Source organism: Hibiscus syriacus, unplaced genomic scaffold (genome assembly GCF_006381635.1).
Source record: "Hibiscus syriacus cultivar Baekdansim isolate YM2019G1 unplaced genomic scaffold, ASM638163v2 tig00110206_pilon, whole genome shotgun sequence".
NCBI lineage: Eukaryota > Viridiplantae > Streptophyta > Magnoliopsida > Malvales > Malvaceae > Hibiscus > Hibiscus syriacus.
This window is the reverse complement of record NW_024062627.1, coordinates 430,139-697,902: the sequence shown is the minus strand read 5'-3', so window position 1 is coordinate 697,902 and position 267,764 is coordinate 430,139. Positions and strand designations below refer to the sequence as shown.

Genomic DNA, 267,764 nt, shown 5'->3' with positions numbered 1-267,764 from the left:
AAAGAATCAAGAAAATCCACCAGCCATTGATCATTGACAAGGATTATGTCCAACTTTCGGGCCAGATAAGAACCTTCTTGCTTATTAGACCAAGTAAATAAAGGCCAAAAGAAAAGGTGGTCCATGAGTTCAAGGTCTTCCATACAGTCTTGGAAATCCTTCATATCAGAAGTGCAGTGGACCCCCATGATGTCAAAATCAGAGCTCTCCTCAGCTTTGGCAATGATGTTAAAGTCCCCCTATCAGCCAAGAGGAGGGGCCAATGTCCTTCTCAACTATACTCAAGTATTCCTAATGGCTCCTCCTAACAACACCACTGTTGCTGCCATAAACAACAGTAATTGTTGTCATATGCCCATCAACAGTCCCAGTGATAGAAATGGCATGGTCACAGCATCTCAAAATAGAAAATGACAGGTGATTCCTCCAAAAGATCCACAATCTACCTCCTTCAGTAAATTCATAATTCTCAGCAAAATACCAGTCTCCAGATAGTGCAGAAGTAAAGCTAGAAGAATTCTCACTACGAATGCGAGACTCATCAAACAGAAGATATCCACCCCATAAGAATGTAACCTCTTTAACACCTTCAGTTGTTTAAGGGGATTATTAATCCCCCAAACATTCCAAAAGCTGACAATCATCAAGAGGAAGCAAGCTGAGCACTAACACATGTGCTTGAATTCACCACAGTACTCATGGCTTTCTCAAGGTGGTCTTTCTTTTTGGTTTTTATTTCATTAAGCAGCATGGCTACCCCCATAGAAGCCACTCGGGCTTTCCTAGTACCCTCAGCTACAACTTCCAATTTACTTGAAGAGCCAGTGACCTCTTTTTTTCTCCCTTTTTGCTTCTTCTTCAAAGAATCCTGAAGGGATGGAAAATCACCAGATTGAACAGTACCCTGTGTATAATTAACATTATCAACAGGTACCCTCACATGCACAATAGAATCTGAATCTGACAGCTTCTGTGTCACAGTAGCATTTAGTGAAGAGCAACATCATCCTTCCTGTCAACCACCAAATTAGGCTCATTGACCTCTTGTAGAGCATGCACTGTTATCTCCACAGCATTACCCGCCTGTAATTCTTTAGAATTGCAAATAGAATCAGGAGACATGACTAGACATTGGTTAATCTCAATAGAAGCATTAGCAATCTCAGTTGTCCCTATACCAGCAATAATAGTAACATACAACTTTCTCTTACTACCAGATTCTATATCCTTATTATCCTTTTTCCTCTAAACTTGCACCTCTTTTGATTTCTGGAGAGGTTGTCTAGCCTTAGTACATGAGTTTACATGGTGCCCAAATGATTTACACTTAGCATAGCATTTGGGTAACCAAGGAACATAAACGCTCACACTCACAGAGGAACCATCCTTTAAGATAACATGAATGAATTCTGGAATGATAGCTCCAGCTTTAATTTCCACGCACACCTTAGCATATTCGAGTCCCTCTCTTGAAGTTGTTATAGTGTCCATGTACAAAGGATTACCTAAGGTGTAACATCCTCCATGTCGGGTAAGTGATTAATTTGCAAAGTTTCAACATTTGGTGATCAAAGTAGAATAATTATATAGTTTTAAAAAAAATAAGGTTAGTAAATATGAAATTAAGGTGGGGACCAAATGGTCATTTGTAAGGAATTTTAATTAAAATAAAAATGTTATGGGGTATATATGATACCCACGTGTGATTTTAGGTTCCAGAACCTCCTATTTCTTTTCTTCCTTCTTCCTTATTTTCTTCTCTTCCTTCTCTCAACGTTGGGCTTGCAATTAAAGGTAAGAAACTGAACTTGGTAGTTTCTTTGATGTTTTAAGATTTGAAATGGAAGCTTAGATGTTATATAAGCTAAAGGAAAGCTTATAGGACATTAAAACAACAAGATAAGTGATTTAGAGAAGGATTTGGAAAATGAGTTTTTAGATGAAATTTTGATATGGATGAGTTTTTGATGTTTGAATCAGAATTTTGACTTGTCAATAAGCTAATTAAGAAGTATGAGGGGTTAGAATTCAAATTAGAACATATTGGAATTTGGGTTGGATTTTTAAATGCTATATGGAGAATTAGATTTCTAAGTTTTAGAGGTATTTAATGGATAATAATTAGTTTAAGTAAGTGTATGAGAGCTAAGAGTAGTAAAGGGATTGAAATATGTATGTTTGAGCTGAAATGGGATGATTTCCGAGCTCAAATTAGGAATTCTGGGTTAGGGGAATCGGTACCCCATTCAAGGGGAACCGATACCCCTTCAACGAATATGATTTCCAGAATGCTAGAGGGGAATCGGTACCCCCAGGGGGGGGAACCGATACCCCCTCATCGTATATGAAATTCCAGATTGCTTGAGGGGAATCGATACCCCTAGGGGGGGAACCGATTCCCCCATGAGAAAAAGAAGAAGAAAGAAAAGAAAGCAAGACTAAGCTATAAATTCTTTAAATTAGTAAGCTATTAAAGCTTAATTGCAAGACATAGACATCTGATGATCATCTTAAAAATTATGTTTATGTAGATACCGAGCCTACTCGAGTTCGGGAACAATCTACAAGTAGAATCGATCGAGGAAAAGGCAAAGAAGTATAGGTGAGTGCATATGCATAGCATGAATATAGTAGTATATTCAGTTCTAGACTTGTGATAAGTCTAGATTCCATATTTTTGACATATGATTACATTCCATATTATGATACATGACATGAATTTGTATTAAAGGTATTACATGACATGAATTCATATTATATGTATTACATGACATGAATATGCAGAAAACGTTATATGCACTATGTGATAAAGGTATGTAAATGATATGCCTATGTGTTAAAGGTATGAAAATACTATGGCTACGCGATATGAACTACGGGAAATGTATAAGCCCATGTTATGTAGATGAGAACTATAGGTATAGTTGGCATGCCAAGGGTAGAGGGTATACTCGGTTCTTTAGGACATATGTATATCCTTTGGAACCTGTGTGAAGTCTTGAAAGACACATACTTGATCCATAGTATATGTATATGATTCTTAAGGAATTCTACGTGGTCCTTATGGACATAATTCTACGGGCACTTCGGTGCAATTCTACGGGCACTTCGGTGCAATTCTACGGGCACTTCGGTGCATTTATACGAGCTGTGGTGACAGCATAGTGCACAACCTCACATTACTCAAATACCTTAGGTTCTCAATATGCTATCATGGGCTAATAAACTTATTAATACTGAATAATGAATGTTACAGTCATACGCTTATAGGTATGGATATTGATGAAGTATACTACATTGATTAGTTACATGGTTGCATCTCATCTCATATGATCCTGACAGTTTCATTACATTACATTGCCTTATTATTGTTGCCTCACTAAGTCGATGACTTAGCGTGTGAGTGTTTCACACGTAGGATCCGAGGAAAATAGAAGAGACAGGTGAAGCAGCTTGACAGTATTACTCCTGCAACCATCAGATCAGAAGCAACTTAATCAGTAGGTCATTTTGTTATGTAAATAGCAGTTGGCATGTAATTAAAGGGTTAAGTTGTGTATGCTCTGAATATTTTTGTAAACTTATATTACAGTATGTATATTATTGTATTTTCTTAATACAAGTCCCAATATTTTACTATTATTTAGTTCAGTTGTGTTTTAAAGTCAATGTAGTATCTCTGACTCATATCCGGGTCGGGTATGGGTTGGGGGTGTTACATTTAATGGTATCAGAGCTATGGTTTAGCCGATTCTAGGCATAAACCAGAGTCTATGGAGTCTGTAAATGGAATACATGCCAACAAATAGCGAGAACTTCTGATCTGGTATAGTATGAGTATGCTGTTTTGCTAATAGAACAATGTGTTTATTCTTATTAGATGTCCGGACATAATAGCTCCCGAAGTGAAGCGGGAGAAGATAGGCATGCTGAAAGCAGTAATTCACCTGCCCTGGCCAGGCACGGTGAAGAACAGGCATCTCAAGGAGTGCCTGTGCAAGATCAAGATACGTTCTTCAGAACGTTAGACGCTATTCTGACGCGTCTTCAACCTCCTGCTCCACTAACTCCAAGAATTAATGTAGCAAAAGAATTGAGAAGTTTAGGAGCTCCCGAATTTAAGGGAGAAGCTGAGGAGGGTCCGGTGTCAGCGGATCTTTGGTTGAATGATTTGAAAATCATGTTAGATGGTCTCCACTGTTCCGAAGTGGAGAAATTAGATGGAGCTGTGTCTTTACTAAGGGGTCAGGCGAGGATATGGTGGACGAATGTCACCATGAGGATGTCAACCGACCAGTTGACTTGGTCTTTGTTTTTAGAAGAATTTAAAAGCAAGTATATTGGAGATCAGTTTATCCGCCAAATGAAGCAGGAATTTATGAATTTGAAGCAGATGAGCCGCTCGGTATATGAGTACGAATGTGAGTTTAATAAGCTGAGCAGGTTTGCAGCCGAGCTTGTGCCTACTGAGAAAGATGCTTGCGAATGGTTCGTGGAGGGCTTGCGCCCTAGGCTTAAGGAAATGTTGATAGTATTAAACCTGTCCTCGTTCCAGGAGGTGATCAATCGTGCAAAAGCTCTTGAAAGGGCTCAGAATGAAAGATTTGGGGACTCGAGAGTTCAGACATCAAAGAGGACGACTACTTATTCTGGTTCAACACCAACAAAAAGGGGAAGAGACTCGGGATTTCGATCACAAGCTAGATCAGAATCAGTTGCATCGTCTGCTAGGGGAGCAAGTCAGGCAAGACCTAGACAGACGCAGTCAGTGGAATCTAGTGCTGGGAGACCTACTCCGGGTCAAGGGAGACAGTGTCAGCAGTGTGGGAAAAACCATTATGGAACTTGTCGTATGGCAGCTGGGACTTGTTTTCGATGCGGGGATGCCGGACATTTTGTCCGGGATTGTCCCTTGATTGTTGGTGAGCCGGCACCATCTGGAAGAGCTGGTTCTTTCTCACAAAGAGGACGAGGAAGAGGCAAAGGAAGGAACCCGTCTGAATTCTCTGCTCAACCTGAAGTTCGATCCACTGCTCGAGTATACAACCTAAAGACAAGTGAAGACCGTGATGACCCTGATATTATAGCAGGTACTTTTCAGTTGTATGATAAATTAGTATTGGTACTGATTGATCCGGGTTCTAATTATTCTTATATTACAAGTAAGTTAGTAAAGGAGTTGGGGATTCCCTTAGAAGCTACGAGTAATGAGATTATAGTAACGACTCCGTTAGGCCAAAGTGCCAGGGTGAATAAAGTTTGTATGGGGTGTCCCATAAAGATTCAGGGAATTGAATTCCCTGCTAATCTGATGGAATTACCCTTTGATGAGTTTGAAGTGATTCTGGGAATGGATTGGTTGTTCCGGTATTATGGAGATGTTAGTTGCAGATTGAAAAAGGTAACTCTGAAAAGTCCAGAAGGAATAGAGATAAGTGTGAGCAGTGAAAAGTTTAATCCGTTAGCGAATGTAATATCAGTGATGTCTGCCAAGAAATTATTGCTACAAGGATGTCAGGGTTTTCTGGCAAATGTGATTGATTCAAGAGCTCAAGAGAAAAGGTTAGAGGAAATTCCAATAGTTCGAGAGTTCCCTGATGTTTTTCCTGCTGAATTGCCAGGATTACCTCCGGATAGAGAGGTAGAATTCCAAATAGAAATAATGCCGGGAACAGCTCCGATTGCAATGGCACCTTATCGGATGGCTCCGAAAGAATTGCAAGAGTTAAAGCATCAATTACAAGAATTGCTAGAGAAGGGATTTATTCAACCAAGTGTATCGCCTTGGGGAGCTCCGGTGTTATTTGTTAAAAAGAATGATGGATCAATGCGTCTTTGCATTGACTATCGACAGCTCAATAAGGTGACCATCAAGAACAAGTATCCCCTTCCGCGCATTAATGACTTGTTTGATCAACTAAAAGGAGCTTCGGTATTTTCGAAGATCGATCTACGTTCGGGTTATCATCAATTGAAGATCCAGGAGAAAGATATTCCGAAGACAGCTTTCAGAACGAGATATGGTCATTATGAATTCATCGTAATGCCATTCGGAGTAACGAATGCACCTGCTGCTTTCATGGATCTTATGAACAGGATTTTTCAGCCCTATCTAGACCAGTTTGTCGTTGTCTTTATTGATGACATACTGGTATACTCGAAATCCCATGAAGAGCATAGCACACATTTGAGGATCGTCTTGCAAATTTTAAGAGATAAAAAGTTGTATGCCAAATTGTCCAAATGCGAGTTCTGGTTAAAGAAAGTAATTTTCCTGGGGCATGTGATCTCGGCAGTTGGGATTAGAGTAGACCCTCAGAAAGTTAAAGCTATAATGGATTGGGAAGTTCCTAAGAATGTGTCTGAAGTTCGGAGTTTTCTTGGACTTGCCGGTTACTATCGAAGATTCGTTAAGAATTTTTCTATGATTGTGCTGCCTCTAACAAAGCTAATGAGAAAGAACGTACCATTTGTTTGGACTTCTGAATGTCAAGAAAGTTTCGAAGCTTTAAAGAGAATTCTGACGGAAACTCCGATATTGGTTCAACCAGAATCTGGCAAGAATTTTGTAGTATACAGTGACGCATCCCATAACGGGTTGGGGTGTGTACTAATGCAAGAAGGAAAAGTGGTAGCGTACGCATCGAGACAGTTGAAACCACGTGAAAGAAATTACCCCACACATGATCTAGAAATGGCTGCTGTAGTATTCGCTCTCAGGATTTGGCGTCATTATCTTTATGGGGAACGTTGCTACTTATATACAGATCATAAGAGCCTGAAGTACCTGATGACTCAAAAAGAATTGAATTTGAGGCAACGTAGATGGGTAGAGTTCTTAAAGGATTACGATGTGATAATTGACTATCATCCCGGAAAGGCTAATGTAGTAGCAGATGCTCTGAGTAGAAAGAGTTTGCAGCTTTACGAGCTATGGATGCAAGATTATCTTTAACGGAGATGGTGGTCTTTGTGCAGAATTAACCCTTAAACCAGCATGGTTGGAACGAATAGGAGAATTGCAAGGTAAAGATGAAATGTGTTTGAAAAGAATTGAGCAAGTAAAGAACAAAGAGATTAAAGACTTTGAGATTAAGTCAGATGGAAATCTATATTGTAAAGGAAGAATTGTAATACCCGACAATGAAGACTTGAAGAAAGAAATATTAACTGAGGCTCATTGCAGTCCGTTAACGATGCACCCGGGTGGAACCAAGATGTATATGGATTTGAAGGATCGATTTTGGTGGTTAGGGATGAAACGAAGCATCACAGAATTTGTGTCTAAGTGTTTGATATGTCAACAAGTCAAAGCCGAGCATCAAGTTCCATCAGGATTATTGCAACCGCTGTTCATTCCTCAATGGAAATGGGAAAATGTTACGATGGATTTTGTTTCGGGGTTACCCTTGACTCCGAACAAAAGGGAATCAATCTGGGTAATTGTTGATCGATTACTAAGTCAGCGCATTTCCTCCCTGTTAGAACGGATTTCTCTATGGAAAAGTATGCAGAGCTGTATATTAGAGAAGTTATTAGATTGCATGGAGTACCTGTTTCCATAGTCTCTGATCGGGACCCCCGATTCACTTCTAGATTCTGGAAATCTTTGCATGGAGCGTTGGGGACTCGTTTAAACTTTAGTACGTCTTTCATCCTCAGACTGATGGGCAATCAGAGAGAACTATTCAGATATTGGAAGATATGTTGAGAGCATGCGTAATGGAATTTAAAGGATCATGAGAAAAGTATTTACCGCTGGCAGAGTTCGCTTACAACAATAGTTATCAGTCTAGTATAAAGATGGCCCCATATGAAGCATTATATGGAAGAAAATGTCGTACTCCATTAAATTGGTATGAACTCAAAGACCGAAGTGTTCTTGGTCCGGATTAATTCAAGATGTAGAACAGAAAGTTCGAGAAATTCAGCATAACCTCAAAGTGGCCTCTGATCGGCAAAAGTCCTATTCGGATCTTAAAAGGAAAGAAATTGAATTTCAAGTTGGAGATAAGGTGTTTTTAAAAGTGTCTCCATGGAAGAAGGTGTTGAGATTTGGTCGGAAAGGAAAATTGAGTCCTCGGTTTATTGGACCATATGAGATTGTAAAGAGAGTAGGACCTGTAGCATATCAGCTAACTTTACCACCTGAGATGGAAAAGATACATGATGTTTTTCACGTTTCAATGCTTCGAAGATATAGATCTGACCCTTCTCATATCGTGACACCAGAAGAGATTGAGGTTCGTCCTGACTTGACTTATGAGGAAGAACCGATTCAAATTTTAGCACATGAAGTTAAGCAATTGAGGAACAAGACCATTCCTTTGGTCAAAGTGTTGTGGAGAAATCACAGAGTAGAAGAAGCAACGTGGGAGCGTGAAGAGGATATGCGACATCAATACCCTCATTTGTTCGTGCAATGAAAATTCGAGGACGAATTTTCTTAAGGGGGAGAGATTTGTAACATCCTCCATGTCGGGTAAGTGATTAATTTGCAAAGTTTCAACATTTGGTGATCAAAGTAGAATAATTATATAGTTTTAAAAAAAATAAGGTTAGTAAATATGAAATTAAGGTGGGGACCAAATGGTCATTTGTAAGGAATTTTAATTAAAATAAAAATGTTATGGGGTATATATGATACCCACGTGTGATTTTAGGTTCCAGAACCTCCCATTTCTTTTCTTCCTTCTTCCTTATTTTCTTCTCTTCCTTCTCTCAACGTTGGGCTTGCAATTAAAGGTAAGAAACTGAACTTGGTAGTTTCTTTGATGTTTTAAGATTTGAAATGGAAGCTTAGATGTTATATAAGCTAAAGGAAAGCTTATAGGACATTAAAACAACAAGATAAGTGATTTAGAGAAGGATTTGGAAAATGAGTTTTAGATGAAATTTTGATATGGATGAGTTTTGATGTTTGAATCAGAATTTTGACTTGTCAATAAGCTAATTAAGAAGTATGAGGGGTTAGAATTCAAATTAGAACATATTGGAATTTGGGTTGGATTCTTAAATGCTATATGGAGAATTAGATTTCTAAGTTTTAGAGGTATTTAATGGATAATAATTAGTTTAAGTAAGTGTATGAGAGCTAAGAGTAGTAAAGGGATTGAAATATGTATGTTTGAGCTGAAATGGGATGATTTCCGAGCTCAAATTAGGAATTCTGGGTTAGGGGAATCGGTACCCATTCAAGGGAACCGATACCCTTCAACGAATGATTTCCAGAATGCTAGAGGGAATCGGTACCCCCAGGGGGGGGAACCGATACCCCTCATCGTATATGAAATTCCAGATTGCTTGAGGGGAATCGATACCCCTAGGGGGGGAACCGATTCCCCATGAGAAAAAGAAGAAGAAAGAAAAGAAAGCAAGACTAAGCTATAAATTCTTTAATTAGTAAGCTATTAAAGCTTAATTGCAAGACATAGACATCTGATGATCATCTTAAAAATTATGTTTATGTAGATACCGAGCCTACTCGAGTTCGGGAACAATCTACAAGTAGAATCGATCGAGGAAAAGGCAAAGAAGAAGTATAGGTGAGTGCATATGCATAGCATGAATATAGTATATTCAGTTCTAGACTTGTGATAAGTCTAGATTCCATATTTTGACATATGATTACATTCCATATTATGATACATGAATGAATTTGTATTAAAGGTATTACATGACATGAATTCATATTATATGTATTACATGACATGAATATGCAGAAAACGTATATGCACTATGTGATAAAGGTATGTAAATGATATGCCTATGTGTTAAAGGTATGAAAATACTAGGCTACGCGATATGAACTACGGGAAATGTATAAGCCCATGTTATGTAGATGAGAACTATAGGTAGTTGGCATGCCAAGGGTAGAGGGTATACTCGGTTCTTTAGGATATGTATATCCTTGGAACCTGTGTGAAGTCTTGAAAGACATACTTGATCCATAGTATATGTATATGATTCTTAAGGAATTCTACGTGGTCCTTATGGACATAATTCTACGGGCACTTCGGTGCAATTCTACGGGCACTTCGGTGCAATTCTACGGGCACTTCGTGCACAACCTCACATTACTCAATACCTTAGGTTCTCAATATGCTATCATGGGCCAATAAACTTATTAATACTGAATAATGAATGTTACAGTCATCGCTTACAGGTATGGATATTGATGAAGTATACTACATTGATTAGTTACATGGTTGCATCTCATCTCATATTGCCTTATTATTGTTGCCTCACTAAGTCGATGACTTAGCGTGTGAGTGTTTCACACGTAGGATCCGAGGAAAATAGAAGAGACAGGTGAAGCAGCTTGACAGTATTACTCCTGCAACCATCAGATCAGAAGCAACTTAATCAGTAGGTCATTTTGTTATGTAAATAGCAGTTGGCATGTAATTAAAGGGTTAAGTTGTGTATGCTCTGAATATTTTTGTAAACTTATATTACAGTATGTATATTATTGTATTTTCTTAATACAAGTCCCAATATTTTACTATTATTTAGTTCAGTTGTGTTTTAAAGTCAATGTAGTATCTCTGACTCATATCCGGGTCGGGTATGGGTTGGGGGTGTTACATAAGGCACTAGCAAGGTAACTTAGTCCCTTCTGAGAATAGAGTTCTAATGGGACATTATAGAGCTGTACCTAAATCGGCATAAATGAGAGGTCAAAACTGAGCTTCTGCATTCCAGGTAACTAGTTCCTCAAGACCAATGGCTTGTTCTGAACATGCCAAGGTCCATTATCCAGGACCCAGTCCCTCAAACCAACATCTAAGAACGAAAAAATGAAGAGATTAGGACCGGAAAAAAATCTAATATTTACGTCGAAAAAAAATAATCGAATTAAGTTTGAGATTATATAAATAGGGTTCATATAAGCTTATTGGGTTTGTAGAATATGGAAAGGCCAAAATCAATAGCTTTTATAGAGGCAATTTCACTCTCATCTGTCGAAAAGAAATTCTTTGGTTTAAAATCCATATGTACCAGTCCATGTTCATAGCATACCTGAACAAGTATTTATATTGAAAATTATTTGCACATTTCTATGGAATTTAATATAAAAATATTTAGTAATTAGAAAATTGTGGTTTGATTGATTTATTTACCTTTATAATCTCCAAAATAGTTTCACAACTCTAGCGACGACTCTTTCGTATAATGACCTTTAGCGACGATTTTGTCAAAGAGTTCACCGCCATGGCAAAGCTCCATTACAAGATACACAGCTTCTTTATCTTCAAATGCTTCCCTAAAGGCCACAATGTTCGGATGCTTAGGCAAATGTTTCATGATCTCAACTTCTCTCCTTACATCTTCGATGTCGATCTCTGTCCGCAATCTCGCCTTCGATATCTTCTTACACACGTGAGGCTCCCCTGTTTTTAAATCGAAACATTTGCTCACAACCTCAAATTTGTCTCTCCCTAACTCTTCGCCTATCTTGTACCTTCCCGAGATGTTGGTTCCCGACAAATCCTTCAAAACCCTATTACGTAAGTTTATCAATCTCCGTAGACGTTCAGGGTTAAAATGTGTTGTGTGCCGATATGCAACTTCCCATCGAACAATGACAGTAGTAACGACCGCACCAGCAACAATAAGAACGATGAGGATCAAGTCAATTAAGTTTGATTTGATTCCATGTTTTGAATCGAAAACATCCCATCAGAAAGAAATATAAATTTTATTTTTTTTAGCTTTTGAGAAAGAAAAATGTAAACCTAGCAATGCAAAAGATAAAAAAGAATACTAAATTTGGGGTCTTTTTATTATTATTGGAGAAATTGAAAGAATTTGAGAAGAAAGTTATTGGTTTATGTTAGATTTTATCAACCATTTTCATTTAATATGCACTATGAAATAAATTCAATTTTAAAATATTAAACTTATTCACATGTAGCTTCCACCCTTCCACCATCAAATAATTACATCAAACTATTCACACAATAAACTAATAAAAGACATTAAACTTACTCGGTTTGAGATGATGATTTGAAAGGTAGATAATGTAATATGGCTTTTGAGTTTGATATAAAACGACGATTAAACATAAAATTTCGGGTGAACTATATGTTTAGTACCTCAATTATAATTTTATTTTATTTTGATCATCCAACTATTATATTTTTCAAAATCATAACTAAAATTATGTTTTAGTTTCATTTTAGTCACCCTCTGTTAAAAAACTAACAGAGCTACTAGCATGGTGAAAAAAAATCAATAATGATGTGGCATTTCCCTATGGTGGCACGTCAACATCACCATTAATTTTTTAACGATGGGTGACCAAAATGAAAATAAAATGCAATATTAAATATAATTTTAAAATAAAAAATAGTTGAATGACCAAACTAAAATAAAAATAATAGTTAAAATACTAAACATATAATTTATCGTAAAATACAACCTATGATCAAACTTTCTATAAACAAATGAACTTATAATAAGTTGCATGTTTACGAGATTTATTTTTACCATTGGAGTGTTTACAAGGTCTTCCAAAAAATAGTTAAGGACTACTCAATGATATTTTTACTAGGAGATAAAAAAAATAATCTTTTAGATATTTTTTTAACAATTTGAGTGTTTAAAACTTTATTAATTAATTGACAACGCAAATATATATTGTAGATACAATTACTTGAATTTAAAATAATAAATTTTTTTTATTATTGAAGCTATAGTTTTATATAATTTTTAATGTATACGCTAAAATATATATACATGTAATTTGTGCTCTTATTATAATCCTATTAAAATTTTTTATTGATTTTAAATTTTCATTTATAAATATTTTAACATCTTATAATTATATCCAATTTGTATTTACTTTTCGCATCCTTTTTAATTATTTGTACATAATGGCATAGAAAAAAGATTGAGGGTTACGTGGGTCCAAAGTAACTTGGCAAGTGTTCACAACTCGCAAGATCCAACCACAAGCACGGATGTGTTGGGCCTTTTGATTATTTTATAGAGATGGGTGTGGGCAGTGGGTCCTCTATATCCTCCCCTTTGTTGTTTTGTCCTCCGTTTTGTTTTGTTTTGGACCCTTGACCTGTCAGGCTGAATAGACTTGCCCCGACCAGAATCGGGTTCGGACAATACACCTTTTATTTGGACTGGTTTTTTATTCGAAATTAGTTTTATTTATTTATTTAATTTTTAATTTCATGATACAAATAGATAATATGTATTACTATTTGGTTAAATATTTAAATAAAGATCAAATGTTTTAGACATTATTTTATAAGAGTCTAACATTTTTAAACATATTAACGGTTTAATCTTTTAAAAAAACCAAATGAGAACCCTTTTCTTAAACATTTTAAAAGAAAATAACTTTATTTAAGTAGTTTCGAAAATGACTCTTATTTGAACATTTTAAAAAGATATATCTTTATTTGATAAATATAAAAGAATTTTGACCTTCATTCATTAGATTAAGTGGGATAATATTTGCGGGCCAAAGTTGCATGGGGTTTGGGTACATTCGATGTTAAAACCAGGAATCGAGCTATGTTAATAATGGATTTGACGATATAGTGAGGAAGATGATACTTATGGGGAAAAGGTAGTGGTTGCAAAGTACGATTACAATCAGATTTGATTCTCCCAAAAGTAGTCAACGATCAAAACTCCTCTGGGTATGGCGTAATATCATTGCTCTGTCGTCTTCAAATGGGGTTGAGTTTGCTTCAGAGTTGAGATGTTTGATCGGCAAGGGTAAAAAATAGAATTCTGATTTGATCATTGGACTGAACTGGTGGTCTCTTTAAAATACTTATTTCCTAGAATTTTTAGGATTGCTATTCAAAAATCTGGCAAGGTTAGAGAATTCAGTCATTGAAATTTCAGAGTCTGGGATGGAAGATATAGTTAAAGCGAGCACTTTTCGATTGGGAGGTGGTTTTATAGAATGATTTTCAGGTGTTAAATAGAGATGTTAGTTCTGCCCCAAATATGGATAGACTAAAATGGCTTGGCGTTTCTGATGGGGTTTATAAGCCCAAAATTTATTGTTCGCAAGTAGCTTTTGTTGGTATGGGGAGGACCCTCTCTGGAAAATGGTATGGTCAAATATGCTCCTCCTAAAGTTGATGCCTGTAACATCCTCAATACCGGTTAGTGACCAAATTGTAAAATTTTAGAATTTGGTGATAAAAGTAGAATAGTTCAATAGTTCAATGATTTATTTGGAAATATTTCCTGAAAGTTATTAGTAATTAAAGGAATTTTTTTCTTTGATAAATATGAATCACGTGTGGGGGGGGGGGGTAAGGGGAGAGTTATCTGAAAACTCTCTTCTTCTTCTTCTTCTTCCTCTCCTTCCGTATCTCCAAGCTCAAATGTGAGTTTTCTTTAGTTAATTTCTAGTTAAATTTAAGGTTGGGTTATGATTAGATGATAATTAAGCTTAAGGAAAACATAATTTGTTCTAAAACAACAAGATGAAAGGTATAAAAGAGATTAAAGAAAATGAGTTTTTTGAGAAGAAATTTGACTTGTCTTCACTAAGAATAGAGATATATGAAGTTAGAAAGGATTAATAATAAAAAGTTTAAGGTTTAGTAAGATTCTTAATTTTAAGAATCATGAGATATGGAAGATAAAGATGGGTTATATAGATATAAGTTGGTTTAAGTAATGGTAATGAGTTTAATGGCATGATCGGGGGCTTAAAATAGAAGAATTGAGTGAAGAATTGATGATTTTCGGACTTTGATTTTCTTGGCAAGGGGTATCGGTACCCATTCAATAGGTAACGATACACTCTTAAACGAAATTTACAGATTGCAATAGAGGTACCGATACCCTAGGGGGAGGTACCGATACCACCATAAGAGAAAATGAAATTAAGCTTTCGTTAGTCCAAGAAATGAAAGTAACACTTTCTTTAGTTCAAGAAAGGAAAAATTAGAGTATTTCCGTTAGAATATTGATATGAATATATGTATGTTATGTAGATATAGACGTTAATCCCGTTCCGGAACAATCAAAGAATTATGATCAAGTCAAAGCAATCAAGGCTAAGGTGAGTGCATTTATTTTGATATAGAATATATGAAATTAGACTTGCGATAAGTGTATTTCCTATAATTATAGTACATGAAGTCATAAATGTAAGCATGTGAATGATGATTTATATGTTGTATGAATTCATGAGTAAAGGCATGTGTGAATATGATGTATACATTATATGTCATGTGAACATAATAGGACATAACATAAATTATATGATATGAGATAAGTGAAGGTATGCATATATGAAATATGTATGAAATAAGATATATATGGTTATATGAGATATATGAGAAAAGGTACAGGTGACATGTGAATTATATGGAAATGATCTACTTGTAATGAACTACGTGACTATGTGAGTATGTGTGCATGAATACATGAAAACATGTATATGTTATTATATATGACATGATCTACATGAATATGCAATATATGATACTATTATATGATATGAGATAGATGGATACACATACATGTGGTATGTGACAGAAAATAAATATGTGATCATAAGAGTAATGATATGAATCATAATGATAGTGCCCATGTTATGTGATATGGGAGCTAGGGGTATAGTTGGCATGCCAAGAGTCGAGGGAGTACCTATGTCTTTCGGGACATATGGGCAATATACTTACGTCTTTCGGGACATATGGACAGTATTACCTATGTATTTCGGGATATATAGACAGAATTACCTATGTCTTTCGGGACATATGGACAGTTACCTATGTTCGTAGGAACATATGGATAGGTCCTTCGGGACATTTATACGAGCTGTGGTGACAACATATGTGTGCACAACCTCAGTGTATTCACATACCTTGAGTTCTCAATAATGTACATGGGCTATAAAAGATATTAAAATTGTTGCATTATTATATGATATATTGTTATTATTGTTTACAATGACTGACATATGTACATGGGCTAATAAAGAGATATAACAAATGCAATATATGTGATGTATATGCTTTCGATGATATGAAATGTTACTAAATTATATGATGATGTGTGTATTGTTTGGTTAAGAATGTTAGATACAAGAGCATATGACTAAGGGATTAAGGATAATGCTAAGAAGGTAAATGATGATATACGTGCAGGTATGTAGTGGTTCTATGATAGATATTGTATTATATGATATGATAGTATCAATTATTTATGCATTGATATGACTATAGTATTGTTACATGTTTTCATGCCTCATTAAGCTATCGACTTAGCGTGTGATTGTTTCACACGTAGGTTTGGAAAGCGAAAAAGAGAAGTAAAGATGAACAAGACAGGTCAGTTCTCCTTACCAAAGATCAGATCAGAAATGTAGTGAATTACATGTATTTTGTTACATAGAATTTAGTTGGCATGTACTATAAAAGATTTGAATCTGATATGCTGATCGAGTTTTGTAATGTTTTAACGTATTTATGTAAATGGTAAATGTATAGTTATGGAAGTTTAAGTATTTTGTGAGTTTTATATGTTTTGCGAAGTTACTGTAGCAAGGGTATCGATACACTGTAGCAGGGTATCGGTACCATTGTTTAATTCTAAAAAAATTTAATATTCGGTTGTAACATCCTCCATGCGGGGGTTAGTGATTAATTTGCAAAGTTTCAACATTGGTGATTTAAGTAAAATGATGGAAGAGTTCAATGACCTATTTGAATTATTTGGTATATGATTGAATTATAAAGAAGGAGAATTAAGAGGGCAAAAGAGTAATTTAGTAAGTGAAATAATTAAATATTCCTTAGGGTGATTTTATAATCACGTGAGCATTTGAGATAAACATTCCATACTTTCTCTTCTTCTTCCTTCTCCAACCGTGAAGCTTGCAAGCAAAGGTGAGTGTCTTCTTTTGGATTAATTCTTATGAGTTAAGCATGGGTTTGGTTAATGAAGATGTAGGAAATATGATGGAGAGAAACAAGGATCCTAGAACTCAAAGAATTGCAAGTTAAGGGAGATTAAAGGTTGAGAGCCATTGAATGAAATCTTAGATTAAAGGTCATAATAAGAATTAGAAGCTGGATTTGATTTTGTCATTAAGCTAATTAAGAAGTATGAGGTGATAGAATTAAAATTAGAACAAGTTGGAATTTGAGTAAGATTCTTAAATTCTATATGGATGATTAGTTTTTTTTAGTTTTAGAGGTATTGAATGGATAATAATTAGTTTAAGTAAGTGTATGAAAGCTAAGAGTATTAAAGGGAGTGAAATATGAATGTTTGAGCTGAAATGAGATGATTTTCGAGCTCAAAATAGGATTTCTGGGCTGGGGGAATCGGTACCCATTCAAGGGGAATCGATACCCCCTCAACGAATATGAATTTCCAGAATGCTAGAGGGGAATCGATACCCCCAGGGGGAAACCGATTCCCCCATATATAAAAAAAGAGAGAAAGACTAAACTATTAATTCCTTAAATTGGTAGGCTATTAAAGATTATTTTCAAGATATAGACATCTGATAATCATCTGAGAAAGACTAAGCTATGGTTTAGCCGATTCTAGGCATGAACCAGAGTCTATAGAGTCTTTAAATGGAATACATGCCAACAAATAGTGAGAACTTCTGATCTGGTATAGTATGAGTATGTTGTTTTGCTAATAGAACAATGTGTTTATTCTTATTAGATGTCCGGACAAAATAGCTCCCGAAGTGAAGCGGGAGAAGATAGGCATGCTGAAAGCAGTAATTCACCTGCCCTGGCCAGGCAAGGTGAAGAACAGGCATCTCAAGGAGTGCATGTGCAAGATCAAGATACGTTCTTCAGAACGTTAGACGCTATTCTGACGCGTCTTCAACCTTCTGCTCCACTAACTCAAAGAATAAATGTAGCAAAAAGAGTTGAGAGGTTTAGGAGCTCCCGAATTTAAGGGAGAAGCTGAGGAAGGTCCAGTGTCAGTGGATCTTTGGTTGAATGATTTGAAAATCATGTTAGATGGTCTCCACTGTTCCGAAGTGGAGAAATTAGATGGAGTTGTATCTTTATTGAGGGGTCAGGCGAGGATATGGTGGACGAACGTCACCATGAGGATGTCAACCGACCAGTTGACTTGGTCTTTGTTTTTAGAAGAATTTAAAAACAAGTATATTGGAGACCAGTTTATCTGACAAATGAAACAGGAGTTTATGAATTTGAAGCAGATGAGCCGCTCTGTATATAAGTACGAATGTGAGTTTAATAAGCTGAGCAGGTTTGCAGCTGAGCTTGTGCCTACTGAAAAAGATGCTTGCGAATGGTTCGTGAGGGCTTGCGCCCTAGACTTAAAGAATTATTGATAGTGTTGAATTTGTCCTCGTTCCAGAGGTGATCAATCGCGCCAAGGCTCTTGAAGAGCTCAGAATGAGAGATTCGGGGATTTTAGAGTTCAAACATCAAAGAGAACGGGTGCTTCTTCTAGCTCAGTACCATCAAAAAGGGGAAGAGACTCGGGATTTCGATCACAAGCTAGATCAGAATCAGTCGCATCGTCTGCTAGGGGAGCAAGTCAGACAAGACCTAGACAGACGCAGTCAGTGGAATCTGGTGCTGGGAGATCTACTCCGAGTCAAGTGAGACAGTTTCAGCACTGTGGGAAAAACCATTATGGGGCTTGTCGGATGGCTGCTGGGACTTGTTTTCGATGTGGAGATACCAGACATTTTATCTGGGATTGTCCATTGATTGTTGATGAGCCTGCACCATCTGGAAGAGTTGGTTCTTCCTCACAAAGAGGACGAGGAAGAGGCAGAGGAAGGAACCCGTCTGAATTCTCTGCTCAACCTGAAGTTCGATCCACTGCTCGGGTATACAATTTAAAGACAAGTGATGACCGTGATGATCCTGATATCATTGCAGGTAATTTTCAATTGTATGATAAATTAATATTGGTGCTGATTGATCCGGGTTCTAATTATTCTTATATTACAAGTAAGTTAGTAAAGGAGTTGAGGATTCCCTTAGAAGCTACGAGTAATGAGATTATAGTAACAACTCTGTTAGGCCTTAGTGCCCGGGTGAATAAAGTCTGTAAGGGGTATCCCATAAAGGTTCAGGGAATTGAATTCCCTGCTAATCTGATGGAATTACCATTTGACGAGTTTGAAGTGATTCTGGGAATGGATTGGTTGTTCCGTTATTATGGAGATGTTAATTGCAGATTGAAAAAGATAACCCTGAAAAGTCCAGGAAGAACAGAGATAAGTGTGAGCAGTGAAAAGTTTAATCCCTTAGCAAATGTAATGTCAGTAATGTCAGCTAAGAAGCTATTGCTACAGGGATGTCAAGGATTTCTTGCAAATGTAATAGATTTAAGAGCTATAGAGAAAGGGCTAAAGGAGATTCCAATTGTTCAAGAATTCCCTGAAGTTTTCCCGGCTGAGTTGCCAGGATTACCTCCGGATAGAGAGGTAGAATTTCAAATTGAAGTAATGCCAGAAACCTCTCCTATTGCAATGGCACCTTATCAGATGGCTCCGAAAGAATTGCAAGAGTTAAAGAATCAATTGCAAGAGTTGTTAGAAAAAGGATTTATTCGACCAAGTGTGTCACCTTGGGGAGCTCCGGTGTTATTTGTTAAGAAGAATGATGGATCAATGCGTCTCTGTATTGATTATCGACAGCTTAATAAGGTGACCATCAAGAACAAGTATCCCCTTCCGCGCATTGATGACTTGTTTGATCAACTAAAAGGAGCTTCGGTATTTTCGAAGATCGATCTACGTTCGGGTTATCATCAATTGAAGATCCAGGAGAAAGATATTCCGAAGACGGCTTTCAGAACGAGATATGGTCATTATGAATTCATCGTAATGCCATTCGGAGTAACGAATTCACCTGCTGCTTTCATGGATCTCATGAACAGGATTTTTCAGCCCTATCTGGACCAGTTTGTTATTGTCTTTATTGATGACATATTGGTTTACTCGAAGTCCATTGAAGAGCACAGCACACATCTGAGGCTAGTTTTGCAAATTCTCAGGGATAAAAATCTCTATGTGAAATTGTCCAAATGTGAATTTTGGCTAAACGAAGTAATTTTCTTGGGGCATGTGATCTCGGCAGTTTGGATTAGAGTAGACCCTCAGAAGGTTAAAGCTATAATGGATTGGGAAGTTCCTAAGAATGTGTCTGAAGTTCGGAGTTTTCTTGGACTTGCCGGTTACTATCGAAGATTCGTTAAGAATTTTTCGATGATTGTGCTGCCTCTAACAAAGCTAATGAGAAAGAACGTACCATTTGTTTGGATTTCTGAATGTCAAGAAAGTTTCGAAGCTTTAAAGAGAATTCTGACGGAAACTCCGATATTGGTTCAACCGGAATCTGGCAAGAATTTTGTAGTATACAGTGATACATCCCATAACGGGTTGGGGTGTGTATTAATGCAAGAAGGAAAGGTGGTAGCGTATGCATCGAGACAGTTGAAACCACATGAAAGGAATTACCCCACTCATGATTTAGAAATGACTGCTGTAGTATTCGCTCTCAGGATTTGGCGTCATTATTTTTATGGGGAGCGTTGTTACTTATATACGGATCATAAGAGCCTGAAGTACCTGATGACTCAAAAAGAATTGAATTTGAGGCAACGTAGATGGGTAGAGTTCTTAAAGGATTATGATGTGATAATTGACTATCATCCCGGAAAGGCTAATGTGGTAGTAGATGCTTTGAGTAGAAAGACGTTTGCAGCTTTACGAGCTATAGATGCAAGATTATCTTTATCGGGAGACGGTGGTCTTTGTACAGAATTAACCCTTAAACCAGCATGGTTGGAACGAATAGGAGAATTGCAAAGTAAAGATGAAATGTGTTTGAAAAGAATTGAACAAGTAAAGAACAAAGAGATTAAAGACTTTGAGATTAAGTCAGATGGAAATCTATATTGTAAAGGAAGAATTGTAATACCCGACAATGACGACTTGAAGAAAGAAATTTTATCAGAGGCTCATTGCAGTCCGTTAACGATGCACCCGGGTGGAACCAAGATGTATATGGATTTGAAGGATCGATTTTGGTGGTCAGGGATGAAGCGAAGCATCACCGAATTTGTGTCTAAGTGTTTGATATGTCAACAAGTCAAAGCCGAGCATCAAGTTCCATCAGGATTATTGCAACCGCTTTTCATTCCTCAATGGAAATGGGAAAATGTTACGATGGATTTTGTTTCGGGGTTACCCTTGACTTCGAACAAAAGAGAATCAATCTAGGTAATTGTTGATCGATTAACTAAGTCAGCGTATTTCCTTCCGGTTAGAACAGATTTCTCTATGGAAAAGTACGCAGAGCTGTATATTAGAGAAGTTATTAGATTGCATGGAGTACCTATTTCCATAGTCTCTGATCGAGACCCTCGATTCACTTCTAGATTCTGTAAATCTTTGCATGGAGCGTTGGGGACTCGTTTAAACTTTAGTACGTCTTTTCATCCTCAGACTGATGGGCAATCAGAGAGAACTATTCAGATATTGGAAGATATGTTGAGAGCATACGTAATGGAATTTAAAGGATCATGGGAAAAGTATTTACCGCTGGCAGAGTTCGCTTACAACAATAGTTATCAGTCTAGTATAAAGATGGCCCCATATGAAGCATTATATGGAAGAAAATGTCGTACTCCATTAAATTGGTATGAACTCAAAGACCGAAGTGTTCTTGGTCCGGATTTAATTCAAGATGTAGAACAGAAAGTTCGAGAAATTCAGCATAACCTCAAAGTGGCCTCTGATCGGTAAAATTCCTATTCTGATCTTAAAAGAAAGGAGATTGAATTTGAAGTTGGGGATAAAGTGTTTTTAAAGGTATCTCCATGGAAGAATGTGTTGAGGTTTGGTCAGAAAGGAAAGTTAAGTCCCCGGTTTATTGGACCATATGAGATTGTAAAAAGGGTGGGAATCGTAGCATACCAATTGACTTTACCACCAGAAATGGAAAAGATTCACAATGTATTTCATGTCTCAATGCTTCGAAGATATCGATCGGATCCCTCCCATATCGTAAATCCAGAAGAGATCGAGGTACAACCGGATATGACTTATGAGGAAGAACCGATTCAAATTTTAGCTCATGAGGTTAAGTAATTGAAGACTAAGACTATTACATTGGTTAAAGTTTTATGGAAGAATCACAAAGTAGAGGAAGCAACATGGGAGCGTGAGGAGGATATGAGGAATCAGTATCCCCATCTCTTTTCTTATTGAAAATCCGAGGACGAATTTTCTTAAGGGAGGGAGATTTGTAACATCCTCCATGCCGGGTTAGTGATTAATTTGCAAAGTTTCAACATTTGGTGATTTAAGTAAAATGATGGAAGAGTTCAATGACCTATTTGAGTTATTTGGTGTAGGATTGAATTATAAAGAAGGAGAATTAAGAGGGCAAAAGAGTAATTTAGTAAGTGAAATAATTAAATATTCCTTAGGGTGATTTTATAATCACGTGAGCATTTGAGATAAATTTTCCAGACTTTTCTCTTCTTCTCTTCCTTCTCCAACCGTGAAGCTTGCAAGCAAAGGTGAGTTGTCTTCTTTTGGATTAATTCTTATGAGTTAAGCATGGGTTTGGTTAATGAAGATGTAGGAAATATGATGGAAGAAACAAGGATCCTAGAACTCAAAGAATTGCAAGTTAAGGGAGATTAAAGGTTGAGAGCCATTGAATGAAATCTTAGATTAAAGGTCATAAGAATTAGAAGCTGGATTTGATTTGTCATTAAGCTAATTAAGAAGTATGAGGTGATAGAATTAAAATTAGAACAAGTTGGAATTTGAGTAAGATTCTTAAATTCTATATGGATGATTAGTTTTTTTTAGTTTTAGAGGTATTGAATGGATAATAATTAGTTTAAGTAAGTGTATGAAAGCTAAGAGTATTAAAGGGAGTGAAATATGAATGTTTGAGCTGAAATGAGATGATTTTCGAGCTCAAAATAGGATTTCTGGGCTGGGGGAATCGGTACCCATTCAAGGGGAATCGATACCCCCTCAACGAATATGAATTTCCAGAATGCTAGAGGGGAATCGATACCCCCAGGGGGGAACCGATTCCCCCATATATAAAAAAAGAGAGAAAGACTAAACTATTAATTCCTTAAATTGGTAGGCTATTAAAGATTATTTTCAAGATATAGACATCTGATAATCATCTTGAAAATTATGTTTATGTAGATACTGAGCCTACACGAGTTCTGAAACAATCTACAAGTAGGATCGATCGAGGAAAAGGCAAAGAAATATAGGTGAGTGCATATGCATAGCATAATTATAGAAATATACTCAATTCTAGACTTTTGATAAGTCTAGATTTTATATCTTGGTATATGAGCATATTCTGTATTATGAGACATGACATGAGTTCATATAAAATGCATTATATGACATGAATATGCGGGAAAAGTTATGAGCTATGTGAAAAGGTAATAATTTACATGTCTACGCGATATAGACTACGTGAAATGTAAAAGCCCATGTTATGTAGATGAGAACTATAGGTATAGTTGGCATGCCAAGGGTAGAGGGTCTACGCGGTCCTTCGGGACAAAATTCTACGCGGTCCTTCAGGATATATATATATTCTTTGGAACATGTGTGAAGTCTGGTGAGACACATATGTGATCCCTAGCATATGTATATGATTCTTAAGGAATTCTATGTGGTCCTTATGGACATTATTATATGGCACTACGGTGCAATTCTACGCGGCACTTCGGTGCATTTATACGAGCTGTGGTGACAGCATAGTGCACAACCTCACAATACTCAGATACCTTAGGTTCTCAATATAATATCATGGGCCAATAAACTCATTAATACAAATTCATGAATGTTAAAGTAATATGCTTACAGGTAAGGATAATGGTGATGTAAACTACCTTGATTAAGTATAAGCTTTCATCTCATTTCATATCATTATGACATTTTCATTACATTGCCTTGTTATTATTATTACATTGCCTCACTAAGTCGATGACTTAGCGTGTGAGTGTTTCATACGTAGGATCCGAGAAAGTAGACGAGACAGGTGAAGCAGCTTGACAGCATTACTCCTGCAACCACCAGATCAGAAGCAACTTAATCAGTAGGTCATTTTATTATGTAAATGGTCGTTGGCATGTAATTAAAGGGTTAAGTTGTGTATGCTCTGAATATTTTGGTAAACTTATATTACAATATGTATATTATCATATTTTCTTAATATAAGTTCAAATATTTTGCTATTATTGGTTAAGAGTTGTGTTTTAAAAGTCAATGTAATATCTCTGACTCATATACGGGTCGGGTACGGGTTGGGGGTGTTACATCGGTATTGTTCACGGTATTGTTCATATCATTATTCACAGTACTGTTCATACATTATAATACTGTTCAAACCGTATATTATTGTTCATAAAAACGTTTTGACTTAAATTTTTATAATGAATTATAATTTAATCGTATATTATTGTATTTTCTTAATATAAGTCCAAATGATCTGCTATTTTGTAAAAGTAAAGGTTTTGAAATATCAATGTGACATCTCGGACTCGTATCCGGATCGGATACGCGTTGGGGTGTTACAATGCCTTTGTGTGGAAGGTTGTCCATCAAAGATTATCGATCATTCTAGAGCTAGAAAAGCGTGGAGTTTCATGTAAGGATAATTCCCTTTGTGTATTGTGCAAAAAAGAATCAGAATCGATCAATCATGTTTTGTGTCATTGTGACGTTGTATGGCAAGTATGACAGCGTTGGTGCAGTGTGTGGAAGACCAAAATTATATTTCTCATAAACATTAAAGCATTTTTTTGAGGTGTGGTGCAGTCAAAATGTAAGATGGAAGCTTCGATCCTTGTGGAATTTAGGGTTCTTTGGTCTTATTTGGAATATTTGGATTTGCAGAAATAATGTCAGGTTTAATGGGTGTTTATTGTCAGTATAAAAAATGTTTGATCTAGCCTTGTTTAAGATTGGGGTTTGGGTTGATAGCTTATGGCCGATGTTAATTCTATCTGTTCATGATTTTGTTAGATGCCTTGAATCTGTTATCTTTGGTGTTAGATGAAGGTGGTTCTTGGATCATGTAGATTTTCCATGCAACGTTTCTGGTGGTTGCTTGAGTCATATTCGGTTTTGTTGGCTCAAGTTTTTCACTTGGCATTAGGAGATTGTTCGTTCCCCTTCGCTGTTGATGTTCTGATCTTGTTTCAGCTGTGCATCTCCATTGTGCTTCCATATCTGGTTCTATTTTATTGCTTCTAAAAGTAGGATATAAGCTTGGTGATTTACTTGGTGTTTAAGGGTGGAGTTCTGTGGGGTGGGATTTGTGTGCTCATTGCTCGTTGTATTAGTTATTTCCATTTGTTTTTCCTTATGAAGTTCGATTCTATCTCACTCCAATGTGCACTCTTTTTCCTCCATTTAAGTTTAAGGAGGTTTTTTAATAAGGGCATTGGGATGGAGTACTTTGTATTCAATTCCAATATATACAAAGTGCCTTTTTTTAAAAAAAATGAAGCTTTTATCCGAGCAACTTCTAAGTACATTTGGTTCGTGGAATGTTAGGTTATTTATAAGAATAAGATTATCATAATGTAACATTACTCGTTACATTATCTAAAATATTACATTAACTTATTTAATTTATTTAATTGAAATATAAAATAATAGTATTCGGTTGATAAAATATAAGATATAAATATTTAGTTGATAGAATATAAGAATACCTAAAAGAGAACTTTACTAAACTATTGTAAAATAGTCTTTGACGAATTGAACGTTTAATAGTAAATTAAAAGATATTGACATAAAATTCCACTGAACTATTTCGTTTCACTCCACCTAAATTGTACATTAAATTTATATTTAGAATATTATTCATATAATAAATATATTAAACAATGTTTAAAAACAATTAGTTTAATGGTTATTAAGATTCTTAAACTTTTATTAAAAAACAAATATGATTATTGAACTTATTTTGTATCCAATGTGATCTTTAGATTGAAAAATAATAATATGATAACTGACGAAAATAATCATTGATCGTTACAATATCGATATATTAATTCATGATATTGACGTAATAGTTAGTATTAACGTGACGATCTATGTTTAATAATAGTGTAACGGATGAGCTTAATTGATTATATTAGAAATTATAAATTTATAAAATCAGTATTTGACCGTAGGATTAAAAGAAAAACAAGATTTGCATCCCTAATGTACTTTCATGACTATAGACTCCGGTGAACGGTCTTGAAGACGAACAGTAAAATTGATGTCCTGATCGATAGTATTTCACTTCATTTTGAAATAATATTGTGATCGGTTGGTACGACCGATACCGATACGGTTGTGTTCGGATTTCGAGCATGCCTAAATTGATCCACTTCTTTCTCCATCATCTCGATTATCTCATCTTTCCTAGCAATGGTTTCCAAAAGCCTCGAATTTTCATCTCTGAGTTCTTCAAATTGGCAAACTATACCTTCAATCTGTGCTTCAATGGCTTCATCACTCAATTCCATAGCACTTTCCACCACCCTCACCACCTCCATAAACTCGCTACCACAAGCAACCCTCCGCCTTTTGCCTCCACAACGGCTTCCAAAACCAGTGCTCCGATGACAACGACGCCATCAACAACATAGCCTGGCCTTCTCAAGAACCCTCCGGGGCCGAGCACCACCGCTAAAGCCACCGTCTTAGCTGAAAGCACCGCCAGGATAGAGATCCCCACCCAATGAAACCAAGCTGATTTCTCAACGTTTTGCTACATGAAACTAACGTCGAGGATAGTTCGAGGACGGTGAGAATCAGGTCGGCGAGAAGCAACGATATCGCGAGAATCCGGATTTGAATAGATTCGAGAAACTCGGCCAACTGATCTCTCCAGGGTGCTATGCTTGGTGGTGATGATCTTGGGTTGAACATTTGTTGCCATTGCTGTCTCTTGTACCAGTTTTTTATGAGAGTTTGAATTGATATCTCAACGGATTCAATTGCGATTGGTTGATTTTGAGAGGGGCCATTGGTGCAATTATTCGAATTCATTTGTGGGAAATTTAAGTGGTGGAAATGGATATATAGATATGGATACAAAATAAAATCGATGATTATTATAGAATTTGGCGGAAGGAAGATGACAATGGTGATCGATGTTGGCTTGTAGCCTAAGGCAAGTTAGGTTTTCAAGAATTGTTTGCTTTGGGGTCACGTTGATGATCAGTTAACTGTTTTATACGTATTATGTATATGGTTTAATTACACCACATGTTCTAAGTTATGCTTCATATTTTATATTGATCCTTAAATTTCAAAATGTTTTTAATTAAATCCTTTCAGTATTCGTATTGTGTCAATCAGATCATTCTAACAATGTGACCACCAACTTGGGTGTAAAATGTTAACTTAGACCTAATGTGGTATTTACCTAAAATAAATGGATCAAACTCTAAACACGTGTGCCTATTAAATGGAGAATTTAGATATAATTTCTTGAAAAGATATTCCTATTAAAATTTAATAATGTGGTATTTACCTAAAATAAATGGATCAAACTCTAAACACGTGTGCCTATTAAATGGAGAATTTAGATATAATTTCTTGAAAAGATATTCCTATTAAAATTTAATGATATTATATTTTAATAGTACAAAAAAATTAGCTGACCCTATTCCCATATGTAATGGGGTAAGGGGGAGGTAGGGTAGTGGGCTGCCCCCAACATTAGGTTAAGAACCTTGCGCTCTACCAACTGAGCTGGACGGGCAATTCTATATTTTAATAGTACGTCAAATATAAATAGTTCATGCAATAAATGCACGTGTCTAAAATCCGATCAGTGTGTTCTGATTTTCGGGTTAAATCCAGGTTGGTTTTTTGAGATCTCAAATCTCAATTACGACGTCTTAAAGTTTGAGATCATTTTAAAACAAAAGTATAATGTAGGGATTTGTAGTGGAGTTAACCCTATATATATTTATGCATATGTCGTCATTGAAGTTAAAGCTTCAAGTAAAATCCGACCGCCAAGACCATAAACTATGGCGGCTGCTTCCGCTCCATCGAAGCCCAAATGGCCACCCAAAAAAAAAATGCGTCAAAGCATTACAAAGGATATAAATAATAAATATGAAATGAAGGACGGGAATAGTAGTCGTCTCATAAAAATTAAAAATTATTATATATTTTATATTTATTTTATGTATTTTCTATTAAAATCTGTTTTTGTTCTCTAGCCTAATGTAGTATATCCGTTCATGCTCACAAACAGGGCTGATGAGAAAGCGAAGAAGAATATATAAATAAAGAATCAGAATTTGATTACAAACCAAACAGGTGAACCAAGATATATATATATAATGGTCCCCTATTGGCGAGAGAACTGGTTGTACCCAGATGAACAACAACAAAACTATAAGTAATCGTACATAAATACACACATACTGTTGCTCCAGTTAATGTTGATCTATATATTGCAATGATCATAACCAAAGAACCATGATGAGTTTTCCGCAAGTTTCGATGATAACTCGCCATCCTCACTGTTAAAGAATGGTTCGAATTCTTCTCGCCATCGCTGATCGCCGGCATCGTGTATCTCACCTGCATCATATTTGGGAATATCAAACTTGTCATAAGAAGGTGGTATTGCTTCTTTAGGTAGACGTGATTCTGCAAGCAGGTCGTTAAGAGTGCTGATCTTTTTGTGAGCCTTCTCGGTTTCTTGTTCTGCTTCCATTGCTCGCTTCTGCAATTATTTTAAAACAGATGGAAATGAGAACAGTCTAATAAGTTTCAAGTAGTCTTCCAACATATAAGCAATATGACACAGACTGAAGATTATCGAACAGTGAAGTTAAAGTGCATACTTGAGCAGCAGCTACAGCTTCCTCGGCTTCTTTTAGACGTACAAGCACTTCGCCTGCAGCCTGGATTGCTTCAGCAGTATCCCTCAACTGAGCCTGGAGTCCTCTATTTTCATCCCTGAAATATCGTCTCTCCTTTTCCCTTTGCTCTTTCAATGCAGAAATTTCGGCAGCGAGGGCATTTATGAACTTGGATTCAGCACCCCTGACCCCTGCCCTAGCAGCTGCCTTTTTAACATCATCTATTCCCTCTTGAATCCGTCTATGCCTTGCAAGCAATTGAATATGTCTTTCTTCAAGATCTGCATACTGTTCAAGCATTCTTGCATGTCCTTCCATAGCCATCTGCATTGCTTCCTTTAATTCTTCTGCACATTTCTTCTCCATATCTAGTTCCTGCTTCCTTTTCTCAGCCAGCAACCTGGCAGCATCAAGTTCAGTCCTCAGTTCCTCTGCAAGAGAAATCCATTTGCTTTCTGCTTCAGTCCACTGAATTCTCTCTTGTTCAAACTTTTCTTCGGCACTCTCCTCACTCATCTCGGGTATTGCACAAAGAGGTGGAGGCGCATTAGGATCACATGAATATGTCAACTTCAGTATAGAATTTTGTCTTCGAGATAATGAGGAAGAAGAGTTTATGTAATACTGTAACTGGTTCCTTAAATCTTGAATTTCTTCTAACAATACTTCCCTCTCACCCAAATCATGAAAATTTCGAAATTGTTCCAACTCATCCTGAACTCTTTTTAACTCAATCTTCGTTCTTAAAACCTCAGGATGGTTCTCATATTTCTCCTTCAAAAGCTGAAGGCAATTGGTAAGTTATAGATGCATAAAAATGTTAAACTAAAACAACTTAAAAGACCAAGCATATACCTTGTGCTCATGCATGAGGGAAGCTAGCTCTTCTTCCAAGAATTCCTCAGTAGGTAAAACATCATCCATAAGGCTCTCAAGGCGAAGAATTTTATCTTCCCTTGTCTGTCCTATGATTGCGTTGCATTCTCTCTCATGTTTGTACTGTTGCACCTGTAAATTATAACCCGATAAATATAAAGTCAACAGTTTACAGTGTTGATGGCCACAGGTACAATTACGAAGAACCTACCAAACGGTTTAACTGCATTATTTCGGAAGCTTGCTTAGCACAGAACTCTTCAAGAGCCATTTCTCTCCTGATAGATCCAGCCAAAACCTTCTCTACTGCCTGAGCAATAGAAAAGTAAAATCATGTTAATTATGTTGAAAATATAAATCTGCAATACTATGGCTAAGAACTATTACCTTTGGAACTTGCTTCTTGGTTTTCTCAGAAGATTCAGACTCATTGAATAATACTAACTGTAAGTTTGAGCTTTCATAATATCTTCACCCTCCGGACTTTTTCTCCGCTTACAATTAGTACAAAGATTTTCTTCTCCTTGAATCTCATAATCTTGAGGGAATGTTTGAATTCCGGCATCAACTTTAAATTCTGCAAGGTTTGGCTTAGAATCAGCGGGTTTCAATGAAAAACGATATGAAGATCTCCTCAATGCTAAACTCCGACCAATAACCTCAAGACCACGATGGAGGCTTGCTGCCAAATGTTCTGTTGGTGTGAAAGATACATGCGTAGCCTCTGGGCCATCATCCTTAGGATCTTTCTGGGAAGCAGTGAGCACAGATGATGTCCTCGGGCTCTTCCTACTCTGGTTAACTTTAGGTGAGACACTTGATGTTGGGGGTTTAAGAATCCCAGAGGAATCTCCATCAGTTGTTTCAATAGTTAGATGGCTTGGATTCTCTTTGACATTATCATGAGCAATAATAATGTTTGGGGAATTCGTAGCAGGTTCAGCACAATCAACAGTCATTCTTTCTGAAGTTCTAAGCTCATCGAATATTTCTTCCTCAATGTGCTGATCCTCAACATCTTGTGCTTTGCCACATTCAGATGTATTAATTCCTGGATCACCAACACATCCAATCTTGGATGTGGCTGTTCTTGAATCTGATACATTTATCTCTAGTTTGGCCACTTCATTTGATTGGCTATATATATCTGCATACTGCAAACCTACTTGAGCACAAAGATTCTCAACAGCTTCCTCATCAATTTCCATCTCCTCATCACCATCTTCATCAACATGAGGTAATGCCCTTGGATGATTGAGGCTAAATTTTAACAAATTCAAGCTTCTACGAGCATTCCATCCAGTTGAGTAACCTGCATTTGGGTCAGTTTGGTTGTTTCCATTAGCTTTCATTCGATTGAGTTCATCCTGCATGATTCCATCCACATTTGTTAGAGGTTCACTGGTCACACATTTTCAGCATGACTGATTTAAAGGTGGGGAGAGGGGATTATGAGAACATACCTTTAGCTGTCGAATCACTTCACGCAGAAAATTTACATCATCTTGCATGACTTCATTGACAACTGCCTTGTTCTTGATTGCCTTTGCACGTTGAGCAAATCGTAATGTGCTGAACGTTTCACTCTTACAGCTGCAAATATTACTCGCTTAAACTTTCCTTCCAAAAGAGAAAAGAAAAGGAGGACATCTTAAATCAAATAGGACAGTTTTGTTTTTACCTTTGTGCAGGATAAATTGCGCATACCATTGCTAATTTTGCATTGCCACCAAGAGATTCTTGCAATAAAAATGTCAACTTGGAGTCTCTATAGGGTATATGCCTTTGCTTTCCAGTTTGGGAAACTTCAGCAAGAATGTTTATCACGTTCCTGAATTCCAAATATTATGTACAATTAACAAAAGAGCTAGTGTACAACACAAATAAGAACAACTTGGAGATCAACAATTTTCAGAACTATAATTAGCCAACTATTTAAAATCTAAAAGAATTGAAAATCAGTAAGAATGTCTGTCAAGTTCATGAGCAATATTAAGTGATATTAGCAAAAATGCTAGTGTACAACACAAATAAGAACAACTTTATATATCTGTTCAATTTGTAACCGAAAACCTACATCAGTCAAGATGACATCACACTTGGAGATCAACAACAATGTTTGGTACAATAGTTTGCCAACTATTTGAAAACTAAAGATTCTGAATAGTTGATGCATCAAACTGTGACAAAGTTGGAAAAATATCTACAATTTTGTACAATTAGATATCAACTAGAGAGTCTAGAGTTAAGGATGACAGTAAAGAAAAAAATAAAAAAGCATACCCAAGCTGCGAGAGTGAACGATTAATATTGCCTGCCTCCTTTAAGCGCTCCCCTGCAGCACCAGTTAACTTTTGTCGCTCTGAGCCAGCTAGATCAACGAAATTTATCCGGCTTGTTTTGAAGCTACTTAAACCATCGGCTACACTCTGTAACAATAAAGAGTACTTCTGAATCCCTCAAGCATGATTGAGAGAAGGAAAAAACCCAAAAAATAGGTAATACTTTCCACTTGTTTTGCAGATCATTAGGTCCTTGTAACTTTATTGTTTACAGAAATTAGCAAATAAATAATGACATGGTATATAAGAAAATTCCTTTTTGCAGAGCTACAAAATTAGTGATTTGATACCACCAATTTGTAATTGGAAAAGAAGTATATTGGATCAAGCCTAAATCCTAGAAACACAAAATAAAACACTTGTCGCTCTGAGAGTAACAAATCACTTGTCGCTCTGAGAGTAACAATAAAACACTTGTCGCTCTGACAGTAAAGAAAAAAATAAAAAGCATACCCAAGCTGCGAGAGTGATTTGATACCACCAATTTGTAATTGGAAAAGAAGTATATTGGCTCAAGCCTAAATCCTAGAAACACAAAATAAAACACTTGACATTGGAAGCATTATTACCTTGCATCGAGATTCAACAACACAAGTAAAAACGCTATGGGAACGAGAACTTTCAGCATTGATACTAGTTGCACCTGTCCTTCTACTTGATAATCCCTACATGATTCGTTCAGCAGCTTATTACAGGAATAAATGGATCAATCCATTTCTCTCAAGAAAAGAAAAACATTTGCATTCTAAACACAAAAATTGAATATCTTCTTCATGAAAGTCTATTAAAGAAATGAGCAATCAAAACATCGACCAAAGAAAAAGAAAACCTTTAGCAGTAGCTTAGTAACGCCCTTCATTGAATTCACATACTCTTCTGTCAAATTCTCAACATAGACGCCAGATTTTACATCTTCTCTTATCTGGATGAAAATGGTAGACCAGTATAAGAAACCCATTTTTTTCGTCCAGTAAAAAATGGCACCTGAAAAGTTAAATGATAATCCATTTTACCTGCAGGTTTCTTTGATTTGGATCCAATAAATCTGTTATTTGTTCATTATAAATCTGCAAAAGGAAATTGAAATGGAAGTGATAAGGGACAAGAATAATACAACGCCAAGCAATCCAATTAAATCAAAATTAAGAATCACAACAACTGAATTAACTCTACCTCAAGAAAAGAACAGCGACATTGATACTTGAGCTGTTTATCAGCATGCTTAATTTGCTCCTATAGAATAAAGAAGGTCAGAAAACAAACTATTGAAAAGGGTCCATTCTTGAAGTTAAAAAAACCAGCAAATTCATTGATGAGCACAAATTCAAAATTTTCACCTCATTTATACGATCAAATAATCGCTGAAACACACGAGGAGTTAAGCCCTGTTGATCACTTGATAAATTTTCTTCAAATAAGGCATTTGCTGGACCCCAAATTGTATAAGTCTTTCCACTGCCAGTCTAATGAAATCATTTTATTCAGACCCAGAAATTGAAAAACGGTATAAATCAATACAAAAGTATTTCACGCATGAAATCAAAGAAAATGAAGAAGCAAGTACCTGGCCATAAGCGAACACGGAACTGTTGAATCCAGCAAGACAATTTTCAACAAGAGGCGCTCCTACGAGCTGGAAGATATCATACTGCAGTAAAAACAAATAGGGCATTTCAGAATTAATTAAACATACGAAATTAATGAGAAAAAAAGCTTATTATTAGTGCCTGAGTTGCATCCGTGTTGGCAACTGAGTCAAAAGTGAAGGTCTGTCCGTTGATGCTCAAAGAATCACCAGTAATTTTCTCAATAATCGATTCCGCTTCTTCCTCTTCTTTAACCGGTGGTCGCATCCGTACAATCACCTTTTAAAAAAATGTTAAGATTTAAAAACTTAAACGTTGTAAACCTCATAAGTCATGATTAACTATTTTTCTTAAATAAAAAAAAGGAAGAAATACCTTGACACCGGAATCAGAAGCTCCAGAGATGGGATTTTCTTGGAGGGTTTCCGTGAGAAGCTTGCGTTTGAGAGGGTTAGAGGACGGGGGACGAGGTGGCAAAGGGCACTTGATCTTAGCTGTCGCGGCGGGGGAGAGTTGAGTGTTTGGATCTGGCGGTGGAGCGTTCTCCTTAGATGATTTGGAATGCTTTCGTTTGGATTTGGGAGGGTAGGGTTTGGGGAAGAAGCATTCTCCATCTGATCTCTCAAGATCGTGTTTCTTGGTAACATGAAATGCTTCATTTTCTGCTGTTTTCTCTTTTTCTTTCTCTTCTTTTGGCTTTTCAAAAAACAAAGAGCTGAAGTGATAGAAATGCAGCCGTTTGTGAAAAAGTCGGTTTGAATTTTGAAATTATGTTGGATCTGGAGCTTATTTGACTTTTTCGACCCCCGGGTCGGGTTGACCCATTCTTCACTGCCTTCAAACGGAGTATTTTATTTGTTTTGGTCTGGCCTTGATTTTTCCGAGTTGCCCTCATGGCATATTTTATCATTAAAAATTATTAAGTATTTAAAATAATTTTACACTAATATTTTATAATTAGATTTAATATTTTTAAATATATATATATTTTACCAAATCTCAAGCGGCCTCGCGACTAAAATTATAGAAATTTTCTTATACAAAGAAGTCGAATTTATCAAATTGAAATAGATAATATAATTATTAAATAATCTTATTTGAATCATTCTCATTAAATGGAGAAATGTTAGACAATAAAAGCATTATTAGGGCATCATTAGTTGTATTCATACTTAGAATAAATGTTATCACTAACCACATTTCTTATTCAATTCGTTAAATGTTTTTATGCTTCCTTTAGGTGCATGCATTTGTAAATTCTGAATTTATATCCTTGTTTTGTTCATGTTAATTTATATAATTTCCATTAAAACTGATTGAAAATATTGTTATTAGCATAATTTCTGTGGGTGCTGAAGTCATTAGACGATATTGCCATCTTTTTCAAATGCTTTGTATAGAATGATGCTATGTCTAACTCTAAATGCTACAAACATATTACATACATTGTATGAACTTTTGTACTAATGAAATATATATCATCATAAATTTCGTTTTAGAGCACACCAAAGATGCTCACTTGAATTAGTTTTGCTTCACAGCAATTATTCCAACAATCTCACATTTTGCAGTGTTTTGATGATTATTCAGAGAACCAAAAACAGAAACAATTGTTGTTCCTTTGTAGAAATTGTATTCATGGTGAACTTTGACTGAGATTCTGTTTTCTGGGGATTCATTCCTGGGGATCATTGTTGACTGGCTCGTGTGTGGCAGCATCACACAACCCTCGGGTTCCATCCCAATACAGCATCCGGTCCCTGCACCCCCCCCCCCAATTTCATGAAAAAACCAATTTTCTAATTTTCATTCTACTAATTCCAAGGGGAAAAACAACTTACAAAAGAAGTAGATAACGTTCATGAAACCTTGGAATGTCAGGCGAAATCTGAAAACAATAAGTGCAACTAATTAAATTTATGCACTCGGATACTGTCTGTGTAACCAATATTCATCCAAAGTAACTTACAAATCTGCCGCCAAGTTGCGTGCTGCATCCATTGCAATGGACATTCACCGATGGCAAACCATGGAGTAACTTAGGAGCTGCTATATCATCCATCCGCACATTGTCACTGTGCATCAACGAAGCACAAAGATTAAATTAAAGTTATTGTAGTCAATGAACAACTGTTGTTTGGGATATTGTGTCATTCAGTTGAGAGGTATCTTACACTGTGAGGAAGAGCAATCCATTAAATGCCTGAACATACGATTCAAAAGTAAGCAAGAATGTCAAAAAGATGGCAAAGCAAAATCATAAAATATCTTACACCTCGGTTCATGAACACAATCAAAATTAACTCGATAGTAAAATAAGAATCTTGAAGAGAGAGAGAGAGAGAGATGATACTTGGCCAAGGCTGTTGTTAAAGGTGGCGAGGTGGTTTCTGCAGGTCCTGCATAACATGAACCGAGTTTCAGCGTTCATTGGATACCTAACTGCGTTTGGAGGCGTCGCCATTGTTGAAGTCCAGGAAATGATCTGCTTTGATTGTTTCCGCTGAGTCCAAGAAACACCGTCGAGTAGTGAATGATTTTCTGAAATGGATTTGTGTACTTATAATGTTTCAATAGTTATGCATGAAAGATGGTGACTAATCTAAAATAATGTTCTAGTAGTTGTGACTATTACTAAGAAAAGTTGTGATTTTTGAAGGATAAAAGTCATTGTTTGTCTTCTTAGAGTCGTTCTTGCTTAATATTCAGCAGCATTTCCACGCCCGAGATACCTATCAACACGACTGCACCTCATCCAAACACTACTATTAATATAACAACAATGTACGATAAGCCATTGCTATTACTATAACCTTTAACAATAAATTGTTTTTTCAGTACGTTTTCTATTAAGAGTTCGCACGATAACTTTTGTCGTTGCTAATGATAACTAAAAGTTAAATTACAATTGTCGAAATCGGTGGTTTGAAAAAAAAATAGTGAATCTTTGAAGAGCCGGTTAATGTTGGAGTCGTCCTCCATTGTTTTGGGATAGATATGACCGAATACTTGTAATCTAGTCTGTATCTAACACTAAGATCATAGTCTGATTTGAGAATCGATTATATCTGAAGAAGGTTAAAACATCCAAAATTGATATTTCACTAAAAAACATATATATATATATGTTGCCTTGTTTTTCTTTAAATAATGAAGCATGAAAAATGACATTAATAATATAATTAATAATAATAAATAAATATGTTAGAACTAAATATAAGGAAATGAAACTTACAACTGTTTAAATAGTAATTAATTTGTAAAATATGCTAAAGTGAACGAAATTAAAATTAAAGGGCTTAAATGCAATTATACATGTTGATATACTAAATTATAAGAATCAGAAATTAAAAAGGGTCAAAATAAGATTAAACAAACAAAAAGGATGAAATTACAACAAATATAAAAAAATAAGGATCATGGAAATAATTTATCCAAAAGTTCCAAAACATGTGAGTCCTGACTATAGACCCGGATGAAGCACAGATCAAATACCATATTAATCGTCCAAAAATGGTGCACCGTATTGAGTTTTGAACATTACTCCTAAAAGGTCAAAACAACGTCGTTTTAAAATAATTTAAATACTTTATTTTTCACTTTTCTTTTCTTTTTCCTCCCTTCAACATTTTTCTCTACTCTCTCTTTAAAGTTGGCCGTCGTCTTTGTGGTATGTCATCGTGGTTTGACTGTTGTTTGTCATAGTTAACAATAATCTTTCAGTTTCAAATTTTATTAATCGACTCCTTAAAACCTCAAATCTGATTCTAATATAATTTTCGCCAAAAGAAAATAGTTGGACGCGCATAAATCTTGTCGGAAAGTTTTCGGCCTCTTCTTCGTCCGTCTCACAACAACGTGACTGCCAGTTACATTGGGTCTTCAACATATCACCTGTGTAGGAACTACGTCCACCAAATCTTACACTGTTATTTGCCTACTGCCTTCATAACTAGATTTTAATTATTTAAATGCATCAGATTTACGGAAATTTTAAAAAACAATTCGTTAATATAAAGTTAAAATTCAATAAAAGTGAATTGTGATGGGGAATCTCATCAAGAGCTTTACCTTTTAGGTTGGATAAGATAATTAAGGATATTTAATGAATTAAGTAGTTCGTAAGCTGTTTTAACACGACTCGATTAATGTTCGACTTGTGTTGACTCAACCTAAACTCGAGCTCGATTCGAGACCTTAATAAGTTGAGTCGAGCAGAGTCCAGCTCGACTCGATAAGTTCGCAAGCAGTTCGTTAATTTTTTTTTTAATTTTTTAGTAATTACCTTAAAAAATTATTCCATTCAGAAAAATTTTAAAAAGAGAAAATCGCCTCAGTGACCAAAAAAAAGTTATAATATACGATTTTAACCAACTTTTTTTGGATTTGCCAAAATGACCAACAAAATCGCAACGCGAAATAAAAATCGCAACGCGATCCCCAGAATCGCAAATCAGTTTCCAGAATCGCAAATCAGTTTCCAAAATCGCAACGCGATTCTTGAAAATCGCGATGCGATAGTACAAATTCGCATTGCGATTTTCCATAATCGCAACGCGAATATGAAAATCGCAACGCGAACACATAAATCGCAACGCGTATCCGTAAATCGCAACGTGTATCCGTAAATCGCAACGCGTATGGGTAAATCGCAATGCGTATCCGTATATCGCAACGCGTATCCGTAAATCGCAACGATAATACATAAAATCGCAACGCGTATCCGTAAATCGCAACGCGATATTTAAAGCGCCATTATAATCGCTACGCGTATTTTATTTTCAAATTACAAAAAGATATTAAGACAAAATCCCGTAATCGCAACTCATAACCTAAAACCTAAAATCACAACTCAGTCCCATCTCCATCTCTCACTCTCTACGGCGAAGAAATCCGTCCCCATCTCCGAAGATTTCCGTCCCCATCTCCGGCGAAATCCCTCACAACCATTCACGGTCAGAAATCCCTCACAATATTCAGAAATGGAAAATCAACCTCCGAGGGTTAGTTTTTTTAATTATTTTTATTTTGAAATGTTTGCATTATTGTAGGTTTTTCATATTGAAACTGATGATAAGTTTACTGGTCATTTCAATAATAGATTAACCATTTCACTTAGATTTCATTTCGCGTTACGATTCTGTCGTTGCGATTTTCATTTCGCGTTGCTATTCTCTCGTTGCGATTTTCAAGTTAGTATTTGTCTTTGTCTTTGTTCTGTCTTTTGGTTGAAGTAATGCAATCCATTCAAGTTTCAATTTGCAGAAGAGTCGCAACGAGATAAATGAAAATCGCAACGAGAGAATGACTGTCGCAACGAGAGAATCGCAACGCGAAATGAAAATCGCAACGAGAGAATCGCAACGCGAAACCAAAATCGCATTGCGATTTTCATTTCGCGTTGCGATTTTCATTTCGCGTTGCGATTCTCTCGTTGCGATTGTCATCTCGCGTTGCGATTCTCTCGTTGCGATTTTCATTTCAACCAAAAGACAAAACAGTGTTGCAAATTTTAGTTTCAAGAATAAACTACTACTTTTTATGTTTATTGTTTTTGGTATATCTTCACAGTGTAGTTTTTGGTATATCTAACTTGGTATGTTTATTGTTTTTGTAGAAATTTTTTTCGGCTCAATTGACCTTGAGAAATAAAGTCAGCCTGGCCACTACAATTGCAAAGAAGCTTTCACCTGCTCAAAGACAATTACAAACGCTTATTTTTTGATTGTTTAATTGATTTGTAAAAGATGATTTGTAAAAGTTGATTTGTGTAATTGATGCGAACATAATTCTTATTTGTGCTTGTTTAATTGATTGAAATGTAATGGTTGATTTTGTTGATTTCAATCTGCATTATGTTGAAGGCAAAAATGACTATCGCAATGCGAAATGAAAATCGCAACGAGAGAATCGCAATGCGAAATGAAAATCGCAATGCGGAAATGAAAATCGCAATGCGTTTATAATTTCGCATTGCGATTATCTCGTTGCGATTTTCATTTCGCATTGCGATTTTCATTTCGCATTGCGATTCTTTCGTTGCGATTTTCATTTCGCATTGCGATTTTCATTTCGCATTGCGATTTTAATTTCGCATTGCGATTCTGTCGTTGCGATTTTCATTTCGCATTGCGATTTTCATTTCGCATTGCGATTCTCTCGTTGCGATTTTCATTTCGCATTGCGATTTTCATTTCGCGTTGCGATTCTCTCGTTGCGATTTTCATTTCCGCATTGCGATTTTCATGTTGGGATTTTCATTTCGCGTTGCGATTGTATTTTCCGTGTTGCGATAGTCAAATGCATGCCTAATAGTGATAACAACTGAATAACAAGAGTTGGTTAAGTCAAAATGGTTGGCCTGAGTCATTAATTCAACTGAAAATGTTAAAAGTTCACACATAAAATCCACATAATACAACGTTTGCATTTAAAAATCACCTAAGTTAACAGTCTCAAAAGGTGAAGCCAATCGTGATTGGGATTTTAAAGATGATTGCCTTTTGCTTGACACCATATGAGCTTTGGATTTTGATGAGGATCCATATTTTGGTAGAGGAAAAGATGATTTTGATGGCACTGGTGATCCACATGTCAACCTTGTATGACCACTTTCCTTGCACCGACTACATGTCGATCTCTTCTTCTCTTCACCCTTAGACGGTATACGATCGTGACTTTTTGGTCGGCCAGGTAGCCTTCTGTCCATGGCTGGTGGCAAAACTGTTTGTAAGTCATCTGGTATGTCCCACTCAGAAGGATGTGGAATAGGGTAGACAATCTCGGCATAAGTCTGTCGATAAACTTCTGTAGTGTAGCAATCCATAGCGTATGCGCTTGAATCATCTGGTTTAAATGAAGAGCAACTTTTATAACATGGCCACACGGATAACCAGATGTTTGCCATTTCATACAACTACACGTCTTTGCATTTAGATCGACTAGCCCATTTAAGTTATTATCCAGTACTTGAAACAAAGTGTTTGAACATGGTTCAACTCTCCATGACGTTGACTTCACAACACGTTTCGTTATCTTTTTTTCAGTCCATGGTGTAACACGATGTTCCAATGTTCCTGTAAATTTAAATAAACAATACTTAGTAAAATATATAAATATGATAAGTTACGAATTCAAAGAAATAATACCTGCATGGTTTCTTTTCTTGTAGTACCACTGTTGAATAGAGGCTCGAAAAAACTCCATTAACATAGTAATGGGTAATTTCCGGGAATGACGACTTAGAGCGTTGATTGATTCTGCACTATTAGACGTCATGAAACCATATCTTGCTCCAAGTTGATGTACTCTTGACCATCTTTCAAACCCGACATCTTCTAGTGTTTGAGCACACTGAGGCAAAACACGTCTTAAACAATTTATATGCTTATTGAAATCCACTTCCCGATAAGCTTTTACAGCCTTCCAGTATGTCAATTTGTGCTTTTTATACCAGCAGACCTTGATTTAGATTTCTATACAAATGAACACCACAAAGTCCATGAAAAGCATCTGGGAAACACCTTCTAACAGCGTTGTCAATTGAGTTTGCCCTATCGGATATGATTGTCAGATTGCTAATAGGACCTATGCAATCCCTAAGATGCCCCATAAACCATGTCCATGAATCAGAGGTTTCAGATTTGCCAACCCCGTAAGCTATTGGCAATATCCCATTGTTAGCATCCATGGCTACTGCTAATAAGTTTACTCCAAGGTATCGACCTTTCAAATGTGCTCCGTCAACTATAATAACTGGGCGCATGCAAGTAATAAACGAACGAATCTACAAAATAATATACACAAGAAATAATCATTTAAATGTGAAATGCATGTAACTAACAAAAATGAGTCAACAAAATTATATTGATTTACTAACCGTAGCACCAATGGCGATAAACAGCAACTCAAAGCGTCCATCTCTATCTGTTTTGATATGAGTTACCGACCCAGGATTTTCAGCTTTAAATTGTGACAATAAGCCGGCAGTTGGGCAAACGATGCTTCTGGCGACCCCCTCAACAATTCCAAGGCATAACATTTGGCTCTCCAAGCTTGAGAATATGATATACTAATCTTGAACCGAGCATTCATGTCAGTCATAATTTCATGTCCCCGATATACCCTGCCATTCAAAAACATTAACTCAGCCAGAAAACCACCCAACACCTTTTGTTTGCCTGTCTATGGTGAGGAAAAACTTGGGTTCTTGAACATGTATGTTTATCAATAAAAGTCCTAACTTGAAACATTTTGCAATCTTTTATTCTCTTTGCAATCATACGCCACGTACAGTTTTTGTCAATCATACACCTTGTTTCGAAACGATCTTTGCTTGATTTGTTAACTTTTAGTTGATAGCCATCTTCCACACATTTCGTATATAAAGCTATCTTCAAGTCTTCCTTTGTATCAAAACAATCATCTTTCTTGATACGAATAACTTTTGTGTAACAATCAACTGCTTTCTTTATCAACTCTTCTTCCGGTATCTGAAGTAATTCTGGCATATTCCAGTTATCCCGTGGCATTTTCTTTTCTTCGGGGACTTTTTCTTCTTCTTTTTCTTCTTCAGGATTATATGAATTACAGAATGGATGTTCAACATGTTCATTCACAGTCGTAACTTCCTCCTCATTATCATCAACATTACATTCTTCGGCAACGGCTGTTTCATCATCAAAATTCGGGTATTGACCAATATCAATATCATTACACGCATGGTCTGTTTCTTCTTCTGAAACATCATCAAATCCGTGTATTGACCAATATCAAAGTCCGGATATTGACCAAGACCAAATTTCGAATACTGACTAGTACTCACAATTTTTTCTGTTGGCTCATCATCGTCTAACTGGTCAATACGAAAACCGGAATTTGGTGCTGAAAGTTGATTGGGATTTGGATTAGAGAAAGGTTGTGGGTTTTGAGAAAAACTTAGTTGATTACTACCCGCTACTGACCCAACAATACTACTTCTAGGTTCAACAACATACAATGTAACATCATCTTGTGAAACACTAATGTAAGCAATGAATCGTTCAACATCTTCATTGTCGGTTAACAAATAAACTTTACCATTTCTCTGATAAGATAGCCTAAATCCACTTAGGGGCTCTAAATTCAATTTATTTGAAACACGTAGCATTAGAGTTTCATAAGTTAACTTTTGTAAAGACAATTTTAGTTGAAGATTCATGGGTAAAGGCATATATTGTAAAACACCATGAACATTATCCCATGACCCTCCAAAACACAAATCTATCCAAACATGATCAACATTAGATGATTTCATGGTTGTAAATTAATTTACTAAACAGACGAGCTGCGAAACTAAAACCTGTTGCCGGATTGGGAAGGATGTCGTTGGATATAGGAACGGATGTCGCCGGAGAGAGTGATAGATGGAGATGGAATGAGTTGCGATTTAGGGATTTAGTTTATGATTTCAGTGTTATATACCCAAAATTTCAGTGTTGTGATTTACAGATTCTCGTTGCGATTTACGGATTATCGTTGCGATTTACAGATTCTCGTTGCGATTTACGGATTATCGTTGCGATTTACGGATACGCGTTGCGATTTACGGATTATCGTTGCGATTTACGGATACGCGTTGCGATTTACGGATACGCATTGCGATTTACGGATACGCGTTGCGATTTACGGATACACGTTGCGGTTTACGGATACGCGTTGCGATTTACGGATACGCGTTGCGATATACGGATACGCATTGCGATTTACCCATACGCGTTGCGATTTACGGATACACGTTGCGATTTACGGATACGCGTTGCGATTTATGTGTTCGCGTTGCGATTTTCATATTCGCGTTGCGATTATAGAAAATCGCAATGCGAATTTGTACTATCGCATCGCGATTTTCAAGAATCGCGTTGCGATTTTGGAAACTGATTTGCGATTCTGGGGATCGCGTTGCGATTTTTATTTCGCGTTGCGAATTTGTTGGTCATTTTGGCAAATCCAAAAAAAGTTGGTTAAAATCGTATATTATAACTTTTTTTTGGTCACTGAGGCGATTTTCTCTTTTAAAAATAATGATTAATTTACTACTAAATAACAATGAATACTAAATTACTGATTAATAATTATTGTTATTTTAATAATCTATTACTTTTTTAATAAACAATAAAAGTATTAAATTATTAATTTATTATACTCAAAATCAAACTTTAACTACCCTACTTAAAAATTATGGTGAATTTAATGAGCAACGAGTTGAGTAGAGCAGTAAGTTCTTTTAACGAGCATGCATCGAATTGAGCATCAAGGTTTTTTAATGAGCACAAATCAAGTAAAATTTTAACGAGCTTAATGAGTAATAAGTCAAGTCGAACAACAAATTTTTTTAATGTGCACGAGTCAAACATTGCCCAATTCACGATTGACTCGGCGATTTCCTAGTTTGCAGAACCCTTCTCCTACGATTCAAAGCTTGCATATTATGAAATATTATGAGCTTGAAACCTTATTAAATTCTTTACACCAACCAACAACACACCTTTGCAATATTTCCTTCTCTTTTTGATATCAATTTTACCATTCACCGTAATATTTTTGCATGAAACCTTTACAACGTCGGCTTAATATTATGGGTTTTAACAACAGTCTCCATAGCGGGGATTTTTTTTTTCTTTTGAGAAATACAGGTGTTGTGAAATTAATACGGGATCTAAGAAATCTGTTATAGTAGACTTGAGACTCGTGATCATACATGACGAGTTCTCTAAAATATAATAATTTAAGTGAAATTTGTCACGTGGGTTGGACGAGTTCTAAATTGGGCTCGTGAAACTCGTCATGTAGACACGACGATTTTAATTAATTATTATATTTAATGAAACCCATTATATACACATTATGAGTTTTAAGTCCACTGCAACAAATGACCTATATTTCAAATTAATTTTTAACACTTATATTTCTCAAAAAACAATTCTCATTTGGATTATTTGAATAATTTAGTGTGAATTTACTCCTCTACAATGAAAAGAAATTAATTTAATTTTTATATAATTAGAAATTTTCTAACAAGACAGAATTTTAACGGATTTAATATTCTAAAATATTTTATGATTATGTAAATGAAATTAATTTTTTAGGATGCATGTAATTGAAAAATAATTTTTATGATATTTCTTTTCTAAAAAAGCAAATATTATCTTTATTAAAATTAGTTTTCTAGATCAAAATTCCTGATTCAAGTAGCACTAGATCAATTAAAATTATTCACATGCAATCTATATCTCATTCCATCATATTTTTTTATGCCTTTGTTCTTACATGTACAATTCTTAAGTAATAGATTTTGATGAAATTTTATAAGTAAAAAGTAATCAACTTGAGATCTTAATAAAATAAAATAAATTATTACACTCACGAAGAATAATATTTAATATTGTTTCAACATATCTAAGTACTTACCTCTGAATTCAATTTTTATAAAAAAAATTACAACACTCATCGAGTATGGATGAACACGGTTAATAATGAGCATTATTAAATTAATTTATTCTTTATCATTTGCCGATGGTGAAAGATGATACCGGTGACGGCGGCGGTGGTGATGGCAGTGACAACGCTGACGACGGCGATGAAAGCTTCAAAGCTATGAAAATAAATTAATTTTTATAAATTTCTCAACTTAATATGTTATCTAATTAAATTAAAATAATATTATAAAAACTAATATTTTATAAATATTATATATTAATTAAATTACATTTAGATTTTTAATTAATTTATAATTATACATTTAATATTTTATAATTTAATTTATTATTTATGCTTATTGTTGCTCATCGAACGTGACAACCCTATAAAAAAAATAGTCACACAAAAATTAATCTCATTTATATTAACTACATTAAATTTGAGTCTTACTTTTCAAGCTATCCTACTGGCTCGCTGGGCCCAACTCAATCCTTCTTTAATTCGAGTTGGTTTAATTAGATTTTAATATGATTTTAAAAAATAAATATAAAAAATAAATTTATTAGTATAATTTTTAAAAATATTTTGAAATAATAAAATATATTTTTAAAATTATGATTACATATAGTGTATAGATATTACTGTTCGGATTCTAAAACTTCTAAAAAAAATCAATTTTATCTTTTATTAATGAGTCCACACGTACCAGATTATGCGGTGAACACCTCTAGTAGAGGCATGAAGGGCCGACCAACTACCAACGGATAAGGAGGCATTGAATGGGGTGGGAAAAGGATAGTTTTAGGGAGTTCGAAATGTTACTCACAACAGATTCCCCTCTCTAAATTTATGCTTATACATTGGAATCATTCCTTTTGCGTTAGGTTTCCCACATTTGTAAAAGAAAAGGAAAAAACACATCGGAAAACGGGATTTCGTTTCCGTAAATCTGGACATTTTAGACACCGTAATTCACGACATGAAAGAAGAAGGAAAATGCTAGGTATAAAATATATACAAATGCGAATTAAGTTAGGTATAAAATTTATTGAAGGTTCTGGCAGACAGGGAGTTTGGCCCGAGCAGTAAGAAAAGAAACAGATAAAGTGGATTCTGATTTCTTCCTCCATATTTTAGTATTGCGATGTGATTATAAAATTAAATCTTGTTTTATAAATATAATCGTTTAAATTCAATTTTTTTAATGAAAAAAAAATCACCAGTAGGTCCACTACATTTATGTGTATGACTAATAATAATTTTTAAGATAAAGTACACAAATGATCTCTAATTATAGGATGTTACTTTATCGAGTTATCGGACTATTAAAAATTATAAAATGGTCCATTGACTATAGGATATTACTTTTTTGAGTCATTCAACTATTAAAAGTTACAAAATGGTCACCCAACTATGCATTTGTTCCAAACTCGTCATTTTCTGTTAAAAAATTGACGACAATATGAGTTGGCGTTAACCTGCTAACTGTGATCAGATAAAATATGATCTCAAACGACTATCATATCTCAGTCAACAAGTTAACGTCTGGCTAAGAATGTCGTCAATTTTTTTAATGAAAAACGATGAGTGTGAAACATATGAATAGTCAGACGACCATTTTGTAACTTTTAATAGTCGAGGGACTCAACAAAGCAACACCTTATAGTCAATGGATCATTTTGTAACTTTTAATTGTTAAGTGACCATTAGTGTACTTTACCCTGATTTTTATTTAAATTTGGTCTTGCAAGAATAGGTCGTCTACCTGACTCACCAGTATGATGTCAATTTAACATGAAATTGACGGATTTCTAACTTGACCCTATTGAGTCGATTTTTTTAATATTTTGAGTTTGGAGCGAGTTTGATCAAATTTTATATAAGATAAAAATAGGTCGGGTTTGGGTGGAGGGTAAAAAATCTTCAATCCAGGTGTAATAGTATATTTTTATCCTATAAATTCATTTATTATTGTTATAATAACTCTTTTCTATATAATTTTTTTTAATTAGATCCTTATTTTATGTCGTTTCGGGCCAGATCAGGTTTATACTTAAAATAATATGGTTAGATCAAATTCAGATGGAGATAATATACTCTTCAAGCCGAATCAGAGAGATAATATATGATTCTCGAGTTGAGTCAAGCCCAGTTAAACAAAAACTCGACTCAGCCCAACCCGTTATTATCCATTCCTACTCACCCGTGATTGAGTCCAGGGGTGGATGCAGAACTTCTCAATGGTATAATTTAATTTTAGTCCTTTCAAATTTGAAGTTATAAAAACTAAAGTTGTTGTGAAATTCTCTTTTGAACCCCCAAAATAATCGAAATCAGTTTAGACTGTTTAGTCTTAGTAAATAATTACATAATTATAAGTTCAAATAATAATAAAATTATATTTTAGATTTTCAAAAAATTTATTTTTTATCTCTTATATTTTTAATATTAAACGAATAGTCAATTCACAATTCGTACTTTTACATAAATCCAGTAATAAACGAAATCTAAACTGAAAATAAATAATAATTGAACGGTGGTCGATTCCAACACAACTCATCAACAAACATAATATTAATTTCTTTGCATCTTTATTCATGCTTGGCCTAGTGATAGTGAGACACCTCTATCTTGCCTCCGTCAACATTTTACAAGTTAATCGATCCCTCCAAGCAAAACTATATATATATATATATATTCATCTGCATTTACTGATTCTTGAATTTACCCCTTCAACTTAATTTTTATCATGATTTATGGTTGATAACTTAATATAATTTCCATATTTTTATGTAAATAAACGTTTTTAATTTTATTAAATAAAAGGTATTTAAAATTACAATATATGAACTTATAACTGAGACATATTTCTCTAAACATTAATACAAGAAATTAGTCACTTGAGATCATACAAGAAAAAATGTTAAAAATTCATCTAAAAACTCAAACAAAGATAAATTCAAACTGATCTAACTGCATCGACAAACGAACCACAACAGGAGATCAAACTATTGAAAGACTATCGGCAATCGTAAATTAGAGTCAAGCACCGCAAGAAAACTAACTCCGAACGTAAACTATGTATCTATATCCATTTGAGGGTCCAAAGTCGGGGTGATTGACATAATATTAAATAAGTGTCTTCTTAATTAGTTACGTCAAATCTAACATTGATAAAATTAAACGAAAAGAACAAACAAACGACCAATAAAAAATCAAATATGTCAAAAGACAAAAAAAGTGTCATGCAAATATAATTATTAAAAATTTAAAAGCAAAAAAACAAGATAAGAAAATGATACCAACGATCGACGTTCAACACTAAATTTGATACCAAATAAAGTAGAAGAAAAAAAATGAATAAATGACGTTTAGGGTTAGGTTTTCAAGAGTTTTCCACTTTTTGTGTTTTATTATTTAAATGCAAATTTTATTATTAGGTCTTGAATTTATTGTCTTTTAATTTCATATTAAATTTTAGATAAAAACAAAAGATTTATTAATAAAAAAATTATTACCCGAATTAAACCTAGTCATATATTTTTATTATTTCCATTGACCATAAATCAAATATATATATATATATACATACAGTATTAAACTTGTTTACCACCGGATCCCACAAAAATTCAAGTTAACCCTAGCGGGCATAAATAGTGCGATCATCACAATGTTTTTGTGGACTGTAAATCCTTTATATATATACTTTTTTATAGTCTAAATTTATTTAAAGATAAAATTTATTTATTTTAAATTAATAATAGATATAAACATAATTACTCGAATTCATAATTTTAAAAAATAAAACATTTCCCTACGCTACTAAATCAATTTATCTAGTATGAAGGGACTTTCCCTCCAATCCATTTCAAACCGGTGAAGATTTAATGCAACGTCCAAGTGACCAACTGTTTTTCAGCCAGCGCATCAATGAAAGGACTCACTTTTAATGTTTACCATTTACTCACCCTACCGGCTTTGATTTAAGAACCAATTTATAACCCCATGGGACAAAACCATCTGACAAATCCCCAAACAATCATTCTTACGCTTTTCAAACACAAACCATGGTTTCTCCCCAACAACACCACGATCTTGTCTACGACCTCAAGCTCTCGTCGGTCGGGCCAGGTCGCGTCACCGGTTCCGACGTGGTTCATGATCTGAGCGGCCTCGACTTAGCCATGAAACTCCATAACCTCAAAGCCGTGTACTTGTTCACCAGCCATGCAGCGGAAGGACTGACCATCATGAACATGAAAGAACCCATGTTTTGCTGGTGCAACGATTATTTCATGACCTGTGGACGGATCAGGAGATCCGAGCCGTCAGGTCGACCGTACATAAAGTGTAACGATTGCGGCATAAGGTTCGTGGAAGGTGTTTGCGACAAAACCTTGGATGAATGGCTTGAAATGGAGGACGATTCTAGGTGGAATTCGCTTGTTTATCATGGAGCCATCGGCCCCGAGTTATCATTTTCTCCTTTAGTTTACTTGCAGGTACAATGATCTTCTCTCCTTTCATAAATCTGCTTTTAGGGTTTGATCAGTTTTTTTCCCTTCCCTTTTGTGAGGCTTGAAAAGTAGTATACGTGATGATACATGTGACAATGATGGTCGCTGGTAAGCCGTATATTAGAGTTAATTTTTTGTATTCATACACAAATTACTATATATTTATAACCTTTTCAATTAATAATTCATGTTTTAATGATTTTGTCATAATTTTTTTTATTAATTTTATGTCTTGTTGGTGTCGGTGTTTGTGCGATGTACACTTATCATCCGATAGTGAGGATTTAGGGTATACACATATTAATAATAGAAATTTTTTGTATGAGATAAATACTAATAAAATTTTAACGTAGACACAAACAGTAAAATAGATAATTAATTAAAGAAAAATCGAATTTTAAGAGAAACTAAATCTGCTAGGGTCAGTCAAGTTAAGAAATTAATACATGTCTTATTTATTTACTTGTTAGTGTAAAATTCATACACTATCACGCCCATACATTTAGGGATGGGCATGAGTCGAGTTTTTGGTCCACTCGACCCTAGATTAAGGAATCCTCCACCTGAGACGCAATCCGGCCCGATCAAAACAAGATTTCACCTAATCCGAAAACCCGACCCGAAATAATAAAAATATTATTTTTATTCAAAAAAACAGTGACTTAATTGAATATATATATATATAGAGGAGTATTATTATAATTATTTCTAAATATATAATGTAAAATTATAATTTTTTTCGGGTCGGGTCGGATATTTTCACCCTAAACCTGAACCCGAATCCGATTTTTTTTAAAAAAAAATAAACGACCCGATCGGGTCGGGTCTGAACACGTCGAGTTCGAGTACCATGCCCATCCCTACCTACATCACATTAATTATTAATCATTTGTTATTTAAGTTGAAGAGTGTCTTCTATTTGGCGTAAGGTCAAATAACATAGTCCAATTTTAAAAAGGTAAGTATTTATGATTATAGAAATTATACTTATATATAAATATATTATTCATATGTATTGGAATATGTTTGAGCACGTGTATATGATTTTTTAAACAGGTCACTTGGTTCAAATGTGGAGGAATTTCTCTAGGGATAAGTTGGGCTCATCTCCTGGGAGATGCATTTTCAGTCTCTGATTTCATCAACAATTGGGGACGATGCATGGCTACTCTCAAGGCCAATGGGTCCCCAACCCTCGCACCAAGGTCCCAGACCGCGGTTCCAATGCCTGAACCACTTTCCGCCAAACAAGTAAACCATGTCGGAGACCTTTGGGTCGTTGCCAATAACAGCAAAATGGAAACCTTTTCCTTCAACTTAACCACACAACATTTATCGAACTTAGATGATGATGATGATCACGGCACTAGACATAAACCAGTATCGGCTTTCGACTCGATTTGTGCCGTGATTTGGCGATCCATAGCCAAAGTTAGGGAAGGGTTTGAGCCGCAAGTTGTGACGGTTTGTAGGAAAGATCCAAACCATGACAACAACAACAACAACTTTCTTGGTAACACTCAAATCATAAGATCGATCATGGCGGATTTCTCGGTTGTTGAATCGGATTTGAACACGTTAGCGTCGTTGATCGCTGGTGATCAAAACCAAGGGTGCGACGAAAGGAACATGATTGAAGCAGCAGTTGAGAAAGATAAAGGGTTCACGGATTATATCATTTATGGATCAAATTTAACATTTGTGAACTTAGTAAATGCAGGTTTATATGAAATGGAGTTGAAAGGAGAAAAACCCAAATTTGCCTATTATTCAATCCAAGGCGTGGGTGATGAAGGAGCAGTTTTGGTTCTTCCAGGACCGCCGCCTCCGCCGCAAGGGTCTACCGTTGAAAATGACAGCGAACGAAGTTATTTGGTAACCCTAACTTTGCCTGAGGGTGAAGTACCGAAGCTCAAGACTGAGTTAAAAAGGAATGGTTTAATTTAGCCCAAACTCAAATTATATAAAAAATATTATTATTTAAATTTAGTAATAAAATAATTTTATAATATCTCATCATGGATGATAAGTCGAGTCAAGTTTGATATAGATTTTGGTATGAAAATTTGTTAATTGAACTTGATAGATTTCGGTATGAAAATTTGTTGGTCGATTTATATTTTATATACAAGTTGTTTATAAATTAATATAATATTTATAAATTATATTATATTACTAAGATCAAAGGACATGACTAAAATCTCCTGTATGATGACTACATATGTCACACTTCTTAATATATATCATGTGTCTCTTTACATGAACCTCTTTTGTCATTGTGATGCTAAATAGAGAAACACCTTAACATGATTATCTTCGATTATCTTCAACATCTAACTCTCATCCAAGTGTCTCTCCAAAAATCGATTGTCTTCTCATTATCATCATTCTAGATTAAATCATGTCTAATCTCATCATGTTGTTTCACAAGATAATTATCTTCAACATCTAACTCTTCATTAACTGTAGAACAAGAATTATAACTATAAGTAGAAATATTTAAATCTTTTGATTATGGTGTACATTTATATCTGTCGGGTGAGGGCGACCTAACAATTAGACCCATTCAAATGACTTGACCATGAGAAAACAACTCATACAAGAAGGCGCTGCAATCTTTAAATAAATTTGTAAACTGAAAAACATTTTACTAGAAAAACAATTAGATTCATTTAAAATTAGTTTTGATTGTTCTTTTAAATAAATGCATTTGAAAAACATTTTTTTAGTAAAAAATTACTAGAAAAATAAAATAAAGTCATATATGTTGAAACTATTTGAGAGCTAATCATTTTGTAAGAATACATATCAACCTTAAAATATTTGAATCTCATCCAAATATGTAATCTTTAGAATATTTTTAATTATTTGTCTAAAATATATATTATTTTATCCCTCCTATTCTCTTATCAATATACACCAATATGTAATTATATTATTTTTAGGATACATAATTATATTTTTAGTTTGCTTTTAAATTTGATGAATTGAATTGCACGAACGAAACGACCTCGGTGATAAAAAAATTTGTTATTATTTTTTGAGGTTCCGAATTCGAACGCCATAAATATAAGGAATATGAGCGTTGAGTCTCATGACTATTGACCAGATTGTTAGTACTAGAAGAAAGGTTCCAAACTCAAATTCTCAGTCAAAAGTGCCTGTGTTCTGTTATCTAAGGCTTATTGGATGGACACAAATCCTCAATGGAGGTTGATTTGGAAGCTCAGAGTCCCTAAACGAGTCTGTGGATTGCTCTGGCTTGCGATGAATGACATACTCCTCTCATACTAAAACTGCTGTCTATGAGGATTAGCCCTTGATCCTTCATGCCATGTATGGGGCGCCCTGGATGATACTTTAATGCCATATTTTCTAGGACTTTTTTTTTAATCAGCACGGCACAAAGCCATATAACAACATTTAGGTACAAGCCACAACAAAAAAAAACAGTACAAAAGCAAAACAGCTGACTCCAACGAACGAGAAACAGCTGGAATAACATCCTCAAACCGAAGTAAAACAATTGAAAAATTCCAAACCCAACTTCGCTCACCACCAAGCTTTGAAAGTATTTAACCGCGACGCCCTATTACATGCTAACCAATCTTTCCAATGAGACTGCTATGCTCTCGTTGCCTTCTTCTAAGAGCCCCTATACACTGGTGAGATCTATTGCTTACATCTGTAGTAAGACTTGATTCGTTTATTTCCATTTTATCTAATGAGAAGCTAATGAGACAGCTAACTGCATGACCAAAATCGATTACTCATCAGATGTGACAATCTCCATTTTTGAAACACCTATAAATAGTTTGCTTAATGCATTATATAGAGATATCTACGGTCCTCCTTATACGAATGTAAGAGTTTAATGTATCGAATTCGACCTCGTTTTCATATAAAAAATGCGATGTGACACATTTATTCAAATAGGCGTACAATCAATGATGCACCAATAATGCTTTTATCTTCCAACATAATTTCCACTCAAATATTTCTAAAAGAAATAGGTTTAACTAATGATTTCACGTTTCTTCGATCAATGAGAAAATGGAGGAATGCTTTGCTCGTGTCTAAAGAAATTCCGGGGATCAATCATTGTCTTCACACGTACTAATTTGTGGAAGTTGTTAATGAAATACTTACGACCCCATACGCTTGCTTGAGCCAAACTCGTGAAGTTGCCTTCGTTGTTAGTTCCGATGTCGAGATTTCTAATTAAACGTAAGCTTGTCTTGGAGATTTCGAAACAAACGAACCCATGTGTTTATAAAGTCTCCTTAACCATCTTATGTACCTTTTGGATCTTACGTTTTCTTCTTCTTCCCACCCTGTCTCGTACACGATTTGGAATAAGGTTCCTGCTCGATGTGGGAATGGCGTCGCAGTCGCAGGGATTTCAGCCATTATTCCTCCATAAGAGATGAAATCAATTCTCGCGGAAGTTCCTTCTTCAAAAAGATTCCTCCATAGTCCTCGAAGTCCAAATTTCAGGATCGGTTTCTTCACATAATCGGATTTCGATTTGAAAGGACTGTAAAAAGGGCTCTGATAAGTTCTATCGAGTAAGATATTGGACTCATTTGGAAAGTTTCCCATGTAAAGAAGCGATTCGATCCAACTCATCTCGACGAAGTTTTTCCTCACCGATCCCAGCTCCGGAAACCATTCTTGCATCAACGGAACCACTTCATCGATGCCACCGAGAAAATAGCCACAAAACAAAAATCGAATCATCCTGTTAACCCTATAGGATTCAAACCCTACATTGTTGATACATTTTTACAGGTATCAATACTTTTTCTCCCAAATATCTATACTTGCGGCCCAAGTATTGATACATTTCTGCAGGTATCAATGCCTTGCAGACAAAATGATTAAAATATGAGATTTTGTGGATTTTAGGGACTTCTAAACATGTTCAAATGACCCCTAAACATAATTCCACCCATTGGAACACTTCATAAACAAAAGAAACACTACATGGAAACATAAATGCATCAAACATTCAACAAGAATCAAAATATAAGCCTCTAAGCTCTTTCATGCAACTTATATGCAATTCATGAACCAGTTTCTAGCTAGTTAGGCCAAATTGCTTTCTAAGGATACCATATAACACCTCTTACTCGACCTAGTTGAGAATTGAACCAACAGTTTCACATTAATTGATCGAAATAGTCTAACTTGAAAACACACAAAATCAAATATTCACAAAGTCATATAAGCCAAACAAAATTAAGGACTTGAATGTAAACCATACAAGCATAGAAGTCATAGTTCAAATCAAGCGTAGTAGAAGGACCTTTCTTAATAATTTTAACTAATTTAGGTATTGATATTGATACCCCATTTGGGTACTGATGTTGTATGAACAGTATCGATACTTTTAGACAGTATTGATATCAAATTGATATTATGACCACCAATTCAGGTTATTGGTATCGATACCAAGTTGTGGATATCAATACTACTGAAGCAATACCAATATTCAAGATCAATATTGATACCAAAATGTCACATTATCTTCTGAAATTTGCTTATGATGTCGACACTTCTTTGAGTAATATGAAATCAATTTGGTATCGATACCACCCGGATAATATTGATACTAAATACACCAAATGGTCAAAATACTCCTTTAAACATGTCTTCAACTGTTTAAAACATCACCGAAACATCAACACCTAGCTAAGTTAGTTAACACTAAAATATAATTCAAACATGCAACGGACACATTGAATCCATCAAGATTAATAGATTATCATACAATCTTGCTTACCATTCCACAACACATACGTTCACCTAAGATCATCCAAAAACTAAACATGTTCACATCTTTCATCCGTCACACCATGTTTTTCTTAGGAGAAAACATGGATCATGTCTTTACCCTTGTAGCATCATTTTTCATGCATTAAACCTCAAAATATAGCTAATCAAGTCATGCATAACATTGGGCATGGGACCCAAACCTGGTGGTTTCCAACCCGATCATGTCGGGTTTTTCTAAAAAAATTTGGGTTCAGATCGGGTCGTGTCGGATTCTGTTTTAAGGTGAAAAACATCCGACCCGACCCAACACAAAAGAAATATATTATTTTACTTTATATATTTAGAAATAATTACAATAATACTCTTTTATATATTATTTTTTCAATTAAATCATTGTTTCTATTGAATAAAAATAATACTTTTTATTATTTCAGGTTGGGTCAAATCAGGTTCGGATTTTTTTCTCAAAAATGGGATCGGGTTCAAGTAGGATGGAGGGTATATATTTTTTGGGTCGGGTCGAGTCTGGTGAAGGATGTAAAATTTTCGGTCGGGTTGGGTTGGCCGAAACCCGACTCATGCCTGTCCCTACATAACATAGATGTACAAACTCAAACTCAAACTATGAGTGGTTAAAATTACAAAGTAAATTTAGTTTATTAAACTCTTATGCTAAAATGTATTTAAAAATTAATAATAAACATGCATAGATGTTAAATTTGTAAAAAATTGACATTTTTATTACTAAATTAATTCATTAATAATAGAGAGATTATTTTGAACTTCATTAACTCATTTAATAATAGAGAAACTAAATTGATACCGTCCCTATAATAGAGAGACCTGAAAAATACTTTCACCAAAAATAATTATTTCTTATTTCACCCGGGTTGTTTCGAGAAATAAAAGCATACACCTTACTGGATACAGAATTTTCATTCATAAGATCACTTAATGAATACTTTTAATTAGAACACAAAAACTTTTCAAAGGACCAAAACATATGATATGTAATTAACAATATGAAACTGAAAGCGAATAAAAAAACTTCTGATATTCCATCATAAAAAAGAACTACAGATGTCTAATTTTTATACATTTTTAAAAAGCAAATCAATTTCCATATTCAAATTCTAGATTTCTACATGACTGATTTATGTCCATTATAACTCCAGTAGATTATAAAAAACTACAAGATAGAAAGATAGCTAACCATTCTCCAGAGATGTTGCCCATTTGTATCTTGTAGATGGGTATGATTCTGGCTATATCGGGACTTATGATTTCATGAGAGTGGATTCAGCAAAGTTTGAAGATAATATACGGTATTGACATTCGAGCTAACAGAGTGATACAGGCTGCATTGCAGTCACTTATCGGAGGCACCATCAGACTGAAGCTCTAAGCGCATCTGTTCTAAAAGTAACTTTTCAACAGCATCCACAAAAGTCGATAAATTTTGTCGAATGTTCGTGTCGAAGGAATTAGCCATTTCCTAATGAATGAAATCAAGGAAAAAGAAAAAAAAAACGAAAACGCAAACGCAAAGTAAGAAATTCATAAATTGATAAGACTGAAACAGGAAAGCTGAAAATCTTTTCTCATTCTAAGATAAATGGTGCAGATAAATGCTTTCCGTGCCTTGAAACTACAAACACAGATGACTAATACAACATTAATGAAACAACTCAACTGAACTAAGCCTAAATCACAAGGAGTTCACCATTCACTGTTCTAACCTACAAAATAAGTTTAACTGTATATGTTTTTGAGCTAGACTTTGGTTTTAATGAAGGGAATGATTCCACTTTCAGAAGAAATGCATTCTGAAGGTACTAGAATCTTCACACTGCATTTCAAAAACAAGTAAATAAATGCCACCTACCTGAACCTTGCAAAGCAAGCTCAATGAAATTCCCCTTGAATAATGATCAGAGCTCTTGACAGATAACAATTTCAATGGAGATTCTGATAGCGGCCAACCTTGAGATACCTTTATAAATGCATCAATTCCCCCAACCAAATGAGCTGCAATGGTCTCATCTTTCTCGATGTACTCAAAGCAATGCCTGCATTAGGTACTATTCAAATATAAAAAGCTTCTCTTCATGTCGATTGTCTGAGCGCAAATGATAGGCTATTTTGAAAGTTCTGAAATATTATATTAACATTTTAAACTTTACTTATGTGTCTCACCTTGATTTGTTTGTACTCTTCATGACAAATTGTCTTAAAGTACTTAAGATAATCCTATCTTGCACTATTCCCACGAGCCACTCCAGTGAAGACAATGGCTCCTGTGCCACCAAGTTAGAGGATAGTTGCCTACAGCATTACAAATTTACAATAGATAATAACCCTTAAATAAGGAATTCAAGTTGAGGTCTATTGTCATCGAACTGGATAAAAGTAATGTTTCCTGACAGGTTTATTAAGGCCAAATTAAAATGTACATCAATATAAATAATAGATGTATCATGTATGTAGAACAATTACTGGAAAGCTCAGTAAAAGGGGGCAGGAACTAAATAATGTTGAGCGGTACTTTTAGCAAAAACAAGGATTATTAAAGCTTATAGACCTAATGGTGACCGCCTTGGGAAATAGGACCTACGATGGAGGTAAAAATGGGAATTTAAAGGTTCAAATTGGCAAAAGGAAAACAGGTTGCTGCTCTAGGCCCAAAAAACTACCTGTCAAAAAACCCTGAAAATCTAAATAAAGAATTTTGGTTGGTAATAGATGAATTTATACCAGGAAACCATAAATTGACAATGCCCACTAAATGATGGATAAATAGATGGATCAAAGAGGGTTGTAAAGTTGTATACTTTATTTAGGGCAGATAGCAGCAAGAATGATAAAAGAGATGCAGGTAATTTTAGGTTTGGATGCCTAAAACATTGAAACCTGAAAGAACAGGAAAGTAGATTGTCCTTCAGACGACTTCCTTTTCAAGAAATCACACTAGGCACAACACTGATAAAGTATATTCCCTTTTATGGCCCTTCTACTACTACACATACACAAATGTACTGTATTAAACATCATTTATTAGGATTCAGCCTCTAAACCAGAGAAATTGAAAAACCAAACCTGTAAGACTTTGCAGCATCAAGTATATCACCTATGTAAATATCATTGGGGAACATCTGGACAACATGATAAGTTAATAAGCATTTCAATACAATTGAAGAAAAAGACTTGAAGAGCCAGTATGATCCGTCTTTAGAAGCAAGTACAGCTTTTCTAATGCATGTTTAATTAGAGACAATGAAAACATGGCCTCAAATTAATAAATTATCATCCAAAAGGGAAATTATATGACAGTAACTTTTGTGAAAATACTGATGACAATAAATTTTGAGGTTTTTTTTTTCATTTCCAGTTCAATTGCATTAAATGGAAAGGAAACTGAATCTTTTGGTATTCCTAAAACCATTTTTACCCTTTTCGGTTTACTTCACGTGAATATCAAACATTTAACTTCTTCTCCTTTAGAACAAAGATGCAGAAAAGACCATATTATTTCAATTTTTCATGAAAAATAATTACTCATACCTCAACGTTCTTGACCTCCATGGTCCCATCATCAATAATCTCTAGCAGCAATTCATGAGTAACTTCAGATGGCTCATCAATATTTTCAATCATTGTTTGGCACAAAACACCCTCTACTTTTGGAATATATGTCTGTAATGACAGTCTAATGAAGTTTCCATCAAAGCCAATGACTTTCAAGCCTGTTAGTGCATCTTCAATGTGTTCTAAGGCATCTAATCTGAAAATAAAACGAAATGATACAGTGGGTATAAGATAAATGGTATAAAATACATATAATTAAAGAAAAAATTTGAACTACCTTTTGAATGTAGAATCAAGATCCTGCAAAGACTTCAAAATTAAGTTGTTCTTCTCAATCTGAGTTTCTAGTTCCAAATCTGAAATGCATAAATAGAAGGATATTGAATGCTCAATGTAGTAAAATGATGTGTGATGTTTAGAACTCAGAATTTAGCATACATTACTAGCATATAGGCATAAGTAATATCCTAATTGAGTATATCAAACATCTTAGATACTAAGATAAAGTTAGAAAGATGCTTAGCAAAAAACCAATGTTACATCAGCCATCAGTTGAAACCTAATGCAATACTCGAGAAGCAAGTGAGAAGAAACAAAAGAACCTCAAACTTTTGCTCTTCATTTGCATCCATCAGAGTTGATTGATGATCATCATTCATAGAAGAGTCAAAGCATGGATCCTCTTCAACTATCTCCTACAACACAAAATAAGAAAAAGAGCCAAGTGTTGAAGTTTGGTGTTGAAGTTTGGCTTCCAATTGATTTCAAACTGGATGCTTATCAACCCATCAAGATTGGTTCACAGAATGAATTAACATAGGAGAAACAACCTGAGTTGCAATAGAATCCAATGCACATTTCAAGCCTTCAAGATTGCCTTCCAGAATATTTGATTCTGCAAAAGTAGAAGTTAAAGGTAAAAGTTAATCAGCAGAAGGAAAAGCTTACAAGAGTAATTGCATGTGAAAATCAAAGCCAAGTCAATGAAGCTTCACCTTCAATTTGATTTCTTGATAGATCCTCAATTTCATTAGAAATCTTGGCACTTTCAGCCTCCACTTGATTAAGCTCCTCTTTCAAGTATGCTAGGTATTTATCTATATGAATAATAAAGAAAAAAGCATCAATTTAGCATCAACACAACCATGCATTGATACCAATAGATCTCTTCCTAAATTCATGAAAGGGCCATGAATAAGGGTACATTACTGTCCTCCTTGGTGCCCAAAAAAAATTATTGATTGAAGCTCTTGGTCTAGTTCGTTTATGCTCTAAGGCAGCATCTATGTGGTAAGTTCCCCAAACTCGCATTTTTTGAGAAAGCATTTACAAGGAATGCTTAACTCTAGATTTAACCCTAGCGATAACATATAATCTTAGTCATCTACCTATATGTCTAATAATTAATAATTAACATTAAAATAACAAAAAAATAGTATTAAAAGCTCTTGTGTCATTCTCCCCTTGGAAAACTTGACTCCGATGAGGAAATTTTCAGCGCTTCAGCATAAATTGCTGGATTAATTTCATAATTCAGGCTCATCGCTGATTTTATTTTCTCTACGGTTGGTGACAAAAAGGTTTGTATAACTTGAAGCAATTTTAAGAGGGGTTAAGACATCCAAGACAGATGAACAACCATTGAAAGCTAAAGCTAGGATTAGAACTTTATTTGTAAGCCTAGTATAAATAAGCTGTAAAATATTTACAATGACAGAATTATTATTATTTTAATTAGTAGAGAGAAACTAGAGGTTTTATAATCCGAATTTTTTTTTAAAGTTCCACCTTCTATCTTAGTGGTTTTCAGCATTATTTCTTTTGATTGCTGCTGTTTTTCACCCTAAACCACACCATTTCGTAATGTGTTTCCTTATGATGTTTTTTGACTCTATTCTTTTAGTTTAAAAAAATACTTGCATTGTAGGCACGTATTTTTCCAATATTAAACACATTGGATGTTATCCAAAAGACGATCCTAAACTACCCACTGTGTTCCATATCAGGTTAATCTAACTAACTTTTTTTAAATCCATATTCCACCAAAAGCAAAGACTTCCCGCAAGAAAGAAAAAAATCCAAAATTATAACTAAAAATCCATACAATCGAATCAAAAAACAAAAACGAGCAAAAGTGGTCGCTACTTACTAAGGTAACCTTTTGAAAACCCAATACTCCATTAAAAGGTTTGGGGGGGGGGGGGAAGAACACTAACCCAAGGGAGAGAACATAAATAGGCATTTTCTATAAGTTGAAATTGTACATGCACATAGGCAGTTTATTTTAATAAACCCAAAAAAAATCTAAATATTAAAAGAAACATACCTAAATCTTCAATGCCTAAGAAACCCACATCAGAATACTCTTTCATAATTTGCTTCAGTTTCCTCTGCATAAATCCACTCTTAATTTATTTAAAATAAAAAAATAACCCTAATTGTAACAAAATTAAAAAGTTACCGGGATCACCTCGAAATGAGAAGGGAAATCATTGAGCAACTTCTCCGAATCCGAAGAGAGAGCTTCACTCTCAATTTCATTTTTATTGCTACTATGAATCTCAGAGAGCTCACTTATTCGACTGAAAACAATATTAATTTTTAGGGGGGGACAAAGAGATAGAAAATTATGCATGACAATTTGCTTCGCATTATTAAAAAGATAGGGAAAAACCTGCGGATAGATTGAAGATTGAGATGTTCTGATGAAGAAGAAATCTCCATTGGCTCCGCCATATTTTCTTTTAATTTTATAAATAAAACTAATCTCCCGCCTGCTTGAAATTGGTCGAGTATGTTTATTTCTGTTTGGGCTGGAAAATGGCGGGCTGGCCTTCTTAGGAATCTTGAGAAACTATTAACATTTTGATTAATTCGAAAATGACTAAATTAATCAATATTAATTTGGTTCGATTAAGAGTTTTTGCATATATTTTTTTTATTACAGATTGTTAAAAAATTAAAACTTAATTAATTTGGTTCGAAAATGAAAGTTAGTAGCTACCAAATATCATTTCAGAATCATAGTGATAGGTTGGCAGGATTATCCTCGCCATTATCATCATCATGTCATCAACATCAAAAACTTTTTAAAGTTGATGAAATTATCAATCAACAATCCATTGTCCCACACAGAGCCAAAGGAAAAGTTGAAAAAAAACCAAATCTTAACTCAATTGGACCACTTATTCTCACTAAACGGTGAAGATCATAAGAAAAGATACAGGAAAAGGATCATTTTTATTCCATAGAGCTGATCAAAGTTCCAACTACAAGTATACACAAACACGGAAAATCCAGTACAAAAGAAATTCTGTACTAATTCACTGATCCTAATGTTCCTAAATTTTCTCAACCTTAGCCTTCATTCCCTTCCCTTCTCCCCAGATGATCTGTTAGACAAAGGACTTTGATGTTTCAAGTTTGTGTAACTCATACCTCTGTTATGTTACAGACCATTAGTCTACATGATTTTTTTGAAGTCCTAATTCTTTCTTTACAAGTGAATTAATGGTGATGGAAAATGGAAACTAACACCGTCACCTTCCTAAACTTTGATATCAAGTGAGAATTGGCCAGAAAGTAAGTCCCTATGCAACAATTACTTTTTACTACGGGTTCAGTTTCTCCCATTCATAACGTCCTGGGAGCGGCTTATCATTCATGGGATCAAAGTTGTACCTGCAAATAAACCCACATCTTTTATCAGATCTTAGCCACAGTAATACCAAAGAGGTATGAAAAAAATAATGTGGTGCCTACTTCTCAATGAACTGTCGTTGTTGTTCTTCTTCTGCAACGGAAAAGAACTCATCCATTTCATGTGCTGTCGGGAGTTGCCCACGCATTGAATTATGTACTATCTGGTTAGTCTCTGTTGAGCTGGTACGCCTAGTAGTAGAACCAGGAGTTCTTATACTCTCTGGGTCCCTTATCAAGTTGCAAGGAGTTGATTCCCTAGTGCTCCTGCACATAAACAGTGGATGTTAATTAATGAAAGCTTTGTTACTCAAACTCATGTGTATTAGATATGGATATGAATCCATAAGAGGTATGTTCATTTTTCAAATTGTTTTCATGTATTTCGAGGGTCCTTGAAAAGTAATATTTTCGTACGTATGTCTGAAAATGTGTTGGGTAAAAGTACTTCAGGAAAAATGAAAAATTGTAGCACCACAGAATTAGTAGTAACTGAATCTAAAGACAAACAACTAAATCAAAGACGGCAGTAAAAAGTAAAGAAGATTACGAGTTTCTTTTTCTGCTTTACATAACACCCAAAACAGCCTTGAATGGAAAACCAGATCTCTGTCGTTGGGACTCTTCATTTCACCAAAATACCCGTTTCCGACACATTTGAATTTGGAAAGGATATGAACTCTAAGTATCCTCCAAATATATGGAGAAACTTGGAAAGATCTGGCCATACTCATTTCAGACACATACCTATATCCAGCACTAACACCCAAGTTCGGGTGACGTAGGACATAGAACCGAATAATACCGATCATTTTTATCAATGTTCAAGCAAAGAGGCTCCTGAAATTCAAGGGGGGGAGGATAAATGAAAGGTTTCCTTTGTTATCATTTTGCTTTGGATCCTATTTCAATCTCAAACATTTCAGCAAAAGAGACTCAGCAAATATATGGAATTCAATAGACAAATAAACTCATAAAAAGCCATGTTACCGGGCGATATCAATTAAAAAGAAAATAATATATCAACAGAAATGGATTTTGTGATAATTTGATTCATTAACTAAATAACTCTTGCCAGAATATCCTATTCTCAAACCACGTCAAAATCACCAAGAAAAAAAAATGAATTGGAAAAAAGCACAAAAAGATAAGTGTTGTGAATTTTTTTTATCCGGAAAAGGTCCCAGCATCCACCATGTGGAAAACAAACGACAAACAGTTTTGTTTCTTTCCATTAGAATAATGCATCAACAGACATGCCTAAAAGTACCTAAACAACATACCCTATAGTGCACGATATATATTTTATTTATATAACACACAATTAGACAAAGCCCATGTTTTAAAATCATTGAACCACCAAATTTACCGGGGTAAAAAGAAAAAGGTTGGGCCAGATATGAAAGCAGGAGTTATTAATGGCAACGGAGAAACAATGGTTTCCGTCGCAATAAGGCGCTTGTTTATCCCAAGAAGAAAAGACCAAAATTCAGAAATAACCAAAGGTTCAACAGTTAACAATACTCAACTTCTGCTTTTGACAATTATAAAGGACATAAGCTTTACTGATTTAAGCAGAAACAGATGAAAAGCCATTTAATTCTAAACAACCGATAGCAGAAATATATCAATAGTGAGATTTATTCCCTTCTTTCAACGGAAGATTAAAGCAAAACCCATTAATTAACATGTCATGTAACAGAATCCGAACTGGAATTAAGGGTCTCCCCTTGTTTTAGCTGGAGATTCAAAGGGTTCAAGATGCTTGATAAAATGAGCCCCAGTATTTTATAATTGTTGCTCAAAAATAGAAAACTCGAGAATTCAGTTGAAGTAAAAGTTCCTACTTTTCTTGAAACTTTACAGAGGGAAAAATGAGTGTTTTTTTATTTATGAAAACAGCGATAGATTTTAAGGAAAAAAATAAAAGAACCAACCTTTCTCGAGCTTCATTGTCCAAAACATTTTCTCCAAAGGAAGCTTCAATACCACCAAAATCATTGCTGTCGTTGTTATTAATAATATTATCATTTCCATTAGTCTCTTGCACCATCTCTTCTCTCCCAACGTCATCATCCTTACCCAATCGAACCCTAAAATTGGAATTAGGGCTAGGGTTTTCCCCACAGCCCTCCTCTATAATCCCCTGTTGCTTCAGCCTCTTCAAATCATGATGGCGCAACAAAACAGGAGGCTTTTCTAGCCGGCGACTTCGTAGCTGGAGATAGGAGGAATCCGGAGTCGGAGATGTAGCTGCCGTTGCCAGAGAAGTGGAGGATTTCTGTTGGCGTTGAAGCGCAAGGGTACTTGCCCGGGTTCGAACCCCGAGGGAAGACTGGGAGACGTCCATTACGGTCACTTCCATTGCCGTTTTGGTCTTCCTAATGTACTTTCCCATTATGGGTTTTGAATATGGAAAAAAAAGGGTTTTGGGTTTTGGAAGAAAGAAAGGCTTTAAGCTTTCAGAGTCTCGTGAGAAAGAGGAGAGAAAGGATAGGAAAATAAACAGTTGTTTGTTTCGGAGAAAAGAGGAAAGTAGAATATGACGGGAAAGTTTTCAGGTGAGGATATTTTACTGCTTTGAGTTCTCGTATATCTCGTGATATTTTGAATGTTCTTCTCGAACAAAACAACGGTTCGAAATTTTTGAAATTCCCTTCATGGAATCTCTTTTTTTATTTAAAAAAATCTCATACTTTTAGGATAAATTATAGAGGTATTCTCTCGACTATAAAATAATTTTTAGTTAGATTATTAAACTATTATAAAATAATTTGTCTGTTGAATGTAAAAAGAAAAACATTCTTTTATACTTTATCAGTAAAATTTTGTATTTTGACAATTAAACATCAAAATGTTACAATATAAATAAATGAATAAAATAAGATAATGCAAAATATTTGATGTGTTTGAATTACAATACAATTAAATAAAATAATTATCCAGTTGTAATATGAATTTTAACACGTTCATATTTCTACACTAATTTTTTAGTGTCTTTTCTAATTGTCTAAAATTATCAGATTGGTTTTATGTTTTGTTCAAGGTATTGGTTTGGTTTGCCTCTAATTCATTTTCTCTCTTTCCTGTGTACAGGTCCTGGCAACGATGAAATGGGAATTTATTATTGTCACAATACAAGTTGGTTATGAGTACCGTTGGCCTTAACCGCACCTACAGCATCAAATCTTTTACAACAACCATACAAATTCAAAGGGAATAATATATAAACCCAACAAGGCAACAAGCGAAGTGAAACCAGATAACAAGTTGACGACAACAACGGCGGCTGTGCATGGCCATGTTTAAGCAGATATGCTATGGAGCACCACCGTCTCAACTGTGAGCCCTGGTCCGAACCCAAAAGGACTCCCCACTCGAGCCCTTCACCTGTGGTCTGAACCCCCTCTTCTTTTGATTTCTTCCTCATCACATCCAGAATGAACAACACACAGGCACTCGACATGTTGCCGAAAGAATATGCCTTGTGGCTCGAAGCTTTTCGGGCTTAAGGGCTAACTTGGCTTCAACCTGGTCCAGTATTGCCGGACCACCCGGGTGAGCTATCCAGAAAAGGGAGTTCCAGTCAGTGATTCCCAATGGCTTAAATGCCTCAACTAGACTCTTCTCAATGTTCTTAGAAATAAGCCCCGGACATCTTTGAGGAGATGAAACGTAAGCCCCACTTCACGAAGGTGACCATCGATGGCGCCGACACTTTCTGGCAAGATCGTTTGAGCTGCTGAAACAAGTTCAAACAATGGCTTCTCAATTCCAACCACCGGGTCTGAACCAATTACGACAGCAGCTGCGCCATCTCCGAACAATGCTTGGCCGACAAGACTATCTAGGTGACTGTCACTAGGTCCACGAAAGGTAACGGCAGTGATTTCGGAAGAAACAACGAGGACTCGAGCACCTTAATTTGTTGTTCTCAGCCAAGTCCTTGGCCACCCGCAGGCCGCAGCACCGTGCCACCGGCGAAGCATCCCTGTTGGTACGTCATGAGACGCTTAACGGAAGGGCAGAGGCCCAAGAGCTTGGTGAGCTGGTAGTCAGCGCCAGGCATGTCGACGCCACTGGTGGTGCAAAAGACGAGGTGGGTGATCTTGGACTTGGGTTGCCCCCAGTCTTTAATGGCTCTAACGGCGGCTTCTTTGCCGAGGCACCTCAACCACCACAATGTCTTGCCTAGCATCCAGTGAAGGTGCCATGTATTCGCATATATTAGGATTCTCTTTCAGAATCTCTTCCGTGATACTTCCCGTTAAGTACATATATCGCTTCTTGATCATGGATTTTTCACCTGCGAATATATAAGAAGATTATTTTAGTTTCGATATACAAGAGACAAAGAAACTTACGCTTGAATTTCTCTTCCAGCTCAACCTTGTGCTCACCCTTTGTGATACGAAAATAATAGTCGGGATACGTGTTTTGATCGACGCAATTCGGCGGAGTCGACGTGCCGATTGCCAACACTGTGGCCGGTCCTTGTGCACGTTGTGCCTTACGGATTTCTTCAACCGTCACCATTCTTTTCTGTTGCCAACAAAAATAAATTAATGAAAAGAGAAGATGGAAGCAAAGGTGGCGTTGGTGATTGTATGTGTGGTAGATGGGAGAGTGTTGCAAAGAGCTTTGGTCATATAAATAAGATATTTAAGAGGAGGGTAGCTGAGAGCTAGCCTTTAAAACTTGCAATTACGTAAGGTTGAATGCCGATTGATCATGTGAATTTGGTGCATCTAACTGTCTCTCTCTAACCTAATCAAAACTATGGATAAAGCAACTTTTAATACATCAAGTTAGATAATCTTCTCAATTTATTCTCCAAATTTTGTTTTGTGATGGGTCAAAAGTTCAAATTTAAGAATTAATATGAATAAAAAATCAAATGTTAAGTTAAAAATTTATCAATTCAATAATTAAATATTATTTTTAAGTAGGTATCTAAATTATATAATTTTTTCTTTATATGCCTATTTTCTTTCAAAATAGGTATCTAATATTTCATTCCGTAATCATTTTTAAGTTGTCCGTTAAAAAAAAACTATTAGCATCCATTGACGATATCTTAAAACTCTTTTTTTTTCTTTTTTAACCAACTTGTCATTGTAAGCAAAATTGAAGTGTTTTTAGACTAATTTTTTAGTGTTTGATTTCATTTTCGCATAGATGAATTTTCGTAATCGAATTTCGTCATGAGCCACAAGGTAATATTACTCGTGGATTCCACCAATATTACTTAATATAATTATAAGTAAAGATGGATTGAAGGAAGACCGAAAGAATAGACTGAGAGAGTTGTTCTTTGAAAATTTTAAATTATAATATATTTTTATTGATAATATTTTTTATTTTTCTAAAATTTTATTCATTTTTTATTATAAATGCGAGAGTAAGGGACTGTTTGTTTACTTCAGAATAATTAAGCGCTGAATGATTCAAATGCTGAATGATTCAAATGCTGAATGATTCAGAGGCTCTGAATGGTTTGGCTCTGAATGTGACATGTTGTTTGATAACTGGCTCTGAATGATTCAGATTGTACTTCTGTGCTGGATCATTTATCACTGTTTTGCTTAATCAATCAGTATTGAATCATTCAGAGGTGCGAAACAAACGCGCTGAATGCTAAACGATTCAGCATTCAGCGCTTAATATTTATAAATTTTCTTTCTTTCTTTTTAGATTTTCTCGTAAATGAAAAGAACTTAGAATGGCTTAAAGCATAACATTCATTTATTATTATGTTAAACATCTCCAAGTGGGAAATTGTCAAGATATTCTTTAATCCTAAACCTACCATTAATTAACATTCTTTAAGTTTTTTCTGTTATGGATATGACTCTAACTTTTTTTCCCTGTTCATTAATTACTTTTAAGACGTGCTTTTCTATCGGCCAAAAACACTTATTCCCGGGCTTAGTGTAAAATGCATTTATATATGATTTGAAAAATATTTATTTACTTTCTTAAATTTATTTATAATGAATTTATAAATGTACACATGGCACAATTAACCATCTTCGCTATGCGTTTATAACAGTGTAAATGAATCGAGTTTGAACAAATTAAATTGTGGTCGTATTTGTTTGTTTATTTTTGAAGGTGTTGCTCGTTTAACGTTGGCGAACATGTTCATTGAGATATGATAAAATCTGGCTATTTGAGTCGTATTTTATGGATTGAGTCTCTATTTACATTACGTCGTCGAGCCAATGCTTGAAACAATATGTCATTGAACTAGTGTTTAAAAGCAATGGCAGTGCTAGTATACATTATTAAAATATGATTTTATCATATGACCATTAATTTTTAAACAGAAAAATACGAGTTTGGAACATTAATTGGATTATCATTTTGTAACTTTTAATAGTCAGTGAACTCAACAAAACAATGCTCTATAGTCGATTGACCATTATATAACTTTCAATAATCGAATGACTCACAAAAGCATTACCCATAATAAGGGGACTATTTATGTACTTTACCATTTTTTAATTATATAAAAATTAAAGTAGAATTAAGAACCAAAAAAAAAACATTATGAGTCATTTGGTTCACGGAATATAATATTACTTTTGAGAACAAAATTACCAAAATAGGATGAGTCTAGAACGCACGTCGCACACCGAAACACACCACTAATGTAACACATTGATGCACGCTACTAATTAAATTGTCCTTAATAAATAAATATAAAAAAGTATAATGATCTATTCACAATTAATCCTTTATTATTATTTAATTTAATTTTTAATATGAATATAATTAAATTATAATTTTATTAAACATTATAATTATTTTTAGAATTTTTATTTATTTAGGATTGGAACACTTAACTTATTTATATTCACAAAATCATCCCAACAACAATCATCAAAATCAATCTTAGGTGACCTTATTCATCGTCAGAAGATTGCATTCTTCAACATACACTACCGCCGTCAAGAAAAAAACTGGTCTTTCTCTTCCCCAAACTCGCCCAACTAGCAGCTGGACATGGACTAAGGTTAAGGTCGTGGCAGGGATTTCGGGGGCTCTGTACAAATTCGTATAAAGGGGCCCCTATTTTCTAGATATATTCGATTTTGGGGCAACAATAGTGGCGTTTTATTGACAAACGCCGCAATAGATCAATCTATAATGGCCTTTTATCAATAAAGCCGCAATAATAGTGGCGTTTTTGTGAAAAAACGTCGCAATAGGTCCATCTATAGTGGCGTTTATTGGTAAAACGCCACTATATTTTTTTTTGGGCCCCATTTTGGGGGGGGCCCTGCGCGGTCGCGCAGTTTGCGCCCCCCCCCCCCCCCACGGCCCTGACTAAGGTGCATGGCTCGAAAACTCTCATTTCTTGAGCCGAGATTTCATGGAAACCAGCCGGAAATCCAGTCGCAATTACGACTCAAGCAATTCAGAAGATGAAGCAGATCAGAATACGAGCTCTACACCAGTCCTTCCAACTACAATACCCAGGTCCAAGTAAACAGTAGTTTCCTTTATTCTCCTTTGTTAAACTAAACATAAATATCTTTTCCTACTACTAACAGTGCTATCATTTCATGTAATTTTTATTTATTTGATTATATGTCACAGTGCATAAAGCTTTTAACGAGAAGTGGAGAAATAAAGAAGCGGCGGAAAGCAAGGGAAAACATGAATTCATTGTTTCCCCATTATTGTGCATACCTAAATTACGTGTAAAAACATGATCCAAAAGTGCGTGATCGTTTAGCCGATGGAATTTCAAGGGTAAGATATCTGATTGAGCAAGCTGTGACAGATGTGCTCTGCATGTTTCTCAAGGCTTTGTAATATGGGATGCATATACCCAATTTGAGCAAGTTGTTTTACTAACTATTGACTAATCCGTCATCCAGGTCTGAGCATGATACTATGTTTCTCTACACTTAAATACTTTTCTCATAAAGAACATGTTTGGGTTGGACTTCTGATTATCCATTTATTGTTCAGGCTAAAGAGAAACAGGTCCAGTATATAAGGAGTATATTTCATTGGTACTTTTCTCTTAAGGAGTATGTTTCCATGAAAACACAGCTCAATAAATGAGAGTTTCCCGAGCCATACACCTTATTTTCATGTCCAGGTGGCTCGCCAAAGACGATGAACAGGCAGAGGTGTATGTTGATGAACATCATTTTTCTACGATGAATAATCGACGGCTGGTTTTGATGGTTATTGTTGGAATCATTTTACAAACTTGAACAAAATACATTTTACAAACTTAAACAAATTAAGTGTTCCAATCCTAAACAAAAAAATCTTAAAATAATTATAATTTTTAATAAAAAAATATAATTTAATTGTATTTGTATTCGTATTAAAATTTAAATTAAATAATAATAAATGATTAATTGTGGATAGATCATTATATTTTTTATATTTATTTAATAAGGACAATTTTATTAGTGGTGTGCATCGGTGTGTCACATTAGTAGTGTGTTTCGGTGTGCGACGTGCATTCTAGAATTTTCCATCATAATATTACATTACTTTACATATTACTGAGAATGTCATATTACCTTGTTTTGATTTGTTTAGTAGAATATAAGATTATAGTATTTGATTTAATGAATATAAAATAAGAAAATTTGTATATTTTATCAAATTGTCCTTTATATATATTTCTTTTTTTAATAAGTTGAATTCTCAATATTAAAGTCAAAATATTTACATGAAAGTTCATAAAAATATAATTTTATATTATTTCTAATTTATATATATTAATAAATTTTGTACTGAAATAACTTAATATCTATTATTATTATTTTTGATTTTTTTATTTCTTTGAAAATATAGAACATACTTACATAAATATAATTATGTGTTTGTTTTTAAACAGTGTAAGTATGTGTTAATTACTATAGATTTTTATTTTAATATTCATACTACATATGAGTTGTAAAACAAAATATCATATCAAATTATTTGAAAAAATTAATAGAAAATATAAAAAATTTATGAAAATTAATACTAAAAAATCAGCGTAATAAAACACATGCTAAAAATAAAACTTGAATTATGAAGATACATAATAAATAATTAAAATAAAATAAAAAGCTGATATATTTTTATTTTACTTTTTATTTTATATACACCATATTGTTTTATAATAAATATTTTAAAATCTAAAATTAGTAGAAAGGAAACAAAACAGACTTGTATTTGTGTAATTATATATATAAATGAAATGGTAATTTTAAAATAATTATATTATTTTCAGGAATATTATTATTTATGGGGAGAAAAATATCTAATATATAAGAAAAAGGAAGGAATTATATTCCTATGAAAATATCCAAAAATTAGGAAATATTTATACTCTTAAACTAAACAAAAATATATGATTTCGGGAAAAATTCCTTTTTTATAATATTTTTCTGTAAATTCATCGACTTTTATATGAATATATAATTAGGGAATTGTTGAAAAATATAGGATGTCTCAAGTACGAGAGTTTTAATATGCGGTTAAAGAAATGTGTTATCGAAAATATTATTATTTTTTAACATTTTCGGTAGAACGCCACCTAAAACATTATTTTTTTTTCTACCGAAAATGTTAATATTGGGCACTACCTAAAATGTTTAACATTTCCGGTAAAGCGCTACCTAAAACATTATTTTTTCTACCGAAAATGTTAATATTGGGTTCTACCGAAAATTAGTTAACGAAATTAATATTTTCGGTAAAAAAATAATATTTTAAATAACGTTTTACTGTTAAAAAAATATTAACATTTTCGGTAAGACATTTATTTAGCCGTATATTAAGGCTTCCGTACAACAGAACTACCCCTAATTGCTACTCCTTGTATTTTTAGGTTTTATAATTCAAATATTATCCTTTAAAACACTATCTTTATTATGATACTCATTTTTTATTATTTTTATATTAATGTTTTTTTATGTCACATGAAATAAAGATGTTTTTAAAAAATATTTTTAGTAGGACGTGTATTCTGTTAATAAGACATGAATCAATTAAAATTTTTAAAGTTGGTTTAAAATGAAAAAAAAAATGATGAATTAAAAATATAAAATATGTATAAATTTTGTCTAAGAAGAATAAACGCATGCGATGTGTATCAAAGACACATAATTGCACGAGCATAAGCCAAATGATAACAACGAGCGCGTGTATTAACCTTATGTTCAATCACTCAACATTTATATGTTTAAAAAATTATATTTAAACACTTGAAAAACTTCATATTTAAACAATGTGAGATGAACTCATTGAGTGGTCTCGATGGTTAAAGAAAATGTTATTCCTCTTGAGGAATTGAGTTCGAACAACTACGTTTGTAAGGAGTATACACGTTATTAGTAGTTAAGAAATATTATAAATATATTTTACCTTGTAATAATCTCTTCAAAATTATAATATGAGCTTTGAGAAGCTCATGTCTTGCAGGACATGCTTTCAATAGTGTTTTCCACGTAATGGGTCTTTGTCTCACGTGACAAAAAAATATTTGAATAATAAAAAATGAACGTTAGAATGAAAAATAAAATTGTGTTTTAATATACTCTGCAGTAAATTATTAAAATAATATCATTTTTTTTAAATAGCACCCAAAAAAATTAATTTCTAAAATGACATTTATTTCTGCCATATAGAACGAAAACGCACTTACATGATAAGCCTAGGATGACGTCAGCGTTTGGAGAACAACCCACAACATGCCACGTAAGCAAAGGCACTGCCACATAGGTGTGCCTTCATCCTATTCCTATATGATAGAATGGATGGTATTTTGAAAAATAAAGGCTTTTTTAGTGTTATTTTAGTAAAAGTATAGCAAATGACATGTTTAGTACCTAAAATATTAAATTTATTTCATTTTGATACCTAAATTTTATTTTATTTTCAAAACCATACATAATGTTTAGTTTATGTATTATTTTTAAATCTCATCGTTAAAAACTTAATAGTGATGTTAGCGTATAACCATAAGATAATGAATATCATCATTGAAAATATAAGAAAATGTCACGTTAGTAGTTCTATTAAATTTTTAAAAACAAAATGTTAAATTGGAAAATAAACTAAACGTTAGATATTATTTTAATAATTTAATCATACCACGTCTAATTTACTATTGATTTTTTTAAATTAATCACTGATATCTGATCTATTGATCGACTAATCTAAATTAGATACTACATAGACAAGAGTGATCATTCTAACCTAATTTACTCCATTAACAAACATCAAAGTTTGAAACTTTAAGATAATTAAACAACGTGTAACACACGACATTATAAAAAAGATATTCTTTATAAGGCTGATTTATTCTTTTTAGCCCTTTTTAAGTTGTAACAGAATAAAACTAAAAGTAATAAAGATAAAAGATATCATTTTAGATCCGATTAATATTACATTTTATATAAAAAAAAAATCAGAAAGACATGTGAATTGGTAAGGCTCCCCCTTTGGGAATGTCTCAGGAAAGGCGGGTTAATATACGGCTAATATACAGCATTACCGGATACATTAAAATGTATTTAATAAATTCGGTTTAGCGGTACCTATTATGTTGACAACTAATAATGTTTTAGGTAGAAAATATGAAAAACTATTAAAAAATTTGGTAACCGGTAAACTTTGGTTATCGGTAAGTATCTATCCTTTTTATAAAAGTGTCCATACTTTTAACATATCAAGTAAATTTTACCGGTTTTGTCATAATGAATCTGGTTTTGTCATATTTTTACCTGTTATATTGTAAATTATCTATCCTTTTTATAAAAGTGTCCATACTTATTTCACTGTGAAAATATATTTATTATTATCTTTAGTTAATATTGTTAAATTTAAAATCTAAATAATATTTTATAAAATATCAAAACAATCAAATAATTTTTTGTGTAAATGAAATTATTAAATTAATATTGTAGGTGGAAAACATGAAACACTATTAAAAAAATTGAAACATAAATTACATAACTTTCAAAAAGTATATCATTTTTATAAAAGTGTCCATACTTATTTCACTGTTGAAAACATATTTATTATTATATTTGGTTAATATTGTTAAATTTAAATTCTAAATAATATTTTATAAAATATCAAAACAATCAAATAAAATTTTGTGTAAATTAAATTATTAAATTAATATTGTAGGTGGAAAACATAAAACACTATTAAATAAATTGAAACATAAATTACATAACTTTAAAAGCAGTTTTAAATCCTAAAAAGTGTCGATACTTTTAAGAAATATATCGATCCAAAACGATATACCAGGTAAAATTATGATCAAACCGGTAACAAAATGATAAAACCGGTAAAATTAAAAGTGTCGATACGTTATAAGGATCGACACTTTGTGAATTTAAAAGAGAAGCAGTTATAGCGCCTATAATGTGTCGATACTTTAAAAACAAATATCGATCCACAACGATATAACAGGTAAAAATATGATAAAACCGGTATCAAAATGATAAAAACGGTAAAATGATACCGGATATATTGAAAGTGTCGATACTTTCGTAAGTACGTGTAATAATTATCGACACTTTCAAAGAAATAGGTAATTATCCTTTCGAAAGTATCGACACCTGACATAAAAGTATCGACACTTTTGTATTTGTATCGATTAAATATAAATAACATATCCGATGAAAATATAAGCTAAATATCCTCTGAAAATAGATAGAACGGACGAGTTTTGAAATCGAAGAGTAATTGTTGCTGCATTTCAGAAGGCGTTTCTAAAGCGAAGTTTGTTTGTTTGTTGCTGCAGTCGAATCGAAAAGTATGTTGTCGAAACCCTAATTTTTTATTATTACAGTAATCGCGATAGGGTTTTTATGTGTTGTTTGGGGTTTTGGAGTAAGGAAGCATTTGGGACCGATTGCAGGTAGAAATAGATATTCAAGGAAACGATAAATGTCGATACTTTTATTAAATATTATAGGTAGAAAATGATATTATAGGTTGTATAAATGTGCCGACACATTTTGGTGTGGCCATTCAAATTCTTTTGAAGAAAACCGTTTTACCACAAGAGTAGTTATCTATATTTGTATATTGAAAAGTGTATGTAACAAAATAATTTGATTTGCGTAAACTGATATATGAAGGAAAAATGGAGTCAATGGGTTGGAAAATTGTTGGTGGAGCAGATGACTTTGAAATTGAGGCCGAGACTCGAAAGCAACCAAAGGGTGGATATATGTACTTCTAGTAGTATCAATGTCTTTTTGTTATTATTGTTGAAATGGTAATTGGATTAAAGTATCGATAAACTTTAAATTGATTACAAATTTTAAATGTTAACAGTATGGCCGAATGCAAAAGGATGAAGGGAGATGGCACACAGAGCGGTTCGGTATGTAAAATGAAATTGACATTGAGTAGTATTAGTATTTAGTGTTAATGTATTGATTAAGAACGTTTATGTTTAATATTAGGTGAAAAAAGATGTGAGGTCCAAATGGAATTCAATGAGTGATGCTGAAAAGGAACCTTACATCACACAGTCAAGGAATGATAGTAAAGAATACAAAGAACGGAGGAAAGCACATGAAAATAAGGTATTCATTAAACTTGTAAATACGTTGATACAAATATATAAGAACTATAACATTATATATTGTTAAAAAATGTAGGAAGTGTCGACAAGGTGCAGCATTAAAAGGGTGAATTTATTAATTAAACACCTTAAGGAGAAGGGTCAGTTGAATGTGCTGGGAGAAATAGGTTTTGGATCGTTGATCGGAGTAAGGGATCGACCTATTCGGAGGGAATTGTGTCGATCCTTGATGGCACAATTTGACGTCAGTCAATGTATGGCTAAGTATGGTGATTATTCATTCCCTCTGGGGGTATCGACTGCTGCAGCCGTATTGGGGGTACAAAACAAAGGCAAAAGTGTTATAGAAGTCTGTAGGAGTAAGAACTGGAAAGCACTTGCCTCCAAATATGGTTTGAATCATAAGGTGACATATACTGAAGTTGAAGAGGATATCAAAGTGGATCTTACTTGGGGGATGAGCTGAAGGCCCGAGTTCTATTGTACCTTGTCGGTATATTTCTTTGTCCAACGGGTGATACGTCAACGAACAAGGAATATATGAAGCTCATTTGCGATGAAGGCTTGAAGGGTGAATTCAATTGGGCTGAATATATCCATTCGAGATTGATTGAATCATTATCACCTTTAAAAAGGGCAGCCAGAGATACCTCAAAGGGTGCATAGCAATCTTAGAGGTAAATGAGTTGAATCACTTTTTTGTGTTTTTATATAAAAATTCTAATTTTATTATAAATGCAGGTTGCACTGTTCGATTTTTGGTCGGGCTGTGAGGCAGTGCCGGCTTATGAAAGAACCGGAGTGGCACGCATCCGTGCATGGGGGAAGGAAGAGGTGGTTAGAGTGATGGTGAAGTTGAAGTTGGATAGAGGGAAGAAGCAAGAAATGGTAATAAATGTAATTAATAATATTAAGAATATAATCAATGTCTTAATATTGTAATTTAATTTTTGAAGGTTATTGGCAAGGATGTAGAGGAGGCAGTGGAGGCAGAGGAGAAGAAAGGAGGGATGGTTGTATTGAGGGAAGAAGTATTGGGGGATGAAGGTGAGTGGGACGACGGTGAAGCAAAACAGAGTAACTTCGACATTTTGATGTCTGAATTGGCTGATATCAAAAAAATCCAATTTGAAATCATGCAAAGACAATCAAGAGTCGAAGAGAAACTTGATCAAGTCGTAGAGAAACTCGAGAGGCATAAGGGGGTAGTGGAAGGGAAAATAGATGGAGTGGTGAAAGAAGTAGAGGTGTTGAGGGGTGAGTGGTGAAAGAAGTTTCGGTGTTAAGGGGTGATATTAAGATGGTGACGGGAGAGAAATTTGAGGGAGTGGTGAAGGAGGTTGTTGATTTGAGGAGTGAACTTACGGGGGTGAAGGGGTGGTTGATAAATACTCGGATGAAGGAGCTCAATTGAAGGGTGAAATAAAAGATATGAAGAGCTATGTAGAAAAAAAGTACGATGAACTGAAAAAATATGAAGAAGAAAAGAGGGAGGAGGAAGAAGAAGAGATGGAAGAAATGAGGAGGAAGGAGAGGCCCAATGTGCTTTATACACCGGAGAGTGTCATAGCAGCAGTTTTGGATTCGGAATGTCCTGCACCCCAGAAGAAGAAGCAGAAGGTAAGTTTAATAAAGAATACTTAATTTGATTTTTATTATGTTGTTGTGACAAAAATTTGTATGCAAATTGTAGGTTGAAAAAGCGGACATTCCAACTGGAATTGATGACATCGAAGCTGCAATTTGTGATTATTTATGGAATAGCGAGTTAGAATCGGGGTAAGTGAAATATATTGTTTTGTGAGTGATATTTAAATATTTCATGACAAGATATTAATCCTAATGATTCATACAGATATTCTGTAATATCAATGGGAAATCAATTCGCTACTGTATACGACGTTGCAACGTTGAAGCCTACAGAATGGGTTGGCGGTGTGGTAAGTAGAAAGTAGAAAATAAATAAAACTTATTGAATATGTTCTGATTGTGTAATTAATTTTGTTAGGTTATCGATTTGCTCGCCTGGACCATATGCTACGATTCTCAAAAGTCACACCGGAGGATTGGCTACCTTCCATACCTCTTAGTGGTGAGTTAAATTAATAAATATTGAAAAGTAGTGTTATAGACGGTAAATTAATAATGTTTGTTGCGTAATTACAGCAACAGGCGTTGGAAGCCAACAATAAAGAAAGTGTTGAGAATATTTCTACCTTCTGGGGTGTCATATTGGATAACTATGTGAAATTCACGGACTGTGAGAAGGTAAGACACCATACCAATTGCAAATGATGTTTTCGGATATAGAATGTTGAATTTTGTCAAATTGGGTGTGAAATTTGTTGCAGATAATGATCACAATAAACTACCATAATTCACACTGGTATCTGTTGGTGTTGGATATGGTAGATCATGTTGTAACAATATATGATAGTATGTTTACAACTGAAGCAGCTAAACAGAGAGTGAAGGATGCTAAGAGATTGGTATGTATGTATGTATGAAAGGACATTATGTAAATTATAATGCATAATTTTTTTGGTGCATAACTTCTTCTATTTTAATGCAGATTAAAATATTAGATTCTTATAATAAGAAACGCATTTGGGTTGAGTCATGTGGATCTCTAGGAAAGTATCCCTTGAAAAACTTCAAATTTGTGGAGCATAAGAAGAATAAGCAATTGAATGGGTATGAGATGTTATCACAAATAGAAAGCTTAATTTATGCAGTATTCATCATAATTGACATGTGTGGTTTTCAAATTTTGTAACAGATATGATTGCGGCATGTATGTGATGATGTGGATGGAATCGATCGGTTCTACAGGGGCAACTGGTGATTTTGTAAGTGGATAGAAAAAATTGTTTGTGGTAAAATTGTTAAAAGTCGTAGATTGAATGCTGTAGTTGACAATACTTAACGTTCTGACAATTTGAATATAGGTTGTTGGAGACTGGGATCGATCGCGAGTATTAAATGATCTCGTAAGCCACAATCAAAATTATTGTATGTATATTTTGAACATTCTTGTGTATTTAAATTTTGGTGTGATTATATTGTATGTATATTTTCATTAATTATTCCATATTTGCTTCTATGTGTACATATACATTTGAGTGAGTTTTAAGATATTAATTTAGTAATTATAGGCGTCTAATGATTAATTTTTTACGTTACGGTATATATTATTGTTAAATTAAAAATTCTTAATATTATTTTATAAAATATCAACACAATCAACTAATTTTTTGTGCAAATGAAATTATTAAATTAATATTGTAGGTGGAAAACATGAAACATACTTAAAAAATATTGAAACATAAATTACATATCTTTAAAAAAAGTTTCGATCCTTTTTATAAAAAGTATGGACACTTTCAACATATTATAATAAAATAGATAATTTTGTAATATAACCGGTATAAATATACCGGTCTTATGCGCGAATAGGTCTACAACCTATATCGACACTTTTTAATATTGTGTCGGTACTTTATGTCCATATTGGAAGAAAAATGTGTCGATACGATTTAAAAAAGTGTCGACATTTTACACATCGGAACCCATAATTATAATGTAATCGATAATTTTGTAATATAACCGGTATAAATATACCGGTCTTATGCGCGAATAGGTCTACAACCTACAACCTATATCGACACTTTTTAATATTGTGTCGGTACTTTATGTCCATATTGGAAGAAAAATGTGTCGATACAATTTAAAAAAGTGTCGACATTTTACACATCGGAACCCATAATTATAATGTAATAGATAATTTTGTAATATAACCGGTATAAATATACCGGTCTTATGCGCGAATAGGTCTACAACCTATATCGACACTTTTTAATATTGTGTCGGTACTTTATGTCCATATTGGAAGAAAATTGTGTCGATATAATTTAAAAAAGTGTCGACATTTTACACATCGGAACCCATAATTATAATGTAATAGATAATTTTGTAATATAACCGGTATAAATATACCGGTTTTATGAGCGAATAGGTCTACAACCTATATCGACACTTTTTAATATTGTGTCGGTACTTTATGTCCATACCATTTAAAAAAGTGTCGGTAATTTGAAGTAACAAGGTTTTTCTTCCTTCATTCAAAATATTTATATGTACATACAATAGGAGTGATGTTGATACTTACGATATATTATATGGAGATCGTTGTCATTCCATTCCGTCTTCGAAAAAATCAGTTGATGTAGGCTGTGTGCTTGTACTCAAACTAAGCTTGACTTGAGGACATGTTAGTTTGTTATGCCCCTCACCGTTGCAGTACCCACATCGCCTAATTTGCTTCTCGACCTTGTTCTTCGGCACTTCTTTTCGCTTGCGTTGTTTTCGTTGAGGGTCACGAACATTGTTTACTACAATGCTCTGGTTGACTGAATGATTCAAACCAAACGAGTTTTCTAATTCTTCTATTAGTTTTTTCATCTCATCTCTTGCGGTTTTGAAAGACTCGTCTGTCTTTGATGCAATGTAGCATAACCTACTTGACGTTGAACGTAGAGCAGCGAACCTTGCCATTTGCATCACTTCTGGAGACACATTCAAATCAACATAGCTGGGTGCAGAAGCCTTCGCATCATTAGTCCACCTACTTTGAATCAAAGTCCCGGGCAAATATGTGTAGTCCAATTGCTTCAAAATGTGAAGTTGATGGCGACACGGAAGTCCAACGGTCTCGAATTTTTTGCAGGAGCAAATTAGAGTTTTCGTACGAGAATCAAAACTAATTTCAAATTTCCTATTTTTTTCTGCGTACTTTGACAAAATATAATGTTGACATTCATCTGATAAGGACTTAATCTCTGCCTCAATCCGGTACAATGTCTCCCGTGTAAGTTCATCTTGGAACACACGAAAAGATTCGCGGGTAAAAATCGCAGCGGCATGGCTTTCAAGGTCGACCAGTTTTGTGATCTGGAAGGGCTTCGTATGGGAACTTAAGTAATCCGCTTTCAACTCGTTCATACGCATTCTACTAATTCCATCTTCAATTGCACGAACAACATCTAAATATGTCTTCTTGTGTTTCAGTGCAATAGCTAGTGAAGCATTCATAGACTCGCACCTTTGTGTTGAGCGAATATTGGCAAAGAAATGACCGGTTAGATATGCTTGTGCCCATAAGTGTCGTGTATTTCCCTTCTCAATCACCCATGGATGCTTTTGGACGTTGAATTCTGAAACAATCGAACGCCATTGAATATCAAATTCCTTGGTTGTCCACCAGGAAGCCATGCATTTTGAGAATGCTGCTGTAAACTTTGGGTCACCAATGTTAGCTTGTGCATTGCGAGAAATATGCCAAGAACATAATCTGTGCTTAGCATAAGGGATAACAGATTTGATAGCCCTCTGCATTGCCCTATCCCCATCGGTTACAACAGAAATAGGTGATTTATTCATCATGGCTTCTAAAAAATTCTGTAGCACCCACTCGAAAGATTGAGACGTTTCGTCAGCGATTATGGCAGTGGCAAACACAATTGTGTTATGGTGATGATTGACACCAACAATAGGCATAATTGGTCGACCATACAAATTATCTTTGTACGTTGTGTCGAACGCAATTACATCACCGAAGCATGTGTAATCCGATCTCGATGTAGAATCCGACCAAATAAGATTATACAATGCCCCCGATTCGTCTACCGAGTATGTCATAAAAAACCCGGGATCATCATGTTTCTTATAATCAAAGTAGGCAATAAGCGCATTCACATCCCCATCGACGATTTCCTTTGCTTTACCTCTTTGAAGTGCATTGTAGAGGTCTTTATGTGTAAATCCAACATTATGATAGCCCCTGCCTGCTGCGTTAAATAGTTCATTACTTGTGACGTGCCAACACCGACCTCTTTCAATGTTGTTGCCTCATCGATATCAGCCTTACTTACAGCTCGATTAGAACGCATAAATGGTGTCATAGCAGATGTGCACAATGCATGATTATGTTTCTGATCAGACTTACTTATAACCCACTGATCGTTTGTATTTGTTGCTGTAACTACGACTCTAGCCTTACATCCTGTTCTTGTGACTGGCGTATGAGCACGTTGACGATCAACAGTATTGACTTTTGATACTCGAAACCCTTCTTTGGAACAACAAAATTCTTGTGTCTTCACATTCCCTTCCACGTCAAGCCGTGTTGTTCCCTTACGTGCACTAAACCCATGTTCCCGTGCGAATCCCTTGTAAAAGTGCCAAGCTTGATCACGTGAACAGAAGAGCTGACCAACCAATCTGTCAGATTCATCAACATTATGTACTTCATGGCATTCCTCGGTTGGCTTAACATTGTCTACATCAGTATTATCCATGGCAAAAATTTTGTTGTGCAAGTTCAGTGCTCCAGGAGTTGATGGATATGTAAACGAAGGTTCATTTTGAACATGTTTCTGTAGTTAAAGGGTGGGTACAACATTAAATTCGCAGTACATATTTAGGTATGTACAATAACTACAAGTATTATCATTTTAAATTCGCAGTACACTGTTAAAAAATTGAAACATAAATTACATAAGTTTTAAAAAAGTATCGATCCTTTTTATAAAAAGTATGGACACTTTCAATATAATAGGTAAACATATGATGTAATAGGTAGCCCTTATATAATGTAATAGGTATCGTTTATAATGTAATAGGTAATGGTTATATTGTAAAGTGTCTATCCTTTTTATAAAAGTGTCCATACTTTTTTCACTGTGGAAAACATTAATTTAAGGTTATCTTTGAGTGAGTTTTAAGATATTAATTTAGTAATTATAGGCGTCTAATGATTTATTTTTTACGTTACGGTATATATTATTATTAAATTAAAAATTCTAAATAATATTTTATAAAATATCAAAACAATCAAATAATTTTTTGTGCAAATGAAATTATTAAATCAATATTGTAGGTGGAAAACATGAAACACTGTTAAAAAAATTGAAACATAAATTACATAAGTTTTAAAAAAAGTATCGATCCTTTTTATAAAAAGTATGGACACTTTCAATATAATAGGTAAACATATGATGTAATAGGTAGCCCTTATATAATGTAATAGGTATCGTTTATATAATGTAATAGGTAATGGTTATTGTAAAGTGTCTATCCTTTTATAAAAGTGTCCATACTTTTTTCACTGTGAAAAACATTAATTTAAGGTTATCTTTTGAGTGAGTTTTAAGATATTAATTTAGTAATTATAGGCGTCTAATGATTTATTTTTTTCGTTACGGTATATATTATTATTAAATTAAAAATTCTAAATAATATTTTATAAAATATCAAAACAATCAAATAATTTTTTGTGCAAATGAAATTATTAAATCAATATTGTAGGTGGAAAACATGAAACACTGTTAAAGTATCGATCCTTTTTATAAAAAGTATGGACACTTTCAATATAATATAATGTAATAGGTAAATTTGCAATGCTATCGGTATAAATATACTGGTTTACTTATAAAATAGGTAAATATAAGCGCTACCTATTAAATTATATAAGCGCTACCTAGTATGTTATTGTACTTTATAATATTTCCGGTTAAATAATATAACATAACCGGTCTAAATTTTAACCGGTCACTTGTTTAACCGGTCACGCCGTATATTAACCGTTTTTTAGGCGCCGCACCGCAGAACGACCCCCTCCTTTTTGACTACGTTTGTTAAAAAATATCAGCAACTCTTAAAGCTCGTCTGACTTCTCACAATTATTACTAAACAACTCATCCAAGCCACCCTTGTTTTCTGATCCAATGTCCATGGACGTTGAACAAAACCTTGACCACCAATCTCCCCCCAAAACACCCAAAAAACTTACTCTTATCCCTCTAATCTTCCTCATCTATTTCGAAGTTGCCGGCGGTCCCTATGGAGAAGAACCCGCCGTCCAGGCTGCCGGACCCCTTATCGCTCTTCTCGGATTCCTCCTCTTCCCTTTTATCTGGAGCGTCCCCGAAGCTCTCATCACGGCAGAGCTCTCTACTGCTTTTCCCGGTAACGGAGGCTTCGTTATTTGGGCCGAACGTGCCTTCGGTCCATTCGTCGGGTCCCTTATGGGATCCTGGAAGTTCTTGAGTGGTGTCATTAACATCGCCGCTTTCCCGGTTCTCTGCGTCGACTACCTGGAGAAGATCATTCATCCTTTGGAGTCAGGCTGGCCTCGCCAGATCTCTATTTTGATGTCGACGGTGATTTTATCTTTTGTGAATTATACCGGATTAGCCATCGTCGGTTGGGGTGCTGTTTTGCTAGGCCTTGTTTCCCTTTCGCCTTTCGTTATCATGTCGCTCGTAGCAATCCCCAAGATCCAACCCCATAGATGGATCAGTCTAGGTCAGAGAAGTGTTAAAAGAGATTGGAATCTCTTCTTCAACACCCTTTTCTGGAATTTAAACTTCTGGGACAACGTCAGTACTCTCGCCGGCGAAGTAGATAACCCCCAGAAAACGTTCCCTCGAGCTCTTCTAGTGGCAGTGGTTTTCACTTGCTTAGCCTACCTCGTACCACTCTTCGCTGTTATCGGTGCCGTTTCCGTCGATCAAAACGAATGGGGGTCCGGGTTTCATGCAGACGCGGCGGAGATGATCGCAGGCAAGTGGCTAAAAGTCTGGATCGAAGTGGGAGCTGTTTTATCGGCAATCGGTTTATTCGAAGCTCAACTAAGTGCTTGTGCTTATCAACTGGAGGGAATGGCGGATTTATCAATTCTGCCCAAGTTTTTCAGCAGCAGATCCAAATGGTTCAACACACCTTGGGTGGGGATACTGATCTCCACTTTGATCACAATCGGAATGTCGTACATGAATTTCACCGATATCATATCGTCGGCGAATTTCCTGTACAGTTTGGGAATGCTGCTGGAATTTGCATCTTTTGTTTGGTTGAGGAGAAAGTTGCCTGCAATAAAGAGACCTTACAGGGTTCCTCTAAGGATTCCAGGGCTGGTTTTAATGTGCTTAATACCATCAGCATTCCTTGTGGTTATCATGGTTATTGCCACTAAAATAGTGTTTTTGATTAGTGGAGTCATGACTGTGGGCGCCATTGGATGGTACTTTCTAATGAACTTTTGCAGGGAAAAGAAGCTGCTAGAGTACAGCGTTGTGGAAGATGGGGAAAGATGATGATGGAGTTTGAAGTTGGATGTTGTGTCTTGTAACTTCTCTTATTCATATCCTTTTGTAACCCATCAAAACACCATCAATGGTATTTAATCTTCTGCTACGTGTGTGTTCATTATATCACGAGTAAGTTTGGGAATGCAATTATATATTAACTCTGCAGTTGTATGTCTCTTCTCAATATTCTAGATAGATATTTCTTTATTATTACCAGACTATTCAAATGAAAATTAAGTTCCTTTGATTATCAATTATAATACTTAAATTTATCTTATCGTTAAATACGTAACTTATATTAACTCTTTTAAGTTATAATCGAATTATTTATTTTATAATTATGATAATCCACTCAAATGTAATTAACTCTTTAAGTGATAACTCAATTCTGATGTTATGATCAACTGATGATCAAATTTAACAATAAAATTGTACTCTCTTCGGTATTCAACACTACTACTAGCATTTTCAAGAACAAATAGTCTAGCAAATTGATCCGAGTAATTCATGAAAATATATAGAGCAGCAAATTAAAATTCTCAAGAGGAAGTGGATATAGCGGCGCTTATTACACTCTTTTATTCAAAGTTCGCACCACAATTTAGAATGAATGTCACACCAATCTAACGGGCATCCTTGGATAAGAGGTTGTTACTATCAATTTTCCGAGCATTGCAAAGCTCATCCGTTCTATCACCTCTCTCGAAAACAGCTGCTGCCCCCATCCCAGTGCCTGGCATTTCAGTGGTAAAAATTTATGCTCAACATTCAACCAGAGATATTTCAGCAGGGGAAAGTGATAAGGAAAGAATGGTACCTATGCACATTGAGATCACGCCAAAGCGGCAGTCTTTGCCACGCCGCTTCATTTCGTGCAAAAGTGTAGCAACACAACGAGCACCTTCAACAAAAGCACAAAAGTTTACATACAGTGACATTGGAAAAATTAACCAACACACATGGAATGGGAAAAGAAACACAAATACAAGAATATGTCAAAATATACACAAAACAAACCAGTAACATAATAACATATGTATAAATATAAAATATCTTGAATATAATTATGACACAAAAAACACAGCCCACGACACAACTAAATTAATTGTTAGTCTATTACATTTGCATGCTGATCTTACTTTACTGCCGATGGACAAAGATCAATGTTATCAAAGGCACAACATGCATTCCAAACACAAGATCCATACAAAAAGCAGTCCCGACCGAAGATACTATATGCGTTTCCACGTGTTTCTGTTTATAGGCACAAAATACATAATTGCGGAAAAAAAACTTAAAGAGTGATCTTATATTACCGTACAAAACATGTAAAAATTTTCTTATTGAATACACAAATATTGGGAATTAAAACTCTAACATATTCCTTTTTAATTAATAAAGCATAAATGTCGAGGGTGCAGGATCCACTCTAACACACTATACCCCTTTACTGCAAATGCAAGGCCGGAAATTATTTGTCGTTTGACATCTAGTAGAAGTACATGATGGAAAAAGTTAAAAATAAAAGAAAATACATATTAATCAGGTATCGCCTTTGCTTAAGCACATTCTCTAAGTGCACACTTTACTCGAAAGATATAATCTTTAGTGGATTACCTTCAGAAACTATAGCAGATAATGACAATAATAAGGAAAAAGATTATCGTGTTAAAATACCTGTTGCACCCAATGGATGCCCAATTGCCATTGCACCTCCATTAACATTAATCTTTAGCGGATCTAGTTCCAGCTTCTTGCGGCAGTATACAAACTGAGATGCAAATGCCTGCAACACATGAATAAATTAGAGGCTTCCGTGTATAATATTCTTTTTAACTAATGAATTTGCAACTATGTGAAAAACTATAGTGTACCTCATTTATCTCAAAAAGATCAATATCATCAAGTTCGAGACCAGCAGCTTTAACTGCTGCTGGAATTGCCACAGCTGGGCCAACACCCATGATAGCCGGATCCACACCAACCGCAGAAAAAGTCCTGCATGAGAAACAATTGCTTATTAAATTAATAGAAAATATCATGTTTCTCATTAGTTCAGGGAATGAGTTGTTGACAATAGAACAAATAACCCTAAATGATTTTTTCTCATTAAAACTTAAAGAAAGCTATAAGGTAAAGTATACGGTCAGGAAAAAGAGAGTTTCTAAGACACACAGCAACCTACAACTATTCATTTTCTTGAAATCTCCAAGTCCAACACAAATAAGGACATGCGTATGGGAACATGACTCGCCAAGACCTTTCAGATACATGAAAGAACTTCAAAAATTGAGCATCTTGTATTCGAGACAATCATATCCAACACTCAGGCCCCGAGTCCGAGTCATAGAAGGCAACTGCCACACACAGCTGCATCTTCTAGGACCAGTCACGCATGTTTTACTAGCAAATGTTACTCAAACTCTTCATTTTTCATAAAGTACCTGTGTCATGCTGTGTCTGATACTTGTATATGAGAATAAATCCCTAAGGATCCTCAAAAATATATAGGAAAACTGGGGAAAATCTAGCCATACCCGTGTCGGATACATACCCATGTCCAACACTGACACCTGAGTCCAAGTATCATGGGCTGGTAACAAGTGAATGTAAACACTAATATGCTATTTAGGAACCACATAAAGCAAGAAATCAAAGCTTAGAATATAGCCTTCACTACGGAATATATTCAAAACAATAAGATTGTGGTAGGCACTACAAAAGTCCAAAGGACAGCAGATGTAGCAGAGCAGAGAGTTCTGACTTTATACTGGCTATACGAACATCATGAGGTCACTGTTCAAAATTCATCTATAAGATATATATCAGGACATAAAACCAGCCATTACACACCTGAATACACCAAGAATTGGCAGCCCTTTCTGCATGGCAACACTTCTTTTCATGAGCAAAACAGCCCCAGCACCGTCACTCACTTGACTAGAATTTCCTACAATACAAACAAAATTCAAACAAATAAGATAAAACCATCAGAGCAGAAAAGAATTCCAGTGAGAAAATGGCACATTAGTCAATACCAGCAGTGGTGCTCCCATCTTTCTTGAATACAGGCTTTAGTTTTGCCAGATCTGACACTGAAGTGTTATGTCGGATACCATCATCAACAGAGATTGTGACAGGTTTCTCGTCCCCAGTCTTTGGATCAACAATCTTCATACAAGAAATGTTACAATCCAAACATGAGAATACTGACACAAAGATTTACATAAGAGTATGAAACATAGATTGAATTTACAAGGTGGAAAAAAATGGAAAAAGATGTAACTACCTTGGTTTTCACAGGGATTATTTCATCTTTAAATTTACCAGAAGCTGTAGCAGCTGCTGCTTTCCTGTGTGATTCAGCCTAACAACCAGCATCAAAGAAATTAAATTTATATAGATAACTTGCAACACCATATGATACAACACAGCAATCATTCAACTTACAGCAGCCTGATCTTGCTCCTGCCTTGTCACACCAAAGCGATGAGCAACATTCTCCGATGTAACACCCATTGGAAGGAGACAATTCTGAGCTTGCTCCATCTGCTTCGCCTGCACAAAATCAGCAAAAGATCATACCAGGAATTAAAATCCCAGTATTCATAAGATATTGGTGAATGAGAATTTGTTGCTCTGGCTCTCGACTTTTCCAAAAGTATCCATATCTCACACTCGTGATCAAGGCTAGATACATATGAGGATATGATCCACCAAATACCCTCCAAATATATGAAAAACTTGCAAAAAATTGAACGTACCAGGCATACAATATATATCCATATTTGACAAACCAAGTTTTAGTAACATAGGAATGATAAATAGATGTAAGCACACAAAAAGAGAGAGAGAGAGTACCCTTGGGTTAACTGATCCTTCCCAAGCCATTGGATTAGAGGTCATGGATTCCAACCCAGCCCCAATGCCTACATTAATTACAAGTGGTGAGTAATAAATATAGTGCAAACATTGTATAAAGAGAGAAAGGAATATCTCCTACCAATGTCATAAAACCCTGCTTTTATTGCAGCGGCTACATCAGCAACCGCCTGAAGCCCAGATGAGCATTGCCTGTTCACAGTTCTAACAGGCACAGTTTCTGTATCACCAAAAATGTGCTACAATCAACCAACAAAACACTAAAATAAACACGAACCAGTAACAACACATAATTAACAATATCTATGTATACCAGGGAAGCCGGCATAGAAAGCAGCCATCCTGCACTCACTGGCCCGTTGAGATCCTGGTGCCAAGACTGTTCCAACAACAATATCCCCAACTTCACTCGGATTCAAGTTTGTTTTCTCTATCACTGCCTGATCTCAACATACCCATAACAACAAAATAAAAGGATATAAATCACTTGAAAAATTAAAAAACAAGAAAAACCATTTAAAAGAACAGAAAAAGATACAAACCCTTAAAACAGGTGCAAGTAAATCATCAGGATAAGTATCTTTGAAACCACCTCGCTTTGATTTGCAGAGGGCAGTCCTATAAGCTCTGTAAAATTAAGACACCCATTAAACAAAAAATAAAAATAAAATCTTATGTTAAGTTGGAAATCATGTATTTGAAAATTTGGATTTAAGTTTAGTTTACTACTTGTGAATATGATATATATAAAATACAAAAATCAGTAAACTTTACCATGATTATATATTTGAAAGCTATAAAAATGGGAATTTCACAATTAGTTATAGCAACAACCATGAATGTTATACTTATATACTACTTTATCACACAACTTAGTATTCCTGAAATCCAAATTCACAAACACAACCTCAGTTATTTTATAACAAAAAATTGCAATAACTATAGATCAATAAATTCAAACTAGTTACTTACGCTACTATAACCACGTCATCTCCAAATAAATTAGTTCGTTGATAAGAAGCGCTATCTCCAGCCAAACAAACCGATGCCTGAAGATTTTTTTTCAAACATTAATTTATTAAATAAAAGAAGAGGTAATGTATGACAGAGAACATTAAATAATCAAATTAAAGTCCTAAATAAAAATATTGGCTCAATACTTAAACTGGATCGAAGATAGGAAATCAAGCTCCAATGAAACGGTAAAAAAGATAATCCAGAGAATGAAAAAAATAGAGCATACAGATAGAGCAGGGTTGTAATTCTGTTCGGACGAAGAAGTAAGTGAAGGATTGAGGTGTTGCAACAAAATTTGCTGTCGATTGATCGCCTTATCCATTGTTTCTATCTAAAACAAAAGGGGAAGAGAAAGAGGAAGATCAGAGAGAGACGAGGCTTCTGTTCGGCGTTCGAGGTAAGAAAGCGAAATCGTGATGAGATTTCAGTTTTGCGTAAGATATTTATAAGAGGAAACAAAGGAAAATAATAAACAAATAAATATATATTTTATTTGTCTTTAGCCTTATCTTGCTAATCTTCGTCTCGATTCAACGCGTAAAAATGTATATATTTAAAATTGTTTAATAAATCAATATACAGGCAAATTACAAGTTTTGGTGAAATATAATTAAAGTGTTATCCTTTTACACAGTTAATGCATACATATCATTGTTATAATATATTTCATGTAAATTAATTAAAATTAAGTATAATTTTTCATACATTATTTAAAAACAAACATAACAAGATTTAATATAATTCATTTAAAATTTTAATAAAATATTTTTATTTATTGTTTAATAACTTGTCACCATTTTTATGAATGTTGTCGATTTATCTCTTGTTGTTGTTAAAGAGTTTTTTTATGTTGGTATTTCCTTCAATATATGAGTTATTATTGTGTTTGGATTGTCTTGTTTAAATATAATTTTTCTTGATTTATCGATTTTAAAGTGTGTTTTGAACGTCAATTTAATAAAATAATTAATTTTTAAATAATTTGTGATTATTATAAAATAGTATTTTTAAAAAACAAAATCTTAACTATTGACAACATGCATTATAAATATAATTATTTAAATTTAAGAGTTCTAAAAAAATATTTCCTTAAATTATTGTAATCTTTTAATAAATTTAATAAAATAATTGATTTTAAAATGTACAAAGGATACAAATAATATTTTAATTATATGATTTTGTTTAGAAGATTTTGACATATCCGCTTAGGGGTGTAAACGAGCCGAGTCGAGTTCGAGTATTGTTGAGCTCGACTCGACTCAAAAACTGGCGAGCTTAAAATTTTTAAGCTCGACTCGAACTCGAAATCCTGAACCGAAGCTCGTGAGCAGCTCGAAAAGGATCGAAATGAAAAAAAACCTTAAACTTAACTAGATTGAAGTCTCAAACTCAAACATGAACCTTAAATACATGAAAATTGTATTTTTTTTAAAAAATTAACACATAAATGTTAATATTATTAATAATTTATTTAAAAAAATAAAATCTTAATATATCATATTTTTGAGCTGCTCACGAGCTTTTCGAGTCGAGTATCAAGTAGCTCATTTCGGCTCGTTAAGAATTCGAGTCGAGCTCGAGCTCGAGTCAAATTCATTCGATCTGAGTATTTATCGAGCCTTGACCGAGTCGATCTCGAGTAGCTCACGATCTGTCTCCTCTCATTTACAACCCCATATCCGCTAATAAAACGGCGAATTTACTTAACTAACACCTTTTGTCTGTAATATTCCCTTTTTAACACCCGTTGACCAATATTTCCCGAAGTAGCACCCATTCGGCTGACGTGGCTCAAAGGCGCATCCCCTGGGACGCGCTTTCGCGGGATTCTGATGACTCAGATGCCACGTGTGGAAGACGCATCCTCGGGGACGCGCCTTCCATTAAATGTCATAAATGCCCCAATCCGTTTCCCCCCAACTACCCCTACTCCTCTCCTATAGCTTTATTAAAAACAAAAAAAGAAGGGAAATATAAACATTACCCACGGGTTTGACGTTCGGAAACATCACCCACCTTCCCCGTTCTTTTCCACTAAACAATTTAATGAGGTTAGGGTTCTATATTATATTTAAAGGTCAAGTATCCAGAGAAAGATAGGGGACCCACAGAAAGCCCATGTATTCACATGGTTTTCTTGAACCAAATGCCGCCTATATGCCTCCTCCCATTCCCCTCTCTCCTATGATTAGTACCACTACCCTCACATTATCGCCACGTGGCTATTTCAATTTAACCCACCCCTAGACCCATTAAAAATCTATTCGAAATCTCTCTTTAATTTTTTATTCTTTGGAGCTTATGACCCTTCTAGTATTTTATGAGTTAATTGTTCAAACTATAACATTATTCTAAATTAATTAACCTTAAACACTTGAACACTTTAATTTATCCCTAAATTATGACTCATATTAATTGATCCTCAAACTTTTGAATATTCAAATCTACCCCTAGATACCCCCTTCTAAATTGATCTACAACTTTCGAACATTCCAATAATTCCCCCTAAAACATTAAAAGTTTAAAGGCGAAATTAGAACATATAAAATTTTGGGCCATATAGAACGACCATTACATTTTTATCAAAATATTATAAATAATCATTAAACTTTTACACTTATTATAACATCACATTGACTATTTTAAAATAGATTGATAAGTCCAATAATCATCTTATTATTTTTAGAAAATATATGACATTAATTTATTAATAAAAGAAGAGGTAAGTTTGACAGAGAACATTAAATAATCAAATTAAAGTCCTAAATAAAAATATTGGCTCAATACTTAAACTGGATCGAAGATAGGAAATCAAGCTCCAATGAAACGGTAAAAAAGATAATCCAGAGAATGAAAAAATAGAGCATACAGATAGAGCAGGGTTGTAATTCTGTTCGGACGAAGAAGTAAGTGAAGGATTGAGGTGTTGCAGCAAAATTGCTGTCGATTGATCTCCTTATCCTTGTTTCTATCTAAAACAAAAGGGGAAGAGAAAGAGGAAGATCAGAGAGAGACGGGCTTCTGTTCGGCGTTCGAGGTAAGAAAGCGAAATCGTGATGAGATTACAGTTTTGCGTAAGATATTTATAAGAGGAAACAAAGGAAAATAATAAACAAATAAATATGTATTTATTTGTCTTTAGCCTTATCTTGCTAATCTTCGTCTCGATTTAAGCGCGTGCACATCTTACTTCTTCTGTCAATTTTGATGTAAAAAATAAAAATATATAAAATAATTAAAGAATATTATATTAGATTTTGTGACGGTGAAAGAAACGTTGAAAGTAAAAATGTATATTTAAAATTGTTTAATAAATCAATATAAAGGAAATTACAAGTTTTGGTGAAATATAATTAAAAAATGTTACCCTTTTACACAGTTAATGCTTACATATCATTGTTAATATATTTCATGTAAATTAATTAAAATAAGTATAATTATGCATACATTATTTAAAAACAAACATAACAAGATTTAATATAATTCATTTAAAATTTTAAAAAAAATATTTATTTATTGTTTAATACTTATCACCATTTTATGAATGTTGTCGATTTATATCTTGTTGTTGTTTAAGAGTTTTTTTATGTTCGTATTTCATTCAATATGAGTTATTATTGTGTTTGGATTGTCTTGTTTAAATATAATTTTTCTCGATTTATCGATTTTAAAGTGTGTTTTGAACGTCAATCTAATAAATAATTAATTTTTAATAATTTGTGATAATTATAAAATAATATTTATTTAAATTTTTCTTAACTATTGATAACATACATTATAAATATAATTATTTAAACTCAAAAGTTCTAAAAAAATATTTACTTAATGTTGTAATCTCTTAATAAATTTAATAAATAATTGATTATGAAATGTACAAAGAATAAAAATATATTTTAATTATATGATTTTGTTCGGAGATTTTGATATCTCCGCTAATAAAACGAAAGTCTACTATGTAAATGTAATACTTATAGATTGAAAGCTGAGTATTAAAACGGATGAATGTAAAGAGGAATAAATACACGCGCTGCTACACGAGTGGAATAGTGTAGTTCAAAACTAGATAAGCTTGGCGATTAAGAGATGCGTGCCGGCATGGGAAAAAGTAGGAAAATAAGGTGTTCCCCATACCATGATGTCGTATGATTTAAAGTAAATATCAACCGTTCGATGAGATATCCAAAGCAAAAGGTGTTGATGGGGGCACATCAATACAGTAATAGAGAAAGGAATGCGACGAGTTCGGTTGGGGAAAAAATGACCTATGATTAATTTTATAATTAATGGAGTTGATTTAAGTAAATGATCTTAATAATAGCAAAGAATGTGATTCATAAGAATATGAATTTAAATAATTAGGGAAACTTTTAAAACGAATATAATTTATAATTACTATAATATCTCACATATTTAATTGATTTAATAAAATTATTTTAATATCAATTGATCATTTTACTAAATCTATTAAATTAAACTCAAGTTTTTATTTTACTTGTATGAGTCTTGAAAATATTTTTTATTAATCTCTTCGTTGTATATATATATATATATAATATATATATATATTATTTTCGTCATATATATGATTTTTATTGTGGAATCATGAATTATTTTATTTTATATTCGGTTCTATTCTTTTGTTTAGATGGTTAAGAAAATCAACAGAAAATAAAATTTTGAATCTTTAATATTTTAGGGTATTTGAAAATTTGATATATATATATATATATATATATATATATATATTATTTTCGTATATATTTTTATTGTGGAATCATGATTATTTTATTTTATATTCGGTTCATATTCTTTTGTTTAGATGGTTAAGAAAATCAACAGAAAATAAAAATTTTGAATCTTTAATATTTTTAGGGTATTTGAAAATTTGATAGTAAAGATATTAACTTGATTGGGCTTTGATAATGGTTTGTATGTGGCGTAAAGTAAACATCTTTACTATTATTATTATTTTGATAATGTTACAGTGAATACTAGATAAAATCTCTTTAAATATTTTTTAATCATTTAATAATTGACATTTATATTCTTATATTTACAATACTTGAATCCAGATTTTCAAACGATAATAATAAATTTAATTACTAAAATAATTTAGTTCGTACATATTTTATTATTTGTTATGTTAAAACTCTTTCCATTACTCTTTCAGGAGATGGATCTATTTAAAACTCCCATCTCCCACCCTGCAACGTAATCCTCATATATATACCTAGAAGGATGTGTCTTTCACTTAGGTGGTATTTGTTTTTATAAAGGTAAAAAGTGTATAATCTGCGGACCACATCTACATGCATCTGCAGTAGAAGAGATGGACTAAAAGTCTGCAGTCTGCAAGAATAATACTGTTGTTTTTTAACGTCTGCAGAGTGTTAAAATAAACTGAAATATAAATAAACTGATTTTTTAAACTTAAAAGAGTTTTGCAATACTGAGATTTAAATAATTTTAGTTTACAATATTAAAATTTAAATAATTTATACAACTACAATAATATTTTTTTAGAAAAACAAACACCACCTTATTAATTTTATTATATGTTTCACATAATCACACGTATTATTAATTTATAAGTTTTATAGAATAAAATTTATAAATAATCATTAAATTATATGATTTTTTAAATATGTAATTATTTAATACTTTTAAATTTTTTAAATATTATTCATAATTATTTTTAGAATTATATGATATTTTTAGAAAATATTTTTTTAAATTTATAAAGTTATTTTATGATTATTTTTTATTTAATTGTGATTATATTTTAAATTTTAAAAACATAATTTATAATTTTTTATATTTTAAAATCTTAATTATCAAACAATTAAATCATTTTTTTATTAAGCAATGTGGTTTAAATACTTACATTTGTAAAAAAATTTAAATATAATTTGAAAATAACAAATCTAAAAATATATTATATTTAAACTTAAATCAAAATAATTAAAATAAATATAAAATTTTAATAATATATAAAATAATTTATATGATATAAAATTAAATATCTATAATATAATATTAAAAAAATTAATATTTAATTATTTTAAAATTAATATTAAAATTAATATATATAATATATATATTAAAAAATAATATAACTTTTTAAAAAATATATTAAAATTAAAATCAAATATAATATAAAATTAAATATAAAACCTTTTGAAGATGTTAGAAGACGTCTGCAGACATAAGGTCAACATTGCATCGCGCAGACCACGTGCAAACGTTAAAAAAGTTTATGTCTTCTAAAAAAATAAACGGTCTACAAAATCCAATGTCTGTGCGGTGCAAACATAAAAGCTTTGCAGACCTTACAGAAGTAAAACAAACACCACCTTATGTTGTCGCTTTGTGTGCTTCGGCTTACTTCTACACAACTAGTTTTAAATATTGACTACTTGCTCGCCAATTGTTATTGGGTTTGGTTACGGAGGCTCGGGCTTTGAAGCCCAATTGAACTTGAAATTAGTTCTATCACGTAATAAAACTAACCATTACATTTCTATGCGGATATAATCTAATTACACATTATAAAATTTTTAGTTTAGAAAATTTAGAATAGTTGAATGATTGAAAATAGATGATTGAGATTAATAGTAGAAGATCAGAATATATTTACAGAAAAAACAAAAAATTAATCTAATTTTATATTTTCACTCATCCACGACCTTCAATCTTTATAAACTGAAAAGATATTTTACACTTGTAAATAGATCATATCCCTTTGAATAAGGGTAACTATGCGAATAGTCTATTTTGTTTAGGGTATGATCGACTTTGGTCACCAATTTAAAAATTAAGGGTAAATGATCTTTGACATTACCCCATTTTCTTTAATTTCCTTTGTTTATGTCCCTAACATGGTTGAGGGACTAAATCAGACTGGAACTAACAGTTGAGGACTAAATCAAACGGATCGATAATGTTAGGGATTAAAATCGAATGGATCGATAATATTAAGAACATTTCCCCCTAATTTTTAAATTAGTGACTAAAATGGGTCATACCGAAAACATAGGAGACTATTCACATAAACGTTACTTTTATTACTTAGTTTTAATATTTATATTTTTGTTTAGGATTGTATCTAGGTATGGGTAGTAGAGAATTGGTAGGGACAAGTATTCCTCTACAAATTTCAAATTTTTGTTAGTCCAGATTTTTTTTCTATTTATACAATTTTTGTTCCCTAAAATTTTATAAATTTTCCTAAAATTTTATAACTCTTCTCCTAATATATAATTTTATGTCTGTCCCTAAACTGATATTCGAAGTATTCATTTTTATAAAATCAAGAGTCTATAATTTTAATGGTGTAATTTGATATTAGTTTTTTGTTGTAATTAAATATTTAATTTTTTAATTACATAATCTGATAATCAAATATGATTAGTTCATCCTTATAATTTTAACATCTAAACATAAGAATATGTCTACAACGCACGTCGTATACCGTAACGTATCACTAAACGTATCAAAATGTACCATAATAATTGTCTTTATTATGTAAATATTAAAAAGTATACGAATTTATTAAAATTAATCATTTATTAAATTTAATATTTTTTATTAAAATAATAATTAATTTAAGTAATTTATTTTGTTTAGAATTATGAATGTTAAGTTATATAAGTTAGAACCAACCATCAGCATTACTCACCATTGAAGATCACATTAACTCGTCGAAAAACCAACTACTACAACATCCATTACTTTTGTTTGTCATCATCCAGTTTGTCGTCGCCCAACAGTTGGTCGTTCGAAGGAAAACTCTATCTTTTGAGTTGATCATTGTCTATATATATGTTTTTCCTTTTTTTAACGAGTAATGACATTCAAAGAATCATCCCCAACTGTTGTCCATCCCAACCAGACCAACCATGACTGTCGGAGTGTCGGTTCTCGTTCGTCCGCAACTGCCCTCACGTGTAAGTCCATCACACTTAACTCACTGGTCATCTTTTTCATTAATGGTAAAATTACTTGTGGCGCGTTTTAGTGCGTCGCTTTAGTGGTACGTTGCAGTATGTGATGTGTTGTACAATTTTCCCTAGATAATATGTATTACTATTCAATAACGACGAAACCCAAATTATTTTTTAGGATGAGCACATTTATATTAACAGCATAATCTTTTTTGTGGGATGACCATAAATAGAATTTCAAAGTAATTATAAATAGAAAATAGATAATTATTAAGAAAAAAATTCAGATTCTAGAGTGAATACATACTTTATCTTCACAAAGACATGATCATGTCTCTGTATTAAAAAGTTGGATATTAAAATTGAAAAAAAAGTTAAATATCTAATTGTACAAAGAATAAAAATTAGATATCTAATTATACTAAAAATTAAGTGCTTCATTACACCATTAAAAGTTTAAGTACCTAACTTCATCATTAAATTTGTTTAAATATCTAACAAAAAAAAAATCAATACCACGTCTTATATAAATATCAAAAGTTAAGTTTACTCTTAACAATATAATAAATGGCATGAAATTACTGAATCGACCGAAACCTTCTGATTCAATCAAAAAGTGCAATTCGAACAAAATTAGATCATTACAAATATGATAAAGTATTGGTTTCAGATTATAATATTCATCCAAAAATTTATTTTTTATCAAACGAAACATTATCAATATTCATTAGTCATCTAATGATAAATAAGTTAGTAGATCTATTAATATTGGATACAATATAATAAAAGAATGATATCATCCGGAATTTAATATGATACAAAATCATAAAATTTTATATGCGTAATAAGTTAATTATGTACCCATATTTTCATGGACCAAGTTGATGAAATATGGTTGGGAACATTAGGGGCCAAATCATAATATTTATGATTTATTAAGCACTTACCTAATTGAACTAACAGAGGTAATGAGCTTTCTACATATATATTGGTGTACCTAGTCAATTAAATGACAGTAATTGTATTGAGAATTGGTAAAAAAGATATATATATATATATATATATGAACATGCATATTCATATTCATATTCACTTAAAAATTCATTTTTTATTGTATAAAAAATCATTTTTTATATTTTTTTAAAAATGCTTCTTTTTTACCTATTTAAAAATTCGCTTCAAAACCATATTAATTATTATTGTTATATAAAATAACAAAAACTTCATTCATCAGATAAACTAAAGAAAAGAAAGCAAAAATCCACGTAAGCTGGTTTTATACTAGTCCAATTAAGGGAACATAAGACGTTAAGGTACATACGCATGATATAAGATACCTTGATGTCTCATTTAATATGTTTTATACGAATTCACTGGCGATGCATTTGCTTTATGTCTGTTCATATGCTGCATCGTTTCTAGCTGTTTAAACGGTGAAGGGAATCACGAAAAAGTTGTTGATTAAATAATTGAGTGCTACCCTTTTGATTTAAGATTTGATCGATCAACATAGAGGAAGTGGATAAATATGTTATTGGTTTATTATATATATATATATTAATATGAGTGAATATAAGGTAGTATATATTTAAAAAGTTTTAATTATTTTATATTAAACGTTCATATTATTATACATGTAGTGTTTGAACTCGAGACCTAAAAAAATGATAACAATTCTTTAATCATTGAAATACATGGATTTTTTTTAAATTTATTTAAAAACAATTATAATTAGAGTAGAAAAAATAGGTAAAATGATTTTTTGATCCCTTTATTTTTCTTTTCAGCTTAATCATTTTCATCTTTAAATTTTTTATTTTTTTTAATTTAAAAGACTATATTATACACAAAATATATTCAAATGACGCTTTATTTTTTTTAGAAAAAAAAACGAAAGCGATGGATCACATTAAAACTAAAAAAAACTACTCCATAAATTTTAATAATAAATATGAAGTAATAAATTTAAACAAAAGAATAATTCTACGACACTTGTCGAGCGTAGGTGAGTACGATTAGCGATGATTATTATAAAATTAATTTATAAAACGTTAAATTATAAAGTATTAAACGAATAATTATACATTAGTTAAAAATCTAAATGTAATTTAATTAAAATAAAATATTTATAAAACATTAGTTTTTAGGGTAAGATATCATTATCATCTAACTATTTACCCCTTTTACTCTAACTACCAGTTTTTCAATTTTGTCAATTGGGTCACCTAACTATTTAAATTTTGTCAATCACCGTTAAATATTAACGGAGGATATGACATGTCAGTTAATAAAATTTGTATAATTACACATTTAGTCCTCATTACTTACATATTCTATTAATTTGGTCCTAACTTTTATTTAATTCAATAAATTCAATTATCATGAGTCACTATGTGATTGGATGTTTTTTATTAATATTTTTATTTAATTTAATAAAATTTTTCAAGAATCGGTGGGGTTTGAACTCAAGACATGAGGATAAAAAGCAAATACCCCAACCACTAGGCTACACCATTCAATGACAAATTTATCACGACATAATATATATAGTTAATGGTAATAAAAAAGGAAAAATGACCTAATAAGAATTCCAACCTGGAATAATTGAATAATACGATAATATGATATATATATATATACATAAATATTATAACTAATTAACATGTGAATGTATTTTATTTATATTTTAAACCATTTTAATGAAAAATAAAAAAATAATTTTAATATATTATAATTGAATTATAACGAAGAGCTTCGTTTACTTAGAATTTTCCTGATTGTTGAGGGCTTATCGTAGTAAACATTTAACTTATGCATTGACTTGTTTATATCCCGGTTAGAGTATGAATTTTATATTTTATTATTTATTCATTATATATTTAAAGAAAATTTTAGGGGAAACTTGATTTTATTGAATTAGTCTATTTTAATATAGAGTTGTTAAATAACATTAGAATCCGATCGATGTTATAATATTTTAAAATATAAGATATGATACATTTCAGTTCAATAAAATTAGAATAATGAAGATAATTTATTAATTTAAAATATGTAAAATGATACATTTCAATTATAACATATTAAATTCACTTTTATTTAATTTTTGTATTAAATGTGATTTAAAATATAAATAAACATATTCATTTATTAATCAATTATAATATTTGTTTATATATATTTTATATTTTTATACTATTAAATTGTTCATGTTTGAGTCCTTATAAGATCATTTTTTACCATTAACTATATTATAAATTATATAGATTATGTTTTGTATACTAAACTAATTTAGTGGTTTAGCTTAGTAGTTAGGGCGTAACCCATCAGTTGTGATTATTGATTTAAAATATTTTTCATTCATTCAATTGGTGACACGTGGTGCCATTTGATTGGATGAATTTTATTATAAAAAATATTAAAAAATCCAATCACATAGTGACACATGCCACCATCGTATTGAGGATTAAATTTACTGAATTAAATAAAGTTAGGACCAAATTAATAGAATGTATAAGTAATGAGGACTAAGTGTGTAATTATACAAATTTTATTAATTGCCACATCATCTCCTCCGTTAATATTTAATAGCATGTGACTTGATTGACAAGATTTAAATAGTTAGATGACCCGATTGACAAAATTGAAAAATCAGTGATTAAAGTAAAATTGGTAAATAGTTAAGTGGCCAATGATATAGTTTACCCTAAAAACTAATGTTTTATAAATATTATATTTTAATTAAATTACATTTAGATTTAGATTTTTAACTAATTTATAATTATATATTTAATACTTTATAATTTAATACTTTATAAATTAATTTAATGATGTTAATCATTAACGGTACTTATCCGTATTCGTCAAATATGACAACATCATCCAAAACAAAATTATGTTGGGTGAGGACTTGACTCATGCAAAGTACTTTCTTGATTGCTTTCCTTCTTTGTTGCTCATATGTTAAGATAAGAAAATGATGAAATGGCCCCCCTCTATAATTTTAACACATGAGAACCAGTATGTGATGGATGTCAACATTAGAGATGGAGAGCAGCGTGGATTATGAAAAATATGTCCAATAATAATTCAACATCATACACAAAGCTCCCCATCATCTCTCTCTGTCTTTGTATCAATAAAAACAAAGTGTCTATGTCTAATGTTCTTTACCAATTTCACTTCCTCTATATTGGACAACTTTATTATATATAGGAAATACAACCTTTCACAATTGATTACGTGAAATTTTTTGAGGCAATAAATACGTAACTGTGAAAAGTGTTATATAGAATAATCACATATTTTGAATTTATTGATTGGTTTTAATGGTAAGAAAAGAGTATTATTGATTTTAGAGATTTTAAGTTCGAGGGATTGCGTTTATACAATATATATACACGTTAACAATGATTAAAATAAATTCTGAACAAATACTACTTTATAATTATTCAGACTATTAAAAAAATTACATACGTTACATCTCATGGATATATAAAAGGTGCATGAATGCAACCCTTTCAACGAGTCTTTTCCTACTACTACAATAAATAATCACAGAGATTATTTGGTATTTTACTAAATAATTATAAAATTTAATTCTTATTCAAATTTTAGAGATAATATTACTATAATAAATATTTTTTATTAGTATAAAGTAAGTTCAAGGTAACACATGTTTAAAGATAAATTTCAATAATTTGATATTGACGTTCACACCCTTGAAATTATGGTGTTCGAAGATAAGATCTCAAGGAATAACAATAATTCATTTATCATTAAAATCGCTTGATTCGTGCCTACAATAAATAATCTTAAATTTATTCATACACAATAAAACAGATGAACAATCATTTTTAATAACCAAACACATAAATAAAGCAAACTAAAACCATTGGATATATGATGAATGGTTCTTAGGTCATTATTTTGTTTACTAAACTTTCATAATTTCTTTCCAACTTCCATGCTCACAAAACAAAACTAAAATAACTAACCCGAGAGCGACTGGGTTGGTCGACACAATCAATGGTCCAAATTCTAGCAACTTTTTAATATATTTCATATTTCATATTTATTTTATATTTTATGTTTAAAATTAATAGTTATATTTTTTAAAAATATTATCTTTAAAATTCAAAATTATTTGTTGTTAAGAAATGCGGGTATTTTTTTAAATACTAATTGCTGTAAACACTAACTAAAGATTATCTAATTAAACATTTAATAACTCTTTTTTTATAAATACGAATGCCGAAATTTTAAAAGTTGCTTTGTTTAAAAGCTTCAAAGGGAAGGTTTTGGGTCTTATTCATTTACATTGCTATGGAATAAAGTCTCATGTTCATTTACAAGCTTCATCTTTTATAATATATATAGGAAGAAGAGTACGTTAGTTTAAGTTTAGAAGTTCAAATTTTGCAATCTATAATACAACAAATTTGAGTTTGGTCACATTGTATTATCAATTTCTGTATATGTGAGGTTTAAAACTTAGTAATAATTTGAACAAATTTAGTTACCCTACTTGTATCATTCTCTCCATTTTTAAATTTAGTCGGGTCTTACGTTTCTGTCTATATACAAAGATTACTGCCATTACAGACGCGCATATGATATTAATGACTGCATATGAATACTGTACAACTATGTATTTATGTATTTATTTATACATACATTGCATTTTATCTATATTTTATTTTTCTGACTGCCGGAGGTCTTCCACGAAAGCTACTCTCAACCTGGCGTTGGGGGCAGCCTACTACCCTACCTCCCCCTTACCCCATTGCATATGGAAATTGGGTTTTGTTATTGTTGTTGTAGTTACCCTACTTGTTGTGATATAGATTGTTAGTCCGGAATGGAATAGGGTTAAGCAATCATCATAAAACTGGTAAAGTTATCATTTTTAACTATGTGGATTGGTGATGTGGTCTTTTCGATTATATAAACATTGTATCACTAATTTCTTTTTTTAAATGTATTTAAGTATAAATTTCAATAGTCAACGATCTTTTAGGTAGGTGGTTAAAAAGTTTTCGGTTGATATTTGTTATTTATTAAGTTGTGAGTTTATTATTGGTTAGGAGTAAAATCTGTCTTCCCCTCTCCTAGATAAAAATTATTCAAAAAAAACTTATAACTTTCGATAGTCACCCAACTATTTTCTTCAAAATCATATTTAAGATTATTATTTTTAGTCACTTATCATTAAAAAATTAACGACGGACGTGTTACCATAAAATAACCTCGCATAATCATTGAAGAGTAAAAAATATCACATTAAATATTTTATTTTAGCCAATCAACTATTTTAAAAAAAATTATATCTAATTATTTTTTTATTGCAAGGATATAATGAATGCCAAAATTCCACTGAAATAATTTCTATTAATTTTCTTGTGATTAAACAAAGTGATAAATATTCCTGAAGGAATAAATGTAATTATTATTGTTCAAGTGGCAAATTTGTATCCTTTTTTGTAAGACCGTGATTGGCGGTCGCCTAATATTCATTCCACCAAATTTCTTAACTATTAAAGTAAATAAATTTAACACTTTATTTAGTCCCGCAAATTCAGCGGGAGTTCTGCTCCCCCACCGTACATCCGTAGTATCTGACGTGGCTTCATCCAGTTAAAAATTAGGGTAAATTATGCCAATGGTCATTGATGTTTGGGTAAATTTTTTCTTTCACCACTAATGTTTCAAAAGTTACAAATAGGTCATTAATGTTATCGTTTGTGACAAATTGGTCACTTGCTGTTAACAGCTGTTAAGAGGCGTCACGGAAAACACACGTGGACTATTAATTGCTTACGTGGATGGTTTGACCGTCACAGTGGAGAACCTTACTTCTTCCTATGACCGGTGTTTTACCAAAAAATTAAAAAATAATTAAACAATTTGGTAAATTTCATGAATGAAACTATAGCCCTCCATTACCACAATTTTACCCAAATCTTCTTCTTCTTCTTCTTCGTCGTCAGTTCTAATGGAAACCCAATCTTTTTTCTCTAATATAAAACCATACCTCCATGCCTTGGCCCATGCCCCTCATCGCTTTGCTCACCGTGCACCCTCTGTTTCTTCCTCCTACGAATAACTCAGCCAGATAAAGGCCCGTTCCAGCTCCGACATGCGAAAACCTCTGTTGGTTCGAGTTAGTTGGCCTCGGAATCAGAGGTATGGTCGGAGCCAGTGTGTTCATCACCACCGACAGAGTTACTCGCCTCTACGCCGGCCCGGCTGTTGTTATCTCTTACGCCATTGTCGGACTCAGCGCCCTCCTCTCCGCCTTCTACTACACCGAGTTCGCCGTCCACATGCCCGTCTCCGGCGGTACCTTCAGCTACCTTCGGTGAATTCGCGGCATTCATGACCAGGGCCAACTTATCATGGTTATTTGAGGAATCAGTAGGTTACGTAATTCAAAAAGAGACTGGGGAATATGTAGAATTCACGTGAATTAGTGGACAAAAAATGGTGTCCCTTTGCTGTAAAAAGTCGCCTGGTTTTTCGAATCAGTACAAATCAATCCAACCTCACTTCACTTCTAAACTATTACTAGTAGTTGTGGTAGTGGTGGAGACCAACAAAAAAGATAAAATTTAAATGGATCTTGTGTATCCCTTCCTTTTTAACAATCAATGTATTTTTAAATTATATAATGATAGCATATTCCTGTTCATCTTCATCTTCTTCTCCATTTCACCACATTATTGTTTTAGTAAAGACTAGAGCTTGATGGAAAAGTTAGAGTCCGCAGTTGGCTTGGCTTCTTCGAAACGGTGCCTCAATGTCAATCTGTGTCAACAATTCAACACACAATCACTCATAAATACATTACACAACTAATCTTACCTACACTGCTAAGCGTAGTTGAATAAACAGAAATTTATCAATATACTAAAAATTTGTTATTTACCATATCGTAAGGTAGCAACATGGACATGGAGGCCGACATGAGGCAGTAAAGAATGGTGACGATGATGTCAGAGCCTGATACACCGATTGGAATATCCTTTACTGGATTATGAACCTCTTCGGCCTTCGCCGATACGGCGTCGTATCCGATGTAACTTAAATAAACCATGGAAGCTCCATTGAAGACACCGGAGACGCCGTTGGGGAAGAAACCAGACGGATTATGAGGATTCGTCGGGCGGGTGAAATTGTTCCAATTTCCTCTCCAAAACCCCATTAATATAACGGAAGCTATGAAGAGGATATGTAATGCGGTGAGAATCATGTTGACGATGTAGCTTTCTTTGGTGCGGTAACAAACGATGAGTGTGATGGTTAGTACGACGGCTGGAGCTACGAGGTCGATTCCGTTGAATCCGCTGGGAAAAAATGGGATAACGAATCTCCATTTCGCCGTAGGGATTGCGGCGGCTAAATAGGAGGTGAGTCCCCTGGCTACGGCGGCGTTCGACATGACGTATTCGGTTATTAAGTTGGCCCCGGTCATAAATGCAGTGAACTTACCGAAGGTAGCTGAAGGTACCGCTAGAGACGTGCATGTGGACGGCGAATTCGATGTAGCTGAAGTTGGCCCCCATCGTCTTCCTTCTGCTCTGCATCTCCATAGCCATAAACACCCAAAGATGGAAGAAAACAAAAAGGAAAAAAAATAGGTTAAAAGTAGCTGCCCCAAAGGTTAGGGCAAGAAGAAGAAAAGAAAACGAAATAGAGGAATTGAGAAGAAGTTGACACTGATATCCTGCAAAACGCTCCACCAACCTTTCACTATTATTATAACGCCCACGAATCTTGAAAAGACAAAAACAAAATGAAGGGCGGGAATGGGTGGCGAGGGTGATCGGAGTGAGGCGAGCTTTATGATAGTGTCGTTCTTATTGGTGGCGATGGGACAGGCTTGGTACATGTGGCGATCAAACCATCCACATAAGCAGTTAACAGTCCACGTGTGTTTTCTTTGACGCCTCTTAACGACGAGTGACCAATTTATCACAAACGATAACGTTAGTGGCCGATTTGTAACTTTTGAAACATTAGTGGTAAAAACAAAAACCTATCTAAACATCAGTGATCATTGGTGTAGTTTATCCTAAAAATTAAAATTGAACTCGGGTTAAAATTAAATGGTCAAATAACCTGGGGACGGCGTCGTTTATTGTTTTAAATTTCGGGTCTATAAAAGCCATCTCCGTGGAGGTTGTACTCTAACAGTCTAACTGTCCCTGCTTCTTCTTCCTCAGTTGTTCACTTTCTCTCATTTTCCTTTTCCTTTTCCTTTTTGGCTGTCTGTTTGGATAGAGAGAAAATCCTTCAAGTACCGAAGAAGAAGCAGAAAAGGTGGCAATGGCCGTCTCCATTAAACAGTCTTTCTCCGCCTTACCTCTTCTGTTTTGTTTCTTGTCGGAGTATCAATCCCACTGTACGGACCCTCAACATTTCCAGGTCTCTCTTCAACCTCTGTTACAATCTTTTGAATTTCTTCTTCGATTCATTTTCCTTTTGAACAGACTTATAATGCAAATTATGTAGAATTCCAATGGCCTGAAAACGACTAAGTAATTATATATTCTTACAGTAATGTGGACACAAACACGCAGCAGAGCTCAAACAACTCAACAATGGCAGCTAGGTAATGCAGAGCTCAACTGATACCATTTTCTCTTTTGTTGGCTAATTTAGAACTGATGATCTCGCCCGTTACTTTTGTTTCGTTTTGTTAATGTTAAGAGTTTTAGACCGTTGGATCATCGCCCAACAGCTACCATTTTATCCATTCTTAACAATCCAAGACGTTGAGATCTAGATCCTTAGATCTCAACCGTTTACTTATTTTCTTTTGTTAGTTAGCGGGAACTAATAATCTTTCACTACAATTGCCCTTTCCACCTATAAGAGGAAATAATTCGTGTCAGATGAAGGGCATTTTAGACATTTATAATAATCCCAGCTATGAGCGATTAAAACTCAATTCAAAAAATTGATTTTTTTAACTTGAATTAAATTAACTTCTAATTGTAATTTCATTAACTCGAATCAAAATTTCAAGTTCAAATCGAGTTATAAAATACAATTTGAATAACTCAAAATTTTTAATAATTAATAAAATAATTTTTAAATTTGAATCTAGTATCTCGATTCTGTATAATATATATTTATTATCACATATAAAAAAATAATAATATATATATATGTATTGCATATAGTTATAAAAATCATTTAAATTGAAATAAAATAATATCATAATATTATAAATATATCAATTTAATTTAAACATAAATTAAAAAATTTGATTTAACTTAAAAAAATTTTTAAGTAAAATTCAAATTATAAAATAACACTAGTTAATTAAAATAATTTGAATTTTTTTATTCGATTCCATTAAATCATCTTCCCTCAATCGCTGTTTCTCTCTCTCTCTCTCCCCCCAGCAAAGTGTTTTTTAACGGTTTTGGAAATTGTTGGTGGGCAGCAACCTTTTGTCTTTATGATTGCGTATACTGTTGTTATACGCTTAACAAGACCTTATTCTTATGGATGGACGAATTTCGGCTGATCTGGTCTGACTCTAAAAATTTATATTTTTCACTTGATTAAAAAAATATATGCCCTTTACTCGATCTTATTTTTTAAGATAAAATTCGACTCGACTCGAAATAATAAAAATATTATTTTTATTCAAAAAAAAATAGTAAATTAATTGAAAAAAAATAATATATAGAGTTATTACTGTAATTATTCTTAAACATATAAGGTAAAATTATATTTTTTGGTCGGGTCGGGTATTTTTCAACCTAAACCAGAATCTGACCTGACCCGAACATAACCTTTAAAAAACCAAACATGACCTAACTTGAACCCGAAATTTAAAAAAACCACGATCCGAATCAGGTCAGAACCAATCGAGTTCGAGTTCCATATTCATCCCTACTTACCGTTGGGTTCGGGTCCCATACCCCTCTCTACTTACCGTTGGATTCGGGTCCTATACCCCTCTCTACTTACCGTTGGGTTCGAGTCCCATGCCCCTCTCAACTTATTCTACCAACTACCAGTTAGATTATTAAGTTATTTAAATAACATTAAAGATTTAAATAAATTATTTTTAATTTAAAATTTGAAAAAGGTTTAAATAATTAAATAAACACCGTTCGAAGAAAATGATATATTTAATTTTGATAATTGCATATAAAAATGTAAGTGTGACAAAATCACAGGTACAGGTCAGAAGAGGTTGATCCATTGAATGAGCATGCGGTTGCTGCCCCAGAGGCTGTTGCTGCAGAGGTCGAGACCATCATTGACATGTGAGCCTCTTTTTTAACCATAATATCTCATTTTCATCTTTTTACACACACAAATTAAATCCAAAAATAACCCGAAGTTGATAGGTAGTTCTGTGCGGTAATTTAATAATATAAGGTGATTTTTAATCTAGATTTATTTGGTTTAACTTAAAACGCTATATAATTTAAAATATTTTCAGTTATAATTGTAAATGTTAATTACAGTGTATTTAGAATTTATCACTAAATTTTTTTTATAATTTGTATAATTTCAGTTATAATAAAAATATTATAAATATTATAAAAAATATAATATTTTTGGTTTTAATTTAAAATATTATTGTGTTGAATCTAAAACATCATGCTTTTAATAAAATTTTCAATTATAATCTAATATTAACACGTTATATTTTAAACCCGATACTGATATAGAATAAAACCACCCCACATTTTCTTTTTCTAAACTCAAAGTGGAGATAGTAACTTACTTTTTTTTTATCACGGTAATAATTATTACTACGTAAATTGACTGCACTGTCATTCGAAATAACAATGACCAATTTGATGAGATCCGTGTCTCACGGCCCTCTTACTGTCATTTTCATCACAAATATAATTTTTCATGTACTGTACTTGAGTTAAAGCAACAGGATCTTAATGGTCCTTTTCCATCCATTTATGTCGCTTTCGTCTATACTCATATTTTTCATATTTAATCATTTACCTTTTTTAAATTTTAATATATTTGAATTATTTTTAATAACACGATCATATTCGTTGCTGCATTTTATCTAGCCCACGTTCAAAACTTTATTACTAAAAAAGTCATTTTCTAAATTTATGATTAATTGCATAATTTCTGAACAAAATTTGTGCAACGGGAGGGCTACAGGTATTGCCAATTATAATTCCAGTTCTTGTTTGTTTGTTTGTTTCCTCCCATATTTCTCCTTTTTTGAAGCTAGTCGTTATTGAAGTGACTCTATTGTCCTCAGAATTTGACAAAAATTCTACTATAGCTTTGTTTTTTATACATCTGATTATTGTCCTCAGTGGGGTTAATTTCCACCCACCGACAATGATTTACTCACACCATTCATCATTAAATTTAATAAATACTCGTTATTTCGTTATAAATCATTACAAATTATGATATAAGCACGTTCACGTTCATGTTCATGATATTGTTTTTGCAAAAATGCTAATGAAGTCCTTTAATTTTTCTTTTTTTTTCTCTACGTAAGTCTATATATTGATTAATTTAAATATAATGGAAGGAATATTCGCAATGTGACTGAAGGAAGGAAGTTGGGGTTCTTCTCATGTGGAACCGGTAATCCCATCGATGATTGTTGGCGCTGTGACCCTAATTGGCATAAGCGTCGCAAGAGACTAGCCGAGTGTGGCATTGGTTTCGGGAGGAATGCAATCGGTGGGCGTGACGGACACTTCTACGTTGTCACCGACCACACCGACGATGACCCTGTTAACCCCAAACCCGGGACCTTGCGTCATGCTGTGATCCAGGACTACCCTCTTTGGATCGTGTTCAAGAGCGACATGGTAATCAAGTTGAAACAGGAGTTGATAATGAACAGCTTTAAGACCATCGATGGTCGTGGAGCTAATGTTCATATCACCAACGGGGCATGTATCACGATCCAATTCGTTACCAATGTGATTATTCATGGACTTCATATCCACGACTGTAAGCCTACCGGTAATGCCATGGTGAGAAGCTCACCGTCTCATTTCGGGTGGAGGACGATGGCCGATGGTGATGCAATCTCCATATTTGGTTCTAGTCATATTTGGATTGATCACAATTCTCTCTCTAATTGTGCCGATGGTCTAGTCGATGCCGTCATGGGCTCGACCGCAATTACCATCTCCAACAACCACCTGACCCACCACAATGAGGTGATGCTGTTAGGCCACAGCGACTCCTACACAAGGGACAAGCTGATGCAAGTGACTATTGCTTATAATCATTTTGGGAAGGGACTTATCCAGAGAATGCCAAGGTGTAGGCATGGATATTTCCATGTGGTGAACAATGACTACACTCACTGGGAAATGTATGCAATTGGTGGAAGTGCAAACCCTACCATCAACAGCCAGGGAAACCGATATGCAGCCCCGATGAACCAATTTGCAAAGGAGGTGACCAAGAGAGTGGAGACTGCTGAAAGTGAGTGGAAGAACTGGAACTGGAGGTCAGAAGGAGACATGCTGGTCAATGGTGCCTACTTCACTCCATCAGGTGCTGGAGCCTCAGCCAGCTATGCCAGGGCCTCGAGCTTGGGTGCCAAGTCTTCTTCCATGGTTAGAGCCATGACAATAAATGCCGGTTCTCTTCCCTGTCGCAGAGGCAGACAATGCTAGCATTAATCGGCTGAAAAAAATCTGCCGTTTACAGAACTCTTTGAATTTCCCCTTTTCCATCATTACCTACCAAGTACCAAGTCTTCATTTTCAATCCATTAATTGTTTTTTAGCATCATCACATTTTGACAGGTTTAGCTTTGTTTACAAATTTGTCATCATATTGTTCTACCAAGTTCTCCACCATTATGCATGTGATAGTTCGTTTAGTTTTTCCAACCTCGGCCCGTCGGTGCCGACAGGGCCAGCAGGGACGACCTAGGGGTGGGTGGGACAGTTTAAATTCTTATATATTTTAGATATATTTCTTGTATTTTTATTAAAAATATGTTTTCGCACCCTCTAAAATTTTATAAATTCTTTCATACTTAAAATTTTATAAGATTACTCCTCCTAACAAAAAATCATGCGTCCGTCCCTGGATGCCGGAGTGTTGTGGGTTGTCCGTTTCTTTCCCCCCGATTTTCCTCTTTGAACCACCATTCATTATAGGACTGAATGATTTGCAGATATTTTTATCTTTTAAAAAATGTGTTGCCATTCAAGCAATAATCAGAATGTCAACACTTGTTTGTTATGGAAAGAGTTTGTTACAGATGATGCACAATGAATATGATGTATATTTTGCCTTTTTCACTTTGGATACGTCGAAGAGATAATAATCACCACCACATGAGATTTTACCCATATAATGAATGTGATACAATCTATGAGAGTAATTATGTCTGATACTGATATTTAGATGTTAATGTTGATTAAGTGAGTAATGGTGGCCAGTTGATGTTATTTCCTCTGCCAGCATTAGTGTAGGCAACCGACATCCCCACGTGATCATCAATTACTAATATCCTGACCATTTCTTGCTTGGTTCTCGCTTCTGGTCTTCACCAAAATGATGCCAAAGCCTGTTCAATTGCTTTGAACGTTAAATTGGTAATTAGTTTGGTTTAAGGTCAACCACAAGTATGCTTCCTGATGATCCATCAAATCATAAAGTATCTTGCATCTTTAAAAGAATATATATATATATGTGGTCTCAATCGTAAATGGTAAAAGAGAGTGTTGTTCTCTCTAAAAATTTCGAATTCGAACAGTTACATTTGCAAGGTGTATGTGCATTGTCAATCGATTAAAAAAAGTTCTGAACAAAGATTACATTGTAATCATCTCATACTATTCGAAAAAGATGGAACAAGAAAAAAGGATCAAAATGATAAATGTTAAAAATCAAAATACACTTAAAAATATAAGGATAAAGTGACTGTTTAATTATACATTATGAGTTTTTTTTTGACATTATGCAAAAGTAAAATGGATGGAGTACAGTTTGGATCCATTTTAAAGCCCAAAACATAAGTGGATCTAAAAAGTAATAATTAATATAATGGTTTTATTTGGCATTAATACACTTATTGTTCAAATAGTTAATGCTTGTGTTTTCTAGTGGCATGGTTTGAAAATGACGTGATAATTTTAAAAATGATCATGTGATATAAAAATATAAAAGATAAAAATATATATTTAAAAATTGATATTTTTTGTTATAAAAATTAAAAAATTCCATAAATATATAAAAATACATAAAATTTTCAAATATATTTCTAAATTTTTATATTATTTTAGTTTAATTTTTATTTACTTTTTTTTTTCTCGTGTCAATTTTATGTTATATCATTTGAATCGTTGACGTTGTCACATTATTGTTATGGATAAAAAAATCTCGTAGAATTATGTCTTATAACTAAGCCAAAAAAATATAAAGTTTGCCCAATATTCACACAAATTAGTCACACTCAAATATTTTCGAGACAAATAAAGTTTTAAAGTGAACCCAGTCGATAAAATAAATTACTAATTAAAAAAATTTGAATTTCAAGTTAGATATTTGCTCATCTTAACTTGGACGTGCGTCTACCGCTGGCAGTCTCCGGTTGAATGGAATCAAAGGGAAGTAGATATTGGTACAAGTGAAGTAATTGGTTTATGCAATTCTCATGGATAACAGAACACATGACTTGCTTAAATTTTCTCTTCTTTTCACCTACCTAACACCCTGATTCAAAATTTCAAAGAATTTGCCATCTCGAGATCGCTATTTATTGTGCTCAACTGTCTCCCACCTTTCAATCTCCTATATATAAGCCATTTCCATGCAAATCTACCTACTTAGCTAACTCATTTATCTGGTAAGAGGGAAAGATGGGTAGGGTTTTTGCATTTCTTGTCCTTGTTTTGGTGGTTCTGCTGCATGCAAGCAATGCACGTAATGTGCCACCGGGTGATGACTCAATGGAGGAGCAAACGTTGAGAGCCGGTGCAGCGCAGGCGGATTCACCAAAGAGTAGTGGCGTTGATGACAAGAAGAATTTTATTTACGGTGGAGTTGGCGGCTTTGCTGGGGTGGGTGGCTATGGTGGCATGGCTGGTGGAATCCCATTAGTCGGTGGCCTTGGTGGGATCGGCAAATTTGGTGTAATTGGTGGAGCAGCTGGAATAGGTGGTTATACGGGTATCGGTGGCCTAGGAGGTCTCGGTAGTGGTACCGGTGGCGGCGTCGGCCCCGGAGGCGCAAGTGGTCTTGGTGGTGCTTTCCCCTCCCCTGATGTTTTAGCCAGCCATGTTTATGTTGGTGATGTCTAGTTATTAGTTCTCTTAATTTGTTTAGGTTTTCTGAAGTGGTGTGTTCGGAGACAACGTGTTGTGCTTATGTTGGGGGTTACTCGTCTTTTTGTTGCAGTGTTTTCTCTTTTCAAGGTTTCTAATGTTTTTCATAACTGCATGCATGGTAATGCTCAATATTAAGGATTTAAATAATTTTTGCAAATGAGGTTGTATGCCGTGCGTATCATTGGTGACATAATTTGAAGAGTTTATTTAATTTTTTAAAAAATAAAAAATAATAATAATTTTTAAAATTATTTCTTTTTAAAACTCTTAAAAGACTAAATATTAATTTTCTGAACTTAATTTGGGGCTTTGTAGATCGTGGCAGCAAACGTATATTTTCATTTTACATAATTTAATCTGAAGAAAAAATATTTCAAAAGACAAGTTGATAAAATAATAATAATAAAACGGTGATGCAATCTTTATTCAACTTCTTCTCCCTCAATCCTTAAGAAATGAGTAAAAAAATACCTAATTTATTTAGTTTATGTACCAGTGATTGAACTGGAATCCATTTTTAATATTTTATTATAAAATTTATAAAATAATTTTGAGGGTAAACTAATATGTTAGGTACAAGTTTATTAAAGAGGCAATTGAAGTTTAAAATGAAGAGCTAGTTTGCATGTCTACCATGTGTATGGCCTTGGGTGCCACGGAATTACTGTTTTACCATTAATGCCCGACAACATATATGTGTGTGTATAGCTAACCATTACTCTAGTTGAGAAGAAGCACGAACAGGAAACATCATCCCACAATTTTTAAGAACCTGGAACAGGTAAATTAAGTAATCGAAGAAATAAACATGACGTAAACGCTTGTTAGGGTTTACTTACATATTTTGAGAATTTATTCCTCGTGGTATTTACGAGGCTATCCATGAGTTGCATGATTTTTACTTTTTACTGGCGTACAGGAATAAATTGACACCCCTTCTAAGTGTTATTCATTATCTTCTCCAAAATCTCCCCATAACCTCCACTGCATCACAAAAACCCTACTGGCTACTCACTCACTTCATACCCAGAAACTCAAGTAATCAACAAAAACACGAGGAACCACGGTCGTTTTTTATTCTGTTTTGCAGAAGCAAACATGAATCAACGGTCGATCAACAGTGCCTGCTGGTTGATGTCTCTAAGGCTGCTTTTCGTTGCGAGCGAAGCGGGTTTCTTGTTACACAAAGCGGATATATTAGTCTAAAACGACGTGCTCGTCGGGACGGATATCACCATCCATTGCAAATCAAAGAACGACGACCTCGGCGTCCATGTCCTACCGTACCACTACCACTTTGAGTTCAAGTTCCGCCCACATTTCTGGGGGATCACCTTGTTTTCTGCAAAATACAGTGGAATGGAGAATCGCACTGGTTCGACATTTATGAGCAAAACAGGGATTCCAGGCTGTGTAATCGTTGCTTGTGGATTATAAAGCACAAAGGTCCCTGCATGCTTAATTATAAAACTCTCAAGTATGATATCTGTTATTCTTGGAGCAGCGATTCTTAATCCCTCACTATTTACAATAAACATTTTTGTCTCTTCCAATAAATTAGTCACAACATCTCTTATTGGTGTTGTATTTTCGAATAATTTAGCCACAGCATCTCCTACTGGTGTTGTAAATAATTTTGGCAAAATTTGTAATTTTACAAGGTAATATCTTTTTAAAGATAACTCTTAATCATTTGACATTAAACGCTCGTACTATGATATTACTGGTGCTCAAACCCGAGACAAAAATATATTTTATTATAACGATCTACAAAAATATATTATAACGATCTACAAAGCATCCTACAAATATAATTTAATAGTGGCATAACTATATTTTGTTTGGGCCAAATTCGGATTAAGCTGGAGTTGCCCAATCGATGGATTTGGGTTAATTTGAATCTCATGAATTTTCTGGATGACATTTTGTTTATTATAACATTTAAATTTAAACTACCGAGTATTGTGTTATTCTGGTCATGATTATCTAAAAAAGAAAACAAAATTTGAAATTGACACGTGTCGTCCCATACCACCAGGAGTGATTATTCTGTCAGCCGTGAAAAGCTTACTAAGTGGGTGAAATTGGGGTATAAAAAGAGGGGGCATCATCATACCCTTCATCTTTTCTATAATCTCCACTGTGATCGCAGGAACCCTAAATCCGAAATCTAAGTAACAAAACGAAGCAGTGAAACCACGTGAAGCATTCGGAAGAACTGCTCTTCAGTCTTTGAGTAACTTATCGCTTCGATACTACCTTTTTGTTGTTTGATATGCTTATGTTTCGTATACAATGTCTTGATAATTATTTTTTATTTTCCCGTTAAGTAATATATGTCATAACTTGCTAAAAACAACACCACCAAACTCCATAACACTAAACATAAAGCATGGACACACCTCGACAACTACAATACGCCCACCAATCACCCTCAACAAATGATTCAGACAACCATTATTATGTAACCAATTATGCTATTGCAAGTCTTTCACAAACACTCAAATCCTCCATCAAATAACTCCCTCCCTCCCATAACCGCCGTCTCCCAAATTTAACTCTATAATCTCTCTCCCTCCCCCCTTCTCTCTCTATATACAAGTATAAATTTGTGTAATGTATATATATATATCCTTGAATGCTACTTAATTAAGATTATTTTGTGGTGGTTTGATTAGTCATTTTTAATATGTCACTTATATTCAATCATAATTTATTATGGTATTAGATACCCAACAATGGTCTAAGGTTTGTTAAATTAAAATAATCCTCATATTAATAAAATTAACGAGATTGTCATCGTGATTTCGATAATTTGTTTAATGTGTGGATTTTCTTTTTCAAATCCGAGTGAAGTCTAGTGTTTTAATTTTTTAAAATAAATTTTATATTTTTCAAATTTTCAATTCTAAAGATAGATTAACTCATTCGTGTTTTAAACTAATAGTTTATTTATTTTTTAACATTTATGATTTAAAAAAATGATAAATTTTCTTTTCAAAATTTTAAAACCTCTGGTGTTTGATAAAGTTGATTTTTTTGACGCCGGGGTGTTATAACCTTATCGTGCGTATATATATATATATATTTAAAATGGTAAAATTTATTTTTATAAAAGATAATTTATAGGTGAAATTGATGACCTATAAATCATCATTTTATGTATATGCAATTCTGAAAATGAGAAGGCGTCATAAACTCGCACGGTTTAATAATTAGTTATTATTATTTCGTAAAGGTTAATTAAATTTTTATTTCTAACCTTTTTTTAAAAAATATATACATACAGTTTTTTATCCAACTTTTCTGTTTTGATCATTAAAATAAAAGAATTTCCAATTTCATCACTGCTGTTTTCAATATATTTTGATCAATCTCATTTAATTGTTTTAGTGAAACTAATACAATTTGATATTAATTTTATATATTTAAACCCTTCACACCTATAAATTTCATAAATCGGTTCTCATTTTAAAATTTAAAAATATTTATTTTTTTTTTTCAATTTTGTTTTTGTAAATAACTTAAACTCTGAACTTTCACTCTTTCTCGACAAACGACCGCCACTTGCTTCGGAAGATCCAACTGTTGAAAAGTCAGATCGGAAGTCCAAACGTTTGTAGTTGGAACTGCCCTAAAAACTATAGCATGTTGAAGCTGGGGCAATAGAGTGAGGCTCCGACGCGGTGGCTGACGACAATTTGATATGTTGCTGCCGTTAGTTTCTAGTTGGTGAGCAGAGCAGCCACCGTAGGTCTTTGAGCATCCTTGAGTTTTATTATTTCTAGTCTTGAATGTTTGATGGGATAATAACCCATTTTACCAATGTTAGATTTGAATAAAAAACTGATTGAATTGATGGTTTTCGTGAGCATAGCATAACACAATTTCACACAAATCTTGGAATAGAATGATCAGTACAACTGCTTCTCATTTAAAAAGCAAAGAGCGACTGAAGAAGATGTAATTCTAGTTCCTCTCCATACACACATTCCTCTAAATTATAGATCAATAACAACCGTCGAAAAATTCAGAAAAGAGAGAGAGCTAATTTGATCGCCAAATTATGAGATCGGAGAAGGAGAAGGGGAATGCTAAAAGTTCAAGGCTTGTTTCTAGGGTTATACCATAGAAAACTAATTGGAGAAGTAGAAAGAAAGCACGTCCGAGGCAACGTTGGCCGGTGAAAATAATGAACTATATATATTGTTTTTATTTATTTTTTGAATTTTTATAAATAGTTTTTAAAAGTTTTAGATTGAGAACCAAATTCATAGAATATGTATTTTTTATAAATAATATGTTAATACCAATTAATAAAGGTCTTATCATAATTTTCGTTAATTATTTCACATAGAGTGGCTAAAATAGAACTGATAAAGGAATATAATTAGTAACAAAATTGAAAGTTTTTGTAGTTTGGTAGCCAAGACAAAAACAAGATAATAATTGAGTGATTAATAGTGTAGTTTAACCTCTCATTAATTGTATATATCTAACGGGGTCGTATACATTTTGATAGCCAAACCACATGATACCTAATTTAACCCTTTAGTCCACGTTCACCAAATTAAATTTCATTTATTATACAAAATTACTCATAATGATTCCAGTTTTCTGTATAATATTGCAATCTCTGGATTATATATACTATTACAATACCAAATGGGAGCAGCCTCTTTCACTTCAAAATCGTTTATTAGCTTTTCATTCTATTTTGCAGAAGCAAACATGAATCCACGGGCGACCGACTTGGTTTGGTTGTTGTCTCTAACCCTACTTTTCATTGCGACCGAAGCGAGCTTCTTGATACACAAAGCCGATATAATAATCTACAACGACTTGAACATCGGGGTGGATCTCACCATCCATTGCAAATCGAAAAACGACGATCTCGGAGTCCACGTCCTCGCCTACCGCAACCACTTCGAGTTCAAGTTCCGCCCACACTTCTGGGGGAACACCTTGTTTTTCTGCAATATGCAATGGAATGGAGGATCGCATTGGTTCGACATTTACGAGCAAAACAGGGATTCACGCCACTGCAACCGTTGCTTGTGGAATATAACCCCCAAAGGTCCCTGCATGTTTAATTCTAAAACCGCCAAGTATGATATGTGTTACCCTTGAAACAGCGGTTCTTAATCGTTCACTATTCACAAACGCTTTTATCTTTCCAATAAGTTAGCCACAACATCTCCAATGGTGTTGTATTTCATGCACTGAGATTGTTGTTTTGTTGTCCTATCATTTTTAATAAAATTTGGTTCAAATTTTATTTGATTTTTTTCATATTTTGTTTTAATCGTTCCTTTATCTCAATTGTAATTTGATTAGCGTTAATTATTGTTTTATCTTTTGTTCGATTTTTAATTTTTTTATTGTGTAATCTTAAGTGGTTAGATTTTATGTCAACGGTTATAAGAAAATATCTTAATTATATGTTTAGTTTAAACTTATAGTTATAAACTTTTATTATAATTCTGAATACTTATTTATTTTAATAAAACTAGCGGATTCTATAAAACGATAACATCATTATAGTAATACTTTATTTAAGATTTATATCTAACATACTTATTCAATAAAATTTTCGAATAATTTAAAAAATTGAGAATACAATTTATTTTCAATTTTCTCTCTATTAAATTACCTTATTTTCCTTTTTATAATTAAACACTTATTTATTTATTAAATTCAATTGGTGAGAGTAGAAGATCTAGTTAATTAATTGGTTGATTAATTTATTCTGTAAATATTTCTTAATATCATGCAACTTTGTCAGGGTTTCTCTCATGGGTAAACGATCTTTGGCTGATTGAGCTGCGCAACATAATCCAACTCTGATAACAGCTGCTAAACGTTCTTAATATTTCCGGCCGACGTGATCACTGTCAATGCTGCCGCCGCCGCCATTGCTGCTGTCGCTGGAGCTGGTGATGAACGAGCTTTGTAATGAACTTCCTTGGTTCTTCAAAAGCCTCGGGTCAACTGGTCAACTGTCTCTAACTTGATTTCTATCCAAGCTGATTTTTTTTAAGCTTAATTCTTCTTTAAACATCCCATCAGTTGATTTCTTGGCGATGAATATTTCAAGCAAAAGAACGCCAAAACTATAGACATCTCCACTGGTTGAAGCTTTGCTCCCTAGGCCGTACTCTACAGATAAATTCACAAAAAAAGTTGGGCTGAGATTGCATGAACTGTGAACTTTTAATGTTGGTAAATATGTATTTATAGTTTACTGACCTGGAGCTATGTAACCAACCGAGCCTTTCAATCTCATTGTGCTGTTCTCCCTTTGGGATGGAGTTGGAGAAAGGAACCTTGCCAATCCGAAATCGCCTACATGAGCTGCCATGTTTTCATCCAAAAGCACATTCGCAGGCTTCAAATCGCAGTGCACAACTGGTGGTTCGCAGTCGTTATGCAAATAATCCATGGCGGAAGCTACATCGATGGCAATATTCAATCTTTGCAGTAAGGTCAGACAAGTCCCGGATTCCACGTGTTCTGGACATAGGCACTTCTCTTGGTTGCCGTTTGGCATGAACTCGTAAACCAAAGCCTTGAATCGATCTCCTTTATGATCGACGCTTGAGCATGAGGTGATGACCTTCACAAGGTTCCTATGCCTAGCACTTCTCAAGGCCTTACATTCAGCAAGAAAACTTTGAACGGCTTTGGTTTGTTGCAGGCCAAGCACCTTGACGGTAAGTGTAAGGTTGGTCCCATTATCGCAATTGTTGAATCTAACTTCATAAACCGAACCGAAACCTCCCTTGCCAAGTATATTATTGGCTGCGAAATTGTTTGTAGCAAGCTGAATATCAGAGTAAGTTATCAATGGCGGCAACCCTTTCACCGAAAGCAATGATTTACAGCCTTTTACCCGCTGTTTCTTCCTTCTGGATATCAAAGTCCACACGAAGCAGAAAACCAAACATATTAACAGACTAGCTCCACCAGTTGGAGTTAAAATTCTGATCGAGTGATGATTCCTTTGTCTTCCCTCTGTCTTGCATTGAGGGAGTTCCAAATTTCTGGCAATTTCTTGATCACTACTGCATAGCTCACCGTTACCATCGATCGAAAACAAGCTGCTGTTCGAAAAGATGTTTCCTGTTGGAACTTCTCCTTCCAAATGATTGAAAGACAAATTCAACATCTCGAGTGACTTAAGATTTTCCAAGTCTTGTGGAATTGGCCCTGAAAGATTGTTGTAAGAGAGATCCAAAACCTCTAGTGGTATTAAACTTCCTAATGAATTCGGGATTTCACCACTGATGTTGTTCATTGAAATGTTGAGATATAACAAACTTGAACAGCCACTGATGGATGAGGTTAAATCCCTGAACAAGTTATTCTCAGGGACATCAATTACTTGAAGGTGCTTCAAGTTGCCAACTTCACTTGAGAGAGGACCCGAAAGCATATTATGCACCAAAATCAAGTATTTTAAACCAGAAAGTTTGAAATTTTCTTGTGGTATGCTTCCATTGAGCCGATTCCAAGACAGGTCCAATGTTTGTAGCTGCTGACAATCTCCAAAACTGATGGGAATTTTACCAGAAAACTGGTTATTTCCCATTGCAATTTCGGAAAGTCGTGTTAAATTAGAAAAGATTTCTGGGATTTCTCCAGAGAACATATTTTGGTAGACCAAAAGGCTCTGCAAGTTTCTGAGAGTAGCTATGCTCTTTGGAATATCACCTGTGAAAGAGTTTCATCTCAATCAAAAGAGATATCAGATTCTGCAACCTGTCAATCCCCTGAGGGAAGCCACCGGTTAACATATTGTCAGAAATGCAAAAATGTTGGATATTGCTCGAGAGATTCATGACCGAGGGAAATTCACCGGAAAGTCTGTTGGAATTTATCATCAGACGTTGAAGCTGAGTACAGTTTACAAGAGAATCAATGAACTGAAAATTCCGAGCAGTATTAGAAGAGAAAAGACTTATACCAAGATCCAGGATTGTAAGTTCCTCATGATGCCAAACAAAGGAATGGGACCATGAAATCTATTCCTAGACAGATCAAGAAATTCAATACTTGAAGAATTAGATATATAGCCAGGCACGGTTCCTTCAAACCTGTTTAGTGCCAAATACAGTTCTTTGAGATTCGGGAGATAGTAAAATCCATCATTTGGAGGACTTGGAAGGTTTCCAGAAAGGTTATTTTGTGTTACAGACAAGTAAATCAAAGAAGACATGTTGAAAATAGAAGCAGGGATTCGGCCTGAGAGATGATTTTCGGAAAGCTGGATCTGTTGAAGGTTCCTAAGCTGACCAAGCTCACTAGGAATTTCACCGGTTATCATGTTTCTAGCCAGATTAAGAGATGTTAAAGAGGAAAGGTTGCCAAAAGTAGAGGGGATTGAACCAGAGAGATTATTAACAGCGATGACAAGGGTTCTAAGTCTTTGAAGATTACCTAGTTGAGGTGGAATATTTCCAGTAAAGCTGTTGCCTTGTAATCTAATTGTTTCGAGGTTATGGCAATGAGAAAGAGAAGCAGGAACAGTTCCATTAATGGAGTTGTTTCTGAGGTCAATATGTTGAAGAAGTGAAAGTCTACTGAACTCCAATCGGAATTGGCCATGAGATGAGTTGTGGGAAAGGTTGTGTGGTAAGGGAAGTGAGGTTAGAGAGAGGAGGTAAGGTGCCAACAAGGCCGAGTGAACTGAGTTGGAGGGATTCAACTCGAGAACCATTGGTGGTGCAAGTAATATCAAACCAGTTGCAGTGAGAAGAGTTGAGGGTCCAACCTGAAAGTGCATTTTCAGGATCAGTGAGTTGGAGTTTGAATGAAAGCAAGGCTTGTTTATCGGTTATGGAATCCAAGTCCTGGCTCTTTCAAGAGTTTAAGTGAATCTGAAGAAAGGAGAAAAGCAGCAGCAAAATCTGCAGATATTCCATGGTTTATGATCTGTGTATGTAAGACACTGGATCAATGATTTAAATAACCAAAATTCTAGCTTCGTCCCTGCTTCCACTTGAATATAGTCTTTTGACATGATTGTTATCAATCTCATCACCAATTGAATTTATTATATAACAAACAAAATCTATTCACCTGTCAACTTATCAATAGTCATCAATTCTAAGATCGACACCAATCACTCTATTACTTAGAGTCAAGAACATATATACCCTCACAAGCAAGATTGAAGGATAGGGCTTCCAACCCTATATCCAATGTCCATTGTCTTCTCTAATCATTTCTTCTTTCTTCATACCACTATTAATTATGTCATTGGGTCTAAACTAAAGACGATAACGCCTAAGATCATCATCTTCCTATCTAGACCATCAATAAAATTAAATAATTACAATAAATAGTATAAATTAAAATTTTAAATTATTTTGTTTTTTTTCAAAATGTTAACTTGGTTAAAGTTGTTCTAAATTTATAAATACATTAATTTATCACAATGTCTTTCCACATTATGATTTCAATTTTCAAGATATTGCAAAAAACAACTTAAATCACTAAATAAATGCTCAGGTACTTATTTTTCAAATACTTTTTCAAGAGTGCTATTGCACTAATTTTGCCTAAAAGGTTAACTAAAGTCAGTTTCCATCATACGATGACAAAAAATAATGGTTTGATACGCATCCGATCCGTCAGCAAGAATATTTGAACGCCCAGTATTGGAAATCAGAGCTAAAATAAATTCCCTGAGGTGCTGCTTTCCAGAAACAATTACCGTTCTGTCTGCATGTTCCACATTCCACAACATCGTCGAAAACAGTGACATCTTTAAAAGACTTGACTCCCCAGTTGAAGTTGCAGACAAAATGTGTTTTCTTAAACAAGTGAATGATGAAGTGGAGCTTGAATTCTTGGTCCTTCCAAAGAGTGTGGCCGCCGAGATCGTCGTCGTTCGAACGGCAAGAGATCTCCAATGAGGTAGCATTGTCCGGCATCCCATTCAGGATGTGAACTTTGTATCTCCACCGGAAATATGCCTTATCTGCCGATCCTGCATATGAAAATGGTGATTCGGAAATGAAACTTGCAAAGGAAAGCACTGGTTAGGGTATAATACCAATAACACATTCTTGCTAGACTTTTGGTTTCATTGGCTTAGGTTTTTGCTAGTATGAGATAAAGATGATAGCATTTGTAGGAATGGAAAATAGAATAATTTACGGAGTTAAATGGCAAAAAAGGAAAGAGTGGATAATTTAAGGAATCAAATGGCAAGTCAATTACTCTTTATTAAAATTATATATATATATATATATATTGACGTCGCACTCTTTTGACAAAAGAATGTCAATCTGAAAAGAAAATTCAAACATAAATTATTTGAAGTTTTCTTAGAATGATATTTATGTAAAAAAAAAAACTCACCTATTTACTTTGTATTTAAAATAATTAGGATTAAATATTTTCAGTTTTAATACTTAATAGTAATTTGGTGTAGTTGATGTAGTAGTAAATGCATTCCGTCCCAGGTAATATTATTTTACTTAAAAGGAAAATAAAAATCAAAAACGAGATCTTTCTTTTCTCAATCTGTAACGAGCATCTTGATGTTGCTGAATTTTAATTTTGTTAACTATTTACTAAGGAAATGACTTCTCTCTCCTCATCTTCTTCCTCCAACTCTTCAGCATCTTCCACTTCTTGGTTTTCCGGCATAGTTAGGGGCCGCCAACAGAAGTCCTCTTCCCTCAAGATGACCGCCAGTTCCTCCTCTGGTGTCGGCTTTTCCGCCAATAACGAAGGACCCATCAAGGGCAAGAACCAGTTCCGTGGTGTGCTCTTCAAGTATGGGCCTAATCCCATCCAGGTTCGTCTAATTCAACTTTTTTTTTAATTCCTTTCTTTAATTTGGTTAGCTTGAATTTGAGTTAAAAGTCAGGGTTTTTAGTGAAATTGGTGGGATCTTGATGATGGGTAGTTTTCAATTTGATTCATTCGAGTTGAGGGTGAGCTTGAAAAGGGTTTTTGTTGTTTACTTGGGCTAATAAATTGTTTTGGATTGTTGATTTTTAGGATTGATTGTTATCTTTTTTATTTAAATCCTGAGGGTCAATCTCAAACCTAGCTTTGAGCATAAGTTTGTTCCTTTAAATTTTTAGTTTTAGCTCTCGTGGTACAGTTACTTGATTCTGAACATTCAGAAGTCTGGTGATTATTTAGTGGTTTATCTTCATTTTGGGAAAGCTTTTTCTGATCTATTCTAGCTACTATTTGGCCTTTTATTGCAAGATACCATGCTGTCAATCTCAATGAACTACTCTATTGAGCACATTGAAGGTAAATCTTTTGGATTAGAATTTTTAGCCTGTGAATACAGGGGCAATTTGATCGTCGTGGACTATAGTTCAGCACGTTGGTGGTGGTTAAAGTGGCTGGAATATTTCCATTCATCTCCTGATAGTTAAATATTGAGCAGGCATTTTAGATTGCAGGTCATAATTCCAGTCAATAATGGGGGATTAGTTTTATGCCTTTTGAGAACAGTTGTCATTCCTTTTCTAGCTTTACTTTATCCATTTTTTGGAATTGTAAATGCAGCTTGGTTTTATAATAATTAGATTTTAGTAAAATGTCAATTTGTCTAGATGATGATACTATTTAGCTGGATTTAGCAGGTGAATTCAAAATAGCTTATTAGTTTGGCTTCTTGATAATATAATAATGTTGGAACATTATTGACTAGCAGGTATATTTTGCACGTATGGTTTAATTTTTCGGATGTTGGATGATAACATGGGTTATTTGTTAGTCTTGTTCGATATGGCTCAAATGCCAAGATTATGCTCTCTTATTGGAAATCAGACTTCTGTGGCTTCATATTTATTTTTACATTAGATATTTCTTATTTCATCTTTTACCTTTTACCTTTTTAGGTTGCATTCAAAACAGGTGACTATAAGCAACAAGTTATTTTCATTGGTGGACTGACAGATGGATTTCTAGCAACCGAGTATGTTCCTGTTACTTCCATGAAAGAAATGGATATCTGTTTATAGGAATGTGATCAATCATAATGGTGGAGGTCACTGACATTCACTTTCTTTAGTTACTCTGTCCATCCTATTGAATGATTCTCTCTTCAAAGATGAACATTTTTAAGTGCGATGCCTCTGTAGACTTTTTCTTTTTGTAAATTTGTTTTGTTTTTATTCTCTACAATGCTAAAAGTCTCAAACAAAGTTGTAACTAAATATTTTCTGTTGGCAATTTGAGAAGTGAGATGTCCAAGACCTTTGAGAAGGCACAAACCTTTCTCCGCTTGACTAAAATATAGAAGAGATATTGAACACATAAGATAAATGTTTTTCTATTCATGGTTAAATGTCTATTATGAATTTCAATCTTTTGATTCTTAAATGTAACCCTTCCTTTTGGTTTTCAGATACTTGGAACCTCTTGCAATTGCTTTGGATAATGAAAAATGGTCACTTGTTCAACTACTTATGTCATCTTCATACAATGGATATGGAACCTCCAGCTTGCAACAAGTAAGATTGATGATTTTTCATGAATCTTGAATTTCTTCTTTTTAATTTCTGTTTCATATACTATGACATGAGTTGGGTAAATCCCTGTGCTTTCCATGTTTTTTTTATATGAATAGGAGGCCTCATTAAAAACCTCCCTCATAGATAACCCTTTCCCAACAGAAAAGATCCACTAGTGGAGGGAGGAAAAGAGTGCCTCGTTTTATTACTGTACCAGAATTACACCAGAAAAACTGACATAATACTTAACAACTCCACCTACTTGAAAATCCTACTAACTGGGAAAGAAAATAACAAACAGCTATAATCTTACAATCAACCAATCCCATTCTTTGCTAAACTATCTGCCTCCCCATTACAAGCCCTTGGAATCAACCTAATTAACAACACCTTTTCAGAGAAGAGTGATAGAATCTCTTTAACTATAGGCAATAAGAAAACAGGAGCCACAGCCGGAGAGTGGACCCACTCCACTGCTGACTTACAATCACTCTCAACAATCAACCTAGTGACAGAAAACCAACGTGATGCCAAAAAGATTTCAATGCCTCTTTTAATAGTCTTCAACTCAGCAACTGGTGGGGAACCTTGACCGATATTCTCTGAAAAAGTCAGAAGAGTGCAACTATTCCAGTCCCTTAGAATACCTCCAATACCTCCAACCGAGTCATTTAACCTTACAGCTCCATTCATCTTCAAAAAATCAACAGGGGGGTAGCCAGGAAAGCACATAACAGTCCTTAGATTCAGAAACAGAAATACCATCTGCAAGTGATGGATCCCCAATGAGCAAATCCTCCTGTATAGGAAATTTAGGATACTTGGCTTTAAACCATTTAGATAACCTAAATCTTACAATGAAAAACAGATAGAGCCTGTCAAGAGATAATCCTTCAAACACAATTGCATTCCTTGCTTTCCAAATAGACCAAAAAATGACTCCCGATGCTACTGAAAAGACTGGGATCTAATTTCTCGTAAACTGTGTCTTATATAGAGATGAGGATTTTCGCCTCCAAATTCTATGAAAAAATATCTTTTTTTGGGGGATTCATTTTTAGACTCAAACACCATGCCGTCTTAGTGAAGTTATCTAAAATGTTGCTCAAAGAATTTATCCAGCTACTTCACCAATTTTGCTTGTGCCATTTAATAAGAGTTCATTTGAAAAATGACGGAAGGGTAGTGAGCTAACTAAGCTTGCTGCTTATTCGCTTCTTCCTTCTTTTTGGTTGGTGGAGATAAATATTTGTTCTTTTCAGATGTTGGCTATTTAATACCTGCCAAGATTTTCATTAACATAACCTTCCGCCAAACATTTTATGGTTTTAAACTATAAATATTTTTCTTTATTTTGCATTTTTAAGCAGTTGAACTTGAAACAATGTATGTACCTTGATTGTACTCTGTTCCTTGCTGTGTCACTCAAACTTCATGTTATTGTTCTCCGTTTTTAAGATTTTCTTGCACCATATGTCTTAAAGGATGCCATGGAGCTCGATCAGCTTATCAGTTATCTGATCAACAAAGAAAATTCCGAGGGTGTGGTCCTTCTTGGCCATAGCACTGGCTGTCAGGTAGCCGCCAATTTTGTGTTAAACTTGTTTTGTATCAAAGCTTGTGTGGCTGCTTATCAATGCATTTTTTTGAGGTAATAAGGGTGGCCATTTACCTGTTTGTTCATGAAACTAGGATATAGTGCATTATATGCGCACAACTGCAGCTTGTTCCCGAGCAGTCCGTGCTGCCATTTTGCAGGTAGCTCCTATTCTTTCGACCAGCTTGTTTTCTTTAAGTATACTTTATTTGCAACTTATGTACCTCACTATATGGGTGTGAGATGGGAGTTTTACTAGTCTGTTACCATGATCATTTAAGCAGAAATTCTGCTGAGATCCACTTTTTGATAGCTTGAAGTAGAGTAACATCTTATTACTATTTGGAAGTTTCTGATGTATTTATTTTTAATGTTTTTGAACTAATATGTGAATATTTTAGTGCAAGAGTATATATTAGGACCATGAAATAACGATGACTTCCTTCCCTTTATCATTTGCTTAAGGGCTTTTTCTTTTTCCCCTGCATATGTATTGTTTCCACTCGCAGCTTTAGTCATATTGCCTAATTTGAACGTTCAGGCTCCAGTTAGTGATCGAGAATACAGGGCAACTCTTCCTGAAACCGCTGCTATGATTGACTTGGCTTCAAGTATGATAAAGGAAGGTCGGGGTTCGGATTTAATGCCTAAGGAAGCAGATCCTTCTGCCCCAATAACTGCCTTTAGGTAAGTACACTGCCACTGTCTTCCATCTTAAAATGATAATGTGCTTTTATAATTCCTCATTTCATAAAAGTTGATCATATATCCAGTGAGATCAAGAAACTTTTGTATATTTTTACAGAATCTTTGAGGTCACATTAGTCTTTTTTGTGATTGATTTTACTCCATGATCATTTTCCTTTTTACTTCTTTTATGCTATTGCATTTTTCTTCTTTGTTGAGAATTCCAATGTCTTGCTAGATATAACTCCCTTTGTGCCTACATGGGAGATGATGACATGTTCAGTTCAGACCTTAATGACCACCAGCTTAAAATGAGACTTGGACACATGTCTAACACTCCTTGCCAGGTAACGTATGCCTTTCATATTTTTTTGTACTCACGGTATTTGATGTGTAAACTGAAAACAAACCAATAAACATTGTAATTCATAAACTTGATAACCAGCTTTTTTTGTTTGTGGTGTAGTATTTTCTTTCTCCTTTGAAATCAGTTGGCATTTATCATCATGTTTTGCTTAATAACTAGAATTCTCAAGATTGCGAATGTGGTGGTTTTCTTTCAGGTTATCTTTTCCATGGATGATGAATACGTGCCAGAGTATGTTGATAAGAAAGCCTTGGTTGAAAGGTGAGACCAGAAACTAACTTGCAGTTAAAATTTTCCTGGCAACATTGCCTATTAGAACATCTCTTTATTGCATCCAATACTGTGCATTACCTGATGATATGATCTAGTTGGTTTCTCCTGGAAACAATTGCACGTTCAATTCAGCATATCTTGTTCGTAATTGTAAAATATCTTTATTGCATGCATATATGTGCCAGAGAGTGTGTGCATGTTTCCTTATCCGAGTAAATGATTTTGCCGATTCATTAACCCCTGCAGGTTGTGCAGAGCCATGGGTGGTGCAGAGAAAGTCGAAATTGAACACGGGAACCACTCCCTGTCTAACCGAGTCCACGAAGCTGTGCAGGCCATTATCGACTTTGTTAAAAGAGAAGGACCCAACGGCTGGGATGACCCATGGAGCTAATGCTGTGATGCTCTCCCTTTTCCCTGTTAATTCATGTTTTCATTCTCAATCATATGGTCAGAGATTTCGATTATTCACATTTAAGAGAGAACCGTGTGAATTTCATGTGAAGGAAGTTCTATATTTTGTATGTGTAACCTTGTTATCTTCTAGATTGAACCAACGCTTCTTTTATTCATTGCTGTATTATTTGGAGACCCAAGATAGCCATTGATTTTGTATTACAAATAGTAAATTGAGACAAAAGTGATTTGCTGAGATCCTCAATCCTTCTGAGGGTTCATCCGTGTGTTATGAGTTTTATAATGTGGCAAATTCTGCTCTTAGTTTTTTTTTAAAACTAAGGTGATTGCTTATAAATTGTAGATTCAATTCTTGATCATTTTAAATTTTATAATTTAATTATGTCGTTCACGTGTTATTTGAATTAGAATTAAAATTTCAAACTTTTAGAAAATAAAATTGATTAAATTAGGGTAGGAATTAAATACATATTGATTTTTTTTTTTATAATTTCCGTTGGTATCAAAATTTCTTTCAATTTTGGAAGAGCAAAAGCAAAGCGCTTTTGCTGATGGTGTTGACAGGCAGATGCCATAATTTGGGCAAAAAATCATTATATGTTTTTCCTCCACAAAAAGCAATACATAATGAAATCCAATGCCAATATAATCAAATTTCTTGGTACATGACAGTACCTTCCTTTTTGTCCTTTTTTTCTTCTTTTTTGTTGTTGAACATTCTGCAATGCTACGACTCCTAACGCTATCTTAGCTACAAAATAATACAATCACCAACCATGCAGTTCAAAAACATGGTAGTCGTAACTTTCATCGACAACATCGAAAGAAGTTGAGATCCCAGCGTCGCATCAAACCGTCCATGATGTTATTAGAGGGGCTCCTTACAACCGTTATAGTGGCTTTCGTGCTAGCCGATATGTCAGCATCAGATGAACTTTGGGTGCATGCCGATGTACCACTCTGAACAGATGTCCCTGTGTCCCTTGGTTCCAGTATTGATGGAGGCAACTCAAACGTAGGTTCCACAGTCGACGCACCAGTACCACGAGATGCATTCTCCATGGATTCTGTTTCAAAGGATGCCTGTCTATGCTCCAGTGGAGTGGAAATAGACTCCGGAGACAAGGAGCTGTACTTCTCTGTGGTGGAAGAAGTATCCACGCTACTTTTTTCGTCTTTCTGCAATGACTCCGTATAACCAGCACTAGCCTTCGGTTGCTCTTCTGTTCGGGAATGTTGCGTTTCCAAGTCCTTTAAGGATTCAATTATGGCTTCCATAAACATCTGAATATAACAAATGTAGACAAAAGATCAAGTTATTTAAATAGCAAAATAATGTTTGTGGACATCAATGGAAGATTAAAAGCTTCAACTCACCTTTTCTTCCTCCTCCACGTAACATGGAAAAACAGTCGAGTCGTCCAATTGATATTCCACATACTGATCATTTTCCACTATTTTTGGCACATGAGGGGGAAATGGATCATCATTCGATAATTCGAAGCTTATCATATTGGATGATGATGAACCATTATCATCAAAGGCATCTTTATCCTGTGCAAGCATCAAATTAGCATAATATTACAATAAAACGAAGCATCATAGGTCGTAAAATCGAATTACTTAATAACGTGAATGTTTCAGAGAATGCAGCATACATTTGTAAAACTTGACAATAAATGTTCTTCCCTATGGATTGGACATTTATATTAATATAATCCCATTAGAAGAAAGCTAAGTGAGAAAAAAGGGAAACGAAAATACCTCACATCCAGATTTATTTTCTCTAGATGGGATACCAGAAGGAACCTGAAAAAATTCCAAATGTAGAAAAATAAACAGTAAAAAACGAGAAAACTGCTTAGAAGGTTTTAAATTCCCTAATATTGTGTTTCTTTTCTGTTGGCTTATATTTTTTTCGTATGTACAAATGTTTATTTCAAATACAAAGCAGAAGATCATAGTTGTTCATCCATGCAGTTTTTCAGATTTCCATGAGATCACAAGCCATTCTTGAGAAGAAGGCAAGAAATAAGCAACTAAAACTGACCTCTGTTCGACTTATAGGTCTTTTAGAACGAACTTGTTCAATGGCATCTATTGTGCCGCTAGTCACTGGCTCTGTAACAAAAAATAACCACAGTAACAATCAAGGGTAAGACATAGTATTAATAGATGTTGGCATTTAAGTTATGAAATACAAGGTACAATACTCGTGCCTTTAGATGCAGCTGAAGACTCCGGGGCAAAACCTAGTTCAGGGATGAGCCAACTACTCTGAAGTAAATCAGTTGAGAAACAGCAAGGGGCTGTCAATATGACACTGGTCACTCTAATAAAACTAAGAACACCAAAAACAATCTTAGAACTTAACTTACCTTACCAAAGTAATCGTATATTGAACCGTTAAGCGTTGTCCCCATCTTATCCTCAGGAGGTTGAAGGACATTGTGGAAAAAGATATTTATAGAATCAAAGTAAAACTGAGGACGAGGAGAGTTGTGATCTCCCTCAAATTTGATAATGTTCTTATCACCCTGCAAAAGTAGTGCATTAATAGAAGGCATAGCTCAAAATCACAAGGATACTAAAGAAATTCGAGCATTCAATTATCCACTTTCCTTTATAAATGCAAAAAATGAAAAACCAATCATGCACAGTTGGGGTGGGGTGGTGGTTTTGGGGGGGGGGGGATCATGCACAAGGACATTTGGAAGATAACCCATTATCAGATTTTTCATATATAAACTACATAATTATTCTTGGCCAAAAACTCTCCACATTTTTTTCAGAGTAGAAGTATAGAAATGGTTCAAAAATCATTAAATACAAAATTTTCGTTTGTCTTAAATGCTTAATTGAAACCATCTACACAATTACCGTGGGTGCTCTACTTTTTCCCCCCTTTTATGCAGTTTCATATCACATTCTACCATTAGGAAGGATGCAACTTACCACATAAGCTTCAAATATACAATCAGAATGATGAGGCAGTATAAAATCATCATCAATAGCGTGGCCAAAAAGGACAGGAACAAAGCAAGATTTTGCCACCTGGATTAATTTGAAGATAAGTTAAGATATAATTCACTCCTATGCATAACAGTAAAGAACAATAAAAAAGAAAAGCACTGAGAAGATATCACTGTATAATTTAATTTCCGTCACACTTGACATTCTACCGATTGTCTACTCATGGATCCATAATAATCCCTTCAATTTACAGCTAAAGATGATAAATCAGGAAAAATACTCATCAAAACAGTTTTTTAGTGCATGGTCATGAACGGACATGCAAGAGTGTGTCTGCGTGCATGCGCATGCCAGAGAGAGAAAGATGTATTCTTTCAATATCACATCTTATTCCGTAGTGACATTTTGTTTAGTTGAAAAACCAACCAATGAACTCTTAGGATACAATCAAAATATCAAGATTGTACAGAAAGAACTAGGGTCCCTCAATCTGAACATGATGCAAGTTAGGGAAGAACAGAACAATTAAAGAGTGAGATAAATCGTTAAAAAAGTCTGTTGAAGAAAAACTAAAAAAAAGGAATGAGCGCGATAGGTAGAGAGAGAGAGAGAGGTTCTTTGGGAAAGGCCATAGCCTCCGATGAGGAATGGACTGTGTTCATTAACAATCTTAGTAAGAGGGTCTCAAGGCGTGTGCTAAGGGATTTCTTTAGTCCTTTTGGTCAGATTATGAGGATATTCATTCCAAGTTTTTTAGAGAAGTCAAATTATAAGTCCTCTACTTTTGCTTTTGTTCAGTTCGCTGATGAGGAAAGTAGGAGGAAAGCAGTCCAGTCTGTTAACGGGAAGTGGTTTGATGGGAGGAGAATCTTTGTTGGGGTAGTTAAGTACCAGAAGGCAAGGAAGAGGGAGGCTGTTGTTGGGAAGAGGTCGTTGGGGAGTAAGTCAGGAAAGTATGAGGCTCCTTTTCCTGGGAGGAAGGCTCAGTCATTGAAAAGCTCAAGTCTCAAGGTCAAACCTGGAGAGCTTCAAAAGGAAAGAGAGTGGAGTGAGGAATGGTTGGGAGATGTATATTCCGAAAGATAATGCGGAATGGGTTAAACGTTCATTATCTGGGATAATGAAATCTGATTTTGGTTTTGAGTTGTTAAAGGATGCTTTGAAGATTGAGGGTTTGGAGGTCCAGGTGTCCAGTTGGGGTTATGCATGGAAGGCTTGCATTATTACGTTTAAGTCGGTTGATGAATTCTCATATGTATGGGAGAACAAGAAGTATGAGATCTCTTTGTATTTCGATTGGGTGGCTCCAGTTTTGAATGAGAAGGGAGTTCCATTGGCGCTATGTCAGATAGATTTATGTGGTTTGCCTCTTCTGTGCTGGAATGAGGATATTTTGGAAAAACTTGCAGGGACTTGGGGAAGGTTTATATGTTTGAAGGAAGAATCAAAGAACAGATCTGATCTTTCGTCGGCAAAAGTTTTGCTTAGGGTGGAAGTCCTTTTGATGTCCCAGAATCGACTACTATAAGCTCTTATGGTAGATCGTATTTAATCAAGATCGTCATGGGGTTTGTGGTGATTCATACAGAGGAGCTAGGGAGGAGGAAGGAGGGTTTAAACAAATTCGAGGCGGAGGATGTCCGCGGTCCTATGCTGGCAACAAATAAAAATGACACAATAGAGAATTCTAGGAGTAAAGTCTTTTCATGGTTGAATAATGGTCAGAATTGTGGCGTTATTGGAGTTAGTGGGAGACAGGCCTCCTCAAGTAAGTCAAAAGCAGAAACATCACATTGTGGGCTGTCAGGTTTTTTAGAGAATAGGACTTCTCTAGTGGGAAAGCATGTGGGTCTAGGGCTGGGAGTTAATTTTCCAGTTGAAAATGCCCAGCAGGAGGATCTTGAGTCTTTGGCCTTTTTGAAGGATTTACGTTCTCCTGGGCCGGCGTTTAATAATAATAGGTCTGGGGTTCATCCTAATACCAGTTTAGCTTCTCCTTTGCTAGTGGCAGATGACGCTTCTAGGCAGAGGAGTTTTATTTTAAGGGAGGCGGAGGTTTTCAGTCAAGGAGAACAAGATGTCCATCTGGTTTTTGAGCAGTCTGGCGAGCAGGGAATTAGCATTGGGGATTGTGTGTCTGTGGATCAACCGGTGATCCGAGATGGAACCAGTGCATGAGCAGTTATGGATGGTTCTAACTTAGCTAAGGAGAACTCTGTGGCATCTCTAGTTAATCCTGCTCAGGCTCTTTGTCCTTGTAAAAATCAGAGTAATTCTCTGTAATTTCTTATTCTTTTCAATATGACAGATTACATATTTATATACAAAATATCTCTCTAAAGTAGGAAACTCTAAGAAAGGAAAAATAATAATCCTAGGATATGACCCCTTAAAATAAGGGATTCTAGAAATCTATTTACAAAATCATATATCTATAGGAATAGTAACAAATCATATCTCTATAGGAACGGTAACAAATCATCTCTATAATTCCTACACTCCCCCTCAAGTTGGAAGCTGGAGAATATACATTGTATAATCCCAGCTTGAATAGGAATTTATTGAAAACAAGCTTTGGCAAAGCCTTAGTAAGAATGTCTGCAACTTGTTCTTCTGAAGGAATGTATGAAACTGTGGCTGTCTTTTTGTTAACTTGATCAGCAATAAAGTGCCTATCAATCTCAACATGCTTTGTCCGATCATGTTGAACTAGGTTCTTGGCAATTTGAATAGCAGATTGATTATCACACAAAATTTCAAAGTGATCCTCTTGATTAGTGACAAGTTCTTTCAGTAGTTTAAGTAGCCAAATTCCTTCGCATATTCCCAATGCTAGTGCTCTAAATTCAGCTTCAGCACTACTTCTTGAAACGACATATTGTTTCTTACTTCTCCAAGTTGTAAGGTTTCCCCAAACAAAGGTGCAGTAGCCACTAGTGGATCTCCTTTCAGTAAGGTCTCCGGCCCAACTAGAATCTGTAAAGATCTTAACAGTTTTGTCTTCTGTCTTTTTAAACATTAAACTGTGTCCTGGAGTTTTCTTCAAGTACTTGAGAATTCTATTTGCTGCTGCCATATGCTCTTCAGTAGGATTAGTCATGTGTTGACTTATCACATTTACAGGAAATGCTATATCTGGCCTTGTCAAGGATAAATAAATTAGTTTCCCAACTAATCTTTGAAATTTCTCTGTCTACCAAGGACCCATATTCTTTGTTAAATTTCAAGCTTGCCTCCATTGGTGTATCAATTGGCTTACAACCAAGAAAACCAATTTCTTTGAGTAAATCAAGTATATATTTTCTTTGGTTGATCACAAGTCCTTCTTTTGACCTTGCCACCTCCATTCCTAGGAAATACCTTAGCTTTCCCAAGTCTTTGGTTTCGAATTCCTTATTTAACAACTTCTTCAAATTGCAAATCTCTTCTTCATCATCTCCGGTAAGAATTATGTCGTCCACGTACACAATAAGGATAGCTTTCTTATTTGTAGAAGTTACCTTGATGAAAAGAGTGTGATCGGCGAGGGATTGCTTGTAGCCGTTTTTTAGGATGACTTTAGTGAACCTCTCGAGCCAAGCTCTGGGTGATTGTTTTAACCCGTATAGAGACTTGTTGAGCTTGCACACCTTGTTACTTCCTTCAACAGACTTTAAGCCAGGTGACAACTTCATATAGACTTCTTCTTCTAGCTTGCCATTAAGAAAAGCGTTTTGTACATCAAGTTGATGTAATTTCCAATCGCAATTTACAGCCAAACTTAGGAGTACTCGAACAGTATTCAGCTTCGCCACAGGTGCAAAAGTTTCTGTGAAATCTATCCCATATGTTTGTGTAAAGCCTCTGGCCACTAGTCTCGCTTTGTATCGTTAGATGCTACCATTTGAGTTATACTTTACAGTAAAGATCCATTTACAGCCAACAACTTTTTTTCCTTGAGGAAGGTCCGTAACAGTCCAAGTAGCATTTTTCTCCAGTGCACAAATTTCCTCTTCAACAACCCTTCTCCATTTTGAATCCTTTAGAGCTTCAGCTATGCTTGTGAGAACCTGTTCTTTATCCAAGTTTGCTGTAAATGCTTGAAAAAACGGCATCAATGAATTATAACCAGCAAATTTTTCAATAGGATGCTTGGTGCACTGTCTAACCCCTTTTCTAATAGCAATAGGGAAGTCATCTAGAGTAGGGGAAGTGGACTTACTGATTTCTTCTTCTATTTCGACAGCTGGACCCAAATCCAATTCTCGGCAAGAATCAGACTGCAAAACAGCCTCAGGAATATGTTTTCTTTTACTTGTATAGAAACGGAGTTGTTTGATTGGTGTTGTTTGTGGAATATTTTGAATGGGAGTAGGTGTATTTTCAGGAAGGGTATTTAAAGTGGGTATGGGTGAAGTAGTGATAGGTACTACAGGTGGATCAATGGGAGTAGTTACAGGTGACAAATCTGTAGGTAAGGACAAAATTGGTGGCAATTCTGAAGGTTGAGAATGAAGAGTAGGAGATACCTGATGTGGCTGAAAATCCTTCCATGTCTCCCCCTGAATTTCAGCCTGAGTGAAATAGGGAACCTGCTCATAAAATGTTATATCCATAGTGGTAAAAAATCGTTTTGAAGGAGGATGATAGTATTTATAACCCTTCTTAAATGAAGAATACCCAACCAGTACACACTTTAATGATTTAGGATCTAACTTGGACTTATTAGGAGCAATGTTTTGGATAAAAACAGTACAACCAAATATTTTAAGTGGAAGAATGGAGGAGATAGGTTTAAAATGGGGAAAGTATTGCAAAAATATAGATTGAGGTGTTTGAAATTGTAAAACCTTACTAGGCATTCGATTGATTAAATATGTGGCAGTTAATAAGGCTTCCCCCCACAAATATTTTGGAACATTAGTGGTAATAGAAGAGAACGAGTAACTTCAAGGAGGTGTCTATTTTTTCTTTCGGCAATACCGTTTTGTTGTGGGGTGTCAACACAAGAACTAATCTAAACTATGCCTTTTTCCCTGAAAAACGCACCCAAAGACTTCGCAAAAAATTCACTGCCATTATCAGATTTAAAGAGCTGAATTTTAGACTCAAATTGAGTGAGAACCATGTTATAAAATTGGGTAAAAACACCTGCAGTTTCAGATTTATCTTTTAGCAAATAAGTCCAAGTTATCTTACTGTGATCATCAATGAAAGTGATAAACCACTTACAATTATCAGCATTCTTCACCCGAGAAGGACCCCAAATATCACTGTGGATCAAAGCAAAAGGGTGAGAAGGCTTATATGTAGAAGGAGAATAAGTTGATTTAGTGTGTTTGGCAAGAGAGCAAACTTTGCAAGAAAAAGAATTTGGCCTTTTATGAATGAATAGAGCAGGAAAAACTTTTGCAAGATAGTGAAAACTAGGATGACCTAAACAATAGTGCCATAACATAACATTATCAACTTTTTCTAAAGCGGTGAAAGATTTCGAGATTTCGGTTTTAGTAGAGGCAGGAAGAATGTAGAGACCATTCTGCAAGCTGGCCTTACCAATCATCTTCTTCGAGTTCAGTGCCTGTAAAGTACAATCAATATCATTAAAAATTGCAGAGCAGTGCAAATCGGTGGAAAGTTTACTAACGGAAACGAGATTGCAAGCCAGATTTGGTACGAAGAGGACATTTTTAAGTACAATCTGGTCATTGAGAATAATAGTGCCATGTCCTTCTATTTTGCACAAAGAACCATCAGCCGTTTTGACAGCTTTACCAAAGTTTGGAAAAAAATTGCAAAACAAATCCTTATTACCAGTCATATGATCCGTAGCACCAGAATCAATGATCCAATTAGGGGACGACTGGGAGGAGAAAAAAACTGTAGCATGAGGTTTACCTTCTGATTCTTTCATGACCAGATTACCTTCTGATTGAGCAGCAGAACCAGAAAAAATTTTGGATTTGAAGTGATCTCCGGAGTAGGAGAAGAAGTTGTGGACATCATCTAGGTTGGAAAGAAACCGTAACCTAAGCTGATACCATGTAGAAATCAGAGTAATTCTCTGTAATTTCTTATTCTTTTCAATATGACAGATTACATATTTATATACAAAATATCTCTCTAAAGTAGGAAACTCTAAGAAAGGAAAAATAATAATCCTAGGATATGATCCCTTAAAATAAGGGATTGTAGAAATCTATTTACAAAATCATATCTCTATAGGAATAGTAACAAATCATATCTCTATAGGAATGATAACAAATCATATCTCTATAGGAATGGTAACAAATCATCTCTGTAATTCCTACAGTCCTGTTATCTCAAAGAATCAGAGAAGGTTTAGAGTTGCACCTTCTCATTCGGGAAGTGTGTGCTAGGATGATGAAGTTGCGATAAACTTTTATGATAGAGTTTATAAAAGGGTGATTTGTAGTATGGTCAGGGATTCTTTGGAGCATGTTAGAGACCAACCACAGTCTTCTCAGGAATTTGTTGGAGCGAGGATGGAAGCTGCTGCTACTAGGGAGGTTTGTGACATGCTGGGAATTTCCTTTAAAGGGGGGCAACAGTCTTTTGAAGATGAAATTTTCAAGATGCAGTTGAAGGGGTCTCGGAATGATTCCTGATCGTTATCTACTGGATTCTTGGTGGTGGTTTTGATATCTTAATCAAATGTCAAAGCTAAAAATTATTACGTGGAATGTTAGGGGGCTTGGGAAAAGAGAAAAAATTAGAGCTGTGGCAAGACCGGTTTCCAGAGAAAAGCCGTCCATTTTGCTTTTGCAGGAAACTAAACTTAATGTCTATCGAAGTGGCTTGAGGAGGAAGTTAGGTGCTAATTCGCTGAGAGGAAGTAGCACGATTCCTGCTGATGGTTCTACAGGCGGCTTATGGTGTTTGTTGAATGAGGATTTATTCGAGGTTATTACAGAGCATAAACATAGCAGATTTATGGCATTATCAGGGAAGTTCAAGTTGAGCAACTTTGAATGTGTAATTATAAATGTGTATGGCCCATCAGTTGAGGCTGATAAGGAGGAGTTCTTCAGGGAGTTTTTAGGCTTTATGCAAAGTTTGAGTCCCTATCTGTATTGGGGGGGATTTTAATGCTTATTTGGTTCCTGAGGAGAAATGTGGTTTTGCACAGAATTAGCATTCAATGGAGTTGTTCAGGTCGTTTGTACAAAGTTGTAACCTGATGGACTTACCGGTAGGAGGGGGAGATCCACTTGGTGCAATAACAGAGAGGTTTCAACTTGGGTAAGGCTGGACAGATTTCTGTTAAGTGTTTTTTTTCTAAATCAGTTCCCTGATGTAATCCAAAGGTTGTTACCTAAATCCCTCTCGGACCACAATCCAATGGTTTTAGAGGATGATTGCAAGAATTGGGGTTCTAAGCCATTTCGTTTTTTTCAACTACTTGCTTAAGGAAGAGGGGTTTACTGGGGTGGTTGAAAATTCTTTCTTAAGTTTGAGGATGTATAACGGTTGTAGGGGGTTGTTCTCTCTTCTTAAAGGTACTAAGCTCGCTATTAGGAATTGGTCAGGTTCTAATCAACGGGGGATTTCAGAGGATATTTCAGAATTGGAATCCAAAATTAACAGCATCGAGCTAAATTTACAGAATGGAGGGATATATGGTCAAGAAAGGGAGGAGCTTAGTGCTTCGAGAAAGGAGTTGTGGCACTTGCATAGGAAGGAGAGTATATGGTTTTAGAAATCAAGAGTGAAGTGGAATATTGAGGGAGATAGAAACACCAAATTTTTTCATTCATGTGCATTGAATAGAAATAAAATTAATCAAATTTCAGCTTTGAAGGTGGCTGGTGATGTTATTACTGACCCGGTGCAGTTGCGAGGCTGCATTTCAGATTATTTCAAGGCTTATTACAATGACAAAACAGCTCTAGAGGTGGATGAAATAAATCTTAATTTTGCTAAATTGAATCATGTTCAAAAGAAGGTTCTTGAGAGGAATTTCTCTGAGCAGGAAGTGTGGGAGGCAGTTTTTCATTCGGATAGTTCCAAAGCACCGGGTCCGGATGGGTTCACGATGGGTTTTTTCAAGAAATTATAGCCAAATTTGAAGGATAATATTATGAAATTCGTTGAGGATTTTCACAATGGCAGGAATTGGGAGCATGAGGTCAATCATGCTTTTATAACTTTGATCCCTAAGACTCGTAATCCAGAAGGTATTGAAGATTACAGACCAATAAGCCTAGTTGGCAGCCTGTATAAGATTATTTCCAAAGTTTTATCCAGAAGGCTTGTATCAGTTATCAAAGACATTGTAAGCCCATCACAGTTCACCTTTATTCCTGGAAGGCAGCTGATTGAATGTGCTTTTGTAGCTAATGAAGCTATTGATTTTTGGAGGAAAAAGGGGAGGAAAGGGGTAGTTTTCAAGGTTGATTTCCGTAGGGCATATGATTCGGTGGAATGGCCGATTTTATTGAGGTTATTGAAAGTTATGGGATTTGGTGATAAGTGGATTTCATGGATTGAATGCTGCTTCTATCTCGGTTCTTCTTAATGGCTCTCCTACTGAAGAATTTCAGATGGGCAAAGGGTTAAGACAGGGCTGCAGTTTGTCTCCCTTGTTGTTCAACATAGTAGGGGAATTACTGAATTTAATGTTGATTAAGCCTGCGAATTGTGGGTTGTTTGAAGGGTTTAGCATTGGTGGGGCTGATAACACCTTCCGTTTGACTCATTTGCAATTCGCAGATGACTTAATTCTGTTCTGCAGGGATTCTCCCATGCAGATACTGAACATTAGGAGAGTGCTGAGGATTTTCAGTCTAATGTCAGGGCTGAACATTAATCTTTCCAAGAGCAAGTTGTATGGTGTTAATTTGGGAGTTGATACGTTAAAGGAGTGGGGTGGGTGTTTTTCCTGACATACCTTGGATTACCGATTGGTTCAAACAAAAATTCAGATCTGTTGTGGGAACCAGTAATCCATAATTTTAATTCTAAGTTAGCAGGATGGAAAGCTGCAACACTTTCGATGGCTAGAAGACTAGTCTTGGTGAAGGCAGTGTTGTCCTCGTTGCTGATCTTCTTCCTATCTCTTTTCAAAATTCCTCCTAAGGTTAATCAAAAGCTGAACTCTTTAATGGCTAAATTTCTGTGGGGGGAAGGTCCAGGAAAGCGGCGAATTCATTGGGTTAATTGGGGTTTGGTGTGTCACCCTATTAAGGAGGGTGGTTTGGGTGTTTTAGATTTGAGTTTGATCAATAGAGTGCTACTCGGGAAATAGGTTTGGAAGTTTGCAAACGAGAAAGATTCGCAATGGAAGAAAATGATTTGTTGTAATCATAATATCAGCAATTTAACTCTTTCAATTAGCAAGGCAGTTACTCATCAAGACTCGTGGATATGGAGAGGAATAATGAATAACTATGAGAAAAAGGACTTAATTGGAGAGTGCTTGAGGTCAAATTCGAAGTTGCAAGTGGGGAATGGTAGGTCAATTGCATTTTGGAATGATGTTTGGGTAAATAACGCAACTCTGAGAGTTCAATTCCCAAGGATATTTGCTCTTTCTACTAATAAATGGGGTATTGTTGTTGATTTTGGTAGTTATGAAAGAAGTGGTTGGGTTTGGAATATTCGTTTAAGGAGGAACTTATGCGATTGGGAACTGGACCAGTGGATTTCGTTAATGTCTTTGATTGAAAATATTGTTTTGATTGAGTCAGCTGATGACTTTCTGGCCTGGTCAGGGAAAGGAGATGGTATGTTCTCGGTTAAATCATGTAGGTTGACTCTCTCTTGTAGAACTGGAGGGGATTTTCATTGGAATAAATTGGAGGAATTATGAAAGATTCGAATGGATCTATCCTGGTCACTTTTTCTAATGCTGTGGGACCAGGTCCCCCATTATTTGCTGAGTTGAAAGCAATTAAAGAAGGAATTGATTTATTTCTTTCTTCTCAATGGGCGGTGAAAGGTAGACTCGTTCTAGAGAGTGATTGCTTAACGTAGTGGAGTGGATTTTGAGGCCTTTTTTTGCCCTTGTGTTTCTCAGTTTGTTGGTAGGAGAAATTGGAGCCTTAGTTACTGCCAAGGACATTATGGTTAGATGGATTCCTAAGAGCTGTAATTTGGAGGCAGATAAGTTAGCTAAGGAAGGGATAGGCTGATGGTTCACTGTTTCCTGTCATTATGTTTTGTTTTTTCTAGGAGGGTTAGAGTGTATATGTATCTTATGTATTTCAGGTCTAGAGTGTATTGGGTTTCTTATGTAATGCAGGTTTATTAATAAACTGAGGTACTCTTTTCCTCCTTCAATTAGTTGCCTCTTGATAAGAGCCAACTATCAACTATGAGGGAGGTTTATAACGAGACCTCCTATTCCTATCAAAAAAAAATATATCACATCTTATTCCTATATATTGAACTGAGCTTGTTGAACAAGATGAATTGAGAACCAACCATTATTTATTTGTTATGTGATTGGATATTTTAAGGTGTCTTAAAGATTAATTCGAGGAATGATTATAAAAAAAATCAAGTTGAGAAGTATTGATGAATGGAAAACAACTTTTAAGACTCAAAATGGCTTGTATGAATGGGCAGAAACGCCACACACATTTTTGGGGATCATGAATGAGGTAGGTAGACAACTTGACATGCCAAACCAGCATGCAGCTGCTGTAAACACTACTTTAAATGCTGAAGTGCTTATGTCGAATGGACACCTTAGTTTGATCTTGCTAAATTTGACATTATTCATTGGCGCGGTTTCACTCTTATTGCTTTTAATGTTCCAAAAGAAATTTTGCAAGTTTGAGACAGATTCCTAATGAAGATTTAATTATAGAGAGTAATACAGTGCCTGATAGTACACACCCAGCGAGTGCTGGTGACAAGAAAAGTATCTATGAAGAAACTCCTACTTATGGTGGTGAACAAACAGATATGCGGGAGACTGTCATTAATAATTCTGAAACCAAAGAAGAAAGTCCCAGTATGACTGAAATATATTATGGAACTGAAGTGGAGCCTTTGTTGAAAGTGGAACTTGAAACCACAAGAGAGAAATGTGATGAAAACATGAAGCAAGCTGTTTTGTTTGAAACAGAATGCTTTAGTCAAATACAGTGGGATATGGAGTTAGTTTGGAAGCAATGTTTGGAGATGGAACTTATATTAAAGAACAAACAGGATGCAAAGGCACACGTTGAGTCAGCCAAGTTAATGATCATGGAGAAGAAGCTGCAAAGAGCTGATCAAGAAGTTTATGCTGAAGTGGTGAATGTTTCTCGCGAATGTCACCAGAGTCTAGTTTTCTGACCCGGGGAGAATGATGCAGGAGCTTTGTAATATTTTATGTTATCATTTCAGTTTTATTTTATAACATTTATTAATGATTAGATTTATGATAGACAGCTAAGGCTAGGGCTGTTAAGCACGGTTAAGGTCACTAGGTATCGTTAGGGTTTAGATCTAGGTTTATGATTAAACTTTTCTTGCAAGAAAGCTAGCCTATACAAATAAGTTGCAGGCTTTACTGAAGAATTATGCTTATTATTTTCTTTGAATTAATAATAAAACTAGAGGTTTTTTAAAACCCTAAGTTTTCTAAAGTTCCATCTTTCAAACTCGCTTTCAGCCTTATTTCTTTCTATTGTTGCTATTTTTTCTTCTTAACCACATCACTTGGTATGAGAGAAAAGTGAAGAAAAGAAAATAGATGGTCATTTTCTACCCTAATTCAAAAACATATCATTTCAAACTGAAAATGTTAGGAAAAATGGGAGGGGTATGAGTTTTTTTTTTTTTAATAGAAGTAGGAGGCCTCATTAAAAACCTCCCTCATAGTAGTCTTATTCCCCAAGGAAAGGACCGACTAGCGGAAGGAGGAAAAGAGTACCTCTATATTATTGAATAAAACATATTATATAAGACTTAAACAAACAGCTAAACAACGGTTCCTTGGGAGGGGTATGAGTAAAGTGCTGTACAAGATTATCCATTTTTTTCTTTTTTGAATTTTATCTAGAATTAAAAAAGGGTATAATTTTATTGTCTTTCCTTTCATTTTTCAACTCTACCAAGCAATGGATGGAAGGAAAATCATTTTCTCCACCCAACTCTCCTTTCCTAAAGAACACCAATGGGAAAATGGGTTTCTATTTTTCCACTTTTTGCAACTTTCCATTTTCCTATCGTCCTTACCCAGATATTTGTAACGTCCACTAATGGTTTAACCAATCAATCAAAGAAGAAAGAAAACTAAACCAAAACTGCTGAACAGAAGAGACTAATGCAAAAATATCAAGAGACTTAACCATGTGAAACTCAAAAATGAGTTGCATAATCAAAATAGAAGAGTAAACGATCTCCAGCTTAAAACCTTGATGGTGTTCAGCTCTGTTATGTCGAATTTCGCCTTTTTCTGGATAGCTTTCCGCATGATCTGGATAGCAAACTTAACCTGCAGTAGGCAAATGAAAAAATTTGGCATGCTGACAACAAAAGACTCTGAAAATGGGTGTCAATAAGTAACTCACAGCAATATAACCTATCAACCTAAACAGCTCAAATATACTTTACCTGCAGCAATATAACCTTTTGTTTGTACTGTTTGGTTATCACTAATTATAAAGAAAATGGACTTTGAATTAACAAGAAACATGAAATCAAATGTAATACAATGCACCTACACAATAAACACCAGTTAGCAAAGGTCTCTAAGTAATCAATTCCATAGATCTTTAGTTGCCGACACCAAATTTCCTATACAATCTCTACCACCAACATATCCCCTTCATCGTTCAGTGGTTAATTAGTTATACACAAAGTCAAAAAGAGATAGGAAACAACAAAATTTATCATAACTAATAAAATGTATTTACTTACTGTGAACTTGGGCAAACGGAATTTATATGTATCTACTAGTTCCATCATCAGATCTACCAAGTCAGAAAAGGGACTGTCAAGAACCATTCCCGCAATTGAAGGATCCTCGGCTCCATACATGAGGCTGTAAACAATCATCTACATCCTTAATATCACATAAACATGCAGAAATACATTGTCTATAGTAGGTTCATATGAATAAAAAACATGTAATCTTACAAGCAAAAGAAGAAAAGACATCAAAATAAAACCATAGATCCTTTTTTAATTAACATTTCAGAAGTCCAAGCAGGATAGCTTCATGAATTAATTAAACTAATTGAAATGGGAAATGGTTTCTGATGATGAAAACTTTAACAGCAGCAAGCTCAAAGAAAGATGACAACTGGCAAGTGCTATAGAAAACCTGGTAACAGCACCCATTGAGCGGCCCCATAATCCAATCAAAGAGACATTTCCATCTGCCCGCAAATAATCAACCACTGCTTTCAGATCATCTTTCTGAAAAATTGGAAAAGAATGTCAGGCAGCAAATTTCTGGCATGCAAGAAACACCAGCAATGGACATGTGTGATGTCATACTGAGAATAAGTATGAATCAAATGTACAGTACTCTTACCAGGACAATTAAGGCACTGCAAAGTTGATGACAAATATTCATTTGATAATAATAAACACCATAGATGGCACGTGGATACTTTTCTAATAAGGAGCAAAGTTGGTAACAATGTTTAACCTTTATTTTCTTTAAAAAAATGTCGGGACTGTTCTTTATCCCAACTTTTTGTTGTAAACTGAAAAGAGATGCGAAAGCTGAAAAGAAGAATTATGTCTTGTATATTTGATAAGTAATTGGGGAAGCAAACTAAATACATAATCAATAAAATTTCTCCAAAAAAATATGCTAATTTCTCATATGCCCTTAATCCAATCTCTGATAACAAGGAACAAATCAGAAAAATCACTGAATTAAATCTCTGCTTTTAAGGGATTTATTTTCAGTTTTCCCAGTGAATAGGTACTGTCCAATCTCAACCCTTTGGTAAGAACATCAGCAAGTTTACCATGTATGGACATGGCTACATAAGGTGTACATATCAATCCACACCCAACATCTCTTTGATTAAGTGTCCACCAACTCCAATGTGCTTCGTCCATTCATGTTGTACTACATCGTGAGCTATGTAACTTGCAGATTTGTTGGTGCAATAGAGTCACATAAGACCGTCACACTTAATTTTCAAATCTTCAAGAATGATCTTCAACCGAAGTAGTTCACACACACCTTGAGCCATTTCTCGAAACTCGGCCTCTGCACTTGACTGAGCTACTACACTCTGTTTTATGCTTTTCCATGTCACTAGATTCCAACCGAAAAAGGTGTAATATTCTGACATTGATCTTCTATCATCAATTGGATCCAGCATAACTACCATTAGAGTGTGCCTCAAGCATCAATCCTTCATTTTTTTCTGAATATGATACCTTTTTCCTGGAGTTCCCTTGAGATACTATAGTAATCTATGAGCTATTTGTATATAAACTTCCTATGGATTATGCATAAACTAATTAATAACACTAACTGCATGTACCATTTTCGGTCATGTGTGAGATAAGACAAGTGATTCTTCCTATCAAGAGTTGATAAATCTTTGTCTACTACAACATCGTCCTATGCCTTTACAAGTTTAGGATTTGCATGATTTCTCGTCACTTCCTTTGAGAAGATGTACAACATACTTCTATTGAGAGAATAAAAATCCTTACCTAGAGCAAGTGACCTCAACTTGGAGAAAATACATCAGCTAACCTAATACTTTAATTTCAAACTCCTTTGCCAATATTTCACTCACAACCTATTTCTCTTGACATCATCTCCTGGCACTATAATGGAAGTCATATACACTAGAAGAGCTATAGCAGCCCCTGAAGAAGAGGGTTTTATGAACAGCATGCAAAACCCTTGGCTCTGTTTTTATCCCATAGCCAACATAATTCACGCAAATCTCCAAAAGCATGCTTGTGGTAATGGCTTAAGGCAATGTAATGCCTTTTTCAATTTACACTCATGACGAGCAGTCAAATTTCTTCCCATATTTTGGTGGAACCTCAATAATAATTGCTTCCTCTAATTCCCCACGTAAGAAACCATTCCCAACCATAATTAGTTGATAGTGACAACAATACTTTGACTATCATATTTGCAACAAGAGCAAAGGTCTCTATGTAATCAATTCCACAGGTCTCAGTATACCCTTTGGCAAAACCAAGCATCACATCCCCCAATCAATCCAGTTACCCTATATTTCACCATATACACCCACTTACAATTCAATGATTTCTTTCCTATTGAAAAATTCACCAATTCCCAAATTTTGTTCATTTCCAACACCTCCATCTCTACATTCATAGCTTGTTTCCATCTTTCATTAGATAAAGCCTCAGATAATAAGAATACACTTAAGCCAGGGTGAAGGATCAAAGGAAGAGAATGGACTATTTAACCTTTTTATATCAATTACAACTTGAAAGTTTTCAAATTCTTGCGTAATGGGCAATATTAAACCATTGTCGATATCAACGAGCATGTTCAAGAAAAATTTTAAGTGTATGTAAACTTTCAAAACCTAAAGACCCCACCCCCAAAACAAGTTTTAGCAGAAGAAACTAATAGTTGGTGTACAACATATCTGTATTAAGTAAGAATACCCAAATAACCCAAGACATAATAGCAATTAATATAATTGGTTTGTGGAGAACCATTATATAAGTTCACGACTGCTAAAGATCTTATGCAAAAAATTACTAAAATTATCAATGAAACATGAGTAGACGCATTTTCTGCATCCATTAGAATGGGGGAGAAAGGTCTAGATTTTTTTCAATTAGTTGGTAACCACTTACTTCGTACCAACCCAAGGTGACATACTCTCCTCCGGATAACCCAGATCCTGAAAAGTCAAGAGTGAAAACTGTAATATTTGAAGGCAACAAGATCATAGCCGCTTCACTAGCATCAGCCCTGCATCCACTACCAAGAATCAAGATGTGCTACCAGTCAGTGATGATGTCTAGAACACAGTAATAATAATAACTACAACAATGATAAGCAAGTCGAAAAGTACAACATTTTATGTTGGTTGGCTGTCAGCATAGAAGATTCTAGATAAGGAAACACATATACAACGGATCTGAAGCAGGAAACATACTAGATGTAACAAAAACTCTTTTTATTTCCAAGAATTTTCTTATTAGTTTAAATAGAACTTTTGCTGTCATATATTTGCTTTTGAAATTAGGGTAGTCTTTGCTAAATTGAAAACCTATGTAAGTCATTTATGATCAAAACAAGTTGAGAGTTCTAGTAAATTAAGGTAGGCAACTCCCTAAGAGGGCAAAGATCCCTTTCTTTGAATTGGATTTTTGTGTTACTCGTCCAATAACTCAATCCCAGACTCCACAACACTAGTCAACGCTTAGTACTAAATTACAGAAAAGCGAAAAAAGGAGGTTACAAACAATAAGCAAAGCAAAATAAATGTAAAGATAGAACTAATTCTCTACATTACTAGACTACTGGTGGACGGGTACAAGCAGTAATGACAAAATAGCATTAGTAAAAACAATTAGAAAAATAAATAGCCCATTACTACTGCCTACTTGATGCAGGAGCTTGTATTATTATAATATTTATTTGTTTCAATTTTACTAAATATATTTTGGATGGCTAGGATTATAAGTTTCCTTTATGTTTTAAACTGGGGCTAGGATTAAATTATCTTTGTAACCCTAGTATAAATAAGGTGAGAAAATATAATAGCCACGACTTATCATTTTTTTTTTTGATAGGAATTGAGGCCTCATTAAAAAACCCCTTCATGATTTAAGGAACTCATATTGAATTCCTAAATCAGAGGAAGGAGGAAAAGAGTGCCTTAAACTTTATTAATAAAGATACATAAGATTTACAATAATAAGATAAAACCCTTACAAACAACCTAAAAACCCAAAATAAAATATCCCAACAACAAAGTAAAATTAACCAATACCAGACTTAGCCAACCCATCAGCCTCAATATTGGCTGTCCTAGCCACCCATCTAATAACTCCCTCGACTTCTTTGAGTTTAACAGCTACCTCCCTAACAATGGAGGCATAGAAAACAGGACAACAAGATCCATCCTTAATCCAATCCACTACCATTTTACAATCTGATTCTATAATCAACCGACCCTTAATACCTCCTCTCACTGAGTGAAAGAAATTTAAACCCTCCTTAACAGCCTTTAACTCCATCAGAATAGGTGGACCCGGACCAGAAGCCGTCTTAAAAGAACCTAAAAGTAGACCTTCTTCATCTCTTAGAATACCTGCAATTCCACTGCTCTTCCATTCAGAACTAGTAGCTACATCCACAATCAATTTGACAAAGCCCTTAGGAGGGAGGGACCACGGGATGGTAGAGACAATTGATTTGTTTGGAGGGAAACATGAATCCCCAAGGGAAGGGTCACTGATAAGGGAATCCTCCACGACTTATCATTATCATTTTCTTTGAATTAAAAGAAAAAAACTAGAGGTTTCCCTTAACCCTAAGTTTTTCCTTGAGTTTCATATTCTTTCCTACCATTTGTTCAACCTTATTTCTTTTGATTACTGTTGTTTTTCTCCTTACCCACACCACTACTGGTGGTAAAAGCAATAAACACAAAATAGCATGAGAAAATATAATAAAAAATCAACAGCCTAACTCACATGAAGTGCAATTATATCAGTATTTCTAATCAGAGATGCAAATTAATTGCTAGTTGACGAAACACTATATAAGCAATAAAAATGAGAAGAAAAGGAAAGTAAATGAAAGTTGGACTAGTCTTAATTAAGTAAAATCAATCCAAGTTGGACCTAAAAGTAAAATCAATTGTATTATATGGCTAGTCTTGATTAAGTAAAACCAGATACAATTGTATCAAGTAAAATCAATGCTATTATATGCCTAGTCTTGGTTGATGAATACAAGTTGGACAAAAACATATTTCTCGATTTGAGCATAAAATCTGATATTTTTTTTCGTTGTCTAAATTTCCAGACAAATATTGAGAATAAGGGCAGTTTTCATAGGAACAAACTAAAATATCCTTGTTACCTGTTTCCATGGCAGTATATCACACACGGCAGAGGTTTGCCTTCGGGACTAACCAAGGGCACGTAGTGACTACACTGTAGAACATCTCCCCTATTGTTTTTAATCTGCAACAGTGTGAAAATATCTCACTAATGATGCAAACCAACTCATTCATATAAACTATAAAAAAATACGGACTCACAAATAATTGGTTACACACTGAACTAACCCCTCGGGCCTTGGCCCCTACCCTTCATTACTAAAAGAATGACCCACAGAAGCTAATGGGGCAAGATTCTTTAACGGATTTAATTGTTGCAGTCCTATGTTTGTTAATATTCCCAAGCACCAGAGTTTGGCCTAAGAATGTTACTTGGTGCACGAAGCTGAAATCTTTCAAACCATCCTAAACATACCATCACAAGAATTTTCTCGAGTATGTTTATACCAGGGATTATCTCGCTAAATTGACCACATCTTAATTCTTGTACTACTGCAAGTCGATCAAGTCCAGATTTTGGGTAATATATTACAAAGAAACTGTTTATCTTGTTAGAACACATTTCTGATCTGCCCACCCAAAAAAAGATTCAGATTTTCCCATTGGTACAGCATCTCATCAGGCAAAATCAATATGCAGAAGAAGGCATAACACATCTAATGTTATAAAAGTTTTGATCTTCAATAATATATGATGTTCAACGAACATGCCAGCATAAAGGTTACAACTAGCTGACAAGGAAAAATGATACAATTATGAATTAACTCTAATAAAAGTTCAAAAGAAATCCTATCAAAAAAAAAAGTTCAAAAGAAATAACCATTGCTGCAATGTTTCCTTTCAGAGGGAAAGAGAAAGGGAACAGGTATTAAGGCTAAAGGCATGTAGCAAACTGATTTTTATTCATCAGTTGAAAAAGTTGATGGCAACACAAAGTGAATCTATCCGTTGTGCTTTCTACAACAGAAGTTTACTGATTGAAGAATCATGGAAACAGGGCATAATAAACAAATTTGAACAAACCAGAAAGTAATAATTTTAGAAAGCTAAATAAATTGAAAATTTTCCCTTGAATAATTTAAAAGGTACCTCTATATCCTTTCTCTGGTAACATTTTCCTTTCAACATGAACTCTTCATCCAACAGATCACATTCTGGATTGTATTCAGCTCTGCCATCAAAAAGAGATGCCCATAAGAAAATTTTGCAAAGTTCAATAAAATTACAGTTGGGAATAATTCACAGTCCTAAATTTACTATGTTCCAAGCATATATAAGTATCTCATAATAAAAGTTCCCAACAAACTTTCCACTCACTTTTCTTTCCCATCTAAATCCTAATGAAAGGATTTTCGGGCCCTTTTCCATAACTCTACTGATTATAAACCATCTTATCTTTAAAGTAGAACAACATTAGAACAACAGACTTGAAGATCTAATTCTTACAATAATAGTTTAAGTTCCATAGCTATGCTACTGATCAACATTCTAGCATCAGCATGAGAAAATTTCATCTTTCCACAGTCTCTAGGTCAATTACTAACCCGGTAACTGCTAAACTTGTTCAGAACATATGAAATATTCTAAACTATAAAATTTTAGTATGCCATAAATCAATAACTAAATCATGCCCTCCCAAATTAAATAAAGCCATCACAATTCCAGAATTATGGAAAGATCAAGGGAACCAAGAGGCTAGTTAATTGATTAAATTCAAACTGTAAAAGGAAAGGTTTGCTGGAAACTGGGCAACATCAACACGGAAGGAAAAACCTTATATCTGATGCTATATAGAAAGGGCCCAAGGACAAGCAATTAGTTAAACTTTATCTCATTCAATCAAAAGGGTTTTCAGTTCTTGTTCCCTGCAAACCAAAAACGCTTAAATTTCAAAACCCAAATTTCCCTTCTTTTCCCAAAATTTCTCATCAACCAAACAAAACCGAATCATAAGCCAAAATAAAAATAAAACTCAATGAAAAGGGGAAACAAGATCACTTGTTTTCTCAAAAGAAAGAAAAAAAAGTAACATTAAAAATCAAATGGCTACCTTGGAGGTCGTATTATAAAGTTGACAAGCTGCTCCATAGATTTCAAGTGATGCTAGGAAAATGATCTGTTTCTTCCGGGGCTGAGGAGTCCACCTTGAGTTAATATATGAGAACCCAACAATGAAAAACTGAAAGTATATATGAAAGGCAAGTTCTCTCGATGATATGTTACAGTTATTATTATGATAAAGAAAGGACAGGAAGGAAACAAAGAAAAAAAGGCCCCCTGAAATGAATAAAGAAAAGGGTTTTCTGAGAGAAAGGTTTCTGAAATATATTGGAGGTGCTGAATGTTTTTGAGTTTCTCTCTTTCCTTTAAACAAAACGAAAAGATAGTGTATTTGTTGGCAACCGAGTCCCAATGTTTGCTCCCCTGCCTCTGCCTATTCAACCTGCTTGAATGTAGCACGTACTTAAGTGACTATTGTGTTGTGTGTACGCGGGGTTTTTATATTTTATTTTTTATTCATTTTCAACTGGTTTTTTTTTTAAATGGGTATGTGTATTGCATTAATCATAAAAAATATAATGTAAGATAATATTATATATACATTCATTACAATCCTAAGTAAAATATTACGATAAATAACTAGAAACAATTTGATGAATAAAAACGTGAATAATTAAGATAACGACATATGAAAACGGATTACTCAAACATTCTTGACTACTAGATATAAAGGTCCTCCTGAAAAGTATTTAAAATATATATATATATATGAACGAAAAATTATATATAAACGAATGAAGAAACTAAACATGAAAAAAGCAAGCAATCAAGGAAACTTATAGAATCTCATACCAAAAGGAAGACTAACATAAAAAATTTATATTGAAAGTTCGAAGGTACTTATAACTATAATACATTTTACAAGAGAAAGGACCAATAGAAAATATTATTTTTAAATATAATAAAATACAATTAGAAACTAATAAATTTTCAACTAATTATTATTTTTCTTTAATAAGATAAACTATAATTTATTTTAAAAATAATTCTTTTAAGAGAACTAGAATTTAATTTAGTGATAAGATAAATAATTTATAATATAAATGTGAAAAAATTGAACTAACAAAAAAATAGTTATTGATGCTTTCCTTCATAAATAAACCTATGTAAATATTTTATTTTTTTTATAACTTCTATTCATTTATAAATAATATATTTTAAATAATATAATCAATTTTTTTCTTTGAATGTTTTGTTGTTGATGATAAAGAAATATTTATTTAACTGTTAAAATAAAAAATAATAATTTATTTTTTATGATTTTATTATTACGATTAAATTTAATCACGAAAATAAAAACATAACAAACAGATAATAAGATTTAATTGTATATCAATACTACTTTATTCTTGATGATTTTGTTGTTATGATTAATCGAATATTATTTTAATTAACAAATAAAAAATTTAAAATGAATTTTAATATATATATATAATTATCATCAAGTTTATGTCTTTATGCTTAAAATTAATTTTTTTTTTTTTTTGAAAAAGTGAAAAAAAACCCCAATCTTTTATCCACTTCCAACCTGGCGAGTCTGGGTGTTGCGTGCCCCTTTGGTTTTGTCACATGGTGATTCTGGTCCAGCTGCCACTGTGATTCAACCTGACCACTTACACATAAAACATTATCGTTTTGATTTCTTATTGTATTTATTATCATTAAGATCATATTTTGATTTAATTTTGGTCACTTACTGTTAAAAATTAATAAAATTGCTTGCTGACGGCTAAGTTCTTTTTTTTTCAATGATGACTTGAAATTACGTTATGGTGACACGTAAGGATCGCTATTAATTTTTTAACGACAATTGACCAAAACGTAACCTTAGTGATTATTTCAAAAAAGAATAGTTGAGTGATCAAAACAAAACCAAAATATTAGTTAAGTGATTAAACACATTGTTTATACCCTAAATATTTAGATAGTTTTAATTATCTTTTAATTTATTTTATCTATAATCTTAAGATTTAAATTTGAGATATTGTTTAAAGAATTTAATATTTTATTTTATTAAATTAATTTATAGTTAGGATTAACATTAACTTTAAGTTTTTAATTTATTGTTTATATTTTTTAAATTTAAAAATTAATAACATTAACTTAGGATGCTTATACTTAATTACGTAGTTTTCAAATTCGATACCTATAAATAGAATAAAACTCATTTTTACTACTGACAGTATAACTAAATGCAAAAATAAAAATTTAATTATTTAGAAAAAAAACGAAGAACTTCACAAATCATTAAGTATAAATTCTATTATAGTAAAAAAAAACTTTTCTATTTAATATTAATTATTAAATAGTGTCAACCAACTTAAAATTCGGTTAAATATTAAATATATTATATATTAAATAGGAAAATTATAATAAATTTTGGTTAATTTGAAAACCGACAAAATTAACTGAAAATATTTTTTTTAAAAATTTAATTTTGTTCCATCATAATTAAATATTTAAAAAATATATTTCGATCCATCTAACTGTTAAAGAGAAAAAGGAATCCGATTAATGAATTGATGGGCAAGAAATCACATTTTGTTTTTGGAAAACTATTTTTTTGTTTATGTTTGATACTCAAAAAACATCTTAGCCTGGGAGAGAGCTTAGATGGCCAATCAAACCGTTAAATCTAAATATGACTACTATCTGTTAAGCGTTTATGTTTTGGATTAAATAGTATTTTAGCCCCTAATATTTTATATTATTATCATTTTAGGATCTAAAGAATTTTTTATTCAGATTGACCCCTAACTATTTTTTTTGTGAAGCATGCTATTCTACTTCTGTTAAAAAGCCACGTGATACTTTAAGAATGTGTCACATTGCAGTTAATATATGGAGTAATAAATTTGAAACTTAAAAAAAACTTATAAAATTATTGAAAATTCAATAAATAACACAATTTTTTATATTATAAAAAATTTGAATATATGCGCGTGTTTACAATTTTCGAGTTCTTTTTTTGTTTTAGGTTTTTACCAACAAAATTTATTAAAATTAAAAAAAAAACTTCGAAATTTTCTACTAAAACTTCTGTTTTTAACAAGATTTTTAAATTTAATCTATAAAGTACATGACAAAAACATAAAATAAGAAAAAAAAATCCAGAAACTTCTCAGTTTTTTAAATAAAAGAATATTTTTTAGTTTTTAATTTTATGTATTTTAAAAATAAACTATATAATTTTAGAAAAACTTAATTTAAAAAACTTTAATTTTTTTCTAGAAATCTGATAATATTTTTATTTTTTATTTTTATATTTTTAAATATTATTATAATTTTTAATTTAATATATTATATGTCACGTATCACTTTCTTAGAATTCTATGTGATTGATTTTTTTTAATAACGGACATACATAGAAAGAGAATTTATGGATTAATTTAAATTAAAAATTCTTCAAATATCAAAGTAATAATGAGTTATAACTTTAAAAGTTCAAATTTAACTTTTTTTTCAATGTAGAAATATTGTTATGCAAATTCCTTTTGTAAATATAAAGATTTTAAATATTAAAAGAGTAATTATTTTATATAGTAAAAAAACTCTATAAACGGACTTGAGATATTACCATATATCTTTATAAAATAAAATAAAACATAGAACAACACCAAATTTTATTTATAGAATATTACAGAAATAATATATAAAACAATAATTCAAAAAAATTCACTGTTGGTAATAAAAGATTATCAGGAATAGGATTACCCGGTAATACAATATTTCTTGAACCAAACGGGGCCTTAAAGTTTTTGAGTATTTAGGTTTAACCTTCATTTGGTATAAATCGTATATTTTATCTTCATATTTTATTCAGATTAAATTATATTAAATAATCTTTTTTAATATATTTCGATAATGAGTTTAATTATTTTTTATAAGGATTGATTGTAATTCTAATTTATTGTAAAAACTAATAATTAATAATAACAATAATTACATAAGAATGTGCTTATCATTTGAGAATTGACCCGTAAAAGCATCATTTTTCAAATCACATGCTACTCTCGTGGCTCATTGGCATCATTGTTCAACACCCTCTCTATTTAAATCCTCCCCTCCTCCACACATCATTTCATACCAAAAAATTCATTTCATTATCTTCTCCATATTTTCCTTATAATTGTCCATTAGCCATCTTGATCACCACTTTCAATCATATCATCTTCTTCATCGCATCTTTGGGTGCTAAATATTGTTCAAAACTTGTCTCTCTCTATCTTCATTTTCTGATTTTTTTTAACATACATCATACATGTTTACTCGGCGGTGCATATGGGTGAATGGACCGGTGATCGTTGGGGCAGGTCCCTCGGGTCTAGCCCTTGGTGCATGCCTTAAAACCCAAGGTGTACCGTTCATAGTCCTCGAACGAGTCGACTGCATCGCTTCGCTTTGGCAGAAACTAACCTACGATCGGCTTAAGCTTCATCTTCCTAAACAATTTTGCCAGTTACCCTACTTTCCATTTCCAGTTGACTTCCCCGAGTACCCTACTAAATATCAGTTCATAAACTATCTTGAATCCTATGCAAAGCACTTTGATATAAACCCGAATTTCAATGAGATGGTGCAGTCAGCTAAGTATGATGAAACATTCGGTTTATGGAGAGTCAAAACCATCTCAGCAAGCGGTCCGATCCCCGTCGAAGTCGAATACATTTGCCGGTGGCTTGCGGTAGCGACGAGGGAGAATGTGTTGCAAAATATTAAAAAATAGTGTTGTAGTATTACAATCTAAAAAAAATTTGTTTTAATAATAAATTTTAAAAATGTGAAATTAAAATAGAACCTGTAATCGGATGAAATTGAATATGTAGAAGAAGAGTTTTGTTGAGGCCTGAATGAACAGTTTCTTTAAGACAGATTCGTCCTCTCCTCGGTGCTTTGAGTAACGTTGGACGTTGGTCTCCCAGGATACAACAACAAACGTTCATAACAGTAAGCACTACCGTAATGAACAATCGAACACAATCTTTGTCTTTATCTATCACCGGAAAATGACTTTTGAAGAATCGGAAAATTGAAATGAAAGTACTTGAAAGAAATAGTAAAAGTTGTGTGTTGAAATATGTCACAACTTAGCCTTTATATAGGGAGATGATTGAAAGGTTAAGACCTTTATTGAAAGGTTAAGACCTTTAAATGAAATGACTTAAACATTTGATTAAAAAATATAACCTTTTAATCAAAAGGTTATCATGGAAAGACATAACATTTAGAGTGAAATGAAATAACTATTTTCATGAAAAAATTAATTATTTTTCATGAATAGTCATGATTCAATCAATTCATTTATATTTTTCCTACAATCCCCCACATGAATGAATTTGATTCTTTAAAACATTGACTCGATGTGGTGATAGATTCTACATTCGATATTTGCATAGGATAGGTAGGCGTTCCCCTTTGAACCTTCCCTTGTGAAAATATGTTTATCTTACTGGCTGTCCAGTAGACGTGATGTCCTTGAACTGTCCTACAGTTTGTGTAAGCGATGACATACCTCACACAAATATCTTACTGACAAGAGTTTGGTTCTCATGGTTATGTCCATATAGCCGTGGACATCTCCTGGTTCTGTAAGAGCTTAGAGAACTATGCCCCAATAGTCTCTTTGAAGCGGATCCAATTCAATCTCACATAGGTGACTTATGTTGTTCGGTTAAACGAAACACATATTGGTCATTAAAAGCATTGCTTAACCTTATCCACATTTTAGTCATTGTTTTAATCATAGGAATGGGCTTGGGGATAAAACCCCCACAGTGACCTCACCAGGTCTATACAAGTAGGTTGTCCCATTGAACCTAGATCTTGGGATCTCCAGTCAACTAGGTTGGGTTTTCCTTCACATAGAGCCTTAACAATTCATGGGCTTTAGTCCCATTCCTCTTGATGTTTTATCAACTTGATCTCGATTCAACGCTTTGGTTAGCAGATCCGCAATGTTATCTTTTGATCTTACAAAATCAATAGAAATAACTCCAGTTGAGATCAGTTGTCTAATGGTATTGTGTCGACGTCGCATGTGTCTCGACTTACCATTATACATTACATTTTGTGCTCTACCAATTGTTGCTTGGTTGTCACAATATATACATATTTTGGGTACAGGCTTTGGCCATTCAGGAATATCCTCCAAAAAATTTCGTAACCATTTTGCCTTTTCTCTAGTTTTGTCCAAGGCTACAAACTCAGATTCCATCGTGGATCTAGTTATAATTGTTTGTCTTGAGGATTTCCATGACACAACTCCTCCTCCCAATATGAAAATATAACCACTTGTGCCTTTGGTATCTTGAATATCAGATATCCAACTGGCATCAGATAATCCTTCTAACACAACAGGATCTCTAGAATAATGCAATCTATAGTTTCGAGTATATCTGAGATATCTCAATACCCTTACAATTGTTTTCCAGTGTTTCTCCCCTGGATTGCTTGTAAATCTGTTTAAACTGCTTATAGTGAAAGTAATATCAGGTCTAGTGCAACTCATAAGGTACATTAGACTGCCTATGATCCTTGCATATTCCACTTGATTAACACTTTCACCTTTATTTTTAGATAGATGTTGACTTGTATCTATCGGAGTTTTGGCTACACCAGAATCATCCTTGCCAAAATTTTCAAGAATCTTGTCTACATAATGTGACTGAGTCAATATGAGACCTTCAGATGACCTTTTGATTTGGATGCCCAAAATCATGTCATCAAATCCCATGTCTTTCATGTCAAATTTTGAATTTAACATATTTTTGGTATGTTTTATAATTTCATTGTTACTTCCAATAATGAAAATGTCGTCAACATAGAAGCATAGGATTACATATCCATCAACAGTGATTTTGACGTACACACATTTGTCACACTCATTTATTTTAAATCCATTTGATATCATAACACTATCAAATTTTTCATGCCATTGCTTTGGTGCTTGCTTAAGTCCATATAATGACTTTACCAACTTACATACTTTCTTTTCTTGTCATGGAGCTACATAACCCTCAGGTTGTTCCATGTAAATTTCCTCATCAAGGTCTCCATTAAGAAAAGTTATCTTAACATCCATTTGATGTACTTCTAAATTCCGTAAAGCGGCAATTGCAAGTATCATTCTTATAGAAGTTATTCTTGATACGGGTGAATATGTATCAAAGTAATCAAGACCTTCATTTTGTCGGTACCCTTTAATAACCAATTTGGCCTTGTACTTATCAATTGTTCCATCTGCTTTCATTTTTGAAAATCCATTTAGAATTTAATGGTTTAATTCCATGAGGAAGATCCACTAATTCCCACGTATGATTTCGCATGATGGAATCAATTTCACTTTTGATGGCATCTTTCCAAAAATTACTTTCATATGAATGTATAGCTTCGCTATAAGTTACAGGTTCAGTCTCTAGCATATAGTTTAGAAAATCTGATCCAAAGGATTTTTCTACTCGTGCCCTTTTACTTCTTCTTGGCTCTATCTCGACTTCAACCTCTTGTTGGAAGTCTTGACTATTTTCATTAATAGTTTCTAAAGTTCATTTCCTTGAACTTGAGCCAACTTCTCTAATTTTACAAGGAAATAAATTTTCAAAGAATTAGGCATTTTTAGATTCTAATATCGTATTCTTGTGAATTTCTGGATTCTTTGATTCATGCACAAGAAATCGATATGCATTGATGTGATGAGCATAGCCAATGAAAATACAATCCACCGTTTTAGGATTTCATTTGCTTTGATAAAGGAGCCATTACCTTTGCAAGACACCCCCACACTTTCAAGTAATTGTAGGAGGGTTTCTTGTATTTCCACAACTCATATGGTGTCTTGTCTTTTTTCTTGCGAGGCACCTTATTTAAAAGGTAATTTGATGATAAGACAGTTTCCCCCCACATGTTCTGTGACAACCCAGAACTTTCTAGCATAGCGTTCATCATTTCCTTTAATGTTTGATTTTTCCGCTCTACTACTTCATTCGATTGAGGAGAGTATGGTGGTGTTACCTCATGAATAATACCATGTTGTGCACAATATTGACCAAATGGTTCAACATATTCACCACCACGATCACTTCTCACCCTCTTAATCCTTTTGTTAAGTTGGGTTTCAACTTTTTGCTTATAGAGAATAAATTTTTCTATAGCTTCATCTTTGCTTTTAAGCAAATATACATAGCAATATTTTGTGCTATCATCAATGAAGGTAATAAAATATTTATTCACTCCTCTAGTTTGAACAAATTTTAAGTCACAAACATCACTGTGTATTAGATCAAGAGGTTATGTATTTATTTCAACGGGTTTAAATGAAGACCTTGTTAGTTTAGCTTCAACACATGTTTCACATTTATGATTATAATTAATGTGAAATGGAGGAATATGTTCTAAGTTAATTAATCTACGTAAAGTATCATAATTAACATGTCCAAGTCTACCATGCCATAAATTTAATGACTCAATCATATAAACAAAAGAAGAAGAATCATTCTTATTTATATTTTTAGCTTTTACAGAGATAGCATTGAGTTTCCACATATTGTTCAATACATATCCCCTTCCCACAAATATCCCCCCTTTTAATAAAACTAACTTTTGGGATTCAAACACCATCCTAAAGCCATGTATATTTAGGAGGGTCCCAGAGACAAGGTTCTTTCGTATGTCAGGCACATACAACACGTTTTGAAGTTTCAACTCTTTGCCATAAGTCATCTTTAAAATTACAGTGCCTTTCCCCTTGATCTTGGAAGTTACAACATTGCCCATATAGAGCTTTTCTCCTTTCTCACAAGAAACCAACTCTGCAAAGGAGTCCTTGTCACAACAAATATGGCGTGTGGCACCAGTATCAAGCCACCATTCTCTTGGATTTGAATCAACCCTGTTAACTTTAGAGACCACAACACATAGGTCAAGTTCAGATACTTCATTGGAAATTTCTGTCACAACATTAGCCTCTTTTGTTCTGGACCTTTTTGGAAGCCTACATTCGGATGACATGTGTCCCGTCTTATTGCAATTAAAGTATTTCCCTTGGAATTTTTGCTTCTTAGAAGCACCGCCTTTTGGTCCTAGTTTAGACTCAATTTGAGCTTGCTTTCTTTTCTTGAAGTCCTTTTTTACTTCCTTTCTTTTCTTGAAGTCCTTTTTAACTTCCACCACATTTGTCTTGGCAAGGTTATGATTGACTGTTTTGTTTAGCCTTTTAGCCATACATCAGTTGTCTTCTTCAATCCGAAGTCTCACAATCAGATCTTCCACTGTCATTTCTTTTCTCTTATGCTTAAGATAATTCTTAAAGTCATTCAAAGCAGGCAGAAGTTGTTCAATAATTGCTGCCACCTGAAAGAATTCACTTATAATCATCCCTTCTGCGAGAATACCATGAATGATCAGTTGGAATTCTTGCACCTGATTCACAACAGTTTTAGAATCAACCATTACAAAGTTTAAGAATTTGGCAACTAAGAATTTCTTAGCACCAGCATCTTCAGTTTTGTATTTATGGTCCAATGATTCCCATAGTTCCTTAGTCGTTTTCTTTACGCTGTATACTTCATAAAGTGCATCAGATAAACCATTCAAGATGTAGTTACGGCATAGGAAATCAGAGTGCTTCCATGCTTCAGTAATGTTGAACGAGGTTGCAACATCCACTTCATCCTCTCTGATAGTAGGAGGATCATCCTTCAAAAATTTGGCCAGATTAAATGTCGTCAAATAAAACAACATTTTCTGTTGCCATGTTTTGAAATTCTCTCCATTGAATTTCGCAGGCTTTTCATTATGAATCATGGTCATAGGTAACGTTTGGCTCGCAGCCTGAGTATGTGTAGCGACAATCGCATTAGATTGTGAATTGGATGAAGTATCAGACATTTTTCTGTAATCGGAATCAAAACCGAAATAATAAATATAATATGAAACGAAATATATATTTACCTAAATATATTACCACAATAATATGTATGAGTTTAGATTGAACTACAACACAAGGAATATGTCTTAAGATTGTTGCAAAATATTGAAAAATAGTGTTGTAGTATTACAATCTAAAAAAATTCGTTTCAATAATAAAGTTAAAAAAATGTGAAATTAAAATAGAACCTGTAATCGGATGAAATTGAATATGTAGAAGAAGAGTTTTGTTGATGCCTGAATGAACAGTTGCCTTAAGACAGATTCGTCCTCTCCTCGGTGCTTTGAGTAACGTTGGACGTCGGTCTCCCAGGATACAACAACAAACGTTCACAACAGTAAGCACAACCGTAGTAAACAATCGAACACAATCTTTTTTCTTTATTTATCACTGGAAAATGACTTTTGAAGAATCGGAGAATTGAAAGGAAAGTACTTGAAAGAAAATAGTAAAAGTTGTGTGTTGAAATGTGTCACAACTTAGCCTTTATATAGGGAGAGGATTGAAAGGTTAAGACCTTTATTGAAAGGTTAAGACCTTTAAATGAAATGACTTAACCATTTTATTCAAAATCATAATCTTTTAATCAAAAGGTTATCATAGAAAGACATGACCTTTAGAGTGAAATGAAATAATTATTTTCATGAAAAAACTTAATTATTTTTCATGAATAGTCATGATTCAATCAATTCATTTATATTTTTCCTACAGAATGCAGAGAAAGTAGTCCCAGAATTCGAAGGGTTGCAAGATTTCGGTGGCCGTGTCATTCATGCTTGTGACTACAAATCTGGTAAAAGTTATTGTGGGGAGCGTGTTCTAGTGGTCGGATGTGGCAATTCGGGCATGGAAGTTTCTCTGGATCTCTGTAACCACAATGTGAAACCGTCGATGGTCGTTAGAAGCTCTGTAAGCGACGATCAACACCGCAAAGTATATAGTTAACCAAAGAATATAATTAACCATGTCGTTTTTGGTTTGATCAACAGGTACATGTATTGCCAAGGGAAGTTTTTGGTAAATCAACTTTTGAATTTGCAGTGTCAATGATGAAATGGCTACCCCTTTGGCTTGTCGACAAGCTCCTCCTCATCTTCGCCTATCTAACACTTGGAAACACCTCAAAGTATGGTCTGAAAAGGCCATGTTTAGGACCTCTAGAGCTTAAAACACGGTAGGGAAGACAGCGGTACTCGACATCGGCACGTTACGGAAGATCAAATCCGGCAAAATCAAGATTGTCCCAGGGATCAAAATGTTCTCGAGGGACAAGGTTGAGCTTGTCAATGGCCAAACTCTCGAGATCAACTCCGTCGTCCTTGCAACCGGCTATCGAAGCAATGTTCCTTCATGGCTCAAGGTGAAACAGATTCCCCTTGTCTGATACTAAATAATTTCTCGTTGACGTAGTTTTTTTTTTCACGTTATTCATGTGACAGTTATGGAAGTCAAAGACATATGCTTTCACATGTTTTTAGGAATTTCAGAACTGTGGGTCACCGTTGCTGGTTTTGTCTTGTTTTTATCTGATTCAAAGATCAAAACTTTAATTAAAAAATGCAATTTTGTACAGGAAAATGAGTTCTTTTCAAATGACGGGGTACCAAAGAATCCATTCCCGAGTGGATGGAAAGGCAATGGAGGACTATATGCAGTTGGGTTCACAAGGAGAGGTCTTTCTGGTTCATCTTTGGATGCCATTAGCGTAGCACATGACATCGCCAATGCCTGGAAAGATGAAACAAGGCAGAAGAAGAAATCTTTTGCTGCAAGGCAAAGGCGATGCATTTCACATTTCTGAAACACTACACATTTCTATTTTTATTTTATATGCTCTTTGTTTTCAGTGGCCCTCTCCTCAAACAAAAAATGACAGTAATTGTTATATTTTCCCCAAGGATGATGTGGCTAATTTATTTATTTATTTTGGATATGGTTCCACTTCTTTAAGACACTTTGTAGCACTACATAATAATGTTCATTTCATCTTATTTTTCAGCCTAATTTATTTTCCCCAAGGATAAAACATGGTCGTTATAGTTCAAGAAATACATAATATTTGATTATAAAACTTTAATATATGTTATAGAGATTATGAGAATGTAAGTAACGAGAAATATGAAAGATTTTAGTAAAAAATTATGATTTGTTGAGTACATAAGTGCCGACTATAGGGTACTGTTTTGTTGAGTCATTTGACTATTAAAAATTATAAAATGATCATTCGATTATAGGATGTTTCTTGTTGAGTCATTCGACTATTAAAAGTTACAAAATGATCACTATACTATTCATATGTTCCAAACTCGTCATTTTTCAATAAAAAAAATTTATGGTCGTCTAATCTTAACGTTAACATGCTAACTGAGATATGATAGTCATTTGAGATTCTGGGATTAGATTTTTAGCATATCTTAGTTAGTAGGTTAATGTCCAGCTTAGACTGTTGTCAATTTTTTAATAGAAAATGACGAGTTTGGAACATATAAATAGTTGAGTGATCATTTTGTAACTTTTAATAATGGGGACGCAACAAAGCAACACACTATAGTTTGAGAATCATTTTGTAACCTTTTATTGTGGGGACTTAAAAAACAACACACTATAACTAAAAAATCATTTTATAACTTTTAATAATCTATTACTTAATAAAATAATATTTTATAATCAGAGATATTTGTATACTTTACCTATTTATTTTAAAAGATAGGGAGATGGACTAAAAGTGGTCAAGAAGGGCGACTATTGAGAGTGCCAACTCACCTTGTTGGAAAGATCAGATCAACAAAGCAATTTAAAAATGGATCACTTATCACTTTCGTTCTCATCGGCTCGTCGCTTGTGCTTTAAAGTCTGTTTCCAACTCATTTTTTTATGTTTTTTTATCGGTCCAGAAAAGAAGAGAAAAGAAAGCAATTTTAATGTGTTGATTGTCCCCAAAAGAAGCTCATTTTTTATGCTTTCACTAAACAGTAAATGTTATATAAGAAATGTATCAAAAAGTAAAGGAAAGCTACAGCACTCATCAAACAATTACCATTTTTTTTACTTTAGTCAATATTTTTTCTTTGATTTTCTATGTTATTTTCTATCTCTTCATCAATAGTTGATGTGCTTATTTTTTAATTATTTAATGCTCGTCAACAAGTCACCATCTAATTGATCAATTAATGTGTTCGTTAATTAATAATAGTGTTGTTCTTTCTTGAGGTATTGAGTTTAAGCAATCTTATTTACAGGGTGTAACTCCCTAGATCCGGCCTGGACATTATGCCCATGTCTAGGTGATTACGTATCATATTCAGAATTTTTTTTATATTTAAAACAACGTTGAAATCCATGTCTCAGTAATATGTGAAATTTATCTATAATAAATATTTATACGATAAACATATATGAATACATATTTTAGAAAACCATATAAAACACATACATATCAAAATACCACAGAAAACTCTATAAGACATTTACGGAACAAAATATCGGTAATACTGTAACAACTCGAAAATTTCAAAATAATAATTAATTGGGAATTGAGGTTTTAATTATGAAAATTGGTAAATTTTTGGAGACTAAATTAAAAGATTTTAAAACTTGTAGCTTGTTTTAGAGTTAAAGAAAATTCAGGGACCAAGCCCTGAATTTACCCTAAAATATTAGGTATGTTTGGGTTATAAATGAATATGCCACGCCCAAATTTTCCTTCCCCTAAGTCAACTTCCGACGACGATCCCGACGCCGTCCGAATTCCGATCGTCGTTTAAAACCACCATTGTGTTCATCATTGAGAGAGGAACAAACCCTTCAATTTAATTGAAGCGAAACGCTGCCAAACGCCGTGAATTTCAAGTCAAAGCATCGACATTTTTTTTAGCTCAATCGTCTAGAAAATCCTAAATTCATCGATGATCGTTACTCCGTTTACGACACCTCCTGCACCATCGTGTTCCTTGTGTCGTTTCGAGTCCGCCCGATGTCATCCTTGGTCTCCGTCGACGGCGACGCATGAGGAGGTGGAGCAGTCAAAGATTCGACCGTGTTGAAATCTAGCTCTCCGCCATTCAAAAATTTGAACTGATCTTTGTAAGTATCTCGAAATCGCTCAAAATAATTTTTAGAAATTTTTCCGTGATTTTTAAAGCCCCGGAGGAGGTCCCACGCGCCGCCGTAGGGCGAGTGAATAACTGGAAAATCAGTTTAACCGGTTTTGACCCGACCCGACCCGTTGACCCGACCCGTAACATTTTGGGAATTAATTCGAAAAAGTGCTATTTTGGGAATTTATTCGGAAAAAGGTGCTATTTTGGAGATTTAATTCGAAAAAGTGCTTTTTTGAGAATTTAATTCAAAAAGGTGCTATTTTGGTAATTATTTTAAAAATGGTGCTATTTCTGTAAAATGATTGACAGTTTGTTGACCACCTTTGACCAGAACTTTGACCGGCTATTAAACAGCCGTTAATCTTTTCCGAGAATACCTATCCTGACAGTTTTTGATGTTCCGAATCCGTTTTTGGGGTTGGTTTCACAAAATTCAAACCCCAAAGTCTCCGAATTGTCAATCAAACCCGTTGATTTTGATTTTGACCAATAATTCAAATTTTCGAAAAGTCATACTTTATGTTTTTCGACGTCATGAATCTGATTCCGAAGTCTGTTTTGCCAAATTCTGACCCGAAATTCCCGAATCGAGCTTGTAAAACCAAAAAGCTTAATATTTTAATATTTTGATTATTTAATTAAGATTTGGTTAAGGAATTGATTCAATAAAAAAATATTTTATGAAGGTACTCGTGTTTCACCTGAGCATGGATCAATTAGGTCCGATGTTGTCCGTTCGTTAGATCAGCCTGAACCGCGTACTACGAGAATTACACGTAGGTTTCCGTATATTATTTAAATAATATTTAGATTATTTATATTAGGTTTCCAATATGGATTTTTCCAATTCGTAGGATCTAGCGCCGCAGTAGAGCGTGATCGACAAAACCAGTAATAAGCTTCCCTATTTGATTTCTCAGACTGTTACAGGTGTGTTTCATGACAGTGTTATTTTACTGTTTTAAAAATATTGTTTTAGATTGGTGATAATTCATAATACTGTTATGACATGATACATGATACGTGATTCCTGAATATTGATTTCCTGATATCTGATTTCTGTATTTCGATATATGTTTTTTTTAAGCATGAATTATTCACCAATTTTACTTGAATACATACTTGTTTATTACTGACATTGGGGGGAAATTGTTGGAGGAAGAATACTTGCAGGCTCTTCGGCTTTGTGCTCAGGGCCTTACTGGAAGTGACGGGGTGTATGGTTATGGGGAAACTACACATTTTGTTCGTGACGGATGGGGGTAGTGTTCATATTTTAAATAAAACAAACATGTTTGATGAAATAATTTTACTGAAATATTTTATTAAAATGTTTTTATACATTGTTTGAAGCACACTGGGCTTTTTAGCTCATTCTATAGTTTTTACCCTTTTTCAGATAATAGCAGACCGTAAGCTAGCAGATTTGGCACCAAGGGAGATCAACTACTTATTTTATACGAACATATATCTCTACATGTTTTCCGTTGTATCTGGTGACATGTATTTGATGTCGTTTTGGATATATATTTTGTTTTGTATTATAAGTTGTTTAAAAAAACTCTGAATGGGACATGTGACCACTTAGGTTTGGGTCTATCTTACAGACCGGGTCCGGGGGGTTATATTTGGAGGTATCAGAGCTTTCGGTTTTAAACACTCTGACTGTATATGGGTCCTAAACTTGGGATTTTTAAGAAGAAAAAAAATGTCACCTTATGTTATGATTTAAAGTTTTCTCAAGATCCCTGATGCTAATCTGACACATGTTTCAAATTCTTTCTGTAGAGCCTTATAGATCCAACGATGAATGCTGATAGAGGTCGTAGGATAGGACGTGGAAGTAGTAGAGGGCGAGTCACTCGACCTTCGATTACGATAGACGATCTAATGTCACCACGTGATCCTCCTGTTCCGCAAGTAGATCCGACTCTTTCTCAAGATGATCAGTTTACTCCTGTAAGAGATCCTCTCGTCACTGAGGATGAGGATACTGAGATTAATGAAGACGCCATTAACAGAGCTATCTTCCGCATGTTTCACAGAGCTGCTAGAACCCCTAGTAACATGACTGCAGTGGAGATTTCAAACTCTCTGGTTGCTGCTGGAGTAGTTTCATTCGAGGATATTACTGGTGGACCTCCGACAGACACTGAGTATTAGCTGGAGGACACAGAGAGGATTATGGATGAGATGGACCTCGGACCTGAGCAGAAGTTGAAGGGGGCCCTAACTATGTTGAAAAAAGAAAGCTTCAGATGGTGGCAATCCATTTCTGGCAGTATTCCGAGGAACCAAATAACATGGGATCTTTTCAAGACGCGCTTCCGGAGTCGCTACATCGGAGAGAGATATCTGCAGGAGCGACGCCAGGAGTTTCAGAATCTGGAGCAGGGTAATATGTCTGTTATGGATTACGAGATGGAGTTCATCCGATTGAGCCGTTATGCTCCTGGACTTGTTGACACGGAGACAGATCGATGCTTGAGGTTTGAGAATAGACTCAGGTATGAGATCAGGAGTCGAGTTGCTACCTACCGAGAGAGGAATTTTGATGATTTGGTTGAGATAGCCAAGACTGCTGATGAAATAGAGCGACTTGGTATGGAGCACAAGAGAGATAGTGATCGAGCTCAAACCCGATTCAGGAGGCCTTCTGGTTCTGTTGATTCTTCAGCACACCCAAGCAAGAGAGGCAGGGGTGAGTCTTTTCATAGAGGTGGTAAGAGTGTCAGACCTGTTGCATCTGGTTCTTCAGCTGATCAATCTTCTAGACATGGTGGTTCTTTTGGGTCGCAAACATTGCCAACATGCGATTACTATGGGAAACATCATTTTGGGGAATGTAGGATGAAATTGGGCACTTGTTATAAATGTGGGTCTGGTGACCATCATTTGAAGGATTGTCCAGAGATACTTCGTTCTGTTCAAACACCAACTCATACTCCCGCTCGTACTCAGAGTATTGTTCATACTCCAGCAGTGAGTCATAGTCAGGGCAGAGTACCAGGATCGGCTAGTAGAGGCCGAGCATCTCAGAGTAGGGGTCCAGTCAGATCTGATGCCAGACAACCTGCATTGGTTTACACTGCCAGACTTCGACAAGATCGTGATGGGCCTAATGTGACTGCAGGTACTGTTACTATTCATTCAGTTCCATACTTTGCATTGTTTGATAGTGGCTCTACCAATTCCTATGTATCACATTCCGTTTCTGAGGGTCTAAATATTCCTGTTGAGAATACTGAGCATTCAGTGATAGTTCAAAGTCCCTTAGGCAAATCCATCGTGTTGGATCGTATTTTTAGAGAGTGACCTATAAAGATCAATGGAGAGATTTTTCTGGCTGACCTGATGGAGTTACCTTTGGAAGAGTTTGATTTGATTCTCGGCGTAGATTGGTTGAACAAACATCGAGTAAATATTGATTTTGAGACTAAGAGAGCTGTTCTGAAGACCCCAGATAATCGAAAGATTGTAATGATTGAGGAACGCCGTGGATTTCTGACGAATGTTGTGTCTGCTTTGGTAGCTGAGAAGATGATCAGGAAAGGTTCCGAGGCGTTTCTTGCTTATATATTGGATACTAGGAGTTCTCAGTATGATATTGAAGGTATCCAGATTGTCAAGGAATTTTTCGATGTTTTTCCCGAGGAGTTGCCTGGATTACCGCCGAATAGAGAGGTTGAGTTTGAAATTGAAGTATATTCTGGTTCTACCCCGGTTTCAATGGCTCCTTATCGTATGGTCCCAAAGGAGCTTAAAGAACTTAAAGTCCAACTCCAGGAGTTGTTGGACAGAGGATTTATCCGACCCAGTGTATCACCGTAGGGAGCCCCAGTTCTCTTTGTCAAGAAGAAAGATGGGACATTGAGACTTTGTATCGATTATAGGAAACTGAACAAGCTCACGGTTAAAAACAAATATACTTTGCCCGGAATCGATGATCTATTTGACCAATTTCGAGGGGCTTCTATTTTCTCAAAAATAGACTTGAGGTCTGGGTATTATAAACTCAAAGTGAAATATTTGGATATTCTGAAGACTGCTTTTCGAACTCGGTATGGGCATTATGAGTTTTTAGTGATGTCGTTCGGGTTAACAAATGCCCTTGCTGCTTTTATGGATCTGATGCATAGGGTGTTTCGACCTTATTTGGACCAGTTTGTAGTTGTGTTCATCGATGACATACTGGTGTATTCTAGAAGTGAAGCAGAACATGAGGAGCATTTAAGGATTGTTCTACAAACTTTAAGGGATAATAAGTTATACGTTAAGTTGAGCAAGTGTGAGTTTTGGCTCAGCGAAGTGACTTTTCTTGGACATATCGTTTCTGCTGATGGTATTCGGGTGGATCCAAGCAAAGTGGAGGCTATTCTGAACTTGAAGCAACCCAGGAACGTTTCAGAGATCCGTAGTTTCTTGGGCTTAGCTGGTTACTACCGTCGTTTCGTTGAGGGGTTTTCCCTTATTGCAGCTCCTCTGACGAAACTATTGAGGAAAGATGTTCCATTTGTCTGGTCTGAGGACCAACAAGCTAGCTTTGAGAAATTGAAGATTGTTCTAACTCAAGCCCCAGTGTTGATTATGCCTGAATCAGGGAAAGATTTTTCTGTCTACAGTGATGCTTCTCACTCTGGATTAGGTTGTGTTTTGATGCAAGATAGAAAGGTTATCGCTTATGCTTCGCGTCAATTAAAGCTGCATGAGCGTAACTATCCTATTCACGATCTGGAGTTAGCTGCTGCGGTTTTTGCTTTAAAGATCTGGAGACACTACTTATACGGAGAAAAGTGTTATATTTATACTGATCATAAGAGTCTGAAATATCTGCTTACTCAGAAAGAATTGAATTTGAGACAGCGTCGCTGGTTGGAGCTTCTAAAGGACTATGATTTGGAGATAGAATATCATCCAGGGAAGGCTAATGTAGTGGCAGACGCCTTGAGCCGTAAGGCAATATCATATCTCAAAGCCTTATTCGCCAACTTGAGTCTATTTGATGATAATAGTTTGTTAGCAGAGTTGCAGGTTAAACCTACTTTGGCATATGAGATTAAGACCAAACAACTTCTGGATAACTCATTGCTTCCCATTATTGAGAAAGTTAAGCAAGGATCGAGTTCAGAGTATACTGTGGATCAGGATGGTATTTTGTGTTTTCACGGTCGTTACTGTGTCCCTAAAGATGATGAGTTGAGACGGGTTATTCTTCAGGAGGCTCATAGTAGCCTTTATGCTATGCATCCTGGCGGGGACAAAATGTACAATAATCTCAAATAGCGTTACTTTTGGACTGGTATGAAAAAGAATATTTCAGATTTTATGGCGAGGTGTTTGACTTGTCAGCAGGTTAAGGCAGAGCACCAGCATCCATCTGGATTGTTAATTTCAATTAAGATTCCTGAGTGGAAATGGGAGCGCATTACGATGGACTTCGTTACTGGTCTTCCTTTGTCTCCTTTTAAAAAGGATTCTATTTCGGTGATTGTTGATCGACTCACTAAATCAGCGCACTTTATCCCTATCCGGATTAATTATTCCTTGGGCAAACTGGATAAGTTGTACATTTCTGAGATCGTTAGACTTCAAGGTGTTCCGTTGTCTATCATATCTGATCAAATCCAAGGTTCACTTCCAGATTCTGGAAAGCTTTGCACGAGGCTCTGGGTACACGTTTGAATTTCAGTACAGCTTTTCATCCTCAGACTGATGGACAGTCTGAGCGAGTGATTTAGGTGTTGGAGGATATGTTACGGGGTTGTGTGATTGATTTCCGTGGTAGTTGGGAAGATTTCTTGCCATTAGCTGAGTTTGCTTACAATAATAGTTATCAGGCGAGTATCTGCATGGCACCGTACGAGGCTTTATATGGACGGAGATGTCGTACTCCTATATGTTGGACTGAGTTGTATGATAGGAAAACTTTGGGTCCAGACTTGGTACGAGAGACTGAAGATATTGTTAGACTGATCCGTGATCGCTTAAGAGAGGCATTTGATAGGCAGAAATCATACGCATATAAGCGACGTAAGGATATTGAGTTTGAGGTTGGAGATCAGGTTTTTCTCAAGGTATCTCCATGGAAGAAAGTATTGAGATTTGGACGTAAGGGTAAACTGAGTCCGCGATTTATTGGGCCTTATCGTATTCTGAAGAAAGTTGGACCTGTTGCTTATCAGCTTGAGTTGCCTTCCCAGCTCAGTCGTATTCATGATGTTTTTCACATGTCTATGTTAAGGCGATACCGTCCAGATCCAGATCACATCATTCAGGTTGATGAGGTAGAGCTGAGACCTGATTTGTCATATGAGGAGGAGCCTATTCATGTTTTAGAGAGGGATGAGCGAGTTCTTCGGAATAGGCGTATTCCAATGGTCAAAGTTCAGTGGAGTAATCGTAGCCCCTCAGAAGCTACTTGGGAGACATTGGAGTCAATGGAGGTTCAATTTCCTCATATGTTTTCATAAGGTAAATTTCGAGGACGAAATTTCTTGTAAAGGGGGAGAATTGTAACAACCCGAAAATTTCAAAATAATATTTAATTGGGAATTGAGGTTTTAATTATGAAAATTGGTAAATTTTTGGGGACTAAATTGAAAGATTTTAAAACTTGTAGCTTGTTTTAGAGTTAAAGAAAATTTATGGACCAAGCCCTGAATTTACCCTAAAATGTTAGGTATGTTTGGGTTATAAATGAATATGCGTGCCACGCCCAAATTTCCCTTCCCCTACGTCAACTTCCGACGACGATCCCGACGCCGTCCGAATTCCGATCGTCGTTTTAAAACCACCATCGTGTTCATCATCGAGCAAGGAACAAACCTTTCAATTTAATTGAAGCGAAACGCTGCCAAACGCCGTGAATTTCAAGTCAAAGCATTGACGTTTTTTTAGCTCAATCGCCTAGAAAATCCTAAATTCATCGTCGGTCGTTGCTCAGTTTACGAAACCTCATGCACCATCGTGTTCCTTGTGCCGTTTCGAGTCCGTCGGTGTCATCCTTGGTCTCCGTCGACAGCGGCGCGTGAGGAGGTGGAGCAGTCAAAGATTTGGCCGTGTTGAAATCGAGCTCTCCGCCGTTCAAAAATTTGAACCGATCTTTGTAAGTATCTCGAAATCGCTCAAAATAATTTTTAGAAATTTTTCCGTGTTTTTAGAGCCCCGGAGGAGGTCCCACGCGCCGTCGTAGGGCGAGTGAATAACTGGAAAATCGGTTTAACCGGTTTGAACCGATTTGACCGGTTTTGACCCGACCCGACCCGTTGACCAGGTGATATTTTGGGAATTAATTCGAAATAGGTGTTATTTTGGGAATTAATTCGAAAAGAGTGCTATTTTGGGAATTTATTCGGAAAAAAGTGCTATTTTGGGGATTTAATTTGAAAAATTGCTTTTTTGGAATTTAATTCGAAAAGGTGCTATTTTGGTAATTATTTTAAAAATGGTGCTATTTCTGTAAAATAATTGACAGTTTGTTGACCACCTTTGACCAGAACTTTGACCGGCTTTGACCGGCTATTAAACAGCCGTTAATCTTTTTCGAGAATACATATCCTGACAATTTTCGACGTCCCAAATCCCTTTTTGGGGTCGGTTTCACAAAATTCAAATCCAAAAGTCTCCGAATCGTCAGTCAAACCCGTTGACTTTGATTTTGACCAAGAATTCAAATTTTCGGAAAGTCATACTTTATGTTTTTCAACGTCCTAAATCTGATTCCGAAGTCCGTTTTGCCAAATTCTGACCCGAAATTCCCGAATCGAGCTTGTAAAACCAAAAGGCTTTATATTTTAATATTTTGATTATTTAATTGAGATTTGATTAAGGAATTGATTCAATAAAAAATATTTTATGAAGGTACTCGTGTTTCACCTGAGCATGGATCAATTAGGTCCGGTGTTGTCCGTTCGTTAGATCAGCCTGAACCGCGTACTACGAGAATTACCCGTAGGTTTTCTTATATTATTTAAATAATATTTAGATTATTTATATTAGGTTTCCAATATGGATTTTTCCAATTCGTAGGATCTAGCGCCGCAGCAGAGCGTGATCGACAAAACCAGTAATAAGCTTCCCTATTTGATTTCTCAGACTGTTACAAGTGTGTTTCATGACAGTGTTATTTTACTGTTTTAAAAATATTATTTTAGATTGGTGATAATTCATAATACTGTTATGACATGATACATGATTCCTGAATATTGATTTCCTGATATCTGATTTCTGTATTTCGATATATGTTTTTTTAAAGCATGAATTATTCACCAATTTTACTTGAATACATACTTGTTTATTACTGACATTGGGGGGAAATTGTTGGAGGAAGAATACTTACAGGCTCCTCGGCTTTGTGCTCAGGGCCTTATTGGACGTGACGGGATGTATGGTTATGGGGAACCTACACATTTTGTTCGTGACGGATGGGGGTAGTGTTCATATTTTAAATAAAACAAACATGTTTGATGAAATGATTTTACTGAAATATTTTATTAAAATGTTTTTATACATTGTTTGAAGCACACAGGGCTTTTTAGCTCATTCTATAGTTTTTACCCTTTTCCAGATAATAGCAGATCGTAAGCTAGCAGATTTGGCATCAAGGGAGATCAACTACTTATTTTGTACGAACATATATCTCTACATGTTTTCCGTTGTATCTGGTGACATGTATTTGCTGTCGTTTTGGATATATATTTTGTTTTGTATTATATCTAATGTATTATTAGTTGTTTAAAAAAAACTCTGAATGGGACATGTGACCACTTAGGTTTGGGTCTATCTTACAGACCGGGTCCGGGGGGGTTACAAATACGGATATATCCAAAATGATAGCAAAATGCATGTCACCAAATACAACTAAAAAACATATAAAGATATACGGTCATACAAAAGTAAAAGTAGTTGATCTCCCCTGATGCCAAATCTGCTAGATTACGATCTGTTATTATCTGAAAAGGGTAAAATTTCCAGAATGAGCTAAAAATCCCAGTGTGCTCCTTACAGTGTATAAAAAACATACATATAAAAATTTTCAGTAAAATTAGTTTATCAAACATGTTTTTAAAAATATGAACAATACCCCCATCTGATCACATCAGAATGTGTAGGTTCCCCATAACCATACAACCCCTGCACAACAGTAAGGCCCTGAGCACAAAGCCGAGGAGCCTGCATATATACTTCCTCCAACAATACCCCCAATGACCATGAATGTGTTCAAGTGAAAACGATGATTAATCCTTTAAAACATGAAAATGTTTTATGCTTGGAAATCATATACAAAAATACGGAAATCATAAGTTAAATCAGTAACGTACGATAAATTATATATCGAATAAGCCATATTCAAAAATTAGGTATAAAAATATACTGTAACCAGAAATCATATCAGAAGTGCGCCATAAATCAGATATCAAATAAACTATAAGGTAACACCATCAGGAAGCACACTTGTAACAGTCTGAGAAATCGGATAGGAAAGCCTATTACTGAGTTTGTCGATCACGCTTTGCTGCAGCGCTAGATCATACAAATCGGGAAAAAAAATCATATTGGAAACCTAACATGAATAATCTTAACATTTATTTAAATAATTTACGGAAACCTACGGGTAATTCTTGTATTACGCAGATCTGGCAGATCTGACGAACGGACAATACCAGACCTAACTGATCATCGCTCAGGTGAAACACGAGTACCTTCATAAAATATCTTATTGAATCAATTCTATAATCATATCTCAAAATTTTTGATTATTTATTTGACAAAACGGACTTTGAAATAAGATTTAGGACGTCAAAAAACATAAAATATGACTTTTCGAAATTTTTGACTTTTTGGTCAAAGTTAAAGTCAATGGGATTAACTGACAATTTGGAGGCTTTCGGGTTCGAATTTGAAAAAATGGACTTCGGATTCGGACTCATGACGTTAAAAAATATAAAATATGATTTTTCGAAAAAATTGATTTTTTGGTCAAAGTCAACGATCAACGGTCGGTCGTCGGTCAAAAGTCAACGGATCGGGTCAAATCAACGGGTTAAACCTGGTCAACGGGTCAACTGCCCCAACTGTTTCGAACCTCCTCCATGCGCAGGGGAGGCGCGTGGGACCTCCTACGGAGTCGGAAAAATTACAGAAAAATTTTCTAATAATAATTTAAGCGATTTTGAGACACTTACTAAGCTCGGTTCAAAATTTTGAACGTTAGAGAGCTCGATTTCAACACGTCGGAAACTTTGACTGCTTCACCTCCCTCACGCGTCAACGACGACGGAGACAAGGAGGACACCAGCAGACTCGAAACAACACAAGGAACACTATGGTGCGAGAGGTGTCGAAAACGAAGCAACGATCGGCGCTGAATTGAAGATTTTTACGGCGGTGGTGCTAAAAAAAGTTGAAACTTTGAATCGAAATTCACGGTGTTAGACGATGTTTCACGACACTTGGTTTATGGGGTTTTGTTCACCGTTCGAAGACGAACACGATGACGGTTTCAGATCGACGATTGGTGGTCGAACGGTGTCGGGATCGAGTTTGAAAGTAGGGTGCGGGAGGAAGGAATTTTGAGCAATTTGTTTCTGATTTCAATCAGAAACGAATTGCACACATATAATGAATTTATGTCGATACTATTTGGTAAAATTTAGGATTAGATCCTTAAATTTTCTTCAACTTCTAAAATGACCTACAAGTTCTATAAACTTTTAATTTGACCCTCAAATTTCACCAAATTACTTGTATTAATAATATTTTTTTCAGGTTGTGACATAGGGTGTGTGTGTATTGTGTCAAAAAAGTTTATGAATAAACACTACCTTGTAATCATTCCAGACTATTCAAAGAGTAAAGTTGAACATGTTGGTGGGAAGGATCGAACCCAAATATTAATTTTGGTAGAATTATAATGCTTGTCTAACCTAATTTAGTGGTTTAATTTTGTACTTATGTAGGAGTCTTTGCGTTCAGTTTCTCTTGATAGCCTTTTGAGGTAGCGATACGGTGATTAAATTGAGTTTAATCATTTATAGTAATATATTTGATTTTATTTATTTTAAAAAAAATAATTTAGGGCAGTTACATGGATCTGTTTATAAGATTCGATTTTATTTGACTAATAAAATAGTAATATGTATTTTCACTTTATTGTTGAGTATTAATTTATTAAAAGTTATATGTAAATTTTTAACGATGAAAAGGAAAAAATCGACCTTAAAATATGTCTAAAATGAAAATATATTAATAATAATTTTATAGAAAAAATTGATAATTAAAATAAGAAAATGATAATAATATTTCATAAGAAGTACATATTTAAAATTTATTAAGTGATTCTAACGGTAAAAGTGAATATTATTTTCGTTAAAAGTTATGAGGTTGAGTAGTTACGTATATACGATGTATATGTATTAATAATTAACTAAAAAAAATTCGAACACATACTACTTAAATTTCGAACATATACTACTTTATGATCACCGCCTCAATACATATTTAATAATGTTTACGAAGCAAACAAATACACAATCATACAAAAAAAGGGTAAAGTACACGTCTGGTATCTCAACTATCACTTTTGTTTTATTTTGATGACAATTATTATTTTTTTCTTTTAAAATCATACCTAAATTTATATTTTAATTTCATTTTAATCACTTGTTAAAAAATTAATTGAAATGTTAACGTAACATTTTTTCAATGATGATATAATACTACTTTATGGTGATACTGAATCATTAATTTTTGGCAATAGATGACTAAAATAAAATCAAAACATAATGTTACATATAAACTAAAACAAAAAATATTTGAGTGATTGAAATGAAAGAAAAATAATAATTAAAGTACTAAAGGTGTAATTTACTAAAAACCCAAATATCTAATTCGCATCACCAAGCCTTCTATTAACATGCATTTTTAGCATGATCCAATACACAATGATCTATTAATGAACAATATATATATTCACACTTTAATTCTCTCTTCATGTTCTTGTCCATCGATCCTATCATGCTAGCCTTCACAAAATAAAACTTAAAAAAAAAAAAAAAGACAGAAATCAGATGAAGTGCTTGAGGTTGGAATCTGGTAAGGAAGATGAACAAGTTGTTCCCTTGAACAACAAAGAAGAGCTAAATCCCAACATTGAACTCTCAATATCGAACTCCAAAAGGTTATCTTCCATTTGATGCCCTCCTATTACAATAGGGCTACTCTGTTCCCATCCTCCATCCAATACCCCTACGCACATCCTCTCTTCCCTTACTTTCACCATCAAATTCCTCCCTTCAATTCTCCACTTCACCATCTCACTCTGCAAAACTAGTTCGATTCCAGGCATTGAGTTCCCAACAACACCTTTCGAACTGAAGCAGAGTCCGAACGGAGCAACGGCTGCCACCCTGGTCACGTTCATCCGTGTGGCTGCCTCCACATAAGCTTTGGAAAACTTTGCAAAGATTGAGCTTTCCATCTTGGTATACGGCACGATTGTGCTTAGCTTTGCCTCTAATTTACCTCCTACATGGAAACTCAATCTCCTTCCACCTATCTTGATGGATTTAACATGGATGAAGTAGTCGTTTTGTTTGATAACGAGGGGTGTGTAAATGAGTGACCTTGCTGTTTTGGTCCCGAAAATGGCGTCTCCGTTGCCGGTTAATACGACGCCGGTTGAGGACGATAAGCAAAGACTGAACTTTTGAGGGTGTCCGATCGAGGAACTCAGCTGTGACGGCAGAGAAATGGAAGCTTTCCCTAACCCTAACATCCCCTTGGCGCCACTGGCCAAACCTTGCAAGTGAAAGGTCGGTGCACAAGAAAAGAGGAAGTGATCGACGGTTGTCGTTGTTCCTACCTTTAAAAGGTCAACAGTATCAACGGCTATAGTATCCTCCACCAGTTCCCCTGTTGAAGCCAATCCCGTCACGCCATTGTTGGGGAACACATAACAGTTGGTGTTCAAAAGGCAACTCCTTTTTCCCAGATCATGAGACTTTGCTCTGGAGCAGTTGACGGAGCAGCTCGAGATCAACCTGCTTGATGAATACACGTGTCCGTAATCGCAATCCATCCAAAGAAACGAACCGCCGAGATCAAGCACGAGGTCGGAGGATCGCAATGGAGTGCCGTGAGAAATTCTCGCAACGTACTGAAGAGTGGCTGCATCTTTGGCGACGGGAAACAAAGCGAAACTCGATCGAAATCCCAGAACGGGAAATATGTTTGTGAAGCAATGAAGAAGGAAAGAGAAGAAGAGAAGAAAGCGATGAGTAAACGAAGCCATGGGAGTGGAAATGCGTTTGTTTCTTTAATTGATTTTTTTATGCGATGGATCGCCCACCATGTTTATCTTCATCTGACTCACTCCATTTTGACTCAGAACCAGCGGCTTCTTTATTTTTTTTTCTCCTCTTATGATCTTATCTTTATCATCTCCAACTACATTACAGAAATATATGGGTCAAAATCTATCATCAGGTACTATATTATGTATAAGTTACAGTTTTACTCTTTATATTCTAATTTAGTTCATTTTAGTCCATATAATTTTTTGTATTTTAAAATTTATATCTTGAAACAAATGATACAAAGATGATAAAACTAAATTATAGAGATTAAAAATGATGTATTGGATAACATAAATTAAATATGCATCTTGCATATATTATATGAACTAATGATATATTTTAACTTAATAGATTGAACGATTCTTATTTTGATTATAATAAAATTTTTAGAATTTCAAAAAAAAATGATAAAAGTAAACAAACTAAAGTACAAGGAATAAATTTGTATAATATATATAATACTATGATTAACAATAAAATTTGACTAAATTAAATTATAAAGTTAAATTCATAAAGTATATATAATACAAAGGATTGTAATAAAATTTGACTAAATATGTCGGTATACAAATACGATAAAAATATGCACCTTTTTTTTGTGTGTTGGAGTATTTTTTTATTACTGTCATTATCATTTATTGTTAGCCAGCCACGTCCCAGGGATCAATAATAGCTAATAATATATAAGGGGTGTAAACGAGCCGAGTCGATACTCGAAAGTTTGCGAGTTTAAAATTTTTAAGTTCGATTCGAACTCGAAATCTTGAATTGAAGCTCGTGTGCAACTTGAAAATGCTCAAAATGAAGAAAAAAAAATCTTAAACTTAACTCGATTGAAACCTCAAACTCGAACTCGAACCTGAATCTTAAATGCATGAAAATCTTAATGTATTCTCTTTAAAAAAATGAATACATAAATATTAATATTTTTAATAATTTTTTTTAAATATAATCTTATATATTATATTTTCGAGCTGCTCACGAACTTTTCGAGTCGAGTATCAAGTAGCTCGTTTTGCCTCTTTAAGAATTCGAGTCGAGCTCGAATCGAGTCCATTCAATCCGAGTATTTATCGAGCCCTAATCGAGTCGATCTCGAATAACTCACGATCTATCTCGTCTCATTTACATCCCTAAATTTATAAGCCTAGATCGAATAAAGGTATCATGAAAAGATGCGAATGAACTTCGCGGAATTCATTTTTATTTTTAAATAAAAATATTTAATAAATTGAAAATAAATTTTATTTTTAATAATAATAAAAATATATTTCAATTACTTATTGTTTCTAATTGAAATATACTAAATTATATTTTTTTTAGATATATATGAATTCAAATCAAGATTATAAATTCAATACTTGAAATTTATTTTGAAAAAAATATTTATATAATCAGATTGAATTTAAATTAATTCATTAATATTATTTTTTTATTTTATAAAATATTTTTAGTTGCAATTCATTTTATCCGACAGATATTTTGTTTGTTTTTTTATGAAACAGTGTCCGTTAGACATGCCACAACAATTGCATGTGCAACCTTGTTTCCATTTCGTACGGTGAAGTCAAAACGGCATGTGATGAAATTGATCAAGTGCATGATCAACAAAATTAATTCATCTCGTAGTTCCTTGTAGCTTTCCAATAATAAACCGTCACTGTAAACCTATAGTTACACTGACAAATGCAAGTGTCAATTAATTTTGCGTCACCAAATACAGACGGATATAAATGTGGTTCAGTGACAATGTTTTAGACATCCCTAATACAAAATTTTGATGTAGTGTGGGATTCTAATATTGATAATGTGCAAATTTTAAGAGTGACCGTATCTATCACGCATACATCCTTTCATACTTTGAACTGCACTTATCATCAGCAAACTCAAATCAGCTTTCTCTTCACTTTGTTATTTACCTTCCATTTCATCAGCAGCTTTAAATCACTTTCCAACACCCAAATTCAACCACACAAGATATTAGGCCACAGTAGAAGTCATTTGCAATCAAATTAACTGAAAAGAAGATGATGAAAATGCCAACCTATATTTATCACTCAACTCTATTTTGAACCAGTGGCCTATGAGGCTTTGGAGCTGAATATAAGATCGACATTAATAAATAAATAAAAGCAAAAATGCTGAAACTTCTTGCTACCTTAAGATGCAACTATATATAATCTATAAATGAATGCAACAGAAAGAGAATATATTAGCTAAATGAGTATGTATAATGCATCAATACAAATGACAACAAATTCCATTGTATGGTCATAGTTTGACCTGGACTCCTTTTTTCCCCATTGAATACTAATACGTGCACTAATTCTAGGTTCCTTTTTTATATAATATGACCAAACATATTTTTTAATAGTTTCCAGATTAGGGTTTGCTTCTCTATTTTCACCTTGATTTTCGACTAAATTTGTGTGTAAGATTTTCGTCTTTTTTCCAGCATTAATGTAGTTTAACTAGAGAACTGTTGCTATTGAGCTTGTTATCTCTAGATTAGTAATCAGAACTCATGATCAAGGAACAAAGAAAACAGTTATCCCGAATTTTACAGTGTAATTTCGATAGGTTTGAAGCAATTTTGAGTGTACAAGCAGTTCCATAGAGGTAGTCAATTATTTTCTGTAACTTTTGGTTCTGTTATGAAGTTAAGGATCATGAAAAACACAGCAATGCTCAATGGTGTTTTTGTTAAAGGGAAGGTCGGAGAGAGAGTACCTGGCTTGGCTGGCTGTCTGTCGCCTGTGAGTGACGGCGAGTGAAGAATGAAGAGTGATTAGCGACGGACCGATGGTGGGGGAAGTGACTGATGCGAGGGAAATTTAGGGATTGGGGATAACTATGGGAATTGGGGCTTGGGCACTCGCAGTATATATAGTCGTTTTATATGTAAGTTTTGACGTCTTTCCCTTGGCTTACAACAATGGCAAAAATTAAACAAATTCCTTTCCATTTCACTACATCCAATACTCTGCAGAGGGGGAAGAATGGCTGTGAATAAGAAGCAGAATCCATTATCACAGTAATTTTCCAGTCATCATTACATTCATCATGTAGAATACAAATTTCACGACTTGTACGATCAATCATCTATTTTGATGGAAACAAATATACAGAACCACAAAGTATAATAAGAGAGCTTCAATGAAATTATTGAGCAAACCAGAAGTCTTCAATTCCCCACTTGCGACAGGAAAAGGAATTGCTCCTGCAAAATGGAAAAACAAGAATGAGTTCGCAAAGAACAGGTACCAAATCAAATTGTGCATAACAGTACACTGTTCCACAATTTCTACTAACAATTCCACAAGTATGTAACTCGGAAAAGAAGAATCGAAACTGGTAAATTAAAACAAAACATGAAATTCAGAACCTTGAAGAAAGGGAAAGGGAAATAGTACCCGAATTCGCGCAGAACCAATTAGGTCAGCCCTCAGGAAAGGCTTACTATTACAAACAGGAATATCTTGAAACTGTTGGGCAGGCAACGTCTTAGACAAAGCTCCAACGAAGAACTGAACCATACCGGATTTCCCATCAACCTCAATCCCAGTAACAGGCATTAGGCAACCATAAAAAGAACATCTTTGCCTGAATCCCAGACACATCGGGCACAGCCCCGTAACTCAGCTTCCCCTTGATGGTCTTGTCGTAGTAAACCAGCTCATCGAAGTTAACATAACAGGTGCTTTCCAGCTCTATTGTGAAGTCTCCGGTGGACGAGAGGGTGTAGGACTTGACGTTGTCGGGAACGATACCCCTAGGAAGATTGTACGATGGGAGCAGATCGTGGACATCTGAGTTTAAGCTGTGATCGGTGGTGGAAAAGGAGATATGGGTTTGAGAGAGGAGGGCCAGGAGGAGAAGGTACAAGGAGATTGGAGATGTCATTTTTTTCCTTGGGGAAGAAACAGACTTGGAAAGAGTTGAAATTTAGAAACTTGTCGGTACAACAACGACGATGACGAGAAGAGTTGAAACTCGGCAGGGAACGTGGGAAAACCAATAATTAAAGAAAATTTTCTAAAAGATAATTGAAGTTGTCAATTTTATATTAAATTAAGGGTAAATATATATTTTCGATATTGTTTTTAAAATTAAATTAAATCAACTTTCTTTTTTCCATCTTCATATTGAAATGAAATTAGTTCAATTAATGTATGGAGTTAGGAAAGTGTTGTTTTCCAGAGTCTTACGTTTGGTGGAAAAATCCATAGTTAAATAACTCCATTTCCAACTTCCCAACCCATTCCGTTCCTTATAGAGAGAAAATGTGGTCCCTCAAAACAATGCAATTTCTACGTTTACATTCTCAACGCCGATCAATTTTGATTCCTAAATTGTTTAAATTTTACCTGAAAGTAATTATTGACTCAAATATTTCACCTTTTTTAAAACAACAACATGTTGGTCTTTTTACATATGCAAATCAACCAAAAGGGTAAACTTTGTATTACTGACCCAACATGATTGATTTGTTCACCTTGAGCAAACATGCTCTTCTTTGATTGTTTCTAATGAAGGCTTTCTTGACCTACAAACGGATAACCTGTACTTAAATTCTTCAACCCCTTCCAAGCTCAATTTCGGTCCTCCCATCGAGCTTTCTTCCTCGTTGCTAACGTTTCCACACGATATTCTCTTGGCCGAAGCATTCGCCGCCATGAAAAGTACGGCCATATCGGCTGCGGTCACCACAGAGTTGAGTCTTTTCATCGGGAACATGAGGAAAACATTGCCGAGCTCCAATTCTTCATCGGCACTCAAGGCCGAAAACCGTTTACCGATGTGTAGAGACCGGGAATTGATGAGGAAATAATTAGGACACTCCAACATAAGCTCGGCCGCCTTAACGCAGTCGTGAAATTGGCGGATTTCGCCGCAGGGAAGGACAACACGTGTCGCTTTTCCGCCCTTGATCAAGGGAGTGGCCAAGGTGCAGGAAATGTAATTCCCCATGGATCCAAAGACTCAAACTAGCAAATGAAAGGTGAAAAGATTTGATGAAGATATTGAAGGCAAGAGAGAAGGTATAGGGAAAGAGAAAACCGTTATATGGTTGGTTAAAGAGAGAGGGAGAGGATATATATAAGAGGGATGTAATGGACGCGTTAGGCTAATTTTACATGAGAAAATTGGGGAAAAGATGGAAGGTTCATGTATGTTTTGCTCGTGGAGAAGCGGTACAAATTTGGAATGCTAAATTTCGCTGTGATTTGCGCGTGGGACCGCCTCATGAAACTGCAGCTGTATTTGTGGCGATGATTTTGTCTGTTACTAAAGCATGGTCTTGTCTTCTTGGCTTCGTGTCTCTTTTATTACACGGATCAAACATCTTTGGCCGCCATTACTTTATTGTTTTAGTCCTCACACGTTAATCAAAAGCCAATTGTGTGCAGCAATAGATTTAGATACAGATTAAACCTTTGTTCTCTTAAAAATTTTAAATTATTATATATTTATAAATTTCTATCATTTTAAAATTTTAAAATTCCGTCCCATAATTTAAGATTATGGGTTCGTTGCTAGTTGTGTGATTTGTTTCCCACTTCAGTTTAGTGGCATCTAATGCGGTGATGAAGTGCATGTTTTTCCACTTATGTCAGTGAGTTTGTATCTATCATGCACCTAATCCTCTCACTAGTCCATTTGTTTTCTTCTTAATTAGGTGAAAGCGTCTTTTTTTCCACTCACTTTATCTACTTTTATTTTAACACAAGGTGTGGGAATCGCCCAACCAATTAAGGCTAACTAAGTGGATTTTAATCAATTATTACTATAGTCCATTTTGTGCTAATTTTATCTACTTTTAGTTTAACACAAGATGTGCGGATTACCCAACCAGTTAAGGGTGACTAAGTGGATTTTAATCAATCATTACTATATTCCATTTGATGCTATGCTTGTCAAGTGTTCATATAATGACCTCAAATTTTTATGGGTTAAATGGTCTTTTGGTTCATGAAATTATATTTCATTATCACTTTAATATCTGAAGAATTATTTTATTCAATTTAACCCTTAAAATTTCCAATCAGGATGCATTTTATCCCAACCCATTTTTTCGTTACAAAATATAGCTGCACCGAGAATGAAAAGATAGAACTAATAGCATGTACTCTTTATTCTTACTTTGATTGTAAGTCAGCATGGGCTCGCAGGAACTAAAACTCTACCAAGAATGAAAACAACTCTATTGGAAAGTAGAAAGAGATGAAGTTGAAAAGCTAATAGCGACAATCCCGTATTATATATAACGTGAATCACAAGAGATGCATATATGCATGTATTAGAGCGAATTGTCCCACAAGAAAGCCTCCTCCATAGATCTTATAATCGAGTTCATTTCTCTCTGGAGCAAGTCATTCGCATTCAGAATGTTGTTCTCGGAAGACGGTGCCTGTTTAATGTGCTCACTGAACACGAATCTGCATACTGGACAATCTCCGCGATCCTTCACCCACAGCAGGATACATTCCTCATGGAAGATGTGATTGCATGGAATCACCATCACGTTCTCTCGGGCCTCAAAATCTTCCAAGCAAACTGCACACCTTTTTCCATCTTCATGTATCTCTGTTCCCTTCTCCATACCCCGTTTTTATCTTGATAGTACGAATTCAATATCTTCGTCATCTGTTTTGGGATCGGATTATAAATTTCCTTCTTCAATTTACTTAATACTTTCTTTTGCTCTTCTTGATGTCGGATTCTCTTGTCGAGTCGAGGTCCTTGGAAGGGGCCTTGAAAACCTTGGATTGATTGATCTAGAGGGGAAAGCTTCAATCCATACCGTTTCTACAGGAGTAGGAGTACGTTGATAGTCTGGGAAACTACAATGTAATGTTTTTCTAGAGTTTATATTCGATGCATCGATTTTATTTATGGACAATGAACTAGATAATGACATATGTTTTGATTTCGGAGTTATGAAGACGAATTATAAATAAGTACATCACACAGATTAACAAAACAGTAAGATCATGCACCAAAGGGGAAGATAACTATAAAGCAGTTGCTTCACACGCACGCAAGGGGGAAATCCAGCAAATCTTCCTAAAAAAATTGAACAAATGAAGCAAGAGAAGTACTTGTACCGCAGTGGATTGGAAGGAAATGGGATGACGGTTCGAAGCTGTCTAAATCGAAGTGGGGGTAAGGAGCATCGTAGCGTCCATAGGGAATTCCAGGACGCTGAGCCTGACAAAACGGTGTGTTCTTCATGATATCTTCGCTTCTTAGGGGGGTGAAACTGAAACTGGGAGTAAGATTCATTTTATAGCATTGATTTAGTAATGAATATATCTTTCTTTTCGTTCCAATGGCTGCCTGGAATATGATGTGAAGTATGATTCTTGCTCAATTTTGCAGATGCTTGCCTCTAGCTGATGCTTATGGTTAATGGAAAGATTGCAGCACAGGCTAAGAAAAGAATCATATTCTAGTAATCTGAGTACATATGCTTATGTTTTGACATTTCTAAACAAGCATCTGTCAATATGACTACATCTCCATGTTATGCCACTAATTGTATGTTGTGTTGGAGAATATCTTGATGTAACCTGCACCCTTAGTGCTTGTTCCTGTAAATCCATTATTTAATTATGAAGTTATTGATTTTAAATTAATCATTATTGAAATTGTCACGCATGAAACTGACCTGACTTGATTTAATATACAAGAACAATGAGATATTATAAATTGTAAACGTTTGATTTCATATATAAATAAATTCACACCTACTTATATAGATAAAATTATTTTGAATTTGAATCACCTAAAAAGAATAATATTCTCTTTAATGATGGAATCTGATATCTCAAAAAATAACAACAATTCTTTTACTACTGATGTCGCTTGGTTTATTTAATCACTAAATTATAATTTTAGTTTTGGTTTTATTCACTAATTGTTTAATAAAAATTATAAAATAATAATTAAATAAAAAATTATATTCTGATTATTAATTATGATATATAGTTAGAGGGATAACATTACATATTAATTTAATAATCAATATTTTTAACTCTTTAATTGTAATTAAAATTTCAATTTATTATTTTATTAATACTTTCAAGTGATAATTTAAATATATATATATATATATATATATAATTTAACTTTTGAAAATGTAATAATATTACATGTGCTTGAGAAGAACTTAACCCATTAGTGTGTATCTTCAGGGATGGGCATGGGTCGGATTTTTTGTCCACCCGACCTGATCTGAGAACAAGGGAGCCTCCACCCTACACTAACAAAGCAAGATTTCATCCGACTCGAACTCGACCCGAAATAATAATAAAAATATTATTTTTATTCAATAAAAATAGTGACATAATTGAAAAAATTTATATATAGAAGAATATTATTGTAATTATTTCTAAGTATATAAAATAAAATTATATATTTTTTAAGATCGAGTAATTTTCACCCTAAACTCGAACCAACTCAAACATCACACTAAAAAAAATAACTAAACCCGATTATATCGAATCGAGTCAGAACCCTCATATTCGGGTCCCATACCCATTCTTGTGTATCTTAGCCTAATGGTCATCTACTCCACGTGATTAAAGTGAACCCAACGCGGTGTTTGTTTCTGACCCGTAGACGTGCAAGCTTTGGCCACCTTGCGTGGCTATATATATATATTTGTATCGCAGAAGCCATGGATTTGTCTAGAAACCTCTTCCCAAGGCCAAACCCTAATCCCTCTCTGTCTCTCTATCCCTTTGAGATCTGCTTTCGTGTTTCCTTTCGCCTCTCCAAAGTCTCTCATTATTCAGGTACGCTTGCTTTCACATCATAATCTTCTTTTCAATTTTATCTTTGAGTTTCCTCTTTAAGTTTGGGTTCTTTCGGTGTGATGAATTTAATTTGTGATTTTAGGTTGTATTTGTTTTACACATTTATCGGTTATCACGAATGTTAATCTTTGTTCCTTCATGGCTTTGGATTCAACTTCGCTTGCTTGCTGAGTGGTGGATTCGACTTTACATGCTCAATTATTTTCTTTCATTATCTACTTTGTCTACTTAGATCCTTACTTATTTGGAAACTTTCTGTTTTTGCGGAGAGAAATTCAATCTGATTTCCAACCACTCGGATTTAATTCTTTAATTCCAGTATTGATAATGCATAACGACAGATCACATATCTGACTTGTTACCGCTCTGTTTTAATTATTTCATTCTAGTATTGAGTTGCTCCACGATTATGTTCAGAACATAGTACTAGAGGGATGACATGCAACTTCGACTAAGAATCATTGATTCTTTTGACTTCTGTGTGGTTAGAACGTAAAGCAGAATTAGAAATTCTTTAGTTTTTCAAAAAGGACTTGGCCGAACGTGGTACGGTGGTTTGAAATGAACATAAAAAAAGCAGAATAATTTTGTTAGTTTGAAAGGAATTTCTACTAACCACTAGTAATTTAGTAGAAACTATTTAAGGGTTCGACTGGTTATATATTTAAAATGCTGGGAAAACTACCTTTAGGTCTTTTATCAAGCTTGGCTTCTTGGTTTAAATGGTAGGCGTGATACTTATTAGCTTTGCTTGCATAGAAAGAATTTTAAGATCTCATTGTCTTTCTTATCATGTCTACTTTATCAAATGATGGAAGAACTAACATTGTTTTTTCTCTTCTGTGAGATGTACTTCCGGCCATCATCATACCAAAATGCAGTTATTGAGTTGGTTTTCTTTTATAAATGGACTGCAAGAAGTTCATCCAATTGGTCGAGGAGAAGAAGAAGAGAGCTTTAGAGAAGAAAGAAGCCCCTTTGAAATGGGAGCAGAAGTTAGAAGCTGCTGCAAAGGCGAGACTGGATGCTGAAGCCAAAGAGAAGAAGTCAAAGAGGGTGAAGCACAAAAGGTATGAGTCTGATACTGACAGTGAGAGTGATAGTACTGATGGAGGAATAAAAAGGAGAAGAAGATCCCATAAAAAGCATAGAAAGAATTCCCATGGTGATTCAGGTGACAATGAGAGGAAAAAGGAGAAGAAGTCAAAGAAAAGGTCTAAGGGACTTTCACCAGGCTCCAGTTATGACAGCAGTGATGAATATGATTGTAGTTCTGAAGAAGAGAGGAGGAAAAGGCGAAGCTGCCAAAAATGGAAGCATCATAATTCAAGATCAGATTCAGAATCTATTGTCTACTCAGATAATGATGACAATGAGATAGTCAAACGAAGTCGTGCAAGGCATCACAAACGCCGTTGGAGTTCAGTGTCTAGTACTTCAGATTCTTCAAGTGATGACAATGATCGTAGAAATAGAAAGAAAAGCCACGGAAGACTCCACAAAGGCCGTCATCAGGGAGGGTCTAGTGATTCAGAGTCATCAAGTGATGAAGCTGTTGATGCTCCCAGAAGGCAAAGCCATGTGAACCACAATAAGCATCATCGTCTATCAAATAATGTGGTCTCTGGTTCAATAGATTCCAATGATGAGATACTTCATCCAAGAGGCCGATCATTAGGTAACTCATCAGACGACACTCACGATTCAAGGCACAATAGTAGTGGTAAGCGTCACCACCACCCTCACCGGCATTGACCACATACTGATGAAGGGGAAAATCTGCATCATCTGACAGAAGTGAATAATAATCTGTCTGAGAATGCAGTTGACCCCAATGGGAAGTATCCTGAAGATCACTCTTAGAAATCTCTAAAAAAAAACAATTGAAATAACGCTCTGATTGATCATCCAAAATGTCGCGCAGCATCCCATTCTAGTGTTTGATAAGTTTTTTAAATGATTGATGGATGTAAACATTTACATGTGCTTTAATGTGGACTAAGGTTATTGTTACCTATTATTGGCGTTAAATTTGTGGTAGTGAGATACTTCTTTTGTGGCAGAATTTTTTTGGATGTAATTAAAATGGGATTTAAACTTTTGTATTTCTTTTAAACAAAATCGATTTGTTGTATAAATAAAATTTTTGGTAAATTATGCACGCTTTTTTCCAGTTTTTAATTATGAAAAATTAAGAATGGATTCAATTGATCTAATTTGTTCAGATCTCTATGGGGTGATTATATCTATTAAGTGTGTCTATGGGGTGATTATATCTATTAAGTGTGTTGATAAGCGGGTGAATAAATGAGGTTATTTATGAATATAGATGAAGCAAATATGTAAATATTTTTATTTGTTTATTAAATGAATATAAATTTTTATTTATATTTATTTATTTAATTTAATAAATGTATGTTATATAAATAATTTATGAGTAATTTATAAAACTCTATGTTCATACACTCTTAGTAATGAGTGGGTATGCCATGACACCCAAATTCATTATAATTTCAAAATATCCTCTTCAATTTACATTATGTAATGGAACTAAAAAATCATCAAAAAGACAAATCCCAAGAAACCCTAAATGAAGTGGCCCCCACTGCTTATCTTCGGAATTAGGATATCATAACATTGAAATGCCACGTGGAGCCTCTAAAAGTTGCTCATGGCTCATTTTTATGAAAAGCCAACTCATCGGATCCAGCCCACCTTTAGCGCCGCCTCTCTCCCTAGTCCCCGCCACCGCAGCCATCTTTTATACTCGTTCATAGTTCACCACAGAGACCATGACCGTCATTACATTTACACCCTCTGTACCACATGCGCCCTTTAGCGCTCCTCCCCTTCCCATGTCTATCTTGCGCCGACTCCCCTTCCGCTCCTTGACCCCCCGCCATCGCCTCACTCGCCGTCGATTCGCTATTCTCGCCGCAGTTCGGCAAGACACCACCGTCTGGACCCCATCACCGATCTCATCAATCGAGATAGCCGCCGAGTCCCTATTCCACGTTAGCGTCGACGTGTCGAACTCTCCTGACCTCGTGTCCTCGCATACCTTACCGGGACAGTACCTCCAGCTTCGGCTCCCTGATGTGGAGAAACCTTCTTTCCTGGCCATAGCGTCTCCTCCATCACTGGCGGCATCAACTGGAGCGTTCGAGTTTTTGGTGAAGAGCGTAGCGGGGTCGACGGCGGAGCTTTTGTGCGGGTTAAAGAAAGGGGATGTGGTGGACCTTACTCAAGCTATGGGAAACGGCTTTAATATTGATAAAATCGATCCGCCTGAGGATTATCCGACGGTTTTGATTTTCGCTACTGGGTCAGGAATCAGGTTAGGGTTTCACTTTTCTGTTTGTTTTGCTAAAAGGCATCTATTAAGCCGCATTTAGATTAATTAACTTTAAACTAAAGCTTTATTGAGTTATCATGTTTGGTTTCTTATGAAATTTGAACATATTGGCATTGGAGTTTGCTCAATTAGGTGAAAATTTGTTGGAACATTTTGCAGTCCAGTTTTTGTTCTTATTCTTACATTATATTTGAGCAAATCCCTGGTGATGCTTTTAAGGTTTAGAATGGACAATTGTGTATGCGCATTCTCTGAGAAATGATTCAAATCTGTTGGCTTTTTCTGTGATAACTTGTGATGATGCTCTCTGGAGCTCAGAAATTTACACTTCTCTCTTCGTGCATAATCATGTCTGGATGTTCGTTCAGTATATGGTCTCATATAATGTCCTTTTGTCACTTCAAGGATGAATCAGTGTTTGTTGGCCACCCAATTTTTAAACTAGTATATTTTAATTGGCCAATTTTGTGTGGTTTTCGTGCTCAATATCCTTTATTCTTTTTTATTTATAGTTTTAGCGTAAAACCAGCTGTTTGAATCTTCATAGTTTTCAGATTGAACAGCATGAATTTGATGATATCTGATCGGAAGTTTTCATTCATGATAGCATATGATTGTTTAGTTTGTCAACTTCATCTGTGTTTTAAAGCATTTAATAGTTACTATTTAGAGATGGACGAATAGTTGCCATGGATTTCTGGACTTGCATGCTCATGGGATTTGTTTTCTATGTATGCATTTCTTTTTGCAATAACACTTTTCCCTTTCAGTATAACTAATGCACTCATTCCCCGGACTTGCTATGTATATTAGGTTGAGCATTATTTTGCTTGAATTGTTTTCAAAACCTAACCAAATTGGAAAATGAAGTTTGTTGTTTTATTATTGGCACACATGATGTGGAAATGTGATCATTCTTTATTGTGATTCTTATTTTGAAAGAAGATTAATCCCTTAACCATCTTTCTATTTCAACATATCATGATAATAGAGAGATTGTTAATTTAGAAGTATACCCACCAAAAATATCTTTTTCTTTAGCAACTGTAGCTTCTCATACAAATTTATGCATAATTAGCTGGTAAGAATTGCTCCGGAAATTTTGCTTTCATATGTTCCCATATGCTAATTTTAAGTTTACCTTCCAGAAATTCCATCTGGGTACTGGTTCCTGTTGCCGCCTAGCATAAATTATGTATGGCAACTCTTCAATCACATGTAATATCACAGCCGGTTTTGTATCTTCCCTGATTTCCTCGTCCTTGACCTCTACGGTGTCCAACATGACATAAAAACGAACTCCACTTTTAACTCTTGGGTCTAGTTAGGCTCTAATACCAAAATTGGTGTGGATTATGGGGAAATAACAGTAAATCACTAGAATTGAGGCTGAAAAAAGAGAGAGTAAGATGTTGAAATTCTTGAAAACATAGGATTATAAAAACTTTTAGTTCCTGAAGCATATTAAGTGAAGAAAATAGTAAGGCGGTGCAAATCTATAATTCAGCTATTTAATTGGAGAATACAAATAAAGATTCGGTTGCAGCCCTTGATTAATACTCTAAAGATTTAATCCTCTGCTTATACCTAACAGTTCATAAACAAAACAGAAACAATGAATTAACATAAAAAAAATAATAGCTTCTGCATCACTTCCCTTTGTTCTTCTTCTTTTTACTCGGTAACTTGTGTTGTTGATTGTAAAGATATCTCCAAATGGGAATACAGTACATGGCATTTAAAAGCCCTTAATTGTATGTTCCCTGCAGCATTGTAGCTTACTTGTTCTCTTTACTTCCTCATTTCCAGTCCAATTCGCTCTCTCATTGAATCAGGATTTGGTGCTGATAAGAGATCTGATGTGAGGCTCTATTATGGGGCTAGAAACCTTAGGAGAATGGCTTACCAGGTCTGGGGCTTGCTTGTCCTTTTTGTTAGACTTTAGTTTTCTAGAATAAGCTAATCTTATGTTTGGTACTGAAGCTCTTGTTTGTGTTCTCCTATTAAAGGATCGGTTTAAAGACTGGGAATCTTCGGGTGTCAAGGTTGTGCCAGTATTATCTCAGCCAGATGATGGTTGGACCGGTGAAAGTGGCTATGTACAGGTAGAGTGCTTATTCACAATTTCACATCCATATCTTAAGATTGTTTGATGCCATAATAATCAAATTGTTGCAACCTGCTCTGACTTTTGCAGGCTGCCTTTGCTAGGGCCAAGCAAATTTATAGCCCTAAGGGCACTAGTGCCGTGATTTGTGGACAAAGACAAATGACTGAGGTTTGTTGCTATTTTTTGCTAGTTGAACTATTTTCAGTGACTTCTTTGTTTAATATTTGTACTTATGCGTTTTTGCAGATATCTATTAGTTCTTTTCTAATTTAATTTTCCTTGAGATGCAAATTTTTCAATGATTTCATTCATTAGAAATTGATTCATGCTTTCTCTGCTTTTAAAAATAGGAAAAATTTGCTAGTTGAACCGAATTAGTTTGGTCGGGGAACGGTTAATTTTTTTTCTTCAAAATTCGGTTAATGGTTAATTCGGTTTGAAATCGATTAGGTAACCGAATTAACCAAATTCTGTTCGGTCGGTGACCAAATTAACCAAATGAACACCCCGATGTGCTTTAAATAATGCTGCAGTCTACTTAATCATTGTGCTCTTGTTTTTTTTTTTTATTTCTTGTAGAATATGAATTTTAAATCTTATTGAAGTTATTCGAGTTGAACTTTAGTCTTATTGAAGTTATTCGAGTTGAAATTTAATCATATATGCACTTACCACTAAGTCAAGTGCTTAGGTGCTGTTATATTCATTCACATGTAAAGACTTATTTATGGAACATTGGGCCTGAGTTTTGCATTCTTCGGTTATTTCTAGCCTATGCGTGGAATGAAAAAATCTTAACTGCTAGATGAAATTATGGCTGAGAGATGGAATTGAATGAGGTAACCATCTCTAAGGCGTTGCTTGGTTGGGTGGGGAAATGAAAGGACTGAAGGAGGGAGTAGAAAACTGGAAAGAAAATATGATCATTTTCCATCCTTATGTGTAAAAATAAATCATTCCACTTGGAAAGAAAAGAGGAGAGAGATATGAGTTAGTTCAAAATATGTATTTTCTAAAGCTTAATTTTCTTTCCTCTCATTTTCAACTCTACCAAACATTAAACAGAATGAAATTGCAAATTGAGTCATTCCTACCAAGCATACTAATGGAAAGTAAATAAAAAATAAAAAATTGAATTTTCATCTTTTCACTTTGTTTACCCTTTTAATTTTCTATCCTTTCGATTTCCTTTCCACCCTACCAAGCAAAGCCTAAGGTTAGGGGGCTGACCTTGAATGAAAAGTTGAGGTGGCAAAGACCAAGGGAAGAATCTAATGAGACCCTGGGCTGTATGAAGAAGCTCAGTGTTTCATGTAGAGTGAGTGAAGCCAGTTCACTTGATAAATGTCAGGCAATGATTCAGTGAAATAGCAGCTGATGATAACGGTGTGGAGTTGGAATGTGTATGCAAGATAACAGTTGTTGGTTTTTGCAGGAAGTGAGTTCAATACTTGTAGCAGATGGAGTTTCCAAGGAGAAGATCCTAATGAACTTTTGAAGGATATCAAATGGAGCTTATAATTATTTGTTGTATGATTGTGGAGGAAAAGGCTGATAGTTATTCTTTCTTACTATGGCCAACAGTGAAAGCATGCTTGGCTAATAAACTCTTAATTCGTTTAAGTTTCTAATGATTTTGGTGAAAGCCAACTTCGAGTTGAATTTTGGTGTTGGGAAAGAGTATATATTTTTTTAATAGTTTGTGGTGATTATAAGATATTATCAACTCAAAAAAAAAATTAACTGGTTGATAACGTACACATCCTTTATACACTGATGTTAGAACTAATGAATTTTAGGAGAACGTTTAGAAGTCATTGATAAGTTTAGAGAATACATTATGTCCACTTTTAAAGGTAACTTTTCTACTAATAACGCCACGTTTCAGAAACATCAGTGATACTTGGCAAATGGTAATAATAAAGTAAATGACACTATAGGTAATTTTTATTTATCTTCTTTTAATAATTAATTTTAAAAATATATATTTCAATTATTTACTTTAATTTATTGTTATATTTTAATTAGTATATGGTTAATTTTAATTAAAAATGCATGGAACAGGAGATAAGCTAAGTGATTTTGAGTTGTAACCACTTAATATCGGACAAATTGTGACAGTCAAATCAAACAAAGAATTTGACAATAATTAGAGGTGATTTTGGACCAGCTTTAGTAAAATCTAAGTCAATTACGTACAAAATTCCTTTTGCTATTTTGGTTGAATTCAAGTATCATGAAACTTAAACTCGTGGGTAATTAGTTTGACGATAAATGTCGAGTTCAAGTGATCATTACACTCCTGAAGTATTATGCTCATAAATTTAGGACAACGAGAAAATCTAAATTTTATAAAAGTTAATTTCAACCTCGATTGAAACAAGGCCTATTTTAGGCATTAATTTCCTCATTTTTATATGTAATCGATAAAAAGGATTGTTGAAATTGAACGTGGATAAAAAGGAGAATGGAAGGGTTAAAATGAAAATACTTGTCAAATTTAAAAGAAATTACAGATCTGTTCGGAAATAATTGAAAATAATAGATTTGTACCTAATATGTTTTTCCCCCTTTTTGAAGGAAATACATACTGATGTTAAGCATTAAGAACATCATCCATAACAAGATCAAATAAAAAACTAGGACATTCACGATTAAAGTAGATAGATCGATTTGATGAGGAGGACCATTGTGCGAGAGAATGAGCAACCTGATTAGCTGAACGTCTGATATAACGGACCTGAATGGAGGGATGCGAAGCCAAAAGTTGACGAGCAGTAACGAGATGGAAGCTTGCAACCGAGAGATGAGTAGTCCGAGAGAGGAATTGAGTAACCAAATTTCTTGAATCGCTCTCCACAACAATAGTAGTAGCAGTCAGAGCCGTCGTACATAATATGTTGAATGGTGTAGATTTCTAATTTTCTTCTTCTTTTAAACTATTGGCATAAGAAAAAAAACGTCCTATTTTCCTAAAAGATAACGATTATTTAATATAAATTTATTTTATACAATCTAATTATGTTAATTGTAAATTTTAAAATTTAAAGCTTTAGTTCTTAAATACTAAATTATATCATTTTAAATCTTAAACATAAATCTTATATTCCAAACAGTAATAGTACTTCAAATTCTTATATATATATATATATATATATAATTACAAAAACGTTCGTATCGAAGAATTTTTATTATAGCATGAAACAAACAATTTTGAAAATCACATATGCAAGAATATATAAACGTTTATTGTCAAATAGTTGAGAGAATTTCAAATATATAATATCTCCGTATTAATAAAAAAAATTGGTATATAATTAAAAATGTGAATGATTTAAAAAAATAATCATATATATATTGGTAATAAAAAAATTTCCATAAAATTATTGTCACTATAATTTTCCCCTAAATATATCGCATAATAAGCCCTAGAAAAGGGGTTTCATAGCTAGGGGAGCCTGAAGAATCAGAAAGACAGTGATGGGAAAAGCAGAGAAAGAACAGCTGAATCGGGCACTCATCGCCCATCTCAATTCCATCCATGAAACCTTACAGGTTCTTTCTTCTTCTTCTTCTTCTTTACCTTATCATTGTTTTTTGTGCTTATTTGAACCCTTTTTTCCTGCGTTACTATATCTAGATGTTGGATCAAACTCCTCCTTCCATGGAGAAGGTGGCGTGGGCTCAGGTTATCCAGCTTGGTGACCAAGTTTCCAAGCAAGCTACTATCGGTGCGCCTATTTATTTTCTTCATGAATTTTCTGTTTTGGGTCTGGGTTTTCCCCTCATTATTATGATCTGCAAACGATTAACCTATAACTATGATATAAGCTTGACAAGAAACATCATTTCATGACAAGATTTAATTTTTTGTTTGCTTCTATTAGTTAGTGATTTCCAAGATTCTCTTTTGTTTCATTCCGAAAGGAATTGCTTGACATATGGGTTTCTTTTGTTTTCCACCATAATTCTGTGTGACACTTTGGATTGACTGAGACTAGTGATTGCTTCTTCTATTTGTTTAACAGCTGGAATGCTTTGGAATGGAGAATCACCTGATGCTAAACAAGTTGAGGAGACCATGAATTCATTTTTCAATGTGCTGCAGGGCTTCCTTTTGCTCTCCCATGGAAGCAATGTTGGTGCTGGTCCAACTCTATCTTCAAGCATCCATGAATCCGTTAAGCACGTTGTTGATTCCAGTTTTAGGTTAATGAAGGAACATGTCTCGTTATATGGTAAAACAATTCTCTCTTTCTCTTTCTTTCTTAGAATTGCATATCATAGCATAATATTGAAATCCAGACAAGCATTAAAATCTAGGGGGAACAGGTCTATGGTTTATTCTGTCAGCCGAAAATGAAGTTTTAGTTTTGTTCATAAATGTGACACTTGGTCTGGCAACATTTTTCCCCTTTGGGTTTGAGTTCTTTTCTTTACTGAACTTTGAGAACAGAAACAGTAGAGATAATCGGGTAGTGTTTTCTAAAGGGGTGTCAAAAGATGTGCAGAACACTTGAGAATCAGTACTAAATCTAACACCTTCCCTACCAGTAAAGAGTTACTAGTACTTTGTAAGGATATAGCCCCCCCACCGGTCTTTTAAAGCATGTCAATATTTAAAGCATTTTCGAAGTTGCTTGTTTGAGCCGATGTCCTGATGTATAAGTAATTATTCATACTTCTCTTGCAATGAATTTTGTTATTAATTTTGGACTGCTATATACGGTTTGTTACTTTATATAGTATGCAATCATCTGATTACCAATAGGGTTGATGGTCATTGATTGGACTGCTTCATAAAGCATTCATGTCATTCTTTGTGTTTGGAGTCTCCTTAGTTTTTGCAGTTCATTAGGCATTATGATTTATGATTGCAATCTCAAAGAAGGAAGAAAAGTTAATACAGAACTAATGGTGCATTCTATATTCCCGAGGCCTTATTTGCGTGCATCAGCTTTCTTTTTGAACAAAATCTGTTTATGGAGAAGAAACTTTCGATGCCTCAGTTTGTTCAATTCTAGCAGGATCTCACAATAAGGAGAAGAAACTTTCAATGCCTCAGTTTGTTGGAGCAGTATGGGAGGCATGTTCTGCTCTTAAGAAGGTCCCCGCCACAAACGTGATAGCGATTGGGCGTGCAATGACGCAGGTAGCCGTTTCTGTGAAGGATGTTGTTCGTGAGATGAACGAGCTGAAGCCTGCTTCCTCTGACCTCGGGAATGGAACCTCTGATGACACTCCTAGCAAAGCTGAAAGCAAGCCTGAAGATGAGGATTTAAGTGATGATGATCTAGGCAGTGACTTGTCGCCTGAAGAAATGAAAGTTGCTCAATTCGCTCAAGGGGTCGTGTCCCGGACACTTGTGGTTATAAAGGAACTTATCCGCACTATCACTGGTATGCTTAAGCTAGAAACCCCAGATGACAATGGTAAATTTGTGGATTCTTTGGAGAAATTATTGAAGATATGTCAAGGTGTTGGAGCAGAGATCGATGAAATTGGAGCCTGTCTTTACCCCCCTCAAGAGATTGATGCAATAAAACTAGCTTTGGAGAAAATATCAAGTAGCATCAATGGAATGCAGCAAGAGGTTGATAGTTTTCAAACATCTGCAGAGCCGTTTGTTGAGGCTTGCGGTGGATTGAGAACCGTTTTAAAACAAATGGAATCCGAAATCGATTGCTTCAGCACAACAGAGTTAACAAATAAAATGCAGAACGTTGCCGTCATGGACTAGATATATCTATAGATAGAAATGGATATGTGAAGGAAAATTGTTCTGAAATGCCCATCTTTATTTTACATTTTTTCCAGACTCTTTTCTGTATTTGAAGTCTTACTGAGCAGTCTAGTGGCACAATATATCAATTGCAGGCACTGTCTAGCATAAGTCTTCAATACATGGTACAAATTTCTCTGAGATTAACCTTAGAAGGTGATATTTTTAGCTTTTGTAATATTTCTTTATGGGTAAAATTCACAAACGGTCCCTAAAATGAATTTTTTTATTAGTTATAAAATAAATATTAAACTTTTTAATTTTATTATATAATAAGCATTATGTTGTTAGTTGCTCTCTAACTGTTGTTAAAGGAATGGTGTGATAGATTAAATTAATGAATAATGTCTCATTTGATGTTTCAATTGTAATTAAAATTTCGATTTTGATGTTTTTAGTATTTTTAAGTAATAAATTTTAAAATATAAAAAATTTATTTTTAAAATTATAATTTTGAGAAAATATTTACAAATAATAAAAACATTTATATTTCTCCTCACTTGCAGTTTCGCTTTCTATCTACCCAAGAACAAAATTGAATGATAAATTAATTAAAATTGATACTATCTGAATGCTACTTTAGATAACTCAGAAAACTGGTATTTGAACTAAATTCAACTATAAAAAATATATGATTCATTTTATAATTTTTAAAAATTTAATAACTATAAAGATAATTTTAGTATAGTTTGGTGACAAGTTTTAACTTTATACTTTCTCGTTTTTCAAGTGAACAGCCATCCGATTGGATGGAGTAGAAAGTGATGATAATATTTTCATTTGAAAATATTATCATCACAGTTAAAAATATTTAATAACATGTTAAAAGGTCTATTTAAGGATAATCATATTCGCATGGCTATGCTTGGATTGGAGTGGATGTTAGTAAGGGTATGAATAATGATTCTTATATGAATAAAACCAATAAATTAGAGTTCATTGCAAGAAAAAGGTGGTTAAATGTAATACAGTGGTAAGTAAATGGTGGTAAACCATGAGTGAATAAAAGCATATTTTTCTATCCTAATCCCAACAACAAAATAATAGAATAATATGCATTACAGTTTATGATAAAAGTTACATTCAATAACCAAAAGAATAGCCAGAATTATCGTCCCATTTTGCTGCAGTTTCCATGACCATGAGAGCCAATCCCATGGACGACCAAAAAATTACCAACCATTTCGGCATCGGTTTAGGGTATAAATCTGACCCGACTCAAATCTTATCTTTTAAAAAAATCAATTTTATCAAGTTGAGTCAGAACCTGTCAAATTCAAGACAAGTATTCATCCAAATATTATCCAAGACCTTTCTTACTTTAGGTGTCACTAAACACTACAAGGTTCTCTATAGCCAGATTGAGCTTCTTTATACCATACATGGTCTCGGGAATAGCTTGGGCAGTACACAAGATGACTTTTTATATCCGAAAAACCGGATACCCAACATCTCGAATACCCAATAATAAACACAATTACCAAATAGGGTGTTATAGGAAAAAGAAGACCCGTAGCAGATTAGTCAATTGGTAAAATATAAGTTATTATATTTAATTAAATTATAAAATTTCAATCCAACTCAAACTTGAAAAACCAAATAACTCAAAAGGACCAAACAAATTGATTGAGTAAACTCAAAGTGCCAAGGGAAGTGGTTCAAGGAATGTTTTTTTTTCTTTTCTACTCTCCCGTGTAATTTATTCAACCTCTCTAGTTATTCAGGAGGCATGAAAACAAAAATTTAAAAACTTTATCTAAAAGCAAGTAATCCTCACTCAAAGAGCCACACACAGCCAACCCAAAAAGAAAGAAAGAGAAAACCAGAAATAACACTTGAAAGTCGTTTGCCCGAACTTAAAGGCCTAATAAGTATAGCCCTTAACAAAACATGCCTTTCTTGGCTTCTTCACTTTCACCCTCGGCTGAGTACTTTCCGAGTTGAGCCAGAGAATTTGCCTTTGCACGCACCAAAAGAGCCTTCTGGGCAGCTTCAACATTCTCAGGACGTCCTTGCCATGTCTTAAGCACAGTGTTCTGCAATGCACGTGCGTATGAGAATGAAACATGCCATGGGTTGGGGCTTTGGTTCATTGCGTGCAAGTTCAACGTAGCTTCAACCTCGGACTGTCCTCCAGACAAAAACTGCAAGATAAACAAATGTGTACACCTAATTAATCAAAGCTTCTCCAAATAGATCAAATGTGTAGGTAACAAAATAGAAGAATAGATCAAACATGCTTTAAGAATCAAGACATAAGAGCTTGCATGATGAAACTTCTAAAAGTAAAGGCTTTGATAACTTTTTCATGTCATTTCACCCAAACATCATTACAATTTACTTATGCATGCCAATATCAACCTAACAGTCCACACCAATGGGGTAAGTAACTGGATTTTGAATTACAAATTAAAGTTCCACTGGTTGATGTTTTTGATATTTTTCTTTAGCTTCCTTTCTCTTTTTCTAAAAAAAATATATATATTTCTTCATTTTTTTGAAAAACAAAAATGAAAAGCAGAAACCTAAATTCAAAAACATCAAACGAATGGAGTCTAGATATGAATAAGGGGGTTTAGGTACCATGATTCCCGGAACTGCTGGTGGAACTCTCCTTTTCAGCATGGTGAGTGTATATTTGGCAATAGTCTCAGGAGAAGCCTTCTCTTTGTGTTCAGCTCCTGGGGTTACCATGCTAGGCTTGAGTAAGATGCCCTCAAATATAACATTGTTCTCAGCCAGGTAGTAAAAGACTTCTGCCCAGACTTTCTCAGCTACTTCAAGGGTCCTCTCAATGGGGTGGTCACCATCGAGAAGAATCTCGGGTTCCACAATTGGCACAAGACCATTGTCCTGGATATTAATTCACATTAACATACAATTGCGCTCTATATGAAAACCAACTATAATATAACATGAGAACAAGTACCAGCTAAACTAGCCAAGCCAATGTCGAACTCATGCCAGAATTTGAGAAGAAAGTTGAAAATTAATCTAATTTCCATTCACGAATTACAAGAACTTCAATTTTGAGTAGGGAAATAACGAGCCTTGCATTTGTTTCAGTGAGTTATAAGAAACTGATAAAACCTATCAATACCTGAGAAATGGCAGCATAACGTGCAAGTCCCCAAGCAGCTTCCTTAACAGCCAGAGCAGAAGGACCACAAGGAATGCTGACGACTGTTCTCCTGAGTATTTTAATGAATACATCAGTTCAAGAATGAGAACTGCAATACATGTATGTGTACAAATATATATATATAAACCAACCAGAACTTTCATTTGAACTTCCTAAGGCACAAGTTAACTATGTAAAATTGACTTACCACTTGGCAAATCGAGCACCTTGTTTGTAGTACTCAGCCGATCTTGATGACAATCCATCCAAGCCTTGACACCAAGATTCGTTGTTTGATCCAGGTAGAGGAACCAAACCCTAAAACACGGGAATGCAAAAGATTGAATTAGTGCGTACCAACAAAAGGAGTTCTCAAGGTGTATAAATGTGGAAATTCAGCAGTGTTACCTTATCTACTTTGATGCCAGGCACGATTTTCTGGTCATGCAAGACATCAACAAACTTCTTCCCGTCTGTTGTCGACTGGTAAAGTGTTTCTTCAAAAAGAATGGCGCCAGAAATATATTCTCCGAGGCCAGGAGTTGTGAGCAGAAGCTGTCTGTAAGCCTGGCGGTTGGGTTCGGTGTTGTCTAAACCAATAGAAGATAATCTCTTCCCACATGTTGCATTCGATTCATCAATTGCCAGGATTCCACGACCAGGGGAAGCAATAGTTTTCTACACCAAGAAAGAATCAATTAAAAAACAATTCATCAGTCTCCTTCATCAAGCTGGCTAGCCCACAAAATTTCTCATAATTCTCCATTCATGAATTTAAATTACGATTGCAAATCGGTCAACGGCCTTAATCAAAGTTGCAAATGTAACGAATATTATTGTGATTAATAACGTAAATATCAACAGTTAACATAGAAGGTTAAATTGTAACAAAACCATGTGTCCATCAAGCATCAATGAAAGTAACATGCTATTATACCAGACGCCAATCAATTTGCAAGTAAAAACTAATTTCTGATTTACAGATTAAAGGAAAACAATTGTACATAAGCTGATCTTAATCTTTTCACGACAATCGATCAATCTATAGCCACCAAAAAAAATCTAACAACGCAATATGAAATGATCTTCTAAAACTTGAAAAGGAAATGAAAAGAGAGATCAATGAAAACACTAACGGCGGTTTTGATGAGTTCGTCGGTGTAAGCGCCGGCACGGATCGGGAGTGAGACTCTGCGAGTGGCGAGCCGAGTTGACGAGCCGGATCGTTGAGAGAAAGACTGCTGGCCGCCGATCCAAGTGGACGAAGGCGCGTTGAGCTTAGCCAAGCTAACACAAGCCATGGGGGTAGTTATGCGGCGGCGACGACGACGACAAGTGAGGAAAGAGACAGAAAGGGGAGTTCGATTATTACTAGAGAAAGGGCAGTTGGGTTAGGTGAGGGAGAGCCTTAGGAGTTTCTGTTATGCATTGAGTCACGTTTGGGGGTTCGTTTTTATACATACTGTTTTGGCCTAGCAAAATCCGGAAGTGGGGAGTTGAACGTTTACGATGAGACATAACAGTATTACTTTGCCAAATCTGAATTTACGGTTTCAGCCTTCGCCCTTTTTAAAAAAATTCAAGTTATAACTTTTTTTCAATAACTTAATAATTATAATTATAATTAATTAAATATTAAATTACGTAATCAACAACAATAAGTTGGTCCAGTAAGATGAGATATTAGATTTCTTAAGTAAAGAGATTCGAACCCTGACATTTGTCAACAGAGCAAATTGTGTTGAGAGGGTCGTCCTCATATGGGCCTCTATAAAATCTAATCTAAATAGTTGGTTAATAGATTGAATACTAGTTAATTTATACCGTTGAACTTTCAATTTTGTCAATTATATCATTAAACTTTGGTTTCCACTTCAATTATGTCATTGAGTCTTAAAATCCAAATGATGTGATGGCATTGGCAAAATAATATCGTTTTAGTACATCTATTAATGCCTAAAACGACATCATTTTATGCACTAAACTTTATGATGTATCAATTTTATTATTAAATTTTTAAATATATCCATTGTTTGCATTGTACTTTTTTGATCACCCTCGACAGCCAATCACCACCCATTTTCGATTTATTTTTCGCAGTAAGATTAGTATCAAAATGTTTGTATTTCATTCATCTTTTTTCTTATATGATTGGCTTTCCATGATACCCATTCAAAATCGATGAGATTAAACAAAAAAATATATATGATTTTTTTTGGGGTTTGGAGGCTTTCTTAGAGATACGGGATTTAGAGTGTTTGTTGGAAAATTTGAATGGTGTGAAACATTAGTTCGAGAAGACTAATAACATACCCTAAAACTATTCTCATTAGATTGTAATTAGAAGAGATCAAAATATTAGTACAACAAACTTTTAAATGGATTTTAGTCGATTTCGAGTGGATTTCATGGAAAAACAACCATAGTAGAAGAAAGATGAATGAAATGTGAATGCTTCGGTATTGATATATTATCACGAAAGATGATCGGTGAAAGGCAGTGATTTGAGGTCGACGGTAGTCGGAAAGTACAGTGCTAAAAAAGTAAAGTATTTGAAAGTTTAGTGGAAAAATCGATACAATCTTAAAGTTCAATGCCTAAAACGATGTCGTTTTGGGCATCAATAATCGTCACAAAAATGATATCACTTTGTCCACATCATCATAGTGACAGAAAGATATGTCAACGACACCGTGTCGTTAAAATTTAACAACCCACTTATATAATTATAGCGAAAATCAAAATTCTGTGATATAATTGATAAAATTAAAAATTTAGTGGTATAAAGGATACAATACCTAAAATTCAATGGTATATGATGTAATTTATCCTAAATAATAAAACTCAAATTTTGATTTTCAAAGTCGTAAAACAGTATTTTTTGCATATTCTTATTAGATGTACATATAAGTTAGGGTTTTGGTTAATTTAAAATTAATTTCAACTCAATTAAATTTAATGTTTGATTATCTTTTATTTGATCATAATTCTAAAATTAAAATTTGTTTTGATCTTATATATTCATATTTTTTTAAAAAAAAGGATATAATTGAGAAAAAGTTATTATAATACTTATTTATATATTTTTTATTTTAAAAATAAGGAGATACTTGAGGTGTACATACGGTATTATAGTAATTAATTTGAAAAACATATGGAGAATTATATTATTATTTTAAGCCAGGCCGAGTTAAAGATTTTTCCCCTTAAATTCAAATATGATTCAACTTAACTTTATTTTTCATAAAACTGGTTGAGTTCGATTTCTTCAACCACCCCTAATTTTGATTTAATTTAAAAAAATCACTTTTTAAACTTAGTAAATCATCACTATTGGTCTCTCGACTATAATGTATTCTTTTACACCGTCTAATTATAAAAATATAAAATAACAATTCGGCTAAATATAATAAATTAATTTTTTATTAAAAATTATCCGAAAATGATGTGATAATTAATAACATTAACATAATAATAAATTTAATCCTCTAACCTTCACATATTATTATAATTTGATCTTATTTTTTAAAATTTTAACTCATAATATTTAAATAGTCAAGGGAGCAATCATGTCGAAATGATGGACGACCATTGAAATGACGCCAAGGCAGTGGCCGGTGTTGGTTCGCACGAGCTCCATCTCCTACGGCTTCCATTGCTAGACGATTTCGTAGAGGGATCCAGTTACGAGGAGGCGCAGCAGGAGCTGGTGGCGGGCCTCCACCACCATCATCTTTCCTTTATATTATTGATTCATCTTAGTCATGATTTTGGAAGCAAAAATCAAAATTTTATTGAACTTTTTCATTAAGAAAATGTAAAAGGATTTGATTTCTATACTAAACAATAGAAACACTAAAATTACAGGGGGAAATGACCTCCTTAAATATAAATTATGAAAAATCAATTTTTCTTCCAATTCTTATGCTTTCTTTATATTTTATATTTTTCTTTAACCGATTAAACTTAATTTGATTAGTATCATTATCAGCGTTGCATAAAATACGTCGAATTAAATATATTTATATGCTCAAAATATTTATTAGTTTTAAGATAACGAAGGACTGTGTAGTATAAATATTGTATAATTTTAAAAAAAGAATTATAAAAATTGTCTTGAAAATAAATAAGTTTCACTTTCATTAATTATGGAGTTGAATTCCCTAATGATTCATATAATTGTTAAATTTTATTTGTTAATTATAATATATGTGATCTAAGCTCTTCTCCCCTTAATTATATCATATCATCAAACTATAATTTTCATTTTAAATTGGTCCTTAAATTTTTTTAATATTCCAGTTATATATTCGAACTATGACTCTCATTCTAAATTATTCCTTAAACTTTTGAATATTCTAATTTCATCCCTAAACTATGACCCTCTTTCTAAATTAGTCCCCAAACTTGTGAATATTCCAATTTCATCCATAAATTCATCCAAATGTGTAATTAGTTTCAACCATAGTTTAACCTAATCTTTGTTTTTTTCCAAACATATAATAACATAATATGGCCTAATGATTTTATTAACAAGGGATGTGATTAATATATACATATAGTTTGGTATGAAACTGGAATATTCAAAAAGTTTAGACTTATTTAGAATGAATGTCATAGTTTGAGATGAAATTGAAATATTTTAAAGTTTAGGGATCAATTTAAAATAAGGGTCGTAGACGACCTGATTTAACTAATCTGAATTGACCCGCGTTGCACATCTAGTTTTGGTAGGTAACTCTCCCAGTAAAGATTTTCTACATACACAAGTACCCAAAATTATTTTATAACTTTTAATAAATTTATTAATTATTTTATAACTTTTAATATTTTAATAAATTTAATAATTATTTGTATACTATATTTAATAATAATAATAATAATAAATTGAACCCCTTGATTGGTTGCATGTTTACTCGAGGAATATAATAGCATTTATTTATAAATAAGTAAAATTAATACCACGTCCTCGCTTGGCGGGCTTTAAATATTTTTATTCTTAATTTAATATATACTAAATAATAATAATAATAATAATAATAATAAATTTAATCATGTTTATTTAATATAGATAAATTTAGGGTAAAATACACACACAGAAATCCCCATATCTTTAATTCCAAAGCATCCATGCCACCCATCAGTCATCAACTGCCTATGCTGCCCCCATTAATCGCCTACCAACTCGTCGTTGATAATTAATCATGTTTCATACCCCTAAAACTCTTAAATTCTTAAATTTCTACACCCATCTATCTCAATCGATGAGTGAGTGAATGGTCAATAGATGATTAACTGATTGATGATCGACGAGTGAGTGAGTGGTCGACAACAGTGGTGATGATCAGTGCTAGAATTGAAGGCCTTGAAAAATTTTATGAAAAATAGAAAAAGTTAGGATTTAAAAAAATATAAATTTCATTTTCCTAAAATATTAAAAAAATTAAGTCAAAAGTCAAATATTAATTAATTGATTTATTTTTAATGGTTGTTATGATGTGAATACCTAAATAATAATATTAAAAATGTTAAACACTTAAATTGATAATATATATATATATATATATATATATATATATATATATATATATATATAATTTAATCCTTTTAACTTTAAATGATTAAATTTCGAGCTATGAAACAATAGGCGACACTAGAGTGTTTTTAATTGTGTAGGTGAGACATGAGTGCAGCAAATTCGAGAAGATGCCGTTACCATTTTCAGCACTATTTAGCTCTATGTATGTATCTACTTATATTATATTTATATATGACTTTATATGAATTATCAACTATATTTTAAAAATTAACTAAAAATATATTTAAAAATTTAGCTGTTGAAAACTTTTAATACATGATCAAACATGCCCTTTATTGCCACAAGTCAAGTTTCAAATTACAATAATAAAATAAAATAAAACTTGTAAACCATGATTTAATTATTTGAAATTAGATATGCTCAAATATCTACCCACCAAAACTGAAGACCTACCGAATATTTGAAAGAGCTTATAGTAAAATACACACACGTATATTATTATGAATTAATTCACGACTGAATTTGAAATTAAGAAATTATTAAATTAAATTATTTTAAATTTAATAATTATTTAATATATATATATATATAATGTATTTAGCTATTCAATTATTATTGTGATTTTGTTATGGTCACACTTTTTTTAAAATCATAAATAAATTTACGTTTTGGGTTCATTTTGGTCAACATTTATTAAAAATTTAACGGTGATGTTGATATGTCACCATAAGGTAATATAACATCATCACTAAAAAGATAAAAAAATGCCAGTCAATATTTCTAATTATTTTTTAACGATATGTGACCAAAATAGAATCAAAAAGTAAGTTTAGATATGATTTTGAAAAAAGAAAAGTTGAATGACTAAAACATAATCACATAAATAATTGAGTAACTAAATACGTAGTTTACCCTATATATTATTATTAAATCATTTTATTTTTTTCACGTTTATTTATAATATTTAGATAAAGGGCCTTTAAATAATTTGGTGATCGAACACAAAATTTATGAGTTTTGTATGTAAAACTATTACTGTTTCAACGACAAGAATCAGTTTAATATCAATTAATTTAGTTATGTTAAGAATCAGCTTAATATTATTTTTAAAAATAATTTTAAGAATTGTTTGATCTAAAATTTATGTATTTGATATTGTTTAATTTAAATATACAAATGATAAATATTAATTTTGAAAGGACAGTTAAGTGGTCCACGTAAATATTGGGTTAAGCACACGCAAGTTGCCGTTTCTTGAAAGATCTAATATTCGTATTAATCAATTTTTATCATAAAAAAGGGGGAATAAGATAACAGTGTAATCGGTGGATACGCGTATCTTGGTGGACGGTAGAGATTGGCGGATTATGTTTGTTGTTCAACATTACAATATTAAATCAAATTTATAAACACCTTGATTTTAGGGAATAATTAATCTCTCACCACACATCGTGCCAAATCTCTCTCTATTAAACTTGTCCCTATCTTTAATTCCATCAAAAATATTATGAGAATATTTTTAAAAAAAAACTAATTTAAAATTATATTATATGTTAAAAATATATATCTGGATGGTATCTAAATTCTTTAATTTATATAATTTATTTTAATAAAATATGTATATATAATCAGATTTCATTACTAACTCTTGTGCTTACTAATATCCTTATCATCATTACTAACTTATAATTTATTAAAACCCAGTCCCTCTAGCATGCCCGAGATTCTGGCCACACTCCTCCCTTCAGATTTAATTTTCACGATTTTTTTAATTAAATCAATTTGCAATTACTTACAAACGTAATGATTTTTATTTATGTACTTATAAGAGTACTGCTCTTGCTCCTTGGATTTAAATAATTCTCACATAATACTTAATCATTTATATTCAGCAATATAAAACACTTTTAATGAAAAAAATAGGCTACACTACATATTTAGTACTTAAACTATTATTTTTATTTCGTTTTTGTATTCAAATTTTTTTCAAAAGCATACCTAACATTTAGTTTAAGTTTCAACTTAGTATATGTCAATTGAAAAATTAACAAAACTATTAACGTGATTTTTTTTCCAATGATAATGTGACATTACTTTATGGAGACACATCAGTATTATCGTTAAGTTTTTAAAGGCGGGATACTAAATTGAAATCTAAACTAAACATTATATATGATTTTGAAAACAAAACTGGGTACTAAAATGAAACAAAAGTAATAATTTAATTAGTAAACATGTAATTTACCCAAAAATATAAACACTTATTTTTCTATTGTAAAATTAAAAAAAGTTTGATTTGAAATAAATAATCACAAATTTTAAATTTATATTTTATTAACTGCTAAAGGAATTAAGTTCAATTTTATTAATAATTTGATTGTTTTTTAATAATCTGGAGTGATTATAATGTAATATCAATTCAAAATCTTTCTTAATCATTAATAACATATGTGTTTTACAAATGTAGTTATTCGAATCTAAAATCTCTAAGAAAAATAATATTCTTTTAAATCACTGTAACCAATTATTGTATTCGAGAGATAAAAAAACGTAAATAAAGTTAGATTTTGTTATGATAAAAATATGATTTCGACGATTTCTTAAAATGGTTTAGAAGGGCAAGTGGACGAATCAAATCCATAACATTGTCAGGATCAAAAACTGATAATAGGAGTGTTGAATTTAGGTGCCCAAAACAACAAATTAGCCAATTAGGTGGTGTAATGTAAGCAACAACATTGCAAGTGCAGATTCTAGGTTCTTCTATCAACCTATCCACCTCATGCACGGATTAATAGGTTAAACTTTAACTATAATGACATTTTTATTCCTCAATTTTTTTGTATAAAAAAATCATTGTTATCTTTCCTATTTTTATATTCACATTTTCTAAAATTTGAATTAATTAAAAAAAATCATTAAATTTACATCAAATGTCTATCTTTTCTAATACTTACGTTAGTTATTTTATTATTTTACATAAAAATTAAAAGGTTTAAAAATATTTTAAAATGTTTCAAAATGACAAAATATTAAAAATTATGAAATAGATCAAGAAAATTGTATTTAAGACATTAGAAATATAAAAAACAGAGAAAATTGAAAGTGTATAAAACAGTAAAAATTATTCAACAAAACCATAAAATTTTATCTATTAATTCAATTTAATAATAAAAATAACAATTTTGAAGTTTAACATGTTCTTTTTTTAATTCGAGAGGTAAAAAACGAGTAGAGCGAAATTTTATACAAAGTTTACGCTTCACTCCCAGAAAAAGTTAAAATAAAATAGTGAGAAAAGGTTGATACGACGAGCTTATTAATAAAAGAGAAAATAATCTCAGTGATCAAAAATGTCTTATAATATATGAATTTAACCAATTTTTTTTTATTTGCCAAAATTACCAACAAATTCACAACGCGAACTCCAATTTCGCAATCCAGTTTCCAAATTCGCAACGCGAATCTGTAAATCGCAACACAGAAGTCAAATTCGTAACGCGATAGTCAAATTCGCAACACAAAGTCAAATTCGCAACGCGAATTTAATTTCGCAACACAAATGTTTTGGGTATATAACAACGCAGCAGTAACAACTCATAACCTAAATCCCTAAATCGCAACTCATTCTATCTCCATCTATCACTCTCTCCGGCGACATCCGTTCCTATATCCAACGACATCCTTCCCCATCTCTAATTTTTGTTTACATAATTTTATTTCTATATAATTTTTCAATGATTTCTCTCCCAAATTATCAACTATCAACTTAATAAAGGTATGTTTTTCTCTAAGTTAGTGATGATATCTAGTTTATAGCTCGTTTGTTTAGTAAATTAATTTACAATTTGTAGAATGAAATCATCTAATGTTGATCATGTTTGGATAGATTTGTGTTTTAGAGGGTCATGGGAGAATGTTCATGTTGTTTTACAATATGTGCCTTTACCCATGAATCTTCAACTAAAACTGTCATTAAAAAAGTTAACTTATGAAACTCTAATGTTACGTATTGCAAATAAATTGAATTTAGAGCCTCCTAGTGGATTTAGGCTATCTTATCAGATAAAAGGTAAAGTTTATTTGTTAACCGACAATGAAGATATTGAATGATTCATTGCTTACATTAGTGTTTCGCAAGAAGATGATGTTACATTGTATGTTGTTGAACCTAGAAGTAGTGAAGTTGGGTCAATAGCAGGTAGTAATCAACTAAGTTCTTCAACCCAAAATTTAATGGTTCCACCACAATTTCATCACCAAGCAAATTTTGTTTCACCGCATTTCCAATACCAAACACAATATCAAACACAATCTCAAAACCCACAACCTTTTCCTAATCCAAATCTCAATCAACTTTCAGCACCAAATTCCGATTTTCGTATTGACCAATTATGTAATATCCCAAATCAGGGTCAATGACTAAATTGCAAATTTTGAAAACTATATGCTCGGTTTCGAAAGAAGTTAAAAGTTCAAGGATTTAAGTAGAAAAATTTCAATGTTAGATTAAATGGTAATTTTTGGAAAGTTTGAAGGGTATAATGGTAATTCCATAAGAAAGATTTTTATTTCTCCTTTATATAAGAGATGGCACGTGGAAAGGGATGAAAAATAGAAAAGTCTGGAGACTTTGGTTCAACCTTCTTCTTCTTCTCTTCCCGTAAGCTCTATGGCAAAGGTAAGTTTAATTTCAACTGGTTAATTCTTGAGTTTTAAACTTAGTTTTGATTCTTGGGGTGATAAGAAAGATTATTTAGAGATTAAAGCATGTTGAAACTCCAAAATGAATGAGTTATGAAGGATTAAATGTGAAGAGTTTTTAAGTGAATTATTGAAATTGAGGGAGTTAATATATTGTGAAGTTGAATTTGACTTGTCAATGGTTAAATTAAGAGATTTGGAGTGATAGAATTGGATTTAGAACATATAGAAAATTTGGTATGATTCTTGAATGCTATGTGGAGGAGTGAATTTTTAAGTTAAAGAGGTATTGAATGAAAATTAATTAGTTTAAGTATGTATATGAAAGTTAGGAATATTAAAGGTAGTGAAATATGAAGTGTTGAGCTGAAAATGAAGTGATTTTCAAGCTCAACATGTGATTTCTGGGCTAGGAGAATCGGTACCCATTCAAGGGGAACCGATACCCCCTCAAACAAACCAGAATTTACAGAATGTCATGGGGGAACCGATACCCCCACAGGAGGGAACCGATTCCCCCCTAAAGAAAGAAAAGAATATTGGTTTATTAAGTTCGTTTAAGTTGTTAGTATCAAATTACAAGATGTAGGTATCTAATAATTGTCTTGAAAATGTATAATTATGTAGATTCAGAGCCTGAACGAGTTCCAGAATCATTGTCAAGTAAGATCGATAAAAGGGAAAGATAAGAGATTTGTATTGACTAGTGAGGCCAGGTGAGTGCATACTAGTAACATGTAGTGTTTAATGGAAATAATACTTGCGATGAGTCCATTTCCTAGAGTAATATGCATGAAGTCATGAACATGATTATGTGTTTGTTATGATTATATGCGATTATATGTATTACATTAATTGTATGTATGCATGACTAAAGATATTGATATGCTCTATATATATTATATGATTTGTGTAAAACACTATTATGTAATAATAGAATAACATGAAATAAGTTGTATGATAAAGACATAAGGACTGAAATGAATATGTGAAATAAGCTACAAGTTAATGAATCATTGATATATATATATATATATATATGAATATAAGATAACCAAGTATAAGTCATATTATATCGTATAAGTGATTACATGAGAAATGTTAAGAGACTCTACGAGGATAGTATAAATTTGAGGGCATAAACATAAGTAATGATACATAAGTTTTATACGGAATATGTATATACTTAAAGGAAACTACAGTTTATGAATTATAAAGTGAAGAATTACAAAACTTTATGAAAGAGTATTATAGAAGTCATGGGAAATTGAATTAAATAAATAGATAAAACTAATATATAGATGATTTATGTGAGTGAAAGGAGAAGTGAGATATGATAAGTAGAAATTATGTATAGGATAGAATGAGATTATTTGAACTTGTAGTATAAACTTTATAAAGGAAGACTTAGGTAAACTCATTATATGATACAATTATAGAGCATTGCTATGCAAATTATATTAAAGAGTATATATGAGTATATGAGTAAGTTTATAGGTTATTTATAGGACATATAAGGTTATATAAATGTATGATAATATGAAAAAGTGAACTAAGTTTAATGATGTTGAACCGTATGAGTAGAAGTTATGTGATGATAAGTAACATGATTACATGATTACAAGATATGATACTTGACATGAGATATATGAAAGAGAAAGTATAGGTCCTTTGAAATATTATATGATTATGTGACTATATGGAAAAGAATACAATTATATGTGATAAGCTTTGTGATATGTGAATCATATGAAAATGTTCTACGTGTAAGTGAATCATGTGTCTATATGTATATGTGATATGTGATTTATATGAAAATGAGCTATGTGAAAGAACTATGAGACTATGTGTATATGTGAATGTATGTTAACATAAATATTAATGCCCATGTTTTGTGTCTTGAAAGCTCTGGGGTAAAGTTGGCATGCCAAGAGTCGAGGGTCTACGCGGTCCTTCGGGATATATATATATTCTTTGGAACATGTGTGAAGTCTTGTGAGACACATACTTGATCCCTAGTATATGTATATGATTCTTAAGGAATGATATGTGGTCCTTATGAACATTATTATATGGCACTACGGTGTAATTCTACGCGGCACTCCGATGCAATTCTACGTGGCACTTCGGTGTAATTATACGAGCGGTGGTGACAGCATTAGTGCACAACATCTATAGACTCACATATCTATGGTTCTCACATGTGTACATGGGCTAATAAAGGAAATAATATAAAAGAACCTTGCATGATAGTATGTGATTGGTTTGTAATCTTTATGGTGTGAAGTGATATATGTGATATGATGATGTGTATATAGCTTGGTTAAGAGGAATTGATGCAAGAACATATGACAAAAAGATAAAGAACGAAAATAAGACTAATAAAGAGATAATAATAAATACCTTACATATGATTTACATGTTTTGTGCTATGAAACCTGTTATAAGAATATGTGAATGATGTGTGTGTGCAAGTGGATAGTGGTTGCATGAAAGAATGTATGATTTTGTATGATATAATAAGTATAGATTATGAATGCATTAGTAGTGGTTATATGTTTTTATGCCTCACTAAGTCATCGACTTAGCGTGTGAGTGTTTCACACGAAGGTTCCGGAAAGCTAGAAGAAAAGTGAAGAGGAGCAAGATCGGTCAGTTACTTATTACCGAAGATCAGATCAGAAAATATGTCTTGAATTAGATGTATTCTATATATTGAATATAGTTGGCATGTACTAATTGATTGAGTTAAACAAACCGCTATGACTTTAATGAAAGTTTTAAATTTTCTCGAGTTTTTGTCATGAGTCAAAGTTTGAAAAGTCAATGTGACACCTCGGACTCGTATCCAGGTCGGGTACGGGTTGGGGGTATTACAAGTTAAACGATTATGAGCCAACAGAAAAAATTATGAGTACTAGTTAGTATTCGAAATTTGATATTGGTCAATACCCGGACTTTGATCTTGGTCAATACACGGATTTTGATGATGTGATGGAAGAAGAAACATACCCTGCATGTAATGATTTTGATATTGGTCAATACCCGAAATTTGATGATGAAACAGCTGATGCCGAGGAAGATGTTGTTGATGATAATAAGGAGGAAGTTACAGCTGTGAATGAACATGTTGAACATCCATTCTGTAATTCATATAACCCTGAAGAAGAAAAAGAAGAAGAAGAAGTCCCCGAAGAAAGGAAAAAGAAGAAAATGCCACGGGAGTATAATTGGAATATGCTAGAATTACTTCAGATACCGGAAGAAGATTTGGTAAAGATATCAGTTGATTGTTACAAAAAAGTTATTTGTATCAAGAAAGATGATTGTTTTGATACAAAAGAAGACTTGAAGATAACTTTGTATACGAAATGCGTGGAAGATGGCTATCAACTAAAAGTTAACAAATCAAGCAAAGATCGTTTCGAAACAAGGTGTATGATTGACAAAAACTGTACGTGGCGTATGATTGCAAAGAGGATAAAAGATTGTGAAATGTTTCAAGTTAGGACTTTTATTGATAAACATACATGTTCAAGAACCCAAGTTTTTCCTCACCATAGACAGGCAAACAAAAAGGTGTTGGGTGGTTTTCTGGCTGAGTTAATGTTTTTGAATGGAAGGGTATATCGGGGACATGAAATTATAACTGACATGAATACTCGGTTCAAGATTAGTATCTCATATTCTCAAGCTTGGAGAGCCAAATGTTATGCCTTGAAATTGTTGAGGGGGTCGCCAGAAGCATCGTTTGCCTAACTGCCGGCTTATTATCACAATTTAAAGCTAAAAAATCCTGGGTCGGTAACTCATATCAAAACAGATAGAGATGAACGCTTTGAGTTGCTGTTTATTGCCATTAGTGTTGCGGTTAGTAAATAATTATAATTTTGTTGACTCATTTTTGTTAGTTGCATGCATTTCACATTTAAATGATTATATTTCTTGTGTATATGATTTTGTAGATTCGTTCGTTTATTACTTGCATGCGCCCAATTATTATAGTTGACGGAGCACATTTGAAAGGTTGATACCTTGGAGTAAACTTATTAGCAGTAGCCATGGATGCTAACAATGGGATACTGCCAATAGCTTACGGGGTTGGGAAATCTGAAACCTCTGATTCATGGACATGGTTTATGGGGCATCTTAGGGATTACATATGTCCTATTAGCAATCTGACAATCATATCCGATAAGGAAAACTCAATTGACAACGCTGTTAGAAGGTGTTTCCCATATGCTTTTCATGGAATTTCTGGTGTTTATTTGTACAGAAATCTAAAATCAAGGTCTGCTGGTATAAAAAATCACAAATGGATATACTGGAAGGCTGTAAAAGCTTATCGAGAATTGGATTTTAATAAGCATATAAATTGTTTAAGATGTGTTTTGCCTCAATGTGCTCAAACACTAGAAGATATCGGGTTTGAAAGATGGTCAAGAGTACATCAACTTGGAGCAAGATATGGTTTCATGACGTCTAATAGTGCAGAATCAATTAACGCTCTAAGTCGTCATTCCCGGAAATTACCCATTACTATGTTAATGGAGTTTTTTCGAGCCTCTATTCAACAGTGGTACTAGAAGAAAAGAAACCATGCAGGTATTATTTCTTTTAAATTCATAACTTATCATATATTTTACTAAGTATTATTTATTTAAATTTATAGGAACATTGGAACGTCGTGTTACACCATGGACTAAAAAAAAGATAACGAAACGTGTTGTGAAGTCAACGTCATGGAGAGTTGAACCATATTCAAACACTTTGTTTGAAGTATTGGATAATAACTTAAATGGGCTTGTCGATCTAAATGCAAAGACGTGTAGTTATAAGAAATGACAAACATCTGGTTATCCGTGTGGCCATGTTATAAAAGTTGCTCTTCATCTAAATCAATATGATTCAAGCGCATACGATATGGATTGCTACACTACAGAAGTATATCGACAGACTTATGCCGAGATTGTCTACCCATGTCCACATTCTTCTGAGTGGGACATACCAGATGACTTACAAATAATTTTGCCACCAGTCATGGACAGCAGGCTACCTGGCCGACCAAAAAATCACGATCGTATATCGTCTAAGGGTAAAGAGAAGAGGATATCGACATGTAGTCGGTGCAAGGAAAGTGATCATACAAGGTTGACCTGTGGATCACCAATGCCATCATAATCATCTTTTCCTCTACCAAAAAATGGATCCTCATCAAAATCCAAAGCTCATATGGTGCCAAGCAAAATGAAATCAAAATCGCAATCAAAATCCCAATCACAAACGGCTTCACCTTTTGGGACTTATTAACTTAGGTGATTTTTAAATGCAAACGTTGTATTATGTGTATTTTATGTGTGAATGCATACATTTTCAGTTAGACATTCATTAGTAACTTGAGTTTGAACATTGCTATGATCTGTTCAGTTGCTATCATGTTGGGATTTTCTTTTGTGTTTGATAGCTTGGATAGTTGTTCTCTTACTTCTTCAAGCGTTCTTAGCTTGTATTTATAGCTTGGAATGTGTTTGATGTTGTATGTTGCGATCAACACGAAAGTCAAATTCGCAAATCGAAAATCGCGTTGCGAATTTGGCTTTCGCGTTGCGAATTTGACTATCGCAACACTTATTTCGCGTTGCGAATTTAACTTTCATGTTGTACATTATTTGAACATTGTTATGGGTACATTATTTGGAAAATAATATTCTGTACTTCATTAGAAATAACCCTTTTTCATCGGATTAATTTCATTTTTGTGGGTACATTATTTGAACATTGTTATGTATAAATTTATTGTGTATGCATGTTTTGGTTTGATTATATTGTATGTATATTTTTATTCAGATGAGATGGACTGTGTATAACAAAACAATCTATCTCTTCCATGTGAGTACTTTATTCCAACCATGTGACAAGTGTGACAACCCCATCAACTCACAACTCAAATTTGAACTCAATCAATATTGTCTTTTAGCTTGATGGTTCATAAAGCATGTTACTTGAACAGTATGAATCAATTATGCAATTTCCATGTTCAATTTAACACTGCATTTCAAATTCATTTCATATGTAATTGGAGTTTGAATTTAAATTTCAATTTGAATTTCAATATAAATTTCGGCTCCACTATAAATATTAGCCCAAGTCAATATGCATGTTATCATTGATTATTCCTAATTTCCATTGTTTTTTTCAACTTTAAACGCGAGAGAAATCCTGACCATCGTAATTTTTTGTCAACTTTAAAACGTCAGAAACGTTTCGGGCGTATGATTTGGGTGGTATACGAGAAATGCAACAAATGACAACTAAAAATCCTGATAATTGAGGGCTACAACTTGTAATAATAACAAAAATAATAAGTCCGAAATGCTTCCGAGTACCACCCAAATCATAAGTCCGAAATGCTTCTGATGCTCATCAAAATCCAAAGCTCATATGGTGCCAAGCAAAAGGAAATCAAAATCCAAATCTCATATGATGCCAAGCAAAAGGAAATCAAAATCTACAACTTGAGTTTGAACATTTCTATGATCTGTTCAGTTGTTATCATGTTGGGATTTTCTCATGTGTTTGATTGCTTGGATAGTTGTTCTCTTGCTTCTTCAAGTGTCCTTACCATGTATTTATAGCTTGAAATATGTTTGATGTTGTATATACATTGATGTTGTATGTCGCGATCAACGCGAAAGTTAAATTCGCAACGCGAAAGTCAAATTTGCAAACCGAAAATCGCGTTGCGAATTTGACTATTGCAACGCTTATTTCGCGTTGTGAATTTAACTTTCGCGTTGCGAATTTGTACCTTCAACAGGTCTTTTTTTCCTTCAAACATAAAACAGATTGAATTTTTTAGAAGCAACAAATCAACTTTTACAAATCAATTAAACAAGCAAAAAAATAATTCTTATTTACACATCAAATTAAACAAATAAACTTTTACAAATCAACTTTTACAAATCAATTAATCAAAAAATAAATCTTATTTCCTCATCAATTAAACAAATCAACTTTCAATGTAAAACTCAATTAAACAAAGCAAAAAAAGTGTACCCCAGACTGTTGTTTATGCACAAATACATCAATTTCACGCAGCTCACTTCAGGATTAACCTACAGAAACCAAACATTTGCTCAAACAACACTTTCTACACATCTAAAACCAACAAACAACAAATTACTGAATTCTAGGTACTTAACTAAATATTTTTAAACCAATTAAAGAGTATTTATGTTAACACATGCTCAAACTTACCAATTGTTTATGCACACTTTCAGTACGCGTATGCAGGTAGGCAGCGTCTCGTATATATCGATCTGGACATATAATGCCAAAACCACAAGCCTACTGCACCTCTATCTCTATATGTAGAAGGTAGGTACTATTTACTTCATGTCGTCAAACGTTCCAAGCACAAGCATATGAGAGGACCACAAACCCCTCTAACTCCTTACGTTTGTTGTGGCGCAGTCTCGTCTCTGATCATTGTAATTTTGAACTTCTATGGCTTCTTGTTTCCAGAATTTGTCCAATAATCAATCGCATCCAAGTATTTAGCCAAATGATCGCTCCATCCCTTTGTAATAATATCTCTCAAATCAGACAATGGTATGCAATTCAACATGCAGTAATATACCATTGTCTTCAGGGATAGGAGCTGAAGCTCGACGAGAAGCCAATGACGACGTTTCAAAATAGGGATAAACACCTTCAATAATAAATAATTGCGCACATCAAATAAAATTTATGAAAACCTTTAAAATATTAAAAAAAAATATTAACCTTATCGACCTACCACCACGCAGGATAAAGTTTAGTTTTTCCATTACCCAACGTATATGAAGCATATCTCTGATCTTTCAAGTGAGCTGCGTGAAAAGACGTCGGCATAATAGTCCATCGAATATTTCTTTTCCTCAATTTCCTTATTATTAGAAGACGTGACACCCATGCATCAATATGCTATTTTATAAAAAAAAATATTAGTGAATTTATTAATAATTTAAAAAAAATTAATCAAAATGCAATATAAGAATAATATAAGACTTACCACCCCTTCGAGATAGCCATTATCTTCAACCCCTAATAAAATACCCCACCAAGACCGATCAAGAAACAAATGAATAGCATCGTCGATTTGGCATAGGTCAGAATAACACCCCTTGCTCCACTCATGTAGATAAAAATCAACTGCGGTCTTAGCCCAAAGGGTATTATCCGTAATTGTTTCCGGTAGTGTTTCCCTCTCCTGCTGAGGAATGATACTGGTCGGTAACACATACGAAAGTCAACTCGCATCCATCATATCGGGCACGGGAGGGGGTTTATCAATATGTTGACATATGACGCCATATGAATCGGGCTCTTGAACGGCAGACGGGACATCTTGAACGATGATAGGGGGCCTCTTGAACGGTGGAAGGGGCTTCTTTGATGATGAGAGGGGCCTCTTGAACGATAGGAGGTGCCTCTTGAATGATGATAGGTGCATCGGGCTTATTCTTACGGAGTCTTGGCACTAGTGGGGGTGAACGGAGACGTAATGACACGTGTACGACGTCTGATGCGTGAACCCCGTCTTACAAGAAAAACCCGACGTAAAACATCTACCTTATCTGGCAGCTGAAAATAAATTAATACATAAATCAGTAAATAAATAAATAATGCCGAAAAAAGGTTATTTGCATTTTTAGTATAGTATTAAACAAATTTACCTCATTGCGTAGAGTATGAATATCATTCTGCAACAATGAAACAATCTCGCGTAGAGCGGCAACCTCATCACGTAAAGTAGATACCTCACAACATAGCGCACCAATTTCATTGCGTAAAAAATCCACCTCACCACGTAAAGATCGAACCTCATCACGCCATGCACCATTATCTTTACGTAAAGTACCGACCTCATGACGCAAAGCACCGACCTCATCACGTAATTACCCTAACGCATCCCGTGGAGGTGGAGAACAGGGAGATAAATGTCGTGGCCTATCATGAGATGATGGTGGAGAAGAGGCTCGATGATGTGATGGAATAGGTTATGGTAGAGGTGGAGAAGAGGCTCAATCAGGTGATGGCTCCGGGTGTCGAGCTGTAGAATTGGCCCGATCAGGTGATGGCTCTCGAAGTAGGGGATGCTCATCATTCGTCCCATCAAAAAACATCTTACTAGCTTGCCACCAATCAGTGGCAAGCTCAGCCTCTGTGGGTGTCAGCCTCTGTAATGGATAGTTGGCCTCCTAACAATATAAAAACTCAAATAAAGTTAAACTTGTACTAGTAATAACTTGTTTATGTATGGTATTATTTGTGTGTTAACTTACATCATTCATCGTCGTATATGGGAGTAACTATTCCCAATCCAACATGCGGATCCTCTTCCAGGTAATAGCCCTAGGAATATCATTTGATTTTTTTATCGCATATGTCCGCATACTGGGGAAAGCCTCAAATATCCAAATCTACAAACAATATAATACACAAACATTAGTAATTGTTAAATAATTAATTATAATTTTGGAAACATTATATAGAAATTCTTACCTTAAAGGCCCAAGTAAAGCCTGTCAAAGTGTATTTAGAACCATCGCCCCGTAAACTTTTTCGGTCCTCAAAGGCATACGACAACTTCTTCCAGGTAGTTTTCCATAGATATGGACCCTACGAAAATAGGTTCCATGCATTTAGGTCCTCTACCAATAATATTAGGTCCTCGGAGATAGGTTGTCTGCCCTCTTTACCTAAAAATCCGGCATGCAAAAGTAATAAATGAAATACTCGGACAACATCAAGGTCATCCATCCGAGTAAAACCATATTTATCAAATAATCTCTTCAAGTCGTTGACGTGTAAACTCGGCTTCAAGTTTGCCAGCTCAGGAAAAACCCGAGATAACCATGATGGGCGGGTGATATGACTAGTGTACCGACCTACATCATCGTGTCCGAAGCGTAGACCAGTGATTAAGCAAAACTCCTCCCGCCCAAAACAAGTATGTGCCGGAGGAAAATGAAACCATATCTCCTCATCACCACGTTGTATGCGCTCGGGTTAATCGTTAGTCATGGTCTGAAGAAACAAATGTGTCAACATAGCATCTCCACCCGTATGTTGCACTTTCAGCCATGGCCCGAAGCAAGTATCCTCAAACAATTTTCTTTGTAGAGGTGTAAGCGTCGACGCAATTTTAGTGGCTAGGCTTAATTTATTCCTTAAGATCAATGCAGCCGAAAAAAATTTCTACAAAAACAATAAACATACAGTTAGATATACCAAAAACTCCTTATTATACACTATAAACAGACATGATATTAAATAGTGAAAACAAAGCCAAATATGTTTCAAACTAGAACGGTATTCACCCAAGTCATTATTCCATCATAGTTCACAAAATGCATCAGATAACATTCCAGAAGTAAGCACTTATATAAACATTTAAAAGGACATCATATAGGTTTAGTGCAGGTTCAAAGGCAACATAAAGAGTAGTAGTTTATTCTTGAAACTTAAATTAGCAACACTGTGAAGTTAGTATTTGTCTTTAATTTTTGGTTGAAGTAATGCAATTCATTCAAGTTTCAATTTACAGAATAAGAGAAGTTTCTGAAACTTAAATTCGCAATGCGAAAATGAAAATCGCAACGCGAAACTAAAATCGCGTTACGATTTAGGGTTTCTTCAACAAAAAGACAAAACAAAAATAAATACTAACTTCACAGGGTTAAAGACTAAACAGTTTAACAGTATTGGCAGCAACCGAATGAATTTACTAAGCAATCTTAGTGAAATGGTTAATCTCTATATATTGAAATTACCAGTAAATTTATCATCAATATAAGAAAAATCTAATAATAATACAAAAATTTCAAAATAAAAATAAGAGATTAAAAAAACTAACCCTCGGTGGTTGATTTTCCATTTCTGACCGTGAATGGTTGTGAGGGTTGCTGTGAGAGATAGAGATAGACGGATTTCGTTGGAGATGGGGACGAATGTCGCCGTAGAGAGTGAGAGATGAAGATGAGACTGAGTTGTGATTTAGGGTTTTAGGTTAGAGATGATTTGTGATAATACTGTTTATATTTGTGTTGCGAAATTAATATTGTGTTTCGCGTAAAAACATTTGACTTTCGTGTTGCGAATTTGACTATCGCGTTGCGAATTTGACTTCTGTGTTGCGATTTACAAATTAGCATTACGAATTTGACTTTTTGTGTTGCGAATTTGACTATCGCGTTGCGAATTTGACTTTCGCGTTGCGAATTTGGCTTATGTGTTGCGATTTACAAATTCGCGTTGCGAATTTGGAAAATCGCAATGTGATTTACATATTCGCGTTGCGAAATTGGAAACTATTCGCGTTGCGAATTTGTTGGTCATTTTGGCAAATCCAAAAAAAGTTGGTTAAATTCGTATATTATAAAGCATTTTTGGTCACTGAGATTATTTTCTCTTAATAAAACGAGGTCGGCTTAACCTTAAAAATTGTCGGATTAGTACAAAATTAATTGAATTTATATGGTCACCGGCACGTAATTAACCCGATTACTTTTCAATCATCCATGCATGTATACAAACAAATTTGACAGTTGAAAAAAATATATATACTAACAGATAATATATATATTTTATAAATATAATTGTTTAAGTTTAATTTTTTAAAATTATTTTTATCATTTAAATCATTCAATGAGTTCATATTAAACATTTTTAAATTAATAATAGCATATTATTTCTTATCGACAAAATAATGATGATATGTAATTAAGTTAATCGTCTAATTATAATATAGATTGTTGATAAATTTTATTAAAATGCTCTAATAAAGAAAAAAGGTTGGAAGTCCACATTTCGGCCGAAGGTTTAGCAATAGCCAACATTCATATTAAAGTATAACAATAATTAGTCGTAAGAATGAGGTCTAAAACTCTGCTTAATCTTTAGCATTATGTGCGCTGTTGTCTAAAGTGTGAACACACATGAACCTTAATTAATGTTGATGAATATAATATAAAGTGGGATTATATATTAATGAAATTATATATATATATGGAATTAGTTGAACAAAAGATAACCATGTCTATGGGTAGTGGTGCAATGCATGTGCTTTTGGTCTCCCACTTATGGGTTGGGGGGGGGGGTCACACTCCCACCTACAAACATCTCTACGCCTTCCCTTTAGCTTCTTTTAGGATCACATTTATATAAAGCTCTCTATTCTTTTAAGTTATATAATGCAACCAACTAATTATAAAAATACAATATGTATTTACTCCCTTTTTTTTCTTTATTCCCCCGTTGGTGCCAAAATTAGGGCTAAAGGAAGCCATGCCACATATATACACTATTATATGTATGTGGTAAATGGATGAATTAGATTCGGATTACTCTTAATGTCACTTTTATCGTACAATTAATATATTCTTACAATGTGATATAATCAAAATTTAAATCTTGAGTTCAAACCGTTACGTTTGCAAGATGTGTGCTTTGTTAATATCTAAGAAATATTCTAAATGAATACTACCTTATAATCACTTCAAACTATTCAAAATAATAATAATAATAATGCATACAACAAAGCTTGTAAAAAGGTATATAATATAAAAAAAGTCATCAAATGACCTCAGTGGTTAAATAAAATGTTTTTTTCGAGGTCCTAGATAAACAATTACATCTATAAGTATATATGTTATCAATCGGTTAAAGAATGATTTCAAATCAATGTTATCTTATAGTCATTATAGATTATTAAAAAAATGTTTGGAATATGTAGACACCTATTTTCGTCCGGGATATATATTATAGTATATATATTGAATTATATAATATATTATTATTATTATAGTATTATATTATATATTATAGTAAATATATTTATTATATTATATATTAATATATATTTATTATATATAATATTATATTATTATTATTCGATTTTATCTTTAGGTCAAAGGAGTTCAAAAATCCAAAGTTCAGGTCCAACAACGAAGCTCAACCGAGCCTGCAAGCCTGACCCAACAAGTAAACTTGGTGGGAGCCCAAAAAAGGAAGCTCAATAGTTTGGCCTAGTAGATTAGGGTTTTGATGTTTTAGTAAGGGCGTCGTATCAACCAGGGTCGTTGGATCAGACTTTTTGATCCAACGGCTGAAAACACATTAGGTCACCAGGCCTCCACGCGACAGCAAGGTTACCAACTGATCGAGATAGTCGACACCCGAAATTGGAAAATCGCAAAAATCATAACAACTCGCTTGAACTCAAAACGGAACGAAGTTGATCGGATTTCCAGCGAAAGAATTGAACTGGAAATCCTGTCCTTTTCGGGACTATGACGATCTAATTCAAGGCTATTAAAAACCTCCGACGAAGGTAAGCAAGAGAAAGAAACACAAGCAATCAAAAACAAAAGAAAGCACCGACACAGCAAAAAACGAAACAAATCAAGCAAAAAGCATTCAAATATCTAGAAAAAATAACCAAAAAAATCAAGGTTAGCATCAATTTAGGCTCAGAAGGAGAACGGTCGTCGGGAAAGCGAAAAGACTTCATCGAAAAAAGGTAACCCGAATTTTTTTCTTCAGATCTACGTCGATTAAGGCATGTTCTTGGTATTTGGGGGCTATATTCGGCTTTGGGGCGTTGAGGGAAAACTTTTGGTTAAATTTGGGTTTTTTTCAACCACCAAGGTGGCGGTCGGAGCGACGGTCTGGGCGGCAGGCGTAGACGGCTAGTGGTCGACTATGGGTCAGTTGGGAAGAGAGTCGAGAGGATTTTGTTTTGGGGGTTTAATATTTTGAGAAGTGGTTGAAATGAATGGTTTTTTGGATTTTAGGGAAATTTATAGGGGACCTTTGTGTAATTACTAAATAGTTAAATTATTTACTCGATCCTTGAAGTTTTGATGCGTAATTCATTTTGGTCACTTGTTGTAATTTTACCCTTAAATTTTGAATTAATTCAATTTAATCCCTATTTATATTTTCATATTTTGCAAATCCACCCTTAACCTTTTTTTTCTTTCTTTCTTGCAACATACTTTTAGAATCAATTTGACCCATAAATTTCACTTTAATCCTCTATAATATATATATATTATTTTTATTTTATTATTTACTATATTATTATTATTATTATATATTTTTTAATTTAACATTTTTCTTGTTTAACATTAATTTCATATTTTTAGGTTATTATAAATTTGTCAAAGGTAAGTAATTTGGATCAAACTTTTAAATTTTAATTTAACTTTTAATTTTCACAATTAAGATAATCGGAAAATCAAATTGGTACCGAAAGAGCAGTACATGGATGTTAATCATTCCCTGACTGTAATCGACTCACGAATCCGATAAATTTCAGGTAAGTTGTAGATTAGATAAGTTATGATATCCGATCAACCAAATTAAAATGATCGGTGGTGACTCCTCACACCAAATTAAGTCAGAGCCTGATTCCAGAACCACTCGAAAGACGGTTACTATAAAATAAAATAAAATAAAAAAGAAAGAAAAATATTTATACAAAGGGGAGCCCACCACACATGGGTTTAATCTCTCATTCTTTAGCCTTTCCTCTCCACTTCTTTTCCAACGTCATCTCTTTCTTTCTTCTTCCTTATTGTAGTATATAAAGTCTCATCTTTTCCATTCTTTTTACTCAACCTTTTTCAATCTATACACACACATATATATTCTCTAAAATTTAACTTCCCATCAAAAACCCTAATTTTCTTTTGAAGTTAAAAGGATGGGATTACAAAGCCAGCTAAACGACGTGTCCTCAGATTCGATCCCGCTTCTCCTCGTAGCCATAATCGCCAAGTGCGTCGGCTATATCCGAAGTCTCCTCTCGAGTTTCCTCCATGCGATTGGCCTTTTCCCTTGCCCGGACCAGCCCACCACCAGCACCATCGACGATGTCGGACTCCTGGGTTCCGGCCTCGCCACCCTCATGGTACTCGCCGAGCAGCTCAACCTAAACAAGACTTTCTCCTACAAATACCGCGGGGGAGGAAAGGGGTCCGATTGTATCGTGTGCTTGTGCGGGCTGAGAGACGGGGAACAGGTGAGAAAACTCGATTGCTGCCGCCACGTGTTCCATAAGGATTGCTTTGACGGTTGGCTGGATCATCTCAATTTCAATTGCCCGCTCTGTAGATCCCCTCTCAAAACCGATCATCATCGCGTCGGTTGCACGCGTAAGCGCGTCGGGCAAGATTTGCTCGCCTGGTTTACTTCAGCCTGATTGATTGGATTCCGACCAAGATTTTAGCGATTGGGAATTCTAGAGACTTACGTATCCCCCCCCCCACTTGGAGTCCGATTGATCTCTATTTCAACTATTGTTTTGAGAGGGTTGTTTGGCAACTTTCTTTTCTTATAACTATTTTTAATTTTATTTCCAACCCCCCCCCCCTTCATCTTGGGTTTTTTCTTTTGTACAATAAGAAAATAGTTATCTTTGTGTACAAATCAGTGACAGAGAAGGTGAGCTATTTTTATTTACATCAAGTACTAAATGTAAAATTATTTTTTATTATCTTACATAAACTTTATTTATATATTTTTTATAATTATTTTTTTTTTAAAATTGCTTTAGAAATCATTATAAATCGAGATAAAATAAAATAAAAACAAACGAATATATGATTGGTCATGTCTCTACAAATTGTGAGCATCAATCATTTGAAATAAATAACGTAAGTTATATGATAAGAAATATGAAATAATACCTATTCAAAAATTAATTATCATAATAGTATTTAAAGAAATGATATAGCTTTTGGTTATATAAGATAACAATATTTTTAGTTGGATGAATCTTTATTTTGCGTAGTAAACTTTAAGCCCTAAAAATAATAAATTTGCATCTCTTTATTTAGTCAATCATAATTGAGAAGTCTTGACACTTCTTTCATTAAAAATTTCTAAAATTAAGAGATAATTTTCTAATCGTACTTTTTAATTTAAAATTTAATTTTTTTAGAGCATACGTTTCCCACGTAATTTTGAAAGAAAAATAAGAAATGGACATCTGGAAGGTATGTTCTTTTAGTATTTACAATTTTTTATTGTTTTAATTATATAATATTAATATATTTTATCATAAAAATAAGTACAAATTATATTATTGTCTACTTAACTATTAGCTCTTTTTAGTTTAATAATAGATATTTTTAATTTTGTCAATCATCTAACTATTTAATTGTTGTCAATCAAATAACTAGATGTTAACAATTGATGATAATGTTGAGCATAGTTAAAAATAGCATAATTATACACTTAGGGTGCGTTTGGTTCACGGAATGTAAGATTACCAGTGGGAATAAAAGATTATCAGGGAATAGGATTGCTGGGAATGTTGTATTTTGTGTTTGGTTGGTTTAGTAGGAATGTAAGATTACCGTGTTTGGTTAAATGAATAAAAGATTATTAGAATGTATATTTAACCAAATTGTCCTTATTATATATTTGTATAATATTACAAGTTGTAAAAAAATTATATATTTTCTTTAAAAAATTAAATTCATAATATTTATATAAATTTTTTACAAAATTAAGAATATAAAAAAGTTTTAATGAAAGGGTAAAATTTTATTCAACCCCTGAACTTTATATAAAATTTTAATTATAGACTTTTTTTTTGTAAATCTAAAATAATTTAAGGATAAATTTGTAATTTAACATTCGTAGAATTTTTATTATTCAATGACAGAAGAATGATATTTTTGAAAAAAAATAAAAATTTAAAGGCATTTTAGTCCAAAACGTCGGTAATGTTACAATACCTAAGGGAAGAGAGGTAATGACATTCCCGGTAATATACCCCCAAAAATCCACTATTGATAATAAAATATTACCGGGAATGACATTCCCGGTCAAACCAAACGGGAGAATGTGGATTCCATTCCCGGGGGAATCCCACATTCCCCCATCCAAACGCCCCCTTAATCTTTAATATTTACATATTATATCAATTTGATCATAATTTAAATTTAATTTAATAAATTAATAATTCAATTAAGATGTGACATGTGTCAACACATAACCATAACACGTGTCGTTAACAACACATGTTGTTAGTAACACGTGTCACTATTTGATTTAATTAATTAAATAAATTTTCTATTCAATTAAATAGTGACATGCATCATCGATATGATTGAAGGAAAACAAGTTACAAATGAAAGGTAATAGAAGGGATTTTGGCAGGCTCAAACTTAAGTCCCAAGAAAGGAGGACGTACGCCTTCCCCATTGAGCAGCCCTCACAATTTACATTAAAGAAATACACAAATAATATACATACTAATACGGAAATGAGGATTCAAAATTGGTCAAATTTTTTTTTGAAAGCACTAAAGGATCGAAGAAAATCTTATATTTGTATGGTAGTTGGATAGATTTCATATATATATATATATATATATATTAGTTTATACAAAATCAAAAGAAAAAATTAAATTTAAGATTTCTACCGTTTTTAAAGTAGATTTAACATTTCTATTTTTCACATTTATAATTCATTAATTATATATATAATCTTAAATTTAATTTTTTAATATAATTAATAATTTTATATTTTATTAAAAAAATATATACACAAAATATAAATAACTTATATATTTAAATATATAAATATATTTTTATTTATACATTTTTACACTTAGAGATGACAATTTAGTTTGAAATCGATGAATTCCGATCTGATTCAATCAGATTGAGTCGATTTTTTTTAAAATCGAATTTGAGTCTTATCGGATTGAATTTTATATAGGGGTTAGGTCGGGTTCAGGTGATGAGTAAGATTTCTCTGACTCGACCCAACCCGTGAGTAATAGTGTGATTTTTTCATATAAATTTATTAAAATAATAGATATACATTAAAATACCAAATGCATCCGCCCTGCCTAAAAGCGGTAGAAGAATAACTTTACTTTTAGAACCGTCGTGCACTCTATCCCCTATTATTGCCCGTGGAATTATCTAATCTTTTCGCTTCCATTTTGTATTTCTGAAATAATTCGCTTTTAAATTTTATTTTTGGTGGAAAACTAAGAGAAGCGGTAAAAGAAAATTTATGACTTTTCCTTATTATAAAAGTTTTCAAGATAATAGTTTGTGCGAAATGAATTAAAAATATAAAAATGTCGACCCTGAAACTGGGAAGACAACAACAAAATAATATAAAAATGACAAATTTATTAGTACCAAAGAGATGTTTTTTAGGCATTGGTTGTTTGAGTTTTTGTTGGTCATTTCTTTCTCGATCCTGTTTTGCTTATAATGTATTTCGTCTTTGTTTAATGGAAGCCTTTGTTTGATAAAAGGAAATATAAGGTGGAAATGCAGGGCTGAGGAGAATCACTGACAGATTGAGAAAAGAGGGATGGAAAATGAGTCCTCCTGCAAAGTGTTAGAGATTTTATCTTCTTTCGTTTTAAAAGAAGAGAGAAAGACAGCAGTAGTCGAGTCAAGCATCTTGCTTTGTGATTCCCTTCATGAAAACGACAACTCTCGCTGCCATGCATTTCCTTTCGTACAAATCACCAACCTTTCCGGTTCAACACATTTACCCTATTTCTTTTTATCAACCAATGATTAACATAACAAACCAGAGACTATTTACCATGTAACAATTGGCAACCTCCTCAAATTTACTCCAAATAGTGCCATTAGGGACAGAGAAATGAGTTATCTGCAGTAATTTTAACTCAGTAAAAAGCAAATTACATAGTGGGTGTAAGCAATGCATTCCCAGCAGCATTTTTATATTCAAAAACTATCCAAACCCCAAAATCACTCTAAGAACAAAAGCTATCTCGTATGCATCTCTTACATCCCACATTCATCTCATGCCTAAAACTAAACCTAAATAATATATATATATATATAAAAGAAAACATAAGCAAAAGAAACGTACATAACTCGAGATTAAACAAGCAAAAAGGGGGAAAAAGTTATATTATATGAGTAGAAAAAAGAGAGTTAAGTAAAATCGGACCGCGACCATCAATTCCCCGCAATGCAATGGTGCGTCTCTCCCTAGAAATTCAGGGAGAGAGCAATGCAAAGCCTCGTTTGTTTGTTTCGCCATTCTCTTTCACCCGATTTTGAAAACCAGCCATTGGATGTCGTACCACCGGCACCAGCTCCGACCACCTCTTCCCTTATGTTTCCGGTTCGTATCAGCAGCTCCTTGGAGGCTTCTGGCAATCATCTTTGGCACTGTCAAAGGATAAGTAAGTGAAGAATATATATGCATGTAGCTAAAGTTTAAGGTAAAAAGCAAAGATGTCAAGTAGCTTAGTAAGGAAAAGAGGGTGTGGATATATGAATTAGGAGGACCTGGTGGGTCGTATATAAAGGCTAGATCAAAGGGTTTTTGCTTTTGTTGATTTAAGTATTAAATCATTTGCTTTTGTTGATTTAAGTATTAAATCATTTTTCTAATGAAGATGTTAAACTATGGCTTGTTAAAGTAAACGGTGAATAAGGGCCGTAAAAGAATTGGGTTATGTCTTTATATTGATTTATTTATTTTCAAATGTTTTATGTTCAATTTATTTAAATTTTTAATATTGTGTATGTTGATTTATTTATTTTTTAAGGTGTTTATGTTTAGTTCGTTTAACTTTTGCAAATATGTTCGTTTATATGTTTGTCAACACGTTTGTTAGCGTTTGTGATCATATCTATTTAGCAATTGAAAATTTGAAATAAAAGGAAAAAATATTAAAATTATACCACCAGTCCTTAAGCTCCTTGAGCCTCACGGTTTGAAGTCCAGAGTTTATTATGAATTCAGTTTAGTCCATATTTTCACCAATATTTAAAATGTAAAAAATTGGAAAAGGTGAATGAGTAAATGAGCTAATAATGAGTCAATAAATGAGCTTATAAATAAGTTTGTTCGTAAATATTAACGAAAACAAACTTATCTCTATTTGTGTTCGTTCGTTTATTAAATAAATATACAAATTTTATTCATACTTATTTATTTATCATAATAAACAAATATAAACGAACGTTATACAAACATTTAATGAATAATTTATTAGACGCTCTGTTTATTTTACCTATGACGATGAAATAGTCGGGTCCAAGGTAGGGTTTAAGTGCATGTTTGTGGGGAATGCAAATAAGTCCACTATCTCGAATTCTAATGCTCTCGCAGTTTTCGTATTATCTGTCGTGTACGAGAGAGATTGAGAGCATTGATGGGGGTTTATTTGTCTCTGCATGTGAAGCTGCCTCCTATTTTAATGGCTATCTTTTTAGTTTAATTATTACCATATTATTCAGATATGAGAGAGTTGGGTATTTGTAGTCTCCACGGCCAGTGCTCGGATGTTTATTGGAATCCCACCACCCAAATTAAACACTTTGAATTTCTTTCTTCTTAGGATGTCTTGGGCAAACTTTAACTTTCTTGGGATAAAATATAACAAAAAAAAAGGAAATAATTCCAAAATACGATAGAGTTTTAAAATTATTTTCACTATTATATGTTTAGGAGAGTTTTATTTGATGAATTGTGTACGAAGAAAATTAAGAGACCTCCTCTTAATCTTTTTCTAGAATATTAATCAGTCCTCCATTTTGTTTTAAAAATGTGACAGACTCATGTTCATTATTCACCGGTTATCAATATATTAAGCTTTATATCTGTAGGACCTATTGAGTGACCTCAACAGTTAAAATAAATGTTATTATTTCTAGAAAATTTGAGTTCAAGTAGTTACGTCATTTTGGTGTGTATACGTTATCAATATACACTTTTAATATCTTTATCCAGAAGAATCTCTCACATTAATATCTTTATAATTGTCATTCTTAATATCTATAAATATATATTTATTATAGATTCATAACTCTCATTCTTTATACCATTTAGTATTTATAACTCCTAATTTTGGAATCCATCAAATGACTTTAGTGGTAGGGAGTATCGTTCACCTTAGAAGTCTTAGATTCAAGTAGCTGTGACTGCAATGTGCGTATATGTTATCAATGACTAAAAAATATTATGAACAAATATTATCTTATAATCGTCCTTTTTTTTAAATAAGCTTCTTGTAAAAATAGTGTAAAGTGATATAAGTTGCGTATCAATAAAATAATGTCTTCTCAATAATAAAGTACTATAGCAGTTGAATTTATTTGAGTTGATTGTAATTAAAATTTTGATATATTATTGATGTCCGATAAGTCTTGCACCCAAGTGTATTTGATATAGCTGCATGCAATTGGAACATCAAGCTTAATAAAATAACTATACAGAAAACGTTGAGTGATTCAAGTATCTTCTCGAAAACAATGTGACATACACTATCTCACAACAAATAATTTTTCCAACAATCTAAATAAAGTAATTTCCCCCCGACATATTACCTAAGAGTTTTTACCCATTCAAACTAATTAATAATATTATTTTTTCGCATCTTGTTTCAGAAATGATTGCCATTTTTGTAATTAGGTTCTTTTTCCAATAATTAAAATAATAATATTATTTTAATAATATAGACACTCATTTTTTCCAAACAAAAATATATTATACTTATTATTGTTTTAAATATTATATATTACATATTTGCAGGCCCTTATCCTAACTCAAATTACAAATCCAGAAGACTAATACTCAACAGACCCAATAATATCGGATACACCCGAAAGACAACCGCGATAAGTAAATTTGCCTCATTACTATTGTATGCTCGAGAAATTGGTTACAATAACGTGAGAGCCACCGATGGCCGTCACCTCAATATTTTTCCCGTTTGTACTTGGTAAAAAAAACGGCAGGAGAATATCAACTAAAACCATGGATTGTTCAACACAATTAAAAATAATAATTAAAACAAAACATGTACATAAAAAACACAACAAAAATATTATATATAAAAAAATTCTGCTTATCCCAAAAAAAATATTAGATCTTATAAGTAAACGCTTAAATTAACCTTTACATCTTATTCAAAATAATTTATATTGGATAAATATATAATTTCATACCGTAAATGTCCTTTAAATTGATTTTATGGCCACTGATCACGTGCCCTGCGTCAATCTTTGATCAAATAATTGGTCCTCTTAACTCGAAACTCAGCTAGGAAACGGCACTTTTATAGTCACCCTTAAATTTTTTTTCACGCTTGTACTTTGTCAGAAAGACGGCAACTGAATGTCAACTCACTTCTTTTATCAGCCTCCCCGCTGTATGCTTTGTTTTCCTACAGTATCTCTCTCTCTACTGAGAGGATTGACGACTCTATCACCCCTAAAATTTTTCTTCCGTCCTTATCCTTTATATAAGAGAAAATAATTTTAGTGATATAAAATATCTTATAATATACGATTTTAATTAATTTTTTTATTTATAAAAATAACCAACAAATTCGTAACACGAACTCCAATTTCGCAACGATTTTAATTAATTTTTTTATTTATAAAATTAACCAACAAATTCGTAATACGAACTCCAATTTCGCAACGTGAATTTGGAATTCGCAACACAGAATTATAATTCGCAACTCGAACATGGAATTTTCGCAACGCGAATTACCGATATAGATAAACATAACTATTTTCAAATTCGCAACTCGAATTCGGATTTCGCAACGCAAATTTCGTTTTCGGAACGAGAATTTCGTAACACGAATTACCGATATAGGTAAACACGATAAAAAAAATCTGGTAAAAAATACGAATTCGTCAATTTGAAAACTAGGTTGCGAATTTGACAAATTCGACCCTTAAATTTTTTTCACGCGTACTTTGTCAGAAAGACGGCAACTGAATGTCAACTCACTTCTTTTATCTGCCTGCCCGCTGTATGCTTTGTTTTCCTACAGTATCTCTCTCTCTACTGAGAGGATTGACGACTCTATCACCCCTAAAATTTTTCTTCCGTCCTTATCTTTTATATAAGAGAAAATAATTTTAGTGATATAAAATGTCTTATAATATACGATTTTAATTAATTTTTTTATTTATAAAATTAACCAACAAATTCGTAATACGAACTCCAATTTCGCAACGTGAATTTGGAATTCGTAACACAGAATTATAATTCGCAACTCGAACATGGAATTTTCGCAACGCGAATTACCGATATAGATAAACATAACTATTTTCAAATTCGTAACTCGAATTCGGATTTCGCAACGCAAATTTCGTTTTCGGAACGAGAATTTCGTAACGCGAATTACCGATATAGGTAAACACGATAAAAAAATCTGGTAAAAAATACGAATTCGTCAATTTGAAAACTAGGTTGCGAATTTGACAAATTCGTGTTACGAAATGTAAAATATCGCCTCTTAAATAAAAAATCATTTCGACAATTCGTTTGTTTGGTTAAAGTTAAACAAACGAACAAACATGAACATTCCATCGTTCGTGTTTGTTCAATTCATTTACAGGCGTAGATTTAGCTGAGTGATTTATAAGTGGACTTAGCAACTGGGATGTCACAGGTAATTCGCGTTGTGTTTACCTATATCGGTAATTCGCGTTGCGAAAACGAAATTGCGAATAGTTGGGTTTACCTATATCGGTAATTCGCGTTGCGAAAACGAAATTCGCGTTGCGAATTCTAATTCTGTGTTGCGAATTTCAAATTCGCAACATAGAAATTGGAGTACGTGTTACGAATTTGTTGGTTATTTTTATAAATAAAAAAAATAATTAAAATCATATATTATAAGATATTTTTGGTCACTAAAATTATTTTTTCTCTATATAATTATACTTTATAAAAGAAAAGATTGACGAGCCATAGATCCTGCTGCTTCATCCTCCAGAATGGATCGAAGTTCCCTCGAGAGAGAACGAAGACTGCGTTTGCGGCAACTCTTTACTCGCCTCCATTCCCTTCTCCCTCCTCAACCAACCAAGGTACGTACTCCACCATAATATCATTTGTTTTTTGATTGGTTTTAGTATGAAAAATATTGAACTGCATTAAATTAATCATCGTAGATTTCGACTCTCCAAGTGTTAGAGCAGACGACCATTTACGTAACCCAGCTGCGGAATCGAATGGCAGAACTGAAACAAATGAAGTTGAGACTAGGAGAGGAGTGCAAAGGCGAAGGGAGTTTGATATCTCCAGTTATAAGTATAATAGATTTGGATTCAACACTGGAAGTAAATTTCTTTATGGAGTGGAGAGGGAAGCTCCAGTTATCCAACATTATGAAAATCCTCATGGAAGAAGGAGCAGAAGTTGTAAGAGGTGCTGCAAACCACAGCAATGAGGATAGGATCATATATTCAATTCACTGTCAGGTACAGTTCATATATAAAACAATATGGAATTTTAATTAGTAGTTAATATTATTTATGATTATTTATTCGGTTTAAGGTTTACGATAAAACAATATTACTTATTGTGTTGTCTTTCCCGCAGCCCATCAATTGTAGAATTGGCATCGCAACCTCAAGAGTTCAGCAGAGATTGGAGAACTTGGTTTCTTGAAGCAAACTAAGAAAACAAATTTGTGTATTTGTACGGTGTTGGTATTGGCTTTTAGTATTCATAATAATAAAAAATGAGGTTTTAGCAAACTTGGTATTCATTATGGATTTTTTGCTTATTGCGTATTTGTACGGTGTGGTATTTATATAGATAGATTGTATTCTTTTATTTATAGAATATTTTTTTGAAAATAAAATGAGAATATTTTTATAATATATGTTCAAATAACACTCTTAATCTTTTGATATACGCGCATCCCATGACATTCTTAGTGCTCGAACTTAAGACATTTTAGGAATAATAATAATTATTTTACCACCGAGATAACCAGAGTTTATGCGTATTTTTAAAAAATATTTAACAAATAATTGTATAGAATGATAAAAGATTCATATATGATGGCATTACTTTTATGTTTGAATTTTAAATAATATATTTTTATTGTATATACGTAAAAATGTATATATAATAATATTAATTATTATGTAAAATAATGATATAACAAAGAAAGAAATTTTTGAATTCTCAAATATCCACATGACCAGTCTAAAACAAAAATTTGACATAGTTTTTAAATAAATCAAAATTTTAATTAAATTTAATTATAATATATATAAATAATTAATTTAAACTCTCATTTCTCGTATATTCAAATTATAATATATATAATATAAATTATCAGTCAACTAAAATGACTAAATTAATCTCAATATTGGCTAGAAATATAAATTAAATTATTATTTTTAACAAAACTCCCATTCCTCGTATTTCCAAGTTATTTTATCTAAATTTTAAGTTTTTAAAGTTTAAGGACCAATTTAAAATGAGGGTCATACTTTGAGGACATGTGATGCAATTAACTCAACAATAAAAGTAAAACATTTTGAATATTTAAATTGTTACTAAACTAACAAATTGATTTTTTTAACTAAAATTGTTTAATAATATAATTAAGCTTTCTTCAGATAATTGTCAATTCAATGAAAAAATCATTGTCTTGCTATAGGCTAGGGTTTGAGTTCCTATTTTCTTCAATTGTTTAATTTATTTTCTTCGATAAAAGTGGTGATATATGTTGGTAATTTTTCTAATAAATCATCGGTGATCGGTATATTTATCAATCTAACACCGGTCAGATTATATTTCCCGATTTAATACCCGTAGCAGTAAAGCGCACCTCCTGAACCGCGCTATACGCTGATTTGACGTCACGTGGGTATAGCACGCCCCCTGCCCCGCGACATACGGTGATTTGGCGCCACGTGGGTATAGCGCACCCCCTGATCTGCGCTATACCTGCGTATCTGACACGTGGGGTATAGCGCGGTGCAGGGGGCGCGCTATACCCCTAAGTACCCGACCCCTCACATCTCAATCCTCCCTATAAATACCCCATCCTTAATCACTTTTATCACACCAAATTCTCTCAAATTTTCTAAATTTCTCTCAAATATTATCTCTTTTTAAGTTATATTTTATAATATTTGGCAGCATTAACGCACTGTGGGTAACTCCAAAAAACCCAGTAGAATTTGCATCGATCGCGAAGAACTCGATCATTATGGTATGCATAGGAGGTTTTGAAATTCACAATTTTCCCAGGATTCAACGTCCGCACCAGCCTAAACCAACCTGGAAGTTCGTTGTAAGATGCATCCCATTCGCCATGAAGTTTGACAATGGCATTTTGTTTTGCCAACCAAGCTTTTTTATAGGAGACGGTGTACCCATACTGCGATTGTGTAGCTGAAATCAACACTGCAACAGCTATATGAGAGCTTGCTTTTACCATGGGCATGATTGCTTGACATATCACTTCAGAGTCCAAGTTGGGATGATCTTGGTTGACCCCTCCAGCACAACATGTGTGAGGACCGTTGTATACTGTTAGTTCCCATATGCTGTTTTTCCTCTTCATTTTCGATACGCGAACCATCTAATTGCATCCGTTTTCGCGTCGGGCACAGTAGCATACATATTTTTCGGTCGTCGATCGGTTGCCTCTGGACTGAACAGAATTACGGATATTGTAATTTTTGATAGCCATCGTCGCTTCTTATTTGCTTGAAAACTCCATGCCTAAAGATAACTCACCATTATTTATTGATGAGTAATATCTATAGTCATCGAGATGAGGCATATCCGCAAATTCTGGCCCGTACATTGCACCATAATCAGCTTCATACATGTGTGCAGGAGGGTCAGATTGTGCCACATTTCCTGGAACTTCATCATCATCAGAGTTGAATTGCGGTGATCCTGGGTGAATGAATAGTCCAGTCTCAGCACCATCCGCACCAGGCTCACGAAGCGGTTCTTATGGTGGATATGATGGTTCCTCCATGCTCTCTACATTTAGGTCGAAGAACCTACTACTTGCACGCCTTCCCCTTGAACTGGGAGGCATATCGACATTGAGATCGAAAAAGCTCGCAGTCGAATGCCTCCCCCTTGAGCTTGAAGCCATCGTGTCAAATGGAAACTGCACAGATGGTTGCGTTGATGACATCTCCATATGGTCAAAAAAATTTGCAGATGAATGCCTTCCCCTTGAACTGTACGCGGTGTTGCCATACGGATTGTTCGTGGACCCACCTCGGTACATATCGTAAGGAGTTGAGGATGAATGTCTCCCCATTATGGCATTAAAATCATTACACATTACTGTAGTCGGGCTCTCAATTTGTTCAGCCAGCCCATAGTGTGAGCTTAAAGATTGACCCCAAACAGCACACACTTGAACAAAATATGTATACATCTCAATAGCGGCGTCTGAATAATTACTTTGAGCTTCAACCATCATTTGAACATCATCATTGTTCGAAAGTTCGAACGCTGTATAAGTTAATGGCAACAATGATGTTGGAAATCTGTACTGCAACGACGACATTCTTCTATTACTTCCAACATGAATCTTTCTCGAAATCTTCGTTATCAGCTCCTCAAGAGTTATGTTTCTCTTGAATGATATTTTAACACGCTCATTTGATACGAAAACAATGTCGGTTTCATCTTCTCGAATTTCACATTATAATAAACAATAGCTGAAAGTCGCGCCATTCTTTGAGTTTAAAAGTGCGGTAATATTATATCTGCAAAAAAAATAACTTAAACAAATCTGATTAAATAAATTATATATAAACGAAAATATAACACAATTTTTTTTTACACATCAACGTAAATAATTTAAATAATATAATTTTATATTATTACCTGCACCGCAAAACTATTTTGACGTATGCTCCCGCTTTTCAATTTTACAAATATAAAAATTAATTGAAAATAATTAGTATAATATTTTTTTCAAATAATGATAATAAACAATAAGTATAATTAAAAAATTATAAAAAAATTACCTTATAACGAAAAATCGCACGAACTTCTAAATTAAATATGAGAAGATTGCCAGAATTATTATTCGTTGACGAAATTGTTGTATTAATTTATAAGAGAGGAGAGATGCAGGAGATGTGATGAGAGATGCGATATTTATAAACATATAAGGCGCGGTACCGGCACCGCGTTATATGTAATTATTATATAGCGCGGATCAGTGACCGCGTTAAATATAATTTTGGTACGGCGTATAGCGCGGCCCCTGATCCACGCTATATTCCTACGTGGCGTATAGCGCGGAGCAAGGGGCGCGCTATACCCTACGTGTAACCTAGTCATCGTATAGCGCGGTACAGGGGGCGTGCTATACTCCACGTGGCGCCAAATCAACATATAGCGCGGTTCAGGGGGCGCGCTTTACTGCTACGGGTGTTAGATCGGGAAATATAATCTGACCAGTGTTAGAACGGTAAATATATCAATCACCGGTGATTTTTGGGAAAAATCGCCATATATGTTATTATCTTACTGATCGAAGATAATAACATAGAAAATAAAAAAAAGATAAAAAGATTATATAAACATCATATTAATTTTTTAACAATAGGTGATTAAAATAAAAAATATAATATTAAAAATGATTTTATAAAATAATAATTTAGTGACTAAAATTTAAAAGAAAGGTTACTATTGTTGTAGTTTATCCAAATATCAAATAAAAAACTTATAAAATTTTACTAAATAATCGATTAATAGTATGCTAGTTTTTTTAATAAAAAAGATTGATTATAATAGAATAATATTTAAGTTATAAATTTAAATATTTATAAGAAAAATAAATCAGACTTATTATTGAAAAATAAATTTATATTTAAATTAATTAATTCATAAATTAAATATCTAAAATATTAAATATGAATTTACATCCGATGATCGTTATTATAATAAATATTTTCAAAACTTAAATTATTCCATATATATTAAATCAATATTCTAGCCATTATTAAGTATTAACCGTATCTATGAAGTTCAATTGCCTTTTGGAAGTCGGAACCCACCATCCGGACCAACTTCCTATTGCGTTTTGTTATCTCTTTGATGTCTCCATCGTAATATCATATATTTTTAAGAAAAACAAAACTTATGTTTCAAAAGGTTATTACTTTAAGAAAACTGATTAAATAGTTTTTGTTTTAAAAAACTAATTAAATAATTTTGAGTAGATAAGTACATGACGTCCTGTTAGCATTTCATTAAAATGCCATCAAGTTGTTCAAAATATCACTTTTAAACTTAAATTTTTTGACTTTGGATCAAAAGCGTGATTTTTAGACAACTCCAATATGGACCATTTTAAAAGGCTGTTTCCCTAAAGAAAATCCGAAGATGAACTGATGATTGAGATGTTGCCGTGGATCCTGGACATCGGTCATGACAATACCAATAACTGTAAGGAAAGAAACACAAATGTGTCGTTGTCCGATTATCTCTGTAATAATTCACCCGAGGAAGGTTTTCTTTCCCCTCTTCAAATCCAGCAAAAACCTTACGTGGAGCCATTTGATTGCCTGCCTTTTAGTCCATTCACCGTTACCAAAAGCCAGCCAAGACACCAACGTTTAACATTACTCAGAAACAAACCACCGAACACAATATACTAATCCACAAGAGAATATCTTTTTATGCCCGGAACTAAACTTCACCTCCGTTCACTGTCCTATTTAATAATTGCTCTGCTCTCTGCTCTCTTCTATCCGAGTTTTTTTCCTTATCTTTTCCTTGAAAAGAGGGGGGGTCTTTGGAAGTGTGAATTGAAGGGTTTTCGAAGATATGGCAGAAGATCGGATTGAAGAGGGTAGCAGCAGCGTGAGACTTAGGGGTAGGACTTACAGTGGTGGTGGGGTGGGTGAGTCAAGGTGGGTGGATGATAGTGAAGTGGACTCGGAGTCACCTCCTTGGTCATTGCCTGATGAAAATGAGGCCAAACAAGGGTATGGATCTTTCAGGAGGAGATTGGTTAAGAAGCCCAAGAGAGTTGATTCTCTTGATGTTGAAGCCATGGAGATTGCCGGTGCTCATGGTCACCATCCCAAGGTAATTAATTTCATTATCTCTATTTCCTTGGAAGATAGATAGTTGCATATAACATCTTCTTTTTGTGTGTTTTTTTGCTCTTCAAAATCTGTGCCTTTTAGGTTCTATTGTGTAGTGTCACATTGCTATCATTAATCATTGCTTATGATATTGGGAAGTTGGTGTAAACGTTCATGCTTTGAACGACTCTATTTTTCAATTCGCTTATATTTACCCTTTAAAGTTAAGAACTTTAGTTCACCAGTCGTGGATCTAGTCCAACTGTGCGCAATTCATAATTGCTGGAGGCCAGCCTACTACCCTACCTCCCCTTACCCCATTACATATGGGAAAAAGGGTCAGCTTTAGCAGTGCTGTGATTGAAGGGTCTTCTCTGTTTTTGTTATATTCATTTAGCACAACTTGGCTCATTTATGACTCTTGTATGATGGCCTACAAATTTGGTTACGTTCTTGTTGTTTTGTAAGTGAGAAGAGTTGATTTTATTCCATGGTGATTGCGTTCTATACTGAGAAGTGAGAATTCATATACTTTTACCATTGAAAGTGAACTACAGATCTTATCTTCAATAACTCAAAAGAATTGTTTTATTGTTCGGACAAGCTTAACTATATTCTCTTACTAAAATGTGATATTTTCATTACCAAGGAGCTTTCCACTTGGTCCACTCTTGCACTGGCATTTCAAACACTTGGGGTTGTGTACGGCGACATGGGCACGAGTCCTTTGTACGTTTTCAGCGATGTCTTCAGCAAAGTAAAAATAGAATCAGATATGGATATCTTGGGGGCTTTATCACTGGTGATCTACACGATAGCTCTAATCCCTTTGGCGAAGTACGTGTTTGTAGTGCTTAAAGCCAATGATAATGGGGAGGGTAAGGCCTTTCCGCAGGAATACTCTTATTCTCCGTAGTTTTGAAGATGCTTTACATGTTAACACATAAATTAATGCAATTGCAGGGGGAACGTTTGCACTGTACTCACTGACATGCAGGTATGCGAAGGTCAACATGCTGCCAAATCGTCAGCCGGCAGATGAACAGATATCAAGTTTTAAGCTCAAACTGCCTACACCGGAGTTAGAAAGGGCTTTAAGAATAAAAGAGACATTGGAAAGGAGATCGTCCTATAAGACCCTCTTGTTGCTATTGGTTTTGATGGGAACTTCCTTGGTCATAGGAGATGGTATTCTGACCCCAGCAATTTCAGGTAGATAGATTAGTACAAATCTTGCATTGAAGTTAACAGTTTCAGGTTTTAAGAAAATATTGTTGTGATTTCTGTCTTTTCGTTTTTCATGAATAGATGAATGGCATTAGATGCTTTGAACCTGAGTGTTGTCTTAGGTAGTTGCAGTAAAATTTGTCTCACAACTACTTAGAACTCGAGATGTCTTAAGAATACTGGTTTTTTTCTAATTCATGGTTGTAATAATTTCGCGTTGCAGTTATGTCCGCTGTAAGTGGTCTTCAGTGTTCCATTGAAGGCTTTGATACAAGTGGGTACTTTGCGTTTACTTTTGTTTCATGTAAAAATATTTTAAGTTCATTAACTGCCATCTTCTTTGAAAGAACTAAAAGAGATGAAGTAAACTAATTCGGTTCTTCATCGATAGACTGTTATTACATTTTTGTTTATTTGTGTCCACAGCTGCGGTGGTGGTTGTTTCGATTGTAATACTGGTGGCATTGTTCAGCATACAACAGTTTGGAACCAGTAAAGTTGGTTTCATGTTTGCTCCTGCACTCGCTTTGTGGTTCTTCTCTCTGGGTTCAATAGGAATTTACAATCTAGTGAAGTATGATATTACGGTCATCAGGGCATTCAATCCAGCTTATATCTATTTTTTCTTTCAAAAGAACAGCAAAGGTGCATGGTCTTCTCTCGGAGGCTGCGTTCTGTGCATTACAGGTGCAGTGTGCTTTTAAATGGTGGACCTTTGGCATTGAAGCAATGTTTATTGTCATAACAGTCTTGCATTGTTACGCATGATCGAATGTTGAATTCTCAAAACCCCTTGATCATACATCGAGTCTGGACGAAATTATGATGCCTCTAGTGGGATGCCAAAGATGGACATGCTAGTGTATATTATCACAATGCAGGGAACTGTTGCGTTAAGTCATTCAAATTTGTCCATTTATATGAATATAATTTTAGAACCTGCAAAAATCTAGCTTAATACTTTTCATTAAAACTTGTCTTACAGGAGCTGAAGCGATGTTTGCTGATTTAGGACATTTCTCCGTACGAGCCATACAGGTTGGTTCTTCCATTAATTCATCTTGAGTAATTCCTCGAAGAATGACCTTGGCTTTTTCATTCACTACATTTTTCTTATAATTATTTTGTATATTCCCTTCCTCAGATTGCCTTCAGCTTTGTAGTGTTCCCCTGTCTCCTCTTTGCATACATGGGCCAGGCCGCGTATCTTACGAAATTCCCTGATTCTTCGGGAAGAGTTTTCTATGATTCTGTTCCAGGTTACGATTGCTGACATGCTGCTTATCTTCATCCGTTTCGTTAATTTTTCAAAAATTATAATCATCAATTTTTTTCTTCTTGATTTTACAATGCTGCTAGTTTTGACTTATTATAGTTTTGCTTCTTATGAACAAACAGATAGTCTTTTCTGGCTAGTTTTCGTGTTAGCTACCGTCGCTGCCACGATTGCCAGCCAAGCAATGATCTCTGCTACATTTTCATGTGTCAAGCAGGCTATGGCTCTCGGTTGCTTCCCTAGATTGAAGATAATTCACACCTCGAGGAAACTGATGGGCCAAATTTATATCCCAGTTATAAATTGGTTTATGATGATCATGTGTGTAATTGTCGTTTCCATATTTCGCAGCAGCACTACAGATATCGCCAATGCATATGGTTAGCTCTACTGATGCCGGCCTTTCCACCAAAAATAATGATGATTCATGAACGAGGAGCTGATAAAGCTAGTAGCTTCTATTCAAATCTTATCGTGATTGCTTCTCTGATGCCGTCTAAATTGTTTTTTGCAGGCATAGCTGAAGTTGGTGTTATGTTGGTCACAACCACGTTAGTGACACTCGTAATGCTTCTAATATGGCAGACCAATTTGTTTCTGGCTCTGTGTTTTCCGCTCGTATTTGGATCGATAGAGCTTATCTATCTCTCTGCTGTTCTTTCTAAACTCTTAGAGGGAGGTTGGCTTCCACTTGTTTTCGCTACTTTCTTTCTCACCGTCATGTACATTTGGAACTATGGCAGTGTGCTGAAGTACCAGAGTGAGGTCAGAGAGAAAATATCTATGGACTTCATGCATGAACTCGGCTCCACACTCGGGACTGTGAGAACTCCGGGGATTGGTGTGTTATATAATGAGCTTGTCCAGGGCATTCCGTCGATATTCGGGCAGTTTCTACTCAGCCTACCTGCCATCCATTCGACTATTGTGTTTGTTTGCATCAAATACATCCCTGTCCCTGTGGTCCCTCAGGAGGAGAGATTTCTTTTCCGAAGAGTTTGCCCGAAAGACTACCATATGTTCCGGTGTATTGCTAGATATGGTTACAAAGATATACGGAAGGAGGATCATCATGCATTTGAGCAACTTTTGGTTCAAAGCCTCGAGAATTTCTTGCGGAAGGAAGCTCAAGATCTTGCCTTGGAGAGCGGCTTGTACGAAATGGACCTTGATAGCGTTTCGGTGAGCTCACGGGATTACAGAACCAGGGGTGATGTTGGTAACGAGGAGCTTAGAATCCCATTGATGCATGACACAAGATCAGAAGCGGCAGAAACATCTAACCAAGAAGCTTCACCAGCATTGCCTTCAAGTGTCATGTCGTCGGATATAGACCCGAGTTTAGAATACGATCTTTCGGAATTGCGAGAAGCGATTGATTCTGGGTTTACGTATTTTCTGGCACATGGAGATGTGAGAGCCAAAAAGAAGTCATTTTTCCTTAAGAAACTCGTCATAAACTACTTTTACGCATTCCTAAGGAGGAACTGTCGAGCCGGAGCCGCGAATATGAGCGTACCTCACATGAATGTCCTGCAAGTAGGTATGACATACATGGTCTGATGATTTTTTCCATTCCATCAAAAAGCTGTCATTTTTTACGGATGATACACCCCAGGCCATTTCAAGTTCAAATATTGTTCATCAACTCTCAGTAAGTTTGATGATTGAGCCAAGAATCATAGAATATTTGACATCATGATTGGCTGTCAATGAAAAAAAATTATATTGAACATGCTTGTTTACGGACAAGACATTTGTGTTCATAAGGTTTCGCTTTCAGCTTGAAAAATAAAAAAGCTGATGAAATTGCTAGGAAATTAAAACATTCGAGTTTATAACAAATTTTTAACAGATTTGATTTTAAAATAATAACAAAATAAAATATTAAATATCTATTTTAACAAAATAAATATTTTAAAATATTATTTTTAATATATAAAATATAGATGGTATAAATAAATATAAAAAAATAATTTTATTTAAAATTGCTGACATTCATTTGAGAAGCACTTTTTTATTGGAAGAAATGGAAATAACAATGATTTATTATTTTCAGTTGGGCAAGTCCTGGTGCTGTCATACACGAATTGCTTGCTGTTTTTAAGCTAAATATCTGCTTCAAAACAGCCTACTATGGTGCTGTACTATTTCATATTATCCTTGTTTAGATTCTGATTTGAATTGTCAATTGCTAATGAATTGTGAACGAGTTAGTAAAGTAAATTTATATAATAACATATTTAATTTTTATTAATTATATATTTTATTAAATCATTAAATTATTTCTAATTATTTTTCATTAGTATAGGGGATTAAAAGGTGATATATGTTCATAATCTTTTCTAACAGTATACACACCCCGCAACACAGCTACTCAAACTCATGTCCTCTAGGGAGAATAACGTTCTCTTTTACAACTGAAGCCACTCAATAATATGTTTTTTATTAGTCTAGGGTGAATACAAGGTAATATTTGTTTAAAGATTTTCAACCATTTGTCATTGAACGCTCATGTATCCATACATATGTGGTGCTCGAAACCGAGACCTTAAAGAATAACAACAATTCCTTAACCATTAAGGTCACTTTAACTTCTTAGGTTGGATGCGGAAGAAATCAAAGATATAAGATCAGTCTATTTGGAAGATTTTCAGAATCAAAGAGAATGGAATAAAGGATAAAAAGGAAAAGGAGGGTATCAATAGTTCAACGTGAAGACAAAGAAGAAAGCAAAATGGAAGAAGGTGCTACATCAGCCATGGTTTATTCCTTCTTTTGTTCTCTGGGCAGCCATGTTGGGTTCAACCTAAACCCTACATCAAAACACACACATCATGCCCCATGCATTAACTAATAATTTGCTGTTTAATGGCTATAAGACGAGACAATAACTTTGGCACATTTGTTTAACAACCAACGCTATAACATAAATCTTCCCAATCAATGCTACAATAATATAACAACCATTAAATTGTTGCATAAATTTTAGGATAAACTACATAAATGGTCCTCAAACTTTTAAGGTGCTTCCATTTTGGCCACTGAGTTTTTAAACTTACAATGCAGTCAATGAATTTTTAATTCACTTCCATTACGGTCACTGTTGTCAACTACATTTAAGAAAAACTACTGTGGTATGTTAAACTCTTCTTCCAAAAAAAATCCTTAAGTATTTTTTTAAGTTGGAAATCATCGGCCTTTTTTTACTTACATCATCACCTTTCGATGTTCTCTCGATCATCGTTGTCGCTAAACACAACACCCATCATATTAAAGAGCTTCATCATCTTCTCACGACCACTGAAACAACAAAATAAGCAAAGAAGTAAAGGAAAAAAAGAAGAGAAAAAGAAAATTATTCATCCCGGCCTTGATGAGTTTTCAATGAACACAATGATGGCCAATCAATATCAATGGTAGAAAGGTTACGATTGGCCAAAAAATTAACATATTTTGATTTCGATTTGATTTCACGGTTGATAGTGGCACAATAGAAAATTTTGGCCAATTGTATTAATTAGGATTTGGGGAGATCGTAAGGTTATGAGTTTGAGTAAAAAGATAGAAAGAAAGAAATAAAAGAAGAAAATGAGTAGTTTGGTTATCTTTTCAACTACAGAAATCATCGAACGATGGTATAAATGACGACCAAAGGAGGAACGAAGGCTATCAATTTTGAACTCTAAGAAACTTAAGATTTTTTTAGGGAAAGAAGAGGATTTTTAACATGTCACGTCTATTATTTTTAACAGCAGCTGATGAGACCGATTGTAATGAAACTGAATTAAAAGTGTATTGCTTGTATTATAAGTTTTAAAAATTTAATGACCAAAACATAAACACTCTGAAAGAATGAGGACCATTTATGTAGTTTACCCTAAATTTTAATGCAACGCAGTTTGTTGTTTTAAGTGATAATCTATAGTGATTTTTTTAGCGTACGAAAAAAAAATTAGTGACTTCATTGGGGAAGTGAAAGGAGATGATGGAAAAAGGAATCTTGGTGTTGCCAATGTGTGCATTGAAAACCAATTGAAAGGTGAGAGCAAAGTCACCAACTTCAACTTGGTAGCTATCCATATTTCACATGCCCATCATTCATATTCACAACTTGCAATGGGGACACATTGTCACGCCTCCTCTCACCCACCAACCCTACCCATCCTCATTTGAAAAAAATTCCATATCAATTTTTTTTATGGAATTTGTATATTGGAATTCGAATTCCATACGATAAGTTCTATAAAATATATTAAAAGATAAAATTTGTTATCTGGATTAAACGGAAATTCTATTTAAGTTATCTTATGGACATAATAAATTTTAATTATTTATTTTACTTTATAAAATTTATTATTTTCACACGATAAATTTTAAATAGACGATAACAATTAACAAATGACCTAAATTTCAAATTAATTTTTCAACCCCTATAATTCCTGAAAGAAAGTTTACCGCTTGGATTATTTGGGCAGCGAAGCCGGCTAAATTCACATGAACCCCAAACACGAATTTGAAATTGCTAATCTTGTGGGTTAGTCCATAAATAATTAAAGAATGTCAGGTGTTTTCAGCGGAACGGTAGATGGGGTCACACATTTGATCCGGTCATTAGTGTCTAATTTCCTCTTAATCACACAGGCTTCACGCTGGTGTTTTCTTGGTTAGTGGTGCTGTCTTCTAGCGGTGAAAGTTTGATTGAATTGAGTTGAGCAAGAGTTATTTGAGTTGAGTTGAGTCGAGTAAATTTTTTTTAAGTTATTCGAGTTGACGAATCCTATTATATAACTTAAACTTAATTTATTTTTTTGAGTCGAGTCGAGTTTTTGAATTTCTATTTAAATTTAATTGAAAATATTTATAATATTATGATAGTATTTCATTCTAATTTAAATGATTTTTTATAACTATATACAGTATATATATATTTCTTTATATTTCTTTTATATGTATTATACATATATCATACAGAGTTGAAAGACTTGACCTAAATTTAAAAATCAATTCATTAATTATTAAATATTAAATTATTCGAGATCTATTTTATAACTTAATTATGACTGAATTTTTTACGATTCCATTTTTAAAATTTTAGTTTCTAGCCCACATTATTTCAAAAATTTAAGCTCCTCTGGGTTCTAGCTAGTTCTTTTACTTTGCTATTAATTTGTTATTATTAATTTTTACGATTGCTTTTTCTTCCTTTTCTTGTCTCTTTTCCTTTTCTCTTCGTCTACCACACCACACTACTCTTCTCTCTCACCCTCTCAAAAAAAACACCAAGAAAAAGAACCATCTTTTTCTATTTTCATTAAAGAAAAGAGAGAAAAGAACCCCCATGAAAAGCACACTGTTTTACTGTTGATTCACTTTTCCTGAAAATACCCAGATTCCAAACAGGGTTTTGCGTTTCTTCTCAGTGTGTAAAGCTTGAATATCTTTTCATATCTAAGAGCTCTTTGCTGCTGGGTCTTTTTTTTTTGTGCTTGAGTGAAAGTGGCAATGGGTAAGAATGTGCTGATTTTGGGTATTGCATTTTTTCTGATTCTTCTTTTTGGAGATGTCACTTCAGCTCCTACTACTTCTTCACCTGCAAGTAAGCTTTCATTGATTTTGATCTGCTTCTGGATTTAAGCTAAATCCTTTGCTTTAATGGCTAATGAGCTTGATTCTGTTTTTGTTCTTGCAGAGATCGTTAGTGGGTTCTTCTCTAATGCTTTGTCTCCTTCTATGAAATGGTTATGGTCACTCAAAGCTACCACTAAAACAGGTTATGATCTCTGATTACTAGAATTCAGATTTGAAAACCCACATTTCCTTTTTCCTTCTTTCGGCTTTGAGATTAGCATCTGATGTAGTGGACTCATGGGATTTATGCATGTACAGCAATTACTGGCCGTCCGATGATGAAGTTTGAGGGTGGATACACTGTGGAGACTGTGTTTGATGGAAGTAAGCTTGGAATTGAGCCTCACACCGTTGAGATTTTGCCCAGTGGGGAGCTGCTGATTCTGGACTCTGCTAACAGCAACCTTTATCGGATGTCTAGTTCTTTATCTCTGTGTAAGCAGGGTTTCTTCTTTCTTATAGTATTATTATTCAAATGGTTGGCTTTGTTAATTTGTGTTGCATTTGCCTTTAATTATTTGAATGGTTCGCCTCGTTTGTATAATGCTTTGGTTTTCTAGTGTGATCTTTACTTACTGAATGTTCCGAGGCTTGTTATTAATGGAAGATGAATGAGGTGTTTGCATCTGTTGGCAGTGAGTCCTGTTGCTGTACTTGCCTCATAAATGACATTGCATGTTCTGCTGAGTTGGCATACCTTCCTCATTGTCCAAGTGCTGAGTCCAATATTTTATTTTGATGGCCCTGTTAGAGCAAGTTGTTTCTACTGTCGAGCATTTTAATGTAATTTAAATGCATTTTTCACTTGATTTTTTTGATTTTTCATAAGTTAGATCCGAGTTGTAAAATTATTGATTAGTTTGAACGTAGATGAGTGTTGCAGTTCTACCAATATTTATGAATATTATTTCATTCTTCTGCAAATAAAATAGCAACAAATAGATCTCACTAAGAGCATTTCCATCGTTTGGTGAGTTAAATAGAATGTTGACTTATTGTGCTACTTCTCGGTTTCGCTCTTATTAGGTTGCACTTTTCTCTCTGGACTGCTTGTTTATAGTCCTGTTAAGATTGATTGCTTGTACGGTTATGGACCTATGGAATTCACCAATTCAATTCTTCAGTTGAGCTATCGTCTTGATTTGTCCACAGACAAGTGTTTTCTTGTAATTATTTCATTCAAATTATGGGATAAATGCAGATAGTAGACCGAGGCTGGTTGCTGGATCCCCTGAAGGATATCCTGGACATGTAGATGGCAAGCTGAGAGAGGCAAGGATGAACCATCCGAAAGGACTAGCAGTAGATGACAGAGGGAACATTTACATTGCAGACACTATGAATATGGCAATCAGGAAGATAAGTGATTCAGGTAAGTTTTATATCCTTTATGCTCCTTGCATCTTACTTCTGTGCCTCGACTATACTGCATGCTAAACATTTGCCACCATATTTTCTTTTATTCTCAAAGTTATTTATAGGAACACTCTTTGGCAAGCTTAGTGTTTGCCATCATGTTCGATTCTTGCAATGTCTTAAATTGCTGGAAAAATTGCTAATATAAGTGAAATGAAATCTTCTTCAGGTATTACAACAATTGCTGGTGGGAAATTGAGCCGGGGAGGGGGACATGTAGATGGACCAAGTGAAGATGCAAAGTTCTCTAATGATTTTGATGTAGTCTATGTGGGAAGCAGTTGTTCTCTTCTTGTGATAGATAGAGGAAACCAAGCGATTAGAGAGATTCAACTACATTTTGATGACTGTGCCTATCAGTATGGAAGTGGTTTTCCTCTTGGTAAGCAAATCCACCCAAATCTGATCTTTTATATTAGTTTCCAATATTGGAGGTTTACACATTATAATATCTGTCATTGCAGGAATTGCTGTTCTCGCTGCTGCTGGCTTCTTCGGTTACATGCTAGCTTTGCTGCAACGTAGAGCGGGCACGATTGTATCAACCCAGAATGTGAGTATTCTGTGTTATTAAATTTATATAAATTCTTTGCATATGTTTCTCCTTTAGAATATTTTTAACTTTTGCTTTGGTCGAGTATTGTATGTAAAAATATCATCTCGGAAACTATTCCTCACATGTAAGCCCTACGATCAACACTTGACTAGTTTAGGTTCCAAAATCATCTAAAACTGTGATTATTTTTTAATGTCTGTTCCTATTGCTCATGAAGGACCAGGAATCAGTTAAAGTAGATGCTGCTGTATCGAGTCCATATCAGCAACCCCTGAAACCGGTCAGGCCACCTTTAATTCCAACTGAGGATGACCAAGAGAAGCAAGAAGAAGGCTTCTTTGGATCCATGGGGAAGCTTTTTGTCAATGGTGGTGTCTCTGCTTTGGAAATTTTGAAAGGCGTTTTCCCCGGTTTTAGAAAGGAGTCGGTAAGCTATCAATATCAGATCCAACACCAGCAACAACTGAAGCAAACAATGCCTTGGCCTGCACAAGAGAGCTTCGTGATACCCGATGAAGATGAGCCCCCATCAATCGATACCCGAGCCACCACTCCACGTAAAACATATCCTTTCATGTCTAAAGACGCAGACAAAATCCATCAGTTGCGCCAAAGCCGGGCCTTCTACAATGGATGGGATGTTGATACGCAACAGCAGCATCAGAAACCGCAGCATCATCACCATCGCCATCAGTCATCCGCCCCGCTTACTTATTATCAGCAAAGTGATGAGAAAACGAACGAGATTATTTTCGGGGCAGTTCAAGATAAATACGGGAAGCAACAAGCAGTGGTTGCAAGGCCGATCGATTGCGATCATCACAATTTCCGGTTCCGGTCAAATTTGGGTTACAATTATGGCCATTAATTTATGGCTATCAAATTCCGGTTACAATCATGTTGGTCCATAAAAAAACTTAGGATATAATACCAGTTGAGATTTGTATCTGGTGATTTGGAGCAGCTTAGTGTTGGCCTAAAATTTGTAAGGCTACTGCAATTATAATTTCATTAAACTTTCTTTTTCTCTCATCCATTCATTCTTCACCTTTCAAAATATCTACATTTTAAGTGTTCATATTAAGTTTTTTTTTTGTCATTAACCATACATAAACATCTTATAGGCACAATTATTCAAAATTTAGACTTTTAAAAAATAATATTTATTTTAATTATATATAATTAAAAAATATATTTTTTAGGGGTTGCACACTGTCACTGCACGTGATTGCGTATTATTTTAAGAAATGGGGGGGGGGATAATAAAATAATATTGTGTGCTTATTGCATAAAACAATAATTGAAGATCCATAATGTTTGGGTGTTTGGGAAGGGGTTATTATTAAATAATTGAAAGGACATGCTATACTAATTGATTTTGATCACTTTACTATTCCACAAGTGACCCACACAGAAAGACAAACGAACAAGTATTCCAATACCATTCAATTATTTATAATTGATGTGAAACCACATAAATCTGATTCCTTTCCTTCCAATTTTAAATGTCTGCCCTGCCCATGCTACTCTTGTTATTTTAGTATTTCCATTATTCATTTTAAAGATAAATTTTAAGTTTTCACAAATTATATAAATTAAAAAAATAACGCAAATACACCTTTTTATTCAAGCATATTCAAATTTTTATTTTTAATGCTTTTCAAAACATAGATTATATTGAAACCAGATTAATTCATTTAGAAGTCATGTATTTATTATTTAAGAAATAAAATTCAAATTTTAAAATTGTATTTCCAAATAATATATTGTAGTACTTCATTTTTTTCCTTTTCGATTTCAAGGTTTCACCTTGATTAGTCTGGACTAACCCGTGTTAGACACTTGGCTTTGGTGAACGAGTCTCACAGCAGAGTTTTCTGCATACACAAGGACAAACTCGAAACCTGACTTAAACTATATAAAGATGCTTACCACTTGAATCTCTTATCAATATGACCATGAAACAGAATATAGTATATTAAATATATTATATTTCTTGATGCCAACATGTGATGCAGTAGTTTACGATGATAAATACGGTAAGAAATGAGACAAAGATTGACAATTTATAATATACTCCTAATTTGAGTGGAGAGACACATATCTATTAAGATCCTAATTGAGAGTCGAATATATATATATATATATATATATATAATATGTATAGTGAAAGACTGAAAGAATCATTTTAATCTTAGAAAAATTATATTATACACTTTGGATGTTTAATTATTATGTAATCAATTGTTATTCGTGGAAAGAGTCACCACGTCTAGGAGGTTGATATGTGGATTTATCAAACGATTCAAACTGTATAGGCTATAGTCATTGGACCTTAAAATTGTGATTTAGTATACACTACGGGTAATATTAAAGTGAAATCCTTTGAGTAACAAAAGTTATAACTGCAGAATTCCATTTCACCTTCACATAGAATAAGCAAAAATCACCAGGTGTGTAACATTGATTACCAAGAGAAGAGGGAGCATGATGAACATATGATTCAGGTGTGCCTTGAACGGCATGTAGCTCAAAATATTACAAAATTATCGTATGATTTCAATTAAACCCATTTATGACACGACTTTCGCATCGGAATCCCATTCCGGGAAAGTGTTAAAAACAGGAAGTTTCTTGCACATCAAGTGTTTACGTCTCTGTAATGTCAACAGGATAAAGATATTATCCGTCTGGACAACATCGTAACCTGCTTTCACGTACATGTTGAATGGAGCCTCAATCATTCTGCAACGCAAGTACAACTCTTTCGAAGAAGCCATTTCAGATATCAGTTCCCCACTTTCCTTGAGAAGATGCCAACCAATTGCCCCTCCTACATAATTCAAAAACTTAGTTGCAATGAACACGTATCTGTTTATTTATAGGTAAGAAAAACAAAAGTATAATGATAAAATTATCTATCAATGTTGTTTAAATAATCACTTTTATTTTTAAAGTATTTTAATCCATGCAGTTTAATTTGTTGTTAAAATAGACTTTACTGTGTAAAATTTGTTAGTAGACTAATAGTTAACGTATGTTTAGGGATATGCATGTGACTAAACTAGAAGGGTTCTGAAAAACTTTCGGATTCGGATTAGGTCGAATCGGATTTTTTAAAAGGTAATATTCGGGTCGGGTTAGATTCGGATCTAGTGTGAAAAATATCTAACCCGATCCTACCAAAAAAATATAATTTTATCTTTATATATTTAGGAATAATTATAATAATATTCATCTGTATTTTATTTATTTTTTCAATTAAATCATTATTTTTTATTGAATAAAAATAATATTTTTTATTGAATAAAAATAATATTTTTTATTATTTAGGGTCGGGTCAGGTATGCTTTGGATTTTATCTCAAAAAGTCAAGTCGGGTTCAGATCCAATGGATGATATATATTTTTCGGGTCGAGTCGGGTGAATGATGTATAATTTTCGGATCGAATCAGGTTGATCGAAACCTGACCCATACCCATCCTTGCGTATGTTGTTAACGTGATATTTTCACTTGTATTTAGTTACTAACATGACATATCATATTGTTACATTAAGTGATATGAAATGATATTACTTTGATGACATTATACATATTAATTATCATTGCAAAATAAAATACATACCATATCATCACTAATAATTTAACACATATCAAATCACTAATTAAACATATATAAAAATGATATGTTAATGATATATATTAAACATTAAACAATTAATATTTATATCTAATAAGAATTATTTTAACCAAAACATCAAAAATTAAATTAAGGGGTTGTTTGTTTGGTTCTGAATAAAATCATTCAGTGTTGAATGAAACTATTAGGCGTGTTTGTTTCTTACCTCTAAATGATTTAATGCTGATTGATTCAGCAAAACAGTGCTAAATGATTCAGCATAAAAGTATATTCTAAATTATTCAGAATCATTATCAAATATCATGTCATATTCAGAGCTAATTCATTTAACATTTAAATCATTATGCGCTTAATCATTATGAAGTAAAGAAACAGTCCTAAAATATTTTAGAGAAAAAATTAAAATTAAAATGATTCTTTAAATAAAGATTGGATTAATTTTATCTAAAACAATAACCGAAAGAACCTTCTAAGGTGCTTTGTGACGGTCATATTACAGATGTATGGTGAATTCATGGGAGGCAAAGGCGTTGGGGGAGAAGCATTAGCACCCCTTTCATCAAAGCAAACTTCAACAGTCCCGGCAAGCTCGTTTCCCTTTTCCCCATCTTTATCTGTAAAATACCCAACTAAAGTGACGGCACGTGGCATCACAGTTCTCCTCTCGATCAAATACTGTTTCACCAAGAACCTCATCAAAATCCCATATCCTAAAGGCATCAACATTGACTCAGCGAATGACTCGGCGGTCAAATCCATCTCATCATTCCTCATTACCCGAACCGAAAACGACCCAGATTCCAAATCCAGGAGATAAACGAAAGACTCCAAGGCTTTGAGCTTCTCGAGCTCCTCATTGGATAAAAAACGAGTTCCCGTAAACGGGATCGTCGAGGAAGGAGGAGTAGTGACTAGTGAGATGGAGTGACGGAGGAAGAAGAAGAAGGGACATAACATTTGCAATTGAAATGGAGGAGTCTTTGTAGAGGAAGAATAGGGTTGTTCCTAGAAGAAAGAAAGGGGAGAGTTTTGGTGGGATTATGGTGGATATGGAAGTGTTGATGTCTTTTATGGTCTAAGTAAAGAGATGGCGAAACTGCTGCTGCCGCCATAGAGATAGGGTACTGCTGGTTTTTAAATCCGGTTTCATATATTTACGATTTTATCATTCTTTTTCCTTTTACAATAACTTTTATAGATTTTGAGTTTAATTCATTGGGTAAATTACACTAATAGTCAATTAACCTCAACGGTGGAAAGACTTTGTTTGACCAAAAAAATTAGCATAGTTTGTTTTAAGCTGATCCAATAATTGATATTGACAATTTAAAAAGTTTTAGATTTTAGATTCGATCTCAATGGCGGAAAACTTTTAAAACTTAAATTCCCATTCATTACGGTCGTTTTCGTTAGCTTCATGTTATGATGAAAGCACTTTTATTAAGAAATGCTAACGTGGCTCGTTAAAGTTTTTGAGAATGATTTTAAATTGTTTGATTTATATCGTGAGTATTTGGAGTTGTTGTTTAAAAGTAATTTTAAATAGAGAAATTGTCTATTTTAGATATTATTTTTAAAATAAAAAATTAATGATGTAATTGAAGATAAATGAATAATTTTATTTAAAAATATTGAAAAAAATAAAAGATATAACTTTTGAAAAACAAATTTAACCTAAAAAATATATACATTCAACGTTATTTTGATCTTAAGACTTAAGGGTGCTTTTGACTCCATAAATAATTTAAAAAAGCAATATATAACATGACCCTGACATTATTTGTTAAATTATATTTATTAGTAGTATATCATATTAAAATTTTCATTAATTTAATAATATTAAATTTCTAAACAGAGTTCATCATCAGGAATAACTTCATTAATTTTTTTGTTCAAATATTAGGCGTTTCTCCCGAAATATCACCATAATCCTATATATTTATCTGTCAGACACCATTCAGACTATATTTTCCAATCAAACACCCTTTGCAGGAAGGCGCCACCTGAACTGTGCTTTACGCCACGTGATAGAAGGTGCCCCGGGGGCGCACCTTACCAAATATGTAAAAAATACGGGTGCTAGTTTTGTAAATATTTTTAAATGGGTATCAAATACGTCATTAATTTCTATTATGGTGACATTTGTGTAAAAACGTCAGCATTTTAATTGTTCATACACCCCACACCCAACGGTTCCAAGTGAACTGACTGGGGTATTGTCACAAGTTAATGAAGTGGACAGTGTGTTGTGGTTGAGTTTATTAGTATTTTAGTGTGTAACAAGTTTATTTTTTATAATAATAAATATTTTATAATTTAAAAATTTATAAAATTCATATATTTTTGAAAAAATTATTGAATAATAATTCATTTGAACCCTCAGTTGTAATTAAAAATTTATTTTTATATTTTTATATTTTTAAACAATTAATTTTAAAATCAATAATTTTTTTAAAAATATATGAAATTTATAATTTTTTAAATTATAAAATATTTATCATCATTGTCATCATTTTGTAAAAGAAATACTAGTTATAAAATTATTCATATTTTAAAATACTTACCCTCAAAGTTTTTATATACTAGATTATATGTATTGTGTAATTTTAATGCAAAAATTTAAATAATTTTAAAAATGAATAAACATTATTAATTGTTGTTAAAAAATAAAAATTAATGAATAATAATTAATTTGATCCCTCAATTGTAATTAAAAGTTTATTTTAATATTTTTTATATTTTTAAACAATTAATTTTAAAAGACAATAAATTTTTTAAAATATATGAAATTTATAATTTTTAAAATTATAAAATATTTATTATTATAAAAAATAAACTTGTGACACTAAAATACTAATAAATTCAACCACTGCACATACTGTACACTTCATTAAAACCCCATAACCTCGTGCGATGTGAGCTGTGCACAATTCAAATGATGATGTTTTTACACATATGCCATCATAATAGAAATTAATTACGTATTTGACACTCGTTTAAAAATATTTACAAAACTAACATCAAGGTTTTTTACAGGGGCGCACCTTTGACCACGTGGCGTAAAGCGCGGTTCAGGGGACGCGCCTTCCTGCAAAGGGTGTTAGATCAAAAAAATATAGTCTGAACGGTACCTAATCGGGAATATTAAATGAAAAAAATAATTTTTCGGGGAAAACGCCCAAATATTAAAGCTTGAACATTTTTGTTTATTCACAAGGAGTTATTTTCTATCCCTCTAAAAGATTTGATTTCAACCCGATCCATATCTTTTAGATGAGGCCCAATATTTATTCTGTGTCTTCACAAGGCTCATAAGTTAACTTCTTCACAGCATCTTTTACCGTTTCAACATATACAAACTAAAGAGAGAGAACATATACAACCAAATAACGTTGTAATTGCAACAAAAACATGGAAGTGTAGGATGGAGAGTGTGGTCCTGATGAAGGAGCAGCAGCTGGTTCGGACAGGCTATTAACAACTTGGAGATGGACCATTGGTGTCCCCCACAATTCCCGGAACTGCCAATTTGCCCATCCATCTGAAATTTAATCACTTATCCTTCATTCAAATATATTTCTATCCATAAATACGAATTATTTTGATTTTAAAATTTATTTTGATTAAAATTTTGGTATATTTTGTTTCAGTGTAATTGATGTATACTTACGTATATGTACCTACAAATTTATGGTTTGTTTAAGGTAAGCACATGTCTACTTAAAATCAAAATTTTCTTTTATTAATTTTCTATTTTATTGGTCGTGATTATTTTGAAATTTTATTTATATTCACCCCAGTATTTAACTTATAAAAGATTTATTAAAATAGGTTGAACACGCATTAGAACCGGTTCAAAGATTTGTTAAAATAGCTCGAACACGCGTTAGAACCGGTTCAAGTGTTGTACCAACTTTGGGAGACCTAAAAACTTTTGAAAAGTTAATAGGAGCTTTTCACGACAACATAATTTCATGTTACACCAAAAGATTTTTCTGCTACTTCACTTGGATTTATCAATAGAATTTTTAAGCCCAATAACTTCAACTCAAACTAGTTTTGTTAATTTAAATTGATCTGATTTTAATTAAATTATTTTTCGTTTTAGTGTAAAATATTTTTTATTTACATTTAATTATAAATCATATAAATAAATATTAACCAAAAAAAATTCATCGTAGGTTTAATTGAACTGACAATTAATGACAGAATTCCTTAAACAAATAGGTTAATGTCATAATAATTTCTTCTAGTGTCTCAAAAGAAGGGGGCAGAGCCTAATGTTTGATATGATACATACATTTCAGAAGTAGACCACCGTGTGTTGCGGTGTCAATGTCTGATTTGTTGTGTTACTGTTGACGTGCCGTTGCCTGACCAATCAATAATTCATGTTAACTATGTTATTAGCTTAATTCAACACACCTTTTCGTCATACTAGAAGATTTCAAGAACTAAGATTCAAACTCTAAAATATGATAGAATTTTTTAGGATTCAAACTCTAAAATATGATAGAGTTCTACTATGATTTAAACTCTTAAGATAGGATCCACAAGCACTATAAATAGTCATTGTAACTCACTATTGTAACAGACGATTTACACAAAACACAAGGAAAGCACGGAAAATACAAAACAAACTATTGTAAACGATTCGAAAAAGAAATAAAAGGTAGTATTTTTTTACATTGGTTCGTTCATTTCTCGCATGTGCACGTTATTTTTCTTGAGATTTGGCTCGAATAACCCAAAACGTGGGTTGTGCATATAACCAAAAAGGGTGGGGTTTCGAAAGTTTCGAACCTAGATCTACCCGAGGCGTGTTCATTTTTTTTAAATATTTAATTCACCCCTAAATATTTTTTTCCTACTTTATTATTCTTGTTATATATGCATGTTACTTTCTATTATTTTATGTATATATGTTTTTTTAGTGTTATTATATATATATATATTATATTTTCTATTTTACATGTATAAATATATTATTTTTTTTTTTTTTTTATTTTATTTATATATACTTTTACTTTTTTTTATATATTTTACTCATTTATTTATTTATTTTTTTTTATTTTTATCCTATATTTTATGTTTTTATATTCTTTTACTTTTTATTTATTTATTTGATTATCATTTTATTTTTATTTAGTTGTTTGCTATGTATATATTAGTGTTATTGTATTTTTTATTTTATATATTCTATTCATTTTATATTTATTTTATTTCTTTCTTAATCTCCTTATTTTATTTGTTTTACTTTATTTATCATTTATTCATCTCTTCTAACACATATTTTGACTTTTAAAGGGTATATTTGTAAATCCGTCAAAGGTAAGTAATTTTGGATCATTATTTTATCTTTTAATTTAAACTTATAATTTTCTTAATCAAAGACAACTGGAAATTACGTAGTACCGAAAGGGCAGTTCAAGGGTGCTAATCCTTCCTTGACTGTAACCGACTCCCGAACCCGACACATCTTTGGAAAGAGGCAGATCAGTAAGAAATAAGGTATCCGATCAACCTATTTATTGTTAAATAAATGATCGGTGGCGACTCCAATCCACATTTTTAAGTCGAAGCCCAATTCCGGGGCCCAACCGAAAGACGGTTGCGACAGCTTGGCGACTCCGCTGAGGACACAGGTAAGTGAGTCAGGCTAAGGTAATTTCGAGTTGTCTTTTTAACGAAAAGGGTAAGTTTAAATTTTAAGGTAATATTTCGATCCTTTTTAATTACTTTTGATTATATTTTCGAGTAAATAGTTGTACTAATCGTTTTCTAATGATTTCAGCTTCCTGAACTTTTTTCATCTAAAGGCTCTATACCCGAGCTCCGAACCCGTTTTAAGTGGGGGTGAAAGCGACGTATTCGTGTGAATTTATTCACCGCATATGCCTAGCAAGTAGCCTTCGGGATTCATATACCTTATGTCTTCGTGTGAATTTATTCTCCGCATAGACATAAGGGAATGTGTCCTCTCGAGTTTAACTTAGTCCACACAAGCCTGTGATGGGTTTAGGACTAAGGGTCTGGTAAGCCCAAGGGGGCACCAGCAAGGAGAACTCAGGTACCATTTTTTAGAACCTAAACCGGGAGACTTTGAAGAATTAGAGCCTACCCCAAAACCTCATTTCAAACCCTAGGATGCCAAAATTATTTCATGCTTTACCTTTTGTTCAAAGCATGCGAATTAGACAAATATGCGGTTAGGATTTGTTTGAAATTAGCATGCGAGATAGAGATCATGTCCGGGTAGGAATAATAAGCATGTGGGGTAGGATTTTCATTTTTATGATCGTTTTTGATTATTTTTCACCTCACTAACTCCTTTCATCTTTATTTTATTTTATTTTCATCACTTTCATCATTTAAAAGAGGTGTTGATCCACCAAAAACGTGTTTGTTAAACATGAATAATTTGCATTAATGGACAAAGGGGTTGTAATACAAGAGATGAAAATACAAAGGATAGTCTACAAGGCGACTATATGTCACATTCAATCCAGAAGACGTGGTGCCCACAATTGAAGAGTGTATCACTCTGCTGCATTATAAAGGACTCAGAATGAACCGAGTCTACATCAAGCACAATGAAAGCTTATCTTTGAAGAACTGACTGGCAGAGGTTGCAGGGACAAGATGAAGATTATGTATCTTGGAAGTCCCTTTAAACACGAAAATGGCAAAATGATAGCTGAAATTGGAGACCATTGCTGGCGAATTCAAGAAACAGACTAATGAACTTCACATAGTTCCTATCAGTTAAGGGCTCCAATGACGAATTCGTTAGGAACAAGCTCAACAAAAGTAAATGCTCGAGATGCGGTCATTCGAGAATTCTTGGACCAGTACAAAAAACAACTCGACATTTTCACGGTTCATCCAGAGAGGCCGGAGCGGTTCGACGGGTTATTCAACCGGTGAAAGACGAAAGCAGAAGACTAGTCAACATGTCAGAAACTGTTAGGATATTTTTGTCTCTTAAAAGATAAAACATTTTTGTCCCCAATAAGGATTATTCATAATAACAGGCACATTTCTTGGATCAATGCCTCGAACATCTCATGCATTTTTGCATTTTGCATTTTGCATCTACATTCATTTTAAGCATTTTCATAAACATGAAATTTCTTCACGGAGGATTCGATAACACCACAAAGAAGAAAGATTGTAACATCAAAAGAAAAAAACAAAAACAATACAATGGGATCCCGATCAGTTGGTTGTATGACTAAGCCTGCTAGGATGATCTAAGAAAAGAATCCCCATATCTTAAGGGCTACGATGTTGAAGCTGTTAGCTGTTACCACATAAGAAGCCCCAAACATTCCTCTGAAAACTATAAGGCGCTTGCCGAAGAAGGGGGCATGACATATATCATTTGCACTTAGAGAATTGTTTTGTTTGAACACGTCTTTGATCTTTCATGTTTTCTTAATCTTTTGAATTTATGCTACTTTCTAAGGTAGACCAATTGAACAAATTCTAATCTTTAGTTCTTCGAATATTAAATGAATTAAGGATTCTTTTAATTCTTCAAAAATTATAGATTTTTGACATGTGACAAGATTAGGCCTTTCTTATCCTGTTTCAAACCCCAAAATGAAATACCTCGATTCTTTACCCAAAATAACTCATTACCAAAAGACCAAATTTTGACATACATCCCTTTGAAATTTTTTGAACATTACCTTTATCTTTTTGATACACCCACACCTTTCTTTGAGTCAATAAGATCACACCACTGTCTTTTTAGGCTCAAAATTAACCTTTTTACTATTAAAACCCAAGGCATTGAGTTTTTCATTTGAACATGAGCATTCTTATAAGACACAATTTGGGGCATCTCGCCGGGAGCCTGAACATTGAGACATGTTGGGAGCAAAAAGAAGAAGAATTCATTCGAAATAATTATATCACGCATTAACTACACTATTTTCATGTGAATGAAGTTAATCCTGAAAATCTATCCCCCTGAGGATACATCTTCTGTGAATACTTACATGTATGAAATGATGAACGGCTTTCTTTCTTTATCCCTTCACAACAGGAGAAAATATATATCCCTTGTGTCCCCTTTTGAGCCTATAGTATTTTTCTTCTAATTCAATCCTAACCAAGGATCACCCTTCACACTGGGGGGCAATGTGGAAGAAATTTGCTCACATGAGTGAAGATATCAATCCAAAGCAAATACCAAAAGGTGGACCAAATGGCAAGTGCGAAGATCCAATCAAAAACAAAGAAACAAGAGAAACAAAAGAAAAAAGAGAGAACAAAATCAAAAAGAAAAAAGGAAAAAAAGCACATGCAAAGATTCCCTAAAGAAAAATGGCACATCAAGCTTTAAACTATGAGATTGATCAAGCACAATCATTCTCGAATCACTGAATCACTTCACTCGAAGATCATAGAGCATCAAGAGAGAGAAACATTTTGAGCAAGATTGAAGGCATCAAAATGAATTGATCCTTGGTTCAACACCCTGAAACACTTGTTTGAGCCTATTTATCATTTTTTTCATAACCATGAACCATGGCCTATATTACGTGCCTTAAAAGTCCCTTCTAATCATATATGGATTTCTAAACAGAAGAGACTATCTTCAGATTTCATCCCGCCCATCAGGATTAATCTTTATTTGCAAAAAATAATGTAATTAATACATGGTAGAGAAAAATAACAAAGGGGGGTTCAAGACGTAAATCCTTAATAACGTCTTGAAACCAAAGGAGGGTTCGAGTTGAAAACCTAAAAAGGCGGCTCGAATATAAAAATTGTGTAACTGAGGCGATCACACAAATTCCTTGATACGACATCGCACAATCCGAGTGTGACCATGAAAGCTGGCAGCTGGCAGTCGGAGAACACTTCCAGTAGAGGAGCATGCAAGCTACCCCATCAAACCTTTGAGCATCAAATGCCAAACCTTTGAACATCAAATACCAAACATTTGAGAATCAAATGCTAAACCTTTGACCAAACACAATAACCTGAGACTTTTTTATCCTTTCCTTACTTAACCATTTCCCAAAGATAGCTTTGATCTTGGCACTTGTCAAATAGCTATAATTTATTGAAGGATTAACATTGTAATTAATTCTTTGATATCCGATGAACTCTAGTTTTATGATTCATCTCAATTGTAAAACCATAAAAGCGACAATATTTTCAAAACTTTGGATTAAACATCTTTCAAAACTCTTCTTTTGATATTTTTAGAACTTTGAAAATAAAAGAGAAAGAAAAATATTTTTTTTCAAACAAGACAGACTCTCTAGAGTGAATCTTAGTAAATGACATGTGACTCTTAGACACAAAACTCATGCTCAGAATCAATGCTGAAGCAAGAAATGAGGAACATTTGGGGCATCTTTGAAGATTAAACAGCAAATATTGGGACATTTTTTGATGTTAGGGCATCTTTGGGGGTTTAACATCCTAATACGAATTTTCAGACCTTTTTCAGAAGATAAAACAAAACCAATTCATGTTACATGCATCTTATGCATACATTTAAGTGCATCATATCTATCATTTTTTCCCACATACATAATTTTTTTACAGCTTTTAGAGTCAAGTTTCGACTTCAATACGAAATATACTCGATTCAAAAGCACCTTTAAAGATTGATGTTGGTTACTTAACTCAGCAGCAAGAAGCTACACTTCAACCAACTCGACAGATTGAAAGATCGACATTCATCTTCAGATTCGACATTACCAATATAAATTTTGTCTCGCTTAATACAGTCTCATTTAAAACAAGATTTTATCTCGCTTGAGATAGTTTTTCTTTGAAACAAATTTCGTCTCCCTTGAGA

At 33.9% G+C, this 267,764-nt stretch overlaps 24 protein-coding genes, 1 long non-coding RNA gene and 4 pseudogenes across 32 annotated transcripts; 13 read left to right on the top strand and 16 right to left on the bottom strand.

Annotated features, from left to right (window-relative positions):
- Nucleotides 1-28,327: 28,327 nt before the first annotated feature.
- On the bottom strand, nt 28,328-34,441 carry LOC120219389 (kinesin-like protein KIN-12B). The gene is given in 18 exon segments (XM_039216204.1): nt 28,328-28,757; nt 28,879-29,679; nt 29,752-29,904; nt 29,984-30,082; nt 30,160-30,234; nt 30,237-31,139; nt 31,236-31,365; nt 31,454-31,603; nt 32,056-32,201; nt 32,684-32,779; nt 32,944-33,036; nt 33,128-33,181; nt 33,288-33,347; nt 33,452-33,577; nt 33,679-33,762; nt 33,842-33,979; nt 34,076-34,281; nt 34,284-34,441. Coding segments are annotated over 18 exon segments (3,672 nt in total). The 5' UTR covers nt 34,360-34,441; the 3' UTR covers nt 28,328-28,475.
- A 953-nt stretch (nt 34,442-35,394) lies between these two features.
- LOC120113446 lies at nt 35,395-35,778 on the bottom strand. The gene is made up of 3 exons (XR_005515304.1): nt 35,670-35,778; nt 35,542-35,588; nt 35,395-35,460 (listed from the first exon to the last, which is right to left on the bottom strand). It is a non-coding gene; the product is annotated as an uncharacterized LOC120113446 (long non-coding RNA).
- A 13,409-nt stretch (nt 35,779-49,187) lies between these two features.
- Nucleotides 49,188-51,651, top strand: LOC120219385 (protein ECERIFERUM 26-like). The gene is made up of 2 exons (XM_039216202.1): nt 49,188-49,659; nt 50,731-51,651. Exons 1-2 carry the CDS (start codon nt 49,225-49,227, stop codon nt 51,619-51,621), a joined length of 1,326 nt encoding a protein of 441 aa, XP_039072133.1. The 5' UTR covers nt 49,188-49,224; the 3' UTR covers nt 51,622-51,651.
- A 2,244-nt stretch (nt 51,652-53,895) lies between these two features.
- Nucleotides 53,896-54,414, bottom strand: LOC120219232 (berberine bridge enzyme-like 13). Its single transcript, XM_039216076.1, has one exon. The coding sequence runs from the start codon at nt 54,412-54,414 to the stop codon at nt 53,896-53,898; it is 519 nt and encodes a 172-aa protein (XP_039072007.1).
- A 2,407-nt stretch (nt 54,415-56,821) lies between these two features.
- LOC120219231 lies at nt 56,822-61,773 on the bottom strand. The gene is made up of 12 exons (XM_039216075.1): nt 61,712-61,773; nt 61,499-61,619; nt 61,364-61,427; nt 60,033-60,134; nt 59,868-59,932; nt 59,609-59,732; nt 59,315-59,393; nt 59,014-59,233; nt 58,549-58,604; nt 57,649-57,777; nt 57,338-57,521; nt 56,822-56,947 (listed from the first exon to the last, which is right to left on the bottom strand). Exons 1-12 carry the CDS (start codon nt 61,771-61,773, stop codon nt 56,822-56,824), a joined length of 1,332 nt encoding a protein of 443 aa, XP_039072006.1.
- LOC120219386 lies at nt 59,176-61,871 on the bottom strand. Its single transcript, XM_039216203.1, has 8 exons — nt 61,712-61,871; nt 61,508-61,619; nt 61,364-61,427; nt 60,033-60,134; nt 59,868-59,932; nt 59,640-59,732; nt 59,315-59,393; nt 59,176-59,233 (listed from the first exon to the last, which is right to left on the bottom strand). Exons 1-7 carry the CDS (start codon nt 61,771-61,773, stop codon nt 59,382-59,384), a joined length of 510 nt encoding a protein of 169 aa, XP_039072134.1. The 5' UTR covers nt 61,774-61,871; the 3' UTR covers nt 59,176-59,233; nt 59,315-59,381.
- Nucleotides 61,872-62,648: 777 nt separating this feature from the next.
- Nucleotides 62,649-65,101, bottom strand: LOC120219230 (cyclin-dependent kinase inhibitor 4-like). Its single transcript, XM_039216074.1, has 3 exons — nt 64,674-65,101; nt 62,800-63,003; nt 62,649-62,718 (listed from the first exon to the last, which is right to left on the bottom strand). Exons 1-3 carry the CDS (start codon nt 65,099-65,101, stop codon nt 62,649-62,651), a joined length of 702 nt encoding a protein of 233 aa, XP_039072005.1.
- A 739-nt stretch (nt 65,102-65,840) lies between these two features.
- On the bottom strand, nt 65,841-67,332 carry LOC120219388 (annotated as a pseudogene).
- A 16,726-nt stretch (nt 67,333-84,058) lies between these two features.
- On the top strand, nt 84,059-85,564 carry LOC120219384 (probable polyamine transporter At3g13620). Its single transcript, XM_039216201.1, has one exon. It carries the CDS (start codon nt 84,094-84,096, stop codon nt 85,462-85,464), a length of 1,371 nt encoding a protein of 456 aa, XP_039072132.1. The 5' UTR covers nt 84,059-84,093; the 3' UTR covers nt 85,465-85,564.
- A 430-nt stretch (nt 85,565-85,994) lies between these two features.
- On the bottom strand, nt 85,995-90,788 carry LOC120219382 (3-ketoacyl-CoA thiolase 2, peroxisomal). Of its 2 annotated transcripts, none has more exons than XM_039216199.1 (14): nt 90,584-90,788; nt 90,313-90,389; nt 89,879-89,967; nt 89,654-89,776; nt 89,462-89,560; nt 89,320-89,387; nt 88,909-89,016; nt 88,748-88,825; nt 88,497-88,629; nt 88,312-88,408; nt 87,333-87,456; nt 87,136-87,244; nt 86,276-86,359; nt 85,995-86,191 (listed from the first exon to the last, which is right to left on the bottom strand). In XM_039216199.1, the coding sequence occupies exons 1-14, from the start codon at nt 90,677-90,679 to the stop codon at nt 86,082-86,084; spliced, it is 1,395 nt and encodes a 464-aa protein (XP_039072130.1). In that variant the 5' UTR covers nt 90,680-90,788; the 3' UTR covers nt 85,995-86,081. The 2 variants fall into 2 exon arrangements, with proteins under 2 accessions (XP_039072130.1, XP_039072129.1); XM_039216198.1 differs by having other exon boundaries at nt 89,654-89,780; nt 89,883-89,967.
- Nucleotides 90,789-107,489: 16,701 nt separating this feature from the next.
- LOC120219383 (probable pectate lyase 1) lies at nt 107,490-112,171 on the top strand. The gene is made up of 4 exons (XM_039216200.1): nt 107,490-107,723; nt 107,857-107,910; nt 109,496-109,585; nt 110,842-112,171. The coding sequence occupies exons 2-4, from the start codon at nt 107,900-107,902 to the stop codon at nt 111,947-111,949; spliced, it is 1,209 nt and encodes a 402-aa protein (XP_039072131.1). The 5' UTR covers nt 107,490-107,723; nt 107,857-107,899; the 3' UTR covers nt 111,950-112,171.
- Nucleotides 112,172-114,148: 1,977 nt separating this feature from the next.
- On the top strand, nt 114,149-114,589 carry LOC120219229 (uncharacterized PE-PGRS family protein PE_PGRS46-like). Its single transcript, XM_039216073.1, has one exon. It carries the CDS (start codon nt 114,149-114,151, stop codon nt 114,587-114,589), a length of 441 nt encoding a protein of 146 aa, XP_039072004.1.
- Nucleotides 114,590-120,611: 6,022 nt separating this feature from the next.
- On the bottom strand, nt 120,612-122,499 carry LOC120219228 (receptor kinase-like protein Xa21). Its single transcript, XM_039216072.1, has 3 exons — nt 122,475-122,499; nt 120,866-122,329; nt 120,612-120,775 (listed from the first exon to the last, which is right to left on the bottom strand). Exons 1-3 carry the CDS (start codon nt 122,497-122,499, stop codon nt 120,612-120,614), a joined length of 1,653 nt encoding a protein of 550 aa, XP_039072003.1.
- Nucleotides 122,500-122,568: 69 nt separating this feature from the next.
- Nucleotides 122,569-123,536, bottom strand: LOC120219381 (receptor-like protein 12). The gene has a single exon (XM_039216197.1). It carries the CDS (start codon nt 123,399-123,401, stop codon nt 122,577-122,579), a length of 825 nt encoding a protein of 274 aa, XP_039072128.1. The 5' UTR covers nt 123,402-123,536; the 3' UTR covers nt 122,569-122,576.
- Nucleotides 123,537-125,207: 1,671 nt separating this feature from the next.
- LOC120219379 (UPF0613 protein PB24D3.06c) lies at nt 125,208-130,575 on the top strand. Its single transcript, XM_039216196.1, has 9 exons — nt 125,208-125,426; nt 126,493-126,569; nt 127,002-127,107; nt 128,592-128,684; nt 128,800-128,865; nt 129,246-129,391; nt 129,630-129,738; nt 129,955-130,019; nt 130,278-130,575. Exons 1-9 carry the CDS (start codon nt 125,208-125,210, stop codon nt 130,423-130,425), a joined length of 1,029 nt encoding a protein of 342 aa, XP_039072127.1. The 3' UTR covers nt 130,426-130,575.
- A 583-nt stretch (nt 130,576-131,158) lies between these two features.
- Nucleotides 131,159-153,643, bottom strand: LOC120219378. 5 transcript variants are annotated; one of them, XM_039216191.1, is made up of 14 exons: nt 153,453-153,643; nt 152,492-152,573; nt 151,423-151,526; nt 149,181-149,307; nt 146,683-146,777; nt 146,277-146,400; nt 145,771-145,851; nt 133,404-133,502; nt 132,827-132,985; nt 132,668-132,725; nt 132,499-132,569; nt 132,213-132,257; nt 131,826-132,014; nt 131,159-131,732 (listed from the first exon to the last, which is right to left on the bottom strand). In XM_039216191.1, exons 1-14 carry the CDS (start codon nt 153,488-153,490, stop codon nt 131,256-131,258), a joined length of 1,749 nt encoding a protein of 582 aa, XP_039072122.1. In that variant the 5' UTR covers nt 153,491-153,643; the 3' UTR covers nt 131,159-131,255. The 5 variants fall into 5 exon arrangements, with proteins under 5 accessions (XP_039072122.1, XP_039072123.1, XP_039072124.1 ...); XM_039216192.1 differs by having other exon boundaries at nt 149,181-149,298; XM_039216193.1 differs by having other exon boundaries at nt 131,826-132,002; nt 153,453-153,642.
- A 4,081-nt stretch (nt 153,644-157,724) lies between these two features.
- Nucleotides 157,725-165,189, top strand: LOC120219331 (annotated as a pseudogene).
- A 14,184-nt stretch (nt 165,190-179,373) lies between these two features.
- LOC120219374 (probable aspartic proteinase GIP2) lies at nt 179,374-180,794 on the bottom strand. The gene has a single exon (XM_039216186.1). The coding sequence runs from the start codon at nt 180,777-180,779 to the stop codon at nt 179,553-179,555; it is 1,227 nt and encodes a 408-aa protein (XP_039072117.1). The 5' UTR covers nt 180,780-180,794; the 3' UTR covers nt 179,374-179,552.
- A 3,393-nt stretch (nt 180,795-184,187) lies between these two features.
- On the bottom strand, nt 184,188-184,816 carry LOC120219376 (annotated as a pseudogene).
- Nucleotides 184,817-185,219: 403 nt separating this feature from the next.
- Nucleotides 185,220-185,914, bottom strand: LOC120219377. Its single transcript, XM_039216190.1, has one exon. The coding sequence runs from the start codon at nt 185,812-185,814 to the stop codon at nt 185,335-185,337; it is 480 nt and encodes a 159-aa protein (XP_039072121.1). The 5' UTR covers nt 185,815-185,914; the 3' UTR covers nt 185,220-185,334.
- Nucleotides 185,915-189,490: 3,576 nt separating this feature from the next.
- On the top strand, nt 189,491-191,557 carry LOC120219375 (dentin sialophosphoprotein-like). Of its 2 annotated transcripts, none has more exons than XM_039216187.1 (2): nt 189,491-189,644; nt 190,513-191,557. In XM_039216187.1, the coding sequence occupies exon 2, from the start codon at nt 190,572-190,574 to the stop codon at nt 191,418-191,420; it is 849 nt and encodes a 282-aa protein (XP_039072118.1). In that variant the 5' UTR covers nt 189,491-189,644; nt 190,513-190,571; the 3' UTR covers nt 191,421-191,557. The 2 variants fall into 2 exon arrangements, with proteins under 2 accessions (XP_039072118.1, XP_039072119.1); XM_039216188.1 differs by having other exon boundaries at nt 189,498-189,644; nt 190,547-191,557.
- A 790-nt stretch (nt 191,558-192,347) lies between these two features.
- LOC120219372 (fruit protein pKIWI502-like) lies at nt 192,348-196,753 on the top strand. Its single transcript, XM_039216185.1, has 5 exons — nt 192,348-193,002; nt 194,830-194,929; nt 195,030-195,125; nt 195,218-195,298; nt 196,566-196,753. The coding sequence occupies exons 1-5, from the start codon at nt 192,458-192,460 to the stop codon at nt 196,626-196,628; spliced, it is 885 nt and encodes a 294-aa protein (XP_039072116.1). The 5' UTR covers nt 192,348-192,457; the 3' UTR covers nt 196,629-196,753.
- A 1,816-nt stretch (nt 196,754-198,569) lies between these two features.
- On the top strand, nt 198,570-201,023 carry LOC120219371. Its single transcript, XM_039216184.1, has 4 exons — nt 198,570-198,685; nt 198,771-198,861; nt 199,159-199,368; nt 200,158-201,023. The coding sequence occupies exons 1-4, from the start codon at nt 198,611-198,613 to the stop codon at nt 200,868-200,870; spliced, it is 1,089 nt and encodes a 362-aa protein (XP_039072115.1). The 5' UTR covers nt 198,570-198,610; the 3' UTR covers nt 200,871-201,023.
- Nucleotides 201,024-202,633: 1,610 nt separating this feature from the next.
- On the bottom strand, nt 202,634-205,470 carry LOC120219370 (annotated as a pseudogene).
- A 23,468-nt stretch (nt 205,471-228,938) lies between these two features.
- Nucleotides 228,939-229,705, top strand: LOC120219369 (E3 ubiquitin-protein ligase RHA2B-like). Its single transcript, XM_039216183.1, has one exon. The coding sequence runs from the start codon at nt 229,029-229,031 to the stop codon at nt 229,524-229,526; it is 498 nt and encodes a 165-aa protein (XP_039072114.1). The 5' UTR covers nt 228,939-229,028; the 3' UTR covers nt 229,527-229,705.
- A 3,642-nt stretch (nt 229,706-233,347) lies between these two features.
- Nucleotides 233,348-238,762, top strand: LOC120219227 (transcription factor bHLH168-like). The gene is made up of 4 exons (XM_039216071.1): nt 233,348-233,522; nt 238,064-238,179; nt 238,264-238,572; nt 238,694-238,762. Exons 1-4 carry the CDS (start codon nt 233,348-233,350, stop codon nt 238,760-238,762), a joined length of 669 nt encoding a protein of 222 aa, XP_039072002.1.
- Nucleotides 238,763-243,534: 4,772 nt separating this feature from the next.
- Nucleotides 243,535-248,421, top strand: LOC120219368 (putative potassium transporter 12). The gene is made up of 9 exons (XM_039216182.1): nt 243,535-244,192; nt 244,841-245,069; nt 245,155-245,403; nt 245,642-245,692; nt 245,845-246,105; nt 246,404-246,456; nt 246,563-246,677; nt 246,817-247,074; nt 247,209-248,421. Exons 1-9 carry the CDS (start codon nt 243,929-243,931, stop codon nt 248,255-248,257), a joined length of 2,529 nt encoding a protein of 842 aa, XP_039072113.1. The 5' UTR covers nt 243,535-243,928; the 3' UTR covers nt 248,258-248,421.
- A 3,483-nt stretch (nt 248,422-251,904) lies between these two features.
- LOC120219367 lies at nt 251,905-255,329 on the top strand. 2 transcript variants are annotated; one of them, XM_039216181.1, is made up of 7 exons: nt 251,905-252,293; nt 252,387-252,467; nt 252,584-252,760; nt 253,527-253,697; nt 253,911-254,123; nt 254,206-254,294; nt 254,521-255,329. In XM_039216181.1, the coding sequence occupies exons 1-7, from the start codon at nt 252,200-252,202 to the stop codon at nt 255,163-255,165; spliced, it is 1,470 nt and encodes a 489-aa protein (XP_039072112.1). In that variant the 5' UTR covers nt 251,905-252,199; the 3' UTR covers nt 255,166-255,329. The 2 variants fall into 2 exon arrangements, with proteins under 2 accessions (XP_039072112.1, XP_039072111.1); XM_039216180.1 differs by having other exon boundaries at nt 254,515-255,329.
- A 3,023-nt stretch (nt 255,330-258,352) lies between these two features.
- LOC120219303 lies at nt 258,353-259,069 on the bottom strand. The gene has a single exon (XM_039216121.1). The coding sequence runs from the start codon at nt 258,893-258,895 to the stop codon at nt 258,383-258,385; it is 513 nt and encodes a 170-aa protein (XP_039072052.1). The 5' UTR covers nt 258,896-259,069; the 3' UTR covers nt 258,353-258,382.
- Between the last annotated feature and the right edge of the window lie 8,695 nt (nt 259,070-267,764).

Coding starts and splice junctions, on each gene's coding strand:
- LOC120219385 (XM_039216202.1), top strand. CDS start 49,225: ATGGTTTCTCCCCAACAACACCACGATCTTGTCTACGACCTCAAGCTC. Junction 49,660..50,730: donor CTCCTTTAGTTTACTTGCAG/GTACAATGATCT, acceptor TTTTTTAAACAG/GTCACTTGGTTCAAATGTGG.
- LOC120219232 (XM_039216076.1), bottom strand. CDS start 54,414: ATGATTCGATTTTTGTTTTGTGGCTATTTTCTCGGTGGCATCGATGAA.
- LOC120219231 (XM_039216075.1), bottom strand. CDS start 61,773: ATGGCGGAGCCAATGGAGATTTCTTCTTCATCAGAACATCTCAATCTT. Junction 60,135..61,363: donor CTTAGGCATTGAAGATTTAG/GTATGTTTCTTT, acceptor TTATTCATATAG/ATAAATACCTAGCATACTTG. Junction 58,605..59,013: donor TGGAGGTCAAGAACGTTGAG/GTATGAGTAATT, acceptor CATGTTGTCCAG/ATGTTCCCCAATGATATTTA.
- LOC120219386 (XM_039216203.1), bottom strand. CDS start 61,773: ATGGCGGAGCCAATGGAGATTTCTTCTTCATCAGAACATCTCAATCTT. Junction 61,620..61,711: donor AATCTTCAATCTATCCGCAG/GTTTTTCCCTAT, acceptor TATTGTTTTCAG/TCGAATAAGTGAGCTCTCTG. Junction 60,135..61,363: donor CTTAGGCATTGAAGATTTAG/GTATGTTTCTTT, acceptor TTATTCATATAG/ATAAATACCTAGCATACTTG.
- LOC120219230 (XM_039216074.1), bottom strand. CDS start 65,101: ATGGAAGTGACCGTAATGGACGTCTCCCAGTCTTCCCTCGGGGTTCGA. Junction 63,004..64,673: donor GACAATGAAGCTCGAGAAAG/GTTGGTTCTTTT, acceptor GTTTATGTGCAG/GAGCACTAGGGAATCAACTC. Junction 62,719..62,799: donor CAACGACAGTTCATTGAGAA/GTAGGCACCACA, acceptor GTTTATTTGCAG/GTACAACTTTGATCCCATGA.
- LOC120219384 (XM_039216201.1), top strand. CDS start 84,094: ATGTCCATGGACGTTGAACAAAACCTTGACCACCAATCTCCCCCCAAA.
- LOC120219382 (XM_039216199.1), bottom strand. CDS start 90,679: ATGGATAAGGCGATCAATCGACAGCAAATTTTGTTGCAACACCTCAAT. Junction 90,390..90,583: donor ATTACAACCCTGCTCTATCT/GTATGCTCTATT, acceptor AAAAATCTTCAG/GCATCGGTTTGTTTGGCTGG. Junction 86,192..86,275: donor CGTGATCTCAATGTGCATAG/GTACCATTCTTT, acceptor CTGAAATGCCAG/GCACTGGGATGGGGGCAGCA.
- LOC120219383 (XM_039216200.1), top strand. Junction 109,586..110,841: donor GTCGAGACCATCATTGACAT/GTGAGCCTCTTT, acceptor ATATAATGGAAG/GAATATTCGCAATGTGACTG.
- LOC120219229 (XM_039216073.1), top strand. CDS start 114,149: ATGGGTAGGGTTTTTGCATTTCTTGTCCTTGTTTTGGTGGTTCTGCTG.
- LOC120219228 (XM_039216072.1), bottom strand. CDS start 122,499: ATGATAAATTCCAACAGACTTTCCG. Junction 122,330..122,474: donor AAATTCCAACAGACTTTCCG/GTGAATTTCCCT, acceptor ACTCTTTCACAG/GTGATATTCCAAAGAGCATA. Junction 120,776..120,865: donor GGTTGGTTACATAGCTCCAG/GTCAGTAAACTA, acceptor ATTTATCTGTAG/AGTACGGCCTAGGGAGCAAA.
- LOC120219381 (XM_039216197.1), bottom strand. CDS start 123,401: ATGCACTTTCAGGTTGGACCCTCAACTCTTCTCACTGCAACTGGTTTG.
- LOC120219379 (XM_039216196.1), top strand. CDS start 125,208: ATGACTTCTCTCTCCTCATCTTCTTCCTCCAACTCTTCAGCATCTTCC. Junction 128,866..129,245: donor TCCGTGCTGCCATTTTGCAG/GTAGCTCCTATT, acceptor TTGAACGTTCAG/GCTCCAGTTAGTGATCGAGA. Junction 129,739..129,954: donor TGTCTAACACTCCTTGCCAG/GTAACGTATGCC, acceptor GTTTTCTTTCAG/GTTATCTTTTCCATGGATGA.
- LOC120219378 (XM_039216191.1), bottom strand. CDS start 153,490: ATGGAGCAGCTTGTCAACTTTATAATACGACCTCCAAG. Junction 132,986..133,403: donor GTATATTTGAAGCTTATGTG/GTAAGTTGCATC, acceptor CTACTTTTGCAG/GGTGATAAGAACATTATCAA. Junction 132,015..132,212: donor AAAATAAATCTGGATGTGAG/GTATTTTCGTTT, acceptor TATGCTAATTTG/ATGCTTGCACAGGATAAAGA.
- LOC120219374 (XM_039216186.1), bottom strand. CDS start 180,779: ATGGCTTCGTTTACTCATCGCTTTCTTCTCTTCTTCTCTTTCCTTCTT.
- LOC120219377 (XM_039216190.1), bottom strand. CDS start 185,814: ATGGGGAATTACATTTCCTGCACCTTGGCCACTCCCTTGATCAAGGGC.
- LOC120219375 (XM_039216187.1), top strand. CDS start 190,572: ATGGACTGCAAGAAGTTCATCCAATTGGTCGAGGAGAAGAAGAAGAGA.
- LOC120219372 (XM_039216185.1), top strand. CDS start 192,458: ATGACCGTCATTACATTTACACCCTCTGTACCACATGCGCCCTTTAGC. Junction 193,003..194,829: donor GCTACTGGGTCAGGAATCAG/GTTAGGGTTTCA, acceptor CCTCATTTCCAG/TCCAATTCGCTCTCTCATTG. Junction 195,126..195,217: donor GTGAAAGTGGCTATGTACAG/GTAGAGTGCTTA, acceptor TGACTTTTGCAG/GCTGCCTTTGCTAGGGCCAA.
- LOC120219371 (XM_039216184.1), top strand. CDS start 198,611: ATGGGAAAAGCAGAGAAAGAACAGCTGAATCGGGCACTCATCGCCCAT. Junction 198,686..198,770: donor CCATCCATGAAACCTTACAG/GTTCTTTCTTCT, acceptor TACTATATCTAG/ATGTTGGATCAAACTCCTCC. Junction 198,862..199,158: donor TTCCAAGCAAGCTACTATCG/GTGCGCCTATTT, acceptor TTTGTTTAACAG/CTGGAATGCTTTGGAATGGA.
- LOC120219369 (XM_039216183.1), top strand. CDS start 229,029: ATGGGATTACAAAGCCAGCTAAACGACGTGTCCTCAGATTCGATCCCG.
- LOC120219227 (XM_039216071.1), top strand. CDS start 233,348: ATGCAAAGCCTCGTTTGTTTGTTTCGCCATTCTCTTTCACCCGATTTT. Junction 238,180..238,263: donor TCCCTCCTCAACCAACCAAG/GTACGTACTCCA, acceptor TAATCATCGTAG/ATTTCGACTCTCCAAGTGTT. Junction 238,573..238,693: donor TATATTCAATTCACTGTCAG/GTACAGTTCATA, acceptor TCTTTCCCGCAG/CCCATCAATTGTAGAATTGG.
- LOC120219368 (XM_039216182.1), top strand. CDS start 243,929: ATGGCAGAAGATCGGATTGAAGAGGGTAGCAGCAGCGTGAGACTTAGG. Junction 244,193..244,840: donor CTCATGGTCACCATCCCAAG/GTAATTAATTTC, acceptor TTCATTACCAAG/GAGCTTTCCACTTGGTCCAC. Junction 246,678..246,816: donor TTTCTATGATTCTGTTCCAG/GTTACGATTGCT, acceptor ATGAACAAACAG/ATAGTCTTTTCTGGCTAGTT.
- LOC120219367 (XM_039216180.1), top strand. CDS start 252,200: ATGGGTAAGAATGTGCTGATTTTGGGTATTGCATTTTTTCTGATTCTT. Junction 253,698..253,910: donor CAGGAAGATAAGTGATTCAG/GTAAGTTTTATA, acceptor AATCTTCTTCAG/GTATTACAACAATTGCTGGT. Junction 254,295..254,514: donor CGATTGTATCAACCCAGAAT/GTGAGTATTCTG, acceptor TTGCTCATGAAG/GACCAGGAATCAGTTAAAGT.
- LOC120219303 (XM_039216121.1), bottom strand. CDS start 258,895: ATGTTATGTCCCTTCTTCTTCTTCCTCCGTCACTCCATCTCACTAGTC.